At 53.4% G+C, this 279,665-nt stretch overlaps 6 protein-coding genes, 2 long non-coding RNA genes, 1 other non-coding gene and 1 pseudogene across 17 annotated transcripts in view; 4 read left to right on the plus strand and 6 right to left on the minus strand.

Annotated features, from left to right (window-relative positions):
* Nucleotides 1–3,994: 3,994 nt before the first annotated feature.
* Nucleotides 3,995–17,779, plus strand: HAUS3 (HAUS augmin like complex subunit 3). Of its 2 annotated transcripts, none has more exons than XM_069594916.1 (6): nt 3,995–4,078; nt 5,181–5,236; nt 5,623–6,670; nt 7,908–8,347; nt 10,095–10,323; nt 17,462–17,779. In XM_069594916.1, the coding sequence occupies exons 3-6, from the start codon at nt 5,768–5,770 to the stop codon at nt 17,693–17,695; spliced, it is 1,806 nt and encodes a 601-aa protein (XP_069451017.1). In that variant the 5' UTR covers nt 3,995–4,078; nt 5,181–5,236; nt 5,623–5,767; the 3' UTR covers nt 17,696–17,779. The 2 variants fall into 2 exon arrangements, with proteins under 2 accessions (XP_069451017.1, XP_069451016.1); XM_069594915.1 differs by having other exon boundaries at nt 4,036–4,078; nt 4,767–5,236.
* POLN (DNA polymerase nu) lies at nt 4,993–164,985 on the plus strand. Its single transcript, XM_069594913.1, has 25 exons — nt 4,993–5,236; nt 30,893–31,037; nt 42,812–42,891; nt 44,323–44,826; nt 55,491–55,678; nt 60,031–60,143; nt 71,152–71,309; nt 73,778–73,846; nt 74,702–74,762; nt 75,499–75,563; nt 86,149–86,232; nt 86,532–86,627; nt 94,695–94,751; nt 95,419–95,472; nt 96,084–96,149; nt 106,509–106,566; nt 107,470–107,544; nt 108,439–108,553; nt 144,077–144,159; nt 148,284–148,415; nt 150,693–150,803; nt 152,528–152,606; nt 160,427–160,494; nt 162,986–163,047; nt 164,682–164,985. The coding sequence occupies exons 2-25, from the start codon at nt 30,899–30,901 to the stop codon at nt 164,853–164,855; spliced, it is 2,691 nt and encodes an 896-aa protein (XP_069451014.1). The 5' UTR covers nt 4,993–5,236; nt 30,893–30,898; the 3' UTR covers nt 164,856–164,985.
* LOC138442847 (inositol hexakisphosphate kinase 2 pseudogene) lies at nt 36,706–39,325 on the minus strand (annotated as a pseudogene).
* A 1,389-nt stretch (nt 164,986–166,374) lies between the features above and the next one.
* Nucleotides 166,375–174,254, minus strand: NAT8L (N-acetyltransferase 8 like). The gene is made up of 3 exons (XM_069593293.1): nt 173,817–174,254; nt 172,403–172,567; nt 166,375–170,597 (listed from the first exon to the last, which is right to left on the minus strand). Exons 1-3 carry the CDS (start codon nt 174,190–174,192, stop codon nt 170,230–170,232), a joined length of 909 nt encoding a protein of 302 aa, XP_069449394.1. The 5' UTR covers nt 174,193–174,254; the 3' UTR covers nt 166,375–170,229.
* Nucleotides 174,255–179,589: 5,335 nt separating this feature from the next.
* NICOL1 (NELL2 interacting cell ontogeny regulator 1) lies at nt 179,590–181,320 on the minus strand. Of its 2 annotated transcripts, none has more exons than XM_069594917.1 (4): nt 181,234–181,320; nt 180,788–180,958; nt 180,487–180,575; nt 179,590–179,701 (listed from the first exon to the last, which is right to left on the minus strand). In XM_069594917.1, exons 2-4 carry the CDS (start codon nt 180,930–180,932, stop codon nt 179,636–179,638), a joined length of 300 nt encoding a protein of 99 aa, XP_069451018.1. In that variant the 5' UTR covers nt 180,933–180,958; nt 181,234–181,320; the 3' UTR covers nt 179,590–179,635. The 2 variants fall into 2 exon arrangements, with proteins under 2 accessions (XP_069451018.1, XP_069451019.1); XM_069594918.1 differs by having other exon boundaries at nt 180,788–180,990; nt 181,234–181,315.
* A 9-nt stretch (nt 181,321–181,329) lies between these two features.
* LOC138442798 (uncharacterized) lies at nt 181,330–194,289 on the plus strand. Its single transcript, XR_011257914.1, has 2 exons — nt 181,330–181,777; nt 193,159–194,289. It is a non-coding gene; the product is annotated as an uncharacterized lncRNA (long non-coding RNA).
* LOC138442799 (uncharacterized) lies at nt 191,001–196,875 on the minus strand. Its single transcript, XR_011257915.1, has 2 exons — nt 195,978–196,875; nt 191,001–191,773 (listed from the first exon to the last, which is right to left on the minus strand). It is a non-coding gene; the product is annotated as an uncharacterized lncRNA (long non-coding RNA).
* A 2,237-nt stretch (nt 196,876–199,112) lies between these two features.
* NELFA (negative elongation factor complex member A) lies at nt 199,113–221,270 on the plus strand. Its single transcript, XM_069594925.1, has 11 exons — nt 199,113–199,540; nt 215,281–215,452; nt 216,548–216,709; nt 217,526–217,615; nt 218,245–218,375; nt 218,454–218,523; nt 218,656–218,744; nt 219,292–219,403; nt 219,561–219,841; nt 219,966–220,065; nt 220,607–221,270. Exons 1-11 carry the CDS (start codon nt 199,331–199,333, stop codon nt 220,789–220,791), a joined length of 1,602 nt encoding a protein of 533 aa, XP_069451026.1. The 5' UTR covers nt 199,113–199,330; the 3' UTR covers nt 220,792–221,270.
* A 2,306-nt stretch (nt 221,271–223,576) lies between these two features.
* Nucleotides 223,577–279,665, minus strand: part of NSD2 (nuclear receptor binding SET domain protein 2) — a 75,706-nt gene continuing 19,617 nt past the window's right edge. For 4 of the 7 annotated variants that reach the window (XM_069594922.1, XM_069594919.2, XM_069594921.1 and 1 more), the window contains 21 exons: nt 265,471–266,095; nt 263,503–263,665; nt 255,245–255,411; nt 254,271–254,753; nt 248,687–248,831; nt 246,502–246,620; nt 244,453–244,534; nt 243,273–243,397; nt 234,460–234,591; nt 234,249–234,372; nt 233,667–233,867; nt 232,759–232,938; nt 232,330–232,486; nt 232,000–232,205; nt 231,141–231,244; nt 229,998–230,267; nt 228,259–228,375; nt 226,096–226,237; nt 225,781–225,887; nt 225,063–225,267; nt 223,577–224,630 (listed from right to left, as the gene is read on the minus strand). In XM_069594922.1, the coding sequence (XP_069451023.1) occupies nt 224,359–224,630; nt 225,063–225,267; nt 225,781–225,887; nt 226,096–226,237; nt 228,259–228,375; nt 229,998–230,267; nt 231,141–231,244; nt 232,000–232,205; nt 232,330–232,486; nt 232,759–232,938; nt 233,667–233,867; nt 234,249–234,372; nt 234,460–234,591; nt 243,273–243,397; nt 244,453–244,534; nt 246,502–246,620; nt 248,687–248,831; nt 254,271–254,753; nt 255,245–255,411; nt 263,503–263,665; nt 265,471–266,067 (4,098 nt within the window). In that variant the 5' untranslated portion in view covers nt 266,068–266,095 and the 3' untranslated portion in view covers nt 223,577–224,358. Of the gene's footprint in view, nt 224,631–225,062; nt 225,268–225,780; nt 225,888–226,095; nt 226,238–228,258; nt 228,376–229,997; nt 230,268–231,140; nt 231,245–231,999; nt 232,206–232,329; nt 232,487–232,758; nt 232,939–233,666; nt 233,868–234,248; nt 234,373–234,459; nt 234,592–236,111; nt 236,730–237,702; nt 240,998–243,272; nt 243,398–244,452; nt 244,535–246,501; nt 246,621–248,686; nt 248,832–254,270; nt 254,754–255,244; nt 255,412–263,502; nt 263,666–265,470; nt 266,096–279,665 lie in introns of those variants that run through there. The other 3 variants (XR_011257913.2, XM_069594923.1, XM_069594924.1) reach the window with 3 other exon arrangements.
* On the minus strand, nt 226,315–226,438 carry LOC138443031 (small Cajal body-specific RNA 23). Its single transcript, XR_011257960.1, has one exon. It is a non-coding gene; the product is annotated as a small Cajal body-specific RNA 23 (non-coding RNA).

Here is a 279,665-nt window from a genome sequence, read left to right on the forward strand (position 1 = left end):
TCAGGTGATGGGTGCTGAGGTCCTCCCCCGGCCTGTGTCACAGGAAGCCGCGTCTCAGGCAGGGCACCTGCCTTCCTCGGGTCACCTGCTGGAAGGTGGTGCCCTGTGACCTGACCCTAGCCCTCTGGGAAGCCTCCACCACCGGATGCCTTGAGTTTATAGCCAGGCCCCCTCACCCCACACCCAGGCGGGCCACCTGCCCATGCTCTCCTTGGCGGCCAGAACAGCCTCCGGTGGTTTTTCTGCCCCGTCGCCTCCAGGATTAAACCCAGCTGCCTGCCTTCTCCCCATCCATTCCTGTGCCTTCGGCTCAGCCCGAGCCCACCCTGGCCCCGCTCTGTCCCTCCGCACTCCCCTCTGTTCAAAGCTCGATCTTCCTGTCAGTTTTTAAGGCCGCGATTTGGCTGCCCAGCTCGGTGCTCGTCTAAGCTGGTTGCTCAGGCTGGTCACTCCTCTCCTTGCCCAGCGCCTTGCTAGGCCAGGCCTGCAGGGCACTAGCCCTGGCGGGATCTCTTGCCCATTTAGTCCGCAGTGGCTCTCGCCCGCTCCTTCCTCGTTGCCTCCTGGCCTGTCCTGATGCTCTTTACTGGACCCCACCCCCCCTCCAGGCCCCGGTGCCCCAGCCCCGCCTCCAGCAGCCCCGGTGCCCCAGCCCCTCCTCCAGCAGCTCCGGTGCCCCACCCCGCCTCCAGCAGCCCCGGTGCCCCAGCCCCTCCTCCAGCAGCTCCGGTGCCCCAGCCCCTCCTCCAGCAGCTCCGGTGCCCCCCCCCCAGGCCCCGGTGCCCCACCCCCCCCCCAGGCCCCGGTGCCCCACCCCCCCAGGCCCCGGTGCCCCACCCCCCCCCCAGGCCCCGGTGCCCCACCCCCCCCAGGCCCCGGTGCCCCAGCCCCGCCTCCAGCAGCCCCGGTGCCCCAGCCCCTCCTCCAGCAGCTCCGGTGCCCCACCCCGCCTCCAGCAGCTCCGGTGCCCCAGCCCCGCCTCCAGCAGCCCCGGTGCCCCAGCCCCTCCTCCAGCAGCTCCGGTGCCCCACCCCGCCTCCAGCAGCCCCGGTGCCCCAGCCCCTCCTCCAGCAGCTCCGGTGCCCCAGCCCCTCCTCCAGCAGCTCCGGTGCCCCCCCCCCAGGCCCCGGTGCCCCACCCCCCCCCCAGGCCCCGGTGCCCCACCCCCCCAGGCCCCGGTGCCCCACCCCCCCCCCAGGCCCCGGTGCCCCACCCCCCCCAGGCCCCGGTGCCCCAGCCCCGCCTCCAGCAGCCCCGGTGCCCCAGCCCCTCCTCCAGCAGCTCCGGTGCCCCACCCCGCCTCCAGCAGCTCCGGTGCCCCAGCCCCGCCTCCAGCAGCCCCGGTGCCCCACCCCCCCTCCAGCAGCTCCGGTGCCCCCCCCCCAGGCCCGGGTGCCCCCCCCCCTCCAGCAGCTCCGGCCGGGGGTCATCTTGGTCAGGGCCTCACCCCCACCCAGTCGGGAGTTTGAGGACTGAGTTTTCCCGGGTCACGTGATTGTCAGTGATGGTAAACAAGCTGGCTCTCCTCCCACCCGCCCCCAGCCCCACAGGTAGGGCACGCGGATGGTGTTCTGGCCGGGAGGGAGCAGGAGGAGAGGAACGAGAGCCAGCTTTTGTTCGGCTGGATGCGGAAACTCATCCAGACCCGTGTCCTCGGGCCGTCCGGCTCGCTCTCCGCATGGGACACCCCCTGCCTCTGTCTCTTGCCATCTGTCACTTTTGTGACTGCAGGACGGAGCTTCTCACACTGTGTGTCACTTCCCACTTAGAGGGTGGAGTCCCGCCACCATCGCCGAAAGCTACCTCTGAGAAGAGACCACCTTCAACGTCAGACTGCAGTCTGACGCCTCTGAGAAGTTGTCTGAAACCCCAAACACATTTTAATATCAGTAGGAAAAAAAAAAATAAGATTCTCATTGGAAGGAAAGAAACAACAAACACAGCTTCGTTTTGGTCTGTTTAGTCCAGCCGGGTCTCAGACTTTATCAGGAAGAGTCGTTCCCGGTTCCCTTTACCTTTTGCCTCCCTGTGCTGTGTGCTTAAGTCACTCAGCGGTGTCTGACTCTCTGCCACCCCGTGGACTGTATGTAGCCCGCCAGGCTCTGCTGTCCACGGCCATTGTCCAGGCAAGGATACTGGAGTGGGTTGCCATGCCCTTCTCTTTGACTCCCTCAGTTCAGTTCCCTTACAACCCCAGATGGTTTTGATTGGGAGGAAAGAAAGCTTGTCCTGGAAGTAAGCGTAACACACTTGCTTTCATAAATTCCAGTGCAACCTCAAGTACAGAAATGCCCTAATAAGTTTCCAAGGAAAACTCTTTAGTCTGGATAGTTAAACCTATAGTATTTTCATTTGTACTCAGTGGACTAATACCATTGTGACTTTTACTTTATATTTTAATGTTTTTTTGGCGCCAGGAACATCTTTCCAGCAAATGACTAAGGTCAGCAGTTCGAAGTTATGTGGGGGATTTGTGGGCCCAGGGAACGACTCAGGAGTCACTCAGAACAGTGGGGTTCTAGTTCAGATCAGCGTGCTGGGGTCTCACCCTCCAGTTTCCCAGGGATCTTTCTACAGAGCAGCCCTTTTCTTTCTGTGTCTTTGCTTCAGTCTCTTGAGTTCCTCCTCCCAGTCTATAAATATCCCCAAGTTCCTCCCATCGTAGAACCCAAACCCTCCCCCAGCGTGGCATCCCCCACCCCCCACCCCCTCGTCTCCAGTTCTGCTGCTTTCTCTTGCTCTCCCTCAATCTCTGCCTCTTCAGCAGAATTTCTTGAAGGCACTGCCTCCAAAGCCTCCACTTCCTCCGGGTAAGGCGGCCCAGCGCCTCTCCCCGCCCCGTCCCCACGGCTGGGCGGGGAGTCTTCCAGGTCTCCCCCCGCTGGGGGCGGGGTGTGTGTGTGTGTCTAACCCCGCCTCCCAGTTTGTCAACCGGACCCCTCTCTTCCCGTGTGCACGCCCTTGCGCTCAGGCAGTGCGCCGCTCTGCGAGTTTTCTGCTCCTGTAATGGGTTTCCCAACCATTTTAGGGTTTATTGTCTTTTTAGAAGAGGAGGATCAAAAAGTAGAACAGACTTTTCTACTTAATTCAAAAAAGAATTAATAAATAGGTTCAAGTCCAAATTAAAATTCATGGTATCTGCCCTGGAACATTATTCCTTTTCTTCTTAAAAAATATTAAGAAAAGTTATCCGGAGAGACTTCTGCCCTGCCAATGTCACATTAGACTAGGGCGTTATCGAACAAGCCACCTTAGGGCCATTTGATGCTGGCGTAGTGATGACCAGGGCCCCAGCCTTGCTCATTGACGTGTTAATCTGTAGAAGATTGGTAAGTAAAACAAGATTATTTGTGTCTGGTAGAGATGCAAATACGTTCTGCCCGATACAAATGGTAACCTCAGAGTTTTGCTTCCCTGGACTGTGTGCTGCCCACCAGATTTCGTCCAACGTGGAGGTCCCATTTGAGCCCCGCTCCTCGCGCCGACTACACACCCTCCGTTTCTGGCATCCTGCTTTAAAACCCGTGCTCCATCTGTGACACACAGCCACTCGACGAATCAAACAGTTTCGACTTTCTTAAAAGTCCTAAGTTGAAGATGGGATTGTCCGGTGAAGAGAAGGCTTGGGAACGAAGTGCTTCTGGAAAACAGCGTTCGTCACAAGAGACTTCGTCCACGCTCACTCTGGACGGCAGCGCGGCCCCCGGGCCCGCGGAGGACCGGACGCCCCGGCCACCAGTCGGGCTGGCGACAGGGCGGAGCCGGCTCTGCTGCGCGCTCCCGACACAGCGAGGCAGAGACGGAACACCGGCTCCCCAGAGGAGGCGGGCGGAGGCTGCGAGCGCGGGATAACGGTCCCCTAGGAGACCGCCGCTGCGGCAGGGAGCCAATCAGCTCTCTCCCTGCTGGTAGACGTCAGGCCGGGCCCCGCCTCTTCCGATATTGCGCCTGCGCAGGCCGTCGCCTAGCGGCCGGGTCTTGGTCCTTTGCGCGCGCGCGCGAGCGGTCCTCCCATGAGGCCTTGCGAGGTTGGGCGGCGGCGGCGGGCTTCTGAGGGGCGCGAGCAGAGCTTCCTGAGGTGAGCGGCGCCGGACTCGCAGTTCTCTCAGGCGGGCGGTGGGACGGTGGGAGCGGCGCAGGTCAGCGGCTGCGTCTTCTTGCCGGGCGCCCTTGGGGACGTCTTTCGGGCGCGCGAGTAGTTTCCCGCGCAGCGCAGTCGCGGTCCTCAGGGGGAGGGGGCGGGGGGCAGCGACCCGAGAGGCTGGGGACTCCAGTGCGGTCGGGGGGCAGCCGGAGGGACGAGGGGCGCAGCGGCGGGAGACTGAGGGCTCCAGTGCGGTGAGGGGGCGGCGGGAGGGCCCGGGGCGCAGTGCCCGGAGAGGCGAGGGGCGCGGCGGAAGACCGGGGACTCTAGTGCCGGCGGGGAGCCGGGCTCTCGTGGGGTTATCGAGGCGAGGGGCGCGGCCGGAAACGGGGTCTCCAGCGAGGGTGGGCTGCGGCGGGGGGCGCGGCCCTGGCGGCTCCGCTGGGGCGCGGGGGGGCGCACTCCCAGACCCGCCGGCCGCCCGGCACCCGCGTAGTCGGTTCAGTTCGGTCGCTCAGTCGTGTCCGACTCTTTGCGACCCCGTGGGCTGCAGCACGCCAGGATTCCCTGTCCAGCACCAGCTCCCGGAGTTTACTCAGACTCGTGTCTGTCGAGTCGGTGACGCCATCCAACCGTCTCATCCTCTGTCTCCCCTTCTCCTCCTGCCTTCCACTTACGCCAGCGTCAGGGTCTTTTCAGATGACTCAGTTCTTCGCATCAGACGGCCAAAGTATTGGCGTTTCAGCTTCAACATCAGTCCTGCCAGTGACTGTTCAGCACTGGTTTCCTTTAGGACTTGACCCGCTTAAGGTTTGTGCAGTTTGTCGTCGGGCCGACTGGACCGCCTCTGTGGACGGATATTTTATCGACGCGCACACCGATCGTTCATCGCTGAATGACACAGAATCAGAGTGCCGCAGATGACTGGGTCCCTCCTCTGAACCTCTCGTTCCCGTCGCTGGCGTTCGCAGCGTGGATTATTCAGTGGTCCCTTTGCTGAAAATAACAAACGCCTGAAATACCTTTAAGGACTGCTCAGTCCTTTGGTTCTTTTCAAGTCGGCGGTGGTTCTTAAGCCTGGTTTTCTCTGCACTAGGTTGGTCGTGTCTGACTGCTTTTTGCGTGAATGCGGCTGCTGATTGAGTCATTCAGGTAAATATTCAGTTGACTCTTCCTCAATATCTGACCATATTTATTTCTGTCTTGGAAAGGACAGGGAAAAGAGGCTGTTTAGTCACCTGACGGCGTGGATATATTTAGATCCATCTGTTTTGAATTAAAAACTGAATTGCTGATCTATAAAATGTATCTTAAACCATGTTACCTTTGGAAAAAATAAGATTTTCTTGTTAATTAGTCTTTCATTACTGTTTCAGTGTTCTGAGTAATACTCTAATTATTTCTGTCAGATTTGTCAGCTACAACTATCTCTGGGTTAGATAGTTCCCAAATATCTTGTGATATTTATCTGTATAATACTTTAAAAGATAGAGTCGCCTTATTTGTGGTCTAATACTTGGTTTTTTTTTCCCCTCTAGGATAAATTATTATAGATTCTAAAAATATTTTTCCCCCTTCTCTATGGACTTAACATAAAATTAGTTTTGTATGTAGTTGGACTTATTTTCTAAATAGCAACACCATTAAAGCCTTACCAGTTACAGAATTTTGGGTAGTTAAGCCATGAGCTGTGGAAAAGAATTTGTGGAAACATTAAAAAAAATTCATTATCCCAAAGCTGATATTCTTAATGGGGAAGATTTTGACTGGTTGTTTGTTGAAAATGAACCGTTTTTGAAGTGGTTTTGTGGGAATGTGAATGAACAGAACATATTGTCTGAAGAGGAATTGGAAGCTTTTAGCGTTCTTCAAAAATCAGGCAAGCCCATCCTAGAAGGAGCAGCACTGGATGAAGTTCTTAAAACCTGTAAAACTTCTGATCTGAAGACACCTACCTTGAATGACAAAGAGCTAGAGAAATTAGAGGATGAGGTTCAAACTCTGCAGAAACTGAAGAACCTAAAAATTCAGCGACGTAATAAATGCCAGTTGATGGCTTCAGTAACTAGTCACAAATCTCTGAGGTTAAACGCTAAAGAAGAAGAAACCAATAAAAAGCTGAAACAGAGTCAAGGAATTCTAAATGCTACAAATACCAAGATCAGTAATGAACTTCACACTCTTAGTGATGGAGTTGCAAAGTTAATGATGTTCTTCAGACGGTCTGATTTGGGTCAAGGAACAAATCCACTGGTGTTTTTATCTCAGTTTTCATTGCAAAACTATCTAAGCCAAGAAGAGCAAAGTACGGCAGCATTAACCTTATATACCAAAAAACAGTTCTTTCAGGGTATACATGAAGTAGTTGAAAGTTCAAATGAAGAAAATTTTCAACTTTTAGATATGCAGGCACCATCTATTTGTGATAATCAAGAAGTTCTTGAGGAGAGACGGCTAGAAATGGCTAGGCTGCAGCTGGCATACATTTGTGCTCAACATCAGTTAATTCACTTGAAAGCAAATAATTTGAGCCTAAAGTCAAGTATAAAGTGGGCAGAGGAGAATCTTCATAGCCTCACTAGCAAGGTAAGTGTGAGAAATGAGACTGGATTCATATTTAAGTTGTTGCTAATTATGAAATAATATTGGGAGATCCCCTGGAGAAGGGAATGGCAACCCACTACAGTATTCTTGCCTGGAGAATTCCATAGGAGGAGCTGGTGGGCTGTAGTCTGCTGCTGCTGCTGCTGCTGCTAAGTTGCATCAGTCATGTCCAACTCTGTGTGACCCCATAGACGACAGCCCACCAGACTCCCCCGTCCCTGGGATTCCCCAGGCAAGAGTATTGGAGTGGGGTGCCATTACCTTCTCTGGGGCTGTAGTCTATGGGGTTGCAAATAGTCAGACGTGACTGAGTGACTAACACATGCTGATAGTAAAGTACTTTAGAAAGAGGGATGTAATAAGTAATTGCATTTTATTTTCTGTTCAGTGTTTAGTTGTGGTATGTTACTGTTTCACACAAATAAATCTTAGTGGAGGGCAGAAATAGTAATTATAACCCAGCCACGTTATCTAGCTCATTTTCAAAAGTACTCTTGCATTCTGTGTTGGTTCATACACAGATAAGGCTGACATTGTCTTTTTTGTGAGGAATGAGCCTTATTGCTGTTATGGGTAGTCTGCCTTATTTGCTCTGACCAGAGGATGGTGCTAATGAAATCCAGTTCAGTGGATTGAAACTCCTGATTGTTTTTTAAGAATGTACAGATGTATTAAAGATATCTACCTGCACTCTTGAGTAGCTTGCTTTCCTGGTCATGTATCCAGTGAATAGTTGAGTAAAAAGAACAGCTTTTCTGGAGCTAAATACCCAGAATTGTCCCAAACTTCAGAATGATGTGTGAAGTCCCGTCATTTTGTAGAAGTTCTAAAGTCAACAAGCAGGGTGGGAGAATAGCTACTGAGATTATTTTAAGAAAAGCATAAATAGCATACGTTAGCGTTTGATAAGTAGTGTGGTAATGGGTGATTTTTTCTTAAGACAAACTTGACCAAAAAATCTCTGTTTTGGTAGCCATTTATGTGTCTAGTATTTTACACAGTAGTGATAGCATCAGGATTTAGCAATTCATAATGGCTTTACCCTTGGTTTCACCTTCACTGTGCCATTTTAAACTGTGATTTTGGCTTTTGTTAATACGAAACAGGTTTCTATTAGTGAGTATGTTACCTGATAACCTAAAACGGAAAGTGAAAATAATTTAAAAACTATTCCTACTTTGTATTTACAGTTTGAAATGTAATTGTTTTCTTTGTGTAGGCTCTTGGCAAAGATAATTTGGATGCTAAAATTTCTAGCTTGAACAGTGAAATTCTGAAACTTGAAGAACAAATCACTCATATGAAAGGCGAAATTTTGCCTGCTGTGGTGAAAGAGAATGCCCAGTTACTGAATATGCCGGTCGTGAAGGGAGATTTCGACCGACAGATTGCTAAGCAAGACTGTCACACAGCAAGACAAGAGGTAGTTTTAAATCAGTTGATAAAGCAAAAGGCATCATTTGAACTTCTTCATTTATCGTATGAAATTGAACTGAGAAAGCATTGGGACATATATCGTCAGCTGGAAAACTTGGTTCACCTACTTAATCAAAGTAATTTGATGTTCCACCAGCGATTAGAAATGCTAGCAGATCCATCAGTATCTCAGCAGATAAATGCAAGGAATACCATTGATACCAAGGATTATTCTACTCATAGGTAGGTTTCTTTGTTTCCTTAGTGAGTAATTATTTTTCTGTTTGTTTTTGTTAAGTACTAGAGTTTGAACTAAAATTGTGAAAGTTTAAAAAGTTCTTTGCACTTCATGTTTGGTGTTTGTAGTTTTCCACCTTTCTGTTATGTGGGTCTATGTTTATTTTAATTTTTTTTCCCAGTTCCTCAGTTAATTTAATTTAATTTTTAAAAATTTTTTAAAATTGAAGGCTAACCCTTTTCATTTATGTTAGATCTAGAAGTAGCTGGTTTAGAGGTGAGGTGGATGGTTTGGAGAATTGAAAATATACAATACAAGGCCTTTATTCATGTTTGGATGCTATTATTTAGATACTTTTAGATTTGGGGCAGGAGGCTGACTCTAGCAGGAAGTTTGAATGCATCTTGGTGTATATCAAGTATTGCTGAGCAGAGAATTGATTGCATTTGGAGAAGGTGGCGGTAGAGAGGAAAGAAGACTTCATTTTTGCATCTAGTCAGGTGAATCAGTAAGAATGACTGCTGGCTTCCGGTCTGTTCTGGATGTCTGAGCAATTAATGGTATGGAGATACTGAAGATGAAGAGCTAAAGTAGTAAAAGGACTCAAAAATCTAGATTCTACTGCTGCTTTTTCTCTAGACTAAAAGAAAATCGTCTAATACTTTTTATTCTTATTAATGAAGTGAAGAGCATGGATAGGGTGACGTCATTGCACAGTTCTAGAAGGTGGCATTGACATCGTGATTCTGTGTGAATGGGGCCCCCTGGAATTGTGTAGTCACATTCCACAAGAAGAGAGTCAGCCTTGGGCTTGAACTGGTTTGGGGCTTCCTTGGGGCTCAGATGGTAAAGAATCTGCCTGCAGTGCAGGAGACCTGGGTGTATGTCGATCTCTGTATATCATCTCTGGGTCCAGAAGATCCCTTGGAGACTGGAATGGCTTCTCACTGCCATATTCTTGCCTGGTGAATTCCACGGACAGAGGAACTTGGCAGGCTACAGTCCATGGAGTCACGAAGAGTTGGGTACAACTCATCGACTAACACTTTCACTACTTTTCACTTTGAACCAGTTTCAAGAAGACTAAGAAAAAGAGCAGATTCTTTTTGTCATATATGCGTAGAAGGTGCTGCCTCACGTTTTTCCGTTTGTACTGTAGGATTTTTCTGCCATTAATGTTTGAAGTATTAAAATGGCCTCTTGGCTCATTAGGAATTTGTCAAGCAGATGTAGACATGACTGGAGTAGCAAGTTTACTGTTAATATTTATGTAGCTTGTATTTTCAACTTTTCTCTTTTAAGTCTATCACAGTCCTTTAAAATTAGGTAGATGTTAAGACGTGAAAATTAAATCTCAAAGGTTGACTTGACTGACTTCTTACATGGCAGCTAGCACTCAGACCTAAGGCTTCTGTTTCAAGTTCTTTGCCATTTCTGCGACATCATAGTTGTGTTCTGTGAAAGAAGTGTTTTCTGAAATGTACTTTAATTGAAGTAGGTTAATGGCAGTTAAAATCAGAAAGAATTTTATGTCTAAAATGTGGAAGATGGGAAAACTGGGGAATTCAGATACAATAATTAGAATATGTATTTCTGTAATGAGATAGTATTGTAGTTGGAAAGTTTTTAATTGTTTGATTAATATTTATAAATCGTTAGCTTTCCCAAAGATGCCCCAATATATAGTGTGTTATAATTTTGAAAACTGTACTGACTTAAGAATTTTTTCTAATTTTTATTTCCACATTATAGGCTTTATCAACTTTTAGAAGGAGAGAATAAGAAAAAAGAATTGTTTATAACCCATGGAAACCTGGAAGAAGTAGCTGAGAAATTAAAACAGGATGTTTCTTTGGTACAAGAGCAGTTGGAAGTATCTGCTCAAGAACATTCTTTGTTTCTGTCCAAACTAAACAATGATGTGAACATGCTTTGTGAAGCTTTGTATCAAGGAGGAAACCAGCTTTTGCTTAGTGATCAGGTAGGTGCTTACCATGGTAATTAAAAATGCTTAAAAAAAAATAATGTCAGGCTCCTCCGTCCATGGGATTTTCCAGGCAAGAGTACTGGAGTGGGGTGCCATTGCCTTCTCCAATGTTCATTGTGAAAGATACTAAAGAAAATGTTAACATGAAGAAAATATTACTCCATTTCCCTAATAGTAACATTTTTTAATCTCATTTTTATTCACATGTAAATGTATTTTTCAAGTAGTTTTGGTCAAAGTTTTTAAAATTTGTTTAATATTTCAGATATGAACGGATATGTAATCTTTATGGTAAGAATTTAAAAAAAAATAAAACCATCCCTGTATTTTTTTCACCTATTTTAACACAGAGGATTGCTCTTATGTCTTTAAAATCCTGTGTACCCTTAGGAGTAGCAGCTCCTTCTAATAGCATTCGCCTCTCTTTTTTCAGGGAGGAGCTACTATGCTAAGTTTTGTCATTTGCTTTCTTTTATTTATAATACAGATTGTGTGTTATTTAGTTTTGTGTGTTTCTGAACTTTATATAGATTGTATTATCTATACTTCAGTAGCTTGCTTGTTTCTTATTATGATTTTGGGTTTCATCCATGTGGATGTTTGTAAAACTTAGCTCATGCATAGTTTTCTCCTCTATATAGTTAGCATTCCTTTTGTGAAATTCCACAGTTTAATTACCTGTTCTGTTGACAGACATATAGATTATTTCCAGTTTTTGCTGTTGCAGCTCACACTGCTGTGGATAGCCTTGTCACCTGTCTTACGGAGGCATGTCTCTCTCTATCTGTCTCCTCGCATAGGAGTGGAGTTGCTGAATAACGTTCTGTTTTACATAATACATCAAACTGACTTTAGAAGTGGTTGTACCATATTGTATCAGCAGTGTTTAAGAGATGCTCTTTCACCATATTTTTTCATTACATAGTGCTGTTTGTGTTTATAATTTTCTCTCCCTCTGCATAGATATAAAATAGCGTCCTGTTGAGGTTATGATTTGCATTTCTCTGGTCATGGCGGTTGAGCCCCTTTGGGTAGGAGCTCTTGAACGTATTTCAGATGCCAGTTGTTTGCCAGTGGTGTGTGTTGCATATGTTTGCTTCCTATTTGGGTCTTCTTTTTTTCTTTTTTATTGTTACCTGTTAGTTTGTTTTTGACTTTTTTTTTTTTTTTTAAGATTTCAATTCTGATGTAATTTATCACTCTTATGCTTTGCCCTTTTTTATATCTGTGAAAGTTTGCCCTTAACATAGTCATGACAGTCCCTTTTGCTTTATCTTAAAAGTTTATGCTGTTGTAGTTCAGTTCTTTAATCCACCAGGAGTTTATGACATGAGAAGTAGAGTTCTAATTTTATTGTTATTATTTCCCCATGAATAACCACATTGTCCCATTACCGCTTACTGAGGCATCCACATTTAACGTCGGTATCTTTCTGATGAAAAGACCCTCATACGTTAAAACACATACAAGACCCTCCTTGAGTGTCTCTCACCTTCATGCATGTTCCTTAGATATTGAGAGCACTGCCAGTTCTGAGCCATAAGCCGGGTTCAGAGTCTGTTTTGGAGGACGAGATGGTTGGATGGCATCACCGACTCAATGGACATGAGTTTGAGTAAGCTCTGGGAGAAGTGGTGAAGGACAGGGAAGCCTGGCGTGCTGCAGTCCATGGGGTTGCAAGGAGTTGGACGCGACTGAGTGAACAACAGATGATTCCTGTCTGGACTGTGATTCTAGCCAAGGGCTCTTCCTCTCTGGCCGTCCTGACCTTAAGATCCTCGGTGTCCTTGGTTTACTACAGACAGTCTCCTGTTGGACGTGCTACCTTCGGTGGACCCTGGACTTTGCCACTCGTCTCGTCAGTGTCAGGAGTCATGGATTCTGTTTTTGCAAGATCAGTGATTGAGTATAGCGGCTTTGGGCTCTCTTACCAGTCTGCATTGTTTTATGGACTTGTGGTCTTTTAAAGTCTTGTTGTCCCTTTGTTGCTTTTAAGGAGCTTTTGGGTTTTGTTTTTTGGTGTTGTTGCTGTGCTGGGTCTTCCGTTGTGCGTGGGCTCTCCCTCGTTGCGGTAAACAGAGGCTCTTTAGTTGGGGCACGGACTCTCTCGTTGCCCCGTGGCATGTGGGATCTTAGTTCCCTGACCAGGCATTGAATCTGTGCCCCCTGCGTTGTAAGGTGGATTTTTAATCACTGGACCACCAGGGAAGTCCTAGGAAGATTTTGCTTTGTTTGATTCTTTAAATACTTCATTTCACTTCTTACATTTTTTTCCTATGGAAGAATTGGTCTGAATAACTACCTTATCTTTTCTTGAAATAAGACAGCTTATGATTAGTTTTTTAAATAATTTTTTATTATAAAATATACAAAGTGTAAAATGTACAATTTTAACCATTTTAATGTGTGCATTTACGATGACGTTAAGAACATTTGCAGTGTCGTGCAGCCGTGTCACTGTTTACTTCCAGAACTTTTCTCATCTGTGCCTGTTAAATATTAATTCTCCGTTACTTCTTTTCCCCATCCCTGGTAATCTCTATTCCATTTTCTGTCTCCATAAATTTGCCTACTATAGGTACCTTATAAAAGTAGAGTCATATAATAATACTTGTCCTTTTGTCTTTGGCTTATCTCAGCATAATATCCTTAAGTATCATCCATATTGCATCAGGTGTGAGAAGTTTATTCCTTTTTGGTGCTGAATATTCTGTCGTGTATATACCACATTTTATCCGTTCATCTGTATTTCATCATCACGTTTTATCTGTTTAACTGTTCATCTGTTCATAGACACTTGAGTTGTTTACACCTTTTATCTGTTGTATATAATGCTGCTATGAATGTCAGTGTACAAGTATTTAAGTCTCTGTTTTCATTCCTTTTGGGTATACGCCTACGAGTGAATGCTGAATCATGGTAAGCCTGTGTTTAACTTTTTGAGAATCTGTCCAACAGCTGTTCCAGGGTTCTAGTTTCTATATGTCCTCACCTACAGTTGTTATTTTCCCTTTTAAAAAAGTAGATAATAGTCATCCTCGTGGATATGAAGTGATACTTGTGATTAGTTTTTTAAAGTCTCCTATTACTGATTCTATCTTCTTGATCTTTTAAATAATTATGTAAAAATCCTATGATGGTGGATTTGAAATTTTCTCATTATAGTTCTATCAGTTTTTTATTTATATTTGAGTCTATTTTATAAGTTACATCCAAGTTTAAAATTGCAGTGAATTATTATCCTGGTAGATTTAAATTGCAGTGATTTAACTGTTTAGCATTATATAATGACCCTGTATTATGCTTTTTGTCTTAATTTTCTCTTGTCCAGTATTAATATTCCTATGCTATTTTCTTTTGGTTAGTATTTGCAAAGTAGATGCTTTTTTCCTTTACTTATATATCTTTTATATTTTCCTTTTTATTTAGCATTATGAAATAAACATTTCCATGCTACAATAATTTTAATTTTTAATGTTTATAATCTTGATTTAATTACTATGTCATAATTTCTGTAACTAGTCCACCATTTGGATGAACTCTTAGAGATATTATAGAATTATGAGGTTTCTTGGGTTATACACATTATTTTTTAGCTTTTGATACTGCCATATTGCTTTTCAAAGGAGTTTACCTACTTAAAATGTCACCGGCTATTTGAATGTCTACTAGATACCATTTATCATATGATACAACATAATTTCACGAGTTTCTAAGAAAGAAAAAGTTTTTTCATTTAAACTGACACAGTACTTTCTTGTTTAGAATTTTTATTTCATACCTATTAGAAAATATCTTTTAGGTGTGATAGACATAGGTTTTTATCATATTCCTTAGAAATATACATTAAAAGGAAAAAGCCAATTAAAATGATTAAGGTATTTCTGAAACTTCACATTCAGTGTCCATTTCTATGTTATTTCTTGACTCAGAGTATTTTTTGTGTTTTTCCACACTGTACATAAACAGTGTTGGTGATGGCAAAAAACTTACTGTTCAGTTGATAAGTCGTTTCTGACTCTGCAACCCCATGGACTACGGCACACCAGGCTCCTCTGTCCTTAGCTGTCTCCCGGAATTTGCTCAAATTCATGTCCATTCAGTCAGTGATGCTATCCAACCATCTCATTCTTTGTCTCCCACTTCTCCTGCCCTCAATCTTTCCAGCATCAGGGTCTTTTGCAGTGAGTCGGCTGTTCATATCAAGTGGCCAGAGTATAGGAGCTATAGTTTCAGCATCAGTCCTTCCAGTGAATATTCACAGTTGATTTTCTTCAGGGTCGACTGGTTTGATCTCCTTGCTGTTCAAGGACTCTCAAGAGTCTTCTCCAGCACCACAATTCAAAAGCATCAGTTCTTCCGCGCTCAGCTTTCTTTATGGTCCAGCTCTCGCATATGTACATGACTACTGGAAAAACCATAGTTTTGACTATATGGACTTTGATCGGCCAAGTGATGTCTCTGATTTTTAATACGCTCTCTAGGTTTGTCATAGCTTTCCTTCCAAGGAGCAAGGGTCTTTTCATTTCTTGGCTACGGTCACCATCTGCAGTGATTTTGGAGCCCAAGAAAATAAAATCTGTCAGTTTCCATTTTTTCCTCTTCTATTGCTCTGAGGTGATGGGGGGCATATGCCATGATCTTAGTTTTTTGAATGTTGAGTTTTAAGCCAGCTTTTTCACTCTCTCACCCTCATCAAGAGGCTCTTTAGTCCCTCTTCACTTTCACTGATAAAATGTGGTCCACTGGAGAAGGGAATGGCAAACCACTCCAGTATTCTTGCCTCAAGAACCCCATGAACAGTGTGAAAAGGCAAAAAACTAAATGACCTGATTTTAAAATGGGCTAAGGACTTGAATAGACATTTCTCTAAAGAAGATATATAAATGGCCAACAGGTTTATGAGTAGTTGCTCAACGTCACTAATTATCAGAGAAGTGCAAAGCAAAACCACAGTTGAGATATCACCTTACACCTGTTATAACTATTATCAAAAAAACCAAAAGAGTAGTGTTGGTGAGGATGTGGGGACATTGGAACCCTGGTACATTTTTGGTGGGAATGCAAAATGGTGAAGCTACTGTGGAAAACAGTATGGAATTTCCTCAAAAAAGTTAAAAATAGAACTACTGTATGATCCTGTAATCCTCCTCCTGGGTATCAAAGGAGATAAAAGTAGGATATTAAAGCGATGTCTCCATTCACAAGTTCATTGCAGCCCTACTTGTAATAGCTAAGCTGTGGAAAAAACCTGAAAGTCCGTCTGTGGAGGAATGGGGAAAGAAAATACAGAAGTATATACATACAGTGAAATATTATTCAGCCTCAAAACCTGCAAAATACCCCATGAATGAACCTTGAGGAGATTATGCTGAATGAAGATAAGCTAGTCTCAAGAAAGAGCGCATGATTCCACTCACTGTGGGCTATCTAAAATAGACTCATTAGAAGCACAGAGTCCAGTGGTGGTTGCCAGTGATGGAGAGTTGTTAATCAGTAGGTATCGAGTCTCACTTAAGGCACAGTGAGCAGGTCCTAGCCATCTGCTACAGGACATTGTGCTAATAGTTACCAGTACAGTGTTGCGCCCTTGGATTTGTTAAGAGGGGAGAGCTCATGCCATGTGTTCTTAACCACAGTGAGAGTTAGAAAATTGGTGCTGGAACCCCTGGTGTTCCGGTGGTTAGGGCCCCACGCTTCCAGGGCAGGGCCATGGCGTTGGTCCTTGGCTGGGGCACTAAGATCCTGCAAGTCTTGCAGGGAGGGGTATTACATATATGACAGAGTGCTTCTTATGCATGTCTGGTGAAGTACAGTTACACGATGCTCTTAATTATACAGTGCCTGTTGATTTCAGTCATATTAAACTGTGAGAGAATCCATTCTAAAATCACTAAAATATGGTGATTTCACTATAATGTCATTGGGTATCATTATTTTATGTTCTTCCCTAGTCCAGTGAGATATAAAATGTCATCCATATGAATTTTAACTTGCATTTTTATTAATGAAGTTGAATATTTTTCAGTATTTGTAGTAGTATTTTAGTAACTATTAAGATCGTTAGTATTGAAGTTAGAGGTGAGATATTGCTCATTGTTTTCCAGTTTACAGGGTTTTTCCTCAGAGGCCACTTACTGTAGATACTACTTGATTTTTATTATTATCATTATTATTTTTACTGTAGTTTAAGAAGTACTGCTCTTTGGAGCTGGCATTTATGACGTGTGAAGCTAGTACTCTTGAACTTGTACATTAAAATCACCAGGGAGCCTGTTGAAATGTGGCTTCTGGCTTTGTTGCAGAGTGACTTAGCGTGGAGTGAGGTATAGGAATCTATTCATAGCGAGCATCAGGAGATTACCATACTGTGGATCATTCTGAGAAGTGGTCGAAGGCTGAGGTGTAGTTATAGCTACAGATTGTCTGAGAAATTATAGGAGTAGAAAGCATGGTTAGAAAACCTAAACTGCTTTTAATGTTAAAAAGTGAGGAATTTCGGTTACTAAATGTGGGGGGTCCAGAATGTTTAGGTTTTTGAGAAGAATTACATGGTAAATCAGCATTGTTGAATGTTACATGTAATTCCATCTTCTGTAACAGTGAAAAAAGAAAAATCCAGATTAAGACAATTATTTTATATTGGTAATTGCTCCATTTCAAGATTTTATCAGTACCTCTGATGTCTAGAGTAAACAGGTTAGGCTAAAACAAGGTTTGATTACTTTGGCAGAGTGTTAAGTTCCATGAAGGAAATGGTGTTCTTTTTTTTTTTTTTGGTGTTCATTTTTATAGTTGTAGACTCTAAAACAGTGCATGGTATGAGGTAGGCATTCAGAATACTTGTTGAATGTATAAATATGCAGAACAGTTTACATATCAAATACTCTTCAGGGGGTATGAGTTTGCTTTGAAGCACTTAAACTTGCCTTCAGAAGTTGTTTCAATGGATCTTACATAGGCTTTTTGTTAATCCTGCTATGGATTTTTAATTGAGGTTCTTTTATTGTTGAGGTTGTGGGAATAATCATTATATCATTTAGATTCTTCCTATGTAAATTGCATTTAAGATTTATGATTGGTGTTATGAATAGAGATTTTGAATTAAAAAGCATTATTATTTTCCTTTCAGGAGTTAACGGAGCAGTTCCATCAAGTTGAATCTCAGCTAAATAAACTAAATCATCTTCTTACTGATATTTTTGCTGATGTGAAGACAAAAAGAAAACTGTTGGCATCTAATAAGCTGCATCAAGTGGAAAGAGAATTATATGTCTATTTTTTAAAAGATGAAGATTATCTGAAAAATATTGTGGAGAATTTAGAAAACCAATCAAAGATTAAGACCATTGGTCTTGAAGACTGAAAATTGCCAAAAACGAAATCTTCACTGCATGTGTTCCACATATTAGGAGAAGAATGCAGATAATAAACGTCATGAAAATTTTAAGCTTGAGGTCGATGAACCATTTCATTTAATGAATTTTGAGTATTATATCAATTTGGTTTATTTCTTATATGTTTATTCAGAGTACCAGTGCTTTTTATAACTTGAGAATTTGCTTTGTGGCACTTATTCCTGGTAACCTTTTTTTTTAAAAAAATTTATTTTTAATAGTTGTTTTACATAATTTTGTTGTTTTCTGTCAAACCTCAACATGAATCCGCCATAGGTTTACAAAAACCCCCTCCCTTTTCACCCTCGCTCCCGTCTCCCTCCCCGTCCCACCCCTCTTGGTCGATACAGAGCCCCTGTTTGAGTTTCCTGAGACATAGAGCACATTCCTGCTGGCTTTCTGTTTTACGTATGGTGATGTAAGTTTCCATGTTACTCTCTCCATACATCTCACCCTCTCTTCCCCTCTCCCCATGTCCATAACTCTATTCTCTATGTCTGTTTCTCCACCGCTGCCCTGCAAATAAATTTTTCAGTAACATTTTTCTAGATTCCCTATATATGCATTGCTGCTGCTGCCGCTGAGTCGCTTCAGTCGTGTCCGGCTCTTTGTGACCCCATAGATGGCAGCCCACCAGGCTCCGCCGTCCTTGGGATTCTCTAGGCAAGATCACTGGAGTGGGTTGCCATTTCCTTCTCCAATGCATAAAAGTGAAAAGTGAAGGTGAAGTCGCTCAGTCGTGTCCGACTCTGCGATCCCATGAGTCGCAGCACGCCAGGCCTCCCTGTCCATCACCAACTCCCGGAGTTCACTCAAACTCATGTCCGTTGAGTTAGTGATGCCATCCAGCCATCTCATCCTCTGTCGTCCCCATCTCCTCCTGCCCCCAATCCCTCCCAGCATCAAAGTCTTTTCCAGTGAGTCAACTCTTCACATGAGGTGGCCAAAGTACTGGAGTTTCAGCTTTAGCATCATTCCTTCCAAAGAAATCCCAGCGCTGATCTTCAGAATGGACTGGTTGGATCTCCTTCAGTCCAAGGGACTTTCAAGAGTTCTCCAGCACCACAGTTCAAAAGCATCGATTCTTCAGCGCTCAGCTTTCTTCACAGTCCAATTCTCACATTAGTATATGATCTTTCTCTTTCTCTTTCTGACTGACTTCACTCTGTATAATAGGCTCTAGGTTCATCCAGCTCAGTAGAACTGGCTCAGATGCGTTCCTTTTTATGGCTGAGTACTGCTCCATTGTGTATCTGAACTACAGCTGCTTCATCCATTCATCTTCAGTGGATATCTAGGTTGCTTCCGTGTTCTAGCTGTTGTAAATAGTGCTGCAGAGAACAATGGAACACGTGTGTCTTTTTCAATTTTGGTTTCCTAGGGTATGTGCCTAGGAGTGGAACTGCTGGATTATATGGTGGTTTTATTTCTGGTTTTTTAAGGACTCTCCATATCGTCTTCCATAGTGGCTGTATCAATCTCCATACCCACCAGCAGTGCAAGAGTGTTCTGTTTCTCCACACCCTCTCCAGCATTTACTGTTTGTAGACTTTTTGATGATGGCCATTCTGACTGGTGTGAGGTGATAATCTCATTGTGGTTTTGATTTGCGTTTCTCTAACAATGAGCGATGTTGAGCTCTTCGTGTGTCAGCCATCTGTACGTCTTCTTTGGAGAAATGTGTTTTTAGGTCTTTCCCACTTTTTGATTGGGTTGTTTGGTTTTCTAGTGTTGAGTTGTATGAGCTATTTGTATATTTTGGAACCTAATCCTTTGTCAGTTGTTCCCTTGGCTCTTTTCTCCCATTCTGAGGGTTGTCTTTTCACCTTGCTTATAGTTTCCTTTGCTGTGCAAAAAGCTTCTAAGTTTAATCAGTTCCCACTTGTTTGCTGTAGTTTTTATTTCCGTTACTCTAGGAGGTGGGTCGTAGAGGATCTTGCTTTGATTTATGTCACCGAGTGTTCTGCTTACGTTTTCATCTAAGAGTTTTATAGTTTCTGGTCTTACATTTAGGTCTTTAATCCATTTTGAGTTGATCTTTGTGTATGGTGTTAGGAAGTGTTCTAATTTCATTCTTTTACATGTAACTGTCCAGTCTTCCCAGCACTATTTATTGAAGAGGCTGTCTTTGCTGCATTGTATATTCTTGCCTCCTTTGTCAAAAATAAGGTACCCATAGGTGCATGGGTGTATTTCTGGGCTTTCTGTCCTGTTCCATTGGTCTGTATTTCTGTTTGTGTCCCAGTACCATACTGTCTTGATGACTGTAGCTTGTAATATAATCTGAAGTCAGGAAGGTTGCTTCCTGCAGCTCCATTCTTTTTCAAGACTGCTTTGGCTGTTTGGGGTCTTCTGTGTTCCCATGTGAATTGTGAAATTTTTTGTTCTGTGTCTGTGAAAAATATCATTGGTAATTTGATAGGGACCACATTGAATCTGTAGATTCCATTTAGTACTATAGTCATTTTCACAGGATTGATTCTTCCCACCCAGGAGCATGGAGTATCTCTCCATCTGTTTATGTCATCTTTGATCTCTTTCATCAGTGTCTTATAATTTTCTGTGTGCAGTTCTTTTGTCTTCTTCCGTAAGTTTATTCCTAGATATTTTATTCTTTTTTGTTGTAATGGTGACTGGGATTGATTCCTTAATTTCTGCGTTTTCATTGTTAATATATAGAAATGCAAGTGATTTCTGTGTATTGATTTTGTACCCTGTGACTTTGCTAAATTCACTGATTAGCTCTAGGAAATTTCTGATAGTATCTTCAGGGTTTTCTGTGTACAGTATCATGTCATCTGCAAACAGAGCTTTACTCTTCTGATCTGGGTTCCTTTTGTTTCTTCTTCTTCTCTGATTGCTGTGGCTAGGACTTCCAGAACTATGTTGAATAATAGTGATGAGAGTGGACACCCTAGTCTTCCTCCTGATCTCAGGGGGGATACTTTGAGTTTTTCACCGTTGAGAATGTTTGCTATAGGCTTATCATATGTGGCCTTTACTATGTTGAGTTAGGTTCTTTCTGTGCCCATTTTTTGAAGAGTTTTAATCACAAATGGGTGCTGAATTTTGTCACAGGCTTTTTGCACATCTATTGAGATTATCATGGTTTTTATCTTTCAGTTTGTTAATACGGTGTATCACATTGATTGATTGGCACATATTGAAGAATCCTTGCATCCCTGGAGTAAATCCAGCTTGATCATGGTGTATGAGCTTTTTAATGTGTTGTTGAATTCTGTTTGCTAAAGTTTTGTTGAGAATTTTTGCATCTGTGTTCATCAGTAATAGTGGCCTGTAGTTTTTTTGTGTGTTGTCTTTGTCTGATTTTGGTATCAGGGTGATGGTGGTCTTGTAGAATGAGTTTGGAAGTACTCCTGCTGCAATTTTTTGGAAGAGTTTTAGACGGATAGGCATCAGCTCTTCTCTAAAGGTTTGACAGAATTCTCCTGTGAAGCCATCTGCTCCTGGGCTTTTTTTGGGGGGGAGATTTTTGATCACAGCTGTGATTTCAGAGCTTGTAATTGGGTTGTTCATAATTTCTGTTTCTTCCTGGTTCAGTCTTGGGAGATTGAACTTTCCTAAGAACCTGCCCATTTTATTGCGCTTTAGTTGTCATGACAGTCTCTTAGAGCCCTTTGCATTTTTCCATTGTCTATTGTTACCGCTCCTCTACCATTTCTAATTTTGTTGACTTGATTCTTCTTTTCTTGACAAGTCTGGCTAAAGGTTTGTCAATTCTATCTTCTCAAAGAACCAGCTTTCAGTCTCACTCATCTTTACTATTGTTTCTTTCACTTCTTTTCGTTCGTCTCTGCTCTGACCTGCATGATTCCTTTCTTTCTGCTAATTTTGGAGTTTTTGTTGTTCTTTTCCCAGCTGTTCTGGGTGTAAATTTAGGTTGTCTGTCAGGGTTTTCTTGTTCTTGAGGGAGGACTGTTCTGCTGTGAGCTCCCTCCTGGATCTGCTTTGCTGCGTCTCATAGGTTTTGATGTGTTGTGTTTTCATGGTCATTCTTTCTAGAAATTTTTTGGTTTCCCTTTTGATTCCTTCAGTGACCTGTTGGTTACTTAGAAATGTATTGTTTCATCTGCATGTGTGCGTTTTTTACAGTTTTTTTCTTGTAATTGATACCTAGTCTCGTAGCGTTGTGGCCCGAAAAGATGCGTGATACGATTTCAGTTTTCTTAAATTTACTGAGGTTTGATTTGTGACTCGAGATGTGGTCTATCCTGGAGAATGTTCCCTGTGCATTTGAGAAGAAGGTGTATTCTGCATTGGGATGGAATGTCCTGAAGATTTCAGTGAGATCCATCTCATCTAATATATCATTTAGGACTTCTGTTTCCTTATTAACTTTCTGTTTTGATGATCTGTCCATTGGTGTGAGTGGGGTGTTAGAGTCTCCTACCGTTCTTGGGTTACTGTCAGCTTCTCCTTTTGTCTTGTTAGTGTTTGTCTTATGTATTGAGGTGCTCCTATGCTGGGTGCGTAGGTATTTACAGTTGTTATGTCTCCTCTTGAATTGATCCTTTGATGATTATGTAGTGTCCTTCCTTATCTCTAGTAATATTTTTATTTCAGGGTCTGTTTTGTCTGATATGAGGGTTGCTACTCCAGCTTTCTTTTGCTTTCCATTTGCATGGAATATATTTTCCCATCCTCTCACTTTCAGTCTGTATGTGTCTTTAGGTCTGAAGTGGGTTTCTTGTAGACAGCATATATATGGGTCTTGTTTTTGTATCCATTCAGCCAGTCAGTGTCTTTTCGTTGGAGCATTTAATCTGTTTACATGTAAAGTAATTATTGAGGTATATGTTCCTATGGCCATTTTCTTAATTGTTTGGGGTTTGATATTGTAGATCTTTTTCTTATATTTCTTGACTCTAAGTCCCATTAACATTTGTTGTAAAGCTGGTTTGGTGGTACTGAATTCTGTTAACTTTTGTTTGTCTGAAAAGCTTTTGATTTCTCCATCAATTTTGAATGAGATCCTTGTCAGGTACAGTAATCTTGGTTGTAGAATTTTCCCTTTCATTGCTTTAAATATATCCTGCCATTCCCTTCTGGCCTGCAGAGTCTCTGCTGAAAGAGCAGCTGTTAATCGTGTGGGGTTTCCCTTGTATGTTGCTTGTTGCTTTTTCTTTCTTTGTTTAATCTTAGCTTGATTAGTATGTGTTTTGGCATGTTTCTCCTTGGGTTTTTCCTGTATGGGACTCTTTGTATCTCTTGGACTCAATTGACTATTTCCTTTTCCATGTTGGGGAAATTTTCAACTCTACTCTCTTCAAAAGTTTTCTCATACCCTTTCTTTTTCTCCTCTTCTTCTGGGACCCCTGCAATTCGAATGTTGGTGCGTTTGATACTGTCCCAGAGGTCTCTGAGACTGTCCTCAGTTCTTTTCATTCTTTTTACTGTATTCTGCTCTTCAGAAGTTATTTCCACCATTGTATCCTCCAGCTCACTGCTCCGTCCTGCTTCAGATGTTCTGCTGTGACTCCTTCCAGAGTGTTTCCAGTTTCAGTAGGTGTGCTGTCTGTCTGTTCACTCTTTAATTCTTCTAGCTCTTTGTTAACTGACCTGTGCATCTTCTCCCTTCTGTTCTCAGGGTTTTTATCGTCTTTACTGTCATTATTCTGAATCCCTTTTCAGGTAGTTTGCCTATTTCCTCTTCATTTATTTGGACTTCTGTGTTTCTGGTTTGTTCCTTCATGTGTTTCTCTGCCTTTTAATTATTTTTTTAACTTACTGTGTTTGAGGTCTCCTTTTCCCAGACTTCAGGGTTGACTTCTTCCTTTTGGTTTCTGCCTCGCCAAGGTTGGTGCGGTGGTTTGTGTAAGCTTCGGGTAGGTTGAGATTTGTGCTGAGGTGGTTTTTTTGTTTTTCCTCTGAGGGAAAGGCTGAGTGAGGTGGTACTCCTGTCTGCTGATGGTTGGGTTTGTGTTTTTGTTTTCTTTGTTGTTTGGATGAGGCATCCTTCAGGGTGCTCCTGGTGGTTGGGTGATGCTGGGTCTTGTATTCAAGTGGTTTCCTTTGTGGGAGTTCTCACTATTTGATACTCTGTAGGGTTAGTTCTCTGGTCGTCTAGGGTCTTAGAGTCAGTGCTCCCACTCAAAAGCTCAGGGTTTGATCTCTGGTCAGGAATGAAGATTCCACAAGTGGTTTGTTATGGTATTAAATGAGATTAAAACAAATAGACAAAAATGAGAAACCAAAGATGAACCCCAGACAAATGGCAGTTACAAAATCAGGCAAATAATAATTAAAGTAATGGAATATACGCATATACACACACCTATAAGCAAAATCAAAATAGTCCAACAAAGATAAAGTACAATAGATTGACCGGGCAAGCAAAGGAAACCGAAAATTAATCTGCTAGTTAAGAACAAAACTAGGTAAAGCACAAGCTGGAAAACGAAACTAAAGCAAGGTGCCAAGTGGGGAATGAAGCAGTGAAGACAGAACTAATGAGTGTGTTGAGAGGAAAGAATAGATACACGAAGTTGAGTAGAGGTGGGTAAGATTTATATACGTTAATGATCAACTGCAGGGGGAAAAGAACAGTAGGAAAAACAAAGGGACAAATGTAGAAAAAATAATAGGTTTTAAAAAAAATACAGAACTGCAAAAGCCCAGTGTAGAGGCAGAGGTTTATAGCAGCAATAAAAAGTGGATTTTAAAGAAACCTCAAAAGCTTATTAGATTTCACAGTGCCAATAACAACTATATTGGGGGCGGGGGGGCGGGAGGAAGAAAAAAATTCAAACTACAGAATGAGTCAAGACATAAGAATAATACTTGTTTTTCTCAAGTCACAGCTGTCAGCGTCCTTTCCCTCTGGGAGTCACAGTCCGCCTCACCTCCCTCGGATGCCCTCCAGCACTGTGCTGGTCTCTGGACCTGCTGTGGGGGCAGCTCAGACTCTAATCTGGTCCTGCTCCTGTGTGTTCTTGCCTCCAGTGTCCACAGCTATCAGTGTGTCTTCTGGGGGAGCTCTCAGTGTCCTTTTGTGTATTCCATAGACAGTCTGCCTAGTGACCCGTGTGGATTTAGTCTGCAGCTTGTAACAGCTGGTGGGAAGGTTTTGGGTCTTCTTTCTTAGCCATACTGCCCCTGGATTTCAGTTGTTTTATTTACACCTCTGCAGGTGGGTCATCCACTGGGGTTTGCTCCTGAGGCTGCTCTGAGGACTTGGGTCTGTCCCAGTGAGGGCCAAGTGTGGAGGTGGTGCAGCTGCTTGGCTTGCAGGGCTTCTGGCAGCATCACGTACCGGGCAGTTGGCAGGTAGGGCAACAGGAAATACAATGCTCTAGGAGGGTATGGCAGCCAGTATTGGCCGATACACTGCAGTATTCTTGCCTGGGGAACCCCCTGACAGAGAGGCCTGGCAGGGCACAGTCCACAGGGTGACGAAGGGTTGGACACAACTGAAGTGATCCCACGTGCATAGACGCAAGACATTTTTGCCTGTGGCAGCTCTGCCCCAGTGAGGGTTGATTGTGCAGGTGGTGCAGGGGACCCTAGCAGCGCCAAGTGTGCAGGGACACGGACTGCCTCAGCCGCAGGGGTTATGGCCATGTCAGAGTCTCTTTTTCAACTCTCTGGTAGCTGGCAATCAGAAGTCTTTTTTGGGTAGTCTTTCTCCATAGCTCCGCCCGTTCAGGCACTTAGAGGGCTCCCTTGCCTAGGGTAAAGGCAGAGGAACCAAAGGTCAAATGGCCAACATCTGTTGGCTCACTGAAAAAGCAAGAGAATTCCAGAAAAACATCTGCTTTGTTGTTTATGCCTTTGAACTGTGTAGATGACAGTAAACTGTGGAAAATTCTTTGAAGAGATGGGACTAGCAGACCACTTTACCTGCCTCCTGAGAAATCTGTATGCAGGTCAAGAAGCAACAGTTAGAACAGGACATGGAACAACAGACTGGTTCCAAATTGGGAAAGGAGTACGTCAAGGCTGTATATTGTCACTCTGCTTAACTTATATACAGAGTACATCATGCGAAATGCCAGTCTGGATGAAGCACAAGCTGGAATTAAGATTGCCGGGAGAAATACAAAAAATCTCAGATATGCAGATGAGGTTAAATCATCTGCCTGGAACGCGGGAGACCCGGGTTCTATCCCTGGGTCAGGAAGATACCCTGGAGAAGGAAATGGCAACCCACTCCAGTACTCTTGCCTGGAGAATCCCATGGAAGGAGGAGCCTGGTGGGCTACAGTCCATGGGGTCGCAAAGAGTCGGACACGACTGAGCGACTTCACTCATTTCGCTTCCACCCCTATGGCAGAAAGTGAAGTACTAAAGAGCCGCTTAATGAGGGTGAAAGAGGAGAGTGAAAAAGTTGGCTTAAAACTCAACATTCAAAGAACTAAGATCATGGCATCTGGTCCCATCACTTCATGGCAAATAGATGGGGAAACAATGGAAACAGTGACAGACTTTATTTTCTTGAGCTCCAGAATCACTGCAGATGATGACTTCAGCCATCTGAAGTCTAAAAGACGCTTGCTCCTTGGAAGAAAAACTATGACCAACCTAGACAGCATACTAAAAAGCAGAGACATTACTTTGCCAACAAAGGTCTGTCTAGTCAAAGCTATGGTTTTTCCAGTAGTCAGGTATGGATGTGAGAGTTGGACCATAAAGAAAACTGAGCACCGAAGAGTTGACGCTTTTGAACTGTGCTGTTGGAGCAGACTCTTGAGAGTCCCTTGGACTGCAAGGAGATCCAACCAGTCCATGCTAAAGGAAGTCAGTCCTGAATATTCATTGGAAGACCTGATGCTGAAGTTGAATCTCCAATACTTTGGCCACTTGATGGGGAGAACTGACTCCTTAGAAAAGACCCTGATGGTGGGGAAGATTGAAGGCAGTAGGAGAAGGGGATGACAGAGGATGAGATGGTTGGATGATGGCATCAGCGACTCAATGGACATGCCTTTGATCGAGCTCTGGAAGGTGGTGATGGACAGGGAAGCCTGGTGTGCTGCAGTCCATGGGGTTGCAAGGAGTTGGACATGACTGAGTGACTGAACTGAACTGAGGGATTCAACGTTTCTGCAGGACAGAGCTCAGCAGTGCTTTGACTTCAGTGTGACTAAATATATCGTGACTGACTCAAATGAAATTTCAAAATTCTGTGAAAATGATTGCTCAGATGATGTATAACACTTTTAATTTCTTAGGCATGAAAATACTTAAAGGTTGGATTGTATTGGTTGGGATATAAGTGTAGTATTTAGACAATTAGAAATTATTTTAGGAGTTGAGGCAAAATAATTCGAAAGACCAATATTGCATAGGAACCTGGAATGTCAGATCCATGAATCAAGGCAAATTGGAAGTGGTCAAACAAGAGATGGCAAGGGTGAATGTCGACATTCTAGGAATCAGTGAACTAAAATGGACTGGAATGGGTGAATTTAACTCGGATGACCATTACATCTACTACTGCAGGCAGGAATCCCTCAGAAGAAACGGAGTAGCTATCATAGTCAACAAAAGAGTCCGAAATGCAGTACTTGGATGCAATCTCAAAAACGACAGAATGATCTCTGTTCTTCTCCAAGGCAAACCATTCAATATCACAGTTATCCAAGTCTATGCCCCAACCAGTAACACCGAAGAAACTGAAGTTGAACGGTTTTATGAAGACCTACAAGACCTTTTAGAACTAACACCCAAAAGAGATGTCCTTTTCACTATAGGGGACTGGAATGCAAAAGAAGGAAGTCAAGAAACACCTGGAGTAACAGGCAAATTTGGCCTTGGAATGCAGAATGAAGCAGGGCAAAGACTAATAGAGTTTTGCCAAGAGAACGCACTGGTCATAGCAAACACCCTCTTCCAACAACACAAGAGAAGACTCTACACATGGTCATCACCAGATGGTCAACACCGAAATCAGACTTATTATATTCTTTGCAGCCAAAGATGGAGAAGCTGTATACAGTCAACAAAAACAAGACCAGGAGCTGACTGTGGCTCAGATCATGAACTCCTTATTACCAAATTCAGACTTAAATTGAAGAAAGTAGGGAAAACTGCTAGACCATTCAGGTATGACCTCAATCAAATCCCTTATGATTATACAGGGGAAGTGAGAAATAGATTTAAGGGCCTAGATCTCATAGATAGAGTGCCTGACGAACTATGGAATGAGGTTCGTGACATTGTACAGGAGACAGGGATCAAGACCATCCCCATGGAAAAGAAATGCAAAAAAGCAAAATGGCTGTCTGGGGAGGCCTTACAAATAGCTGTGAAAAGAAGAGAGGCGAAAAGCAAAGGAGAAAAGTAAAGATATAAGCATCTGAATGCAGAGTTCCAAGGAATAGCAAGAAGAGATAAGAAAGCCTTCTTCAGCGATCAGTGCAAAGAAATAGAGGAAAAGAACAGAATGGGAAAGACTAGAGATCTCTTTAAGAAAATTAGAGATACCAAGGGAACATTTCCTGCAAAGATGGGCTCGATAAAGGACAGAAATGGTCTGGACCTAACAGAAGCAGAAGATATTAAGAAGAGGTGGCAAGAATACACAGAAGAACTGTACAAAAAAGATCTTCATGACCCAGATAATCATGATGGTGTGATCACTCCTTTAGAGCCAGACTTCCTGGACTGTGAAGTCAAGTGGGCCTTGGAAAGCATCTCTATGAACAAAGCTAGTGGAGGTGATGGAATTCCAGTTGAGCTGTTTCAAATCCTGAAAGATGATGCTGTGAAAGTGCTGCACTCAATATGCCAGCAAATTTGGAAAACTCAGCAGTGGCCACAGGACTGGAAAAGGTCAGTTTTCATTCCAATCCCAACGAAAAGCAATGCCAAAGAATGCTCAAACTACCACACAATTGCACTCATCTCACATGCTGGTAAGGTCATGCTCAAAATTCTCCAAGCCAGACTTCAGCAATACATGAACCGTGAACTCCCTGATGTTCAAGCTGGTTTTAGAAAAGGCAGAGGAACCAGAGATCAAATTGCCAACATCCACTGGATCATGGAAAAAGCAAGAGAGTTCCAGAAAAACATCTACTTCTGCTTTATTGACTATGCCAAAGCCTTTGACTGTGTGGATCACAAGAAACTGTGGAAAATTCTGAAAGAGATTGGAATACCAGACCACCTGACCTGCCTCTTGAGAAATCTGTATTCAAGTCAGGAAGCAACAGTTAGAACTGGACATGGAACAACAGACTGGTTCCAAATAGGAAAAGGGTCAAGGCTGTATCTTGTCACCCTGCTTATTTAACTTCTATGCAGAGTACATCATGAGAAACGCTGGACTGGAAGAAACATAAGCTGGAATCAAGATTGCCGGGAGAAATATCAATCACCTCAGATATGCAGATGACACCACCCTTATGGCAGAAAGTGAAGAAGAACTAAAAAGCCTCTTGATGAAAGAAGAGAGTGAAAAAGTTGGCTTAAAGCTCAACATTCAGAAAACGAAGATCATGGCATCTGGTCCCATCACTTCATAGGAAATAGATGGGGAAACAGTAGAAACAGTGTCAGACTTTATTTTGGGGCTCCAAAATCACTGCAGATGGTGACTACAGCCATGAAATTAAAAGACGCTTACTCCTTGGAAGAAAAGTTATGACCAACCTAGATAGCATATTCAAAAGCAGAGACATTACTTTGCCGACTAAGGTCCGCCTAGTGAAAGCTATGGTTTTTCCAGTGGTCATGTATGGATGTGAGAGTTGGACTGTGAAGAAGGCTGAGTGCTGAACAATTGATGTATTTGAACTGTATTGTTGGAGAAGACTCTTGAGTCCCTTGGACTGCAAGGAGATCCAACCAGTCCATTCTGAAGGAGATCAGCCCTGGGATTTCCTTGGAAGGAATGATGCTAAAGCTGAAGCTCCAGTACTTTGGCCACCTCATGCGAAGAGTTGACTCTTTGGAAAAGACTCTGATGCTGGGAGGGATTGGGGGCAGGAGGAGAAGGGGACGACCCAGGATGAGATGGCTAGATGGCATCACGGACTCGATGGATGTGAGTCTGAGTGAACTCTGGGAGATGGTGATGGACAGGGAGGCCTGGCGTGCTGTGATTCATGGGGTCGCAAGAGTTGGACACGACTGAGCGACTGTACTGAACTGAACTGAACCTATTTATCAGTTATTACATGACATGTTTCTTGATGGCCTGGTTTATATGTGGCCTCTGTTACATACTAAGTAAGCTTTATGGAGGCAAGAGATTTAGACACTACTTTCAAGAAGTATTACTGCTCCAAGAATGTGTTACCTGCTTGTTATTGTGGAATGCCTATCTAACATCTATACATTTTAAGTGGTTCTGTAGAGGATTTTTTTAGGTGTAGCTGTCAGAAAATTGGTATGTTTAGGTGACAGATGGGCCTTTACAGTTTCTATAGTTCATCGAACAAGTATGTTTTGCCTGTTACTATATTTGTATGTCATTTAGCACTTTGTATTTATTAAATATATTTTAATATGCTTGAAAAATCTGTAACAATAAATTTCATCTAAGGCTTTGCTATTCACTCCTCACAAGTGACCTTTTTTTTGTTCCTTTTCCCCCCTCTGCCTTGGAATCAAGAATTTACTTGAAATTTTTCTTCAGTAATGCAGAAAAATGTCACCTGCTTTTCGATTCCTGGGACAGCAAATTCTGTTCAGATTAGTGCCAGATCCATTAGATGTATGAACAGCTACTTGGTGGTGTGGACTCTGCCCCTTCTAGGCCTTCACCTGCTGGGCCCCGGGGGCCAGTATCATTGAGCCGGGCAGGTGAAAGGATGTCTGGTTATGCGTCTGTCATAATAGCTCAAGTCAGTTAAAAGTAATTTTTATGTTACTAGATTTGTATGTTTGAAGACTATAACCACGGTTTGTTTCAAACCTCAGGAAGTAGGAAATATTTGAGTAGACTGCTTGCTTCAAAGTTGGTTAGCTGATACATTCCTACCTTATGGTGTTGCCATAATACCCAATGGAGCCTCTGAATGGTTTGTTTTCTTCTTAACTATCCTATCTGTATTATGAGAACAGTTGACAGCTATTTGTTATAGTGGTGAGTATAGTAATTTTCATGAATGTCTTGGCATAAAAACTTTTACAGGACTTATTTTTTATTTTGAAGTCTCAAAATTAATATGTGGGTATTATGTTTATCTTACATTTAGGGTTTTATGAAAATGGAAAATTATGAGGCGTTTGTAGGCTCTGACCTCTGTAAGATGCCACTGTCCAGTGCTGCGCAGAAGATTATGTCTGCTATGCGTTCAGGTGGTTTAGTGGGATCTGAGAACTGGAGAGAGAGTGAAAAGAGTGAGTAATTTTTATGAACCTTCACGTTTTTTGTTACCTTGAATTATTCTTAAGACCAAGTTTTGAAAATCATTGACCTTAAAAATAAAAGTTATTTTACTAGCAAAAATGAGTTTGCTCGAGAATAGCAGTTTTGGACAAATATGCAATACAAAGGCCAAAGGCAGGTCTAACAAAGGAGAAGCACGTTATTTTATAGAGAAAAAGGTGGATGTCGGGAGGGGTTGTTCTGAACCAAAGTCCACTGGAGGAAAGTGAGAGTTCAGAGTGGGGACGGTTTCTGATTGAGTTGCTGGGGTGGTGACTGCTTGTAGGAGATGCTGCTGCTGCTAAATCGCTTCAGTCGTGTCTGACTCTGTATAACCTCACAGATGGCAAGCCACCAGGCTCCCTGTCCCTGGGATTCTCCAGGCAAGAACACTGGAGTGGGTTGCCATTTCCCTCTCCAATGCATGAAAACGAAAAGTGAAAGTGAAGTCGCTCAGTCGTATCCGACTCTTCGTGACCCCGTGGACTGCAGCCCACCAGGCTCCTCTGTCCATGGGATTTGCCAGGCAAGAGTACTGGAGTGGGGTGCCATTGCCTTCTCCGGTAGGAGATGCTAGGCACATGTCTTCCTGTGGGAGCCTGTGACTGGTTCTTCCTGTGACTGGTTTTTAGTGGCACTGCTCAGGAGCTCCCCCTTCTGGCCTCCCAACTCTATTTCAGTGAAAGTGAAAGTCGCCTAGTGGCCTTGGACTCTGACTGCAGGAAACTATACAGTCCCTGGGACTCTCCAGGCCAGAACACTGGAGCGGGCAGCCTTTCCTATCTTTAGAGGGTCTTCCCAGCCCAGGGATCGAACCCAGGTCTCCCGCATTGCAGGCGGATTCTTTACCAGCTGAGCCACAAGGAAAGCCCAAGAATACTGGGGTGGGTAGCCTATCCCTTCTCCAGCGGATCTTCCCGGCCCAGGAATCGAAACGGGGTCTCCTGTTTTGCAGATGGATTCTTTATCAACTCAGCTATGAGGGAAGCTCCCATTTTAGTGAGGTTTCTCCTTAATTTTCAGAAAATGAAATGTAGCAGAGTGTGTTATAGAACTTCGTGTTGGGCAGGGAAGTTTCTGCCTACAAGTGGAGGGAGCCCAGCTCCCCCTTGCTTTACTCCCATCCAGTGATGACTGAGCTGCTGCTCACTGAATTTTACCTTTTCTTAGCCCTTACTGCTTTTAAAATGTAACACACCCTTCCTTGTTTCAGGCATTTCTGCCAGACATTCCCTTAAAATCTGGACCAGATGTTCAAGTAACCTCAAAAGAGAGGGGCTCTTTCATAGTGCCCATCCAAGTGGGCTCTTTAGCTCTTGGGTCATTGAGCCTGTATTTGCTTGTAGTTCATGGTGGGGAAGAGAAGTGTTCTTGACAGTATGTACATTATGCCACTGTGTGTGTGTATATACACTCTTGACATGGCAAAGATCAGTGGGTCTGTGATATGCGTTTATGACGTGACGCAAAAGTGGAAGCGCTGGCGTATCCTCACAAGTGTGACTGAAATGGTTGAAATACCAGGGTTTGTAATAACAAAGCAATTTTTATTTAAAATTGTAAATATGGGCCAATAATTTGTTTTTTGCTTCTACAGCGTAGGTAATAAGTGAGTGAGATATAATTAATTTCATGGAGATGAAATAATTGAGAAATATTTAGAAACAGTACAAAAGCTGTTATAAGTGTAGTTTGTTGATTATACGAAGATACTCTTAACATTTCCACCTGTTGATAGCCACGTGTCTGTTGCCCCTCTTTACAGAAGTCACTAATGAACCGGTAAGAATCTGGGGGTGTGGACTACGTACCCAGCCACTGATAGTGTTTTAGGGGGAATGTGGGTGCTTGGGAAGTAAATAAAGTTAACGTCAAACGTCAGAGAGGCAGCTTTCTCCTTTACTCTGTATACTTGCTCTCCAAAAGGAAAGAGCAGTGTGCGCTCGACAGAACTTGAAATACCCCTTCCTTCAAAAACTGGTAAGAATGATAAAACGCCTCTGGAAGCTATAATGTGAGTCTCTGTTGAGAAAAATGTATCACAGTCAGCCCATCTCATGAACTGTCTTGCCATGCTCTTAAAATACCTTGCTAAATCCTAGTTTTCATAAACTTATTGAGATGATAAGGCATTACTTTTCTGTCAAGTGTTCTTGGATTTGGAAAAAGAGTAGAATTTTCACAAAGGTTTTGTGTCTGTTGCTGTGTAACACTTACGATGAACTCAGTGACCTAATACACATTTGCTATCTCATAGTTTCTGTGGGTCGTGAGCCTGAGCACAGCTCAGCTGGGTCCTGTGCAGGGCTACTGTGCGGGTATCAGTCAGGGCTGGAGGCTCATCTGAGCCCTGAAATGGGGAAGCATTCGCTGGTAAGTTTACATGGTGGTAGACTCTTAGGGGAGGGTCTCAGGTTCTTGGTGACTGTTGGCTAGAAGCCACCCTCGGTTAATTTCCACATGGTTCTCTCCTCAGGCAGCTTTGCATTATGGCAGCTTACTTTTTCAAAGAGTGCAAGAGAGTGACATTGCAGGCTTATGTAAGGTAATCACAAACATTCTGTCACTGTTGCTGTATTCTTTTGGTTAGAAGTAAGTCCACCCACTCTCAAGGGGTTACACAAGGGCATGACTACTGGACGATGGGGGTCATGGGACCGCCTTGGAGTCTGTCTGCCACAGAGTCCCGCCAGTTTCATCATTTCACATAACTCTGAAAGCTGGATTGCTAATGGGTTATTGATAACTGATGCTGAACCTGAGTTGATTCCTGGACTCTTGCCACATGCTGAGCTGCTGTGTAAAATCCTTCTCCTTTGTGAGTAAGATACTGTAAATCAGAATTTCATTTCTGAATGCCCATCTCATACCAAATAAATATCAAAATTGAACTCAGAAATCAATGGAGATAAACTATTAATATTTGTTTTACAAAATTATATTAAGTAAAACCAAACAGTGTTCTGTGTCACTTTGGGATCTAATTTTCTGATCTGCTAGACCAACTGAGGTATACACGTCCAGTGAAGACTGGACTGTGTGTATCCTCTTGCAGCAAAGTTAGCATTTATTTTAAAACCCTTTGTGGTAAAATAAACAAAAAAAAAAGATGCAGAAACTTAAAATACAGCTTAATGAATTAATACAATGAGAACACCATATAACTACTACTTACTTTGCCAACATCTCAAAATTTCCTTCTGAATTAAAATTCTCTTCCTGCTCAAAGGTAACCATTCTCGTGGTATTCATTACTCATCGTCCAGCACGCCAGAGTCCATCCTTCTCTTCAGAAGCACACCGTCAGAAGACGTACGTGGCTCAGTGTCCTTGCAGTCAGGTGTGGCCAAGTAGCAGCTTCCTATCTGTAGGGTGCGCCATTGCCAGCGTAGGCCTGAAGACATCTGACTTGCTTCCTAGCTAGTCTCTTCTCTTTCCTCCAGTTAGAACCTGAAACAACTCCATTCCATCCTGCAAATGACAAGCGTCCTAGAGGACTGTGGCCCAGCATGCTGGAGGGGCCCCAAGTCCAGAGTGTCTTCATGAGACAATTACTCCACCAACGGAGACCGCTCACCTCAGAACAGGAGAGAGAAATACACTTGTTGTTAGGCTATTGTATTGGTGGGTCTTTTGTGACTGTGGCTTAGCTTCTTACTGCAACTCATATACCTTTAAACTAGATGCGAAACTGAGTTCACCTGAGTTAAATTTGGCTTCCCTGGTGGCTCAGACAGTGAAGAACCTGCCTGCAGTGTAGGAGTCCTTGGTTCAATCCCTGGGTCGGGAAAAATCCCCTGGGGAAGGAAATAGTAACCCATTCCAGTATCCTTGCCTGGAGAATTCCATGGACAGAGAGGAGCCTGGCAGGCTACAGATCACAAAGAATCAGACACGACTGAGCAAGACTTAAATTTACATTGTCGTTTCAGTGTTCAATAATGCCACTGAGAGCATTTGAGAAACTCTGGAGGAGAAAGATTTTCCAGGGTGATTTCAAGGTTGCCAGCTGGCCTGGTGCTATGGATAGTACTATGCATTTGATTAAACATGTATTTATTTGAGTACATCTCATTTTGTCTAAGTACCTGTAGACATCAAATAAGGTTTTCTACACCACCCATATGGCAGAAAGTGAAGAAGAACTAAAAAGCCTCATGATGAAAGTAAAAGAGGAGAGTGAAAAGGATGGCTTAAAGCTCAACATTCAGAAAACGAAGATCATGGCATCCGGTCCCATCACTTCATGGGAAATAGATGGGGAAACAGTGGAAACAGTGTCAGACTATTTTTTTGGGCTCCAAAATCACTGCAGATGGTGACTGCAGCCATGAAATTAAAAGACGCTTACTGCTTGGAAGAAAGGTTATGACCAACCTAGATAGCATATTCAAAAGCAGAGACATTACTTTGCCAACTAAGGTCCATCTAGTCAAGGCTATGGTTTTTCCAGTGGCCATGTATGGATGTGAGAGCTGGACTGTGAAGAAGGCTGAGAGCCGAAGAATAGATGCTTTTGAACTGTGGTGTTGGAGAAGACTCTTGAGAGTCCCCTGGACTGCAAGGAGATCCAACCAGTCCATTCTGAAGGAGATCAACCCTGGGTGTTCTTTGGAAGGAATGATGCTAAAGCTGAAACTCCAGTACTTTGGCCACCTCATGCAGAGTTAACTCATTGGAAAAGACTTTGATGCTGGGAGGGATTGGGGGCAGGAGGAGAAGGGGACGACAGAGGATGAGATGGCTGGATGGCATCACAGACTCGATGGACGTGAGTCTGAGTGAACTCTGGGAGTTGGTGATGGACAAGGTAGGCCTGGCATGCTGCAATTCATGGGGTCACAAAGAGTCAGACACGACTGAGCAACTGAACTGAACTGAACTGAATACATATTTATCCAAAATCTTTTTTAACTTAATAGAGCTTAGAGGTGAACTTTTTTCTAGTAAAATAAGAATAGTTTCATAGACATTACAAATGAATACTGACTATGCCAAAGCCTTTGACTTTGTGGACCACAACAAACTGTGGAAAACTCTTTTTTTTTTTTTTTACCATTGAAAATGTTTATTAATTTTTATGTAATTCTTCTAATCCTGAGAGAGACATGAGGACATTTGCTTTTTAAATCTCGTGGGATTTTTTTTACCACCTTGAACAGAATCTCCGACAGCCTTGAGGCTTGCTTTAAAGCAGAGCCTGAACAGAGATTTGCCTGAGAGGTAAGAAGCGTCCGAGGGTAAGGGAAGACTGGGCAAGCAAAACAAAATAAAGGAGCAAACAAAGCAAACCACACAGCACAAGACACCCTGGCAAAGGCTTCCTGAGCGCCCCACATGGTGGGCACCCCAGCCTTCGGTCCTTCTCAGATATATTCCTTTATTGATCTTTGCAGTCTCATGTCGCAAAAGAACAAGATGAACACAAGGCAAACGGGGCTGGGCTGGGAGCACAGACGTGTAGTGGCCTTAAAAGCAGCTCTCCCTGAGTCTCCAGAACCTGCCATGGGTAATGAGACAGTCTTTGAGGACGGGGCTGGCGGGTGGGAGGGTTTCAGCAAGTGCCGACGAGTGCCTTAAAACCGACTGGCTGAACACCTTTCCTCCCAGGCCTCTGTGGCCTGGGATCACTCAATTTGCTCAGTTCTTGCTGCCCGCCGCTTGCTCGCTCGCTGCAAGGGAATGCATGCTTAGAGAGACGACACTTCTGAGGTGGTACCCGGCTCTGGGCACAGAGGACCTGGGGTGGGGAATTCAGGGGACCACACTTTCCTGTGGTGGGAAAGAACCAGGGAAAAAATGGGGGCAAGGGCAGCCAGCTAACAAGGGACCTTTGGCTCTGTCCTTTGTACTGGGGAGTGAATTTGCATATCTCATCTGGGAGAGTCTCATAGAACTGGTGCTCCCTGGGGACCAGGGGCTTGCACAGGGTCATCTCATTGAAACGGAGCACGCAGGAGTGCCCCCCGACCTGGTGGACAAAGGGCTCCAGCAGGATGCCCTTGTCACGGGGCTCCATGTCCATGGCCCTGAAGGCTGGGCTCATCCTCCAGGTGCGGGCAGCAGGGAGAAGAGGGGGCAGTGGGGTCCAGTAGCCAGCACGTCCTCCGTCTGTCGTCTGTCCGTGCGTCCGTCTCTCTGGCCTCAGCTCCGCGGCCATGTGGGCCAGGACGCTCTGCTGCCTCAGCCCGGTCCCGCGGAGCTTCCTTCCTATTGTTCTGTGGAGAATTCTTAAAGAGATGAGAATGTCAGACCCCCTGACCTGCCTCCTGAGAAAGCTGTATGCAGGTCAAGAAGCAACAGTTAGAACTGGACACGGAACAACAGGCTGATTGCAAATTGGGAAAGGAGTACATCAAGGCTGTATATTGTCACCCTGCTTATTTAACTTATATACAGAGTACATCATGCGAAATGCCAGTCTGGATGAAGCACAAGCTGGAATCAAGATTGCCGGGAGAAATATCAATAACCTCAGATATGCAAATGACACCACCCTTATGGCAGAAAGCAAAGAAGAACTAAAGAGCCTCTTGATGAAAGTGAAAGAGGAGAGTGAAAAAGTTGCCTTAAAGCTCAACATTCAGAAAACGAAGATCATGGCATCTAGTCCCATCACTTCATGGCAAATAGATGGGGAAACAATGGAAACAGTGACAGACTTTATTTTCTTGAGCTCCAAAATCACTGCAGATGGTGACTGCAGCCATGAAATTAAAAGACCCTTGCTCCTTGGAAGAAAAGCTATGGACAACCTAGAAAGCATATTCAAAAGCAGAGACATTACTTTGCTGACAAAGGTCCATCTAGTCAAAGCTATGGTTTTCCCAATAGTCATGTATGGATGTGAGGGGTGGACCATAAAGCTGAGCACTGAAGAACTGATGCTTTTGAACTGTGGTGTTGGAGAAGACTCTTGAGAGTCCCTTGGACTTCAAGGAGATCCAGCCAGTCAATCCTAAAGGAAATCAGTCTGAAATATTCATTGGAAGGCCTGATGCTGAAGCTGAAGCTCCAATACTTTGGCCACCTGATGCGAAGAACTGACTCATCAGTAAGACCCTGATGGTGGGAAAGACTGAAGGAAGCGGGAGGAGAAGGGGTCAACAGAGGATGAGGCGGTTGGATGGCATCACTGACTCGATCAACATGAGTCTGAGTGAGCTCTGAGAGTTGGTGATGGACGGGGAAGCCTGGTGTGCTGCAGTCCATGGGGTTTCAGAGTCAGACATGACTGAGCAACTGGACTGAACTAAACAAGTTTAAGACTCCTCAAGGCAATTATTTGTCAAAATCCAATTCATTAATGTGAAGTGTCTCTTTATTTCTACCAAGTAGTGGAAATCTTTGCAATTTCAAGCACAGAGAACATAAAGCTAAATGACAAAATAGATATTTTTATTATTATTTTATTCTGGTCAAGAATATATAGATAAACATTTTTTAAATTTCTATTAAGTAAATATAAAATCCTTATGTCCAGTCACTTAGTATACTCCTGTACCCAAGGCAGTCTACAGACTCAGTGCCATCCCTATCAATTACCCTTTTTCACAGAACTTGATGAAAAAAATCTTTAAAGTTTATATGGAGACACAAAAGACCCTGAATAGCCAAAGCAGTCTTTCTTGCCAAAGCAAAGAAAAATAGCTGGAAGAATCAGGCTCCCTGACTTCAGACTGTGCTACAAAGCTACAGTAATCAAAATAGTATGGTGCTGGCTCAAGAACAGAAATTCAGATCAAAGGAACATGAAAGAAAGCCAAGAAATAAACCCACGCACCTGTGGTCAACTAATCTGTGATGAAGAAGACAGTGCTGTGCAGTAGAGGAAGGACAGGGTCTTCAACAAACGGGAAAACTGGACAACTACAAGGTAAAAAAATAAACTAGAACATTCTTTACCACCATACACAAAAATAGACTCAAATGGGAGTTAAGACCTAAATGTAAGCCTGGATCCTATAAAACTCAGAGTAAAACAGGCAGGACACTAACATAAATTGCAGCAACATCTTCATGAATCTATCTGCTAAAGTTATGGAAATAAAAACAAAAATAAACAAATGTGACCTCATTAAATGCAAAAGCTTTTGCACAGCCAAGGAGCCATGAACAAAAGCAGCCAGGACTTCCCTGCTGGCCCAGGGGCCACGACACTGGTACAGGGGGTGCAGGTTCGATCCCTGGTTGGGTCGGGGAACTGAGACCCACATGCTGTGAGGCCTGGCCAAAAGGCAGAACACACCTGAGAAGACATCCCACAAAACGGGAGAAAACGATTGGCAAGTGATGCGGCTGACAAGGGATCAGGCTGCATTCAGGTTTAGCTCCAGTTTCCAGAAACAGTGTCTCCCGGCTTCGTCCTCTACTTCACCTTTGCTTTCACTCCTTCGTGTGCGTCTCTCGAGTAGCGCAATGACTGCATTTACAAGGTTCTGCTCAAATGAGACTTCATCACCAGCATGCCTTACTGGAAGTGAACTGCACTGGTTCATTCATTTGCAACTCAGAGAATTTTCTGTGCTGTAATTTTTATTTGCGTAATGCTTTAACTCTTGAAATATTTTGGGCTCTTTCAGTTCAGTTCAGTTGCTCAGCCGTGTCCAACTCTTTGTGACCCCATGAACTGCAGCACGCCAGGCCTCCCTGTCCATCACCAACTCCTGGAGTTCACCCAAACTCATGTCCATTGAGTCGGTGATGCCATCCAGCCATCTCATCCTTGGTCGTCCCCTTCTCCTGCCCCCAATCCCTCCCAGCATCAGAGTCTTTTCTAATGAGTCAGCTCTTCGCATGAGGTGGCCAAAGTACTGGAGTTTCAGCTTCAGCATCAGTCCTTCCAAAGAACACCCAGGACCGATCTCCTTTAGAATGGCCTGGTTGGATCTCCTTGCAGTCCAAGGGACTCTCAAGAGTATTCTCCAACACCACAGTTCAATTCTTCGGCGCTCGGCTTTCTCAAGCAGTACCTGGGTGCAATTTCAAAAACGACAGAATGAACTCTGTTCATTTCCAAGGCAAACCATTCAATATCACAGTAATCCACGTCTATGCCACAACCACTAATGTCGAAGAAGCTGAAGTTGAACGGTTCTATCAAGACCTTTTAGAACTAATACCCCCAAAAAATGTCCTTTTCATTATAGGGGACTGGAATGCAAAAGTAGGAAGTCCAGAGATACCTGGAGTAACAGACAAGTTTGGCCTTGGAGTACAAAATGAAGCAGGGCAAATGCTAACAGAGTTTTGCCAAGAAAACACACTGGTCATAGCAAACACCCTCTTCCAACAACATAAGAGACAACTCTACACATGGACATCACCAGATGGTCAATACTGAAATCAGATTGATTATGTTCTTTGCAGCAAAAGTTGGAGAAGCTGTATACAGTCAGCAAAAACAAGACTGGGAGCTGACTATGGCTCAGATCATGAACTCCTTATTGCCAAATTCAGACTTAAAGAAAGTATGGAATACCACTAGATCATTCAGGAATGATCTAAATTAAATCCCTTATGATTATACAGTGGAAGTGACAAATAGATTCAAGGGATTAGATCTGATAGAGTGCCTGAAGAACTATGGACGGAGATTCATGACATTGTACAGGGGGCATTGATCAGGACCATCCCCAAGAAAAAGAAATGCACAAAGGCAAAATGGTTGTCTGAGGAGGCCTTACAAATAGCTGAGAAAAGAAGAGAAACTAAAGGCAAAGGAGAAAACAAAAGATACACCTATTTGGATGTGGAGTTCCAAAGAATAGCAAGGAGATATAAGAAAGTCTTCCTCAGTGATCAATGCAAAGAAATAGAGGAAAACAGTAGGATTGGAAAGACTAGAGATCTCTTCAGGAAAATCAGAGATACCAAGGGAATATTTCATGAAAAGATGGACACAATTAAGAACAGAAATGGTATGGACCTAACAGAAGCAGAAGATATTAAAAAAAGAGGTGACAGTTCACAGTAGAACTGTACAAAAAAGATCTTCATGACCCAGATAATCACGATGGTGTGATCACTCACCTACAGCCAGACATCCTGGAATTAGAAGTCAAGTGGGCCTTCAGAAGCATCACTATGAACAAAGCTAGTGGAGGTGATGGAATTCCAGTTGAGCTATTTCAAATCCTAAAAGATGATGCTGTTAAAGTGCTACACCCAATATGCCACCAAATTTAGAAACCTCAGCAGTGGCCACAGGACTGGAAGAGGTCAGTTTTCATTCTAATCCCAAAGAAAGGCAATGCCAAAGAATGCTCAAACTAATGCACAGTTGCACTCGTTTCACACTGTAGCAAGGTGATGCTCAAAATTCTCCAAGCAAGGCTTCAACAGTATGTGAACCGAGAATTTCCAGATGTTCAAGCTGGATTTACAAAAGGTAGAGGAACCAGAGATCAAATTGCCAACACCTGTTGGAACATCAAAAAAGCAAGAGAGTTGATGCTTTTGAACTGTGGTGTTGGAGAAGACTCTTGAGAGTCCCTTCGACTGAAAGGAGATCCAACCTGTCAGTCCTAAAGGAAATCAGTCCTGAATATTCATTGGAAGGACTGATGCTGAAGCTGAAGCTCCGATACTTTGGCCACCTGATAGGAAGAACTGACTCCTTAGAAAAGATCCTAATGATGGGAAAGATTGAAGGCTGGAGAAGGGAACAACAGAGGATGAGATGGCTGGATCGCATCACTAACTTGATGGACATGAGTTTGAGCGAGCTCTGGGAGCTGGTGATGGACAGGGAAGCCTGACATGCTGCAGTCCATGGGGTCGCAAAGAGTCGGACACGACTGAGCGACTCAGCTGACCTTCTGGGACTTCCCTGGTGGTCCAGCAACTGAGTCTCTGCCTCCCAGTGCAGGGGACAGGGGTTCAGTCCCTGGTCAGAGAAGCAAGATCCCATATACTGCACAGCATGGCCAACCCTCCCTCAGAAACAAACAAAGCAACTTACCTTCTCTATTTTCAGAGATTTAAATTTCCTGTGTACTTTGAAGTGTTTTCTTTTTTCAGTTAAAAGAGCCCTGTAGGGCCTCTGATGGGAATTGCATTAAATTTATATTTGGGAGAATTAAATATTTTGTTCCTATCTCAATGCTGTGTTTTTCCATTTGTATAGATCATGCTTTATGCCATTTTGTAAGATTTTAAGTTTTCATCATTGAGTGTCTTGTGCCTTTCTTATTAAATTAATTGTAAGTATAACTTTATTGTAAAGGAAAGGTTTCCCCCATTTGCACTTTTTGGTTATTATCATTGTAATAGATACTTGAGTTATGTTGTCTGGGATTGAACCCAGTTCCATCACTTCCTGTCCAGCCCAAGCTTGTTAAAATCTAAATGAGAAGTTTATGTGCTTTACTGAATCTCTAATGTTCTGTTATGCAATTATTCCATCTAAGAATTTCTTCAAACTTTTAATACTTGCAAGCTTTCTGTAAAACATTTAACTTGACTTTTCAAAATCAAGTATTCAAATGCTCATTACCAAGTGATACTTTTCGGTAAACATTTCCTGGTTACATAGATCTGTCTCCAGTTAACTCGCAGAAATTTTGCATAAATGTTTACTGCAATGGTAGTATGTATTTTTGTTTGTTAATTTTCTTACATTGTTTTAGTTAAGTAAGTGATGAGGAAATGATTATAGAGGCTATTTTCAATGTCTAGTTAATTATATGACTTAGATTTTAATGTTTCCTTATTCTCTCGTGTTTCCTTTCTGTGTCTTTTAAAGCTGCAGATGCAGTAGAGAAATCCAGTGTTAAGTGTTCAGCACTACTTGAAGATGGAAAGACTCAGTCACTGGAAAAAGAGGTGAGTCTTTGCAGATACGAGTAATTCTAAACAGATAGCTTTCACTTTTTCAACGATTATTTATCAAGTGTCAACCATATGCTGGGCACTGTGGATACAGTGGTTAAAAAACAAAACACACAAAAAAAGTTCTCCTCCAGGAGCTTATGGTTTTCTTGTATGAGGGGACGAGAAGGATAGAGAAGCGCAGCGTCTCTCCATGGCTCGGTGGAGCAGTGTCACGGTAGCAGTCAGGGCTGAGTGCTCTGGGGCCCACTGGGGAGACGCTAACCCAGTTTTCGTGCTGGCGCGTCCTGCTTTTCTCTGGTGGTGGGAGAGGAATCTGGGACACCTTTCTGAAGTGTGAGCACTCCGAGTTGAGGTCTAGGAAATGGTCTGTCTCAATATCCTCACCTTTAGAGAGTGGGGAAGGACTTTGGGATAATTTTTTAGGTTAAGGGAAGAAGAGGTGGAGCTTTGGGGTAGTGAAAATAAAGAGAAGTTCAGAAAAGAAGGATATAAAATTTACAGTGGGGCTTCTCAGGTGGCTCAGTGGTAGAGACTCCACCTGCCAAGCAGGAGACACAAGTTTGATCCTTGGGTTGGCAAGATCCCCTGGAGAAAGAATCGGCAACCCACTCCAGTACTCTTGCCTGGGACACCCCACAGACTGGGGAGCCTGGCGGGCCACAGTCCATGGAGTCACAAAGAGCTGGACAGGACTTAGTGACTAAACGACCAAAGTTTACAGTGGGCGAGGCATGTGGTTGAGCCTGGAGGAGCGATGAGAAGAGGTCGTGTTACCAAGACCTCAACTGTGAGTCATTGGGGGAGGTGGCCTAACAGTTAAGACTGTGGTGGTGGTTCTCGTTCGGTCCCTAAGTCGAGTTCAGCTCTTTGCCACCCCATGAACTGCAGCAAGCCCGACTTCCCTGCCCCTCCCCGTCTCCTGGAGTTTGCTCACAATCCTGTGCGCCGAGTCTGTGCATCGACGAATGAGTATCCCACTAGATCGAAACAGGAAGGATGTTGCTGCTGAGCTGCAGTGTTTTAAGAAGTTGAGTAGGTAGAGCTGTGGTGATTTTATTTTCTCCGTAAATGGCCTTTGCTTGGAAACCGTCAGTGGTTCATCCTCAGTCTTGTACTCGTGCTCAGCACATCCCCCTCCACGGCATCTCCTGTTACACGCGGCCCCGGCGCAGGGCTGAGCTGGGAGGCCGTCTCCACTAGCCCCTGTCTTTTCCAGCCCAGGGTGCGGCCAGGCGCTCCTGCCTGGGTTGAGAAGAACCACCGCTCAGGAAGATGCGCCACAGTTCGTTAGGAAGTTGGATCGCAGTTGATGTGAAGCCATGTCCCCGCTTTACCTTGGATGGGTTTTATCAGATTCTACTTTGGTTTATAGACCTGTCTGACGAATCCATATTCTGTGACATATTTTCCATTTTTCTGTAGAATCTTAATTTGCTTACGAGCCAGCCGTCAGGAGTTTCCATCAAGTTCTGTCCTCAGTCCTCTGGTATGAGAGTCACAGATCAGCTGTCTGCCGACCAAAACCAGAAGGGTATCAGCTCATCGGCTCCTTCAAGGCGTTCAGTTCCACAGTGTGACCAACAGGCCTCAGTTCTACAGAAAATGGAACGTAAAAGAAAATACCTCCCAAAGGAAAACATAACCAATGAAAACAACAGAGAAAGCATGAATCTTACAGGAAACCACGTCTCATGTAACAGTTCATCAGCAAAAACAAGTAAACTTGTGATATTGGAAGAAGGTGCTGGTGAGGTCGAAACCTACCTCAGTTCCAGGCACCCAAAGGCATTCACAACTGATTTTTGTGACATTAGACATTTGGATGCTTTGGAGCAAAGCCAGCTGATTGAGATGCTCAAGCAGGCAGCCACCGTGGTGGTGACTCTGATGTATGAGGACGGCTCCACCCAGCTGAGAGCTGACCAGGTCAGTGAACGGGGTCGGTCGTGTTCGTTTCTGTTTTGTAGGCACCGTGAAACAAACCCGTTTTCTTAGTGTCTGATTTTGCTGGGAGAGCTAGCAATACGGGCTCGCACCTTCCCCTCCCCCAGTGGTGAGTGGCCATGCGCGGCTCTCACCAGGTTTTAAGAGACTGCCCAGTGTTTCCAGGTCTCTTAGACCATTTCACACTCCACCAGCATGCGTGAGGGGTCCAAGTTCTCCTCCTCCTTGTCAGCACTTGTCTGACTTTTCATATTTTAGCCATGTTCTTGTGTGTGAAGCGGTGTTTCATTGTGTTTTTAAAATACTCATTCACTTATGTATTTACTCGGCTGCACCGAGTCTTAGCTGCGGCACGTGGGATCTTTCTTTGTTGCGTCCTTGGGGATCTCCTGTTGCGTCATTCGGGATCTTTGTTGCGGTGCATGGGCTCTTGAGTTGTGTCGTGTGGGCTCAGTAGCTGTCAAGGGCAGGCTTAGTTGCTCTGCGGCGGCGTGTGGGATCTTAGTCCCCGGACCAAGGTCGGAACCAAGTCTCCTGAGTTGCAAGACAGGCTCTTAGCCACTGGCCCCCCAGGGAAGTACCTCAGTGTGGTTCGAGCTGCATTTCCCTAATGACTGGTGGCATTAGGCGTCTTCTCGTGTGCTGGTTGTCTCTCTGCGTGTCTTCTTTGGTGAAATGCCAGCTCTGGTCTTTTGCTCAGTCTTTAAATTGGGTTATTTGTGTTTTATCTTGGACCCGTAAGATTTCTTTATATATTCTGATACAAGTCTCTTGTCCGATATATGGTTTGTAATTCTCCAAATCTGTGGCTTGTTTTCAGCAACTTCTTGATGACTTTTTTGTGGTGTTTTTTTTAAACTTTATCTGTTATTTTTGGCTGTGCTGGCTCTTCATTGCTGCACTAGTCTCTCTCGTTGCGGCGATCAGGGGCTCCTCTTCTCCGAGATCTGCGGGCTTCCTGTCGTTGTGGCTTCTCTCGTTGCGGAGCTCGGGTTCCAGACTCACCGCCTTCAGTAACTGTGGTTCATGGACTTAGTTGCTCCTCGGAATGTGGGATCTTCCTGGACCAGGGATCAGACCCGTGTCGCCTCCGTTGGCCTGCAGGTTCTTAACCACTGGACCCCCAGGGAAGTCCTTGATGGTGTTTTTTAAAACACAACAGGTTTTTTATTTTCATTGATTCCAGTTTGTCGAGTACTTCTTATATTGCTTGTGCTTTTGTTGGTATATTTAAGGATGCGTTGCCTATCCCAGGTCATGAACGCGTTACCCTATTTTCTTCTAAGAATTTAATTTGAGCTCTTACATTTAAACCTGTGATCCAGTTGAGTTAATTTTTGTGTGTGCTGTGAGATAAGGGCATAAATCCACCCTCTTGGATGTTGATACCTAGTTTTCCCAGCGCTATTTGCTGAAAAGCCTGTTTTCCCACTGAATTTTGGGGGCACTTTAATAGAAACTCAGTAGATTGCAAATGTTAGGGTTTACTTCTGGACATTCACAGGTGCATAGAACAGGCTTTTGGACTCTGCGGGAGAGGGAGAGGGTGGGATGATTTGGGAGAATGGCATTGAAACATGTATAATATCATATAAGAAATGAATCTCCAGTCCAGGTTCGATGCAGGATACAGGATGCTTGGGGCTGGTGCACTGGGATGACCCAGAGGGATGGTGTGGGGAGGGAGAGGAGAGGGGTGTTCAGGATTGGGAACACGTGTACACCCGTGGCAGATTCATGTTGATGTATGGCAAAGCCAGTACAATATTGTAAAGTAATTAGCCTCCAATTAAAATAAGTAAATTTAAATTTAAAAAGTTCTTTAAAGGTTGATCTGTATGCCTATTTGTATGCCAGTCCAACACTGTCTTGATTATTTTAGATTTATAGTAAGTTTTTAAATTAGAAGGTGTTTCTTCTTTCTTTATCTTTTTCAAGATTGTTTTGAGTATTCTGGGTCCTTTGCATTTCCATATAAATTTTAGGGTCAACTTATCAGTTTATTCAAACATCCAGCTGGCATTGTGATGTCCGTTGTTTTGAATCTGTGGGTTAATCCTGACAGTTTTGTTGCCAACCCAGGCCCCTGGACTCTTCCATCAGCAGATGCTGATAAGAGGCCAGACGAGAGTCTCAGGCTGTACTGGGCTTGTGCTGTAGCGCACAGGGGCAAGAACAAGAGACAGGTCCCCTCACTCACCCTCCGAGAGAAGCTGCCTGGGCCTTTCAGTGGGGCAGCCACAGGGCAGATCCTGTGGGCTGGGCAGGAGGTGTTACTTAGGGGGATCTGTCCACCCCCTTGCTGGGGCCGTGTGCAGCGATCACACGCAGTACCCTGCTTTTGCTCCCAGCACCTCAGAAATGGCAGTTTGATTCTGGCCTGTTTGTATCCGATCGCTCATAATGGTCCCAACTTGACCGCGTGCGCAGTTATTTTTAGTCGCTTGCAGTTTCTTCGTGTCCTGTCGCTCGAGGAGACTTTGTCCAGGTGCAGCACTCTTTCCCCTCTGAGGGATCCTACACCCCTTCTTCTTAAGGGTTAAAGGGCCAAAGGTCTCTCCTTCTGGAGGTACTTCCTGCTGAACTGGGGCCGCAGACCCTACCCCTCTCGAGAGGCGTGGAAGTCCCTCGCTGAGTGTTCCAAGGACCAGTAGGGACCTGGTCACCGTCCTTGGGAATGGATTGAAGCCCTTGAGCCATCAGGAGCCTTACCTGAAGATGTTAGAGCCTGGAAGACACAAACTTGACCTAAAGGTTAAACGGGGCCAGAAAGGAGAACAACGATAGCCACTAAAGGGCTTAGAAAGGGGAGGAACCAAGTTACCAAGCTAACTCTTGACCAAACAGTGGAGGCAGTGTTGCCTCTACCCAGACTGTGAAGCCACTCTGCTTGGGCGTATGTCTCCTGAATAGTAACCTCTCCCTGTCCTCTCGTATTGATCCAGGTGCATCAGGAAGTACTGGTTATGCACAGACTGCCTTGCTCTGCTGGAGGGTAACCAGGAGCTCCGTGGTTATCAAGAATTACATGAGCCAAAGAAGAAACAGAGGTCTTAGGGTCTGTTAAGTCTTGCCCTGTCTGTTCCATTACACGAGCAGGCTGCTTGGTGAGAGTCCTGAAGTTACTTCCTGAGCGGCGGAGCACCCCTCTACGGGGCTGCTGGTCGCCCAGTCAGCGGGAGCCCATTCCTGACGCACTCTGGGTTAGGTGATGACCTGGGCGAGCCCCACTGAGAGCGAAAATCCCTCTCATTCCTGTGATTCCCGTTGTGCACCCCCTATGACGTGGACGTTATCAGTGCACTTGCAGGCTGTAGTTCTGTTGGAAAAGGATGGGACCGGGCCGTAACTCCTCAGCATGTGGTGGTTTGGGTGTCTGCAGAGGAAAACAAAGCCGGCAGGGGCTCAGATCAGAATGGCTGTCTGGCTGTTGTTAAGAGTGGACAGTCCCTGAGGGACACCGCTAGTGCTAGTGCGTGCGTGGTGAGGGGTCAGAGGACCATTATGCTGGGGATTCAGATTGTGTAGCCTTACGGTGGCCTTCACCAGATGCTCGTGTGTCACCTTGCCGGCCTGGTCAGTGGCCGCAGTGACAAGCCAGACCCCTGTTTGGTCCGTATCCCACAGGCAGGTTGAGTTGATGGACGGGTGGGTGGCACGTTTCCGTCCCACCGTCACATTCCCCTTTCGTGTTGTTCAGGGAGCTGGGGCTACACTTTGAAGCAGGGCCCCCGTGGGCGAGCTTGCAGGTACAGCTCCTTCCTGGGTAAGAGGCGGGTACCTGGGGGCAGGGCAGGGCTCTTGAGGCATGTGAAGCAAGTGCCGTTTATGCAGTTTAACCTAGTGCACCCCACATCTCACGTCCCGCTGTGTGGGGGAGTCAGGTTACAGTGCTGGAACAGGCTGCCAGAAGGCGGAAGTGTGACCAGCAGAGGCCAAGGGGCTGGCAGTCGTCCCGACTCAGACTGTTGATTCGCAGCGGAACTGACAGGTTCAGAGGGAGTGCGAGGGGTGGAGTGGCGGCCAGCTGGGGGTATTGATGTCATGTCCAACATTCTCCTCGGTGTTCCCCTCGCGATATGGTTCTGGTGATGTTGACAAGTGAGTTCCCCAGCCATTGTTCCCTAAGTCACGGGGACTAGGTGGCAGATAGAATGTCAAAAGCGTTCTTATGGTTGAGTATTTCTCTGGCCCCTCCAAGACAGCAGAGCTGCCTCCCTGGCTGGGGTGGCTGAGCAAGCTGGCAAAACGCAAGCAAGGATATGAGAAAAAGTAGCAAGTGGGAGTCTGGCCCACCACGTTGCCTTCTCCTCGTCTGTTGGTGGTGCTTGTCTGACCACGTGTCTCAGGTCCTCCACTGGCTTACACGTGTGTTGCTCCTCCCTTGCAACCTGCGGGCTTTGGGGAAGTAAGAGCTTCGGTCTGGACAAATGTACCTGGCGAGGTACCCTTTGCAGTTTGACAGCAGCGGGGGCTAGCAGTACTCTGCTGGGGCCTGTCCACTGCAGCCAGGGCTAGTTTTGGGGGGATGCCTCCTTCTAGGTTGGGGTATTTTTTTTTTTTTGGTCAGTATCTTTTTAAAAAATATTTATTAAAAGGTTATTTATTTGGCTGTGCCAAGTCTTACCTGTGGCCCACAGGATCTCTGGTCTGTGTTGCGGTGTGTGAGAGCTCCTAGCTGCAGCGTGTGGGGTCTAGCTCCCCGACTGGGGTCTGAACCCGGGCCCCCTGCACTGCGAGCACACAGCCCTGGTCCCCAGGGTTCCTTTGTGGAGGGGCCGCCCCTTCGGCTGGGTTTTAGTGGGAGCTTCCAGTGTCTTGTTGGCGGAGTCCTGCGGTGCCCTCTGAACTTGGCCTAGACTAATGACGTATCGCAGGGTCTGGCTCACCGCCTTGTCTGGTAGAATGTTGGTAGTAAGAAAAGGCCTTCCCTGGGTCATTTCACATGGGCTAAGCCTCAAATCACTCCTGGGGGCTACGTGGATCCTGAAGAGCACAGTAGGGAGCAGACTGGCCCAGGGTCCCCCTTCAGAGCTTCATATAGGGGGTTGCTATAAGGTCATGATTTGGAGTCCAGATGCGACAGAACCCAGCCATCCCGAGAAAGCCTTGGAGTTGGAGACAGTAATGCGCTAATTGCTGTCTTTCAGTCCACACCCCAGGCTCCCGTTCCTGCTGAATCCGTTGTTGTGAAATCTGAGCCTTCGTTGGAGAAACTTTGTCTCCCCTTTCTGCCAGAAGATTAGGACCTTAGCAGTATTCTGATCTGAGTCTTGCTTTATCTCACTGCTTACATATTTGCCTTCAATATATTGTGATGGAGTTCCATTTTTCAGGCTTAGTTCCCTCAGTTCTTTGGCTAACTCGTTTCTTTAAAAACGGAGGCCATTCTGAAGACCCTGCAGAAGCACTGTTCAAGTATATTGGGTAGCCTCCAGGGGGTCAGGCCCCTCTGTTCAAAAGCAAAAGGGCATTGAGAGCCTGGATGTAGCAGATACAGAAGAATGCGTCTTTGGAGCCCAGAACAGAGAAATACTGAGCACTCCCTGGCACTTGGGTGAGGAGGTGTGTGGGTTTGGTACTACTGGTTAAATAGGGATGACTGTCTAGTCACTGCCCTTAAGTCTTTCGCAAAGCAATGCTCCCTGTTAGGCCTCTGGATGGTGGGAATCAGGGTATTGCAAGGAGATTGGCAGGGCCTAATGAGTCCCTGTGTTAGGAACTTGGTGAGCAGCTGTTTTACCACCCTCAGGGGCTTAGGCTTTAAAGGATATTGTCTCTTCCTGGTATCTTTCCCCAGGCTTTAATCTTGTTTCCATCAGGGCTTACCCTTCCTGGCACTGAAGTATCCCATACCACAGAGTTCTCCTGTTCCTTAATTTCCTGGGGAATATTTTGATGACCAGCAGGCAGGTCATCTGGGGCTACCAAGAGATGCATTCTGTTGGAATTCTCTATCTTCTTGGACTTCATTCTGTCCTAAAAATAGACTAGTTCCTAGTTTATTTAGTGAGTCTCTTCCAAGGAGGGGGCAGGACTTTCCTGCCTGTACAAAGAGGAGTGAGTAACAACAGGCCAGACTGACTCCAAGGGCAAGAAGAGGCCTGAGCCACCGCACCTGTGGCCGCCCGCCAGCTCCCGTCTCAGTGTAGCCGCAGCTGGAGCTCGGCCAGCTGGCCAAGTCGGTGCGGGGCAACCGGCTCCAGCGTCTGCCAGACGTTCCGTTCTCCTACGAGCCGCATCCTGGATGACCCGAGGCTCCCCTGGAGTAATGAGGATGGATCGAATAGGATCCTGAGACAGGCTGGCACCCCGTCCCCACCAGCAAGTGTCTGTGACTCTCTAGAGCATCCAGGAGACTCCGATTCACCGGGAACGGGGGCCAGCAGGGGTGGCCCTGTGGGCTTTCCACAGGAGGGCGCCCAGGACGTTCCCTTTTCCAGGGCGCCGTTCCGGTGCTGGGGAAGCGCAGGCGCTGACTCCTGGCCAGGCGATCCCTGGGCTGCGGCTCCGGCCCGTTCAGCGTGGTAGGTGGATGGAGGCAGCTAGGAGCTGTGTTTTCTTAATGAGTCTCCCGTCCTTGTTGGCTTCCTCTGCCACGTCCCAATTGTTATAGACCTTGAAGGCCTCCTCTGCCAAGGTTGACAGTGGGGTTTGGGGCCCAGCCTCAAGCTTTTGTAACTTCCTCCTGATATTGGGAGCACGCTGAGTGATCAAATGCACGGCCAGTAGTGACCTCCCTTCTGCAGACTCAGGGTCGGTATTGGTGTACTTCTTGAATGCCTCTCACCCGGCTCCGGAAGGTTGCTAAGTCTTTACCTTTTTCCTGTGTGGCCTCTCGGGCCTTATCGTGATTTGCAGGCTTCCCCCTTCATTGCTTCTCATGAACGAGTAACATAATGTCTCATCCTGGCCTGGCCCCCTGACCCTCACAGTCTCCATGGGAGTCCTGTTCTGGGGCTGCAGCACGGGTGGCCGCGAGGCTGTCTGCGTGGTCCCTGGCCTTTCTTAGTACACACTCCTCGTCTGGGGTGCAACAGGGGGCCAGAATAACTGTGATTTCTGCCAGGTTGGGGAGAATGTCAACCCCAGCATGGCAAATTCATCTCTAAACTCATCAGGGCTCCCTGAGAACCTGCCAAACCTCTCCTTACAGACTCCTACGTCTCCCATCAGAAGGAGATATACACTCTAGTAATTCTCCCTTCTGTCAGCTACTTCCTGGAGGGGGTAGAAGCCTTATGGCGTGAAAGTGGGGCTAATTTTGAATCTGATCATAGCCCCACTGGGGACAGCACTGGGGCTCTGGTTTCAGGGTCCCTGGGTCGAAGGGGTAAGGCAGAGGCCACGGGCTGAAGGTGGCACTGAAGGGAAAGGAGTGGGGGCATGAGAAAGGACCCTCATGCCAGCGACGAGTTGGCAGTTGAGAGAGGGGATCTGTGAGAAAGTCTGTCCCCCAGTCTTTTGGGGGCAAGACAGAAACAGAGGCTGAGCACACGGCAGGGGCCCCTGCACCCGTGGTCTGGGTGCAGGTTCACGAAGCCCTGCCTGCGAGGGGCCTCTCCCCTCTGGGGGCACTCTTCACAGTATTTTTGTCCAATTGTAAAATGGTGTTAAAGTTAAGGGGTCCATTCTGTGGCCGCTTCTTCTGATCAGCCAAGGCATATTGCCACCAGCTGTGTTGCAAAAGAAGACGATTTTTAAACCATCCAGTTTCAACTGTCCCCAGTCTCTAAGAACGTAACCCAGAGAAGAATCTTTGGGGGGCATTTCCCATGTTTACATATAGATCTGACGGTTAATGCCTAGAGATCCTGAGGCTGGGTAAAGTCCTCGAGCCCCGGTGTAAGAGAACCAAAGGTGAGATGACAGAGGAGGCCTCAGAACTCTGTTCTCCATGACTGAAAGCACAGGACAGAGAAATATTGAGAGGCTGTGTGACGTTCACCCCAGCCGATGCCTTGGGGGTAGAGGTGTGGACGAAAGACGGAAGGAGAAAGAGCTAGGAGAGAAAGTCTGCTGTTCCAGCCCGCCCCTCTGTGGGCGTCTGTTCAGGCAGTTCCCGTCGGCCCTGCTCTTCCGCGAGGGCCAGTGGGGGCAGGCACCCTGCCCACCACTCATCGGGGCGATCGTGCCAGTGGGTCTCGAACCCGCAGCTGGGACTTTAACCCAGGAGAAAGAAGCTGAGAAGTCTGTGATGACCAGGCTTCCAGCCACTACATGATGTGAGGCTTGAACCTCTATCACTGTCAGAAATCTCCTCTCAAGGAAACCTCACTGGACTAGGGTCTTCACGGTAGGAGGCCAGCCTCTCCCGCCTCTTGTCACCTGTCAAGGCAGGCCAGGGCCAGCCTGAGGGGGCGTGGCCTCACTGGCTGAGAGGGGTCAGGCTGCATTTGCCTGGTGTCCGCCTCCTCAGAAGGGTGTGGCAGAGAGTGAGGGAGACCAGAAGAGGGGAAGGGGAGGGGAGCTGCGTGGGCACAGTGAGGCCCCAGGGCGGTGAAGGCAGATGTGCTGAGCACTGTGACCCTGAGCAGAGATGCAGGTGGCTGCTCGTCAGCTGCCTCCAGCTCCACCAAATGGACCACGATCCTCCTCAGAGGGACAGGAAAGAGGGAAGGCCCATGGGTCCCAGCAGAGTCGCCAAAATCATGCTCCCAACCCAGGCACTTGGACTCTTAACCGATAGAAATGATAGGAGGCCAGATGAGAATTTCAGGCAAGGCTTTGCTGGGGCTTGTGCCACAGTACAAGAGAGCAAAAACAAGAAACAGTTTCCTTACCTGCTCCCTGCAAGGGCCTTCTTGGGTCCGAATGTGGAGCAACGGTGGGCGGCGGGTTTGTGGGCTGGGCGGGAGGCAGAGCTTCGGGGCCTGTCCACCCCCTTGCTGGCGCTGTGTTCAGGATCGTGTGCAGTACCCTGCTGCTGCTCCCAGAACACCAGAAAAGGCGGTTTGTTGGTGGCATCTCTGTCTCCTATTGCTCAGAATTGTCCCCACTTGCCGATGCCTGCAGAAATTTTAGGCACTTATAGTTGCCGTCCCAGCCTTTCTGGCACCAGGGACCAGTTTCACAGAAGACAATTTTTCCATGGACTGGGACAGGTTTCTGGTTTCAGGATGATTCAAGTGCATTACATTTATTGTGTGTGTTTATTTCTATTATTATTGTTACATTGTGATATATAATGAAATAATTATACAACTCAGCCTAATGCAGAATGAGACCATCAGACAGTAGATTTTCCTAGGAGCACACAGCCTAGATCCCTCACACACTGTTCACAGTACACTCTGCGCCCCTGTGAGCGTCTGATGCCACCGCTGGTCTGACAGGAGGTGGGGCTCAGGTGACGTGAGCAGTGGGGAGCAGCTGCAAACACGTTAGAAGCTTCGCTCGCCTGCCTGTTGCTCACCTACTCCCGTGCGGCCCCGTTCCTAACAGGCCATGGACCGGTACCAGCATGTGGCCCGGGGGTTGGGGATCCCTGACCTGTAGTCTCTCTGTTTCCTGTTGCTCAAGGAGACATCTGTCCAGGTGCAGGTGCACTGGTGCGCGCCCAAGTCCCAGCCTAGCTCAGATTTGCCCTCTTGAAAGCAGTATTGAATTTTCTGATTCATGAACAAGGGGTGTCTTTTCATTTATTTAAAAGTTCAATTTCTTTTAGCAGTGTTTTGTAATTTTCGGGGTAGTATATAGATCTTGCTTTACCTTTCATTTTTGAAAGACATTTTTATGGGATAAAGAATTGTAAGTTAATAGTTTTTTTTCTTTCAATAGTTTAAAAATGTTATGCGACTGTCCTCTAACTCGCTTTCTCATGAGAAATCTGCCTTCACCCTTATCTTTGTTTCTGTCTAGACAAAGTGTCCTGCTCCCGTTCCCTAGCTTCTTTTAAGGTTTTCTCTATATCACTGGTTTTAAACAATTTGATTATGGGGCTTGCTGTAGTTGTCTTGTACTTGGGGTTTACTGATCTTTTTGATTCTGCAACTTAGCTTGAGAGAATTGACATTGAGTTTTATTGTCGTTAAGCATGGTGTGTGTCTCTTTTCTGTAGGTCTTCTTGGATTTCTTTCATCAGTGTTTTATAGTTTTTAGTACACAGATCCTATACACATTATATTGATTTCTAAGTGTTTAATTTTGGGGACTAGTTATTATAAATGGTAATTACTTTTTTAAAACGTTTGCTTTTACGTGTCCATTGTTAATGTATGGAAATATAACTGATTTTTGTGTTTTGATCTTGTATCCTGCAACCTTGCTTAGCTCACATATCCCTTCCAGGAGATGTTTTATTTTGTAGATTCCTTTGGGTTTTCTACACAAATATTTGTTTTCTGTAAACAGGGATGGTTCAGTTCTTCCTTTCTTATTTATATGTCTTTTATTTCTTTTTCCTGCCGTACTGCATTAGCTAAGACTTCCATTATGATGTTGAATAAGGAGGAGACCAGATTTAGAGAGTGAGATGTTTTGGGTTTTGGCCTTAATTGTCATTAAAGGAGGTGTTCACTTACTGATTTTAATTTTAGGCCTTTTCTTTCTGCTTAATTATAAAATATAAAACATGACCAATCTCTCCTGAACAAGTGTGTGATTCCTGCTCGCTCTTGTACCTTCATTCTATTGCGTATTCACAGGCTCTGGTTCCCTCTGTTAGAGGCATTGCGATGTTGCTGAGGAGCCATCCAGAGGAAGGCGGCAGTCCTCTGACCGCCCCAGCCTCCAGTGCTCCGGAGGACACGCCCAGTGATCAGTGCATCTACATGAAAGCTGAGCACTCCCCTATCTGGGGCCAAGAGCAGGAGGCACGTCATCAGTTTGCCAAGTAAGAAATCTTCTGTAATCACCTTAAATCCGATTCACCCGCTTCATCCTAATTAAGAGTTTCCCAAGCTCCAGTTTCGGTTATTTAAAGTTTCAGAATTTTTGTAGAGCACATGAAGTGGATCTAAACGACAGAAACCGCTACAAACACTGGCCCTCTCCCCCCACAAAGAGCTCTGAAATGGAGGGACCATCCACAGGCGCCTGCTCCAGGATTCGAGCCAACACTGCAATGAGAAGTCGGCAAGAAGAGCGGCATGTTAAGGAGCAGAAACCCTCCGTCGCTGCTGGGGCCCTGGCTGAGCTCCTCAAGAGCCTCGCTCACTCACTCACGGCCCTGGAAAGCGGCCTCTGCCTTCCAGCAGTAGATGGTCCTCAAGGCTACCGACCTATCAGTAATTTCAAAGTTTCACATTGTGAAAATGGACAAGAGACGTCTCACTTGTATCTGCCTTCTCAGAGTCTCAGAATCTCAGAACAGGCAGGGATGCCCTGCTGCCCCTTCTCAGCCCCGAAAAGTCCCCTCGTGGGCTGGAGTCTGTGCCCCTCCTCACCGTCTCTTTCCCATACTGCCAGCCTGACTCACTTCTGGTTTCGGTGGGGGCACCCCCTGCCCAGGCACCTCGCTGTCTGAGCCCAGGTCAGCTGGGCGCCCTGAGAGAGCTCCCTGAAGCCACTTCCCTGGAGAGGCACCCGAGGAGGCTCCGGGTAGGAAGGTAGGGACCTGGTCCTGGCTGGCTCTGCCTGAGTCGGGCTCACCGGGCTCTGGGTGAGCTTAAGGCAGCTGTTGTGTGGGCTCCGCCTGCCGATAGCGGCGCTCTAGGCCCAGAGCACCTGAGGCGCTGGTCCAGCCTGTATTCCTCGCACCGTGCCCCCCACAGGCATTTCCTCTACAGGGGCCACTGCTGTACAGGGCACACGTCAGCAAAAACTGCTGGGCAATCTGAGGAACGGGGCTTATCACTCACAAGCCCTGGCACGCCCAGGGCCGCACAGAGGGGTTATAGGGAAAGAAAGAGAAAGGGCATGCATAGACCTGGGGCTATGCCTTTTTAGAGTTTGAAGGTGGGGTGTCTAGGGTCTCCAGGAGTCACTCTTTATTGGCTAATTTAAAGCATCAGAGCAGGAATTAGGGCACAGGAAGGTTGAGGAGCTGTGTCGCTCACGAAGTCAGTTATCTGCTTACCCAGGGCTTTCTGGAAGGACCTGGCAGCTCAGCTGGTAAAGACTCTGCCTGCAGCTCAGGAGACCTGGGTCCCATCCCTGGATCAGGAAGATCCCCTGGAGAAGGGAATGGCGAACACTCCAGTATTCTTGCCTGGACAATCTCATGGACACAGGAGCCTGGCGGGCTACAGTCCATGGGGTCACAGAGAGTCAGACACGGCTGAGCGACTGATGCTCACCCACTCACTCTGGAAGGAGCTTCACCTGGCTTCTTCTCTGTTTGTGTTGCCCTGCAGCTGAGTAGCACAGCTGGTAACATGTCTATTCAGGATGGACATCTTTTGAAACGGACGCCTCAGCAATAAAAGCTTAATGTCAGGCATGTACACCACAGTGAGAATCAGACATTTGACAATACAGCACTCTGCTCCCAAGAACCCATAACCTTTTTATGTAGCTTTTTTTGAAAGAACAATCGGGCAGTCTGTTTCTATGGCAGACCTCTGTGAGAGCAGGGCCCTAATGTTTGGACTTCCTTTTCTGAACTCTGGATTTTATATCCTGTTCCACATTCCCGGACACAGCTGAGTGACTTCACTTTCACTCTTCACTTTCATGCATTGGAGAAGGAAATGGCAACCCACTCCAGTGTTCTTGCCTTGAGAATCCCAGGGACAGGGGAGCTTTGTGGGTCGCACAGAGTCTGACACGACTGATGCGACTTAGCAGCAGCAGCCACATTCTCCGCCTGAACATCTGACAGTCACTTCAGCTCCGATCCTCCCTCTGCTTCTTGTTTTGCAGATGTGGCAAAATTGACTTAGAAAACACACTGTGTTGTAGCCACCTTGTCTCAGAAGATACTCTCTTTTTGTTGTGTGTCCTGTCTTAAGCTAGAAATCGCAGCTAGGTTGTGCCTCTTAGTGGGAGAGATTATAGTTGTTAGCTGGCCTCATTGAGAACTTCCGAGTTTCCAGCTACAAGAGCACCAAAGTGGGAGGGAACTCCAGGAGCCCCAGCCGCTTCTCCCTCACATGCCCTCCAGGCCCAGCAGCCCAGGCCTGACGCTCTGCTGTGGGCAGTGGCCCTCTTCAAGGGAAGCCCAAGTGAAAGCACACGAGAAAATGCAAAAAGCCTAAAAACGCCTGCTTGCCGAGTGAGCAGAGCTAACCGGGCTCCAGCTTTGCTCCTTCCTCAGCCTCATCCAGAGACCCTCGCTGATGTAGTAACAAGCAGTTACCATCAGTTCAGCTCAGTTCAGTCGCTCAGTCGTGTCCGACTCTTTGCGACCCCATGAGTCGCAGCACGCCAGGCCTCCCTATCCATCACCAACTCCCGGAGTTTACCCAAACTCACGTCCATCGAGTCGGTGATGCCATCCAGCTATCTCATCCTCTGTCGTCCCCTTCTCCTCCTGCCCCCAATCCCTCCCAGCATCAGGGTCTTTTCCAATGAGTCAACTCTTCGCACGAGGTGGCCAAAGTACTGGAGTTTCAGCTTCAGCATCAGTCCTTCCAATGAACACCCAGGACTGATCTCCTTTAGGATGGACTGGTTGGATCTCTTTGCAGTCCAAGGGACTCTCAAGAGTCTTCTCCAACACCACCTTGAGCCCTGGCAGCAGCAAGATTGGGTCTCAGACCTCAGCGTGGCCACGTCTCAGTTGTGGAAAGCTGGGGAAATTATCTCGCCCTTCCAGGCTTCAGTTTCCTTATCTCTAAAATGGGCGTGTGCTCTGTCGTGCTCCGTCGTGTCCGACTCTGTGACGCCATGGGCTGTAGCCCTCCCCGCTTCTCTGTTCATGGACTTTTCCAGGCGAGAATACCAGAGCAGACAGCCATTCCCACAGCATAATGGGTCTAGTGCCTGCCTAGCTGGGTATGACGCAGCTTCAGTGCAGCAGTCCCTGTGAGTGCTTAGTGAGGCATGCGCATGTGGTAAGGACTTGATAAACATCAGCTGTCATGAATCCCATAATCAAGGAGCTCATGACTGAGTGGGGGCAACGTAAGTTACAGTGTCACAGACGTGATCCTGGCTGTAGCAGATGTGTGGCCAGGAGGACTGAAGCAGGGGGCCTGGAGTGTGAGAGGGCGTGGCGTAGTCTGGTGATGGAGGAAGGAGATTCCAGAGTGGCAGAGCGCAGGCTGGTGGCGGGGGGCGGTGCTGGGAGCACAGGCTGGGACTGGCAGGGAGGAGTCCAGGGTGCGCCAGCTCTGCTCAGGGGTTGGGGGGTTAGTCTGCAGGCGGTTGGGCCTCATCCAGGAACTGGCTCTGAAGAGCCGTGTGAACTTGACTTCTTTGTGTCTCGGCTTCATCATCCGTAAAATACAGATAATAAGTAACACCTACCTCTGTCAACCAAAAAATAACACAAGAGGGTGCAAATAAGTTTATTTGGGGTCTTAAGAATTGCAATTCAAGGGACAAAGATTCAGGTAACCCCAAAAGAGTGTTCTGGGGAAGAGAGTCAGGGGTTTATGAAAACAAAAAGCCATAAGGTTGTTAAAAGTTGCCTGGCGAGGACTCTCCTGGTGGCCCAGTGGTTAGGAGTCTGCCTGCCTGTGCAGGGACACCGGTTCGATCTGTGGTCCGGGAAGATCCCACATGCCTCGCAGCAGCTAAGCCCGTGTGCCCCAGCTGCTGAACCCTAGCTCTGGGGCCCACGCGCCCAGTCTGTGCTCTGCAACAAGAGGGGCCACCACAGTGAGAAGCCAGTGTCTCACGGCGAAGACCCGGCAAAACCGAAAATAAAGAACATTTCTTTAAAGTTGGCTGGCAACTGTGACGGCCTCTGATACAACCCAGAAAACGCTTGTCCTCAAGGAGTCACGAATTGTTTCAGGGTAGAGGTCCGAAAGGTAGACAGGGGGTCTCGGGTTCCAGCAGACATTCTGGATATTGTCACCAGGTCGAAAGGTCAGCTTCCATCCAGGCTGCGTCGCCCCTGAGTCCCACTTCCTCAGGGGCCTTCAGGCTCCGTTCTGGGGCCTGAGCAAGACCAACCCATTTCGATTTTCCTTGCGCACCTCCTAGGATTTGAGCTCATCTGTGGCAAGCTTGCAGAAGACGGCTGCCCATAACACTGCGCAGGTGACAGCTGTTAGTGGAGCAGCTTTGGTATTTTTCCAGGATGGGAAGTTTCAGACCAGTCTGTCTACCAGTGAGCGTCTTTTCATTTTCCAGGAATGTGCTGCTCGAAGTACTGAAGTGTAAACGCCCCGTTATTTGCTTTAATGCAAAGGATTTTGTGAGGACAGCGCTACAGCTGATCGGTGATGATGGCGGTTGGAAGTGTGGTACGTCTTAGATTTATGGTCTCCCACAGATGTAACTGTCCCACAGCGACTCTTCCTGGGGATGGGAGCGCGGTGAGGACTGCCGTGTTGCACAACTCAGAGGCTGGGGGGAGTCACCGCTGCTCGGCATCACCCGTGCAGCCAGCCGCACGCTCTGAGCGCCAAGAGGCACTTTCCCTCTGTTTTACATTATTAGAGTTTTCTCAAGTATATGTTACTTGTGTGTTTAAAATAGGGAAGAAGTAACCTGCAGCTTGGTAGATGGATTTATCGTCACCACAAACAGCTGTAAACTCTCTAAGAATTTAACTAAAGCCAGAGTGATCAACATCAAAACAGTATAAAGCACACTTTTATCTTTTATTTAACATTAGGAATGAGAATTTTAGAAACCTTTTTTTTTTTTTTTACTAGATGGACAGATATGTAATAAAGCAAATATAGAAAGAATGTTCATTGTAGAGTCTGGGTAGCAGATACATGAGTATTCACCGTGCAGCTCTTTTCAAACTGTCTGAATGTTTGAAAATATTTATAGTAAGAAGGCACTAGTGGTAAAGAACCCATCTGCCAACGCAGGAGACGTAAGAGATGCAGGTTTGATCCCTGGATTGGGAAGATCCCCTGAGGAGGGAATGGGAACCCACTCCAGTATTCTTGCCTAGGAAATCCCATGGACAGAGGAGCCTGGTGGGCTACAGTCATCCATGGGGGTCACAAAGAGTCGGAAGCAACTTAGCATGCACGCCAGGCATTGGGAAAAAAAGTTTTTATTGTACAAAATTCCCAACACAATATAAAGTACCTGTGATAGAGCAAGCGATATTTGGTCTTTATCTCTGGTTCGTGGCTCTCAGCTCCCAAAACCCAAGCCATGTCCAGGGTGCTGAGTGTCCTCCATGTGCTAATGAGCACTGGGGGCTGGAGGCAGCACGGCTTCAGGGCGGGTGGTCAGCAGAAAGAGGAGGCTCCACTGAGGACTGGAGCTTTCAGTCCCACTCGCCACCTCCAGGAAGGGGAGATGGGCTGGAGAGCAGTGACTTAGCCACACCGAGGTGATGACGCCTCCATAAAATGCCCTCCTGGTGGGATTCCAGGTGGGCAGCCCAGGCGCTGGGGCGGGGAGGCGGCACAGCTGGAGGGGGTGTGGAGGTTCTGTACCCCCGCCCCGTGCCTTGCCCTGTGCACTCTTCTGCCTGGCTGTTCCTGGGTTGCAGGCTTTATAATAAAGAGATGTGAGTCAACAGGGTGCTTGCAGCAAAGGCTGGGCCCTGAGGAGGGCGCGTAGGAGCCTCCCCTGGCTTGCAGCCCTGTGGCGGGAGGCGCAGCAGGCCCGGCGCTGGGGGTGGGTGCCTGCGGTGGGGCCCTCCGTGGAGCTGAGGCTTGAGCTGCAGGGTCTGCACTCGCTGCTGGGAGTTGTGGGCGCACGGCTACGTCTTCAGAGAACGGCAGGCATGTGCGGGACACAGCAGCACCACTTCGCCCAGTCTGAACGGTTTCCAGCTCTGTCCAGTCTTCTTTCCCCACTAGTTCCAAACCTCTGTCCCCCGGGTTATTTGGTAGCACAGCCCAAGCATCGCATACAGTTCAGTTCAGTTCAGTCGCTCAGTCGAGTCCGACTTTTTGCGACCCCACAAATCGCAACACACCAGGCCTCCCTGTCCATCACCATCTCCCAGAGTTCACTCAGACTCACGTCCATCGAGTCCGTGATGCCATCCAGCCATCTCATCCTCGGTTGTCCCCTTCTTCTCCTGCCCCCAATCGCTCCCAGCATCAGAGCCTTTTCCAATGAGTCAGCTCTTCTCATGAGGTGGTCAAACTACTGGAGTTTCAGCTTTAGCATCATTCCTTCCAAAGAAATCCCAGGGCTGATCTCCTTCAGAATGGACTGGTTGGATCTCCTTGCAGTCCAAGGGACTCTCAAGAGTCTTCTCCAACACCACAGTTCAAAAGCATCAATTCTTCAGCTCTCAGCTTTCTTCACAGTACAACTCTCACATCCATACATGACCACAGGAAAAACCATAGCCTTGACTAGACGGACCTTAGTCTCTGCTTTTGAATATGCTGTCTAGGTTGGTCATAACTTTCCTTCCAAGGGGTAAGCGTCTTTTAATTTCATGGCTGCAATCACCATCTGCAGTGATTTTGGAGCCCAAAAAAATAAAGTCTGACACTGTTTCCACTGTTTCCCCATCTATTTCCTATGAAGTGATGGGACCAGATGTCATGATCTTTGTTTTCTGAATGTTGAGCTTTAAGCCAACTTTTTCACTCTCCTCTTTCACTTTCATCAAGAGGCTTTTGAGTTCCTCTTCACTTTCTGCCATAAGGGTGGTGTCATCTGCATATCTGAGGTGATTGATATTTCTCCCGGCAATCTTGATTCCAGCTTGTGCTTCTTCCAGTCTGGCGTTTCTCATGATGTACTCTGCATAGAAGTTAAATAAGCAGGGTGACAAGATATAGCCTTGACGTACTCCTTTTCCTATTTGGAACCAGTCTGTTGTTCCATGTCCAGTTCTAAGTGCTGCTTCCTGACCTACATACAGATTTCTCAAGAGGCAGGTCAGGTGGTCTGGTATTCCCATCTCTTTCAGAATTTTCCACAGTTTATTGTGGTCCACACAGTCAAAGGCTTTGGCATAGTCAATAAAGCAGAAATCGATGTTTTTCTGGAACTCTCTTGCTTTTTCCATGATCCAGAGGATGTTAGCTATTTGATCTCTGGTTCCTCTGCCTTTTCTAAAACCAGCTTGAACATCAGGGAGTTCACGGTTCACATATTGCTGAAGCCTGGCTTGGAGAATTTTGAGCATTACTTTACTAGCATGTGAGAAGAGTGCAATTGTGCAGTAGTTTGAGCATTCTTTGGCATTGCCTTTCTTTGGGGTTGGAATGAAAACTGACTTTTTCCAGTCTTGTGGCCACTGCCGAGTTTTCCAAATGTGCTGGCATATTGAGTGCAGCACTTTCACAGCATCATCTTTCAGGATCAGAAAGAGCTTAACTGGAATTCCATACCTCCACTAGCTTTGTTGGTAGTGATGCTTTCTAAGGCCCACTTGATTTCACATTCCAGGATGTCTGGCTCTAGATGAGTGATCACATCATCATGATTATCTGGGTCATGAAGATCTTTTTTATACAGTTCTTCTGTGTATTCTTGCCACCTCTTCTTAATATCTTCTGCTTCTGTTAGGTCCAGACCATTTCTGTCCTTTATAGAGCCCATCTTTGCATGAAATGTTCCCTTGGTATCTCTAATTTTCTTAAAGAGGTCTCTAGTCTTTCCCATTCTGTTGTTTTCCTCTATTTCTTTGCATTGATTGCTGAAGAAGGCTTTCTTATCTCTTCTTGCTATTCTTTGGAACTCTGCATTCAGATGCTTGTATCTTTCCTTTTCTCCTTTGCTTTTCACCTCTCTTCTTTTCACAGCTATTTGTAAGGCCTCCCCAGACAGCCATTTTCCTTTTTTGCATTTCTTTTCCATGGGGATGGTCTTGATCCCTGTCTCCTGTACACTGTCACGAACCTCATTCCATAGTTCATCAGGCACTCTATCTATCAGATCTAGGCCTTTAAATCTATTTCTCACTTCCACTGTATAATCATAAGGGATTTGATTTGGGTCATACCTGAATGGTCTAGCAGTTTTCCCTACTTTTTTCAGTATAAGTCTGAATTTGGTAATAAGGAGTTCATGATCTGAGCCACAGTCAGCTCCCAGTCTTGTTTTTGTTGACTGTATAGAGCTTCTCCATCTTTGGCTGCAAAAAATTCAATCAGTTTGATTTTGGTGTTGACCATCTGTTGATGTCCATGTGTAGAGTTTTCTCTTGTGTTGTTGGAAGAGGGTGTTTGCTATGACCAGTGCATTTTCTTGGCAAAACTCTATTAGTCTTTGCCCTGCTTCATTCCACATTCCAAGGCCAAATTTGCCTGTTACTCCAGGTGTTTCTTGACTTCCTACTTTTGCATTCCAGTCCCCTGTAATGAAAAGGACATCTTTTTTGGGTGTTAGTTCTGAAAGGTCTTGTAGGTCTTCATAGAACTGTTCAACTTCAGCTTCTTCAGCATTACTGGTTGGGGCATAGACTTAGATTACCGTGATATTGAATGGTTTGCCTTGGAGAACAGAGATCATTCTGTCGTTTTTGAGACTGCATCCAAGTACTGCATTTTGGACTCTTTTGTTGACCATGATGGCTACTCCATTTCTTCTGAGGGATTCCTGCCCACAGTAGTAGATGTAATGGTCATCTGGGTTAAATTCACCCAGTCCAGTCCATTTTAGTTTGCTAATTCCTAGCATGTCGACATTCACCCTTGCCACCTCTTGTTTGACCACTTCCAATTTGCCTTGATTCATGGACCTGACATTCCAGGTTCCTATGCAATATTGCTCTTTACAGCATCGGACCTTGCTTCTATCACCAGTCACATCCACAGCTGGGTATTGTTTTTGCTTTGGCTCCATCCCTTCATCCTTTCTGGAGTTATTTCTCCCCTGATCTCCAGGAGCGTGTTGGGCACCTACCGACCTGGGGAGTTCCTCTTTCAGTATCCTATCATTTCGCCTTTTCCTGCTGTTCATGGGGTTCTCCAGGCAGGAATACTGAAGTGGTTTGCCATTCCCTTCTCCAGTGGGCCACATCTGTCAGCATTGCATCACCTATCTGTAATATTTCAATCAGACGAGTAAAAGATGAGGATTTCATTTTCCAGATGACACTGGCATCTGGCCCTAAAACAGCCGTGAACTTTTCATACCATTAGCTGTCCAGCCAGCGTTTGTGCTCGCCCAGTGGTCTTTAAGTAGCTTTGCGTGCTGTGTTTCTGCAGTTTGGTTGAATCGGGATCCGCACAGGCCTCAGGGCGGCCCCGCACCTGGGCTGGTGTGATGCGCCTCTCCACGGCTCGGGGCGGCCCTGCACCCGGGCTGGTGTGGTGCGTCTCTCCAGTTTCTTGCGTCTTCTCTCCCTCTGTGTCTTTTCTCGCCGTCATGTTGTCATTGCTGGCTGACCAGAGTTTCCCCATGGGATTTCTCTTTCTTGTCTTTTAACATGTTCTCTCGTCTGTTTCTTCTGTGCTGAGACCCAGGGGCCTGATCCGCTTCAGGCTAGAGTTTGGGAGTGCAAGCCTGCTTCATGGTCTCGGTCCTAGCCCTGAGCGGTATCGTGTCCTTCTGTCAGGAAACACATGAGACCTGGTTGTAATGCTTGGTTGTTCACCTTTTCTGTGGTATTTGAATTGTTTCTGTGGTTTCATAGGTTGAATCTTCTCTATCTTTCATACTTGTCACATTAGAATCCATTTTCAATCTCTTCATTTTTCAGTTTAAAAGAATTTCCTTTTTTTATCTTTTTAAACAGACTTAAGACATTATCTATTGCACTTATTTACTTTTGTATATTGCCAGTTTCTTGTTGACTATGAGGAATAGCCCTCATAGTCAACAAAAGAGTCTGAAATGCAGTACCTGGGTACAATCTCAAAAATGACAGAATGATCTCGATTCGTTTCCAAGGCAAACCATTTAATATCACAGTAATCCAAGTCTGTGCCCCAGCCACTAATGTCGAAGACGCTGAAGTTGAACAGGTCTATTATGACCTACAAGACCTTCTACAACTAACACCCCCAAAACATATCCTTTTCATCATAGGGGACTGGAATGCAAAAGTAGGAAGTCAGGAGATACCTGGAGTAACAGGCAAGTTTCGCCTTGGAGTACAAAATGAAGGAGGACTATCAGTTTTGCCAAGAGAACACACTGGTCATAGCAAGCACCCTCTTCCAACAACACGAGACACAGCTCTACGCACGGACATCACCAGACGGTCGATGCTGAAATCAGATTGATTATATTCTTTGCAGCCAAAGATGGAGAAGCTCTATAGGCAGCAAAAACAAGACTGGGAGCTGACATGGCTCCGATCATGAAGTCCTTACTGCCAGATTCAGGCTTATGTTGAAGAAAGTAGGAAATACTGCGAGACCACTCAGGTGTGACCCAAATCAAATCCCTCAGGATTGTACAGTGGGGGTGACAGATAGATTCAAGGGATAGGTCTGACAGAGCGTCTGAAGAACCATGGATGGAGGCTTGTGACATCGTACAGGAGGCAGTGAACAAGACCATCCCCAAGAAAAAGACACGCAACAAGGCTAAATGGTTGTCTGAGGAGGCCTTACAAACAGCTGAGAAAAGAAGAGGAAGGCGAAGGAGGAAAGGAAAGATATGTCCATCTGAATGCAGAGTTCCAAAGAACAGCAAGGAGAGATAAGAAAGCCTTCCTCAGCGATCAGTGCAAAGAAATAGAGGAAAACAATAGAATGGGGAATACTAGAGATCTCTTCAAGAAAATTAGAGACACCAAGGAAACATTTCATGCAAAGATGGGCTTGATAAAGGACAGAAATGATATGGACCTAACAGAAGCCAAAGATATTAAGAAGAGGTGGCAAGAATACACAGAAGAACTATTCAAAAAACATCTTCATGACCCAGATAACCACGCTGGTGTGATCACTCACCTAGAGCCAGACATCCTGGAATGTGAAGTCAAGTGGGCCTTAGAAAGCATCACTATGAACAAAGCTAGTGGAGGGGAGTGAGCTATTGCAAATCCTAAAAGATGATGCTGTGAAAGTGCTGCACTCAATATGCCAGCAAATCTCTAAAATTCAGCAGTGGCCACAAGACTGGAAAAGATCAGTTTTCATTTCAATCCCAAAGAAGGCAATGCCAAAGAATGTTCAGACTACTGCACAATTGCATTCATCTCACATACTAGCAAAGTAATGGTCAAAATTCTCCAAACAAGGTTTCAACAGTACGTGAACCCAGAACTTCCAGATGTTTGAAATGGATTTAGAAAAGGCAGGGGAACCAGAGATCAAATTGCCAACATCTGTTGGATCATGGAAAAAGCAAGTAAGTTCCAGAAAAACATCTACGTCTGCTCTATTGACTATGCCAAAGCCTTTGACTGTGTGGATCACAACAAACTGTGGAAATTCTGAAAGAGATGGGAATACCAGACCACCTTCCTTACCGGCCTCCTGAGAAACCTGTGTGCAGGTCAAGAAGCAACAGAACTGGACATGGAACAACAGACTGGTTCCAGATTGGGAGAGGAGTACGTCAAGGCTGTATATTGTCACCCTGCTTGTTTAACTTGTATGCAGGGTACATCATCTGAAATGCTGGACTGGATGACGCTCAAGTTGGAATCAAGATTTCTGGAAGAAATATCAATAACCTCAGATATGCAGATGACATCACCCTTATGGCAGAAAGCAAAGAGGAACTAAAGAGCCTCTTGATGAAGTTGAAAGAGGAGAGTGAAAATTCTGGCTTAAAACTCAACATTTAAAAAACAAAGATCATGGCATCCGGTCCCATCACTTCATGGGAAATAGATGGGGAAACAATGAAAACAGTGAGAGACTATTTTGGGGAGGCTCCAAAATCAGTGTAGATGGTGATTGCAGCTATAAAATTAAAAGACGCTTGCTCCTTGGAAGAAAAGCTATGATCAACCTGGACAGCACATTAAAAACCAGAGACATACATTACTTTTCTGACAAAGGTCCATCTCATCAAAGCTCTGGTTTTTCCAGTAGTCATGTGTGGATGTGAGAGTTGGACCATAAAGAAAGCTAAGCTCTGAAGAATTGATGCTTTTGAACTGTGGTGTTGGAGAAGATTCTTGAGAGTCTCTTGGACAGTAAAATCAAACCAGTCAATCCTGAAGGAAATCAGTCCTGAATATTCATTGGAAGGACTGATGCTGAAGCTGAAGCTCCAGTCCTTTGGCCACCTGATGTGAAGAACGGACTCCTTGAAAAAGACCCTGGTAATCGGAAAGATTGAAGGCGGGAGGAGAAGGAAACAACAGAGGATGAGATAGTTGGATGGCATCACCAACTCAATGGACATGAGTTTGAGCAAGTTCCAGGAGTTGGTGATGGACAGGGAAGCCTGGCATTCTGCAGTCCATGGGGTCGCAAAGAGTCAGACACAGCTGAGGGACTGAACTGAACAGATTGCCAGTTTAGTTTTTATTTCAGAAATGGTTTTTTGGTTTTACTTTGCTTTCCTGAATTCTTTTGTCTATTCATCAAGTTTTTCTTTTACTAAGTCACCTAATCTCTTATGTATTTCTAACTGAGCTCTCCATTCTCATGCTAAGTCACTTCAGTCGCGTCTGACTCTCTGGACTATAGCCCTCCAGGCTCCTCTGTCCATAGGGTTCTCCAGGCAAGAATATTGAAGTGGAATGCCATGCCCACCTCCAGGGGATCTTCTCGACCAAGGGATCAAACCTGTGTCTAGCAGGCGGGTTCTTTACCACCATAACTTCTATCATTTTCTTAATTTTTCTTAGCTCATTCACAGTCTGCTTTGTTGGAACTTCCTTTCCAATACCTGACGTTCTCCCTGGTGTGGGGCCTGTCCTGGTAGCCTCAGTTTATTAGTTATAAGAGTTTGTAGGGAACAGTCCCCAGACCATTCCAGTGCTGTCAGACCTTTCCCAGGGGTTTTCAAAAGTATTTGTTGATAAGAACCCTTAATTTTGGAATACTAGAGCTTTGAAAGGCAAACCGAATGAAATCGTGTGGCTGGGTCAGTGTTGGCAGACAGGGTTATATGAAGTCCTGGCAGCTGACGGGTGGCAGGCAGTCGGAGTGCTGGCTGATTTGCTGTCCCCCAGAGTTCCGAATCTGTCAACACGGGTGACGCCCAGCTAGCAGAGAAATAGCGACGATGCTGGCTGCTTGGGCAAATAGAAACCTCTTAGACTGCTGTGATTTAAATATGCCAGAAAGCATAATACTTAGTGTGATGTGATCTAAGGCTACAGTTTTATTTAAAGACCAGCTCTTTGTCTTTGTGAAGCACACTTCGAAATGTTGTAGTAACTTCAGAGAGCGATCGCTCAGGATTGCCGGACTTGCCTCTTAATTTCAGTCCCCCCATCCTTTTATTACTCAGAGAGCGATCCCTCAGGATTGCCGGACTTGCCTCTTAATTTCAGTCCCCCCATCCTTTTATTACTCAGAGAGCGATCCCTCAGGATTGCCGGACTTGCCTCTTAATTTCAGTCCCCCCATCCTTTTATTACTCAGAGAGCGATCCCTCAGGATTGCCGGACTTGTCTCTTGATGTATCAGTGCCCCCATCCTTTTATTACTCCCATTCCAGGTCCAAAGGACTCTGGTACTAAAATATATTAGGAAATATCACTTTTTTTTTTTTTTTAAGAAGCACCTTCAGGACTTCTCTGGTGGTCTACTGGTTAAGACTCCAAGCTTCCAACACAGGGGCGTGGGTTTGACATGTGATCAGGGAACTAAGACCCCACATGCGGCACAGCGCGGCCAAAAAAACAAAATAAAAATTTAGAAAGTGCATTCACGTGTGTCCCACGGCTACTTCCAGTAATCTTTTCTCCCAGTTTTCAGACAAGAAGACTACCAGGTGAGGGGGGATGTGGCCTCTCAGGCTCGAAGCGGCCTTGCACCGAATTTCTTTGCGCACGCCACGCGCAGCACAGCAGCTGTTTTGCAGGGTTCTTCCCAGCAGGGCCCTGCACAGATCGCCCCACGCCTCCTCCTCCTTTCTTGAGACTCGGGCAACTGAGACCCCAGTGCCGGGTCAGGGAGGCTGCCCCGCAGGTGGGTGGAGGAGGGGAGACTTGGGAGGAGTGAAAGGGGGGAGACGCGTGGTTGAAAAGAGGCTCACAGGAAAGAGAGAGGCTCCAGGGCAGGGAGGAAAGTGAGGCGAGGCGGCACGGGCGGGCTGAGGCTTCCAGCTGCCGTCTGGTCAGCACCACTGAGAGTTAGTTTGGGATGGATTCCCCATGGAGACTGGCTGTGTGGGACCTGGCTGGTGGAGACCACTGTTACCAAAGGCTCAGCATTCTTCAGGAGTGACAGCGTCACTTGTGGCTTAGCTCTGTGATAGGAGGGGATGGTAGGACTGTAACTGCTAATGCGGACCTTGTTGGTGTTGTCCAGTTGCTCAGTTGTGTCTGACTCTTTGCAGCCCCATGGACGGCAGCACAGGAAGCCAGGCCTCCCTGTCCGTCACCAGCTCCCAGAGCTGCTCAAACTCCCGTCCATCGAGTCAGTGATGCCGTCCAACCAGCTCACCCTCTGCTCTCCCCTTCTCCTCCTGCCTTCAATCTTCCCAGCATCAGAGTCTTTTCCAATGAGTTGACTTTTTGCATCAGGTGGCCAAAATATTGGAGCTTCAGCATCAGTCCTTCCAATAAATATTCAGGCTTGATTTATTTTAGGATTGACTGGTTTGATCTTCTTGCTGTCCAAGGGTTTCTAAAGAGTATTCTCCAACACCACAGTTCAAAAGCATCAATTCTTCAGTGCTCAGCCTTCTTTAAGGTCCAACTCTCACATCCATACATGACTACTGGAAAACTATAGCTTTGACTATGTGGACCTTTGCTGGCAAATTTATGTCTCTGCTTTTTAATGCACTGTCTAGGTTTGTCATAGCTTTTCTTCCAAAGAGCAAGCATCTTTTTAAAAATTTCCCTGGCTGCAGTCACTATCTGCAGTGATTTTGGAGCCCAAGAAAATAAAATCCCTCTCTGTTTCCATTGTTTCCCCATCTATTTGCCATAAATTGATGGGACTGGATTCCATAATCTTCACTTTTGAACGTTGAGCTTTAAGCCAGCTTTTTCGCTCTCCTCTTTCACTTTCATCAAGAGGCTCTTTAGCTCCTCTTCGCCTTCTGCCATAAGGGTGGTGTCATCTGCATACCTGAGGTTATTGGTATTTCTCCCAGCAATCCTGAATCCAGCTTGTGCTTCATCCAGACTGCATGTGCTCTGCATAAAAGTTAAATAAGCAGGGTGACAGTATGCAGCCTCGTCATACTCCTTTCCCAATTTTGAGTCAGTCCATTGTTCCATGGCAGGGGAAAGTACTTGTTTTTCCTAGCATGACTGACTGGCCTTTCCCTCTGCAGTTGCTGACTTTGTAGGGCTAGATCCCAGAATTGCTGCGTGGCTGATAGATCCGACTGATGCCGCACCCTCTTTTGAAGATTTAGTGGCAAAATACCTGGGAAACCCCACCACACTTACAGTCAACAGCACGGATGGAAGTTCCTCAAGAAAGGCTGTGGTGAGTTGTTATGGACCTTAATACAACCCTAATTTTCCTCTAAGAACTTTTTCTACTTCATGGAAAGCCCAGTAGTGAAAAGAACATTGCCGACATCCACTTTTACTTGTTTGGCAGAAATGCCTTCTGGTAGAGGATACTGAATAAGGATGGATGACTTCTCTCCCTTTGTGAAGCTGTCCCTGTGAGATGCCATTCAGGCCTGATTCTTCTAAATGTGTCCTTGGTGTCAGAGGGTCACCTGCTCTGTGAGCGGACAGCTGCTTGTTGAAATCCTTTGTTCTGGAGGCTTGGCCCCCGTGGTGAAGGCCTGGGGCGGCCGGTCCTCGGTCCCCATGGGGAGAGTCAGAGAGGCTGCCCAGGTCTGTCTCTCCAGGCTGCTCGCTCTTGTTGGGAACCATTGTCTGCAGAAGCAAGGGTGTGTGCCGCCCTGGAACCCTGTCTGGAGCCCGGGGCGAGGGACACCTGATGTGCTGCACCACAGGGCCAGGAGGCAGCCAAGCCGGAGCAGCGCCCGCGCTCTCAGCCGCTCTGTCTGGGCTCCCCGGCTCTCAGTTAACAAGCGCAGTTCAAAGCACCGCTGGAAGGCCAAGCAGGAGGCTACACAAGCCGGCCCTGCACGCCGGGCTGAGCTCGGGACCGCCGTGCGGGGCATTTGACCCTACAGACCCGCTTGGCGGGGTGGAGTCGGGGATCTGTGTCGGGTAGAGGCTTGGGTGGAGTCGGGGATCGGAGTCGGGGATCTGTGTCGGGTAGAGGCTTGGGGTTGGAAACAGAGACCCTCGCTCTCCCTGAGCCTAAACGGACTTGTCCAAGGAGCGTGGGGCAGCTGAGACTCAGAGGGAATGCAGGGCGGGCTTGTCTAAAGGGGATTTGTCCGAGGAGCGTGGGGCAGCTGAGGCTCAGAGGGAAGGCAGGGCGGGCTTGGGAGCAGCAGCCAGGCAGCTCTGAGGACCCGGGCGGCAGGAGCCCGCGGGCCCGGGCCAGCGTGAACCGTGGCCTTTCCTCCACGCATGACTTTTGCCTGAGATTCACAGCTTCAGTGCTCAGAGTCTCCTTTCTACCGCTGCGCCACATGTTTGCCCCTTGGCAGGGCAGCAGGGCGTGGAGATGAGCAGTGTCCAAGGTCCATGCTGCTGCGCCTGCTTCCCCAGACAGAGGCTGAGGCACTGCCACTGGGGGAAAGAGTGGCCCCCGGGGTATGGTCAGCCCCGTTCACAGACGAGGACGCCAGTGCCCAGGGCTCATGTCTGCGCCTCGCCTGAGGTCAAGTCGAGGCCAGAGTGCAGTCTGCATTCCTGACTCTCAAGGGGCGTTTTTCCTGGTGCACACATGTACACACATGTACACACATGTGCAGCTTAGAGGTGGGAGTGGCTTCAGGAGCAAAACACTCAGAGGAGGTGCTTCCTCCCTGACGGAAGCCAGGGAGGCCCAGCCGCGCGGCCCAGGCACCCTGAGTGCCCCGGCTTTCGGTTCCCCTGGGAGGCTCTGCCCAAGGCCTCATCCACACTCGGCAGAAAGGAGGCGGCCTGGGAGGGACTCGTGCTTGTCCAGTGGCGTGTCTGTCGTGGGAGCACGTGGTGAGGGCGGGGCGAGGAGGGCCCTCTGCTCTGCAGGGTCCGGGGACGCAGCGTGAGACGCAGGAGCAGAGAGCATGGAAATTGAGGATGGGTCCCGCGGGGCGGCGAGACCGCGTCGGAGAGAAAGACGATGACCTCCTCTTGGAGGAGAGCAGGTGCGGCCGGCTGGGCTGCCGGGGCCCGAACACCGCCACGGGGCTTGAGCTGGTCCTGGGGAGGCCGTGCAGGCCAGCGCTGTGCGGCAGGCAGCATGTTCAGGCGGTGGGCCGGCCATGTGCCGGGCACAGCCGAGACACGGGCATGGACGTGCCCGAGGCTCCGGCAGAGCCAGACCCGGGGGCTGCACGACCGCTTCAGGGTGCGTCATGGGGAGGGGTCTCTGACGCTGCGTCTGGGCACCCAGAGTCCGCGGGCCGTGTGGCAGAGAGGGGTGCAGTGGGGACGCCAGGCCTCTGGGAGGGAGCGGCTGTTGGACTGCGTGCCGGGGCTGAAGCTCCCCCGACCCTAGTTCCGGACTCTGGTTGGTCCACCTCCCAGCGGCTCTGTGCATGTCTGGGGCAAGGGTGGGTGGCGAGTGTGAAGGCCGAGACCAGGAGACCAAGTCCTGTTGTCTCTCCCACTGCGTGATCTTTGCCCCAGGCCACTTAGCTTCTCTGTGGCTCATTCCCTGTAAAACGAGGGCAGTGGGGGTGGAGGGAAAGTAAGAAAGCAGTAGGGATCTTGAGCTTGCTCAAGAAGAATATTCCGTGGTATGGGGCTGCTCTTCTTGGGGTGATGTGTCCCAGCACCAGGGTGCAGTCTCTGTGGAAAAGCTGTGGCTTCCTAGAGCGTGACAAGCGTCGCTCCCAAACGTTCCTAACTGTTCATTCTTTTGCTCTTTTGAAGAATCAGACTGTCCGTGCGAAGCTGAGGGTGCTCCACAGACTGACTATGCACCTCTGCTCCCAGCTGCAGGCAAGGCGCTTCGTGGTAGCTTCACTGCCTTAGGGGCTGGGCTTCGTCCAGACCCACAAGAGGCACGTCCCCGAGGGCAGGAGACTGGAACCTGGGCGTCACTCACTGGAGGACTCTCCAGATGATGAGACCTGACTTTTTAAATGTCCTCTATAGGTTGACAACAATTGTAACATTGTTTTTAAAAAAGATTCTGATTCAGTTGGAACATTTCCAACGCTGCAATTAACGTAAAAGCTAAGTTCATTTCAGCTCCACTCAGAGGCTCATTGGGAAGCAGAGGTCATTTGAGGGACTAGTCAAGAAGGGTTGAATGGAGGGACCAGGCATCACAGCAAGGGCAGGAGTCGGGGCCAGCACGGGACAGAGGGCCTGGGCAGACAGGCAGTGGCCGGCAGCTTCTCCACCCCTGGCACTGAAGGGCAGGCTCTTACTGGGGCCCCGGGAAGGCAGTGTCCTGCAGAGGCCGCTTCCCTCTCCTCCTGCCCTCAAATGGGCAAAGCCAGCTTGAGAGCAGAGAAGGAACCCAGCTGATGTGGCCCAGAGGGCTTCAGCCCTTCCTCCTGTTCTGAAATTAAAGTGGGAAACTTAAACCACAAATGCCTAAATCACACTGGAAAATGAGAAAGATGAAAGGAAAGTGGGGACGGAACCTGCCCTACCGGATATTTCCGAATATTCCCATTTGGGCTTGGTATTAATATTGATCATAAGATAGGATACTTGACAGAAATAGGAGTTTTAACCACGTCACCCAGAAGAGCTGCTCAGTGAGATTAAGCGGGCTGTGCAGCAAATGCGGGCAGAAGTTACCGGTTCCAAAGTAAGACGGTGTCGTTTCTTCCCCTGAAACAGGTTTGTGGTTTATGGCAGCTCTTCCGGACTTTGGAGCTTCCTCTGATACCGATTTTGGCAGGTAAGCTACTGGGAAGGTGAGGCAGCCCTCTTTCCAGAGTTCTCTGTTCTGTCTGGGACGCCTGTCTTCTCGTGACTTAGTTTGGGGTGGGCGGTGCCTCATATGCGCGCCTAGGAGCGGCAAACCCTTAGCTTCCCCGTCATCCTCTGTGACGAGAGGATGTGGCGTGCACAGCCTCCTGGTCTAGGAGGACGCTGGCGTCGGGGTCACGTGGGAGCCCCTCTGAGCTGCCTGCTCTGCAGGTGGCCTGGCCAAAGGGCGAGCGCCCTCCTGACTCCCGCACCCCCCGAGAGCAGCAGCGGGCCGGGGGCCTGCCTGCAAGTTTCCCGTCAGCAGCCGCCCTGGTCCTGGAGTGCTGGACCCTCACACTTTGTGAGAAGCCCCTGGAAGGGCTGTTTTGGGCCCCCCACTGTCCTTGCTCTTAGCCTCCAGCCCACGCTGTCCTGCTGGGCACTTGGGAGAGCAGGGCCTCGCACACAGCGCTGGAGCCCAGCGGCCGGGCCGCCTCCCCACCGGCAGTGTCCCCACACCCACTGCTGCTGCCGTGGGCTCCCGTGCTGACCCCGGGGGACGCTGCTGAGCCCGCACTGTCCTCGTGGTCTGCGTCGGGGAGGGAGGCTTGCTCCTGACCCTGCAGTCTTTCTCAGAAATGACTCGCTGCTGCTGCTAAGTCGCTTCAGTCATGTCCGACTCTAATGCGGTACAAACGGTATCTGCTTTGGTGTTTTAATCACAGTGATGGAAAGCCACCGCATTCGGGTGAACAAGGAGGAGATGGAGCGGACGTCAGCGCTTCTCGGGGTGAGTGCGTCTGTCAGGCTGCCTGCGGGTGCTGGCCCTCCCCTGCCTGGTGGGCAGCTCCCGGCCAGCCCTGAGTGACTGGCCTTTTCTTCCTCACTCGGCCCAGCCTGCGGCACTGTCGCCCCGTCTGACTCCTGCAGGGGATACCACGCTTGGAAAGAGTTGAAGCAAGACCATAGCTGGTGCCCGCCCCATGTGGACGTGTGCTGGTTTAGAGAGCATCGATCCTTGAGTGAGGGCAGGTCATGGGTTTCTCGGATACTTTTAAAAAGCAAAAGCAAAGTTTTCTAACTGTAAAAAGTAGAGGAATGCATAAAGATGAAAAGGATGCATTAAGGGGTCCACTTAAGTTATTTTGTAGTTAATATTTTAAAGGAAACTCCAGGATGACCATCACCTAAGTCAAAGCTGAGAAGGTCCAGAAGCCCTGCTGGCCCTTCCCTGTCAGAGCCCCCTTCCTGACTTGGCAGTCCTTCAGCTGTTGAGATCCTTTCCAGTTTTCCATTTAGAAGCCTGATAGTATAGTCGCTTTCTCTCAGAAGGAGCTGTGGGTTAGCCATTGTGTCTGGCCTCTCTCCCTGTGTCTCAGCTTCTAGTCCGTGCCCCTTTAGCCGTCGTGTCCGGCCTCTCTCCTTGTGTCTCAGTTTCCAGTCCGTACCCCTTTAGCCGTCGTGTCTGGCCTCTCTCTTCGTGTCTGGCCTCTCTCTTCGTGTTTCAGCTTCCAGTCCGTGCCCCTTTAGCCGTCGTGTCCGGCCTCTCTCCTCCTGTCTCAGCTCCTAGTCCGTGCCCCTTTAGCCGTCGTGTCTGGCCTCTCTCCCCGTCTCAGCTCCTAGTCCGTGCCCCTTTAGCCGTCGTGTCTGGCCTCTCTCCTTGTGTCTCAGTTTCCAGTCTGTGCCCCTTTAGCCGTCGTGTCCGGCCTCTCTCCCCATGTCTCAGCTCCTAGTCCGTGCCCCTTTAGCCGTCGTGTCCGGCCTCTCTCCCCATGTCTCAGCTTCCAGTCCGTGCCCCTTTAGCCGTCGTGTCCGGCCTCTCTCCCCGTCTCAGCTCCTAGTCCGTGCCCCTTTAGCCGTCGTGTCTGGCCTCTTTCTCCCCGTGTCTCAGCTCCTGGTCCGTGCCCCTTTGGCCGTCGTGTCCGGCCCTTCTCTCCCTGTGCCCCTTGGGCCGTCGTGTCTCTCTCCCGTCGTGTCTCTCCCTGTGCCCCTTTAGCCGTCGTATCTCTCTCCCTGTGCCCCTTTGGCCGTCGTGCCTGTCTCCCGTCGTGCCTCTCCCTGTGCCCTTGGGTCTTAGCGCTCCACTGCACGCTCCTCCCCAGTGTGGTGGCAGCAGAGTTGTGTCTGGCATCACAGGCCGTGCTGTGTCCCTGAGCGTGTCTCCTGGGGCCGTGGGCACATGCCCCCCAGGTCCGAGGGGCCCTGAACTGCTGGCACAGCTTCGTCAGACAACACTGAATCGCTTTCCAAAGCCGCAGCTGCATGAAGGGCCTGTCCTGCACTTCCTCCCGGCACGGGTCCCCCGGACTCAGTGAAGATGCAGTGGTGTCTCATTATGATGTTGGTTCCTCGTGTCCTGATTACTGGGGAGGGTGAATAGCTTTCATTTCCCTGTTGGCTGTGTGGAGTTCCTCCTTGGTAAGGGATCTGCTCAGCATTCTTACCTATCTGTGTATTGAGGGTTCCGGCTTCCACTTTCTGATTTATAGAACATCGCGATATATTCTGGTTACAAGCCTGTTTCCCATACCTTCATCCTCTATGTCTTACCATTTCACTCTCTTAATGTCTTTTGATCAATGGACTCCTTAATTTTTAATTTTATCAATCTTTTTCTTTATGGTTAGTGCTTTTTGCATCCTGTTTAAGGAATCTTTCCTTTTGTCGAGTTCATGAAGTCTGTCTTCCATTACGCTTGAAGTTATTTTCATTAGCCTTTGCATTTAGGTTTATAAACCTGGAACTGATTTTTTTCTCTTTACTTACTTTTTTAATTGAGAAGGAAATAGCATGCAATGAATAACAGACATCTTTTTAAATTTATTGTGATAAAATACACCTAACATAAAACTTACCATCGAAACTGATTATATCTGCAGAAGTGAAGTGTTAGTCACTCAGTTGTGCCCAACTCTTTGCAACGCCATGGACTATAGTCCGCCAAGCTCCTCTGTCCATGACATTCTCCAGGCAAGAATATTAGAGCGAGTAACCATTCCCTTCTTCCGGGGGATCTTCCCAACCCAGGAATGGAGCCCGGATCTCCTGCATGGCAGGCAGGTTCTTCACCCTCTGAGCCACCAGGGAAGCTCTGTAACTGCAGAGTGCGATGGTAGGAAGCGTCCGTCTTGTTCTGCAGCCACCACCAGCTTCCGTCTCCATCACTGTCTTCGTCTCGTAAAACTAACACCTGCAGCTAGTACACAGTTGCTTGCCGTTCTCCCCCCCTCCCAGCTTCTGGCAGCCATCACTGCGCTTTGTCTCTCTGTGATTTTGCAGACTCTAAGTCCTTCACGTACGTGGAGTCACAGCCTGCTTGTCTTTCAGTGGCCGGCTCGCTTCACTTAGTGTCGTGTCCACGGGTCCATCCATGCTGTGGCGTGCTGCGGAATCCCCTTCCTTTTTGAGGCTGATTCTCCACTGTGCGTGCATGCCACCTTCTTATCCATCCATCTGTAGACGGATGCAGCCTAGGTGGCTTCCGTATTTTATGTCTGTCTTTATGCCGGTGGAGAATGCAAGCGACTTAGCTATTATTAGCTATTGTAAATATGAGCTCTGAAAATAGGTACACAAATACCTCTTTCAGATCCTGCTTTCAGTTCTTTTGAACATATTCCCAGAAGTGAATTGCTAAATCTTACGGTAATTCTGTTTCTAATTCTTTGAGGAGCCGCCATGTTTTTTCCAAAGTCCCTGTACCATTTTACGTCCCCACAACAGCGCATAAGGGCTGCAGTTTCCTACGTCCTCGTCAACAGTTACTGTTTTCTGCTGGTTACTTTCTTTGACAGTAGCCATCCTAACGGGTGTGAGGTGGCATCTCGCTATAGTTTTGGTTTGCATCCCACCAATGATTAGTGATGCTTAAAAATCTTCTAATGTGCTTACTGGCTGTTTGTACATCTTCTTTGAGAAATTATGTCTATTCAAGGCCTTTGCCCATTTTTGGATTGGATTTTTTTCTTATTGTTTAGTTTTTGGAGTTCTGTATATATTTTGGATATTAATCCTGTACCAACATGATTTTCATATTTTTTCTCCCACTCTATGGATGGCCTTTTTACTCTGTTGATACATTTTTCTAAAGTTATACACTTCTACCTAATCATTATTTTTTAATTAACTTATTTTTAATTGGAGGATCATTGCTTTACGATGTTATGTTGGTTTCTGCCATATACCAACGTGAATCAGCCAGAGGTGTACATGAGTCCCCTCCCTCTTGAACCTCCTTCCCACCTCCCACCCCAGTACTGTCTTTTGATGCACAAAGTTTTTAATTTTCATAAAGTCTAATTTAAAGTATCTTTCTTTTCTTACCTGTTCCTTTGGTGCCATAGCTAAGTGATCTTTGCCAAATCCAATGCTGTTGGACTTTTGTCCGGGTTTCTTCATAGAATTTTATTATTTTAGGTCTTTATTTAGGTCCTTGACCAATTTTGAGTTAATTTTTGTGTATGATGTTAAGTAAGGATCCAGATTCATTTTTATGCATGTGGATACCCAGTTTTCCCAGCACCATTTATTGACAAGACTGTCCTACCTCCACTGAATGGTCTTAGCACCTTGTCAAAATCATTTGACCATATATGCAAGGGTTTTTTGCATTTCTTTTCCGTGGGGATGGTTTTGATCCCTGTCTCCTGTACAGTGTCATGAACCTCCGTCCATAGTTCATCAGGCACTCTATCCATCGGATCTAGTCCCTTAAATCTATTTCTCACTTCCACTGTATAATCATAAGGGATTTGATTTAGGTCATACCTGAATGGTCTAGTGGTTTTCTCTACTTTTTTCAATTTAAGTCTAAATTTGGCAATAAGGAGTTCATGATCTGAGCCACAGTCAGCTCCCGGTCTTGTGTTTGTTGACTGTATAGAGCTTCTATACAATCTGATTTCAGTGTTGACCATCTGGTGATGTCCATGTGTAGAGTCTTCTCTTGTGTTGTTGGAAGACGTTGTTTGCTATGACCAGTGCATTTTCTTGGCAAAACTCTATTAGTCTTTGCCCTGCTTCATTCCACATTCCAAGGCCAAATTTGCCCGTTACCTCAGGTGTTTCTTGACTTCCTACTTTTGCATTCCAGTCCTCTATAATGAAAAGGACATCTCTTTTGGGTGTTAGTTCTAAAAGGTTTGTAGGTCTTCATAGAACTATTCAACTTCAGCTTCTTCAGTGTTACTGGTCAGGGCATAGACTTGGATTACTGTGATATTGAATGGTTTGCCTTGGAAATGAACAGAGATCATTCTGTCGTTTTTGAGGTTGCATCCAAGTACTGCATTTTGGACTCTTTTGTTGACCATGATGGCTACTCCATTTCTTCTGAGGGATTCCTGCCCGCAGTAGTAGATATAATTGTCATCTGGGTTAAATTCACCCATTCCAGTCCATTTTAGTTCGCTGATTCCTAGAATGTCGACATTCATTCTTCCATCTCCTGTTTGACCACTTCCAATTTGCCTTGATTCATGGACCTGACATTCCAGGTTCCTATGCAATATTGCTCTTTACAGCATCGGACCTTGCTTCTGTCACCAGTCACATCCACAGCTGGGTACTGTTTTTGCTTTGGCTCCATCCCTTCATTCTTTCTGGAGTTATTTCTCCACTGATCTCCAGGAGCGTGTTGGGCACCTACCGACCTGGGGAGTTCCTCTTTCAGTATCCTTTCATCTTGCCTTTTCATACTGCTTTTCATATGAAAAGCCAAGGAGAAAAGGAAAGATATAAGCATCTGAATGCAGAGTTCCAAAGAGTAGCAGCGAGAGAGAAGAAAGCCTTCCTCAGCAATCAATGCGAAGAAATAGAGGGAAAGAACAGAATGGGAAAGACTAGAGATCTCTTCAAGAAAATTAGAGATACCAAGGGAACATTTCATGCAAAGATGGGCTCGGTAACGGACAGAAATGGTATGGACCTAACAGAAGCAAAAGGTATTAAGAAGAGGTGGCAAGAATACACAGAAGGACTGTTCAAAAAAGATCTTCACGACCAAGATAATCATGATGGTGTGATCACTCATCTAGAGCCAGACATCTTGGAATGTGAAGTCAAGTGGGCCTTAGAAAGCATCACTATGAACAAAGCTAGTGGAGGTGATGGAATTCCAGTTGAGCTATTTCAAATCCTGAAAGATGATGCTATGAAAGTGCTGCACTCAATATGCCAGCAAATTTGGAAAACTCAGCAGTGGCCACAGGACTGAAAAAGCTCAGTTTTCATTCCAATCTGAAAGAAAGGCAATGCCAAAGAATGCTCAAACTACCACACAATTGCACTCATCTCACATGCTAGTAAAGTCATGCTCAAAATTCTCCAAGCCAGGCTTCAGCAATATGTGAACCGTGAACTTCCTGATGTTCAAGCTGGTTTTAGAAAAGGCAGAGGAACCAGAGATCAAATTGCCAACATCTGCTGGATCATGGAAAAAGCAAGAGAGTTCCAGAAAAACATCGATTTCTGCTTTATTGACTATGCCAAAGCCTTTGACTGTGTGGATCACAATAAACTGTGGAAAATTCTGAAAGAGATGGGAATACCAGACCACCTGACCTGCCTCTTGAGAAATCTGTATGCAGGCCAGGAAGCAACAGTTAGAACTGGACATAGAACAACAGACTGGTTCCAAATAGGAAAAGGAGTGCGTCAAGGCTGTATCTTGTCACTCTGCTTATTTAACTTCTATGCAGAGTACATCATGAGAAACGCTGGACTGGAAGAAACACAAGCTGGAATCAAGATTGCCAGGAGAAATATCAATCACCTCAGATATGCAGATAACACCACCCTTATGGCAGAAAGTGAAGAGGAACTCAAAAGCCTCTTGATGAAAGAGGAGAGTGAAAAAGTTGGCTTAAAGCTCAACATTCAGAAAACAAAGATCGTGGCATCTGGTCACATCATTTCATGGGAAATAGATGGTGAAACAGTGGAAACAGTGTCAGACTTTATTTTTTTGGGCTCCAAAATCACTGCAGATGGTGACTGCAGCCATGAAATTAAAAGACTCGTACTCCTTGGAAGGAAAGTTATGATCAACCTAGATAGCATATTAAAAAGCAGAGACATTACTTTGCCAACAAAGGCCCATCTAGTCAAGACTATGGTTTTCCAGTGGTCATATATGGATGTGAGAGTTGGACTGTGAAGAAGGCTGAGCGCCAAAGAATTGATGCTTTTGAACTGTGGTGTTGGAGAAGACTCTTGAGAGTCCCTTGGACTGCAAGGAGATGCAACCAGTCCATCCTAAAGGAGATCAGTCCTGGGTGTTCATTGGAAGGACTGATGCTGAAGCTGAAACTCTAATGCTTTGGCCACCTCGTGTGAAGAGTTGACTCATTGGAAAAGAGCCTGATGCTGGAAGGGATTAGGGGCAGGAGGAGAAGGGGATGACAGAGGATGAGATGGCTGGATGGCATCACCAACTCGATGGACATGGGTTTGAGTGAACTCTGAGAGTCGGTGATGGACAGGGAGGCCTGGCGTGCTGCGATTCATGAGGTCGCAAAGATTTGGACACGACTGAGCGACTGAACTGAACTGAACTGCAAGGGTTTATTTCTGTGCTCACTATTTTATGAGTATGTTTGGTATGTATGTCTACTTTATGCCAATGGAAAATGGAAAGCATGCTCAATTGTGTCTGACTCTGAACCCCACAGACTGTAGCCCAGCAGGCTCCTCTGTCCATGGAGTTTTCCTGGCAAGAGTACTGGAGTGGGCTGCCTTTCCTTCTCCAGGGGATCTTCCTGACCCAGGGACCAAAGCCTCATTTCCTGCATCTTCCACAATGCACGCTGTTCTGAGCTACCAAGCCTCTTTGTTGCAACACCACGGTTTTTATTACTGTGACCATGTAGTAAGTTTTAAAAGCAGGAAGTGTGGGTCATGCGATTTTGTTCTTCTTGGTCAAGATTGTTTTGGCTACTTGGTGTTCCTTGAGACTCCATATGAATTTTAGGGTGGATTTTTCTATTTCTGAAAAAATTGTCTTTAGAATTTTGGCAGGGGTTGCATTGAATCTGTAGATCACTTTGACGACCTCTTAATATGCTGCCTTCCAATGCAGGAACATGAGACGGGTTTCCACTTATTTACGTCGTTTTGGGTTTCTTTCAGCAGTGTTTAGTGGGAGAGAATCTCCCTGCCAGTGCAGGGGACGTGGGTGTGATCCCTGGGTGGGAAAGGATCTCCCTGCCAGTGCAGGGGACGTGGGTGTGATCCCTGGATGGGGAATATTCCCTGGAGAAGGAAATGGCAACCTGCTACAGTACGCTTGCCTGGGAAAGCCCATGGACAGAGGATCCTGGTGGGGCTGCAGCCCATAGGGTTGCAAAGAGTCAGACACGACTTAGCGACTAAACAACAGCAACCTGCCGTAGCTTCCACTGTGTAAGCTTCTCACCTCGGTCAGGTTAATTCCTGCACATTTTACGCTTGTCGATACTGTCGTGAATGGAATTGCTTTTGTAGTTTCCGTTTCACGTTGTGTGTAGAAATGAAACTAATGTTTGTGTGTTGACGTTATATCCTGCTATTGTGCTGCGTTCAGAAAGTTCTAACCATTTTTCGGTAGAATCTCTAGGATTTTGCTGCATATAAAATCATGTCATCTGCAACCAAGGATAATTCTACTTCTTCCTTTCCAATCTGGATGCCTTTTATTTCTTTTTCTTGCCTAATTGCCCTGGCTGGAATTTCAACACCATGTTGCATAGACGTGGTGAGAGCAAACACCCTTGCCTTTTTCCTGACCTTAGGGAGCTCTTCCATCCTTTCGCCACTGAATATGATGCTTGCTGTGAGTTTTTAATCTTTGACTTATTATATTGAGATAGTCTTGTTCCATTCCTAGTTTTCTGAGTGTTTTTTATCATAAAAGGGTTTTTATCAAAAAAGCTTTTATCACAGTGTCAGACGCTTTTTTTTGCATTGTTTTAAATGATCATGTAACCCCCCCCCATTCATTCTGTTTTTGTGGCATATTATATTGATTAATTTTCATGTGTTGAACCATCCTTGCATTCCAGGAGTAAATTCCACTTGGTCATAGTGTGTAATGCTTCCAGTATACTGCTGAATTCTGCTTGCTAGCCATTTGTTGAGGAATTTTGTATCAGTGTTTATAAAGGATGTTGCTCTGTAGACTTCTTATAGTGTGTTTGTCTGGCTTTGGTATCAGGATAATTGCTGGCCTCAAAGTGAGTTGGGAAATGTTGCCTTCTCTTCAATTTGGGGGGAAAATTTTGAGAAGGATTGGATTAGGTCTTCTATAAATGTTTGGTAGGATTTACCGCTGAAGCCATTGCGTCCAGGGCTTTGTTTACTGGAAGATTTTTTATCTGATTTCCGCTCCTTACTAACTATAGCTCCATTTTTCTATTTCTCCATGGTTTAGTCTTGGCAGGTTTTGTGTTTCTACGGATTTGTTCCATCTAGGTTCTCCAATCTGCTGGTGTACAGCTGTTCATAGTGCTCTCTGATAATCCTGTTTATTTCTGTAAAATTGGTAGTAATGTTTTCACCTAAATTTCTGATTTTTGTAATCTGAGCCTTCTGTGTCTTCTGGGTCTAGCTGGCTAAAGGTTTGTCGATTTTGTTGGTCCTTTTAAAGAGCCGAATCTTGGTCTCACTGGTTTTCTCTATCTTTTTAGATGCTGCATTCCACTTGAGTCTGCCTCTTACATATTGCTTCCTTCCTCTGCTGTCTTTGGGTTTAGTCTGCTCTTTTTTCTAGTTCCTTCATTTGTGAAGTGAGGTTATTGAGTTCAAGTCTTTCTTGTTTTTTAATATAAGCATTTACAGCTATAAATTTCCTCCTCAGCACTGCTTTCACCGCGACCCGTATGCAGGTGTGTTGTGGCTTTGTTTTCATTCATCTCTAAATAATTTGTAAATTCGTTTTTTGTTTCCTCTTTGATCTTTTGCTTATTTAGAAATGTGTTGTGTAATTTATATAATTTTGTGAATTTTTATTTTTCCTTTGGTTATTGATTTCTAACTTCAACTTCCTGTGGTCATGTCATATTTTCTATGATATCGATCTTTTAAAATCTCTTGAGACTCAGTGGCTGAAAATGTAGTCTATCTTGGAAAATGAGAATTCCCCATGTACGGGTCATTGTTGGGTAGAGTGTTAGGTGCTGTCTGTTAGATCCGGTTGTTTTTATTGCTGTTTGAGTCTCCATTTCCTTACTTACGGGTTTCCCAGGTGGCTCAGTGGAAAAGAACCTGCCTGCACTGCAGGAGCCCTGCGTTTGTTCCCTAGGTCAGGGAGACGCCCTGGAGAAGGGGACGGCTGCCCACTCCAGTCTTCTTGTCTGGAGAATTCCATGGCGATGCAGTCCATGGGGCTATGTTATGGTTGTTGTAGCCATTACTGAGTGGGATATTGAAACCTCCAGCCGTTACTGTAGAACCACTGTCCATCTCTCCCTTCAGTTCTGTTAGTTTTTCTTCATGTATTTTCACGGTCTGTGGATATTTTAATGTAGATGCTTGTATTGTTACGTCTTCCTGCTGCATCAGGAATAGCATATCACCCTTGGTCTCTTAGAACCACTTTTCATTTGCGTTCTGTTTTGTCTGATACTAATGTAGCCACCCTGGCTGTGTTTTCATTACTGTTTGAATGGAGCATCTTTCTCTGTCCTTTCCATTGCAACCTGTTTGCATCTTTAAAAGCAGTCTCCTGCGGACAGCACATAGTTGGACTGTGCGTTTTTATTCATTCTGCCCGTGTCTCTGTCTTGTACGTTTCTTCTGCCCATAGAGAGAGGAGGTGAGGGACTCGTAAACTCAGCGTGTCCTGCTGCTCTGCCCAGCAGTGTGTTCATCAGCTGCTTCACAAGCCGCCTTTGTCTCTGGTGTGGGCCTGCTGTGCCCCCGCCCCTCGCCTGGGTCTCTAGTGTGGGCGTGCTGTGCCCCCGCCCCTCGCCTGGACTGAGCACCCGTCCGTGTGGTTGTCAGAGCTGCTCCCTCTGTTGGGAGGGAGGGCCCTGCATCGCAGTCAGTGGCCGCCTCAGGATCCCAGGCGAGTCTCGAGCTTACGGGGAGATGCTGGGTCCCATTGCTGGTCACAGTGCTGCTGGAGAATTCCTGCTGCCCCTCCTTCTGTCTGGTGAACGTTTACTATTTTTACTTCTTCCAGTTTGTCTCCTTGGATCCACCTCACTTAGGAGACTGATTGTGTGAGCTATTCCATCACGAGTCAACATCTGTATTTTGTAATCTCTCATTTCGGTGAACTATGAATTGTTATTTTTGTTGTTTGTACAAGATCTTTTGCTGAGCATTATTTGATGCACTAATCAAACCATCTTGAATTGTGGACACTGTTGGTAAGATTGTGTTTGTTGCTTTCATAGTCTCGCCTCAAGGAACTGGAGCGAGAAGCCCATTTTGTTGCAGGAGAACGGTTTCTTATCACAAGTAATCATCAGCTTCGAGAGGTAAAGCTGAGTTTTGGTTCTTTGATAGAACATGCTTCCTATTCACGGGTTAAGGGGAGATTTATTCTGAGTTTATGAGCATTATTCTGTGTGGCTGTCTGAAAAGTACGTAGGTGGCTCGTGTTCTCTCATGCTGAGATTCATCACTTCAAGGCCCCTAAATCCGAGAGCAGGACCGAGTCAGGACCTACGCATTTGGGAGCACCTGATCAGGGGCCGGCTGCTGGCCTCTGTGATGGTGATGTGCAGGTCCTCTGAGGGCTAGGACCGCTCGCCACGGGACATTGCCTCTGTTGCAGATCCTGTTTGGCAAGCTGCGGCTGCACCTGCTGTGCCCACAGGACACGCTCCCCACGACGGGGCTGCGGAGACTCCCATCCACGTCGGAAGCTGTGGTAAGGTTCGACAGTGTCCCCTTGTTCTCTGAAAGAGCAGCACATCCACACGGCAAGCGAGTCCCTCTCAGCCCCTGGGCTCCTCGTGGTAGATGAGCCTGCAGCAACCTCCACAGAGCAATTCCATTCAGTCATTTCCTTCTGTAGCAGGAGAGGGGACCCTGCCCCAAGCTTGCCCTTCAGGTATGAATGAGGGACACAGGCTTTTATGGTACAGTTTTCCAGTGGCAGTAAATTAGGTTGATTTCCTGCAAAGACAATTTGATGGAATTTTGTCCTGAAAACCAAATTCTTGACCATCTAGTCATGACCTCTTAGTGTCATACCCTCGTAAGAGACTGGAAATAGGGGAGAGTCATCACTTGTCTTCTTTCCCCAAGTTTATTTTAGAAAATCTAGCTGTCCTTCTCTTGGGAGGAGTGCATTTCTAAAAAGACAGAGAGTAGGGAGACATACTCTGATTCAGTGGCAGAGAATGAGTAGATGTTCAGAATCCAGTAAGTGGCGCCCGCAGAAGCCTGCAGAGAGGAGGTTGGCAGCTCGGCGAGATGACCTGCGTTGCTCCTGCTCGGCCGCCGTGCACGCCCCGGTCCCTCTCTGCGCCTTGTCCCGCTCGGGCTTTGTAGCCGCGGAAGGTTTCCTTCCAGACTGCCCTGTGCATGTTGCCCCTCCAGCCCCCACCTTCGGTTCACCTCAGCCCCGGCAGAGCTGTGTGCTTGCTGACCGACCCCCGACCCAGCCCTCAGTGGCTGGACAGCAGTTACCAAGGGACCCCTCCTCCCCTTGCCCCCGGAAGGACCGCTCCCTGGTGGGACTTGACTCTGCCCCCTGCCTGAGTCATCCCCACCCTGGTGAGCAGCCGCCTCCTGTGTCCTCAGAGCCGGCAGTGACCCTCCCTTGCTGCTGATGCACCACATCCGGGCAGAACGGTCTTTTAAGGCCTGAGAAGTCACAGTGCTGCCTTGCCTTCGGCTCTCCACGGCACTCAGAGTGAGATCCCGGCTCTCTAGTGTGTCCACCGCCCACGCCCCGGGGGTCTGGGCCCAGTCCTTCCTTCTCCACCTCATGCCACACTCCCAGCACCAGCGAGCACACTTCCCACAAGCTCCCTCCTCAGGCTGGAGGCTCCCTGTGGGTTTTGCTCAGCTGGCTTGTCAGCTTAAGTACTGCTTCCAGAAAGACCCCCTTGTCACAGACGCCTGTCAGGCCCCCGGTTGCAGCCGCTTCCTTCACCTTGATTTGTTTTCTGCTTATACCTTGCCACGCTGGTGGGGATGTAAATGGGTGCAGCTACCGTGGAGAACCCCATGAAGGTCCCTTAAAAACCTACAAATAGAACTACATTCGACGCAGCAACCCCACTCCTGGGCGTACACCTGGAGAAAAGCGTAACTGGAAACGATGCACGCACTGTGGTATCCATTGTGACACTATTCACGGGAGCCAAGACACGGACGCGCCCTAACTGTCCATCCACAGAGGGATGGGTAAAGACGACGTGGCCCGCGTGCACAGAGGGAGACCGCTCAGCCATGAAAAGGAGCGGACGGGGACTTCCCTGCTGGCCCTTGTGGCTGAGACTCCTGGCTTCCACTGCAGGGGGATGGGTTTGATCCCTGGTTGAGATACTAAGATCCCACAGGCTGCGTGGAGCAGCCAAAGAATAAAAATATGCAGAAGTCATTAAAAAGAATTCTTTTAGGAAAAGAATGCATGAAATACTGCCATTTGGAGCACCGTAGATGGACCTAGAGATTACCATACTGAGTGATGGCAGTCAGACAGAAGAAGACAAACGCCATATCACTCATGGAACCTACTGCTTTAAAAATGATACAAATTAGCTTAGTTATAAAATAGAAACAGACTCACAGACACTGAAAACACACTTATGGTCCAAAGGGGAAAGGGCAGCAAGTGAGGGATAATCAGGGCTTGGGTGAATATATATGTACTACAGTGCAGAACACGGCATCCGGTCCCATCACTTCATGGCAAATAGATGGGGAAACAATGGAAACAGTGAGAGACTTTATTTTTTTGGGCTCCAAAATCACTGCAGATGGTGACTGCAGCTGTGAAATTAAAAGACGCTTGCTCCTTGGAAGAAAAGCTGTGACCTACCTAGACAGCATACTAAAACGCAGAGATGTTACTTTCCCAACAAAGGTCCATCTAGTCAAAGCTATGGTTTTTCCAGTAGTCATGTGCAGATATGAGAGTTGGACCATAAAGAAAGCTGAGCACCAAAGAATTGAAACTTTTTAACTGTGGTGTTGAAAAAGATTCTTGAGAGTCCCTTGGACTGCAAAGAGATCCAGCCAGTCAATCCTAAAGGAAATCAGTCCTAAATTTTCATTAGAAGGACTGATGCTGATGCTGAAGCTGCAATACTTTGGCCTCCTAATGAGAAGAACTGACTCATTGGAAAGATCCTGATGGTGGGAAAGATTGAAGGCAGGAGGAGGGATGAGATGGTTGGATGGCATCACTGACTCAATGGACATAAGGTTGAGTAGGCTCTTGGAGTTGGTGATGGACAGGGAAGCCTGGTGTGCTGCAATCCATGGGGTCGCGAAGAGTCGGATAAGACTGAGCTACTCAACTGAACTGATATATAACACTGGGGAAGGAAATGGCAACCCACTCCAGTATTCTTGCCTGGAGAATTCCATGGACAGAGGAGCCTGGTGGGCTGCAGTCCCTGGGGTCACAGGCAGTCGAACATGGCTGCGTGACTAACACGTATATATAACATAGATGACCGCCAAGAACTCCTGTATGTAGCACAGGGCACTGTACTCAGCACCCTGTGATAACCTATATGAGGAAAGAGTCTAAAAAAGAAGAAATAAATGTGCGCGAGTGGCCAGATTGCTGTACACCTGGCTCTAATGCAACACTGTAAGGCAACTACATGCCAATAAAATTTTTAGAAAAGAAAGTAAATGTGCCTAGTTACTTGTTTGCTATTCCAGTAGGATGTAGGTTGCACAGATCAGAGACTCCACCTCCCTTGTTTGCGACGTCCCCAGAGCCAGATGGCCTAGAACTAGCCCTTACTGGGGCTGTTTGTTCACAGAGTGTGGCCAGGGCAGGGAGCAGGACCACCATGCTGAAGAGTCTGGGTGGGCTTCAGCACCACATGGCAGCGTGCCCTTGAGCTCCAGGAGTGGTGGGACCTGAGAGAGCCATAACTGTCCCCTTGGGCTGCACCCAAGCTGGGGGTCTCGGCCTGATTTATTCTGTGTCCGGGCACCCTCTCCCTCTCCTGCGTTGCTCCTCAACTCTTCCTGACAACCAGCAGCAGAGGAGGAAATGTGATTCTCCCCTGTGTCGAGGTGCTTTCCTGTGGATGGGATTAAGACAATGCCCTGCAGCTTTCTTCACAAAGACATAGTCAACATGAACCATATTCAGTTAGCCTTGCTGGCAAATAGATGGGGAAAAAGTGGAAACAGTGGCAGAATTCACTTTTCTTGGTCTCCAAAATCACTGTGGATGGTGACTACAGCCAAGAAATTAAAAGGTGGTTGCTCCTTGGAAGAAAAGCTATGACCAACCTAGATAGCATATTAAAAAGCAGAGACATCACTTTGCCAACAAAGATCTGTCCAGTCAAAGCTATAGTTTTTCCAGTGGTCATGTACAGATGTGAGAGTTGGACCATAAAGAAGGCTGAGCCCCAAAGAATTGATACTTTTGAATTGGGGTGCTGGAGAAGACTCTTGAGAGTCCCTTGGACAGCAAGGAGATCAAACAGTCAATCCTAAAGGAAATCAATCCTGAATATTCATTGGAAGGACTGAAACTGAAGCTCCAATACTTTGGCTATCTGATGTGAAGAACGAAGTCAGTAGGAAAAGACCCTGATGCTGGGAAAGATTGAGGGCAAGAGAAGGGAACCACAGAGGCTGAGATATTGGATGGCATCAACAACTCAGTGGAAGTGAGTCTGAGCAAACTTTGGGAGATAGTGAAAGAAGGGCAGCCAGGTGTGCTGCAGTTCATGGGGTCACGAAGAGTCAGACATGACTCAACAGCTGAAAAGTGAAGTGAAAGTCACTCAGTGTCTCCAGCTCTTTGCGACTCCATGGACTATACAGTCCTGGGATTCTCCAGGCCAGAACACTGGAGTGGGTAGCCTTTCCCATCTCCACAGGATCTTCCCAACCCAGGGACTGAACCCAGGTCTCCCACATTGCCAGCGGCTTCTTTACCAACCGAGTCACAAGGGAAGCCCAGGAACACTGGAGTGGGTAGCCTATCCCTTCTCCAGCGGATCTTCCCAACCCAGGAATTGAACCAGGGTCTCCTGCATTGCAGGCAGAGTCTTTACCCACTGAGCTATCAGGGAAGCAACAACTGAACAACTTACTTACCTGGGGAAGTCATACTATTCTGTACATTTAAAGAGACGAACCTTCTCTGGGGAACACGTGCACATGACTCCCAGTTGAAAACTGACTCCTCTACTTCCCTTCTCCCTTCCTGTCCCCCGTGCCTGCCCCGTCCCCCGGCATTGAAAGGGGTGTAGACCGGTGGTGAGACGGACAGCCTAGATCAGCAAGGAAGGGTGCAACTGTGAGCTTAGGTGTGGTTTTATTAGACCTTGTTTTTAGTTTCAGGTTCACGAGAAGCTGAGCAGAAGGTACTAGAAGTCTCATATAGCCCCTGCTCCTCTGTAACACACAGTCCCCCCACCACCAGCACGCCCCACCAGGGGGTACGTTTGTTGCAGAGGATGAGCCCGTCGTGACAAAGTGTAGTCTGCACTGGGGTCACTCGGTGTCACGTGGGCTCAGAGACATGCGGCGACAGGTGTCTGCCGTGGCAGCATCGCGCAGAGTGGTTTCACCGCCTAAACGTCCTCTGTTCCCCCTGTTCCCCCTCCCCTCCACCCCGGCAACCACTGTTTCCATAGCTTTGTCTTTTACAGAGTATCATATAGGAGTTAGTTATTATGTGGCCTTTTCAGATTTGATTCTTTCAGCTAGTGATATGTGCTTAAGGTTCTTCTATGTCTTTTCAGAGCTCATTTCTTTTTAACACAGAGTCCTATTCCATCTGTTCACCTGCTGAGGGATGTCTTCGTTAGTTCCGAGTTTGGGCAGTTATGAATGAAGGTGTTTAACACTCATGTGCAGGCTTTCCTGTGTCCATAAGTTTCCGTCTCATTTGAGTAGATGATTTCTGGATGGTTTTGTGAGAAACCACCAAACTGTCTTCCAAGGTGGCTGCACCGTTTGCATTCCCCCCAGCAGTGACGAGAGTTCCTGCTGCCCACGCCCTCGCCAGCACGTGGCGGTGTCCGTGTCCTGGATTTTGAGCAAGACCACCCTTGGGACTTCTGTGGCCATCCAGTGGTTAAGACGCTACACTTCCACTTCAGGGCACGCAGGTTCAAGCCCTGGTTAGGCAGCTAAGTTCTCACAAGCCATGTGCCCAACAATAAACAAGTACAAATTAAAGGTAGAAAGAGTGCTCTTGCAGCCGGTTGGAGAATGGAGGAAGCCCACTAACAGGCCTTGGCCGTGGCATGGGCTCCGCTGGCTCCGGGTGTAGGTGCCGGTGGTGAGGCTGGGGCAGGGCAGACATGCCCAGAGCGTTTTGAGAGCAGAAGGGTGCTTCTGTAAGTGTGAGCTCACGTGAGTGTGACTGTGAGTGATTCCTGGTTATCCTAGTTCTGCACCTGAGCAGGTAGAGACGGCCGCTACCCAGGAAGAACCGAGAGAGAAGCAGTTTACCGGGCAGGGGCGAGGGGGGTCAAGCGCTCCGTCTTGTGCTCGGGAAGACAGATGCGGGCACAGATGCTGACACAGAGCAGCTGGGTCTGTGAGGAGACGGCTCGTGCGGGAGGTGCTCACTTGGACGTCGTCGCCCTGGGGGTCAGCCCTCCACGCTGGCAGGAGCTTTTGAGAACCCCTCCTGCCTCGACCCTCGACTAGGCCACAGAGTCAGAGGCCGGGGGTGTGCGGCCCAGTCCCGACAGGCTTTTGAAGCTCTCCCACGGAGTCCATAAGCAGCCCGCACCGATAACCACAGAACTGAACGCTGAGAAACTGCCACGCAGGGGTAGAGGCGCCAAGCAGAGGCTGCGGATTAGCCAGAGATGGAAAAGAACGTGGTGCCCGGAGCCAACAGGGAGCGTGTGATGAAGGGCTCTCAGTGACCAAGGCCGTCACTCTGCCTCTGACAGTCACCCGGAGCGGTGGGGCTGCATCCAGAGATCAAACACTCCATTCTCCTCAAGTGTGCCCAGACAGCTCGACTGGAGATATGCAGGGAGCCTGCGGTTAGAGTTCTTTCGTGAGTAAAGTATCAGGATAAAGAGAGCGAGCTGATCTTAAGCAGTTTTCACGGCTGAGTGTTTTCATGCGCTTTGATCCCCCGAGGGACGGCTTCTCTAAGAAGCTGCAGTGCTGGGTTGCACGGAGGCAGGACTCCTCCCGGGTAGAGCCTGCGCAGGGGACTCCAGCGGTGGCCCTCCCGTTGCGTCCCTGTGGCCGGCCCAGGCTGTGTGTGGTCAGTCGTCTGCAAACAGAGAGCAGCAGGTTTCTGGGGCTCACACCGGGGCCTCCCAGCTGAGAGCAGCAGGGTTCTGGGGCTCACACCGGGGCCTCCCAGCTGAGAGCAGCAGGGTTCTGGGGCTCACACTGGGGCCTCCCAGCTGAGAGCAGCAGGGTTCTGGGGCTCACACTGGGGCCTCCCAGCTGAGAGCAGCAGGGTTCTGGGGCTCACACCGGGGCCTCCCAGCTGAGAGCAGCCGGGTTCTGGGGCTCACACCGGGGCCTCCCAGCTGAGAGCAGCAGGGTTCTGGGGCTCACACCGGGGCCTCCCAGCTGAGAGCAGCAGGGTTCTGGGGCTCACACCGGGGCCTCCCAGCTGAGAGCAGCAGGGTTCTGGGGCTCACACTGGGGCCTCCCAGCTGAGAGCAGCAGGGTTCTGGGGCTCACACCAGGGCCTCCCAGCTGTGTGGCCGGTTCTCCCCCAAAGGGTCTCGCAGAGTCAAGGTGACCCTGACCCTAGCAGGGCTTCTTGGCACAAAGTGGCGAAACCCAAACCCACATTCATATGGAGACGCCGAACGCTAGAGGAGCCAAGATAACCTTAAAAGCACTGCTGAGGGCCTCGGTCTGTTGGCTGTCAAGATCCATCATAAAGCAACTGAGAGTGAAAGTGGCTCGGCTGCGTCCAGCTCCTTGCAACCCCGCAGACTAGAGTCCATGGGGTTCTCCAGGCCAGAACACTGGAGTGGGGTGCCATGCCCTCCTCCAGGGGATCTTCCTGACCCAGGGATCAAACCCAGGCCTCCTGCATTGCAGGCGGATTCTTTACCACTGAGCCACCAGGGCAGCCCCTCATGCAAGGACCAACCTTAACACTGGATATTGAACAAAGGGAGCCCCACACAAAGAACACTTATCCTGTTCCACTGATAGGAGGTTCACAAAGTGGTAAAGACTGGTCTTGCTGGAGGAGGCCAGGGTGGTGGTTACCTCTGGGGGAGGGACAGAGACCTGTGTGGGAACCTGGCATGTTCCCTCTGGCAGTACCCAGGCATGTTCCCTTTGTGATGATTTAACAAACCTAGTTCATGGGATCTTGTACTTTCTGTATGTTGTACTTCGACTTTTAAAAATTAAATTGAAAACGCGTAGTCACATCCCAGCATTGCCTCCCCAGCTGGGTGCCTAGGTAGCTGTGTCTCAGGTGTTGGGTGTTCCGAAACTGTGGAGTCACGCAACTGGAGGCATTTTCCTCATTTACTCCTCCGCATGGTACTTACATGCCCTGGGTTTCGATTTCAGGGATTCAGATCTCAAGAGGAATCTTCCTTCCGAGCTTGTGTGAAGTGCCTTTCGCTCCCATATATACAGAAATGACTCTGTTAGGGGATTAAGGCTATGACACTTGAGTAACTGGGTTTGTTACAAGTCTTCATTTTGGAAAGTGTGCTCAAGATAGACCATGCGTTATCAGGACGTTCTCCATCTGAAAATGAGTGTTAAACTGTTAAAATTAAGCGAAGGAATTCTGTTGGTGATATTTATTCTTATTTTTTAGTTAAATGCTCTGCAAGACCTTCATCCATTACCTAAAATAATTTTGGAATACAGGCAGGTAAGTTAGATTTATTTTTTTCTGTAAGTATGTTGGTGACAAAGGGGGCCGATGTGACACCCAGAATCATCACGGAGGTAGCCCTGACCGCATCCTGAAGGGACGGTTTGTTCAGGCTGACCTCATGCAAGCCCGGCTTCCTCTGCATGGAGGCAAGGTTCCTCGCGCCCCGGCGTGGCACCGTGTGTTAGAGGCCTCCCCGGGCTCACTGGCTGCTGAGCACACCCCCATTTTTAGCTGCCCTCCCAGCCCTCCGGTTTCTCCGTCGCGCACCTGGCGTCTGTGCGCTCACAGCGGTTGCTGCCACTCAGCATGGTGGTTTGCTGCTGTTCCTGTGAGGGCTGGGCAGCCGGAGGCGTGGGTGACAGTCGCCCCTGAACTAAGAGGCGCCGCGGCGACCCTGGGTGATGCTCCTGGGTGACGTCCCCGTTCTCTCTGCAGCTTTCCTGTAAAAAGCATCGTTAGAAGGAGCAGGGTGACATCTTTCTCTGTTGGCTGTCATTGTTTGATCCTGGGCACCACACAAGGCCATTTCAGGGCCTCCTGGGGTTACCTGAGGGGACAGGCAATGAGCCACACCCAGCACGCTGAGAAGCACGGCTTTGATGCTTGTTCCTCGTTTAAGCGCTTAAACAGAGAAAGTGACCATTTCTGTTTTACGATCTAGGTTCACAAGCTCAAGTCCACCTTTGTAGATGGACTGCTAGCCTGCATGAAAAAGGTACCAAAGCTTAAAAATATATACATATAGAGACTGGGAATGTGAGTCACTTAGACACGAGTGCAGATACAAGTAGAACTTCTGTAAATAGTCCAAGAATCTTGAACCCATGAGCCACAATTTTGTTACCATTCTGCTCTACAGCATAAGTTGACATTTCACCTTAAAATCTCGTATTCATGTGGAAGCTCTGCCGCCGACCACATGCTCTTCCGCCTGTTGCCGCGTGTCCTTTCCGCAATCCCTCGAGGGGGATGCTCTTTCAGTTCACGCATGAGAAGGCTGCAGTCCGAGGTGCTGTGGCTTGCATGAGGCTAATGGCGAGGGACAGCCCCCGCCCGTCAGGGGAGGGCAGCCCCTCCTCACGTCCACGCTGAGCCCCCCACGGCACGTCAGCCTTTGCACTGGTCGGGGAGAATCTCGGTCACCCTGACCACGTGTGGGAGTCCTGTAACCCCGAGGACCCTCGGGTTGGGAGTTCAGGGCCGTTGGCTTGGGTCTCCAGGGCAGCGTTCTGAGAGCTGTGTGCTGTAGGCAGAGACTGGGGGGCCAGCATGTGGGTGCCTCCACATGGCATCAGAACCTAAACCGATTCTTTCCCACTGATCAAGGGCGCCGTATCCTCCACGTGGAACCAGACGGGCACCGTGAGCGGAAGGCTGTCAGCGAAGCACCCGGTGAGTCCGCGCTGGGGAAGCGCCGTCTCTGTGAGGGAGGTTTCGCCTGGATGCGCGGCTGCCGGTGCACTTTTTGTTTCTGAAAGGAGAAAGAAAAGAAAGTGAAGTCGCTCAGTCGTGTCCGACTCTTTGCGACCCCATGGACTGTAGCCTACCAGGCTCCTCCATCCATGAGATTGGTTGCCGTTTCCTTCTCCAGGAGATCTTCCTGACCCAGGGACTGAACCCAGGTCTCCTGCACTGCAGGAAGAGGCTTTGCCGTCGGAGCCACCAGGGGAGATTCTGAAAGGAGACCTCGTCCTGCTGGACCGTGCGGTTTTCTGCGTGTTAGTCCAGCTGTCACTTACTTAGCACGTGCTTAGTTTGGGGGGACTCGGTAGGGGATCGGACTCGTAACCCTTGGCCCTGTGGTCCCAAGCTGGTCTGCCTCACTCTCTCCACCTGCTTGCCCGCCTTGGTTCATCCAGGCTCTGGTTGTACCGGCTGAGGGGTGGGAGAGCACCCGTACACCCTCCTGGAAGCGTAGGCTCCTAATTGGCAGCTTTAACGGAACAAAAGCCTTGCTTGCACAAGGAAGCTTCCGAACATGGTCTTCTGTGGATTTCATTCCCAGCACCTCTTGGGCTGAGGCCCCTGCTTCTTCAGAGGGGTGGGGGGTGCAGCTGAGAATACAGAATTCTGTGTTTGGCTCTGGCTTTCGACATGGAGCCTGCGAAAGTGCTCGGCGGGAACAAGGAAGTGTCAGAATGCCCGCCAGAAAGTGCTGGGGTTTTTTTTTTTTTCCTTTCAGAAGCTTCCCTTTAAATATCAAGACTCAGGAGTGTATTTTTCAGAGTTTATAATGTAAGGTATGCAAGTATGCTATACGGACAGGTCCATTTCACAGGGAGGCATGGGAACTCCTCGCGGCCTTGGAGGAAGTGCTGAGAGGGAGGCAAGCACCTCCTCCAAAAGGGCCTGGCTGGGCCCTCTGGGGGAGAAATGCAGAGAATCCCAGGGACAGGGGAGCCTAGTAGGCTGCTGTCTATGGGGTCACACAGAGTCGGACATGACTGAAGCGACTTAGAAGGGGGTAGGCTGACACAAGCTGCAAGCCATGAGGCTGAGGCTTGCTTCTGGCCCAGAAGCCTGGGAGAAGGCAGTGTTTCCAGGAGCTCCAGGCCAAGACCGGGCATGAGCCTTGGGCAGGAACCCGAAGTGGCTCTCCTACCACGACTCCGTAGGCCCTAAGGGCCTGAGTGAGGGCTGGGCAGTCCATGGTCCCTGGGTCCCAGGTACCCTGGTGTGGAAATGCAGGGCTACCATGTTTGTCTGGTCTGAACAGGTCACGGTGGGGGCTGCAAAGTGGACAGTCCAAGGCCAAGTCCAGGACCTGAGTTTCAGCAGATCAGCAATGTCAGGCAGAGCCAAGGCCAGAACCAGGTCGGCAGGGAAGGGGCCTTTGGATGTTGGCCGTGGTGTGACAACTGGCTTCATCAGCTGAAGCAGTGAGGGCAGGTAGCCCGAGGCTGCTGACGTGGGTCCCACCCCTTCCTGATACTGTGGGTCTGTAGGCTCCTCCTCGCAGATGCTACCCGGAGTGGGAGGGGCATGGCTGAGAAAAGGCAAGGAGAAAGGCTGGGCTTGGAGGACTGTCCGTCCTCTGCTGGGCGGTGCTTCTCTCCACGTCTAAACTGGTGATGAAAACACCGCTAGTCCACGTGTTCATCCAAATACCTTCAGTTGCAAATCAGACTAAATTGACCTCAAAAATCTCAGCATACCTGACTTAAGTTCAAGGAAGGGCTGGCTTCAGGCAAGGTTTGATCTAGCAGTCAAAGTCATATGGGCAGTCCAGCCTCTGTCCCCCATCTCCCAGCCTCTCTTTCTCAGCATCTTAGGAGGTCTTAGGGATACCAGCTTAGTTTCTCTCCAAGGGAAATGAGCAGTGTCTCTCCATGCCCGTTCCATGAAAGGAGGAGGAAACACCTTTTGCAGATGCCCTCAGCAAGCATCTCTTTGCATCTCTGTCTGGAATAGCCACTGGTCATCCTTGAGCTAGTCACCGTGGCCAGAGGACAGGCTCTGCTGGCTGATGGAAAGTGGGGAGGGGGACCCTCGTGAAAATCGGAGTGCCGTTTTCTAAGGAAAAGGAAAAAGAGCTTCAAGGCCCAAAGCAAGTGGCAAGGTTATGGTATTTTTCATGTTCTTAGCAGAAATAAGGGTCACAAATTTTAAATCTACTACATACGTTTAATCAACGTTTCTTTGAATGCACTAGAAAGGGATACTTATTACTAATCTTTTTGCTTCTAGTAGTGGATGCTCTAGTCTGCCCTCCAGTGTGCAAGTTGCTCTCACGTTGTCGTTTGGTGAAGAGTCTCAGGAACTTGCCTTCAGGCTCAGACTGTGCCCCAAGAAGAGTCCTGCTCTCCCTGTCCAGTGTTTAAGCCCCGTGCTCATCTGTGCCTACCGGATGTTACAGTGGCTTGTTTGGAATAATCTAGTCTTGCTGTTTCCATTGTTGGTGTGTGAATTTTTCAACTTTGCTTATGAATATCCCTCCCACGTGATAACATTTAAGTGAAAGTTGCTCAGTCTTGTCCAACTCTTTGCAACCCCATGGACTATACAGTCCTTGGAATTCTCCAGGCCAGAACACTGGAGTGGGTAGCCCTTGCCTTCTCCAGGGGATCTTCCCAACCCAGGGATCGAACCCAGGTCTCCCACATTGCAGGCAGATTCTTTACCAGCTGAGCCACCAGGGAAGCCCAAGAATACTGGAGTGGGTAGCGTTTCCCTTCCCCAGAGAATCTTCCCAACTCAGGAATTGAACCGGGGTCTCCTGCTTTGCAGGTGGATTCTTCACCAAACTGAGCTATCAGGGAAGCCCTGATACCACTTAAATATCTATCAAAATATTTACTAGCAAGATTTTCATAAGTTAGATAATTATGGCTAAATCTGTACCATTACTTGAACTCAAATGAGATTTTTAAACCTCTGTATTTTGTTATTTTAGTGACTTATTACTTTCCGTCTCTTATTTGGAATATAAAGGTCTGTTGCCTCATAGTCCTTGGACGAGTCACAGCCCTTCTGCACACCTGCCTTCATGGGGCCCTGGCGGGTGCAGGTGATTAGGGGCAGGTACCACCAAGCCATGCACACTGCTATTTTTGTTCTATTCAAACTCATCTTTCAAAGCACTGGTTGTGACCTGCAGCAGAACAGACCTTCAGAGGCAAAGAGCCGGCCGGGAGAGGAGCCTGTTTTTGGAGTCACGCTACCCGACCCCTGTGGCCGCACTCGGCCCGGCCTCCGTCCTCTGCTTGGCAGAGGCTCAGGCTCTCCCCGGTGGCGAGCGCGGTGGCAAGCGCTTGGCCCGCTCCAGGCTGCCGGCACTGTCCCCCTGCTGGTGGCCCAGGTCTGTCCTTCCTCCCCAGGCAGCTCAGGCTCCTGTTCCCCTGGGGGCGGGGCTGATCCTTCCCCAGCCCCGGCCTCCTTGCTGCTCTCCCCAGCCCCGTGGCCCTCCCTCCTCTGGGCCCCCTGCACACGCCCCTTCCCCACCAGTAGCTGCCCACTCACATGCTCAGACTCTCACATCTCTCTTTACTTAGCTCTCCTTCAGATCTCTCAAAAAACAAAAAACAAAAAACAACCGAGTCGCAGTCCCTGTCTCAGACCCCTGGTCCTTCAGGCAGGACTGCACGTCCTGAGCACCAGCTCCCATGGGGTCCGCCTCCTGGTCTCCTCTCCTCTCCCCGCCTCCTCACCTCCCTCCATCCCCCAGCCTCCTGGGCCGCAGCCTGGGAGCCTCTCAGGTGCCTGCCCGATGCTCTTCAGGCCCACCTGCAGCCAAGGCTCTCAGGCTGAAGTCTGGACCCCGGCTCCTCCGCCCGCCTCCCTTCTTGCGTCTCCTCGCTCACTCCCAGAACCGCGGAGCTCGTGCCCAGCGGACCGAAACCTCTGCCCTCGTGGAGCCTGGGGGTGGAGGGCCCGAGACCGACAGCAAACACGCTCAACTAGTCGCGGTGTGGGAGGTGATGAACGCTGGAGAACGCAGCGCAGGGGCAGGGCGGACCGAAAGCATGGGAAAAGGCAGCGCTCGGGGCAGCGCTGATGGGGGAGGCGACAGCCGAAGGGAGCCCGCTCCTGGGGGGCTCGGTTCTTCATGGACCCCAACAGCCCCCGGCGGGCGTCCCACACAGCGTTCGGAAGACTGGGGAGCCGCTCCGCTGCAGAGCAGGGCAGAGGAAGCCGCGGCCCGCCCTGCGTTATCCGAGGGCGCTGCGGTCTCCGCGCCTGGGCTCCCATCGCCTCCGCGGCTGCCTGGAGCGTGGAACCTGCGCGCCAATGCGCCAGCCGCAGTCCTGAGCAGCGCGGCTACCTTCTCCACAGGTCAAACCGGACCCTGTTTTTGGCATTTTGCTAAAACAACTGCTGACATTCTGATAGATGCCCAAGGAGAGACCTCAGATGCCACCTCTGCACCTCGCCTGTCACTGAACGTGGACTGAGGGCTGTTAGCACTGCGTTTTTCTAGATCAGCTCTCTTATTTTTCTTACACGCGCCGGAGTCCACTGTGAAGACAAATGCAGGCGAGTGCCCCGTCGTCACCCCCCCCCCCCTGCCCCCGGAGCAGCGGGCAGAGGCTGAGGAAGGGACTCGCTGCGGAGCCCAGGCACTTCCCGCAGGGGATCTCGGTGACCTGGAGACTCTGGCGGGGTCTGCCACACAAAGGACTCGGAGGTGGTTTTCATTCATTTCAGTGTCCACATTAACAGCAGAAAATGTTGTGCCCTACAGGAGAATGAAGTCCCACTTGCTTGCAGTTTCCATCGTTTGGGCACCTTTCCAGACAGTCCTCCTGACGTGTGGTCGCATCTGTGTGCCCACCATGCTGCACCCACTCTGCAGTGTCCCCGAGGCTCATGGACCTGCCCACGGCCCGGTGCGCCCCCGAGGCTCGTGGACCTGCCCACGGCCCGGTGCACCCGGGAGAGAGACATGGCCACCGATGGCGGGAGCCAGGTCTCTTGTGTTGGAGTAGGGAGGACTCTGGAGTGATCCACGTGGTGGTGGACAGAGCTGCAGGCAATGGGGTGGACTCTGTTTACCTCCAGGCAGACACAGGTGGCCACACGCAGATGCCTTTAAACACACACGTCTCCTTGTTCTGTCAGCCTAGAGCACCCAGAGCAGTGACACCCCGGCAGAGAGCACACTCAGCACCCAGACCTCATGCCTGTTGGATCGTAGAAAAAGCAAGGGAGTTTCAGAAAAACATCTACTTCTGCTTCATTGACTACGCTAAAGCCTTGACTGTGTGGATCAAAACAAACTGGAAATTTCTTCCAGAGATGGGAATACCAGGCCACCTTGCCTATCTCCTGTGAAATCTGTATGCAGCTCAAGAAGCAACAGTTAGAACCAGACATGGAACAGCAGACTGGTTCCAGATTGGGAAAGGAGTGCTTCAAGGCTGTATATTATCACCCTGCTTATTTAACTTCTATGCAGAATACATCATGAGACCTGCCGGACTGGATGAAGCACTAGCTAGAATCAAGATTGTGGGGAGAAATGTCAATAACCACAGATATGCAGCTGATGTGAAGAAGGCTGAGTGCTGAAGAATTGATGCTTTTGAATTGTAGTGTTGGAGAAGACTCTTGAGAGTCCCTTGGACTGCAAGGAGATCCAGCCAGTCCATCCTAAAGGAGACCAGCCCTGGGTGTTCTTTGGAAGGAATGATGCTGAAGCTGAAACTCTAGTACTTTGGTCACCTCAAGCGAATAATTGACTCATTGGAAAAGACTCTGATGCTGGGAGGGATTGGGGGCAGGAGGAGAAGGGGACGACTGAGGATGAGATGGCTGGATGGCATCACGGACTCGATGGACGTGAGTCTGAGTGAACTCCGGGAGTTGGTGATGGACAGGGAGGCCTGGCGTGCTGCAATTCATGGGGTCGCAAAGAGTCAGACACGACTGAGCGACTGAACTGAACTGAATGGCAGAAAGTGAAGAGGAACTAAAGAGCCTCTTGATGAAAGTCAAAGAGGAGAGTGAAAAAGCTGGCTTAAAACTCAACATGCAAAAAACTAAGATCATGGCATCCAGTCCCATAATTTCGTGGCCAATATATGGGGAAACAGTGGCAACAATGTCAGACTTTATTTTCTTGGGCTCCAAAATCACTGCAGATGGTGAATGCAGCCATGAAATTAAAAGACACTTACTCCTTGGAAGAAAAGCTATGACAAACCTAGACAGCACATTAAAAAGCAGAGACATTACTTTGCCAACAAAGGTCCATCTAGTCAAAGCTGTGGTTTTTCCAGTGGTCATGTACGGATGTGAGCGTTGGACCATAAAGAAGACTGAGTGCCCAAGAATTGGTGCTTTCGAACTGTGGTGCTGGAGAAGACTCTTGAGACCCTTGGACAGCAAGGAGATCCAACCAGTCAATTCTAAAGGAAATCAACCCTTAATATTCATTGGAAGGACTGATGCTGAAGCTGACGCTCCAATACTTTGGCCACCTGATGCGAAGAACTGATTCTTTGGAAAAGACCCTGATGCTGGGAAAGGTTGAAGGCACGAGGAGAAAAGGGTGGCAGAAGATGAGATGGTGAGATAGCTTCACCAACTCAATGGACATGAGTTTGAGCAAACTGCAGGGGATAGTGGAGGACAGGGAATCCTGGCGTGCTGCAGCCCATGGGGTCACAAAGAGTTGGACACGAGTGAGTGAACAACAAATCCTGTTTACAGTTGCATCAAAAATAATAAAACACCTATGAATAAGATTAACAGAGGAAGTGAATTTGCACCTCCTGAGAGGCAGCCCCTTGCTGACCGGTTCCGCCTTTGGCTGCTGCAGAGCTCCCTGTCTCTGTCCGCACCAGCAGTGCCCACGCCGCGGCTGACCTCCACTCCCCTCCCCTGGCTCTGTCCTCTGCGCCGATGCCGTCGGGTCAGTGAACACTCTCCCCAGGGAGTCAGCTTCCTCAGGACACCACCCCTCTCACTTCATCTCTGGCTCTGCAGACAGAGGGCTGTGCTCAGAAACTCGATTTCAGAGAAAGCAGCCTAGAAAGGGGAAAATAAAACAGTACCTGTCCAGGGGAGAATGTAGCAAACACCGTTTCAGAGCAAGGCCGACGGCAGCAGCAATGGGTCACGCCGGCAGCAGGCACCCTTGGCCTGCTGGCAGGAGGAGGGCGCTTATCTCAGAGGCCTCCCTCCCCAAGCCCACAGCCCTGGTCTAAACAGGAGAAAAACAGCAAGCAGGTCCCAGCTGAGGGAACCAGACGACTGGACGTGATGTGGGTCCTGGGTAGGGTCTTGGGGCAGAAAAAGGACTCCAGGTGAAAACTGGCGAAATCGGAATCAAGTATGGAATTAGTAATAATGTATTGACGCTGGTTTCTTAATTGTGTCAAATGCCCTAGAAACGTAAGATGCTAGCAGTATAGGCAACCCAGTGAGGGGCCTATACTACATTCCTAACTTTTCAGTAAGACTGTTCTACAATAAAACGGTTACTTTTATTTTAAAAAATTACCGTGATAGAAGATTATATTTATAGAGTTTTTTATGTTCTCCATCAAAAGATTCTGGTTCTATCTTTAACAGCCGATTTAATTTTAATAACTTATCTCTAGACATATTTAGGACACTTCATTAAGGCAGTTCTGATTGAAAGTAATTTACTTTTTCTTATTTGGTGATTGTACCTTCCTCTAGTCTCCAGGTAGCATTAACAGCATTTTTATCTGGCTTGTTTTAAGATTAACTTAAGGGAACTAAGCCTTAAACTCTTCTTTCCCTGCAACTTGACAGTGAAAGATGGTGTTCAAGGTTGAGGTTCTCTGCCAGAGTCAGATGCCAGAGCCTCCCTTCTGCTCACTGTGGGCAGAGCGGCTTCCGTGTAATAACAGAAAAGAAGACGCCATTTGAGAGGAGTGAAAGTTGCCTGGGAATTGAGCTCACGTCTATCAGCCGTGGTGGGGGAAGAAAAAGCTATACCCTTCAAGCCCCTTCTTAGCATGCATTCTGTCATATGCTCAAAGGACAAAATATGCATTTTAACTTTCCTTAAAATGTTCACACTATAGACTGTTATACAGTGTGCTATAGTGTATGAAGTGTGCTATATGGGTTAGATTTTTAGTGAAGTTTCTGTTATTTTGGGGGGGCTTCCAAATTGGTGCAGTGGTAAAGCTTCCGCCTACCAACACAGGAAATGAAAGAGACCCAGATTCATTCCCTGGGTTGGGAAGATCCCCTGGAGTAGGAAATGGCAACCCGCTCCAGTATTCTTGCCTGGAAATTTCTATGGACAGAGGAACCTAGCGTGCTGCAGTCCATGGGGTCACAAAGAGTCGGACACCACAGTGAGCACTCACTGTTATTTGATTATTTGTTGTATTGTAAAACATAAAAAGTAGCGCTTAATTATTTAAAAGTTTCCTTTATCTTTATCTAAAGGTAATCACATTTCTGCTTTCTCAGGACAAATAAGCTTCTTTATCCCTCTTTCCATTGGTAAAGCAACTTTCATTAAGCTGAAGTTTTATGGGCTGTGGAAGGGAAATGATTTTAGGAGCTGAGTCCTTGCTTGCGGGATGAACTTACACCGAGCTGTGCTCACCAAGAGCTTTTAGCCGAGCATGTTTAGTTACAGTCTGGTCCGACCCTAGTTTGACATGCTATTAGTTAGAGACCATATTCTATTTTATACAACTACAGACCCTGACAATACTCAGAGTGAGTTAGAACATCTGCAAAGTCTCTTCTACATCTTCAAAGTCTCTTCCTAGAAAATTGAAATGTTTTAACATGAAAGAGTGTTGGACTTTTGTTGAATGCTTATGTCCTGTTGTGGTGGGGACGTGTTTTTGTCCTTCACCCTACTAATCTGGCGCACTATATTGATGTCTGGTTTTTTGCATTTCTGAGAGAAGCCCCCATTGGCTGCGTACAAACCCTTTCTGTGTGTCACTGGTTTCAGCGTGCTGATGTTGACTGAGGCTCCTTGTGCCTGTTTGTGGAGGATGTTGTATTTGGTGTCTGGTCTTAGCATCAGGATAACCCTTCATAGAGTGGGTTGGCAGGCTCCTCACTCTGCCATTCTGGAAGTACCTTTCATTGCTAACTTTTTTTGAGAGTTCTTTTTTTTTTTTTTGGCCGTACTATGTGGCATGTGGAATCTAGTTCCCTGAACAGGGATTGAACCCATGACCCCTGCATGGGACGGCAGAGTCTTAGCCACTGAACCACCAGGGAAGTCTGAGAGTCTTTTATGTTTTGAATCCAACGTGATTTGCAAAAAACAAAAGTAAGTTTGATGGAGCCCAGTTTTTCATTTTCTTTATGGACCATTCTGAAGGGGTCTATCTAAGAATTCTTTGTCTAATGCAAGATTACAAAGATTTTCTCTTAAGTTCTCCTCTAAAAGTTTTAGAGTTTTGCATTTTAAATTTATATTTATAATCCATAATTTATAGAATCAGCTTGTTGATAACTAAGAAAAATACTGCTAGTATTTTAATTAGGATTGTATTGAATTTATAGATCAGTTTGGGAGTCATTGGCATATTAATGTTGAGTGTTCTGATCCATGAACATGGTATATCTTTCCATCTATTTAGGACTATTAATTTTTTTTATCAGGATTCTGTAGTTTTCAACATACAAGTTTATACCTGAATGGTTTGGGGGTGCTGTTAGTAATATAAATGGCATTGTTTATTTAATTTCAATGTCTGATTACTCATTGGCACTATGTAAAGACTGAATTGATCTTTATATATTGACTCTATATCGATACTTTGGTCTACCCACCCAAATTGTGTTTCAGTGTTAGTTGTATTAAGTATTGGTGCACATATGCATAATACATTGGCGTTAGTTATTTTGTTAGTGTTTAATGAAGTGCGGCACATTTTAGGGGCTTCCCTGGTCGTCCAGTGGCAAAGACTCTGAGCTCCCAATGCAGGGAGCCCAGATTCCATCCCTGCTCAGGGAACTAGATCCCAGATGCCGTCCCTGAGAGTTCAAATGCCGCAGCTAAGACCTGGGGCAGCCAAATAAATAAATATGTCTTTAGTTCTTCCAGTTTACTGCTACCAACCCATCTCTCTCCTCCTCCTCAGGCGTGCGTGTTCCGTCATATGACCCCATGGACTGCAGCCCACCGGGCTCCTCTGTCCATGCACTTTTCCAGGAAAAATACTGGAGTGGGTTGCCATTTCCTTCTCCAATAAAAAATATATATATTTTAAATGTAACACATTTTAAATACTGTTAAATGATTCAGATTAAGAGAAGATATTTCAGCTAAGGCAGTTTCCCCTTTATTATTCGCAGAATATCCAAGGTATCTCCAAGCACCCAATTCAGATAACTAAACCTCAAAATTTTAAAGGTAACACATTTCTTTTTACTTCACAAAAATCTTGAGCTACGTTTTTTTAAAAGCCTGGAAATGTTTGTAATTGTTTTTCTATCTAAGTAACTGCTTTTCTTTCCTGAAGTTCTCCTCTGTGTTTGCGTGACCGGGATTTAAATATACACTGAAAAATAAAACCCAGCTAAAGTGGCACGGCCCCTCCCCTCTAGCGGTTTCTAAGTGAAAATGGATGAAAAATTACCACAGGGGAGTGGCTCCCCTCCCACCGCCTCTCCCCCACCAGCTTCACAACAGAGAAGAGACAGAGAGACAATGGAGCTGGCTTTTATTAAGGTCTGAAAATTACTGGACGTGTTTGCAAAACGTAGTCACGCTCTTCTTTCTCTCGAGCCACTCCACTGCCATGCGGGTGATGATATTTCTAAACGAGAAAAGGTCAAGTCTGAGCAAAGCCAGGTTCTGTGTCCCGTTCCCAGTAAATTCCTGCTCCCTTGGCTTCGGGAACTGCTGCTTCCAGAAGGTCGAAGCCAAACAGCAAAGCGCCGTGAGCTTCAGCAACGTGCACGTCGTTGTACGTGAACAGAGCTCCTGGAGGTGGGCAGCAACTTGGCCTCCGCAAGCCCTTCACCGCACATTCCGTGGGAGACCGTCCCCGAAGGAGGCCTCCTGTCGGTGAGGCGCAGAGGGTCAGTGTTTGACCTTTCCTTCACTAGGAATTCTAGACAGAACAGGAGATTCTAACAGCAGAAAGTCTAGTTAGCTTTCAGCAGTCTTATGCTGTTTTAAAATTGCATTAGGAAAAAGCAGGAAAATATTCTTCTGACTTCCAAGTGATGTTAAAATAACTGTGTGTGAGGAATAGCTATGAATCAGCTCACGATCAGCTGACCAAGTGCTCTTGAACTCATAATGATTCAGGTGACGAGGACGAACTCAGCATCTCCCCAAGGACGGCGTTTGTTTCATCCGAAGGCTGCAGCTTCCTGGCAGCAGGTACGAGCCAGCCACGGTAGACACGCCGTGTCACTGGGGCGCACGTTACGTGTTTCACGTGTTCAAATGCTTAGAAACTGAATAATCCGAAGGTGCTTACAGAACTCATTCTTGAAGGTAAACCCCGAGGCAGATATTTGTACGAAGCCGAGGTTTCTCCTGCACAGTAGACGAGAGCAGCTCTGCCTCCTGGGCTTCTTCACGTGACTGCATCTAGAGCCCAGATTCCCTGCTAGGCCCCCCAAGTCCACCCCCGCCCCCACTGTCCCGTCCCCCTGGCTCCCCTTCCCGCGCGCTGCAGCCATGCTGGTCCCTCTGCCCTCAGCCCCGCCGCCAGCCCCGCATGGAGACTTCTCCCCACGTGTGGTCTTGCTACCTCCTCCAACCTCCTTGCCTCTGCTACCTCGTCCCTTTCTTGATGACACGTCACAGCAGCAACCCCCCCACACACTCACTCTGGAGCCTCCTCCTCTCGATCTGTCTTTCCCATTTCATTGCTCGCCTTCCAACACACCGAATAATTCACCCAAACCGTCTCTCTCTCCTCGAGTAGAAGCTCCACACGGGAAGGGACCGTCATCTGTCTTGTTCGCTAGCATACCCCAGGCACACAGCCTGGCACAGAGAGAGCCCTTTCTGAACCTCTGATGTTCTGATGACTCGATCAATGAGTGCGGCCCCCTGGAGGCCTTGCCAGCCTTACGGAAGAGGTCTCATGGACTCTTAGCCCCAGGGATGGCGAACAGCCCAGACGCCCAGGGGCCTGGCAGCTGGGAGGTGGGCGTGCCGACCTTGATTCCCCATGGGAGGGGAAAGTGAGGTCGCTTGGGCTGGGCGGCAACAATGAGGTGTGTGTGGATGGGTTCTGAATTAACACAGAGCTCTGTCTGACAGACTTTTCGCAGATTGAATTGCGCATTCTTGCACACTTATCTGGGGACCCAGAACTTTTGAAGTTATTCCAGGAATCTGAGAGAGATGATGTATTTTCCACCCTGACTTCACAGTGGTAAGCTATACGCCCTCATAACAGTATCAGATCCACAGGAATGCAGGCTTGATTTTAAAAACCTGAAGTTGGTCCAAACCTGTTTTCAATAAGAAGTTATGTTTTTCTCTAGGAGTTAATCTTTTTGAAAAGAGCAGATAGCTAGGATGCCAAGCGTCTCCTAAGTATGAAAGAGGTGGTTGTTCTTCAGCTCCAGAAGGGGCGTCGATTGCTGAGGAATGTACCAGAAATATCGAAAAATCAAAAGTGAAAGTCACGTGTGCCCTCCAGATGGGTATCAGCCGGAGAAGACAGAGCCCAGGGCCTGCAGGCAGCCTGGTGGCGACCCCAGCGTTGGGCCCCTGCGCCCTCAGCTGCTGTTTGGTGGAAAACAAGCCTGCACTTAACTCCCGTCCCTTCTCAGTGCCGGCTCGTTCTTGCTTTCTCGTTTGCCTGCCTAGGCTTCTCTTCTTTCAGTCTGAAGCCTGGAACTCCTCCCATCTAAGGCGATGAGCGCCTTTCTTGGGGATGCAGTTGTCCCGAGGTCCAGAGTCAGCAAGAGCAGGCTCAGAGCCTGCCGCCCCTCCCGCCCACCGCCAGCTCAGCGGCTCTCAGAGGCCGGGTCGACCCGGTGCTGCCAAGTCCTGGAGCTTGCTCCCCCCGCGGCTCCCAGGGAAAGGCCCTTCCCTTAGTGAGTCCTGTGTACTCTTAAAAACTGTGATATAATTCACACACCATAAAATTCACCCTTTTAAAGTTTACCATTGAGTGGGTATCGGTACATTCACAAGGCTTGGCAGCCACCATCACTGTCTAATTCCAGAGCATCTCCATTCCTTAAAGAGAAACCCCACCCCGAGGAGTCAGTCCTCACCCTTCCTCCCCCATGGGAGCATTCATCTGCCTTCTGTCTCTGCACATTCGTCTGTTCTGGACAATTCACAGTAAAGGAATCATACAGAGTATGGCCTTTTGTAACTATCTTCTCTCACTGAACTTAATGTTTTCAAGGTTCATCCATGGCGAAGCTCGTATCAATACTGCATTCTTTCTTATGGCTGAATAATATTCCTTTCTATGGAATAATGTATTCTGTGTATATAAAATTGTGGAAGAGAATGGAATTATGGAATTATAATATATAAAATTATGGAATATATAAAATTATGGAATATATATTATATATATACTAATATATATTAGTATAAATAAGCAAATAATATTCCATATTCCATTTATTTATCCCTGTATCAGCTGATGTATATTTGGGTTGTTTCCACCTTCTGACTATTATGAATAATACTGCTGTGAACATCCATGCACAAAACTTTATATGGAAATATGTTTTCATTTCTCTTGGATAGATACCTAGGAGTAGAACTTCTGAGTCATATGGTAATTCTATGTTTAACTTTTTAAAATTGTGGTAAAATAACAAAATTTATCATCTCAACCATTTTTAAATGTGCAATTCATATCACAGAAGTAGCAACTATATTTAACTTTTTGAGGAATTATTGAACTAGTTTCCAAAATAGCTGCACCATTTTATACCCCACAAACAGTGCACAGGTCTCCAGCCTACCCACCTTCTTGCCAGCACCGTTTATCTCTGTCTTCTTGATTCTAGCCATCCCCGTGGGTGTGAAGTGGTACTTTGCGGTTTGGTTTGCACGTCCTTGCTGACTGCCGATGTTGAGGATCTTGTCTTATTCTCTATCGTTGTCTCTTTCCCTCTCCTACACCTTTACACAAATCCACCTGGGTGTTTTGCTCACCCCAGCTTTCTCTGTGCTTCTTCCCAGAAGATGCACTTTCTTCCATTTCAGCTTCTCTCCAGTAAGGATATAAGACAACATAGAATTTTCAAGGCATGGAATAGATTTAGTAATACCCCTGCCTGCTCTCCAGAGGTGTGCAAAGTCTGAGAAGAATGCTTCTACCCAGGCAGGAAGAGTGTTTTGCTTGCCTGGTTCACGTTTGCACTACACTGCCATCTGAGTGTGTTGATGGAATGGTGCCCTGGAGTTTTCCTTACAGTGTGTGAGAGAATCTGTCTGTGATTCTGTGGGAGTGCTTGTGCATAGATCACCAAGGGTGTGTTTTGTGCAGCGAGCCAAGAGCGACTCTGGCTGTTGCTGACCAAGCGTTAGAGAAACACATTCTTGCCAAAGTGTCAGGTGGAGGATGAAGCTGAAGCCGAGCAGGAGAGTGCACAGCACCTAACGCGCCATCAGGGAGGAGGAGAGGCCTCAGACGAGCAGCCTGAGCCTCCGCCGCAAGAAGCCCGAGAAGGACGAGGACGGACGAAGGAGACAGTGGAGACAAGGGCAGCGACCCATGGAATTGAGAGGCAGAAAACAGCAGCAAAAAGCAGTGGGAAAGGTTGATTCTTCAAAGAAAATAAAACCATCAGACTCTAGCAAGACTGACAAAAGCAAAACTAGAGAAGACACAAACCATCAAAATCAGGATGGATTCAGTACAGGATGTTAGCACGTTATTATAGACGGATTCTGCAGACATCAAGGAGACAGTAAGGAAACACTATAAACAATTTTTGCTCAAAAATTCACAAGAAATGGATCGATTTCTTGAAAACCACAAACTATCAAAACCCCACTCTGATGAAATAGATAACATAAATAGTCCTTGAACTTTTCATTTAAAATCTCCTGATAAGGAAATCTGCAGGGCCAGATGTCTTCCATGGAATATTTTGCCAAATGTTAAAAGAATTAACACCAGTTTTATACGACCCCTTTCAGAAAGTAGAAGAGGAGCACTTCCCAGTCATACTTGAGAAGCTAGTATTGTCCCAATACCGAAACCAGACAAAGAGTGAAAACAGAATAAAACGAAGCCCCACACAAACCAATATCACTCCTGAATTTAGATGTGAAAACTCCTCAGCAAAATACTAGCAAACCAAATCCAACAACACAAAAATCTATACACTGTGTCCAAGTGGGATTTATTCCAGATGGGCAAGGCTGGTTTAATATTAGAAAATCAAACAGTGTGGTCCAATATATGGTCAGGCCAAAGAATAAAAATAATATGATGATATCCATTGACCCAGACAAAGCACCTGACAAAATCCAGCACCCGTTCATGGTAAAAACTCTTAGGAATTTAGAAATACAGGGGAGCAACCGCAGCTTGATAAAGAACATCTATTAAAGCAAACTACAGCCAACAGCGTATGTCATGGGAAAAGGCTGCATGCCTTCCAGTCCAGGCTCTGCTCGATGCATGAGACAGGGAGCCCAGGGCTGGTGCCCTGGGATGACCCTGAGGCATGGGATGGGGGGGAGGTGGGAGGGGGGTTCAGGATGGGGAACACATGTACACCCATGGCTGATTCATGTGAATGCATGCCAAAACCCACCGCAATATTGTAATTAGCCTCCAATTAAAATAAATAAATCTTAAAAGAAGATCAGTAACAAATTAGTACTGAATGTGGAAGTTCTGGCCACTAAATGAGTCAAGGCAAAGAAATAAATGGTATACAGATTGGAAAGGAAGATATAAAGCTGTATTTGTAGGTGGTATGATTGTCTATATGGGAAGTCTTCAGTTCAGTTCAGTTCAGTTGCTCAGTCGTGTCCGACTCTTTGCGACCCCATGAATCGCAGCACGCCAGGCCTCCCTGTCCTGACCAACTCCCGGAGTTCACTCAGACTCACATCCATCGAATCCATGATGCCATCCAGCCATCTCATCCTCGGTTGTCCCCTTCTCCTCCTGCCCCCAATTCCTCCCAGCATCAGAGTCTTTCCCAATGAGTCAACTCTTCGCATGAGGTGGCCAAAGTACTGGAGTTTCAGCTTCAGCATCATCCCTCCAAAGAAATCCCAGGGCTGATCTCCTTTAAGAGGGACTGATTGGATCTCCTTGCAGTCCAAGGGACTCTCAAGAGCCTTCTCCAACATCACAGTTCAAAACCACCAATTCTTCGGCACCCAGCCTTCTTCACAGTCCAACTCTCACATCCATACATGACCACTGGAAAAACCATAGCCTTGACTAGATGGACCTTTGTTGGCAAAGTAATATCCCTGCTTTTCAATATGCTATCTAGGTTGGTCATAATTTCTCTTCCAAGGAGTAAGCGTCTTTTAATTTCATGGCTGCAGTCACCATCTGCAGTGATTTTGGAGCCCAAAAAAATAAAGTCTGACACTGTTTCCACTGTTTACCCTTCTATTTCCCATGAAGTGATGGGACCGGATGCCATGATCTTTGTTTTCTGAATGTTGAGCTTTAAGCCAACTTTTTCACTGTCCTCTTTCACTTTCATCAAGAGGCTTTTTAGTTCCTCTTCACTTTCTGCCATAAGGGTGGTGTTATCTGCATATCTGAGGTTATTGATATTTCTCCTGGCAATCTTAATTCCAGCTTGTGCTTCTTCCAGCCCAGCGTTTCTCATGATGTACTCTGCATAGAAGTTAAATAAGCAGGGTGACAAGATACAGCCTTGATGTATTCCTTTTCCTATTTGGAACCACTCTGTTGTTCCATGTCCAGTTCTAACTGTTGCTTCCTGACCTGCATATAGGTTTCTCAGGAGGCAGGTCAGGTGGTCTGGTATTCCCATCTCTTGAAGAGTTTTCCACAGTTTATTGTGGTCCACACAGTCAAAGGCTTTGGCATAGTCAATAAAGCAGAAATAGATGTTTTTCTGGAACTCTCTTGCTTTTTCGATGATCCAGCGGATGTTGGCAATTTGATCTCTGGTTCCTCTGCCTTTTCTAAAACCAGCTTGAGCATCAGGAAGTTCACGGTTCACGTATTGCTGAAGCCTGGCTTGGAGAATTTTGAGCATGACTTTGCTAGCATGTGAGATGAGTACAATTGTGCAGTAGTTTGAGCATTCTTTGGCATTGCTTTTCTTTGGGATTGGAATGAAAACTGACCTTTTCCAGTCCTGTGGCCACTGCTGAGTTTTCCAAATGTGCTGGCATATTGAGTGCAGCACTTCCACAGCATCATCTTTCAGGATTTGAAAGAGCTCAACTGGAATTCTATCACCTCCACTAGCTTTGTTCATAGTGATGCTTTCTAAGGCCCACTTGACTTCACATTCCAGGATGTCTGGCTCTAGGTGAGTGATCACACCATCGTGATTATCTTGGTCGTGAAGATCTTTTTTGTACAGTTCTTCTGTGTATTCTCGCCCCCTCTTCTTAATATCTTCTGCTTCTGTTAGGTCCAGACTATTTCTGTCCTTTATTGAGCCCATCTTTGCATGAAATGTTCCCTTGGTGTTTCTAATTTTCTTGAAGAGATCTCTAGTCTTTCCCATTCTGTTATTTTCCTCTATTTCTTTGCATTGATTGCTGAGGAAGGCTTTCTTATCTCTTCTTGCTATTATTTGGAACTCTGCATTCAGATGCTTGTATCTTTCCTTTTCTCCTTGCTTTTCACTTCTCTTCTTTCCACAGCTATTTGTAAGGCCTCCCCAGACAGCCATTTTGCTTTTTTGCATTTCTTTTCCATGGGGATGGTCTTGATCCCTGTCTCCTGTACAATGTCACCAACCTCATTCCATAGTTCATCAGGCACTCTATCTATCAGATCTAGGCCGTTAAATCTATTTCTCACTTCTGCTGCATAATCATAAGGGATTTGATTGAGGTCATTCCTGAATGGTCTAGCAGTTTTCCCTACTTTCTTCAATTTGAGTCTGAATTTGGTAATAAGGAGTTCATGATCTGAGCCACAGTCAGCTCCTGGTCTTGTTTTTGTTGACTGTATAGAGCTTCTCCATCTTTGGCTGCAAAGAATATAATCAGTCTGATTTCGGTGTTGACCATCTGGTGATGTCCATGTGTAGAGTCTTCTCTTGTGTTGTTGGAAGAGGGTGTTTGCTATGACCAGTGCGTTCTCTTGGCAAAACTCTATTAGTCTTTGCCCTGCTTCATTCCACATTCCAAGGCCAAATTTGCCTGTTACTCCAGGTGTTTCTTGACTTCCTACTTTTGCATTCCAGTCCCCTATAATGAAAAGGACATCTTTTTTGGGTGTTAGTTCTAAAAGGTCTTGTAGGTCTTCATAAAACCGTTCAACTTCAGCTTCTTCAGTGTTACAGGTTGGGGCATAGACTTGGATTACTGTGATATTGAATGGTTTGCCTTGGAAACAAACAGAGATCATTCTGTCATTTTTGAGAGTGCATCCAAGTACTGCATTTCAGACTCTTTTGTTGACCATGATGGCTAGTCCATTTCTTCTAAGGGATTCCTGCCCGCAGTAGTAGATATAATCGTCATCCGAGTTAAATTCACCCATTCCAGTCCATTTTAGTTTGCTGATTCCTAGAATGTCGACGTTCACTCTTACCATCTCCTGTTTGACCACTTCCAATTTGCCTTGATTCGTGGCCCTGACATTCCAGGTTCCTATGCAATATTGCTCTTTACAGCATTGGACCTTGTTTCTATCACCAGTCACATCCACAGCTGGGTATTGTTTTTGCTTTGGCTCTATCCCTTCATCCTTTCTGGAGTTATTTCTCCACTGATCTCCAGTAGCATATTGGGCACCTACTGACCTGGGGAGTTCCTCTTTCAGTATCCTATCATTTTGCCTTTTTATACTGTTCATGGGGTTCTCAAGGCAAGAATACCCCAAAGATAATGAAATACTTACTTCAGTTGGCCTTCCCAGGTGGTGCTAGTGGTAAAGAACCCGCCTGCCAGTGCAGGAGATATAAGAGATATGGGTTCAGTCCCTGGGTCAGGAAGATTCCCTGGAGTAGGAAATGGCAACCCTCTCCAGTATTCTTGCCTGGAAAATTCCATGGACAGTGGAGCCTGGTGGGCTACAGTCCATAGCATCGCAATGAGTCAGACATGACTGACGCTACTTAGCACACACGAACGCAGGTATTCAATTAACAAAATATGTGTAGGTCTGTATGTCTAAAACTACAAAATGCTGATGAAAGAAATCAAAGGTTTGAAAACTGGAATGACAGCCTGTGTTTGCGGAATGGAAGCCACAAGAGAACAAATGTGTCATTTCTCCCTGAAATGATCCGTCGGCTTAATTCGGTCCCTATTAAAACCTAAGCAAGTTTTGTAGACAAGGACAAGCAGACTCTACAATTTAAATGAAGAGGCATGGCCCCAGAACACCAACAACAGTCTTGGCAAAGCGGAGAGTGGGTGGGGTCATGCCTGATATTAAGACCTAACATACAGCAATCAGGAGGGTGCGGTGCTAGCAGAGGGGCAGATACACAGACCAACGGGACAGAGAGAGAACCAGACACAGTCCACACAAGCAAGCTCCACTGATTCCAGGGAACGTATAAAGTCCCAGAGAGAAAATAATTCCCTTCCGATTCACGCTGAGCTGATCACTCACAAAGCCAACTTGAGAAGTTCGTTTCTATATTGGATATTGTATATGTCTTTCCTGCATTTAAAAAAAAATCTTGTACTAGTTTTAGGGAGCACTTAAAAAATAAGAAGCTTTTAATATTTGCATGATGGTTGCTTCTAATTTCCTACCAGCAGCGGTAATCCAACGCTTGTGACTTACACTATAATTAGTTGCTTTGGAAATGATTTTTGTGTTCCAAACAGAGGACTAGAATAGCACATGGTGAGACAGCCGCAGGATCAAACACACTCTTAAAAATGCTTGTTTCATGTAAATGGCTTATTGTTTGAAACACAAAAAGTGAAAAGGCAATTCAGTGTTGTATTCTGAAATATGAAATAACATTTTCAAAGAATGACAATTTTCTTGAAAAACCTTTGAAAATATGTAGATTATATATAAAAATGGAGACTTGGGAGAAGCCTTGGAGATCATCCATGGAGCTATGATGTGCCTGATGAAAGCCTTGATTCCCAGAGAGCCAGGCCTGCCCCTGGCCCCGCGTATGAGCCAGGCCAGGCCTCAGAGCCACCTCCTCCAGGTCCAGTGTCATCACCTGAGCTCAGAAGACAACCTTCTGCGTGGAGGTGGTGTCCTTCCCGGTAATCACTATGTATGTGCCCGATTAGATGGTTTCCTAAAAGCTTTACAAAATGCAGATAAAAACCATTTCTTATCAGTCGAAAGTTCACCTCAACATTTTCAGATTTGAAGCTTAAAAAATAATTTTCACCGCAGAATATATTAGTTTCTCTCCTTCTTAGGACTCTTCTTGGGTGCTTCTCTGAGATATTGTCTCACAGGCGGGCTGCTCCCCTTCTCTGGGGAACGAGGGTGCTCCCTGTCCGGTAGATGTCAGACTTGGGTGTGTGATTTACTCTGGCTAATGGCAGTACGCAAAAGGGACATGGGTCACACCTACACCGAGGCTTTAAGCAACTGCACATTTCCTCCATCGCTTTTCTCTCTATTTTGGCAAAATTGACAGAGGCTGCTCGGTCGTCCTGCATTATAAATGGTGGGCCAGCCCTGCGAAGGGAAGGAGGTGACGATGTGAAGTGTGGCACTCTTGCCGCTGGTAGTGTGGCTTCAGAGTGACTTATGTGGCGCTATAACTTGGCCTGTCATAGAGTCTACAGGACTGGGTGCCAGGAGTGAGATACCGCTGCCTGGAGGCCTAAAACTGCGGCACTGGCTCCAGGGCCTGGGGGCTGCAGTGAGGGGACATCTGCTGGAGGCTGGAGGGAGGCACTTGGTACACAGTATACGTGAAAATCGCTCAGTCGCGTCCAACTCTTTGCGACCCCATGGACTATAGTCCATGGAATTCTCAAGGCCAGAATACTGGAGTGGGTAGTATTCCACTCCAGAGGTTCTTCCCAACCCAGGGATCAAATCCAGGTCTCCCTCATTGCAGGCAGATTCTTTACCAGCTGAACCACTAGGAAAGCCCAAGGTACATGGTATGTATGACAGTTGGTAAAACTGTCACTAACTTGTGAAGTAGATGGAGACCCAGGTTTGATTCCTGGGTCGGGAAGATCCCCTGGAGAAGGCAGTGGCAACCCACTCCAGTGTGCTTGCCTGGGAAATCCCATGGACAGAGGAGCCTGGCAGACTACTGTCCAGGGGTCTCAAGAGTTGGACACGAGCACCAATATCAAACCCTAATGAGCTGAGGTTTCGGGCCAGCAGAATGTAGGGTGTGGTTTGGTGGCTGCTGTCTGCATGGGACAAGGCACCGTGAGAGACACTCAGCGAAGAGCGACCTGGTATACAAATAGGGATGAAAAGAAATAAGGAGATTCCAAAACACAGAAAGTTTACACATCTGCGTATAGAAGTGACTCTCACCTCCAACCAGTAAAAGGTGAATCTGAAAAGGGCTCTGAATGACAAAAGCTGATCAAAGCACTGCCTTCCACAAATTAGCTATATGGCTCTGATGCCTACTGTTAACATCTCTGAAAGACTTAAGGTGACACCCATAAGTCCTTGCAGAGACTAATGTAGCTTTCTCCCAGTTCCTGATAAGCTTCAGGTACCTGTGTTGAAGTCCAGAGAGAGGGTGCATCTCCGTCTCGGTGGATTGTGGGTGTGTCTGTTGGCGCATGGAGCTGACTGAAGTCAGAGAGGGCTGGCAGTGTTTCTGAGCCCTGTGCCTCCGGGCTGCGCTGAAAGAGACTGTGATTGCAAACCTTGGGCCCGGTGCCTTCGATAACCAAGAAACAGCCCAGGAAACATGCTCGTTTCTCCAAGGAAAAGAAATCCTTCAGTGCCTCTTACATGTAGCCAAGAAAGAGAGTGGAAAAGGAGGTCCCAGGAGTGGAGAAAATGGCCACGGCGAACAGGCGACTGAGCAAGGGTCCTTTTCGAGGAGGCCTCTCAGCCCCTGCCAGTGAGAGATCAGAGCTGCGGCGGACCAGTGACACCGTGTGCCTCCCACTCTTGCTTCCCACACAGGGGTGCTCACTGTGGCCATCTCAGCCTGCCCTCCCCCCAGCCCCTGCCTGTCACACGTGCAGCATGGAAGGTAGACTCAGCTTCTTAGTTCTTTGGCCTCCAGATCAAGACCTGATATAAACACAATCCTGATGACCTACCACCTGGGACTTTGGATTGTCACTCTTGTCAAGGGGGAGGAAAGCAGTTGTGTGTGGTCAGAAGGGTGGACTGTGGTGGAAGATTATTATTCAGACACACTGTTCTCCGTCCTTAGAGGAAGAGTGTGCTTCCTTGCTCATTGACTCAGATTTGGCCATATGACTTGATACCACCAATATGTGAACAGAAACGATATTTTTCACGGATGGGTAGAAGAGCCAACCGTGGCTATCCATACTTTCTTCCTCTGCCATAACAGCCGTCAGTGTTCCAGATGCAGGCTGGACTCTGTTCCTGAATAGCTCCAGCTGACCCAAGAGGGACATGCTGTATGAGCAAACAGTGAGCTCTTGTTTGTGTAAGCCTTTGAGCATAGCCTAGCCTGCCCTTACTGCATAGCAAAGGTGCAACTGTTTGTGTCATCCATACTTGGGTATTTCTCCCTTGAAGATGAAACTAAATATTACATCTAACCCACTGACGAAGATCTGTGAGTCAATATCAAATGTTCTAGTTCAGTTCAGTTCAGTTCAGTCACTCAGTCATGTTCTAACCTGCATAAATTTGGCATCTCACAAGGAGAACAGAGAGAATGAGGGAGAAGAAACATTTGAAGGTATAATGGCTGACAACTTTCCAAAACTGATTAAAGATATCAGTCTACATGTCCCAAAAGTTCAACAAACCCTCAATACATTAAAAACATAGAAGTGCACACTGCTGCTGCTGCTGAGTCGCTTCAGTCGTGTCCGACTCTGTGCGACCCCATAGACGGCAGCCCACCAGGCTCCGCCATCCCTGGGATTCTCCAGGCAAGAGTACTGGAGTGGGTTGCCATTTCCTTCTCCCAGGCATGAAAGTGAAAAGGGAAAGTGAAGTTGCTCAGTTGTGTCCGACTCTTAGTGACCCCATGGACTCCAGCCTACCAGGCTCCTCCATCCATGGAATTTTCCAGGCAAGAGTGCTGGAGTGGGGTGCCATTGCCTTCTCCGAAAAGTGCACATTAGGCACACTAAAGTCAAACTCATGGAAACCAAAGATAAAAAGAACCTTGAAAACCACCCAAGGGAAAACGAATCACAGCTGACTTTTTGTAGAAAGAGCAGAGACCAGGAGACAGTGGAACACAGATCCTTGCCGTGCTGGAAGGAAGTCAGTCTAGACGTCTAGGTCCAGAGAAGCGTCTTTCAAACGTTAAGGCAAAATAGGGACAATTTGAGATCTACAAAATCTGGAAAATATGTGTCATAGACCTGCTCTATGAGAAATACTGTAAGAAGTCCTTTGGGATCAAGAGGAATGATACGTCATGAGACTCTGGATCTTCCTGAAGGAAGAAAGGGCACCAGAATGGGTGACTATCGAGGCAAATGTGAAGAACATTGCAGTCTTACACACACACACACACACACACACACACACACACACACCCCTGTATATATATGTGACTTCCCTGACGGCTCAGTGGTAAAGAATCAGCCTGTAATGCAAGAGACGTGACTTTGATCCCCGTGTCAAGAAGATTCCCTGGAGAAGGTGATGGATACCCACTGTGGTATTCTTGCTTGAGAAATCCCATGGGCAGAGGAACCTGGTGGGCTACAGTCCATGGGGTTGCAAAGAGTCAGATGGCAATAAGCGACTCAACAACAGTAGCGATCTCTCGTTTATGCGTGCTTTTCAGCTGTCTCTCTGCTCATCTGTCTCTGGCTGTGCTGGGTCTTTGTTGATGCACTTGCGCTCTCTCTGGCTGCAGAGCGTGGGGCTGCTCTTCCGTGTGATGCGCAGGCTTCTGGCTGGGGAGGCTCCTCTCGTGGCAGAGCCCAGGAGCAGCCGTGGGTGCTCGGCTTCGGCAGTTGTGGCTCACAGGCCCGAGAGTACAGGCTTAGCAGCTGCGGTGCACGGACTTAGTTGTTCTGTGGAATCTTCCCAGACCGAGGGTCGAACCCATGTCTCTTGCACTGGCAGGCAGATCCCTACTGGCAAAGTCCCTGTATGTAGTTTGAATTCTTGAAAAGACAAGGTGTCTTTTTTTTTTTTTCAGTTTACAGCATATAAGTAAAATGCCAGGCATTTAAAAGCACAAAGGACGGGAAAGGGAGCGTATGGAATGATGCTGTTTTCAGGCTCTTACACGGCTGTGAAATACCATTGAAAGGCATGCTATGAACTTAAAGATATGGACTGTATACTGTAATTTCTAGGACAGCCTCTAAAACAATACCAGAAGAAGTATAACTTTAAAAGTCAATGGATTTTTTTGTTCTAGTTCTGTGAGAAATGGACAGCTACATGTAAAAAAAAATGAAATTAGGTCATTCTTTAACACCAAACACAAAAATAAGCTCAAAATGGATTAAAGGCCTAAATGTGAGACCAAACTATAAAACTCCTAGAGGAAAACATAGGCAGAACACTCTCCGGCATAAATCAAAGCAATATTTTTATGCAGCCTGTCTCCCAGGATGGAAATAAAAACAAAAATAAATAAATGGAACCTACTTAAACTCAAAGCTTTTGCACAGCAAAGGAGACAATGAACAACACAAAAAACAGCTCCTAGATTGGGCGGGAAAGTATTTGCAAATGATGTAGCTGACAAGGTGCTAGTCTCCAGAATTTACAAACAGCTCATCAAAACCAACAACCTAATCAACAAATGGGCAGAAGACCTGAATAAACATTTCTCCAAAAAGGACATACAGATGCCCAAAAGACACATGAAAAGACTTTCAAGACTGATAATTATTAGAGAAATACAAATCAAACTGCAGTGAGGTATCAGCCCACACCAGTCAGAATGGTTATCATCAAAGAATCCACGAACAGGAAATGCTGGAGAGGGTGTAGCGAGAAGGAAGCCCTCCTACACTGTTGGTGGGATGCGAATTGGTGCAGGCGCGATGGAGAACAGTATGGAGGTTCTTTAAAAAACTAGAAACGGAGCTACCGTATGATCCAGCAATCCCACAATCCTGGGCGTGTGCCCAGAGAAAACGGTGATGGAAAAGACGCGTGCACCCCAGCGTTCGCCACAGCACTGTTCACAGCGGCTGAGGCACCGAAGCAGGCTGGGTGTCCGTCGACAAAGGGGTGGATAGAAAAGATGGCACAGACATACAATGGGGTGTCGCTCGGCCATTGAAAAGAGTGGAATCAGGCCATTTGCAACAACACGGATGGACCTAGAGACTGTCGTACTCAGTGAAGTCAGACAGAGAAGGAGAAATGTTGTATGACGTACCTTTGTATGTGGAATCTAAAAAATGACGCAAATGGAACTGACCAAACAGAAAGAGACTCACAGGCTTAGAGAATGAGTTTATAGTTGCTGTGGGGTAGGGGTAGTTAGGGAGTTTGGGACGGACATGTACACACTGCTACATTTTAAATGGCTAACCAACAAGGACCTACTGTGTAGCACAGGGAACTCGGCTCAATGTCATGTGGCAGCCTGGATGGGAGGGGAGTTTGGGGGAGGATGGATACATGTATATATATGGCTGAGTCCCTTTGCTGTTCACCTGAAACTATCACAACATAGTTAATCGGCAATATGCCAATACAAAAAAAAAATCAGTGGAGGCAATGAAATTGGATATTAAAAAAATCTGTGATTCACCCAAAGGAATTCAAGGAAAGAGAGACAGAACAAAATGCAAAGAGTGTAAATGAAAATCACATACCAAGATGGGGAGCTGACAGCGCAGAACAAAGCGTGTCACCAGAAATGGAGAAAATTTCACAGTGATGAAAGGCTGACTCGCCAGGAAGACACAGCAGTCCTAAACTTGAATGCGCCTAATGAGGGAGCTTTAAAGTACCAGAAGCGGGGGCTTCCCTGCTGGCTCAGTGGCAAAGAATCTGCCGGCCAGTGCAGGGGACACGGCTTTGCAGTCTGATCCGGGAGGATCCCACGTGCCACGGAGCCAGGAAGCCCAAGCACCATGACTGCTGAGCCCACACTCTGGATCTCGTGGTGCAAAACCAGAGCCGCCAGCTTGGTGAAGACGGGCCCCACACCTGGGGGGTAGCCCTCACTCGGTGCAACTGGAGAACACCCCGCGCAGCAACAGAGACCCAGCACGGGACAGAAACAAACAAGCGAAGCAAAATCGGACAGAACAAAAGGAAGAAAGAGAGTGAGCAGTTCACTCATCCACAGAAAGAGTCATTGCATTCCCCAAAAGGGGAGTTTGTTTTTAAATGGAAGTTTGATAAACACACAGTTAGGATGTCACATTGTGTCATCTGGATTATCGCTCTGTTCAGTTCAGCTCAGTTCAGTTGCTCAGTCGTGTCCGACTCTTTGCGACCCCATGAATTGCAGCACGCCAGGCCCCCCTGTCCATCACCAACTCCCGGAGTTCACTCAGACTCCCGTCCATCAAGTCCGTGATGCCATCCAGCCACCTCATCCTCTGTCGTCCCCTTCTCCTCCTGCCCCCAATCCCTCCCAGCATCAGAGTCTTTTCCAATGAGTCAACTCTTTGCATGAGGTGCCCAAAGCACTGGAGTTTCAGCTTTAGCGTCAGTCCTTCCAAAGAACACCCAGGGCTGGTCTCCTTCAGGATGGACTCGCTGGGTCTCCTTTCCGTCCACATGCTTATCTACGATTTTGATTCAAAACCCAATCATATTATATATGCTGTTTTGTAATCTGGCATACTTTTGTCTATTTCTTAAATAAACTTTCTGTTTTAGAGCAGTTTTAGGTGTACGTAAAAATGGCAAAGACAGTACAAAGGGTTCCCATATACCGCCCACCCAGCTCTCCTTGTTATTTACATCTCACTTTAGCACAGAGCCTTGGTCACAGCTAACGAACCCGCTGCTGATACATTATTAGACTCTGACGCTGGGAGGGATTGGGGGCAGGAGGAGAAGGGGACGACACAGGATGAGATGGCTGGATGGTATCACCGACTCGATGGACGTGAGTTTGAGTGAACTCCCAGAGTTGGTGATGGACAGGGAGGCCTGGCGTGCTGCGATTCATGGGGTCGCAAAGAGTTGGACACGGCTGAGCGACTGCGCTGAGCTGAACGGAGAGCCCATGCACCATTCCTCCTCCCTCCGTCCTTCCCTCCTGCCCGCCTCCTGCTCCAGGATCCGCCCTGTGTTCAGTCGCCCTGTCCGCTCGGGCTCCTCGGGGCTGTGAGGGGCCCTGACTTTGCTAGCTCTAGTGGCTGTGACGGTCTTCAGGAGAGTGGGTCGGCTGGGTGGTGGGATATGCTTCAGTGGGGTCTGTGTGATGCTTCTATCGTAGTTACACTGGGGATGCGGGTCCTGGGAAGGGGGACCACGGAGGTGGCGTGCTTCCTCACTGATCCCGGCCAAGCTTCATTCCAGCAGGGCCCACCGCTGCGGGTGCTGACCTTGACCACCTGCCCTGGGGGGCTGTCGGCCAGCTTGCTCTAAAGCCCCTCCTTCGGCCCCCTTTGAAAGCCAGTCACTAACCACAGCACACCCTTGTGGGGTCAGGCTCTGTCCTCCTGCCGACAGAGTGTCTACCGGGGTCGGGTGGGATGCTCCCCCCGCAGTTAGGAACGTTCCGCAGTCTCCTACTTATATCAGTATGAACGCATAGGCACTCATTCTGTTCTCTGGGTGAGACTCCAACACGACAGCCCTTTGTCATCAGATTATTCCGGTTTTGCTCAGTGGGAACTCTCTCACTGGGCTGCTGTGTCCCTTTAACTCCGCCTCTCCCATGCGCGCGCGTGTGTATGTGTGTGGATGTATGCTAATTGCAACAATTTCCCAAGTGCCTTCCTAATAAATATCTTCACACCAAATCTATTTCCTTGGGACAAATTCCTGGAAGAGGATTTTGGGGGCCAGAGAGGACACGCACGTCTTAACGATGTGCACTCTGAGGGTGTGCTGGACGCTCCCTAAACGCCTTCCCAAAGGAGGTCGTCTGCCGTCAGATGCGCCACAGAATGCCCTTCCCCCGGCACCTGTGCTAACAGCAAGTATTTCAGTTTTGTTTAATGTTTGCCAACTTGATAAGTTAAGTCTCTCATTAATTCACTTAGTTGTATTTGCCAAATTATGAATGGAAGCTGGATTTTCGTTTACTCATTGAACATTTCTTTTTCTTCGTGAATCACCTGTTCATATCATTTGCCCATTTATATCAGAATATTTTTAAATTTTTAAATATTTACTTATTTGCCCTCTCCGGGTCTTAGTTGCGATATGCAGGATCTCTAGTGGCGGCACTAATTTGCTGACCGGGGGTGGAGCCCTGGGCCCCTGCAGTGGGCCCTCAGAGTCTTAGTTACTGGACTCCAGGGAAGTCCCTTAGGATATTTTTTTCCTTATTCGCTTTCAGGAACTCTCTTTGTAATAAACGTATTGGCCCTTTGGCACTTATGAAACAAGTATTTCTCCCTGTTTTTTGATTGGTATTTATGTTAATTATGCTTTATGTTCAAACATTTTGAATTTTACACCATAAAAAAATCTATCAGTCCTTTTATTGCTTGTCTTTGAACCAAAAGCTAATAGAGGGGGGAAAAGCATTAATCCAAAGGAAGGCCAGAAAGAAAAGAGAAGATAAAACAGGATAAATAAAAACAGTATAATAACACATCCAAAAAATATAAGTGATTAAATTTAAAAGACTGAACTTTCTATTTAAAAGAATGTAAAAGTCACGCTGAACTGAAACCTCAAGCCCAACTATATACTGCTTGTGAAAGCGACAGTGTTAGTCAGTCAGTCGTGTCCGACTCTGCGACCCCACAGACTCCAGCCCGCCAGGCTCCGCTGTCCTTGGGGCCCTCCAGGCAAGAATGCTGTGTGTAGCCATTGCTTTCTCCAGGGGGTCTGCCTGACCCACGTCTCCTGCACTGCAGGTGTGTCCTTCGCCATCTGAGCCACCAGTGAGATCCCACATGCTACTCGCGAAAGACGCTGTTACTGTTCTAGTCACTAAGTCCTGTCTGACTCTGCAGCCCCGTGGACTCCAGCCCGCCAGGCTTCGCTGTCCGTGGGGTTTCCCAGGCGAGGACGCTGGATCAGCTGCCATTTCCTTCTCCCGGGGATTGAATTGTGTCTCCTGCACTGGCAGGCAGTTTCTTCACCACTGAACCACCAGGGAATCCCCGCAAAAGACATAGTTTATTTATTAATTTGTTCTAAAAATACGGTTGATGTACAATATTATATGTTATGCTAAGCCACTTCAGTCATGTCCGACTCTGTGCAACCCCATAGACGGCAGCCCACCAGGCTCCCCCGTCCCTGGGATTCTCCAGGCAAGAACACTGGAGTGCGGTGCCATTTCCCTCTCCAATGCATGAAAGTGAAAAGTGAAAGTGAAGTCGCTCAATGGTATCTGACTCTTAGCAACCCCATGGACTGCAGCCTTCCAGGCTCCTCTGTCCATAGGATTTTCCAGGCAAGAGCACTGGAGTGGGTGCCATCGCCTTCTCCGATCATATGCTATAGGTGTATAATATAGTGATTCACAGGCTTTAAAGGTTATGCTCCACTGATAGTCAGGATGGAATACTGGCTACGTCCCCCGTGCTGGGCAGCATGTCCTTGTAGTGTGTTTTAGACGTGATAGTTGGTGTTTCTTAATCTCCCGCCTCCATGCTTCCCCTCCCCCATTGCCCCTCCCCACTGGGAACCTCTAGCTTTTGATTTTGCAGTCTTTTAATATTCTCATCATGGTTAAGGACAACACGAACCATTGACATTTCCGACCATAATATGCTAGCACTTTTCCCACTTTCCAGACAGCGCTGCGATCTCAGGACCCTTTGACTCTCTTCACGCCTTCCTGCCTTTTGTGTTGTTCCTGATCATACATTCTACTTCTACATACAATTAAATCCCATACGATGATGATGCTATTGTCTTTTACCGTCAGCAATCGACAATCACAAGTGTTCTCCAGCTCTGGTATGTGTTTTATCTTAAAGTCTCTGATATTTTCCACAAAGGCTTCCTTTGGTCAGTGTCTTTGGGAGGTATCTTTTCTTATCTTTTTACCATTGGCCCTCCTGGGTTTTCATGTTTATAGTGCATCTTTTGCAGGCCACATTTTTAAAATTTCAGTATTTCTGTATTTCTGGCTGTGCCGGCTGGTCTCCGTTGCGTCAAGGCTTTTCTGTGGTCGCGGTGAGCAGGGGCTGCTTGCTAGCTGCTATGTGGTCGCGGTGAGCAGGGGCTGCTTGCTAGCTGCGATGTGGTCGCGGTGAGCAGGGGCTGCATCCTAGCTGCAGTGTGCAGGCTGCTCCAGGGGCTTCTCTTGGTGCCGCGCATGGGCTCGAGGGCACACGGGCTTCAGTCACTGCTGCATGTGGGCTCTATGGTTGCAGCTTGAGGGCCCTAGAGCGCAGGCTCAGCAGTCATGCCGCATGGGCTTACTTGCTCCATGGCGTGTGGAATCTTCTTGGACCAGGGTTTTAACCAGTGTCCCCTGCAATGGCAGGCAAATTCTTAACCTCTGGCCCACCAGGGAATTTCTATACGCAGTGTTTTCAAATGTAATCAGTTCTGACAATTTTTGTCTCTAACTTGGAGTGCCTTTCCCATTCACGCACAGTTGCTGACGCACTCGGGCATAAATCTCTCCTTTCACTATAGTTTTCTGTTTGTCCTAGTTTTTCCATGCTGCTTTTTCTCTCTCGTTTTGCCCGTTTTTGGACTTACGTGTTTTTCGGTGTTTCAGTTCTTGCTCTATTACCTTGAGAGTTATGTATCCTTTCACTATTCTTTTAGAAACTATTCTAGAGATTATGACAAGCATCCTTCACTTATAAAAAATGTGATATAAAGCTGCACTTTTACCACTTCTCAGGCTATATGGAACTTTAACTCCATTTATCTCCCATATGTTTTACGTCTACATATGTTTTGAACCACACAAAATATTACAATATGGTTTGTATAGTCAATATTCATTTTCAGTTCAGTCGCTCAGTCGTGTCCAACTCTTTGCGACCCCATGGACTGCAGCACGCCAGGCCTCCCTGTCCATCACCAGCTCCCAGAGTTTACTCAAACTCATGTTCGTCGAGTCGGTGATGCCATCCAACCATGTCATCCTCTGTTGTCCCCTTCTCCTCCCGCCTTCAGGCTTTCCCAGCATCAGGGTCTGTTCCAACGAGTCAGGCCTTCTAAGCTTGCTTGTATATCCCATCCATCGACGCTTAGTCCTTTCCACGCCTCGGCGCTTGCGCATGGAGCCGTTTTCCTTCCGTTTCACGTTCCTTTCAGTGCGAGTATTCAGGCGACAGATTGCGTCAGGTTTTGTCTGTCTGAAATGTTTTTTATTCTCCCTTTGGGAAGATTTACTGATTTACTTTTGGCTGTGCTGGGTCTTGGTTTCCGCCTCAGGCTTTCCTGGTTTCGCAAGCAGAGGCCACTCTTCGTGGAGGTTTGCGGGCTTCGGATTGCAGTGACTTCCCTTGTTGCCCGGCCTGGGCTCTTGAGCTCAGGCTTCAGTAGTTGTGGCTGGTAGGCTTAGTTGCCCCGCAGCATGTGGGATCTTCCTGGGCCAGGGGTCACACCGTGTCCCCTGCATTGGAAGGCCAATTCTTAGCCACTGGGCCCCCAGGGAAGTCCTTCCTACCTTTATTTCTGAGGAATATTTGTGCTGGAAGTGGAATGCTAGTTCCACAAGTTGTAAGGTTTGTTTCTGGTGTTTTTTAAGCATCTCTATGATTTCATTCCATTGATTTTATTAAGAAGTCATGGTTATTTGATTGCTGCTTCTTTGGAGGCGATCAGTCATTCATTCTAAGTGTTTTTAAGACTTTCTGTTTGTCTTGGTTTCAGCAGTTTTGCATTACCCTTATATGTGGTTCTCTTTGGATCCATCTTGCCTGTGGTTCCCTTTACCTCCAGTCTTGTCTTTCATCATCTCTGGAAATCTCTGTCATTATCTCTTTAAACATTGCGTCTCTCCTGCCTGTCTCCTCTCCTTCAGGGGCTGCGGTTACACCTGTGTTAGGACTTTTTGCCGTGCTCCGTGTTTCTCTCATAGCTCTTTTCTGTATTTTCCACCTTTTTTCTCTACATGTCTCAGGCTGGACATTTTATCTAAGCTTCAATTATTTTACCTACATTCCATCCATAATCTTCTCTATAGGCATAACCAATAGGCTGTTAAAGGTAAACCCTGCACCTGTGAGTTCCTATTTCTATTTACTGTACTTTTCAGTTGTTCCACCTGCCATTTAATTAATTTGTGTAGTTTTCCATTCTTCGCTCAATTTCTCAGCTTGTCACCTGTCTTAAACATATTAATCACAGTCAACTGATAACTGTGGCACCTATGTCTCCCATAGACCTGTTTCTGTTGTCTCTCTCTTGGTTTTTAGTTATTTGATCTTGTTCCATGGAATGCCAGGTGATTTTTGATCAAATAGTGTGAACAAAAATGAGAGCTTACAGCTATGAAAAAAATGAGACGTTACAGCTATGAATAGTGTTATCTTCCTCAAAAGATGACTTTGTTTTGCTTCTGGCAGTTAGACTGGGGCCAGATGGCCTTAGTCCACCCCAAGATGGATCCTTTGGGAAGAAGGGCTTCAGTCTTTGTGAAAGCTAGTGAATTTCAAAGTCTTATTTTTCCCTGGAGCACCAAGGATCCTCTTTCTTGATAAGGCCTAAACCTCAAGTGTTTCTCCAGTCCCATAGACTTCAGGAAGCTGATATCAGCCTTTCAACTATCACTTGAAAAATATCACCAGCAAATCCTTCAGGGTGAGTCTGGCCCCAAACACCAAGCTTTCATTTCTACATGTCCCCTTCCCGAAGCCATAGTCTCCCAAGTTCTTATTGCCTCAGGGTTTTTCTTACTGTTCTCTCATGCCTTCAAACAGATGCTTTTTAACATTTTCTCCAGCATTTATAATTGTCCTACATGGAAACTGGTTTACAGTGTGCTAGTCCACCACTTCCAGAAGCAGATAGCTCTCCAGATTGTTTAAAAGTTATACATTTAAATTATGTATTTAAAGCATAAATTCTTATGCTTTTTGCCCTTAAGAATCATACCTGTTCATTTCTTTGCACATTCACTCACTGAGTACTTACTGAATATTTTCTGTATTCCAGTCACTGTGTTAGGTGCTAGGGTAGACACTCACGTTCTCTTGCTCATCTTTTGATTACTTAGAACGGTCACTATCTGCAGCTTCCTTCTACTAAAGTGCGCGGTTCACTGTGCCTTTTTGTCCCCTCCCCACCCCGCTCCTGTGCTGATGCTGTTGAGTTTCTGTGCGCACTTACAGATCTCTCGCTTTCATTCGAGCTAAGCTTTTCCGAGAAGAGAAAAGCCAGCGATAAATGTGCCGAGATATCGTATTCCCCAGTCTCTAACGGCAACTCCTGACGCTGTTTCTTTTATTATGGAATCCTGCCTCTGGAGTTTCCTCTGAGTGGCTTTGTATGGCAGACTCTCCCACCCATCCGTGTTTATCAGCTCCGTTTCCTGCAGTCCTTTCTGGAGCCCCACCTGCCCCAGCCTCGCCTAACTGCCCCCTCTCTCGGCCTGGTGCACATCTGCCAGCCTGCGCTTCTCCTCGCCATCCTTTAGGGACCCTTCTGCCCCTCTCCCCTGTCTGATTCCCACTTCCTGCCTCCCTTTCTTGGGTTCCTCCTCTGTCTAGGTGGAACATAAAACCAAGACATTTGGGGAAACACCAAATGGAACACCAAGACACCAATTCTGGCTCTCTCAGAAATGGTACATGGAAGGTTAACTTTTAGAGATCTTTCCTAAATGAAAATGTCTCACATTTGGTTGATAATTTGGCTGGGGATAGAAGTCTATGTTGGAGATGATTTTCCTTCCAATTTCTTTTTTTTTTTTTTTCCCTTTTTCTGGGTGTGCCAGGTCTTAGCTGCCACACGGGAGGTCTTCACTGCAGCGTGGGGGAGTTTTAGTTGCAGCGTGAGAAGTCTCAGCTGCAACATGTGGGATCTGGTTCTCTGACCAGGTCTGGAACCCAGGCCCTCTACGTTTTAATCACTGGAGCACCAAGGAAGTCCCTTCCTTCCAGTTTCTGAAGGCAGTGTTTCCTTATAATATCTTGTGGGTATTTTTTTCACTTACCAGAAGTTTTTCTTCTTTATAGACCTTTCCCAAGGACTGTGTCTTGCAAAAAGTTATTATGTACAGCTCTCTACTAACTAACATGTAAGTGTTAATGATATGACTGGAAAATGTAAATTACTTGCGAGGATCCAACAAAAGGTAGAAAGCCCCAAACACCAATATCCTTTTCAGAGGGAACAGAAAAAGAAGAACTGCACTTCCACAAATTCCAAAAAGGAAAAAAAAAAAAGCGCTTTCAAACCTCCAAAGGGATGGAGGATGGTGCCTGTGGTTTCAGCTGGTCCCCAGTCCTGGGAAGATGGACAGGCTCACTTCAGCCTGTGGCTGGACAGGTGGGCTGTTTCAGGAGGGCAGGGGCATCCTCTAGGAAAGTGGGTTGACTGGGTCAAAGGCAGGCCGCCAGCGTTGACTCCCTGCTCGTTTCTGTCCGCTGTTCACAGCTGTGACCTCTGGGAACAACCTCGTCCCTGTTTCCTGTGGTTCCTGCTCCCTCCAGTCGTCACTGGACCTGGGTGCTTCTCTCAGCCCTGGGGTGGAATTCACAAGGCTGCCTCCCCTCAGGAAGCCACACCTCTTCTCTGGATAGCATTTGCTGGCCCTTCCCAGTTTGGGGGCAGTCCCCTTCCAGCAAGGAAACAAAAGGCAACAAGGAGTCCGTGTCCCTGGGCCATCCCATGTCTGTGGCCTCTGCTTGGAAGAGGCCATGAGCGTGCTGAGCCTCCTGGCTCAGCAGGCCTGGAGCCGCCAGCGGGTAAGGCACCTGGGGGAGTGTGGACGCTCCCCAGTGGTGCTAAAGCCGTCTGGCTCTTGCTGTAGCCGTGGGGGCCACCTGTGGCTGTCCCGGACACAGAGCCCTGGACCACAGCTCCCAAGAGGCACACTCAGTGGGGTCTCAGAAGGGAACACCGGGAAGCCAGTTCCTTCCAGGGTATGCTGTCCCTCTGCCCCTGGGCTGCCGACCGCTTCTGCTGGCCATGCCATGGGGTCCAGACTGGAGGCCTGTTCTGGCAGCCCTGCTGGAGGCAGCGAGGCTCTTTGGCCTCCCTTTCCCTGTGGAGTTCTGACTTATCTGCCCTCGCCCCTGAAGCAGGCCCTCGTGAGCTTCCTGCGCTCCTGGGTGCCCTGTCCACCCTGTCTCTGCCAGGCACTTGCAGGCCTGGCCGCAGTCTCTTCCCTGCTTCTCGGCTGCCCGGGGACAGCCTCTGGCATGGCTGGCATAGTCAAGCTTGGGTCTGACAAAGGATTTAGATAGAATTGTACTGACGTGATTTTTGTACAGATCTCATTTCATCTCTATTTCTCACCCTCGGGGCGGGAGCACACAGCTAACTTCCCTGAACTGGGGAGCCTCTGAGCTCTTGTGCTCCTGGCTTCTGGACCACCACGGGGACTGCATCCTCGGCCAAGGCCGAGGTGCACTTTGCTCCTCGCCCCGCATCCGAACCCTGGTCTTCCTGCCAGCATTCCCTTCCTGTCCGTCCTTTCTCTCTGTCGCAGTCTCTCTCATACACACACTTCTGTGCTCTTGATGCCCACTCCTTTGTTTTCATTTTCAAAATCTGGGTCTCATTATATAAACATTTCGAGTGTTTTGTTCTTCACGTGCTGTGCTGAGCTGAATGGTGGCCCCCAAAACAGATGCACATCCTGAGGCCTGGGACCAGTGCAGGTTCCTTATGCAAAAAGGATCTCTGCTGCACAGTTACGTCAGCCATCTTGAGATTACCCTGGATTACTGCCTGGGCTCTGCCTGCCATCGTAGCTCAGTTCAGTCGCTCAGTCGTGTCCGACTCTTTGTGACCCCGTGGACTACAGCACGCCAGGCTTCCCTGTCCATCACTAACTCCTGGAGTTTACTCAAACTCATGTGCATTGAGTCGGTGACGCCATCCAACCATCTCATCCTCTGTCGTCCCCTTCTTCTCCTGCCTTCAGTCTTTCCCAGCATCAGGGTCTTTTCCAGTGAGTCAGCTCTTCGCATCAGGTAGCCAAAGTATTGGAGCTTCAGCTTCAGCATCAGTCCTTCCAATGAATATTCAGCACTGATTTCCTTTAGGATTGACTAGTTGGATCTCCTTATAGTCCTAGGGACTCTCAAGAGTTTTGTCCAACACCACAGTTCAAAAGCATCAATTTTTGGGCATTCAGCTTTCTTTATGATCCAACTCTCATATCCATACTTAACTACTGGAAAAAGCTACTACAGTCAAAAGCTTTGACTGGACAGATGTTTGTCAGCAAAGTAATGTCTCTGCTTTTTAATATGCTGTCTAGCTTGATCATAGCTTTTCTTCCAATATCTTTTAATTTCATGGCTGCAGTCACCATCTGCAGTGATTTTGGAGCCCCAGAAAATAAAGTCTGTCAGTGTTTCCATTGTTTCCCCATATATTCGCCATGAAGTGATGTGACCAGAGGCTGTGGTCTTTGTTTTTTGAATGTTAAGTTTTAAGCCAGCTTTTTCACTCTGCTCTTTCACTTTCATTAAGAGGCTCTTTAGTTTCTCTTCACTTTTGGCTGTAAGGGTGATGTCATCTGCATATCTGAGAAACATTATTGATGTTTCTCCCGGCAATCTTGATTCCAGCCTGTGCTTCATCCAGCCCAGGGTTTCTCATGATGTGCTCTGCATATAAGTTAAATAAGCAGGGTGACAATGTAAAGCCCTGACGTACTCCTTTCCGAATTTGGAACCAGTCTGTTGTTCCATATCCAGTTCTAACTGTTGCTTCTTGACCTGCATACAGATTTCTCAGGAGGCAGGTAAGGTGGTCTGGTATTCCCATTCTTGAAGAATTTTCCAGTTTGTTGTGATCCAAAGGCTTTCGTGTAGCCAATAAAGCAGAACTAAATGTTTTTCTGGAACTGTCTTCCTTTTTCTATGATCCAACGGATGTTGACAATTTGACCTCTGGTTCCTCTGGCTTTTCTAAATCCAACTTGAGCATCTGAAAGTTCTTAGTTCACATACCGTTGAAGCCTCGCTTGGAGAATTTTGAGCATTACTTTGCTAGCATGTGAGATGAGTACAGTTGTGCGGTAGCTTGAACATTCTTTGGCATTGCCTTTCTTTGGGACTGGAATGAAAACTGGTCTTTTCCAGTCCTGTGGTCAATGGTGAGTTTTCCAAACTTGCTGGCATATTGAGTGCAGCACTTTCGCAGCATCATCTTTTAGGACTTGAAATAGCTCAGCTGGAATTCCATCACCTCCACTAGCTTTGTTCATAGTGGTGCTTCCTGAGGCCCACTTGACTTCACATTCCAGGATGTCTGGCTCGAGGTGAGTGATCACACCATCATGATTATCTGGGTCATGAAGATCTTTTGTGTACAGTTCTTCTGTGTATTCTTGCCACCTCTTCTTAACATCTTCTGCTTCTGTTAGGTCCATACTGTTTCTGTCCTTTATTTCGCCCATCTGCTTCCCTGCTGGCTCAGCTGGTAAAGAATCCGCCTGCAATGCAGGAGACCCCGGTTTGATTCCTGGGTCGGGAAGATCCACTGGAGAAGGGATAGGCTACCCACTCCAGTTTCCTTGGGCTTCCCTGGTGGCTCAGCTGGTAAAGAATCTGCCTGCAATGAGGGAGACCTGGGTTTGATCCCTGGGTTGGGAAGATCCCCTGGAGAAGGGAAGTGCTACCCACTCCATTACTCTGGCCTGGAGACTTCCGTGGACTGTACAGTCCTTGCGGTCACAGAGTCGGGCGCTACTGAGTGACTTTCACTTTCACTTTTGCATGAAATGTTCCCTTGGTGTCTCTAATTTTCTTGAAGAGATCTCTAGTCTTTCCCTTCTATTGTTTTCCTCTATTTCTTTGCACTGATCACTGAGGAAGGCTTTCTTATCTCTCCTTGCTATTCTTTGGAACTCTGCATTCAGATGGGTATATCTTTCCTTTTCTCCTTTGCCTTTCACTTCTCTTCTTTTCCCAGCTATTTATAAGGCCTCCCCAGACAACCATTTTGCCCTTTTGCATTTCTTTTTCTTGGGGATGGTCTTGATCACTGCCTCCTGTACAATGACACAAACCTCCATCCATAGTTCTTCAGGTACTCTATCAGATCTAATCCCTTGAATCTATCTGTCATTCCACTGTATAATCATGAGGGATTTGATTTAGGTCATACCTGAATGGTCTGGGGGCTTCCCTCATAACTCAGTTGGTAAAGAATCCACCTGCAATGCAGGAGAACCTGGATCAGGAGATTCCTGGGTCAGGAAGACCCGCTGGAGAAGGGATAGGCTACCCACTTCAGTATACTTGGGCTTCCCTTGTGACTCAGCTGGTAAAGAATCTGCCTGCAATGTGGAAGACCTGAGTTCAATCCCTGGGTTGGGAAGATCTGCTGGAGAAGGGAATGGCTACTCACTCCAGTATTCTGGCCTGGAGAATCCATAGGGTCACAAAGAGTCAGACATGACTGACCAACTTTCACTTTCATTTTGAATAGTCTAGTGGTTTTCCCTACTTTCTTCAACTTAAGTCTGAATTTGACAATGAGGAGCTCATGATCAGAGCCACAGTCAGCTCCTGGTCTTGTTTTTGCTGACTCTGCAGAGCTTCTCCATCTTTGGCTGCAAAGAATATAATCAATCTGATTTCGGTGTTGACCATCCGGTGATGTCCATGTGTGGAGTCATCTCTTGTGTTGTTGAAAGAGGGTGTTTTCTATGACCAGTACGTTCTCTTGGCAAAACTCTGTTAGCCTTTGCCCTGCTTCATTTTGTACTCCAAGGCCAAACTTGCCTGTTACTCCAGGCATCTCGTGACTTTCTACTTCTGCATTTCAGTCCCCTATGATGACGGCGACATCTCTTTTTGGTGTTAGTTCTAGAAGATCTTGTAGGACCTCATAGAACTGTTCAACTTAAGATTCTTTGGCGTCAGTGGTTGGGGCATAGACTTGGATTACTGTGATATTGAATAGCTTGCCTTGGAAGCCAATGGAGATCTCTCTGTCATTTTTGAGACTGCACCCAAGTGCTGCATTTCAGACTCTTTGGTTGACTGTGAGGGCTACTCCATTTCTTCTGAGGGATTCCTGCCCGCAGTAGTAGATATAATGGTCATCTGAGTTAAATTCGCCCATTCCAGTCCATGTTAGTTCACTGATTCCTAGAATGTCGATGTTCATTCTTGCCATCTCCTGTTTGACCACTTCCAATTTACCTTGATTCATGGACCTAACATTCCAGGTTTCTATGCAACATTGCTCTTTACAGCATCGGACTTTACTTCCATCACCAGTCACATCCGCAACTGGCCATTGTTTCCACTCTGGCTCCGTCCTTTCATCCTTTCTGGAGCTATTTCCCCACTCTTCTCCAGTGGCACATTGGGCACCTACCGACCTGGGGAGCCCATCTTTCAGTGTCCTATCATTTTTGCCTTTTCATGCTGTCCATGGGGCTCTCAAGGCAAAAATGCTGAAGTGGCTTTCCATTCCCTTCTCCAGTGGCCCACGTTTGTCAGAACTCCCCACCGTGACCCATCCGTCTAGGGTGGCCCCACACGGCACAGCTCATAGTTTCACTGAGTTAGACAAGGCTGTGGTCCATGTAGTCAGTTTGGTTAGTTTTCTGTGACTGTGGTTTTATTCTCTCTGCCCTCTGATGAAGGCAGGACTGTCACAGGGCCCTTGTGAGAGTGAGATGAGGGAGACTTGACACAGACCGAGGGGAGGAGGCCCTGGGACCACGGGACGGAGGCTGCAGTGATGTGACTGCAGGCTGGAAGACACAGGGGCAGACCGTCCCCCGGAGCACTGGCAGGAGTGGGCCCTGCCAACTCCTTGATTTTGCCCAGTGGTACTGAGCTCAGACTTCTGACCCCCAGGAATGGGAGGGAATAAATATCACTCTCTTTAAGTCACAAAACTTGTGGCAGTTTGTTGCAACAGCCACAGGAAGCTAATGCGTACGCCAGCCCTCTCCAAGGTTCTTTCGGGCTCCAGGTGTGCTAGTTTACAGGTCATCTGCTCTGTGCCTAGTTAGTAGTGGTCACTGCAACAGGAAAATGCAGTTAGTGAGAAATGTGTACTTTTTCCTGGTATGAAGTCCCAAAGAGTACAGGCGGCCTTGTTCTCTGCTGATGTGTCCAGGCATAAGCTATGGAGCCAGAGAATCGTGCTGTTCAAGAGGCCCCAGACTCTCCCCAAACTGGGCACTGGTAACGGAGACAGCGCTCGGGTCAGTGGATGAGGCATAGACTACAAACCAGGAGATCGAGACTTAGCAGCCTCATGTCTGAAAAGCTGTGTTAGTCCCAGGCAGTTGGATTTCAGGACAAGGACTATTATGAGGGACATTAAATAAAAGGGCCAATTCATCAAAAAAACGTAACCATTCTCCATAGGGTGCATCGAATCGGAGAAATTTGGAATACATGAAGCAAACCTCATAGAAATGAAATGAAAAATCCACAGGAACAGCTGGAGATTTCAGCAGTACTTTCTCAATAATTGATAACAAGTGCAAGGAAAGGCAGAAAGTGTACGGAAGACTTGAGTAATGTGAGTGACCGCTGCAGAATATACTTCATTTTATGTGCACAATAAATCATTGATATGTTTGGCCACAGTACACGTCTTAAGAAATTTAAAAGGACTGAAGTCATAGAGACTGTATTCCCTAACCCAGTGAAGTTAAATTTGAACTGAAGAACAAAAATAGAAAATCCCCAGATATTTGCAAATAAAGATGATATTTCTAAATAACTCATTTGTTGTTGTTCAGCCACTCAGTCCTGTCTGACTCTGTGACCCCGTGGATGGCTGCACGCCAGGCCTCCCTGTCCTTCACCATCTCCCGGAGCTTGCTCAAACTCATGTCCGCTGAGTCGGTGATGCCATCCAACCATCTCATCCTCTGTCGTCCCCTTCTCCCCCTGCCTTCAATCTTTCCCAGCATCAGGGTCTTTTCCAGTGAGTCAGCGCTTCACATCAGGTGGCCAGAGTATTGGAGCTTCAGCTTCAGCATCAGTCCTTCCAATGAATATTCAGGGTTGATTTCCTCACAGGTCAAAGAAAAAAGTCAGAAGGGAAATTAGAAAATATTTTGTGCTAAATGAAAATGAAAACACATGTCAGAAATTTGGGAGGCAACTCTGGAAGCACTTAGGAATTTATGACATTAAATGCTTAAAAATAGAAAATAAGAAAAGTCTAAAATAAACTCTCAAAGCTTCCAAGCTTTTACCTTAGGATGCCATAAAAATGAGAGTGACTTAAATCCTAAGCAAGTAGAATGGAGATAGGAGGAGCAGAAACCGACGTAACAGAAAGAGAAAGACAGTAGAGAAGATCAAGGAAGCCGAAAGGATATCTGAAAAGACGAACAAGGTTGAAGTTCTTAGACTGATTAAGAGAAAAAAAGAGGAAATCCACAAATTACAAATATCAGGAATGACATAAGGGAACATCAGAGAGCTTCCCCGGTGGCCCAGTGGTTAGGACTCCGTGCTTCCAGTGCAGGGGCCACAGGTTTCATCCCTGGCTAGGGAAGTAAGATCCTGTAAGACAGGAGGTGCGTCCAGGGAAAAAAAGGTACGTCATTAGCATACTCTCTATAGGTGTTAAAAGCATAACGGGGGGCGGGGGGGCAGGCGGGGGTGCGCAGAGCAGACAAGTGGATTAACTGTGAATGGTGGCGACTCACTGTCCAGAGAGCGGAGGCGGATCGCCACAGGGCCTTCCTCCTCGCCACCCTCACGCTGGGTGAGCCCAGCGGCAGGAAGTTTGGTCCCGCTGTCTTGGGGGCAGGGATGGGCGGGGGAGGCAGGAGACAGGCACACCCAGTGCAGTGTTTCAGAAATGCATCGAAATTCCCACTCAGCTCAACTTCTTTGCTTCTTTATTTGTCTGAAGGCACCCACCGCTCTTTCTTCCAACACGTGCTGTCTCCAGCGCCTCGTCATAGAGGGATCCACATCTTAGAAGAAGTCAAAGCCAGTCTTGAATATTGGAGTCCTCCTGGCGTGGCTTCCTCCACGTCTTCCTCTTTGTCTGGCACTGGTCGGGAAGTTCTCATTTCCCTCAAATCTTCTGTGAATTTCTCTGGTGTGGGGGTCTGTTAACTCTTGAAGTTCTCCAGGACCCGTGTCTTGAGACCCCTCACCCCTGACCTGTTTTTCCAGCCCATCATTTCTTTCATGATTTCCTGGGTTGGCTCCACGGTAAAGCCTATGGAGTCATACCCAATGTCTGGGCACAGTTTTCTCCAGCGGCAATTCACTGTTTGGGGCTTGATGGCTTTCGCGATCTGTCTGTAACAATGGTGGGGTCTTCGATGGTGTGATCCTTCCAGGCTGCCGTGATGTTCTCTCTACCAGGGTTCCCTTCCGTGGCATTGGCAGTCCTTTCCGTACAGCACCATGTACGATGCGCTTTAAAGGTCCTTATGGCCCCCCTGGGGAGGCCAGATAGAGACGTCATATCTGGGGGCAAGTAGGCCGCTTTGACACCTGCGGAGCTGAACCCATGAGTCCTGGGTGGCCAGGGGCATTGCCCACTATCAGAAGAACTTTACAGGGCAGCCCCTTACTGGCAAGATGTCTCCTGACCTCAGGAACAAAGCACTGATGGAACCAGTGCGGGAGAAGGGGTCTGGTTTGGCACGCCGTCTAAAGACTAGTAGCTGTGCCCATCTTCTCCCTTCAAGGCTGGGGGTCAGCAGCTTGATAGATGGGGGCAGTTCTGACCGTTAGCCCGACAGATCTCATGCAGAACGGGAGTCACCCCTCCCTTCCTGCCTTCACTCCTGTTCCTGCTTCTCTTCCTTTCTGATAAAAGCCTTTTGTGGCATTTTTTTTTCCCAGAATAGGACACTTTCATCTGCATTAAAAACCTGTTCAGGCAGACATTCTTCCTTCCCCGTGATTTTCTTAACAGCTTCTGGCCCTCGGCTGCTGCCCTGTGATCAGCAGAAGCTGCTTCTCCTGTCTTTACATTTTTTAAGCCAGTCCTTTCACTAAAATTACCAAACCATCCTTTTCTGGCATTAAATTCTCCCAGTTTAGATCCTTCACCTTCTTCTTGCTTTAGGTTGTCATGTGATGACTTCGCTTTTTCTCAAATCATGTTCGAGTCTATATCTATCCTGTACCCACATAAAAGCTGCATTTTCTTTTTTTTTTACTTATTTCTGGCTGCACTGGGTCTTGGTTGTTGCACGTGGGCTTTCTCTACTTGCATCGGCTTCTCTTGTTTCAGAGCTTGGGCTCTAGAGCTTGGCCTCAGTAGTTGTGGCAGGCAGGCTTAGTTGCCCCGAGGCATGTGGTATCTTCCCTGACCAGAGATCAAACCCGAGTCTTCTGCCTTGGCAGGAGGATTCTCACCACTGGACCACCAGGGAGGTCCCATAGAGACATTTTCAATACAAGATAAGAGGCTCTTTGGCAAAGGATCCAAGGTTTCTGTGCCTGCAGGCGTCAGTTCAGTTCAGTCTCTTAGTCTTGTCCGACTCTTTGTGACCCCATGGACTGCAGCACTCCAGGCTTCCCTGTAGAGCCTGCAGCAGTAGCTTCACGAATTTCCTTTTCTTTTTTTACAATGATCATTATGCTGGCTTCGTTTACCTTGAAACTGCAGCAACCACAGCCGTACACCTCAATCGACCGTACGCATCACACAATTCAACTTTTCCTCAGAACGTCATAATTTTTTTCTGCCTCTAGGGAGCTCTTCCAGCATCACTAGTGGCACGGCGTATGGTGTGATTGAAGGTTCACGGTGTTGCTCTAAGCACGATGAAAAATGCATGCAAACATGAGAGATCACCTCTTACTACAAGTATCAGTTTACTGGAGAGACACACTGCTCACTCGGAAGTGACAGGCCTCCCAGGGCGCTTGTAAGTGGACCCTCAGAACACCCGAGCTCAGCATGGCATCAATAGGAGGCGATGTCGGAGCCGGCACAGCAGCTCCGTGGCGTGCAGGGACGGTTCCACGCCAGAGACGGCTCCACGCCGCGGCTCCACGTCTGTCTGCGTTCCTCCCCACTGCCGATGGCGCCGTGCCTGCTCTGTGTGTGTGTGCTTCAGTTTTGGTAAATTTTAACATTTTGTTATAGATTTGGGTACAGTTTATGGTAGTGAATGACAAAATAAATTTGCATCTTATATTTTGTGTATTCATGATGCACCGAATCTTTTCTTAATTTTTTCAGTATTCAGACTGTAAAGTTCATCTCCAAGTTTCTTCAAATTGTTTTACATCTCAAAAATTTTTTTCAGTCTATTTATTGGAAAAAGTATCAATGTCTCTGTGCACCCACAATGTTCTGACCTGTGTTCCTCAGGCTCAGCTATGCTTCCAGCACCGTGCGGAGAGGCGGTGCAGGCCCCGGGCTCCTTGCCTGGGGTTCCCTTGATAGGAAGCTGGGTTTAAGAGCCTTGCTTTTTGAGTTTAAGGAAATATGCAGCCACTCCTGTTTTCTCAAGAGTTTTTATTCAGAGTAGGGTTGGGCTGGGCTGGAGCTGGATTCTGTCACAGGGGTTCTTTCAGCAGCTGTACAGGTGATCCCGTGATTCCTCCTTAGTCCTGTTCGAGCAGTGAATTGTATTAATAGCCTCCCTAACGCTGCTTTCCTGGTGTAAACTCCGCTTGGCCTTGAGGTGCTATTTTTTCAATGTAGTGTTGGACTCTGTTTGCAAATATTCTAGTTAAGATTCTTACATCAGTCAATATTCATAGGCAATATTAGTCTATCAGTTCCCTTCTTATGCGCTCTTTCTCATGTTTTGGTATAACTTTCTCATGTTTTGGTATAACTAAACTTTATTTGGACATTTTTGTTCATTTTCTCTGAAATGGTGTGTATGGTATGAGGACTCTAGTCTGAAGCTTTGTAGAATTCCCCTCAGAACCACCTAAGCCTGGTGCTTTGTGGGATAGTTCCTTAATAATTTTCTCTACTTCTTCCACAGACATTGGTCTGTTTAACTTTCTTTCTACAAGAGTCAGTTTTTCTGACTGTGTTTTCTTCAGAGCTTGTCTGCTTGGCCCGGGTTGGCCACTTACTCGCGTAACGTTGTGCAGAATAATCTCTAAGTGGCTGTAAACTTCCGGCTCGATCGCTGCGGCTTTCGTCCTTTGCTTCTTATTCTGTGTGTCTGTGTTTGCCCTTTTGATTAAACTCGCTAGTGGCTTGTTTTGTATAAGAACCAGGGCTTTCTTCACTAGTGAGCCGTCTTGCTGTTCTCTCTCTGCTTTATTTCTGCTCCCATCTTCAGTCTAGCTTTATTACTTGGCTCCTGTGTATTCTTTGCGCTTTGTTTTTTTCTTGTTTATTTAATTCGTGCGCTTTTATTCTCTCATTTGTACTCACAGAGGCATTTAAGGCTGTGCAATTTCCTCACTTTTAGTGTGATTCATCGGTTCTGACGTGTGCTGTCTTCATTAGAAACTATTTGATTTCTGTTTATATTTCTCTTCAACCAAAAGTTGCCGATAGAAGTGTATTTTGTTTTATTTCTAGGAAAAACAGGCTTTGGGGGACTTTGTTTTTGTTTGCGATTTCTAGTCGCCTTGCACTGTGATCTGGGTGTTGTTTTAATGTTCCTACTGTGCGCAGCCTTTTGAGGTTTGTTGTGTGCTTGATGGGTTTGTGTGTGTGTGCCATGCGTGCTGCAGAAGAAAGTGTGTTCTGTTATCAGAAAGTGATGCTCACTACGCATCCACCACTTTTATTGGTTGTGTGTCTGGATTCTATCACATCCTGACTCTGGGAAGAAGCAAGTCCTGGGAGAGTTCCATGCTGCTTCCTCAGACAACTTCCCAGCTCTGGATAGAACTGAGGGGGTCACTAGCATGGTTTGATTGGGGGGCGCTGCTCCAAAACGCCTGCCTTGGCCTCTCTCTGCAGGGTCACCAGACGGGTTTGTTGGGCCCGGGCCCTGGGCAGTTAATGGGGAAGCGGGTCTTAGGTAAGGTTTTCAGCAGCGTCCTTCCTGATCGGGTTTGGAGCGCCTGTGGGTTTCCAAAATGAAGGGAGGTGGGTGAGGCCCAAGGGTGGCTGGGCACGGGGGCTGGCACACATCTGCTCTGAGCTTCGGTGCATTTTGGTCTCAAGCCCCTCATCCAAAGACAGCTGCTGACAATGCCAAGGTCAAGGGCAGAGTTTTGAAAAGTGGACGAAACTGCTTCACACAGAAGGAAAAGGAAAATGCGTCGGAACTTGGAAATCAGGTGGTGAAACAGACGAACCCTGGGACGTCACTGAAAATGGTGAGGCAGGCAGCTCCGAGGGCCCACCTGCCGCCAGAAGCGGGCGAAATGCAAGCACCCACCGTCAGACTCGACCTTGTCAAGACGCTGGGACACCGCCAGTCGCGGGCAGCAGTCAAGCCAGTGCTGAGTCAAGAAAAAAAGACTGGAACAGTTAGGAGCACTTTGTGGTCTTCTCGTGAGGCCCACAGCGCACCTGCGACGTGGCAGCCCCCGCCCGGGGTGGGCCCCGTCCCTGGCTCCGAAGAGTGTGAGCACACAGCACACAGAGCCGTGTTTGTCTGTCCCGACTCGGCCGGGGGCGGCCGGAAGCACAGACTCGGCGTTGATTCCCCAGCTCGGAACCCTCTCCAGGCAGAAAGGGGCGGCCTTGCCAGGAAACATCAGAGACCAGCAACAGCGCGGGGCAGGGGGGCGGCCAACGACAGAGCCCACAGCTTGGGTGGGAGGAGAAGCTGGGGGCGAGGGTCTTCAGGAAATTGGACGCTCAGAGCCTCGGCCTGTGAGGACAGCTGGAAGCCACATGCAGGCCGGGGCAGCCCCCACGCCCCACCCGGAGCCCTGAGCAGGCCCTGAGCGTCACGGCGGCCGCAGAGAAGGCAGGCTGTGCAGGAGGCCCCCAGGCAGGACAGGCGCCTCTGCGCGGCTGCTCTGCCTTCCCCCTTCCTGTCTCTGTCTCTGCCCACCTGACGGGCTCACTCCGTCAGGGAGGTGGAGGGCACGCGCACAGCTGGGCGAGGAGGGCCTGGCAAGGGGAAGGGGCCCGGGTGCCCACCTGCCCCTCTGCTTCCCAGGCTCAGCTTTAACCTTAGGAGATCACGCATGGTCAGACGTGGGGCTGCTGCTGCTGCTGCTGTCTGGGCACCCACAACGGGCTCAAGCCCCAGCCTCTCCCTCTGGGGGGCAGGGTGCAGGCGGCCTGTCCAGTCCCGTGGAGGGTCCAGACGCCACCCCCTTGCTGCCCCCAGCAGCAGGACCCAGCCCAGGCCTTTCTCCCAGCGGGCTGGTGCTCGGGTGCTGGAACCGCTGTCTGGTTTGGGGTGTGGACGCCCCAGAACCTGGCTGGCTCACATCTGTTGGGAGGCCCCGGCTGACACGGATGCTGCAGACGCTGACCATCTCCCCTGGGAAGGTCCTCAGGGTGAGGGGTGGCCATGCAGTCGGACCCTGGAGGACCTCTGCGGAGGAGGCCCCAGCCTGCCTGACTGCACACCATCTCCCTACGCAGGAAGGACATCTCCCCAGAGCGCGTGACGCACGCAGACAGGGAGCAGACCAAGAAGGTCGTGTATGCGGTGGTCTACGGAGCAGGTAGCTGCGGCTGGGCGGGAGGCCTGCATCACTGGGAGGCCAGACGGGGCAGAGGGCGCCTGCGTTGAAATGTGGCGGAGCCATGGGGAGGCACTCGGGCCCTGGAGCTCGTTCAGCGGCTCCCCAGGCCCCGTTCACGTGCGTGTTGATGGCTTGGTGGGCGCCGGGTGCAGGCAGGCTGCTCACCCCCTTAACCCTCCATCTCCACAGCCTGTGCAGGGGGAGCGGGTGGGCATGCAGAAGCGAGGGCTTCCCCAGGCCCGCCCCCAAGCACAGCCTGGCTTCCAGGAGACTCCACCCTGGCCCTTCCCAGTAAGGAGCTGTGTGCGCGCTGGGGGCTCCCCTAGACTCAGTCCGGCTCCTTCTGGAGAGGCCGCTGTGTGATCTCCTGCGGAGGAGTGGAGCTCTGCGCTGTAAACATGAGAGAGCTCTGCGCTGTAAACACGCAGTGAGCAGGAGCCGTCAAGGGGAAGAGGGTGATTTGGCTGCTCTCAGCCCTCCCGGTGACGGGGTTCCCACCCCAGGCCTCCGCGTCTTCGGTCCCCAATGCCTTCGTCCAGGCTGCCGGCCGGCTGCGTCTGCCTCACAGGAGGCGCGAGGCGTCCTGGGCACCCAGGCCCGGCTCCCGGGCTGTGATGCTGCATTTTTACCCCAGCACGGTGGGTCTGAAAGTGGGCATGGAGGGCACGGGGCAAGGCCGGGTTTCAGGGCCGTGATCACCGTGACGATGACGGCGGGAGGCCACAGAGAGAGCAGGACGGGGACAAGTGAGATGATGTCCCCTCCCTGTCCCCAAGGGCCCCCCGCCCCTCTCCCCAGAGCTCAGCGAAGGGCTGTCCCCAGAAAGGGGAGTGTCTGCTGCCTGGGGCCTTGGCCAGGAGGGCAGGGATGGGCTCACTGCTCCCCGAGGCCCCCTGGACTCCGCTGCCCGCCCACCACCCCAGCCCCAGCCCGCAGGCGCCTCCGCCTGGAAGCAGCCCCCGGGCCTCCCGTCCTGCTCTGAGCTCCCGCCCTGCTCTGAGCTCCCGCCACCCGCAGAGCCGGCTCGAACTCGATTCTCCTGCAGCTGTTGCCGCCTCTGAAGCTCGCCCCCACACCCAGTCTCGGGGGGGTGCTGCGTGCCAGCTCCACCCGGGGCTCCGGGGCTGCTGCTCCACGAGCAGCAGACGAGCCACACGAACCGGCCCGTGGGGCACCAGACTTGTCCAGCGCAGCTGCCGGTGCCCACAGGGCCCATTGACCCGGGCCGGGCAGGCCAGCGTCCCAGGACGCGCGCCAGGCTCTCACAAGGCCCTGGGGCTGAAGCAGGGGGAGGACGGTTCCAGTTCTTCGTGGGGCAGAGAGCGCTGGGGAAGACAGAATGAAGTTGCTCCTAAAGCTAGTTTCACCTCACACACACACACACACACACCTAGACACACGCGGACACACGCACGTGCGTGCACAGGAAGCGACTCACCCACTGCGGGAGGAGCCAGATGGCCGTTCACGTGGGGCTGTGAGCTGCGGGCCCCTCATGCTCCCGCCCAGGGCGTCCTCGCCCCCCGTGCCCCCAGGGAGGTGGGCCTATGTTTTCACAGCTGAAACAGCAGGAACTGACTGGCTCAATCAAAGTGTGGAGGGAAATCGTGCCTGAAGAAGGGGCAGGAAGTGCCAGGACAGAAGCCCTCATGGAGCCAAATGGGGTCTCACTTGGGGGCAGGGGGCACCGTGACCTTAGAGCGGGACGGACCCCCAGCAAGGGCGTGGGGAGCGAGCGCCACGGCTGGAGCACTGAGCGGGACTTTGGTCTCCGGCTCAGCCCGTCTTTGCTTCTCTCAGACTTCCACAGCACTGGCCCCTCCCGGGAGCAGGGGCCTAGGGATGTCAACAGCCCCACAGACAGAAGAGGGGTCCTTCCCAGCCTTGGACACTGGGAAGGAGACTGTGGCCCCCGCGCCACCCTCTCCCGCAGACACTGGCTGCAGAGTGTGCCAGGGTGCAGTACCATACACAGCCCCCTGAAGGTCCCGAAGGTGCCCGAAAGCACACAGGACTGCAGGGGGGCCAACACTTGGAAGGAAGGAGGGACACAGTGAGCCATCTCACTCCCCACCTGAAGCCAGACCCCATCAGTGCCAGGCCTGGCTCAGACTCCAGCAGAAACGAGAGCCCCACCAGTGTGAAGAGCCAGGGGACAGAGGCTGGGCAGCCAGCGAGTCCGGAGAGTGGCGGGAGGAACCTCTGAAAGCGGAGAATGGAAGGAGGGCACCGCATCCTGACCTTGAACTCGGCCCCCACCTCTGGCTGCCCCCCCGACTGGGCACGAAGGGGCCGGCTTCAGACAGCCCCGCTTCAGCCACTGCAAGGGGGGCCGAGTTTGAAGTCTGACTGGAGCCTAATTAACTGACCCTCTGCTGCTGAGAGAAACACAGGCGAGCCTAGAGCATCTACAACAAGCCATCTACAAGCCAGACAGCCGGAAGCCACGGAATGTGAAGAAGGAGGACAGCTTGGTCCAACCCAGAAGCAGAGACGCGTGCCCGAGTCACCCTGCGGCAGACCTGAAGCCGGCGCTGGACACTGGCTGCTGCTGCTGCCGCCGAGGCGCTGCAGTCCCGCCCGACTCTGTGCGACCCCATAGACAGCAGCCCACCAGGCTCCCCCGCCCCTGGGATTCTCCAGGCAAGAACGCTGGAGTGGGTTGCCATTTCCTTCTCCAGTGCATGAAAGTGAAAAGTGAAAGTGAAGTCGCTCAGTCGTGTCCGACTCTTAGCGACCCCATGGACTGCGGCCCACCAGGCTCCTCTGTCCATGGGATTTTCCAGGCAAGAGTGCTGGAGTGGGGTGCCATTGCCTTCTCCAGTACATCAACTACACCTCAGTTATTAAAGATCCAACAAACTACTGATCCATCTGTCAAATATTACGCCAAATGAGAAAAGAAATCCAGACACTATAAGGAGAACTTATAGTATATAATTGATTACACCATTTAAATGAAATTCTAGGACATTCACAGTTAATTTACAGTATGACATACTTTATGTTATATGCATTTTCCCACAATAAAATAATGAAAAGAAAATCTGCACTGATAGAAAGCAAACACGTGGTTTCCTGGGACCTGAAGACAACCACAATTCAGGGTGTTGTCCCGGAACTCAGGGTGCCATCCTGGGACTCGGGGTCCTGTCCCAGAACTCAGGGCACCGTCCTGGAACTCTGGGTGATGTCCTGGAACTCGGGGTGCCATCCTGGAACTCAAGGTGCTGTCCTGGAACTTGGGGTGCTGTCCTGGAACTCTGGGTGATGTCCTGGAACTTGGGGTGCCATCCTGGAACTCGGGGTGCCGTCCTGGAACTCGGGGTGCCGTCCTGGAACTTGGGTTCTGTCCTGGAACCCGGGGTGCCATCTTGGAACTTGGGGTTCTATCCTAGAACTTGGGGACTTGTCCTGGAACTCAGGTGTCATCCTAGAACTTGGGTTGTCACCCTAAAACTCAGGGTGCTGTCCTGGAACTCGGGGTGCAGCGCTGGAACTCTGGGTCCTGTCCTGGAATGTGGGGTCCTGTTCTTGAACTTGGGGTCCTGTCCTGGAACTTGGGGTGCTATCCTGACCAGAGATCTTGCTATGAGAAGCTTCATCAGATGACCAAAGAACTGATTTGAAAGAACCAAATATTAGCCTGGACCAGATGTATTTGTTAAAAAAAAAAAAATCCCCTGGAAGGGAGCTCCCCACCACCATACCCTCATGACCTGGCCCGGGGGCTTTCCCTTCCTCTTTATGCGCCCACACTCCCCAGCCTCCCCAGTTCTGGGGCAGGCCTCCCTCTGGACAGGCTGCGATCAGGTCCGCACCCCCTGAATCACCTGCCAGGCCCTGGTCAGCATTCTAATCAATGAGCGTTTACCAGGCCCCGGTCCAGACTGGCCAGCACCAAGCACTTAGATCCTGGAGCCAAAAGCCAGCACCATCCTGAGCGGTCAGAAGAGGCAGGCGTGCCCACAAGGCCTTGACTCCCCGAGTCTCTCCAGAGCCTCTGTGGACTCGCTTCCATGCATGCTGGTCACTGCTTGGTGCCCCTGGGCCCCACGGGGTCAGAGTTAGGCTGACTGCTGACCGAGTTTCTGCTCACACAGGGAAGGACCGGCTTGCTGCTTGCCTCGGAGTTCCTGCTCAGGAAGCTGCCCGGTTTTTGGAGAGCTTTCTGCAGAAGTACAAGAAGATAAAGGACTTCACCCAAGCAACTATTGCTCGATGTCAGCAGACAGGTGAGCCAGCTGCGAGCACAGCTGTGGCAGCAGCCCCTCCTCCCAGGGCCCCCTCTGGTGGGGGTGGGGGCCACTGGAGCCGGGTGAGCTCCCGCCCCGCTGGGGAGGTGGGACCACAAACTCCATGTGAGGAGGGTCCAGAGCCAGGCCCTCCTCAAGGCCTCACCCCCCGGCGTGAGTGGGAAATGCTGAGTGGGTGGGCTCACGGAGAGAGCGAGTCCCGCACCTGGAAAAGGAAAGCTGTGGTTTAGCTACAGAATTTGCCCACAGTCTGGCCACAGATTTCCGAGGATATCAAATAGAAGCTGCTCTGTGACCACGGTGGAATAGGAAGGCAGCTTCAAATCTGCACGTGAGGCCATCCGTCCATCTGCCTACTTGAAAGGCTCACCACTTTCCTGGATAATCTTGGAGATTATTTTTCTTGGTTGTTTCTTTGGGTGCACCTCACGGCACGGGGATCTTAGTTCCCCAACCAGGGATCCAACCCTCGCCCCTGCAGTGGAAGCACGGAGTCTTAACCGCTGGGCCACCGGGGAAGTCTCCAGTGTAGGGCTCTAGAAAGTCCCAAGTGAAGGACAGACATTTCAGAAATGAATGCCAGGATAAGTATCCCATTGTAAAACGGTGAGACGTGGCCACAATTTAAAGATGAAGGGATTTTTTTTAAGTGTTTCAAAAAGGAAGCCAAGTCTGTGGACATAAAAGACAGTCCTCCACCCGAGACACGTGGCAAAGAGCAGCAGAGCAGACGAAAGGGGGAGGAGGTCGGCGCCGGAACAGACGCGGAGCGGGGCTCGGCGCGCGTCCCAGAGCAGGTCCGGGGCCCACCCCCGCCCCGGGGGCTCACTGCTGACCCTCTCTCGGGAGCCCGCGAGCACAGCTCCCCTGGGCTGACCAGCCCGAGCGGGGCCAGGTCAGTGCTCAGCTGCGGCAGCCTCCTGGGGGCTCCAGGAAGACGGCAAACCATCTCCACCCCCCAGGAGCGCCCCACGGGCCTCAGGCTCCCTGGGCCGAGGGTGACCCCCCAGCTGGATAAGACGAAAGGCTACCGGTTACGAAAGGCTGGACAGTGACAGAAGCAGTGTTAATGAGTCAGCCCACGGAGCCACCGCGCGTGGAGACAGTCAGACGCAGGCGCTTGTGCCGTGTGGTGTGGGCCGGTGCCGACGGGCTCCCGTCACACTGACCTAGTCCTCACCACGACTCAGACGCCTGGGCAGCCCCGTTGCCCGCTTCCAGAGGGAGAGGAGGAGACCAAGGGGACAGCCGCTTCCCGAGTCCATGGGGCTCACGGAGGTGCCAGCTGGGACCCCCGCCCCGCCCCCGGCTGCCCGGTGAGGCCAGGGTCCCTTCCGCGGGAGGCCCTGCAGGCCTGCCCAGTACCTTTTCCCAGCGCGAAGCACGGGTGCCCTCTGACCCAGCGTTGCACATGTGAGCAGATAGTGACGCTCAGTCATGCCACACGCGTGCTGAACGCCTACCCAGTGCCGGGCACCGTGCTGACACCAGGAGCTCGTTGCTTCCCTGGAGCCCCAACCCTGGCACGTGGCCCACAAGGGAGCAAGTCCACCCAGACGATGCAGGCGCAGGAAGCACGGCGCCCGGCATGCAGTCAGAAATCCCTGGGAAACCACAGAGGCAGAGGCGGCCTCCACTAGGCGCTCCGTAGCCAGCGCTCAGCACACGGCCGTTTTTGTACTGACCACATGTACTAGTGGTTCTCCCAGTCCCCAGACGTGTGAGATCAAGCTGGGGATTTAGTTCTTACCAACACCTGGTTCTTTTTCCTAAAGAGGATCCCAGGGACGGAAGCTTGGGGCCCACGGAGCCTGGCCCTGGAGTAAGGGATGTGGTCTCTGACGCAGACCCCCAACCCCTCCCTGAGCAGACTAAGGATTGATGTTTCCTCCCCAGTTCCAGCTGCCACTGTCTAGAATTACTCCTGCACCCAAGTCCCCCACGTGGCTTTTCACCTTCTGTCCCATGTCAGATCTAAGTGCATCACAGAAGTCAGAGAGGGTGCGAAGCTTGCCACTAGGCAAGCCCAGGCCCCTGCCTCTGTCCCGCTTCCCGACACAGAATCCGTGTCCACACAGAACAGCGTGTTTTGCGCTGGACACGGACTGAAGGCCTCTGGGCGGAGCTCTGGCTGCGGCGGGGTGGGGCGGGGCGGTGGGCTGGACCTCCGCTGGAGCAGCTGCGGCCAGAGGGCAGGGCCCTGGGCGCCGTTCCCACTCCCCACTGCCCTCCGCCTGCTTTCCTCCCGGACCGCAGGCTACGTGGAGTCCATCATGGGCCGCAGGAGGCCACTGCCCAGGATCCGAGCTCACGACCCGCAGCTTCGGGCACAGGCGGAGCGGCAGGCGGTGAACTTCGTGGTGCAAGGTGCCGGAGCCCCTCTCCTCCCGGGTTTTCAGCCCCGCTGGACGGGCGACTGTCGGGGCGGCCCCTGCGAGGCCAGCTCTGCAGGCAGCAGGCATGCTCCTGGAGGTCGTCCGCCAGCGCTAGAGTCAAACGGAGACCCGTCCCACGACTCTTGGCCCAAACTCTCGCTGCACCCCTGGCAGGTGTGGAAAGGCCCAGCGCACCTTCCAGGGACCCGTGCAGGAGGCGGGTGGAGGGCCCACGTGCGCAGGCCTCCATCTCTGGGAGCCCCTGGGCTTCCGGGCGGAGGGAGGGCAGGGGCGTGACCACGGTCCACACACCTGGCACCCTCCTCAGGAGGCCCCAGGAGCCTGGCAGCCCAGCCGCGCCCCACTTGTGACCCCAGGGCTCAGGGGCGGAGAGCCAAGGCCTGCAGGCCCAGAGGCAGGGCTGGAGGTGGGATGGAGCCTGGGAGGGGTGTCTGCCGTAGGAGGCACCCAGCAGACCCGGAGCGGGAGGCGTGGGCTGCGGGGGATGGAGGGCGAGCCCACGGAGAGGCGGTGCGGTGCTGCCCTGGCTCAGCCTCGCGCCTCACTTGGCCAGTGGAGAGGACACTGCCCCACCTCTGCCCTGGCCCCCCAGCCACTGCTTCCCTCCGGTCTCCTCACTTCCTCTCAGCCCGCCCACTCCTCCTAAGGCAGCAAGCCTCTCAACAACCAGCCAGAGCAGAGCGTCCCCAGGCCCCGAATCCCCACGAGCCCCATGGAGAGGCCAGCAGGCTGGCCACAGAGACCAGCGGGCATGGCCAGCAACCCCACTGTGCCCCGGGGGCAGCTGCTGCCCTGAGGTGGGGGGAGGCGGCCCACAGACTGCAGGCTTGTTTCTCTGTGAACCTGGGAACTTCAAAGGGCTTAAGGCCAGGAACGGAGACCTGAGCTTCAGTCGCATCCCAGGAGCAGAGCCACTTGCTGAGACACCCACTGTGAGCTGGGTACCAGAATGAGCAGTTCCCCTAGGCTGGCCCCCACCTCGCAGAGTGCCCACTGACTGTGTGACTGGCCCCGCCCACGTCCTGGGGCTGCAATAGCAGCCCCACTCCGCACACCGGGAGCCTGAGGCTTGCCGAGGGTCAAGGGCCACATGGCGGGCGGGCTGCGGGAGCAGGGATGACCCAGGGCCTCAGTCCCGGCCCCGTTGTCCTGCGGCCGGTGCGGGGGACACGGTGCAGTCAGAACCCATGAGCCTGCTGAGACCCTGCTCCCGGGACTCCTGGGAAGCCGCGTTACGAGGCAAAAGGGAGTCTGCAGGGTCCTCAGTCAGCTGGCCTCAGCTTGCCAGGCCAAGGTGGGACATCCGAGGGGCCCTGGCCTGACAGGTGGGCCCTCGAGAGAAGGTTTAGGGGCCAGAGTCCGAGACCCTGGCCATGGCGGAGTCAAGTGCACTCCAGGGTGAGGCCCACGGCCCCCAGGAAGCAGGAACCTCCGTCCGCTGGCTCCAAGGAAATGAACCTGGCCGTGACCGAGGTCGTCTGAGAGGGAGCCTTCCCTAGTGGAGCCTCCAGATGAGGAGCTGGCCAGGGGCCAGGTCCAGAGGAGCAGAGAGGCCAGAGGGAGACCCGAGGTTCTGACCTGCTGGGTGCGGGGGCACACGCCCCTCGGTGTGGACGGCTCAGCCTGCCTGCCCGGGCAGCAGGGTGCAGGCCGGGCCTCACACAGCACCTGAACTGCAGCCCTTTGGTCCCACAGGCTCGGCTGCTGACCTCTGCAAGATGGCCATGATCCGTGTCTTCACAGCTGTGGCCACGTCACCTACCCTAACGGCCAGGTCAGTGAGCGAGCCGCCGGCCCCCGGGGCCTGCCCTCCCCGCCCCAGCTCCAGCTCTGCCCTGGTGTGCTCCACCCAGGCCCTGCTGGCCCCTGAGGTCCCAGCCTGGGCGCAGGTTGGGGGGTGAATTCTCCCCTTGGATTCCAGGGTCCCCTCCTGACAGCCCCCTGGTCTCCCCCTCCCACCTTGGCCTCCACGGACGTTTGCCCGCTTCACCCTAGAGGCCTCCGGCTCTGCAGGTGGCCATGGGGGAGCCTGCCCTGCCGAGGACCCCTCCCTGGGGCTCAGCCTGCCCCCACCCGGGGCAAAGCGCGCCGCGGGTTAGGTGGGGAAAGCTCCTGAAACGCTGCGTGTCATGGGCCCACCCTGAGGGGCATGTGCTCACCCCCACGCACCTACAGCATGTCCCCAGGGGTGAGGACAGGTGGACCCCTCTCCTGCCGCCGCTGGGACCCACTGGGACACAGAGACCCTTTGGGACACAGGGACCCCCTGGGGCAGGGGACCCGCTGGGGCAGGGGACCCCCCCCCCCCGGGGCACGGGGACCTGCGCCCGGGGCCGCCCTCGGCAGAGCTCGCCGCGTTCCTTCTGGCGCTCATACATCCTCAGGGCGAAGGACGCTTCCCTCACCTGAGGTCGCCCACCTTCCCTCAGGAAGCTTTCTCCTTTCCGTCTCCAGACATTTCCTCCTGCCCGTGGTCACCGTGGAGCCTACATTCTCTCTGCTTGTTTGTTTTAATTGAAGAATAATTACAATACTGTGATGGTTTCTGCCATGCATCAACATGGATCAGCCGCAGGCGCTCATGTGCCCCCCACCCTGACCCCACACGGCCCCCTCCCCTCCCCTCCCCTCCCCTGTGTCACCCCCTCCCTCCCCTCCCTTCCCCTGGGTCACCCCTAACCCCCACCCATCCCCTGGGCCGCCCCCTCCCTCCCCTCCCCATCCCCTGGGCCGCCCCCTCCCTCCCCTCCCCATCCCCTGGGTCACCCCTAACCCCCACCCCTCCCCTGTGTCGCCCCCCCCCTCCCCACCCCATCCCCTGGGTCACCCCCTCCCTCTCCTCCCCTCCCCTCCCCGGGGTCGCCCCAGCACTGGCTTCGGGTGCCCTGCTTCACGCACTGGACTTGCACTGGTCATCTGTTCCCCATGAGGTAACGAGAAAGTGAAAGTCACTCAGCCGTGTCCAGCGCTTTGTGACCCCATGGACTATACAGTCCTGGAATTCTCCAGGCCACAATACTGGAGTGGGGAACCTTTCCCATCTCCAGGGAATCGTCCCAGCCCAGGGATTGAACCCAGGTCTCCCACCTTGCAGGCGAGTTCTTTACCAGCTGCACCACAAAGCAAGCCCAAGAATACTGGAGTGGCTGGCATATCCCTTCTCCAGGGAATCTTCCCGACCCAGGAATTGAACCGGGGTGTCCTGCATTGCAGGCAGATTCTTTAACAACCGAGCTATCAGGGAAGCCCTATGTACCTTATTGCCAAATTCAGACTTAAATTGAAAAAAGTAGGGAAAACCACCAGACCATTCAGGTATGACCTAACTAAAATGCCTTACAATTATACAGTGGAAGTGAGAAATAGATTCAAGGGATTAGATCTCATAGACAGTGTGCCTGAAGGACTATGAACAGAGGTTCATGACAGTGTACAGGAGGCAGGGATCAAGAGCATCTCCAAGAGAAAGAAAGGCAAAAAGGCAAAATGGCTGTCTGGGGAGGCCTTACAAATAGCTGTGAAAAGAAGAGAAGTGAAAGGCAAAGGAGAAAAGGAAAGATATACCCATTTGAATGCAGAGTTCCAAAGAATAGCAAGGAGAGATAAGAAAGCCTTCTTCAGCGATCAATGCAAACAAATAGAGGAAAACAATAGAATGAGAAAGTCTAGAGATCTCTTCAAGAACATTATAGATGCCAAGGGAACATTTCATGCAAAGATGGGCTCAATAAAGGACAGAAATGGTAGGGACCTAACAGAAGGAGAAGATATTAAGAAGAGGTGGCAGGAATACACAGAAGAACTGTACAAAAAAGATCTTCACGACCCAGATAATCATGATGGTGTGATCACTCACCTAGAGCCAGACATCCTGGAATGTAAAGTCAAGTGGGCCTTAGAAAGCATCACTACAAACAAATCTAGTGGAGGTGATGGAATTCCAGTTGAGCTGTTTCAAATCCTAAAAGATGATGCTGTGAAAGTGCTGCACTCAATATGCCAGCAAATTTGGAAAACTCAGCAGTGGCCACAGGACTGGAAAATGTCAGTTTTCATTCCAATCCCAAAGAAAGGCAATGCCAAGGAATGCTCAAAATTTCCCAAGCCAGGATTCAACAGTATGTGAACCATGAACTTCCAGAGGTTCAAGCTGGTTTTAGAAAAGGCAGAGGAACCAGAGATCAAATTGCCAACATCTGTTGGATCATGGAAAAAGCAAAAGAGTTCCAGAAAAAAACATCTATTTCTGCTTTATTGACTATGCCAAAGCCTTTGACTGTGTGGATCACAAGAAACTGTGGAAAATTCTGAAAGAGATGGGAATACCAGACCACCTGACCTGCCTCTTGAGAAATCTGTATGCAGGTCAGGAAGCAACAGTTAGAACTGGACATGGAACAACAGACTGGTTCCAAATAGGAAAAGGAGTACGTCAAGGCTGTATATTGTCACCCTGCTTATTTAACTTCTATGCAGAGGACATCATGAGAAACGCTGGGCTGGAGGAAGCACAAGCTGGAATCAAGATTGCCGGGAGAAATATCAATCACCTCAGATATGCAGATGACACCACCCTTATGGCAGAAAGTGAAGAGGAACTCAAAAGCCTCTTGATGAGAGTGAAAGAGGAGAGTGAAAAAGTTGGCTTAAAGCTCAACATTTAGAAAACTAAGATCATGGCATCTGGTCCCATCCCTTCATGGGAAATAGATGGGGAAACAGTGGCAGAGTTTATTTTCTTGGGCTCCAAAATCACTGCAGATGGTGACTGCAGCCATGAAATTAAAAGATGCTTGCTCCTTGGAAGGAACGTTATCACCAACCTAGACAGCATATTAAAAAGCAAAGACATTACTTTGCCAACAAAGGTCCATCTAGTCAAAGCTATGGTTTTTCCAGTAGTCATGTATGGATGTGAGAGGTGAACTATAAAGAAAGCTGAGCCCTGAAGAATTGATGCTTTTGAACTGTGATGTTGGAGAAGACTCTTGAGAGTCCCTTGGACTGCAAGGAGATCCAACCAGTCCATCCTAAAGTAAATCAGTCCTGAATATTCACTGGAAGGACTGATGCTGAAGCTGAAACTCCAACACTTTGGCCACCTGATGCGAAGAACTGACTCATTGGAAAAGACTCTGATGCTCGGAAAGATTGAAGGCAGGAGGAGAAGGGGATGACAGAGGATGAGATGGCTGGATGGCATTACTGACTCGATGGACATGAGTTTGAGTAAACTCCAGGAATTGGCGATGGACAGGGAGGCCTGGCGTGCTGCACTCCATGGGATCGCAAAGAGTCAGACACGACTGAGCGACTGAACTGAACTGAACCGAATGTACGTGTTTCACTGCTATCCTCTCAAATCATCCCACCCTCGCCTTCTCCCATTGAGTCCAAAAGTCTGTTCTCGGAATTTAGAAAGACGGCACCAACAATCCCGCGTGCAGGGCAGCAAAGGAGCCTACATTCTCTGGGTGATTCTGGCGCCGCCGTAGAGCAACACGTCCTGGGCAGAGGCCTGGCCCAGGAACGTGGTGTCGCGCCCCAGCGCGGGAGGGGGACGCTCTCGCCCAGCCCTGTGGGCCCGCGTCCAGCCCTGCACCCTGGCCGTGGGTCACCTCACAGGCTGGGGAGGAGCACCGGCACCCAGGCCTGGAGGGAGGTGTCTTTTCCGGGGGTGACCTGGCCGAGGGTGTGCGCAGCCCGGGCCCGCTCTCCGTCTCGGCAGCGGCCAGAAACCAGGGCCTGCCCTGCCTCGCGCTGCTGTAGGTCCAGGAAGTTTCTGCAGGGCACGGGAGGGGTGCTGGCAGACGAGGGTCTGCGGCTGTTTAGAGGAATTCAGAAGCACGCAGGCACCTCTGCCCACTGTCTGCAAGAGACATGTTTTGAAATAAGACACGTCGACCGCATCCCGCCGCTTTAGAAACTGTAGCAGGGCGTCCACACTGTGCCCAAGAACGTGGCCACACAGTGGAGGGCAGGCACGCGCCGGGTGCCCGGAGCCCAGGCCGGGCCACGTCGCCTGGACTGCCAACACGCCCTCACCAGGTTGGAGCCACGGGGCCAACCCCGCTCGCTGCCCATGGGCTGCGGTGGAAGGCTGGGGGCTCCTGACCCCCACACCGCCCTTGCCCAGGGAGCCCCTTCCTCTCTGTTTACGGGGGACAGGCTTCCCAGGTCTTAGAACACGTCGGGGCTGGAGGGAAGCTTGGGGACTGTGCATTCCAACTCACACGTGCAGAGAAGGGAGGCTGGGAATGCATCGCGACACGGCCCAGCTCACCCGACCTGGACCAGCACCGGACCTCCTCACCCTGGGCTCTCAGAGGCTCACAGCCCCTCGGCGGCAACATGGCCTCCAGACGACCCTCCCTGCCCCTTTGCCTGGGGTGTAGGACTGCAGGCTCATCTCTCCACACAGGCAGCCCTCTGCCCTCTGCTCTCTGCCCTCCTGAAGGCAGCAGCGACTCCAGGGCCCCATCAGGCTGAGACGCACCTGGGCCCCTGCGCTTCCGGCCACAGGAGGGGCAGCGGAGGTGCCCGGGCGACAGAGGAGACAACTGGGCCCGCCAGGCAGCGAGAGGCGGCCTCACAGGACGCGAGGGCACAGGGACCTGGGCCGCCCACGACACAGGCGTTCAGGCCGAGCCCCACAGGCACTGCAGCCCCAAGGATGTGCCGACCGCCCCTGCCGGGGTGGACACGAGCCTCCCAGCAGCTGGCCCTGTGGCCCCCAGGGTCCGCATCCTCCAGGCACCTGTCCAACAGCAGCTGCCTGTGAGCACCAGGCCGTGAGCTGCCCCCTCCCAGGGGCGGCCGGTCAGCCCACAGCAGGAGGGAGCCCTGAGCGTCAGCGGGACAGAGGGCGAGGGCCTCGCTGCACCCCTCAAGGCCTGCAGCCAGGCCTCCTGCACTCTCAGCACTCAGAGCTGGGCTGACCTGGCGGGGAGCCGCCTTGGGCACAGACGGGAGGCGGGCTGCAGCTCTGATGGGGCGTCTCCACGGGAGCGCGTTCTGTGCAGCCTGGCCTGCCATCAGCGCAGGACGAGTGGACGGGGCATCAGCTGGCTTCCCAGGAAGCAGCGGGTCTGACACCCGCGCTCACCACCCACTTGGGGCACCTCCCGTGCCCCAGTTTGCAGTTGGAAGCACAGTGACCTCGCAGTCAGCTGTGGAGCGAGGTGTGAGTGACTCACGGCCTTGCGGTTCGGTCTCGGCCGCGCCAGCAGCTCAGAAGTTCACCGTGTGATTTCGGGAAGTGTGAGAACTCTTGCTGCTAAATCTGGAAGAAGTTACAAGTGCCTGTTCTGAGTTCTGCCCCTCGGAACTCTCAGTCCCCTCGGGAGCCTAAGAGCACAGCAGAGGCCTTGGCGTCGGCTTCAGAGAGCGAGTGCTGGTGCCGCCGGCTGGGCTGTCTTCCGGGAGGACCGCGCGCCAGCCGTGATCCCAAGGCTGTGCAGAAAACTCCGGCCCCGGGGTCTGCCGGCCCCCTGCCTGCTCCCCGTGGACCCCACGTGCCCTGTGGGTGAATCCGCTCCCGCACACCCCTAGGAAGCCGGGTCGCAGGTGCCTGGTCCCAGTAGCTCCATCCCCCAGATGGGTTGTCCCCACGGGCAGGAGTCCAGCACCAGCGCTGGCTTTGGTTCAGAGGCTCCGGGCGGCAGGCTGAGGCCCCTCTGGCTCCTTGGCCTTTCCCCTCTTGGTGCCAGCATGGGGGTGGCTGCTCCGGCAATCACAGCACCTCGCAGGCACGATGAGGAACGATGAGGAACTAGTGGTGAGAGAAGGTGTACCTGACCCCCATCCCCCCGCAAGTTAGCCTCTTAAAGAGCCTTCCTGGGAGTGAGCGGGGCCCCCACCACCGGTGGCGGGGGCCCAGCCTCACTGCCACCCCACCAGGCCCCAGAGAAGGGGCGAGTGGGCCCAGGTGGCCTGTGCCTCTTGGTCTTGAAGCTCCCTGCCTCCAGCCAAGACCCACCACCCTGCTGCCCACTGTCGGGGCTGGGGGGGTACCGCGCCTCGCCACAATGCGCTGCCCCTTCCTGCAAGCTCTGTGCCTGCTGCGGACAGGCCGTGCGGGGACGAGGGCAGGGGGTGGCCCCTTCCCTGGGAAGCAGCTGGAAGCAGAGGCAGGCTCACACAGAGGGCAGGCTGCCCACCCTGCTGAGGGCCGTGGGTACCACACCGCCGTCCCCTCCCTGAGCGCTCAGGGGGCGCCTCCTCCATCTGCCAAGCCGGGGGCTGGTTCCAGGGCCAGGGTCACGGCCCCAGCAGGCCAGGTCCTGGGCGGCCACGCAGAGCTGCAGGCCTGATGCCTGGGGTGCCCCCCTCCTCCACCCCCACCCCGGGCACACAGCACGTGAGCACAAGTCCCCCCAGGACCCCAGCCCCTCAACAGTGCTCTGTGGCCCCCACACCTCCTCCCATCGCGGCGTCCATGTACCCCGAGGTGGGTGGGAACCGACCCTCTCCAGGGGGTGCCTGAGGGCGCTCAGAGAGGGCATGGAGCCAGGACCCACCCAGCGGAGGGGGCTGGAGTGGGCGCGAACCCTTCCCCTGCGGCTCAGCCCCGGGGCCCCGAGTCCAGGGTGCAGGGTAGGGAGTGCGGTGGTGTCTCAGGGCAGGAAGTGGCCCAGAGGACAGCTCTGAGGTGCCCAGGCTGTTGGCTGGGGTCGTGTGCCCGCAGAGTGGCCTCTGAGAGGTCACTCAGAGCTAGAGATAAGTCCCTGTTGGGGTCCTGCCCCCGTGATGGTCTTGGGGGCTCCTCTAACGTCTATTGGAAAGAGCCAGCTCATTGGAAAAGACCCTGATGGTGGGAGAGATTGAGGGCAGGAGAAGGGGATGACAGAGGGTGAGATGGTTGGATGGCCTTACCGGCTCGACGGACATGGGTTTGAGCAAACTCCGAGAGTTGGTGATGGACAGGGAAGCCAGGTATGCTGTGGTCCGTGGGGTTGCAGAGTCGGACACGACTGCGTGGCTGGCTGAGCAGCAGCAGGTGGGGTCTTCAGCCCCTCTCTTTCCGCATGTGTTCATCCGTTTGTGTTTGGCCACGTCGAGCCGTAGCTGCGACACACGGGGTCTGTGCTTGGGCTGGGTGCCTGTGCCTCGAGGGCTTGGCTGCTCCGAGGCACGTGGACCCTCAGTCCCCTGATGCGAGATGGAGCCCACATCCCCTGCGCCGGAAGGCAGATTCTTAAGCGCTGGACCCCAGGGAAGTCCCGGGTGGGGAGAGGGGCTCTTCTCAAAGGCTCGGCCCCAGCATGTCCTCAGCTTCCTCTGGGGGAGGCGGCAGGCGGGGGACCCGCTCCCCACAGGCGCCTCCCTCCCGAGCCCCGTTCTCTCCTCCCAGAGGCTGTCCTGTGACAGAGCGGTGACCCCAGCTGCGTCCCCACCCTGGTCCTCCTGCTCCCGCGAGCCTCAGCCCCCTGGGCTGCTGGTGCCAGCGCCGTGGGGCACCACGCACACCCCCGGGCACCCGCCCCCTGCCCCACGGCCGCCGCCGGGCACAGGCAGAGGCCCAAACACCAGGGCGTCTCCTCCCCACGTGCCTTGCAGGAACACCAGGGCGTCTCCTCCCCACGTGCCTTGCAGGTTGCTTGCCCAGATTCACGATGAGCTGCTGTTTGAAGTGGAGGATTCACAGCTTCCTGAGTTCACGGGTGAGCGCCCAGGGGCCAGGGTTGCTCCTGTTTCAGGAATGGTTAAAGCTTCTCCTGGAGGACTCACAGGCCCCTTCCCTACCTGCTGCAAGGGGCACCTGCAGAATGCCCAGGCTGGTCTAGGGGCCCTTGAGAGGCCCAGAGGGCCGCACCTCGGCCAGCAGCCCCCAGAGAACACTGTGTGCCCTGCTGGGGGCCCCGGAAGATGGGGGCAGCACTGGGCCCCCCGTTGTGGGAGCTGGGCTGCAGGAGAGCAGCAGGGGCCACCCCCCGGCTGTTGGCCCAGAGCCTGGCCCCCGAATCTGTCCTTGAGGGGGCCCAGGCCTCCTGCCACGGCAACCGTGCCCAAAGCCATGGGGCCTCTCCTGCCTCCCGTGAGTGCAGGAGCAGACGGCCCAGCCCCACTGGTGGAGGAGGGAGGCCGGGCAGGGGTCTCAGGGCTGGGTCCCCTGCTCCCCTGGCTCTTGGGCGACAACTGGCCAAGCCCCCCACCACCACCCGCCTGCAGACCTGCCTGTAAAGAGGAGACTGCAGGCCTCAGTGCTGCACCTCCAGGGACCAGCCTGCCAGTGGGGAGGCCACCTGCGTGGACCCACCCTGCACGGACCCACCCTACAGGGACCCCACCCTACACGTGACCCCACCCTACATGGGACCCCACCCTACACGGGGACCCCCCCTGCACGGGACTCCACCCTGCGTGGACCCCCCCTGCACGGACCCCCCCTACATGGGACCCCACCTGCACTGGACTCCACCCTGCATGGGACCCACCCTGCACGGATCCCACCCTACATGGGACCCCGCCTGCACGGGACCCCCCTCTACAAGGACCCCACCCTACACGGGGACCCCCCCCTACACGGGACCCCACCCTGCACGGACCCCACCCTACAGGGGCCCCCACCCTGCGCAGACCCACCCCACACAGGGTCCCATCCTACACGGTGGCTGTGGATTTGGAAATGACAAGCCTGAAACAAACCATCTGAAGGGAATGCTGTGGGCTCCCTGTGGTCACAAAGGAAAGAGAAAGTCCCACGTCTGGAGAGAGCCCGTTAGGAACAGTCCTGTCCCCCTCGTTGTGGGGGCAGCCATTGGCCACCAAGACAGGCGGCGAGGCGAGGCTCCCTGAGACACACGGGGCCCCCTGCCCGCACTCGGGAGCCACCACCTGGTGCTGTGCTCAGGGCACCCCAGGGTCACAACCCAGCCAGGGACCACGAGGCAGGCGAGCCTGGTGTGGCCGGGGCTGCTTTCGTCTCTGAACGCTGGGCGGGCACGACACACCCGGTGGGGCCCAGGGGGCAGACGCCAGCTGAGGCTGCATGGCACTTGGGTGCCTGCCCTTAGGGACCCTGCGGAGTGGGCTCGGAGCGAGGGTGACCACAGGGAGCACCAGCTCCGCCCACTGCTTACTTGGGGTCCCTCAGCGGGTCCATCTCACAAAGGCGGGGACACACAAGGGCCTAGCGGCTCCTGCACACCCAGTGAGGGGCCAAGGTCCCGACTCTGGCTCCCCGAGGGAAGCCCTGGACCCCCGCGGTCCCCAGGGAGGCTGGGGCCTCTGCTGGCACCCGGAGAGCAGGCTGGGGCCCCCAGCCCGACCCACACCCCGCCCCGTCACCAGCAGGGTTCTCTGCCAGCTCAGGCGCCCCAGGCCCAGCGCCCCACGAGGCCGCCGTGAGCCCCGAGGCCGTGGGGGTCAGGCAGCAGCCTCCTGCAGTTTCTGTACCCAAGCGTCAGCTGACATGGGGCGGGAGGAATGTCCTCTCGTCCTGGGGCACAGGGCTTGGTGCAAACGCTGAGGAAGCCCGAGCCGGCCGACCCCGCCACAGGCCGCTCCCGTCCCAGTTCCCCCAGTGACAGGCCCCCAGCCGCCAGTGCCTCCAGCTGTCCTTGCGGCTTCGCTGCCACCTGAACCCTCACAGGGGTTTCGGCCGGGGCACAGGCCATCCTACCCGGGCTGCTCCAGCCTGGCCATCTGGGGGTTGGGGGGGTCAGTGGGTGGGGGGCGGGGCAGCGGCAGAGAAGCGGGGAGGCTATGGTGCCCCTGGGGGCCAAGGGCCCTGCTCCCCACTGCCTGGAGCTGGGCCAGTTAAGGTGCCTCCAGCACGAGCTGTGGACGTGGCCAGTGGGAGCTGGAAGCCATCAGGGAGAGCCACAGGGCTGCTCGAGTGGCGGGGGGCTGTGGCCGTGTGGACCCGGGGGGACCATGTGGACGCGGGGGGAGCCTGTGGACCGGGGGGACCGTGTGGACCCGGGGGGAGCCTGTGGACCCGGGGGGGACCTGTGGACCCGGGGGACCGTGTGGACCGGGGGGACCCTGTGGACCCGGGGGGACCGTGTGGACCCGGGGGACCGTGTGGACTAGGGGAGCTTGTGGACCCGGGGGGAGCCTGCGGACCCAGGGGGACTGGGGAGCCGAGGCCGAGTGTCCTGGTGCGGCTCTGCCCGTCGGCTCGAGCGGCCTCCGTCTTGCTCTGTCCAGCCCTTGTCCAGGGAACCATGGAGGCCCTGCAGCACGTGCCAGCGCTGGAGCTGCAGCTGCAGGTGAGGGGTGGAGCCGCGGGCCACGCTCAGCCCTGCCAGCCCTCCCCCAGCCCCCGCCAGGCCCATTCCAGCCAAAGCGTTGGCGGGCAGCCCTCAGAGGGGCCCCAGGCCCTCGTGGGAAGAGCTCTGGGTCCAGGCTCCCCCAGGAGGTGCGGGAGGTGGCGGGGTAACAAGGGGGTGGGAGGCCTCGAAGCCGTGCAGACGGCCCCCCCGAAGGCACTGCAGGCAGCTTGGAGCCGCTGGAAGGGTGGCAAGAAAGGGCCGGTCTCCCCTCAGCTCCTCTGGGAGCAGCCTGCTCTGTGCACCGTCCCCTGTTCGCTTCACCCCGACCTCGCCCTGTGGGTGGCAGCTTGGCAGCATGAAGGAGCGCCCCCGGGCCCAGCCAGGGGCGGGACCACGCGTCATCCAGGGTGGTCTGTGCTTGTTCCCCTGGTGCATGGAGACGTGGGGACCCCGAGGCGCCCTGGAAGCCCAGGAACCCTGACCTCACCCCACTAGTAGCCCTGTGGTGGCCACTGCAGTGCCCGCCACCCTCCAGTGGGGAAGGAGCTGCTGAGCTGTGGTCAGGGCCCACTCAGGGTCAGGCCTCAGGGAGAGCTCTCCAGGGCCCTCTGCACACCTTGGAGCCGGCCGATCCCCCAGGGGCCCACAGGGCACCGGGACACCCCCCATCCCTGAGCCCCTCACCTGGCCCAGCCCCTAAGGCCTCCCTGCCACACGGAGGCCCTGGCAGGTGAGGGGGCTCAGCCAAGGTTGAGGCGTCAATGACAGAGTGGGTATGCCGGAGCCTGTAAGCCTGCCAGTGTGTGTGAGAGTGTGTAGGAGTGTGTGTGCGCATCTGTGTGAGTGCCTGAGAGTGTGTGTCTCTGAATATGTGTGTGTGCATGTGTGTGTATCTGAGACTGTGTGCGAATGTGTGAGTGCCTGAGAGTGTGTGTGTGCGTGTGTAAGTGCATGTGTGTGTATCTCTGTCTGTGAGTGTGTGTGCGTGTCCGTGTGAGTGCGTGTGTCTGTGTCCATGAATGTGCGTGTGTGTGCATGTATCTGAGTGTGCGAATGTGTGTATAAGAGCATGTGTGCTTGTGTGTGAGTGCCTGAGAGTGTATGTGTCTGAATGTGTGTGTGTGTGCATGTGAGTGCATGTGTATCTGTGTGTGTATGTGTGTGTGTGTGTATGTGCATATATCTGAGAGTGTGAGTGCTTGTGAGTGCATGTGCATCTGTTTGTGTGTGTGTGTGCGTGTGAGTGTATGTGTGTGCATATATCTGAGTGTGAGTGCATGAGTGCGTGTGTGTCTGAATGTGTGTGTGCATGTGTATCTGAGAGTGTGAATGTGTGTATGTGTGCGTATGTGTGTGTGTGTGTGCATATATCTGAGTGTGGGTGCGTGTGAGTGCGTGAGTGTATGCGTCTGTGTGTGTGCATGTGTGTGGATCTGAGTGTGAATGTGTGTATGAGTGTGTGTGTGCACATGTGTGTGTGTGTGTGTGCGTCTGTTCCTAGCAGAGCTGCCAGGGTACCTAGTCACGTGTCTGAGCAAGGGGCTGCCTGTGCACCACGGGCCCTGGTCCACCTGCCAGGGGGCCCGGGAGGTGGCGGAAAGGCCGGGCACTCACCTCTGCTGCCCTCACAGGTGCCCCTGAAGGTGAGCCTGAGTGTGGGCCGCTCGTGGGGACACCTGGTGCCCCTGCAGGGGGCCCCCAGCCCCACCAACATCCCGCCGAGTCTCCAAGCAACAGCTGGGCCCCCGCCAGCCCTGGAGCACCGACCCCCGAGCCTGCATTTTTTGCCTTCATTCGGTCCGTAGCCCCAGGCAACAGTGGAGAAGAGAGGCTGCGTCCCCAGCCGGCGGTCCGGCCTCCCCGAGGCCGGAGCTTCATGCGTGGTCACCGCTACCTTCCCCTGGGGCCACCTGCAGTAAATGCCTCTGGAGGAGCTGTCCTGACCTGTGTGAATCCTTCCTGGGGGTGGGAAACCATGCCCGCAGCCCTCGGCCCCTCGGTCGGGACAAGCGCCTGGGCCGCTCGCTGCGCAGCGCTCGCAGGAGCCGGGAGCAGCCAGCAGCCTGGCTCCCAGAGCCCCCGAGTGGGCCCACAGGTGGCAGTGCGCTGGGTGGAGAGCATGGCCCGACCACCCTCCTGAGGGCCGGAGGGGCCTGTGCCCAGGCACTCGCCAGCCGCTTCTCACAGGCACCCCGGGGCTAAGGGAGGGTCTGGCCTGAGCACCCCAGAGCCTCTCCGCGGCCTGAGCAGAGACGCCCCACCTTGGACGACAGGGACACCGCGGCCGGAGAGGTCTCCTCACTGGACGGGCCCCAGCAGGCCCGCCTCACCCCAGGGCTCCCCTCCCCCCTGCAGCTTCACCCCTGCGTCCTGGTCTGGGTCCCGACTCTGAGAGCCCCCTCCAAGGGGGGCACGGTGCTCACCCAGCAGGGCCGAGGTGAGCCCCTCCAGGAGGGGAGCAGGCCCCCCGCCCCGGCCTGGACCCTGGCCTTACGGCGACTCGAGCCCACGGGGCACGGCCTCACTTTTTCGGGTGACGGGGTCGTCGCCGCTCGCCGTGCCCAGGCCTGCCTTTCTCACGCTTCGAATCGTTGCCGCTGGTCTCCTGGGGCATGCAGGGCCTGACGGTCACGCCTGACCCTCGCGGGGGGCGCGGGCCCCGCATGCCACTGTGTCCGGTGTGTGTTGGCGTCTGAGCGACAGCCCATCTTCATGCCGTCACCGCAGAGGCAGAGACCACTGCTTCCTCTTGTGGAGGACCTCGTGCAGACCAGCAACCGTCCTGGGAGCGCCGTCCTGGGGCCAGGCTGGGCCCCTGTGCGTGCGGGCAGCCCCGTGGGGCAGGCAGGACCCAGTCAGGCTCAGAGAAGGGGGCGTGCCAGACACCCCAAGGGCGGAGGGGGCGCGCCCCGACCCCGAAGGCAGCCCCGGCAGGAGGGCACAGCCATGGGGGCCATCACACTGGTGGGCTTCCGCAGCCCCGGGGCATGCTGGGCACCTCCCCCCGGCGTCTCAGCGCCCCCATCCCTGGCTGACACCCCAACCCCTACCATGGCCCTTCCTTACAGGACCTCGGGGTCCCACCCAGCCTCACCCCTCACCCCATCCCGTGAGCCCACGGCTCCAAGGAACATCAGACAGGCAGGCAGACGCAGGGCGGCTGGGTCGAGCCCACGGACATAGGAGCAGGGGGCCTCCCCTGCCCACAGGTCGCCCCACCACCGACCCCCGCCCTGGGGTCGGGGGGAAGCCCAGCACCTCAGGGAGGAGCCCTTCCGGGCCCGGTGTTACACAGAGGACGCGGCAAGAAAGCATGGACCGTGGTTCCATCAGCTCGAGTTTTATTGAAAAACAGCAGCATTGGGGGCCGGGCAGGTGTAGGGCCATGGCTTCGGCCCCCGCCACCGTGGCTCACAGGGACCCCCTGCCCGGCAGCCTGCGCCCCCGGAACTCGGTGCCCCTTGGGGCCCTCCCACGGACCAAACCGACGGTGGACTCAGCCAGTGACAGGAGCCCGCCTGGGCCCCCGTCCCCAGATCTGACTTCCACCAGCCCGCAGAGTGTCCCCGAGCGTCCCTGCCCTGGCCATCCTCCCCACAGTGCCAGCGCCCCGGGCAAAAGCTCACCCCGGGCACCCCCGCTGCATGCGGGCCTGTCCAGCAGCCTCAGCCCAGGAGGAAGGAGGGCTGGGACCCAGGCTGGCCGGGCCAGAGGAGAGCGGACGAGGCCTCGGGGCCAGCCCGCCCCGGCCAAGCACCCCCAGCCCCCCGGAGCCCTCAGACACCAGGCTCTCCCCCTGCACACGTGCACACACACAGAGGCACACGTGTGTGCACCTACCCACAGGCACACACAGGCACACCCCTTCTCCGAAGCGGCTGATTATTGCTGTTAAGAAACCGCATCCAACACTGGTAGTCACGGGCCTCATGCCGCCGCCAGAAGCCTGTCGTCGGCACCCCGAGCAAACTCAGCCCAGGGTCTGCCCGCGCTCGGCCCAGAACTCAACTCCCAAAAGGCCCCAGGGCCACCAGCTGACGTTCAGGGGCCGGAATGACGCACAGCAGTGGCTGCGGACAGACACGAAGGCAGAGGTGGCACGCGGCACGCGCAGGGAGGGCCCAGGCCACCATCCAGCAGCCCCCAACACCGACAGCCCCCACGGGCAGGCAGACGGCTGTACCCACACTTCCAGCATGCCCGCCGGAGGTCAGAGGCAGGCCCGGGGGCCCAGAGAACCTCCAAGCCCTTGCCAGACACAGGAAGGAGCCCCCTTCCCCCAAGGACCATCTCTGAGAAAGGACCCCCAGAGCAGGATGGGGGCCCCGGGACCACGTGGCCTCCCGGTCCAAGCCCCTCATCTGTCTGCCCGCAACCCTGCCCTGGGCCAGCAGGGGGAGACCAGCCCCGACATAGACGGAGGGACCCGGGGGGACACCACCAAGGCCCTGCGTGGGGCCAGACCACCTGGCTGGCCCCGACACACACCCGCTCTGGCCACCCACCCTCAGGACCAGCTGCCTGAAGAGCCTTTACTCGGCCAAGGCCTGCCGGCCACGGGCCAGGACACTGGGCCGTACAACAGTGCTGGAGCCTCAGCCGCTCCGGGTCCCGGGACTGGGACGGGCCCATCGGGCCAGCGCTTCAGGTCCATCTAACAAAGATGAGCTCAGGCTCCGCCTCCCGCTTCTGCTGGCTGGAAGCCGGACCCCTGAGCGCGGTGCCAGGCCCAGGGCTGGCCTTCCAGCCCAGGGAGGCCCGGGAGTCGGCAGGGCCAGGAGGGGCCCAGGGCTGCCCAACACAGAGAAGCTGCCCAGACACACCCCCAGGCAGGACCCCGGGGCGACGCTTCACAGAGGTAGAAGTGACATCAGGATTTCTACAAAGGTATAAAACTCACAACCCAGTGCATGTTTGTGGAGCAGTTAGCTCCCAGGCTGGGGGAGGCTGGGAGACCTGCCCCCAGGAGCCCAGGCCGCACGCTGGCCGGGCAGGGGTCTCGACCCGGGCTCAGCACGCACCCAGCCTGGGCCACACAGGCACCTCTGCCCACCTCAGGGCCAGGCGGTGGCTGGACAACAGCATTCTGGACACATGGCCACCCTGCCACACCCCTCCTGGCGTCCATCCTGGCAGCAACAAAGGGCACGAGGGGAGGTTGAGGGCCCAGCCTGTGCCCAGCACCCTCTGGGCCATCTGCAGGGGTGGGGCGGGGGCCACGCAGCAGGAACAGACACCAGGGGACAGGAGGGGCCACACCCCTGCCAGGAGGTACCCCTCGAGGCGCTCCAGTCCACACCAACAGACGCCAACCCACCGGAGACAGAGGCCCCCAGAGGCACAGGGTCGGAGGAAGCCTGCAGCATCCCAGAGCCACCACCGGACAAGAACTCGACCCGCCAGGCCCCAGGCCGGCCGCAGCCCCGCCGCGCCCCTCACCACCTAAGGCCACCCCAAACCGACATCAAACCGAACAGAAAGAGGAGAAAGGCACAGCTTTGTTTTCCGTTTTGCTAAAACACTTTACGTCTGTCTGTATTATCCAGATTAACAAAATCTGAGAGCTGCAAGAAAATAGGGGGCCGATTTCTGTACAGTCTACAAAACTCCCACCCCCGACGGGGGCCGGGCGCCACCAGGGAGAATGTGCAGGGCAGCGCGGGGCCTGTACAATGTTCTGCAGGCTACCTCAGCCGCTCACAGTACCCAGGGCCCCTCGGGAGGCCAGGCACCGCCGGCTCAAAGCGCCTCTGACAACGTGCCCTCCAGGGCCCCGCACGTGGTGCCCAGGTCCATGGCCCACGCCGCCTGCCACTCCCCCCGCAAAGTGAGGGGCCTCTGCAGGCCTCTACGCCCCTCCAGCCACCACCTTCCTCCCCGACTCCGGGCCACCCCCACTCCCAAAAGCCCCTGCCTGTGACCTGGGGCAGCAGGCGGGCACTTGGAAGGCGCCCGCTCCTACACTGGACGCTGCTGGCAAGCTGCTCCTGCCTGCACCCACCCAGGAGTGCTCTCGGGGCGGAAACGACGTTCAGTCAGGGTCTCCCTCCAGACTCCAAACCAACACTCCACCCCCCGGCACCCACCCCTACCAAACTGGGCCGGAAATAGTGCATATTGTAGACCACACAGGTGTGTGTGTGTGTGTGTGTAGGTATCAACTACCGTTTTGTCCCAAGAGTTAAAGTCATGCAGAGTGCTATTCTGTCTAAATAACATTAAAAAATAGGTCGGCTTCAGGCTGGGAGAAGCTACGGGCTCGGTGGTGCGGGCATCAGCCTGGGTTGGTCAAGATTCACAGGACAGAGCCCGGCCGCCGTGGGGCAGAAAGTTCCCAGGGAGGTCCGGGAGCGGCCACTACGCCCAATCGAGCTGGCCCTGGGGGAGCGGGGACCCCCACGGCCGCCTCCACCTTGCCCTCCAGGAGGGCCCTGACCGCGGCTGGACCACACGTCGCTATGGGAACCACACCTGGCCCGGGCGGAGGAGGGGCAGGTACCGAGAGAAAAGAGGTGATCGACGTTGAAGCTGAGCCAGACTGGGGGAAGCGAGGGGCGAGGTGGACAGCAGGGCTCCGGAGAGCGGGGCGCGGGCCGGGGCGCTCACCAGTCTGGGTCCAGTCTGGGCAGGGCGGGGGCGGGGGGCTGCGCGCATGCGGCATGCTGCAGCCAGGCCTCATCCTCGGCATGCGGCATGCACGGAGCGAAGCGGCCGCGCGCAGCCCGGCGCCGCGCGCAGCAGGCCCCGCCCACTGGGGGCGGACGGCCGAGCCCCGCCCCGCTGCCGCCCGGGTCTGCTGGGCGCGGGGGCCTCACCCCAGGGGCTCTGTGCTTGACGGGCAAGGCGGGGCCCCTGGCCACCTCCGGGCTAAGCGGGCCGGGGCCGCTCCGGCCGGGGCCAGCAGCTGCGTGGGCTCGTGGCGGCCCACGCTGTCACTCTTCAGGGCGTGGCCCGACCCAGGGAGGGCGGGGGGCGTGGCTGGAGGGACCACCCACCTTCCCGCGTGTCACCGATGCACAGCGGCCCGGCATCCCCCAGGAACCAGCCAAGGAACCGTGTGGTGTCGAAAAGGGAGGAGCCCAACACACACACCAAGGTGAGCGTCTGAAAGCGGCCCGGGCGGCGGGCGGGGCGGGCACAGGCGGGCGGGCGGGCGGGGTGGCGGGCGGACGGCGGCGGTCACTCCTCGCGCAGCTGCAGGCGGTAGCGGTGGTAGCGGACCTGGAAGAAGAGGCGCTCGGCCAGCGAGAGGGTCATGCCGGGCATCACGTGGCGGTCGCTGGAGCCCATGTGTCTGAAGCCCAGCGACTCGTAGAGCTTGTGGGCGGCCGCCTTGACGGCCGTGGTGCCCAACACCACCGCGGAGTAGTGGTGCGCCAGGGCGAACTCGAGCACCTTGCGGCCCAGAGCCTTGGCGATGCCCCTGCCGCGGAAGCGCGAGTCCACGGACATACGCAGCAGCTCCACCGTGTTGTCCGCCGCGTGCGCCCTCGCCGCCACGATGCCCACCACGTTGCCATCCAGCACGGCCACCCAGAAGCAGGAGCCTGCGGGGAAGAGGGAGGAGGTCAGGGCCACGGGCACCACCGCCTTTCAGCCAGCCGGCAGGGCCCCTCTGAGCCGAGCACCGGGCCCAATCTGCCTGCCGCCCGCAGCAGCCCTGGAGCCACCCTGCCCCTGGGCCCGAGGCTGTGCAGCAAGCCCTATGGTCAGGCCAGCCACCCCCACCCCAGGCCCAGACCCATCACAGCCCTGTGCAGGGCAGGAGGGGACATGGGAGACCTCTGGGGAGCCGGGAGGGCAGGAGGGTCAGAGGGACGAAGCCTGGAGGGGAGAGCCGTCTCCTCTGGTGACCGGAGGCCCAGGGGCTCCAGGAGGCTAGGCCGACGTGGTGCCCACTCCAGGGAGCCTGCGCCCGCCCTGCCCACAGCCACACCAGCCTCCACTGCCACATTCTCCTTCGTGGGAGCCCTAACCTCCCACTAAAGCACCTTCTCATGACCCACGTGACTCATCTCCCGTCCTCTGGGTCCCCCCTGCTTGCTTCTCCAGCACCCGCCCCCACCACCCCAGCCTGTCACCTCTGTGGGGGTCTCCTCACTGCCGAACCCCAAGACCGAGTCTGGGCACACAGCCAGAGTTTAGGAATGACCACCCCCCCATCCGCTGACCTGCCCACTGGCCGGGGGTGTGGGCTCTCCCCACCCACCCAGCCTGGGTCAGAGGTCAGCACAGCCTCAGTTTCCCCAGAGCAGGAGCAGCCCCCACAAGCCCCAGCGAGGCCCGTGAGCCACCGTTCAGCCTCCCCACCCCCACAGGGCCTTCCTGCAGACTCACCAGCTGTCTCAGCCCACCTGATCTCACATCCAGGGGGCCCGCGCCCCAGAGACAAGGGGCCATTCCAGGCTATGCGGTGGGCACCGGGCAGCCCAGGCTATGGTGCAAGGCCCCTCCCGTCCTGGGCAGACCTGGGCTGAAGCTCCAGGATGCTAAGATGTTTTGTTTGGGTTTGGGAGAAGGTCACGCAGAACCGAGGATGCCCAAGGCCTGCCAGGAGGCTTCGGGGCTGAGAAAGGACCAGCCGCCACAGCCCGGAGCTGGTCACACCGGGCAGCTCAGCCCTACCCTGGGAACTTTGCTTCCCCTGGCCCGGCCGCCCTTCCCTGCCTCCCACCACGGTCCTACTAGACCCTCACCAGCCATTCAGGCCCCTCTCCACACAGACCTCCCTGCACCTGGGGCACCCTCACATCCCAACTCCGGGCACGCAGAAAAGCCTGCCCCTGCCCCCAGGCCAGCCTGGAGCGCTCCAGAGCAGGTGCCAGCCCCTCCATCTACAGAAAGCCAGGGCCAGGGTGAGACCCTGGGATTAGTAAGCGGCCCAGGGGCCAGAGTGAAAGCGTGACATGAGACCCCCGTCCTCCTAGGGTTCTCGTCCCCCCACCGTGGGGTCCCCGTCCTGCCACTCAGGGCCCCAGCATTCCGGGCCAGCCTGGGACCCACGAGACGCACCGAATGGGCCCCTGGGGGGTGAGATGGGCACCAGGCGACAGGCAGCGGTGGCCCGAGCAGCAGGGCGGGTCAGCGTGGCCCAGGGCCAGCTTGGGCCAGCAGCGCCCGGCCCTCAGAGGACAGAGGACGGAAGCCAGCGATGCTCCGGGAGGACCCAGTCCTGCCAGCCCGGCCCTGCCAGCCTGCAGCACCCCACCCCTCGCCAGCGCCCTCGTCCCTGGGAGGCTCAGTTCACACTCCATCCAGCCCAGGCTGCCCGGTGCCCACCGCAGGCTGCTGGGGCTGGGCGGCTCTGCGGGGAGGAAGGGCTTTGGGGTGGGGGCGGGGCCCAGAGCCTCACCAGGGGGCTTCATGTAGTACTGCTCGATGTCGGCCATGTCCGTGTGCAGCGCGCAGTCCAGGTAGGCGAGGACCACCTTCCGGCTGTAGTAGTAGCGCAGGGCCAGCAGCCCTGCGGGCACCAGGCAGGTCAGCAGCAGCGAGCGCGTCAGGGCGAAGCAGAGCGCTGCGGGGAGAGGGCGCACTGAGTGCCCTCCAGGGCGGGGCCTGCGGGCCGCCGAGTCCCGCACCGCACTGGCCCCTGGTCGATAACCACCAGGGCCGTGGGCAGAGGAGACCCCAAGCGCGCAGCCCGGCCTGTTTTCTCTGGAAGAGCAGAGACCATCGCAGCTGCCGCTTCCACTTAGCCCTGTTGGCAAACTTTTCATCCGTGAGGACGCGATGTCATCACCCCTGACATCAGGACTTCCAAGTGTCCTGAGTACAGTATCGGCCTCTGGCAGGCTGCCCTCAACCGCTGGCGGGCACAGATCCGGGCATGACTACGGAGAGGGGGAGCCCTGCCCATCACCCCAGACCCTTAGCTGGGTCCATATCCTGGCCTACATGAGGCTTGGGGGAGTCAAAGAGCCGGCATGCCAGGCACCGTCCCTCTCTTGGGAACTTGGGGGGCCCCACTCCAGCCAAGAACCCTCAGGGCCGGCCTCTGGGCGTCGTGAGGGCAGGGGCCAGGGAGGAAGGCCGAACGGGGCCTCCAGCGCTCGGAGGCAGACGTGCCTGCAGTGAAAGGCCTCTGCTGCGTGACCTTGGGAAGTCCCGCCTGCCCAGCCTCAAGCTCCACATCTACGAAATGGGGAGAATCGCCCTCCTGCTGCAAGGCCTCAAGGGACCAAACCTCAAAGCCTCCCACAGGGGCGCCCGCGTCAGGCCCACCGCCCCTCGCCCCGCCTCCTCGGCGCGCTCCCTCCGCCCGGCACCCCGGGGAGCTGGCTGCCTGCCCCTCATAAATTAGCACTTGGAGCCGGCGAGGCAACCTCCCCCGCCCGGTGGATTATATATAGTTACACGCGCCGGGCGCGGGGCCTCGGCGGCGGGCGCTACCTGCCGCTCCCCCGCCCCCACCCGGGATGACCGGGGAGGGGACGCCGGTGGAGACCCCAGTCCTCCCCGCCCGCAGCCCCTGCACCCGGCCCACACCGGTTCCCACGCCCGCGCCCAGCGCGCCTTGGCCCGGAGCCCGGACCGGCCCCAGCGCCGGGGGCCACCTCGCCCCGGGGCCGCCGCAGAACGTGCGCGTCCGAGGGGAAGGCAGGGGTCCGCCTCCCTCCTGGGCCGAGGTCGGGGGGTGGGGGGCGAGAGGGCCGGAGGGAGCCCCGTGCGCGTCCCCAGAGGGCCGGGCGGGCGCGCACTGCGGCAGGCTGGGGTGCGCCCCGCGGCCCCGACCCCGCCGCCCCGCCGGGTCCCTGCGCACTGACCGGCCAGCAGGGCGTAGAGCAGCTGCGCGCGCGGGTGCTGCCGCAGGCCGCGGAAGGCCGTGTTGGGGATGCGCTCCATGATGCCGTCGTAGAAGATGCGGCGCGCCGCCTCCTGCTCCGCCGCGCGGAACTCGCGGATGTACACGCCGCGCCCCTCGGGCGGATCCGCGCCCCCGGCGCCGCCGAGAGCCTGGGGGCCCGGCGCGGGCGGGGGAGCCGCGGGGGCGGCGGCCGGCCCGGGGGCGGCGGGCAGCGGGGGCCACATGGCGCCGGCGGCGGCGAGCAGCGCGTCCTTCTGGGCCCCCGGCAGCGCCTCATGGTCCTCGGCGGCCACGATCTTCGTCTCGCAGACCATGTCGGGAGGCCCACAATGCATGCACCCGGCCGGGCGGCGCAGCGCAGGGACGCGGGCCGGGCGGCGGGCCCAGGGCAAGGGCGCGGCGCCCTCGGACCCGCGGCGGCGGCGGCGGCGGCGGCTCAGGAGCGCGGGGCGGAGGCGGCGGGCGGCCGGGGCGCGCGCAGGGAGCTGCGCCGCATTTTGGAGAAGTATTTATAATGCAGCGGCGCCGGTGCAGTCGCGGCGCCCGGGGTCCCGCAGGGTCCTAGCGTCCACTGCATTGGCTGCCGAGGGTCACCATGTGATCTCGAGGGTGGGAGCAGACGCCGCCCCCGCGCCCGCCCGATGGCACACTCGGGCGCTGCACCGCGGCCGGCTGGGGGCGGCGCGGCCGTCCCCGGGGCGCGACGGAGCGGCCGAGCCCCCGCGAGGCCGGCCGGGGACGAGCGAGCGTGCGGCCGGGGTCCCGGCCCGGAACGGGCGCTCTGTAGGACTCCCTGCCCGGCGCCTCCCGCCCGGGCCCTGCGCCCCCGCGCGCGCCGCCGGTGAGCGCTCGGACCTGGGGCCGCGCCGCCGGACCCCGCAGCGCCTCGTCCTCCTGCTCCTCCTCCTCGGCCGCCGGGCGCTGTCACGGAAGCGGCTCCGTCTCCATCTCCCGCCCCTTTGTCTGAACGCGGCGCTTGACCGAGATCCTGGGGAGGGGGCGCCCCGGCTTGCCCCGCCCGGCGCCCCTGGAAACCTGCGCCGGGGGCCGCACGGGCTGGCGGCGCGGGGACGCGATCAGAGCGGGGTCCGATGCCCACGCCGCCCGCAGCCCAGCGGGTCCCGGCGCTCCGATGCCGGATCCCAAGCGCCGGCGCGGGGGCGCGGGGCCCGCAGGACCCCTCCCGGCTCGGCCCCCGCCCTCCGCGGCCCGCGCATGCGCCCCGCGATCTCGGTGCAGGTGCAGGGAGGGCGCTCGGCGCGCGCCCCGGGCCCCCGCGAGGCCCCCGCGCCGACGCCGCGGGCAGGGGGCGAGGGGGCCAAGTGGAAGGGGAAGGACGGGAGTCCCAGGCCCGCCCCCAGCGCCTGACGAGCCCAGCCCCTCGGCATCCCCGCACCCCGCTTCCCCGCGTCGCCCCAGTTCCCTGCAAGTGACCCCGCGGGCCGACCTGGAGCGGAGCTCACACTCCCGCGAGTGGAGAGCAAGCCTCGGGCTCCAGGCCTGAGGACCCTCGGGCCGCTGGGGCCCACGAGGCGGCGGCGGTCACCCAGAGGCCAGGAAAGGGACCGCCCCTCGCGAGGTCGCGCTGAGGGACCCAGGGGGCGCGAGAAGAGGGAGGACCCAGGGCCCACAGCGCTGGGTCGTAGCGGGAGGGGCAGCCGAGCTGGGGCGTCACGCGCTCGCCGTTTTTCGTGTGTCAGGATTTGCCCGGGGTCTGCCTGTGACCTTCCAGGAGAGCCGGGTGGGATCACGGACGATGTCAGGGGCACTCATCCGGCCGTTCAGAGAGCCCTCCACGCGCCGCCCCGGGCTGCCCCGCACCGCAGGCCAGGCTCCCAGGCGTTCTGAGGATGGCCGGCTCCACGGCAGGAGGAAGGTCGCAGCCAGGGGGGTGTGCAAGGAGTCCAGGAAGGAAGGGGGCGGGGGTGGGAGCGCCCGGACAGCGTCCTGACACCCGCCCCTAGGTCCGGGTCTGCGGGGGTCCCTCCAGCCCGCGGCCTCTGCTGGCCGTTTTCAGTCGCTCAGTCATGTCCCACCCTTGTAGCCCCCTAGGCTCCTCTGTCCATGAGAGGCTCCAGGCAAGAATACTGCAGTGTTTGCCATGCCCTTCTCTAGGTCTTCCCGACCCAGGGATGGAACCCAGGTCTCCTGCACTGCAGGTGGATTCTTTACCAGCTGAGTCGCCAGATCTTTCCCGGGTCCACAACCAGCCCTGCCCCTCCTCTACCCCAACAACCAGGCCCAGAGACGGAGGGGGGCCTGGGCCCCCACTCAGCCTGACCTTGTAGGGTGCCCTCCCGCCTTGGTGGGTTGAGCTCACCCTCCAGCCTGCACAAGGCTGGGAAAGGCCGCAGCGCCTTGAGGCAGTGGCCCAGCCCCTGGCTGGGAAGGGAGAGAGCCAGGACCAGGTGGGGAGGGACAGGGCTGGCCCCTAAGGAGGCCTGCCCGGGTTCTGGACTTCAAGGGGCTGTGAGTTGGGGAGAAGGGAGAGAGGAGAGGTGCGGGCGGCTGGGCGGTCCTGGGCCCCGCCGCCGGGCCTCAGTCCAGGGCCCAGGGAGGGGAGTCCCCTCGCGCTGTCAGGCGCAGCTGGACTGGGGGCAGGGTTCTGGGTGCTGTCAGGAGCCTGGGGTGGGGAGAGTCCAGCTGTCTTCCCAGCACCCCCAGAGTCACCCACCCCGGCCCACCCCACAAATTCCCGCCCAGACCTCTTGACTTTGGCTGACCCGACTACCCTGGCCTGACACCTACCAGAGCCCCATGGGTCCCCGACGGGGGTAGTAGGGGTCCTCTGAGCACAGCGAGACCCCTGCCCAGACCCCAGAGTGGGGAGGAGGAGGGCCCAGCACAGGACCGTTCATTGAGTGGCGAAGAAAGGGACCCAGGGCAGAGAGGATCTCCGGGACCCTAGGGAGAGGAAAGGAGGACCTGGGGGGACTGCAGAGGTGGTGGGGTGCTGGCGGGAGCGGGCTGGAGGGCCAGGAGCCCGGAAGGTGAAGAAAACCAGGAGCAGACTTGGGCAGGGGGGCCAGGGCCCAGAGACCGCGGAGGGGAGGAAGCAAGGGAAAACGCCTGCCCAGCTGGAGGTCTGGGGCCCCCGCTTAGAACCTTCCAGGGGGCTCCCTGGGCCCTGGGCTCCAAGTGCTCCTGAGGGCAGGGAGGGTGTGACGCTCCTGACCACCCGCGGCACCCCGGCTGCCTGCTCCTAACCGGGAGTCTGTGACGCAGCACCCGGCCTTCTCGCCGAAGCTCTGCTCCCCTGATGCTTTCCAGGCTGGGGGCTGGGTGCAGGAGCCCGCCAGGCACAGAGGGCGGCACTCCAGCTGGACTTCGGGACCAAGGAGAATAGGCTGGGACAAGGGCTGAAGATGGAGAAGGCAATGGCACCCCCACTCCAGTACTCTTGCCTGGAAAATCCTATGGATGGAGGAGCCTGGTGGGCTGCAGTCCATGGGGTCGCTAAGAGTCGGATACGACTAAGCAACTTGTTCACTTTCACTTTTCACTTCCATGCATTGGAGGAGGAAATGGCAACCCACTCCAGTGTTCTTGCCTGGAGAACCCCAGGGATGGGGGAGCCTGGTGGGCTGCTGTCTGTGGGGTCGCACAGAGTCGGACACGACCGAAGTGACTTAGCAGCAGCAGCAGCAGCAGGGCTGAAGAAAGAGGTGGGCGGGGGAGGCTGCGTGGGAACTCCGTGGAGAGGGGCAGCACGTGCGAAGGCCCGGGGGTGGCGGGGGCTACGAGGCCAACGTGCTCGCAGAAATTTCCAGACGGCTGATTTACCACCCGGTTGTCGAGGAAGCTATTTGGAGGCGGCCCACTGTGAGAGGACGGTGTGGAATATAGGGAGCAGTGCCTCCAAACCAGAAGCGTGAAGGTGGGCGGCGGGGACGCCCAGCTGGTTGGGAGCCAGAGGGCACAGGCCGGGGGGACACGCTGGGAAGGACCGGGCTGCTGGAGGAGGGACGGGTGTGACGAAGGCAGACGAGCGGGAGCGATCGGGTGAGCAGTCTGCAGGGGCAGCAAGCGCTGCCCCAGAGGCAACGCCATCCCAGCTCACGCGGCCCCTACGCAGCCACAAAGACACGCTTGGTCCAGTCAGCACAAAGCGGCAGTACTGCTCAGGACAGAGCCCGGATGTCCTTGACCTTGACTGCACACAAGGCTAAACCCTTCCCGGTTGACCTTGACTGCACACAAGGCTAAACCCCTCCCAGGGCCCAAGCTGCTTCTCCAGCGCCACCCCCAGAGGCCCTTCCCCACTTCAACAGGCTCTGCCCCTGCTGCCCACCCCAGGGGGCCCACCTGGGGCTCCAGCCTCCAAGGCCTGCGACAGGCTGGCTTCTGCCCAAAGCCCCCCTGGGGCTCTGCTCTCTCCCTGCCCTGTGAACCAATCCTCCTCGGGGGCATCCCCTCCCCGCCCCCACCCCCGAACCCCAGGGGCCTTCTCTCCCCAGCGCCTTCCCAGGTGTGTCTGCCCCACGCCTCCTGGGCCTCTCTGCTCACCCATGTCCCCCAGCCCTGGCCCCTCACTCCCAATGGTGCCGACTCTGTCCCCAACCCGAGTCCATCCTCGGCCAGCAGCCAGGAAGGTCCGGCTTAGACAGACTTCAGCCGTCTACCTCTCTAACCCTCTGCAGGCAGATGGCTCTGCCACCGCCTAGCCCTTCAGCTTTCGGCCCCTGCCGCCGTGCCCGGTGGGGCCGTCTCTTCCTCCCAAAGGGCACCCCCTGCAGAGGCTTTTCAAAGAGGACCCCTCCTTCTGTTCGCAGGGGCTCCAGCTGGAGCCAGGCCTTGGGGCTGCCCGGCCCAGTTAGACTTCGACCTTGGATAAACCGGTGATTTTCAGTTTAAATGCGTCCTGAGTACTTCCTGGGACATGCTACACTAAGTGCTCACACTCGAAATGCCTGCCTGCTCCCCACCCCCCCAGAAGGGCTCAGCGGTCCTCGTGTTTGGGAATCTGGGCTCCCTGGCAGCCAGGAATGGCCACGTGACGGAGGCCAAGCCGTGGGGCGTGGGTACTCTCTGGCAGCGCCCTGATGGAGGTGCCTGTTTCTGCCACCCTCTGCTCCTTTGGGGGCCCCAGGACAGGCGGCCCCGGTCCCTGCCCCCACGCCCAGGCCCGAAGGCTACCGAGGCCGGCCGCGGCTCCAGCTTGCCCTCCCCCAAGCCTCGCTCTGGCCTGTCTGAAACCAGCCCATGGACATCCTCCCCCTCAGACATCGAGCTCAGCTCCCCGTGAAGCCAAGGTAGGACTCTGGTTTGTTCCCTGAGGTCCTGCCGCCTGGAGCACCACCCGCAGGCTGGACGGGTCCAGCAGAAGAGAATTGAGGATGGGAGGAAAGTCACGGTCAAGGGTTGGGAAGCCACTGGGGCAAGGAAGGGCCTGGGCAAAGCATCTGAACAGCTGTGTGCACCAGACCCCCAGGACAGGACAGGCTGGGCCAGGGACTGGGGTCGCCCTCCCAGGCAGGGGACCAGGAGTGTCCAGCTCTGGCCACCTGGGATAGCAGCGCCAGGCCAAGTGCACCCTCCGAGCTAAAAAGGAAGTACAAACAGGGAACAGGGGAGGCCCCTGGAGGGCGGTGGCCACGGTGCCCACGGATGCACACCCCCAGCCTGGTGCCGGGGTAGGAGAGCTGCCTGGCGGGGAAGCCCAGGCCCAGGCAGGGACTCCGGGGGATGATGATGGGCGCTGGTGGCCGGAGCAGGGACACAGGACACCGGTGTGGGGACCAAGCTTTTATTGGTGAGGGCACGTGCTGGTGTGGGTGCTCAGCGCCCGGCCGGCCAGCAGGCACACAGGGCCCGGCGTTCGGCCTGCAGCAGGAGGCTCTCCGTCTGCAAAGCAACGAGGGGTGTGAGGGCTCTGCCAGGCAGCACCTAGACCCCGGGGGCCGTCCAGCTCCCGGCTGCCCCCCAAGACCTGCCCACTCCCAGGACTCCTGACGCCTGAACCCAGCTGCGTCCGGACACGCCCAGCCCCAGCCCCGCAGACTGACTGCAGGAGACCCTCAGGGACCCCTCGGCTGCCCCTAGACCCCCCCGCACTCCCCTGCCTCTGCTGCTCCTGCCCTGGGCCTGGCCTCCCTGAGCCCCACACCTAAACAACTCTTGCGGCTTCTCTTTCAGGGGCCCCTCTGTCCTGACAGCTCCTCCAGCCCCCCAGGGTGGGCTGCCCGTGGCTCCAGAAGTGTCCCCAGCGGGCACTCCAGGTCTGAGGAAACCCCTGGGAACTGGGAGGAGACGTAGCAGGGCAGGGTGTCCCCTTCTTCCTACTTCTCCGAGTGCTCCCCCTTCCCAGAAATACATCTTTCTGTCACAAACGAGAACTTCCTTGGCTTCCAGACTTGGCGGGGTGACTCGGGGCACCCCAGGCCTGCACCCACTCCCTGCAGAGGAGGCGGGGGTCCGGGGTGGAAGCCCCCAGACAGCTTGGCACAAGCTGGCCTTCCAGCCCATCCAGATAGTCTCCTGCGTCACCCTCTCTGCCCACTGGGAAAGGCTGGCTTGGGACAGGCTGTCCTTTCCGGTGACCCCGGGAAAGGAGCTAGAGAGGCCACCGGGAGGAGCCGAACTGGGCAGATTCCACCCTCTACCCTCCGTGCACCCCTTGGGAGGCTCACCCGAGCGTCCAGGCTGTAGGCCGTCTTGCGCAGGTCCTGCAGGGCGCGCTGCATGAACTCGAAAGCGTGGCAGTCCACGCACGGGCGGCCTGCGCGGGGGTCGGGGTAGGGGGGGTCCGGGTCAGGGCACGCTCGCAGCCGGGTCCCCCCAACCCCGGGCAGCGGCCTCCCTGTGCCCCCCGCCTCCCGCCCGCGGGGGCGCCCGGACCACCCGGGAACAAAGGCGAGCCACGCCCCTCCCGGGCGCCCGAGTCGGGTCAGGGCCCCCGGGGACCCCTCCGCGTGCGCGCGCGGCACCTACTCTGCGCGGGGACGGCGTTCCCGGCGGCGGGCTCGGCGCGGGCCTGGGCGCCCAGCAGCGTGGCGCTCAGCACCAGCAGCAGCAGCAGCAGCAGCCGCCGCGGCGGCGGCGACCTCGGGGGTCCGCACGGCGGCAGGGGGGCCATGGCCGAGCGGAGGGAGCCCGGGCGCCCTGCAGGAGCCGACGGTCTGCGGCGTCCGCCCCTTGGGCAGGCGGACCCCGACCCCGAGCTCGGTTTCGGCGACCCACCCGCCCCGACCCCCCGGGACCCGTGAGCCCACCTCCAGGGCCCCGCCCCCTGGGACGAGCGAACCCCCCCAGGCCCCGCCCCCGGGCCTGGAGGCTCCCCACGCCCCCGACCCCCAACTCCCGCCACGCCCCCCGGGCTCTGCGACCCCTCCCCTCTCCCGCGTCCTCCGCCCAGTGAGCCCCCGTCCCGCCCTCACCGCGGTTCGGGGGACCCCGCGACAGCGGCGCGGCGACTCGAGAAAGACGCGCTGCGTCCGGCGCGCACCGCGCATGCGCCCCGACCCCGCCCCAGCCCCCCCCATCCAACGTCGTCGTCATGGAAACCCTGGACCGCGCGAACCGCTCGCTTAAAGGGACCGAGGTGATGGCTCCGGACGCGGTACGCGCGGCCCCGGCCGGGATCCGCACGCAGGCGCCGTCAGGCCTACCCTACAGGCGTGGGCTCCTGAGGGCTGCCTGCAGGAGGCGGCCCCTGGGCAGCAGCTCCAGAGCCGCCGCCGGCGGCCCGGAGACCCGGGTGTCCCTGGACCGATTCCGAGGGAGAGGGCTCGGTGCCCGCCCGGGGCTGGGGGACAGCGACGGCAAACGCGCGGCCTCTGCGCCCAGTGAGCCAGTGGGTCCAGTCAGGGCGGGTTGCGCCGGGGATATCGGCTTCGGGAGCGACCCAGGCCCGGGGGCCGTCCGGGCTCCGCCCCTCGCCCCGGCTCAGCCTCGTGCCTGACCTTCAGGCCAGAGGCGCAGGTAAGAAGCCATCGGGCTGCCCGGCCCCCGCCAGCGCTCCGTGTCCGGACACACTCCACGCCGGCCGCGTGGCCTGGGACGGGTCGCGTGGCCTCTCTGCGCCCTTTGCTCCCTAGCGATCGCACAAGGTCGTGGGAAGTAAAGAGCCGAGTGTGGCCCCCGCGGGCGCCCCGAGGCGCGCGGGAACCACCCCTCCTTCTGAGAAGGGTGCTGCCTGCTTGGCGTCCACCGGGTCTTTACGAGGCGCAGCGCCGATGCGGAGGCGGCGACCTCCCGGCCGTGCGCCCTGGAGCCGCCAGCGGCCCGCGCGGCACCGGGCAGCCCCGGGCCCCCTTGGTGGTGGCAGCGCCGGGCCGGACGGCCTCCACCCCACCCCCGGGCCTTGGGTCGGGTGGCGGCCGGGCACGGGATGGGACGTTCGCGGCCCGGACCTGACGCGGGCGCGCTGGCCTAGGGGCTGGGCAGGGCTTGCGATAGCCACGCTCTGCTCCCCGTCGGGCCCTGGGGAGGGCTGGGCTGGGCAGGGGGCGTCCGGAAACTCCGACGGGCCGCCTTCCCGGACGCGCGTGTTTCCCTGCCCTTCGTCCGGAGCCCCGCGGCGCGGTCCAGCCTCACCGTCCTTGCCCCGCTCGCTGTCGGCCCCCGGCTGCGTCCTCCCTGCGACCGAGCGGGTACCGAGAGGACCGCGCCGCCCGGGTCCTGAATCCCTGCCCCACCCCCGCCCGCGCCGGACTCCCGGCGCCCCGCCGGCCCCCGCCCTCCCCGGATGCGGACCTTCCGTCTCCACTGGGTCTTCCTCAAGCCGGCTGTGATTTCTTCCATATCCCAGGGGAACAAACTTCTGAGCCCCTCGACTCGCCATCACTTCTCCTCCCCGTCCAGTTTCTCCCCCTTCCTCTCTTTAAAATGCCTTTAGTTTTGGCTGTTCTGGGTCTGCGGGCGGGCTCTGTCTAGTCGTCTGGCGGGGGCTTCTCACTGCAGTTTCTCCTGCGGCTAAGCTCGGGCTCAGTGGTCCCACAGCGGGCGCAGTCTGCCCAGACCGGGGGCTGACCCTGTGTGCCCTGCGTAGGCAAGCGGATTGCTAACCACTCGACCACCAGGCAAGTCCTTTCTCGAGCCCACACCTGTTGCCTGGGTTGCCAGCAGCTGTCTGGCTGGAGATGGACGCGGAGGGGTGTGGTCCATGTGACCGTGGCCGGTGCGTGGGTCCAGGAAGCTCTGGGAGCGGCTGGCTTTGATGGCCCAGAACCCCCAACCCCTCGGCGCCCTCCACTGTGGGGCCGCGGCCAGGGGCATCTGATCAGGGCCCGGGAGGAGGCTGCCTCCTGCTCCTCGTGCGCGCCGCCCCGGGCGTCGTCTGGTGACCCTGGCCCCGGTCCGGAGGAGATCCGCCCCCCGACTCACCGCGGAGACTCACCGCACCCACTCTCGGCTGTCACCGACCCCCCTGCACTTACACCACCACCACCACCCCCCACCCCCCACCCCCGCCAGGGGAAGCCCAGTGGGGAGGTGGAGCCCAGGGGGGTTGCCAGTGAGCAAGCGGGCACAGAAAGGGAGGAGGGGAAGGTGTATGTGCTTGGAGGTGGGGGGCTGGCAGGCTGGTTTCCAGCGGCAGAGGCTCTGCCAGCAAATAGCGACAGAGGAGTGTGAGCCCGGCTTCGCGGCACCCAGGGCGAGCGGCTTGGGCGCAGCGAGAGTCCCGCGCAGGCCTCTTCTGCTCACCTGCAAGCCTGGGGGCGGACTGTCTCGATGCTGCAGGGGCAAGAGCGGCCGCAGCACAGCCGCCACAAACAAAACCCACACCGCTGACAGCACCGAGACTGTGTCGGCGCGGAAGGTATTTAAAAATGGCTCTGGACTAGGGATGCTCCCGCAAGTGGCGGAAGAAAATTCACACGCCACTTGGAAGAAAGCATCTTCACCTCGGGCCTTGGAAAACGAGTGAAATGGGTAGACACCCACACTCCAGCTCCATGCTGTCTGCACGAGGCTCACTTAATCTTTTTTTATTTGCGCCTTTTTAAAAAGCGTGTTCATTTATTAGGCTGTGTCGGCTCTGAGCTGTGTCCTCGTTGGTTGCCGGGCTGGGACTCTTATCTGTGGCTCTCTAGTCACAGAGGGCAGGCTTACCGCTCCCCAGCTTGTGGGGTCTTTGTTCCCCACCAGGGATCGAGCCCCCGGCCCCTGCCTTGCCAGGCAGATTCTCAACCACTGGACACCAGCAAAGTCCATCCCTGAAAGAGGCTCAGTTTAAATCCAAAGACACAAGTAGATCGAAGGCAAAAGGATGAGAAAAGGTATTCCCTGCAAATGATACTTAGAAGAGAGCCAGGGTGGCTAAACCATCGCCAGACAAAAAGGAGCTTACATCAGAAAGGTTTGCAGTGGACAACGAAGGACATTCTCTCATCAATGAAAGGCTTGATAGGGCAGGAAGGTAAGACAGGCATCAGTGTCAGCACACCCAGGGAGAGACTGAAAATACAGGGAGCAAAAACGAACAGAATGTAAGACGCAGTTCTCCAGGAACAACAGACTTGAATACCCCACTCACAGGATCGGATGGAGCAATCAGAGGATGAGGAGGAAGACGGCACTCGCAACCAGACGTAACGGACGCGCCCAGGACACCTGCCTGATGACACCCATCCTTCTCAGGCACACGTGGGATGCTTTCCAGGAGAAACATTTTCACTAAAGAAGTCTTCACAGATTTGGGGGCAGGGAGGCACTGCACAGCTTGTGAGATTTTAATTCTCAACCAGGGATTGAACCCAGGTCCTCAGCAGCAAAAGCACAGAATCCCAGCCGTTGAATCACCAGGGAATTCCCATCAATAGATTTTAAAAGCTCGATGCCGTAAAAAGTAGGATGGTGCTGGGACTCGATAACAGAAGGAAAAGCGGAACTTTGAAGAGCCAGAGGGTCAGAGGAGAAATCACAAGGGAACTTAGAAGTGACTTGGAGAGGAATGGAAAGAAAACAAAATGCACCAACACGTACCGGACACTGCGAGAGCGGTGATGAGAGGGAAGCTATAGCTATAAACACTCACGTTAAAAGAGAAAGGTCAAATCAACAGCCTGATTTTACAGCTTAAGGAGCTAGAGGAACAAGCAACCTAAGCCAGGCAGGAGGAGGGATTCCATGGTGGCCCAGGGCTCGACGCCCGCTGCCAAGGACGGGCTCCATCCCTGGGCGGGGAACGAGGTCCCGGCAGCTGGGTGTTGTGGCCAAAAAGAAAAAGCCTACAGAGGGAAGGAAAGATTAGGGTGGAGATACAAAGCACGAAACAGAGACCAGAAAAGACAGAGAGATCAGTGGAGCAAAAAGTTGGTTCTTTGAAAAGATCAGCATACTTGAGAAACCATTAACCAAATCAGTTCAGTTCAGTTCAGTCGCTCACTTGTGTCTGACTCTTTGCAACCCCATGAATCGCAGCCCGCCAGGCCTCCCTGTCCATCACCAACTCCCGGAGTTCACTCAGACTCACGTCCATCAAGTCCGTGATGCCATCCAGCCATCTCATCCTGGGTCATCCCCTTCTCCTCCTGCCCACAATCCCTCCCAGCATCAGAGTCTTTTCCAATGAGTCAACTCTTCGCATGAGGTGGCCAAAGTACTGGAGTTTCAGCTTTAGCATCATTCCTTACAAAGAAATCCCAGGGTTGATCTTCTGAATGGACTGGTTGGATCTCCTTGCAGTCCAAGGGACTCTCAAGAGTCTTCTCCAACACCACGGTTCAAACGCATCAATTCTTCAGCGCTCAGCCTTCTTCACAGTCCAACTCTCACATCCATACATGACCACTGGAAAAACCATAGCCTTGACTAGATGGACCTTAGTCGGCAAAGTAACGTCTCTGCTTTTCAATATGCTATCTAGATTGGTCATAACTTTTCTTCCAAGGAGTAAGCGTCTTTTAATTTCATGGCTGCAGTCACCAATCTGCAGCGATTTTGGAGCCCAAAAAATAAAGTCTGACAGTGTTTCCACTGTTTCCCCATCTATTTCCCATGAAGTGATGGGACCGGATGCCATGATCTTAGTTTTCTGAATGTTGAGCTTTAAGCCAAATTTTTCACTCTCCTCTTTCACTTTCATCAAGAGGCTTTTTAGTTCCTCTTCACTTTCTGCCATAAGGGTGGTGTCATCTGCATATCTGAGGTGATTGATATTTCTCCCGGCAATGATTCCAGCTTGTGCTTCTTCCAGTCCAGCGTTTCTCATGATGTACTCTGCATAGAAGTTAAATAAGCAGGGTGACAAGATACAGCCTTGACGTACTCCTTTTCCTATTTGGAACCAGTCTGTTGTTCCATGTCCAGTTCTAACTGTTGCTTCCTGACCTGCATACAGATTTCTCAAGAGGCAGGTCAGGTGGTCTGGTATTCCCATCTCTTTCAGAATTTTCCACAGTTTATTGTGATCCACACAGTCAAAGGCTTTGGCATAGTCAATAAAGCAGAAATAGATGTTTTTCTGGAACTCTCTTGCTTTTTCCATGATCCAGCGGATGTTGGCAATTTGATCTCTGGTTCCTCTGCATTTTCTAAAACCAGCTTGAACATCAGGGAGTTCACGGTTCACGTATTGCTGAAGCCTGGCTTGGAGAATTTTGAGCATGACTTTACTAGCATGTGAGATGAGTGCAATTGTGTGGTAGTTTGAGCATTCTTTTGCACTGCCTTTCTTCGGAATTGGAATGAAAACTGACCTTTTCCAGTCCTGTGGCCACTGCTGAGTTTTCCAAATTTGCTGGCATATTGAGTGCAGCACTTTCACAGCATCATCTTTCAGGATTTGAAACAGCTCAACTGGAATTCCATCACCTCCACTAGCTTTGTTTGTAGTGATGCTTTCTAAGGCCCACTTGACTTCACATTCCAAGATGTCTGGCTCTAGATGAGTGATCACACCATCGTGATTATCTGGGTCATGAAGATCTTTTTTGTACAGTTCTTCTGTGTATTCTTGCCACCTCTTCTTACTATCGTCTGCTTCTGTTAGGTCCATACCATTTCTGTCCTTTATCGAGCCCATCTTTGCATGAAATGTTCCCTTGGTATCTCTAATTTTCTTGAAGAGATCTCTAGTTAACCAAATGGACTAAGAAAAAAGGAGAGAAGACACAAATTACTAAAATCAGACACGAAGTACGGAGGCATTCCTACCAATTCAGCAGAAATGAAAAGGATTAACAGAGTACTGTGAACAGCTGTGCGCCAGCAGGTCGGGTCAGCTGGATGAAATGCGCAAATTCCTAGCGCCAATGGAGAAGTGAGGCGACTGCGACAGTGATCAACAGTCTCCCAAGAGCCCAAAGCCCTGGGCCCCACGCTTCAGTGGCGGATGCGAGCAAACACTTAAAGAAGCGTTAACACCAAGGCTTCTCAAATTCTTCCCCAAACTGAAGAGTGTGAAACAGTTCCTAGCTCACTCCATGAAGCCAGCCTACCAAGGCCAGAGAGACCCTGCAAGAAAACCACAGACCAACGGTTCTTATGGACATTGAGGCAAAACTCCTCGACAGAATCCAAGCATGCTGGACTCAGCAGCAGAGTAGGAGGACCGCCCTGGGAGCCGGCGCAGCAGTGATCGCAGGGCGTGGGCGGCTCTCCGGTTCCTGATCCCGGTGTCAGAGACAGTGCCTTTACTTCGTGCAAAATCAGCTGTGTGTTCATGCTTGGTGCACGGTCCTGTACGTATTTACTAAGAAGAGTTACGTATAGTTCTAAACAAAGAATGACACAGAAGAGACGCGCATTCAGACAGAGACAGAACCTCCTCAGGAAGGAAATGCCGAAGGATGTTTCAGGCTGAGATAAGAGATCCAAAGCGGAAGATCGGGAACTAAGGTGGGGGGGGGCGCGGGGCCGGGGGGGGGGGTGGGGCGCGGGGCGGGGGGGCGGGGCGCGGGGCGGGGGGCGGGGCGCGGGGCGGGGGGAGGGGGCGCCGTGAGAGGAGAACCTGGGAGTGAGTGTAGAAGAGGCTGTGATTCGGCTAAACAGCAGTAGGAAAACAGAATTAAAATACGGGACAACATGTAAATCAAGAAGGGGCAAATGGGGTTAAAATGCTCTGGATAAAATGCCCTTTAAAGGGTCTGTATTTCTGGTAGGACAGTGAAAGCATCATTAAATATATTTTTTCACTTTTTTTTTTAACGTTCATTCAGGTGTGGTTGACAGGTTAATACACAATTTGATTAATTTTTATATATTTATAGGTGGGAAAATTAATAAAGGGAAACCTCACTAAAATGCAGTCGGGAGGCCAGAAGGGGGCACTCTCTGCAGTACCACTCAAATCAGTCACTGGAAGAATTCATCAGAGGTCGCCGCAGGAAAACTGGGCTTCCCTGGTGGCTCTGCTGGTGAAGAATCCGCCTGCAATGTGGGAAACCTGGGTTCAATCCCTGGGTTGGGAAGACCCGCTGGAGCAGGGGGAGGCTGCCCACTCCCGTGTTCTCGGTGGCTCAGCTGGTAAAGAATCCGCCTGCAATGCAGGAGACCCCTGTTCGATTCCTGGGTCGGGAAGATGCCCTGGAGACGGGATAGGCTGCCCACCCCCGTGTCCTGGCCTCTGTATTGCATGTCTGTCCCAAACTGCAATTCTTTGCTACTCTCCATTCTGTGCAGCCCATGGGGTCGCGGTCAGACGACTGAGTGACTCTCAATTTCAATTTCACAGGGAAACACGTGCCAGCATCTCCTACAAGGACTCACCACCCCAGCAACTCAGGCAGAAACCGTACTCACTCTGAACTCTCACTTTTCTCCACTGGACTTTGGTTCAGAACAACCCCTCCCGACATCCACCTTCTCTCTGTGGACTAACGCGCTTCCCCTCCGCTAGACCCGCCTCTGGCCTCTGTATTCCATGTCTGCCCCACGTTGCAACTCTCCGCTGTTCTCCAACAAACTCAGCTTTGCTGGTGAGATGGCTGTTTTAAGGTCAGCACGCACCTGTGAGGCCGTCACCTCCTGAAGGTGGGAGCACCCCACGCCACCCCTACCCGAGCACCCTCAGCCTCTTGTTGGTCGCCACCTCCTCTCACTGGCTTCTCCCCCAAAACCACCACCGGTCGGCTTTCTGTTGCTAGCTTGCATTTTCTACAACTTTATGTAAGTGGAATCATGCCATATATTCCACTTTTTGTCTGTTTTTATTTTTATTTTTTGGCGACACCATGCAGCATGCAGTATCTTAGTTCCCCCACCAGGGATCACGCCTGCACCCCCTGCGCCCCCACACACCCTGCATCCCGTGCCCCCTGTGCCCTTGCACCTCCTATGCCCCCTGTGCCCCTGCGCCCCCTGTGCCCCTGCAACCCCTGTGCCCCCTGAACCCCTGGTCCCCTGTGCCCCTGCGCCCCCACGTCCTCTGTGCCCCTGCGCCCCTGCACCCGTGCCCCCTGCACCCCCTGTGCCCCCTGAACCCCTGGTCCCCTGTGCCCCTGGTCCCCTGCACCCCCTGTGCCCCTGGTCCCCTGCACTCCTGAGCAGAGTCTTAACCACTGACCGCCAGGGAGGTCCCTTTGTCTGACTTCTTTAAATTAGTAAAATTACTTAGAGATTTGTCTGTGTTGTTGGGCTCATCAATAGTGCATTCTTTTTATTGGTGAGCAGTGTTCCATTGTTTGGAAAAACCACAATTTGTGCATATGTTTGATGATAAACATTGGGGTAATTTCCAGCATTTGGCCATTACAAGTAAAGCTGCTCTGAGTATTCACGTACAATTCTTCATACTGACATGTGCTTTCATTTGGGGTTTTTAATATCACTACTTAATACCTTTTCATGTTTCCCCTAGCTTCCCAGCTATTTCAGATGGCTGTAAGGCCTTTGATGCCCGTGCGTCTCCCCTTGCCGTCTGTCTTATTCCTGGTTCAGCTCCCGGTTGAGTTCTTCTTCTTTATTAGGAGCTGTGTGTTCCTGCTTCTTCACTTATGGCCATTTTCATTGGATGCCGGGTATTGTAATGTTCATCATGTTGGGTCACTGGGATTTGCTTCTCTTTTAACGTTTCTGAGCTTTGCTCTGGAGTGCACGTACGTTACCTGGAAATAACCTGACCCTTTTAGGCGGCACTAGGAGGGCTCAGAGCATGTCTGTGTGTGTCAGTCACTCAGTCGTGTCTGACTCTGTGGCTCCATGGACAGTGGCCTACCAAGCTCCTCTGCCCACGGAACTCCCCCAGTAAGAATGCTGGTGCGGGCTGCCACTCCCTTCTCCAGGGTATACTCCTCACCCAGGGCCTGAACCCAGGGCTCTTGCACTGCAGGCGTATTCTTTGCCATCTCAGCCGCCGGGGAAGCTCAGAAAACTCCTTGGTCTGGGCCCATCTGACCCTATCACTAAAGCAGCAGCTTTCTGAGCGCTCCGCTCGACGCCCTGTGGCCGCTGGAGACACAGCCCCTCTCTGGCCCCGCGAGGGCTGTTCGGGGTTGCGCCCGGCCTTGTTCAGTTCACACACTGAGGGCCTTCCAGGACACAGGGCAGAGCCGGAGAGCTGAGCCTCTTCTCTCTACGGTCCTGCCCTAGAAGCTCCGGTCCCCGTGGGCCCCCGAGTTCAGAGCGCTGCCTCCTCGAGTCAGTGGTCTTGGGGTTCCCCCTCCCTGCCCCACAGCCGGAACGTTCCTCCAGGGGCAGGTCGGCCAACCCTGGACCCATCTTGCTGTCTGCCTTCTCCACTGTTCTGCAGTGCTTATCTCTACCTGAAAAGCTTCGGTTTGTATTTTGTCCAGTATTTTTAGATGTTTAAAGTAGTCGTAGGCTGATGCGAAGAGCTGATTAATCAGAAAAGACCCTGATACTGGGAAAGACTGAGGGCAGGAGGAGAAGGGGGCAGCAGAGGATGAGATGGTGGATGGCATCACCGACTCGATGGACACGGCTGTGGGTGGACTCCGGGAGCTGGTGATGGACAGGGAGGCCTGGCATGCTGCGGTTCACGGGGTCGCAGTCGGACACGACTGCGCCCCTGGACGACAATAACTGTGTGATTTCCACAACAGGAGGAGGCCAGGTGAACACACGCTGGAGCTGGTGTCACGCATTCTCGACTGTAATAAGCGAAACAGACCCACTGTGCTTGCCGGGGAAACTACTGGAAAAAAAGGAAGAAACAGTGAATTGCTTCTAAACTCATGTGTGTGATAACATGAATGGTGAGGAGAATCAGCCCAAAGGAAAACACAAAGGAGAGAACCAATATAGCAGTGATTTTTATTCAACAATAACGGACAAAATGTTCCAGGTGGTAGACAAAGACTGTCACTCGTAAAAAGCGGCAACGAGAGCAGCACCGCGGCGCGCTTTCCACGTGGGACACGACTGCACCCTAAGGAGGCAGAAAGGGTGGGAGGAAAAGAACGGGCGGGGCCTCCCTGGCGGCCCAGAATCCACCCACCAGCGCTGGGGACACGGGTCTGATCCCTGGCCCGGGAAGAGCCCACCTGTGGCAGGGTCCCCGAGCCTGTCACAACTGCTGAGCCCGTGCCCCCCAACAAGAGAAGCCGCCCAGCGAGAAGCCCAGCATCGCCACGAAGACCCCGCATAGCCAACAATAAACGAACTAACTAAATTTGTTTTAAAAAGGATGGATCAAAGCTATACCACGTAAATACTCTTTAAAAAGCAAGGCTAGGATCACTACGTTAGTATCAGATAAAATGGATTTTAAGGCAAGCACAGAAAAGACACAGATGAACCCACTGTGATGGTGGGAGGCTGCCATGCCCCGGGCACCGAGGAGAGCCTGCAGGCAGAGGTCAGGAAGGCTGTGGGTCAGCACGGCGCCGCCGAGAACCGCACATAACAGACATCTATAGACGGCATGCTCCAGAGCAACACACGCTTCCTCCTGGACGTCCCTGCCAGTCCAGGGGTTAAGAATCCGCCCACCAGTGCGGGGACCACACGTTCCGCCCCTGGTCCCACGTGCCGTGAAGCAGCCAGGCCTGGGCACAGCTGAGAGCTCATCGCCTGCAACGAGAGAGGCCGCCACGCTGAGGAGCCGCGCACCGCGGCCCGAGAGGGGCCCCTGCTCCCGCACACAGCTCGGGGAAGCCGGTGCAGCAACGGAGACCCAGCAGAGCCGGGAGTAAAGAAATGCATAAATAAAGGCGCCTTCTTCTCACACTCACTGGGAACACCCGTCAGGACAGGCACTCTGGGCTGAAACATACTCCCTGACAAACTCAGAGTCACAGAAATCACAGTGTCTGCCCTGAGACCACAGTGCACTGGAAGTGGAAACCAGTGACAGGAAGATAGCTGGAAAATCTCTGAACACTCGGAGACTTTAGAATGCATGCCTGGAAATTCCCAGGCAGCCCACTAGTTAGGACACTCCCTGCTTTCACCTCCAAGGCCTCAGATTCAATCCCCCATCAGGAACCAAGATCCCAGGAGCTGAACCAGAGCCACAAACCACCCCCCGAAAATCGGAAAACAACAGCCACAAGAAAACCTGCACGCTTCTAAAAAACACATGAATCAAAGAGGAACTCTCGAGAGAAATTAAAAATAATTTGAACTAAATGACTGAATAAAAAGGAAACACAACTGATCAAAATGTGTGGGATTCAGCAAAAGCAGTGCTTAGAGGGAAATTTATAGCATTGCTTGCCTATATCAGAACAGAAGAGGCTCTGTGGGCAGCCATCTAAGCTTCCACCTTCAGAAACGAGAAAACGAAGAGCAAGTTAAATCCAAAGTCAGCAGAAGAAAAGAATTTTAAAAAGTTGAGAGCGGAAATTAATGGAATGGGAAAGAGTAGAGATCAGTGTGATGAGATAAAACCAGTATTTTATGACGAAACGGACTTGTTTCCGTTTTCTCGTTGAAGTCTAGCTGATTTACAACGCCGTGTTCATTCCTGCCTCGCAGCAAACTGATTCAGGACGCTGAACGTCGCTGCCTTTGCTGAGCAGCAGGGCCGTGGTGTCTGCTCGTTCCACTGACATGTATAAAAGCTTACACCTGCTAGCTGCAGCTTCCCATACCCCAGTCTGTTCTCTGTGTCGTGATTCTGGACGAAACAAGAAATATTTGAACGTAGTTTTTCTGTGCCCGTCTGGGCCCCCTCCCGCCCCTCGAGTAAGGGCTGAGTGCCTGCCTTCATCAGACCCCAGGAGAGAACCTTTCTTCTTGTCCTCGTGAGGGGGTGCCGCGGCCCACCCTCGCCGGGTGTGCAGGCCTGGACTGCATGGCCCGTGGCTGAGTCGTCGGACGTACAGCCCTCTGTCTCAACAGCTCACATGCCTCGCTCTGACCTCTGACAGGCAGGCCTGAGAGCTTCTGAAAGACTGTGTCCCGGGTTAGGATCCTCAGGTTGGTGCCAATAAAAATCTCCCTTTCTTTCTTAGGTCAATTATGGATGAGTCTTCTGCCAATGCTAGCTTGGGATATCAGAGACAACCCACCCTTCCCAGAGGACAGCTGGAGTTCGCCCCTGTGAAATGGAATATTTCCAGCCACGTCAATAAACAAAGACGTCTTGGCCATTAGGGGTTTCGGCCCCCCAAACGTGATTTCTGAGCCCAGGAGAACAGAGCCTGCTATCAGCCAGTGAGCTGCTACCACGAGCTGCCGCCACTCCCTACAGTGAGCAAGCAACTAAGGACGGATAACCTCAATCGCAGGACGCTGGCCCAGAAGGCCGAGGTGGAAGGAGTGATTTCAGGGAGCCCAGACGCCTGCATCTGCCCGTACACAGCTGGCGCTGGCGGTAAAGAAAAGAACCCGCCTGCCTAGTGCTGAAAGCTGCCTGTCACCATGTGTGAAACGGCCAGTGCAAGTTCCATGCGTGAAGCAGAGCACTCAGAGCCAGTTCCCGGGACAACCCAAGGGATGGGGTGGGGAGGGAGGTGGGAGAGGGCTTCAGGATGGGGGACACGTGCACCCGTGGGCGATTCATGGGGATGTATGGCAAAAACCACCACAATATTGTAAAGTAATTATCCTCCAGTTAAAAGAAAAGAAAAGCAACTGCCTGCCGATGCAGGAGACATGAGATGTGGGTTTGATCCCTGGGTTGGGAAGATCTTCTGGGGGAGTAAATGGCAACCCACTCCAGTATTCCCGGGCCTCCCTGGTGGCTCAGATGGTAAAGAATCTGCCTGCAATGCAGGTGACCTGGGTTCCATCTCTGTTTTGGGAAGATCTCCTGGAGAAGTAAATGGCTACCCATTCCAGTAATCTTGCCTGGAGAATTCCATGGACAGAGGAGCCTGACTGGCTACAGTCCCTGGGATCGCAGAGTCAGGCACGACCAGAGCGACCGAGCGCACGCATGGAGACGCACTAAACGCCCCGGCTTGAGACGCCTGGCTTTCCTTAATGACAAAAACCCTTTGCTGTTCAGACTACCGCCGCTTGTTACAAACTTCTCTCCACCCCATCTGCCTCCTCAGAACTGTTCTCCCAGGATCACTTGAGATGCTGTCTCCCGGGCTTAAAGTCCTAAAAATTCCCACCAAATAAAATGTAACTCTCAACTTTGGGGTTGTGACTATTTTTGTTTAAGTTGACACCTGACCCTGTGCTCAGGACCACGGGGACCGCGGGGCCCACTGGCTCCTTGGTACCCCTCGGCTGTTCCGGTGGTCTCTCCTCCTGGCCACCTTCACTGCTCTTAAGGGACGATCCTGACATTTTTATTCAAGCAGTTTCTACTTGACCTGTAGCCTTTCTGGGCTGGTGCATTTCCTAGTCGGGGACCCAGGAGGACGAGGAAGGAGGCCCAGGGAAACAGGAGTGGCCGGTTTGTTAAGTTTTGCTTAAGTTGGAAAAAAAAAAGTTGCTAGATGGTCTGAATAAACCCTCTGGTAGTGAAAGGACAGACAGAATTAATTCAGCTCCCAGGAACAGGGCGGCCTGGGTTCAATCCCTGGGTCGGGAAGATCCGCTGGAGAAGGAAAAGGCCATCCACTCCAGGATTCTTGGGCGTCCCTGGTGGCTCAGCTGGTAAAGAATCTGCCTGCAAAGTGGGAGACTGAACTGAACTGAGGATCCTCTTAGGTTTTTGTAAGTAGATTACCAAGGTCAAAGGCTACTGGTCTGACTGAACTAAACGTAGCTGATATTCAGAGCCTGGGAGAATTTTTTTTTTTTTTGCCTTCTCCGCTAAGCTGCATGAGGGAAAGTGAAGCATTCCAGCACCGCTTGGACAGCAAGACAAAACCAGTCCATCCTGAAGTAGATCAGCCCTGAGTGTTCACTGGAAGGACTGATGCTGAAGCTGAAGCTCCGATACTTTGACCAGCTGATGCGAAGAGCGACCTTATTGGGGAAAAAACAGATGCTGGGAAAGACTGCAGGCAAAAGAAGGGGGTGGTAGAGGATGAGACGGTTGGATGGCGTCACTGACTCAATGGACAGAAGTTTGGGAAACTCAGGGAGATGGTGAAGGGCAGGGAAGCCTGGCGTGCTGCGGCCCATGGGGTCGCAAAGGGCCGGACACGCCCGAGCCACTGAACGATGCAACGTGCCAGCAGGTGGACAGGTATGTCAGCACTTTGGTATCACTTCCCCTGAAGTGGCCACCCCATTCTTTGATGAATTAAAAGAGCTGTCCTTATTTCACACATCTAGTCTTTACAGGACTGAGATGAGGCTCCAGAAAGCTCAAAGCTCATCAGCCTTTTTACCGCTCCTCAGACTTCCCTTACTTAGCCTGAGGCTTAAATATATTATATATATATTACATATTAATATTGTGGCCTTCAGGGAACTGAAGTTACTCCTAGAACTTGACTTTTTCCTCCTCTGCTTCTGATATGTCAATGGCCCACTTGGTCCTCTCCACAAACAGTTATCTGGACCACCTTTTGAAACTGCAAATTTCAGGAAAGTAACTCTTCTCAAAAGAGAGAAACAAAAGTGGGATAGGTAACTTGAAACTTGATTTGTCAAGGACAAGACAACGCTTGTATCTTCTCCATGAGTATTAGTGAAAAGACTTTCGCCACCTTAACAGGGGACCTTTGTTTGCTCTATCGGTCAGAAACCCAATTTGAATCCAACTTCTTTTTTTTTTTTTAGCCACACCATGAGGCTTGCAGGATCTCAGTTCCCAGGCCAGGGACTGAACCCAGGCCACGGGAGGAAGAGCCTGGAATCCTAACCACTAGGCCGCCAGGGCAACCAGCCTCTTTTGCCACCGATGGGTTTTGTATTACTGTACCTGATTCACGGATGAAATTTGGGGATGCGAAGTGATGCCGAAACTCAGTCTCTGTGAACCAGCACTGCGCTGAATCTTAGAGACGAGAGTTCTAAGTGAAGCAGGAAAGTTTCATCGCTTTGCTGAGCAGAGAGGGCCACCACCACTAACGCCCTGAGAACTCTGACGGGTGGGGGTGGGGGGCGCGTCATGAGGCAATCTGTAGTCAAGGGGACACAGGAAGGGTGTGTGTCCAGGAGCCCCACGGGGTCCTGCTTGGTTTCAAAGCTACAGGGTCTCTGTTGGTAGGAATCCATGAGCATGTGTGTACTGCAGGTATGTGGTCCTGCCAAATTAATTGCTAAGAGAGCTAACTGGCTAAGACTCAAGTGGATTTCAGGATCACATAATCCGGGATTTATCTTCATTCTTGGCTGTCCTAGGTCTCTGTTGCTGCGTGTGGGTTTTCTCTCGTTGCAGTCATTGTGGTGTGCAGGCTTCTCATCACATTGGTGGTGATTGAGTCGCTCAGTCATGTCCGACTCTTTGCAACCCCATGAATGGGAGCACGCCAGGCCTCCCTGTCCATCACCAATGCCCGGAGTTCACTCAGACTCATGTCCATCGAGTCCGTGATGCCATCCAGCCATCTCATCCTCTGTTGTCCCCTTCTCCTCCTGCCCCCAATCCCTCCCAGCATCAGAGTCTTTTCCAATGAGTCAACTCTTCACATGAGGTGGCCAAAGTATTGGAGTTTCAGCTTTAGCATCAGTCCTTCCAAGAACACCCAGGACTGATCTTTAGAATGGACTGGTTGGATCTCTCCTTGCAGTCCAAGGGACTCTCAAGAGTCTTCTCCAACAGCACAGTTCAAAAGCATCAATTCTTTGGCGCTCAGCTTTTTCCCCCAGTCCAACTCTCACATTCATACATGACCACTGGAAAAACCATAGCCTTGACTAGACGGACCTTTGTTGGCAAAGTAACATCTCTGCTTTTGAATATGCTGTCTAGGTTGGTCATAACTTTTCTTCCAAGGAGTAAGCGTCTTTTAATTTCATGGCTGCAGTCACCAGTCTGCAGTGATTTTGGAGCGCCAAAAAACAAAGTCTGCCACTGTTTCCCCATCTAATTCCCATGAAATGATGGAACCAGATGCCATGATCTTCGTTTTCTGAATGTTGAGCCAACTTTTTCACTCTCCTCTTTCACTTTCATCAAGAGGCTTTTTAGTTCCTCTTCACTTTCTGCCATAAGGGTGGTATCATCTGCATATCTGAGGTTATTGATATTTCTCCCGGCAATCTTGATTCCAGCTTGTGTTTCTTCCAGCCCAGCATTTCTCATGATGTACTCTGCATAGACGTTAAATAAGCAGGGTGACAATACACAGCCTTGACGTACTCCTTTTCCTATTTGGAACCAGTCTGTTGTTCCATGTCCAGTTCTAACTGTTGCTTCCTGACCTGCATACAGATTTCTCAAGAGGCAGGTCAGGTGGTCTGGTATTCCCATCTCTTTCAGAATTTTCCACAGTTTATTGTGATGCACACAGTCAAAGGCTTTGGCATAGTCAATAAAGCAGAACTAGAAGTCAAATTTTAAGATCTGATGATTCCTGTTACAAAATTTGTCAGCAACAAAGATAACTTGAGATGATAAAACTCAAATAGGGCAGGACCCATGCAAACCTTTCTTCTGGTGCTCAGAGGCAGAGTCAAAGCTTCTAAGTAAATGTCAATGAAGGAAGAGCTTTTAGATGAACTCTTCAGGAGTAATCAGCTTCCCTCATGGCTCACCTGGTAAAGAATCCGCCTGTAATGCAGGAGACCTGGGTTTATTCCTGGGTTGGGAAGATCCCCTGGAGAAGGGAAAGGCTACCCACTCCAGTATTCTGGCCTGGAGAATTCCACACAGTCCATGAGGTTGCAAAGAGTCGGACACGACCCAGCGACTTTCACACACACATACACTTTACGAGTAATTATGTTTTAGGACTGCCTATTTGAAATGGTTTCTACAGACTTTCCGTAACTTGAAACAGCTAAAATAAGATGCTGGTGTGGACTGGAAAAAAAAAGTACAACTTGAAAGTTATGTTTTATTTGGTAGACAAAACTGAGGACTTAAGTGCAGGACACAGCGTCTCAGCTAACCCTGAGACTGCTCTCGAGAGGTAAGGGAGAAGCCAGGATACACAGAAGTTTTGTAACAGAGACCAGGTAGCTGGAACATCTGGTGACTCAGCGGCAGTCCGCCCGCAATGCAGGCGACCCGGAGGCCAGCTGGCCCTGATGGGAAGGGTGTGATGGACCCGCCGACCTCTCCCCCCAGGGGTCTGGGTGAAGGGGCAAGGCTGGAGGCTGTGGCCCAGAGGGCAGAGTTGGGGCGCTTGGGCCACAGGGCCTCTTTCCGGCGGGGCGGGGCAGACGGAAGGCAAGTCTGCGCCGAGAGGAGCTCTCCCCGACAGCAGCGCCCTCCCTCCCCGGGCCGCCCAGCCCGAGGTCCGGCCCGAGGCTGGCTGGAGCCTACGGGCGCTCAGAACCGCCGCCCTGAGCACCCACCAGGCAGGGCCGACTCCCTTTCAGATGGGCGCCCACCGCCTGGAAGGGCACCTACACTCGGGCCCCGGGGCTGCGCCCTGACGCTGACCAGGGGCCCGCAGGCCGGCCGTGCGGCGCGCAGCGCTCTGCGCACCGGGCCCCGCGCCGCAGCGCGCGCCCGTCCCCCTCCCCGGGGCCGCCAGGGCGGAGGCTCGGGCAGGACAAGCTGCCCCCGCGTCCCCAGCAGCTGGGGCAGCGCCAGGCCCGCGGCGGGGGGCTCGCGCGCACGCGCTGGACGGGCGCGGGCTGGACCCCGGCCGCCCCGGCTGGGCGGAGACTCCCGGCCAGCACAGCCTCGCGCCGAGCGGCGCGGGACCCGGGTCGCGGCCGCCCTCGGGGGCCCGTCCCGCGGGGAGGGGGCCGGGCCGCGCGGCCGCGCCCGCCGGCCACTCCACAGCCCGGAGTAGCGACGCCGCCGCCGGGCTGCCGCGCCCACACCCGCATGACGTCATCTTCCGCGACCCGGGAGGCCCGGCCGCAGGCGCCGCCATGTTACCTTACGGCCGCCGCCGCGAGGACCTCGCGCCGCCACGAAGCTCCTCGTCGAGGCCCCGCCCTCCGGTGACGTCACGCGGCGCGCCGGGCGGGCGCCTTCATGTTTCCTTACGGACGCCGGCCTGAGGACCTCGCGCCTCGCCGAGGCCCCGCCCCGCCGGCAACGTCACCGCGGCGCGCCGGGCGGGCGCCGCCATGTTGGGGGTCCTCGCCGCGGGCGCGTAGGTGTCCTCATAAGATGCCGGCTCGGCGGCGCTCGGCTTTTTTCCCCCCAAGATGGCGTCCATGCGGGAGAGCGACACGGGCCTGTGGCTGCACAACAAGCTGGGGGCCACGGACGAGCTGTGGGCGCCGCCCAGCATCGCGTCCCTGCTCACGGCCGCGGTCATCGACAACATCCGCCTCTGCTTCCACGGCCTCTCGTCGGCCGTGAAGCTCAAGCTGCTGCTCGGGACGCTGCACCTCCCGCGCCGCACGGTGGACGAGGTGAGGCGCGCGGCGGCGCGGACGCGAGAGCCCGGCCCTCGCGGTCCCTCGCGCGCCGCCGCCTCTGCCCTCCGCTCGCGGCCCTCGTGCCCCCGGCCTCGCGGGCCGCGCCCCCTGCTCGGCCCTGCGCGCGCGGAGGCCTCGGGGCGCCGGCCTCGGGGCCCTCCGCGTCTGGGGTCTCCGCCCGGCGGGGTCACCTGGCGCTCCGGGCTCTCGCCACACACTCGTTTTTCGCTTCTTTCTCCTCAGTGGGTCTGGCCTCGTTTTTTTTCCTTCTTAACGGTACGTTATGTCACTTTTTGCGCAAAATAAGTTTCTCACGGCGCTGAGGCGCTGTCCTCGTTGCGCGCCCTCCAGCCCCGTCTCAGCGCCTCTCCCGCGCGCGTCGGCGGCGGCGGGTTCCTGTCCGGTTGTGGACGGAGCGTCTAACGTCCGGTTCAGCGCAGTCGCTCAGTCGTGTCCGACTCTCGGCCACCCCGTGGGCTGCGGCACCCCAGGCCCCCGGGTCCATCGCCCGCTCCGGGAGTTCACTCAGACTCCTGTCCCTCGAGTCGGTGGTGCCGTCCAGCCGTCTCAGCCCCTGTCGTCCCCTTCTCCTGCCTTCAGTCGTTCCCGGCATCAGGGTCTTTTCCAATGAGTCACATCTTCGCGTTACAGTTGGCCACAGTATCGGAGCTTCAGCATCTAACGTGCACAGGAATGCAGCTGATCAGCTTACCAGCCACACGGCAACCCGCCTGTCCTCCTCACGCTGCCTAGGGAGCAGAAGAAGGCTGCGTCCGGAGCCCCCTTCCCCTCCGCCCGCTCCCTTGAGAGGGGACCGCTTCCCTGCTCTGCTTGGCGACGTGTCCGTTGGATGTGCCTTTTCCAGCCGTCCAGTTGGGTTTTCCCTGCTTTGAGCTGGACGTCGCGGTGTGGTGTCGTGAGTTTTGTGTGAGGGGTGTGGGTGTGTCTGCCTGCTTCCGGTAACACCTTTGACAGATGCATCCGGCAGGCGGCCCCCGCCGTGGTTTAATGCTCACTGCTGGATCGCATTCGGTTCCCTTACTATGCGGCTTCCCGCGTTGGTTCACTGTTCTTTCTAGTGAATTGTCTGTCCAAAAGTTGTTTTCCTCTTTGTGTTTTTTTTTCATCGTCTTATAGGCGCTTTTAAAAGCTATAGTTTATCTATGTGTTGGTGCAGCAGGTAGCTGCTAGGATCTTGATTCCCGTTCCTCCTGCGGTGGAAGCTTGGAGTGCTAACCACGACCCACAGGGAGTTCCCAGTTTGTAGGAGTATTTTTTTTTAATAAATTTTGTATAGTAATCTTTTTTTTCCACTTATTTATGTTACAAATGTCCTCCAGTTGTGTCTTGACTTAGCTGTCTTCGCAGAGTCTTTGGATCCCAGAAGCTCTTAGCTGTAACTAGGCAGCTGTACTCTTAGGATATGCTTGTTGGGGGGTCGCTCCCTGATGTCTGGTTGTGCCTTTCACTTCTGCAGAGCATTTCTCTGGTGCAGAGCCCTCCAGGAACCTGGCCTAGGGTGGGTGGAAGTTTGCACCTCCCCCCTCAACCTATTTATTAACCATACTTGTCCTGAGTTCACGGGCAAACTTTAAGAAAAAGCCATTTGGGCTTAGGCCATTTTGCCATCTAAGCCTGGCCACAAAGTTTGCCCTTGAGCAGGTCTTAGTAATTAACGATCTTGAGGGAAGTGAGAGAAGGCAGGAGCAAAGGAAGAGCTCAGTCACGCAGCTGTGTCCGACTTTTTGGACCCCACGTGCAGCAGGCCAGGCTTCCCTGTCCCTCCCTGTCTCCCAGAGCTTGCTCAGACTCATCCATCCATCTCATCCTCTGTCGTCCCCTTCTCCTGCCTTCAATCCTTCCCAGCATCAGGGTCTTTTCCAATGAGTCAGCTCTTCACATCATGTGGCCAGAGTATTGGAGTTTCAGCTTCATCATCAATCTTTCCAATGAATATTCATGACTGATCTCTTTTAGGATGGACTGATTTGATCTCCTTGAAGTCCAAGGGACTTTCAAGAGTCTGCTCCAACACCACACTTCAAAACCATCAATTCTTTAGCACTCAGCCTTCTTTATGGTCCAACTCTCAAATCCTCACATGACCACTGGAAAGACCATAGCCTTGACTGTATGGACCTTTGTCAGCAAAATTATGTCTCTGCAGTCAGGAAGACATAGTTGCCATTAACCAGAGTCCTAGTTCTTCCCAAGGGATATGCATAACAATCTGATACCTGTCTTTGAGTTCTGCAAGAACTAAGACCCCCACCCAGGTAGAGGATGGAGTGATAATCTTGACTCCTGGGACTCAGTCAACTAAAGGTTGGACTCCCAACTGCCAAAAGCCCTTTCATGAATATGCAGGTAACCTCGCTCAGGGTAGCTTCCTCCTTACTTGCTGCAAGTAGTAAATCCCTCCTCCTCCCACTGTTTAGTTTGGTTGTGTCTTTTGGCTCAATGCCAACCAAGAGGTGAACCCAGTTTTGTTAACCGTTGTGGTAAGGGTAAACATAAATGAATATTGAATTTATCAAATGTTTTTTAATGTCTATTGACATATCGGTTGCCACATTTACGAAGTAGCATTAATTGCTAATCAACCTAGCTTCCCTGAGGTAAACCTAACTTGGTAATTTTATGTGTAGGACTATGTCACAACATTCAGAAAACTAAGATCATGGCATCTGGTCCCATCAGTTCATGGGAAATAGATGGGGAAACAGTGGCAGACTTTGTTTTTGAGGGCTCCAAAATCACAGCAGATGGTGATTGCCGCCATGAAATTAAAAAACGCTTACTCCTTGGAAGGAGGGTTATGACCAACCTCGATAGCATAGTAAAAAGCAAAGACATTACTTTGCCAACAAAGGTCCATCTAGTCAAGGCTATGGTTTTTCCTGTGGTCATGTATGGATGTGAGAGTTGGACCGTGAAGAAGGCTGAGCACTGAAGAATTGATACTTTTGAACTGTGCTGTTGGAGAAGACTCTTGAGAGTCCCTTGGACTGCAAGGAGATCCAACCAGTCCGTTCTAAAGGAGATCAGTCCTGGGTGTTCTTTGGAAGGACTGATGCTAAAGCTGAAACTGCAATACTTTGGCCACCTCATGCGAAGAGTTGACTCATTGGAAAAGACTCTGATGCTGGAAGGGATTGAGGGCCGGAGGAGAAGGGGGAGACAGAGGTGAGATGGCTGGAAGGCATCACGGACTCGATGGACGTGAGTCTGAGTGAACTCCGGGCGTTGGTGATGGACAGGGAGGCCTGGCGGGCTGCAGCTCATGGGGTCGCAAGAGTCGGACACGGCTGAGCGGCTGCGCTGGACTGAGCTGTCATCCTGATGGCTTCCCAGGTGCTGCCGTGGTGGAGAACCCGCCTGCCAGTACGGGAGACACGAGAGATGTGGGTTTGATTCCTGGATTGGGCAGATCCCCTGGAGAAGGAAATGGCAACCCACGCCAGCGTGCTTGCCTGGAGAGCCCCATGGGCAGGGGAGCCTGGCGGCCACGATCCACGGGGCTGCAAAGAGTCGGACGTGGCTGGGCGCACGCACAGTGCAGCTTCTTGTCCTGGTGTTTTGTGTAGGAGTTTGTATCTGTGCTCATGGGTGAGAGTAACCTCTGGTTTTTCTTTCCCAGGCTGTCTTCGTTAGCTACTGGTATTGAATTTCTTCATAAATGCGGTGGTGATACGGCTTCTGTTTTCCTCTCTTTTAGAAGTTTTGTTTAATAGTGGAATTATTTCTTCCTAAATGTTTGGCAGAACTCAGTAATGAGCCAGCTGGGGACTGGATTTTCCCTGTGGGAAGATATTTGAGTGTTGGTGCTTGGCTTTATGTTCTTAACTTTTCTGGATACTGTGTATTCTCTAGTGGTTTGGCAGTTTGTATTAAAGCTTCGGCTTTCTTAGCATGAAGTGGGTGGCGGCCCTCTCTCGTCTTTTTCTCGTCAGAGGCATGCGCACTGCGGCTTCCTCCCCCAGGCTTCCCCCTGGATTCATCTCATCAGATGTTTGTCAGCCTCAGAAGACTGCCAAGCATCACCTTTTGACTTTGTCCACTGTTCTGTTATCTGTCCACTGTCTGTTCGCTAATCTTGGTTATTTCTTTATTTTTAAGACTTGTTCACTCATGCATTTTAACCTGGCTGTGGTGGGTCCTGTTGCCGTGCTCGGGCTTTTTCTGGCCGCGTGGAGAGGCGGCTCCCCTCCGGGGTGGTGCCTGCGCTCGCTGCAGGCCCTCTCTTGTGTGGCCCACGGGTTCAGTCACCGCCCAGCACGAAGGGCCCTCCGGGACCAGGCATCGAGCTGGTGTCCGCTGCAAGGTGGGTTCTTAACCGCTCGACCCCCAGAGGAGCCCATGTTCACTAACTCTTGTGCTTTAATCGTTTTCCTCCTTTATTTGGTATTTATGTTGTTCCTTTTCTGATCTCTTAATGTAGATGTTGATCTCATTTTCCAGCCATTTCCCTTTTCTAAACTATTCATATTAAGTCAGATTTTTTTTCTCTCACGTCTTTAGCTGCGTCCTACAAATGTTGAGAGTGTAATCATTACCCAGGCACACTTTTTGTAATTTCTATGATGATTTCCTCACTGACCTCTTTGTAATTTAAAATGTTTTTTAGTTTTTGTACATCAGGGGGAGAGAGGTTTTGCTTGTGTTTCACTAGTAATTTCTGGCTGGGGTGAGTGCTTGTCAGAGAATATAGCCTGTATGATTCCAGTCATTTGAAATGAGATTTGCTTAATGGCAAAACATATGGTCGGTTTTTATAAGCATGGCAAGTGAGTTTGGGGAGCATTTGTTTCCGTCTAGTTTTGCCCAGTATATGTCCAGTAGGTCAGATTTGGCGAATCATCTGTATCGATGGGCATGCTCGTCTCTGTTGGGGTTGTCCGTTTGTCTAGTGTTACCGGTGCACCAGCTTTTGCTCTCTACATCGCGAAGCTGCGTTGTTAGGTGTGTACAAGTTCAGAGCTGTGGCTGTTGCCTTGTGAGCTGAACCACAGACCTTTACGTAAAGGTCTCTAGCTGGTAGTGCTTTGTCTGTTTTTTTGGTCCAGCGTTGATATAAGTATACCAGCTTTCTTTGGTTGATTCTTCTGTAGTTTATTCTTGGATTTTGCTTATCATTACAAGAAATTATAATGAAAAACTTACTTAGCTATATTGAAAGAACTAGGCCTTTCTGGATAATTTACTTTTCTGAAAGGCATTTTTATTTATCTGTTTAGTGTTAAACTTTTTATTCCCAACCATCCTAATTGACTTCTCTATCTTAGTTACTTTTCTTCCGTCAGTGAGGGTCGGACACCTTAGGGGATGGCTTTCTGCTGCTCTTTATGTGGGACCGCAGATAAAGGGACACCGGGTAGCTGGGCTGCGTGCGCTCCACCCAGATGGCGGAAGGGGGAGAGACGCTGGAGAGCCTCGTGCTGGAGGTGGAGGAGGACGCTGCAAGGCTGGCCTAGAACTCGGCGTTCAGAAAGCCAGGGTCACGGCGTCTGATCCCACCACTTCCTGACAGACAGATGGGGAAACAGTGCAAACAGTGATAATTCTACTCTCTTGGGCTCCAAAATCACTGTGGACTATGATTGCAGTCATGAAATTAAAAGACACTTACTCCTTGGAAGAAAGCTATGACAAACCTAGACAGTGTATTAAAGAGAAAAGACATCACTTTGCCAACAAAGGTCCGTCTAGTCAAAGCTATGGTTTTTCCAGTGGTCATGTGTGGATGTGAGAGTTGGACCATAAAGAAAGCCGAGCGCCAAAGAACTGATGCTTTTGAACTGTGGCACTGGAGAAGACTCTTGAGAGTCCCTTGGACTGCAAGGAGATCCAACCAGTCCATCCTAAAGGAAATCAGTCCTGAATATTCACTGGAAAGATTGATGCTGAAGCTCTAATACTTTGGCCGCCTGATGTGAAGAGCCAGTTCACTGGAAAAGACTGATGCTAGGAAAGACTGAAGGCAAAAGGAAGAAGGGGGCGGCAGAGAGGAGATGGACAAACAGCATCACCGACTCCGTGGACGTGGGTTTGAGCAAACTCTGGGATGTGGTGAGGGACAGGGAGGCCTGGCATGCTGCAGTCCTTGAGTTTGCCAAGAGTCAGACACTCAGCCACTGAACAACAGGTGTCCCGCGCCGGGTTAGGGCTCTCCAGAGAAACAGGACTGACACGACGCCTGTGTGCTGGGCGCTCACACGCAGCCGTGTCCAACTCCCTGCCGCCCCACAGACTGCAGCCCGCCAGGCTCCTCTGTCCGTGGGATTCTCCAGCAAGAATCCTGGAATGGGTTGCCATGCCTCCCTCCAGGGGCTCTTCCCAACCCAGAGATTGAACCCTGAGTCTCCTGCATCTCCTGCATTGGAGGCAGATTCTTTACCAGGGATCCATCAGGGAAGCCGTATGTGTACCTGTATATGCCATATAGAGGGGGGGAGAGAGAGGTCCCGGCTTTATTAACAGGAATTGGCTTACGACAGCCTCCTGGAAAGGCTCAGATCTGCAGCCAGCAGGTTCGAGACCCGTCTGAAAAACCAGCAGGCCAGAGAAGGGCCAGAATCTCAGCAAAGTCCCAGGGCTGGGAGAGATCAGTCTCAGCTCAGTAGTCAGGCTGGAGGAGTGTGATCTACTGGCCTGTCTGCTCCGTCCAGGCCTTCAGCTGATTGAATGTGGGGCAGCCATGCTGGGGAGGGCGGTCCACCTCACTCCCTGCAGCTCCCGGGTTGATCTGATGTAGGCGCACCCTCAGACACATCCAGAACAGCTTTGGACTCCTTGGCCCAGGCGTGTGAGCGTAGACATTACACGCGGCGTGTGCTCCAGCTTGTGTTTCTTAATGAAATCTTCAAACCAGTTCACGTGTTTTGTGATGTATCTATTTCTCTTTAAAGCTAAGTAAACCAAATAGGAAAAGGCATATGTCAAGTCTGCTTATTTAACTTATACGCAGAGTACATCATGAGAAACGCTGGGCTGGAGGAAGCACAAGCTGGAATCAAGATTGCCAGGAGAAATATCAATAACCTCAGATATACAGATGACACCACCCTTACGGCAGAAAGTGAAGAAGAACTAAAAAGCCTCTTGATGAAAGTGAAAGAGGAGAGTGAAAAAGTTGGCATAAAGCTCAACATTCAGAAAACTAACATCATGGCACTTGGTCCCATCACTTCATGGGAAATAGATGGGGAAACAGTGGAAACAGTGGCAGACTTTATTTTGGGGGGCTCCAAAATCACTGAAGATGGTGATTGCAGCCATGAAATTAAAAGATGCTTACTCCTTGGAAGGAACGTTATCACCAACCTAGATAGCATATTCAAAAGCAGAGACGTTACTTTGCCAACAAAGGTCCATCTAGTCAAGGCTATGGTTTTTCCAGTGGTCATGTATGGATGTGAGAGTTGGACTGTGAAGAAAGCTGAGCACCAAAGAATTGATGCTTTTGAAATGTGGTGTTGGAGAAGACTCTTGAGAGTCCCTTGGACTACAAGGAGATCCAACCAGTCCATCCTAAAGGAGATCAGTCCTGGGTGTTCATTGGAAGGACTGATGCTGAAGCTGAAACTCCAATACTTTGGCCACCTCACGCGAAGAGTTGACTCATTGGAAAAGACTGATGCCGGGAGGGATTGGGGGCAGGAGGAGAGGGGGACGACAGAGGATGAGATGGCTGGATGGCATCACCGACTCGATGGACATGAGTTTGGACCGCGTGCTGCGGTTCATGGGGTTGCAAAGAGTTGGACACGACTGAGCGACTGGACTGAACTGAAACAAGAGTTCTTAACTAATGCCAGGGAGGTAGGAAAGGTAGTTTGATGACCCAGAATTTTAAGTTTACTCACTGAGGGGGTTACAGAAGTGATTTAGGGCCCCTTCCTCTAAGGATTTTGAAATTGGTTCAGGAAGTCAGAAAGACTTCAGGAGACAGTGTCCATAGGTGTCTGGCTAACTGCCAAGTGTCAAAAAGCATAAACACTGACTTCGTGATGTTTTAGCTGTGTTTGAAAGGGCTTTGAGGAAACGAGATGCTTCTACTAATAAAACCCGGGATGGCTCTTGTCTGAGACCTTATCATTGCCACCATAGGAGGTTTGAGGGAGAGTTCTAGGGATGACTAAGATAACGCTTTAAATCGTAAAGCTATCTGGCTTGCGAGACTTCCGTGGGATCCCTGTAATCCCTGACGGGGTCAGCTGTGGCTCATCACCTGGGAGACCAGGCTAGGCGCCCGGTGACGGAGAGACTGTTCTGCCCACGCGCGTGCCGCCGCTGACTGCAGCCAGGACGTGTTTCGGTGAAGACATTTTGTAAAAGGGATCCTCCAGAGTCTGTTGGGCTTCCTGAAATTGCGCTGGTCTTTCCCCCGATGGTCGGGAGCAGGTGTCTCTCCTGACCTGGCCGGTTGCCTGGGGCCTGTCCTTGCTGTGGCCGCAGTCGGCGGTGAGGCCCCTCCGTGTCCTCTGCGGCCACGTGGATGTTTCCGGACGGCTCCTTCCTCTCTTGGGATCTGGGCAGCCTCTGGGTTTCCCGTCTCTTCCTTCTCCTATTGTTATGCTGATTTACTGCCCAAAATAAGTAAGGTAGAAAGCTTTTTCTAACTTCACTTTCCGATTCCCCTCCGTGGTCTAGCCGCTCTCACTTCTCTCTCACCCCGTCCCTAGCCCCGCTCCCCCCACAGGCAGCAGTCTTCCCTGTTCTTGTGCGGAGGCTTCTAGAAACTGATCCTGCAAAGTCTGTTGGGCTTCCTGAAATTACGTCTTGCAACATGTGTGATTTTCAGGGACTTTCCGCTCTAAGTGCAATCGACATAAACGTGGTTTTGATCTGGCTTTCACTCGGCAGCAGCATTTCAGACCCACGTGTGTGTGATGTGTGTGAGCAGCTCGTAACTCCCTGCTGACAGTGTCCTGGGGGGACATGTTTCTGTCTGTGCGCTGTGGCCGATCTCTAGAGGCAGCGCCTGGGGCATACAGCCAGGTTCGGTGGTGGAAACCGCCAGACTGCTTTCTGAGGCATTTGTCTCTTTCATTTCACTGTCCTGCTTGGAGCGTGCAGGCCGTGAGTAGATTTCCGATTCGGTTTTCCTGTCAGCCCTAACAGTGTTGGGCATGTCTGGTAGGGTGTTCGAACTGAAGGGAGGTGGCATATACTTTTAATTGACTTACATTATATTGTCTTCTATAGCTCGATCAGCTTTTCTGCACAAAACCCATTTTTAATATTCATCCACGTTGCTGTTCATCTAACCCAGGGGTTGACAAACTGAGGCCTGTGACTTGTTTTCTGTGCGATCTTTGAACAGAGACTGTTCTGAACCTTATTAAAGAGTTGGTTAAAAAAGACAGCAGAGCCTGGGTGGCCCCAAGGCCTCATGCAGTCCCTGTCCGGCCCTTGGCGGGAAAGCGAGTGACCCCGACCTGCCCAGCTGGCCCACTGTCGCCGCTGTGCGTCACCCTCCAGCCCAGATGGCGACAGGCCGCGGCCCGGGGCTCCTTAGTTACCGCGCATGCCTGGCTGCAGTCTGCCCGCCGTGGGGTGAGGTGAGTTTGCCGCAGAGGTGGCAAGGCACGCTGGGCTCGAGCTGCCCTCGTGCTGCCCCTACCCGGCTGTGAACACGTGCCTGCCGCTGGAAAGCCGCTGGCGGGAGGCGCCGCCTCGTGTTGTTTGCTGGTCTCTGATCCGTCTGGGGCCTCTGGCCGCGTGTGCCGCCTTCTCAGGCGTCTGCTCTGTTCGTTGCCCCTCAGTAACGCCTGCCCGTGTTTCTGCCGTCCTTTGTGGATCTGCGGGGGCTCTCTGTGCATTGTGAGGTTAAACGCAGCTGGCTTTGGATGTCACAAATCTGCCGTCTTGCTGCCGCCCACTACACCGTCTGCTCATCATTTAGGCACCCAGTGGCACATCCGGGGGCTCGCGGCTTGTGCTTCTGAAGCCCTTGGAGAAGTCGGCTGGTGTGCCCTTTCTCTCCACGCTGCGTCCACAGTCCCGTGAGACGCCCCGGCGCGTCCAGCTGGGCCTCGGGCCGGGTCAGCCCTGTGCTCCACTCTGGGGCCCGGTCCCCGCTGGGTGCCTGCCTGAAGCTGGCCCCTCTTCTCTCCTGGGTCTGCGGTGCCGCGTGGGTCTGTGCGTTCCGGGCAGCCCGCGCCGGTCGGCCCTCGGGGCCGGAACCCCCTGCCTCATCCCTCCTCCATCTCCCCGCCCGAGCCGCGGTCAAGCCTGGTCACTGGGAGAGCGGGCTGGCAGCAGGCCTCCCGCTGATGGCGGCTTCATCTGAAGGCCTGGGCTGCTAGAACAGGACACCTTAGGCTTGCTGACTTAGGCAGCCCTCGTCCTGGGTGCTGGGACGCCTCCCTCGATGAGCCGGCCCTCTGGGATGGGCTCGATTTCCCGGAGGGCCCTCCTCCTCGCGCGCTGTGGCCGTGAGCGGGGCTCCGTTAGAAGGACGCTGAGCCGCTCAGGACAGCAGTGTCACGGGGAGCGTGCAGTTTGTAACTGGGCTCTCGGGTCTTTAGCCTCCTTCTTCTTTCTTCCCCCCTTACTGCCCAGCTGCCTCCTGCGGCCGCGCTGTTGTGCTGGGGCTGCCCTCGGGCCCGCAGCAGGGTGCAGTGCCACAGCTCTGAGGGCCCCTCCTGACCGCTGGGCCGGGGGAGGCCTCGCCCCCGGCCGCGCCTGGCTCCCCCGTGGAGGCCGCACGCCGCCCTCCCTCTGCGTGTGTGTCTGTCTGTCCAGACGGCCCTTTCACGAGGATGTTAGTTGTGCCGGACCAAAGCCCTCTCCAGTGAGCTCACTGTAACGTGGCCTCCGTCACGGCCCTGTCTGCGAGTGAGGTCGGATTCCGAGGTCCTGTCAGGACTCCAGTAAAGCTTTTGGGGGGCCCGGTCAGCCCGTAGCAGCAGCTTTTGTGGGTACAGGTGCCGTCTCCGGGTATTCGGTGCTCGCCCGGAGCTGCCTCTGAGACCCGGTGCCCTGTCCTGCAGGCCACGTGCCCCAGGGCCTGAGGAAGGGGCTTGGCGCCTGCCGGGCGGGCGAGCTGCGCACACGCGCGTTCCGGTGGGGCCGTCTTGGAGTCTCGGCGCCCCTTCCGCACTGCAGTCTCCTCCTCCCCTGCCCAGGACCTTCCTTACCGCTTGACCCCCTGCCCGTCCGCCTGGGGGGGTCTCAGCGGGCGTGAGTTCCCTCAGGTGTGCCGGGCCACTAGAGGGCGCGCCCTTCTCCGCGTGGGTTCTGCTTTTATCGTTTCGTAGCTGATGTGCAGCGTGGGTGTCAGTGCTCGGCGTGGAGCCCGGAGACGCACACGCAGCGCTGCTTCTCCAGGTTCTGTCCCCGGTGCGTCATTAACAAGACGCCGAGTCTAGTTCCCTGCGCTGCGGGGTAGAGCTTGCTGGTTCTCTGTCTTATAGATAATAGTGTGTGTGCTGTAACCCCAGACCCCTAATTCACGCCTCCCCCTTTGCTCGGGCTGAGTTTGTTTTCTGCGTCTCTGTTTCGTGTATAAGTTCACTTGTATATTTTTCTTTAGATTCGCCACGCAGGTGACATCACATGTTTCTCTTTCCCGTCTGACGTACTCAGGTCGCCTAGCGTGGGATCTGGCTTCACCCGTGTTGTTGCAGACGGCGTGATGTCTGCACTCCCTTGCGTGTGCACGCCGCCGCCTCTCTACCCGCGCCTCTGCTGATGGGCACTGAGGCGGTTCCACGCCCTGGCCGCCGTGAACGGGAAGCTGCACGCGCTGCGGTTTTCTCTGGATCTGCGCCCAGGAGTGGGAGTGCAGGGTCACGTGGTAGCTCTGTCTTCAGGTCTTAAGGCACCTCCGTACAGTTCTCCACAGGGGCTGCAGCGAGGCCCATTCCCACCAGCACTGCAGGAGGGAGGGTTCCCTTCTCCCCACACCCTCTCCAGCGCTCACCTGCTGACAGGCGTCTTGACGGCCATTCTGGCTGGTGCGAGGCGATGCCTCGGTGCAGTCTTCTTGATCCGCATTCCTCGGACACTTGGCGTGTCGAGCGTCTTTTCACGTGCCTTTGGCCATCCATAGGGAGGCCTGGCGCGCTGCAGTCCGCGGGGCCACAAAGAGCTGGACAGGACTGAGCAACCGGACTGAACTGATGCCTTTGGAGAAGCGTCTACTTTGACCTGGCTTTTACCAGGTCTTTAATTTTTTTTTTTTTTTTTTGAGCCATATGAGCCATTTGTACACTTTGGAGGTTAATCCTGTATCGGCTGCATCTTTTTCAAGCATTTTCTCCCACTTTGCAGGTGGTCTGCTGTTCCCTTTGCTGAGTAAGAGCTTCTGACTGGGTCCTGTCGGTTCGTTTTTGTTTCCATCCGTCTCTGGAGATGAATCCAAAAATATATTGCTGTGATTTATGTCAGAGAGTGTTCTGCCTCCGGGAACTTTCTAGTGTCCGGTCTTACCTTTAGCCCTTTAATCCAGAGGATGAGTTCTTAGAGACACTAGTCGCTCAGGCAAGAAGCGCGTTGGTCATAAGCTGGTGAGCGTCACTGAAGTGAACTTGGTAGAGGGGATTCCCTGGTGGTCCAGAGTAGGAGCCACGCTTTCCTTGCCCAGGGCGTGGGGTCCAGCCTCGCTTCTGACCCGTGTGTGGCCCCCTGCGCCCTGGGAAGTACTCGGGCTCCTGCCCGACGCGGCCCCACCTGCCGAGGCCCCGGGAGAGCGAGGAGCTGCTGCTCGCCCCGTCCTCCGGCCGTGGCCCTCGGGGGCTGGACGCGGGCCTGTGCCGCCAGCCCTTCACCGTCCCGCCCCGCCCGCCCTCACGGGGAACTGTCTCTTTCTGCAGTTATTTTACGCTTCCTTTATGTTGAATGAGGGCGAGTAGCCTTTGCATTTTTAAGAGTTTTAAATCATTTTTCTAGTGGTAAAATTTAAAAACTTGGCACGTAGAATCAGTCTCCTTGCTTGCTCTTTATGTCTAGTAGAGACATCTACGAGCTGTGACACTCGTGTGTGTGTGATTGCCTGTGATAGGAGTTGCAGATTCTTTTCCCACCCAGCGTGACGTTTCTCTTGATTTCTTTTATGGGATTTGGATTTTCTGTGTGATGCTTCATAGGAAAAATACTGAAGCGGTCAGCTCCAAGCTCTTGCCTTCTGCGGCTCCTCAGTTTGGAGTCGTAACTCCAGAGGACTTGCTCTCACCAGTCACACAGGAGAGAGACCTCTGTGGTCCTCCCAGGGCCTTTATGTCTCATTTCTCAAATTGCAGTCCGATTGCCTTGGAGGTTATCTGGGAATGAAGTGAGAGGTGAAGGGCATGTCTGATCTCAGGGGCACTTAGGATTGTGAGCCTGGCCGCAGCGGCCTTTCTTGCGTTGCCTTCTTTTACAACTTTCTTCCTTTTATTGCTTTTCTCGTAGGAAGTTAGAATCAGATTGTGGTTTTGTGAAGAAATATTCCTGCAGCTTGAGTGGGGTCCCCTGGACTTAGAGGTTACCGAAGGACACCACCCATCCTGACGGCACTGGGGGCACCGCGCACTTCGTCCCTGTTGTCCACTCAGGCCCGGGGGCTCCTGGTCACTGGAGGGCGTCCTTAGAGATCGTGTGATGCCTTGAGTCGGTTCCTTGGTACGGTCTTCATTGCTTTTGTTACTTCCTGTCGTCTGGCTGTGTCTAGACTCATTTCTCTGCTTTATCTTCTCATTTTGTAGAGTTTGAAAATTCTTGGCACTGTAAGTGGTCAGAGACGCCGTGTGCCCGGTGGAGGCGTGTCTCGTGGAGGCGCATCCCACGGACGCTGGTGCTCCCGCCCCTTCTCTTTCCGCGTGACTCTGGCTGCCCCTCTGCTGCTTCCTCCCTGACGGTGACTCCGCTGGACTGAAGCAGGCGCTTTCGGGTGTGCCTCTTCCAGGAGCTCCGTGTCGGGGGGCCGGGCCGAGGACTGTCCCCGCCCCTGCCGGCTTCTCCTCCACAGAGCCCAATCCTGTCACCCAGAACTGACACCTGGGCACGTGACGCCCAGCCAGGGCAGGGACACGCTGCCTCCAGGCAGGAGCCTAGGTGTGCCGCCAGCTTTGGGGACGGCTGCGGGCTCTGGCTCAGCTGCGGCCCCCTGTTCTTTGCTCATACAGTTTTCAGACTGAGATACTCAGGTTAGATCCACTCTTGAAATGCATAGACCAGTGGTTTGGGTACCTCACAACGCTATCTGAGACCAGAACAGTTGTGTCGCCCAGAGGAGGCGACCCCGAGCTCGCCAGCAGTCTGTCCCTGAGCCACCTCCAGCCCAGGGACTGCCGTGCGCCTCCTGCGCCTGCTGGGCAAGCTGTCCTGGTGTGTGGCCCGCGCGGCGTGCGCGCTCGAGTCTGGCTGCTCGCACAGAGCTCCCATGGCTCACCCGTGCCGCCACGCGTGCCCTTTAGTTGCCAGCCAAGCGTCCCCTTGTGTGGGTGAAGCTTCCATCAGATGATGGCCTTGGCATCGCTGCTGCTCTGGGGGTGTTAGGAATGCGGTTTGGGAGGACGGGCGTCTCCAGTCTCTGGGTCTGTGCCCTCGCGCCCCGCGGGGTCTTTTTCTTTAATTTTGGTTTTGCCTCGCGGCTTGTGGGATCTTGGTTCCCTGGGCAAGGGCCGAACTGGCCCCCCGCAGTGAGAGCGTGGCATCCTTGCGGGAGGCCTCCAGGGGGCCCGTGTTGGTCTTCTCGAGGAGTGGCCAGGTGGTTCTCCGAATGCCGCACCGTGTGCCTGGCACGGGGCAGCCGCCCTGCCGTCTGCCTGCCTGGGTTTTGCAGTCCTGACGGTGCCCCGGGCCCAGCCTGCCTGTGGAGCCCCTGGTGAGCCGGGGTGTGAGTCGGGGTGTTCTTGTCCTGCGTTTTCTATAGATTCAGTTTGTCGCGGACATGTTCGTGCTGTCTGACGCATGCTAGTAAGTGACCCAAGGGTCTATTGTTTCGTGCCTTTTGTTTGTAACGGAGAGAAGAGTGAAGCTCGGCTGAATCGAGGCGGGAGGGTAGCAGACGCCGTGACAGCCCCACCACAAGCGTTACAGTGAGAAAAGGACGTTCACTGTCCAGTCACACTTCGGGAGAACGCGTTTCTGGGTATTTCAGGGTGCAGCCCTTCAGAGCTGGGTCAGCTGGCCCTCGACCCTGCACGCAGCCAGCAGGAGGGACCCGGTGTCAGGCACCAAGGCCGGGCCTCGCGCTCTGAGCCCCGGATACCGGCAGGCGGCCAGGCGTGCTGGACGGGGGCTGGGCCCAGGTGGGAGGGCCCCCTGTTGCCGAGGGCCGTGCTGAAGGGTTCGGTCTGCGGGGTGGGGCGAGTCCGGCTCCGTCTGGGCCCCAAGCTGCAGGGGTGGCCTGGGGAGGTGGCTGGGGCCTCAGCCGACGCGGCCACAGCCCAGGCCCGTCACCGGGGCCTCAGGAGGGCGGCCTCCTTGGGCGCTGCTCCGTCCCAGGAGCCCAGGTGTGGCCTTGGCCCAGGTGTGGCCAGGCCCGCGCCCTGCCTGCCAGGACCTCCCTCTGCTGCCTGCCCTGGCCAGCTCCTATATCCGCCGCCCCGTCTGTAGGCTCCCGTTCTGTCTGCCGCGTGCTGGGAGGCCCCTTCAAGGCTGGCCCCTCGGCAGCCCCAGGAGCCCACAGGTCTGACGCAGGCCCGGGTGTGAGAAGGCGAGGCGCCCAGAGGCCCGGCTCGGCGCCCACCCACAGACCCACGCGGGCAGCCCGGGGTGGGCCCAGACTCTGTGCTCTCTCGCAGATGAAGGGCGCGCTCACGGAGGTCATCCAGCTCGCCACCCTGGACTCGGACCCCTGGGTGCTCATGGTGGCCGACATCCTGAAGTCCTTTCCCGACACCGGGGCTCTCAACCTGGATCTGGAGGAGCAGAACCCCAACGTCCAAGACATCCTAGGAGAGCTCAGGGAGAAGGGTAGGTCTGGCGTGCGGTCTGCGGGGGAGGGGGCCTGCCCTGACAGCGCTCCTGAGGGGACTGTCGGGTCCCCCCCACCCCCGGCTCAGGCGCTGTGGTGACCTGTCCTCCCCCCGCACGCCCCTCCCCTCAGCTCCGGGCGGGCTGTACCCCGGAGCCTGGGTGCTCCTGAGATCGTGCAAGAACACCCACAACGCATCTGTTCAGAACACGAGCCCCAGACCCCCTTAGGAACTGCTTGCGCCTGGGCAGGAGAACGCGTGCGGGCGGGAGGCCTGTCCCCCCGAGCCCTCCAGTTTTCAGAACTAGCACCGCAGCCCTGGAGAGGCGGGCCTGTCCCCCAGGGCTGCTGCAGGGCCGGCGGCCTGGGCATCCGGGGCAGCTGCCCGTGCCTGCTCCCGGCCCTGAGGTAGCCGCTCCCACTCTGCAGGCTTGCACTTGGTCAGTAGCCGCCCACAGACCCGTGGCCGCCCCGGAGCACCAGAGCCCACACTGGGGTGTCTGTGTCCCTGGGACTAGCTCGTCCAGGGTCCCGGCAGATCCAGGCCCTCCTGGGTGCGCTCTCGGGTGGGAGGGGCCCGCTCTGTCTGCAGCCCTGGGGAGATTCGGAGTGCTCCCCCGGGGACAGGAGCGTGGGATTGTCTGCTTTCTGCTTTCCCCGGGACTTGCTCTTGAGCTGTCGCCTCCAGCTTACACACGGGCCTGGGTGCCGCTCCGGGGGCCCAGGGTCCAGCGGGGCCCAGGGGTACCCCCCGACGGGGTGGGTTGGGGGAGACCCAGGGCGGCTATGGGCACCCCCTGCTTGCTCTGGGCGTGCACGGAGCGCCGTCCAGACAGCCGTGAGGACGCCAGCTGTGCTGGGCCAGGGGCTCTGGCCTTCAAGCCGCTCCCGGGGGTTCCGTTGCCCTTGGGCCCAGGTCGGTGGCCCTGACTGCTGGGGAGGGCAAGCGTGCGGTCAGCGGGTCCTCGTTCTCTGTTTTGAGCTCAAAGCAGAAGCTCCACGGACATAAATGGGAAACCGCGCCTCCACGTTGGCTGTGGAGGTGGTGCCCGCGTGCGGAGGAGCGCCTCGTGACACGCTGGCTCTCCGAGCAGTGAACGAGTGTGAGGCGTCCGCCATGCTTCCGCTGGAGTGCCAGTACCTGAACAAAAACGCCCTGACGACACTGGCGGGCCCCCTCACGCCCCCGGTGAAGCACTTTCAGCTGAAACGGAAGCCGAAGAGCGCCACGCTGAGGGCCGAGCTGCTGCAGAAGTGTGAGTGCCGGGCCTCTGTCTGCCCGGGGCTGGGGGGGGCTGGGGGTGCCCGGGGCCTCTGTCCGCTGGGGCTGGGGCGCCCTGCGCGGCCGGGCCTGGGAGGTCCTGCCGGCTTCAGGAGACTGGCTGCCGGCAGCCGTGCCTTTTGTCCCACGTCAGTAGTTTTTATTCTGAGGTTCCCTTAAGGTTTTATGGCACCTAATTATCTTTTAAAGACGGTGCTCTACATAGTTTCTTCTCTTTTGTTAGAAACTCATTGATTGCTGTGCTAAACCGTATGTTCTAAAAATCTCCTGTAGAAACTTGCGAGTTTTCAGGTGAAAGTATTTATAATCTTTGTTCCAAAAATGATGTCTGAACCGACCGAGTCACACAGGTGATGAGACAGCTACTCCCTTGACTGTTCTGGAGTTGCAAATGGCCTGAATTTGACTATAAAGATGTTTGGTCATTTTCTTAAATGTTTCTTTAAGTAGCAGCTATAAAACCCACGTAGAAGGTGCTTGTTGGGAAAGAGGCTAGGATATTGGTTCCTTTGACCGATAGCAGACTTCGTTTTAAGTGGTTCTGGTATTGATGTTGACAAGTGTATAAGTGGCCTGTTTTCAAAGAATCAGATAAAGCACCGCCACCGTGGTTCCCCTGGACAGCATCGGGCCCGCAGTGCTCTCAGCCTTGTGGAGCTGGGGCCTCGGCCTCCGCCACCGGCCGGCGCTGACGCCCCCTACCGGGGAGGAGCCTCCAGTGTCCGCTCCCTTGTGAGCCCACGGTCAGAGGCGCCGCCTGGGGAGCGCCGACACAGCCCTTGTCTTCCAGCCACCGAGACGGCCCAGCAGCTCAAGAGGAGTGCGGGCGTGCCCTTCCATGCCAAAGGCCGGGGGCTGCTCCGCAAGATGGACACCACGAGTAAGGCCGCCACCCGGGGCGGGGGTCTGGGAAGGCACGGGCGTCTGCAGCCAACAGGGCCCTGCCGTGTGGACTGGGGGGCTCTTCCGCCCCTCCAAGGAGGGACCCGGCTGGCCCGGGATGGTCCGGCTTCTCCATGTGAAGCTCCACCGGCCCCTTGGCCTCCCTCGGGGCTGGAGCTCCCCAGGCGCTGTCCGCCCGCCCTGACCGAGGCTTGCCCACAGGCCGGGGTCGGAGAGGGCAGTGGCGGTCCCGCCCCGCCGCCCCGTCCTCTTCCGGAGTTGCCGCGCCCTCCTCTCCAGCCTGGGCTGGGTCTGACCTCCACAGGGGCTCCGGGGCTCCCTGCTGCCCGCCGGGCCTGCTGAGGACCGCGAGCGCTGGTGTCCGCTGACGGGTGTTGGGCCGGGCCCGGTGGAGGGAGTGGGGGCCTGCGGAAGGCACCGTCCCTCGTGCGTCGGGGACCCTGGGGAGGGTAGGAGTGGTGCTGGTGCAGCTGGGACGGCCCCACCCTGGGGTCTGCACGCCCCCTGCCCTCGCGGAGACCTAGGACTGGAGGCGCGGAGGAGGGTGCGGGGACTCGCCGGGCAGCGCCCAAGGCCCTTGACGGCCACCCGCACCCACTCCCGCAGCCCCGCTAAAAGGCATCCCGAAGCAGGCGCCCTTCAGGAGCCCCACTGCCCCCAGCGTCTTCAGCCCCGCCGGGAACCGCACGCCCATCCCACCGTCCAGGACGCCCCTGCGGAAGGAGAGGGGCGTGAAGGTGGGCACAGGCCCCGCGCGGCCCCGGGCCGGCCTGGTGCGCCTTCGCCAAGGCTGAGGGGCTTCTGTCTGTCTGCAGCTCCTGGACATCTCCGAGCTGGATGTGGTTGGCGCCGGCCGGGAGGCCAAGAGGCGCAGGAGGGCCCTGGGTGCGTACTCGGCCGCCTGTGCCCACGGGCGGCCTCGTCTCCCGAGACCAGCCCGGCTGCCCCTTGAGGTGGCTGTGTCTTTGGGGGCCCGTCGCCCCGGCTGAGGGCACTGAGGCCGTGCTCTGCCCGCAGACACGGAAGCGGTGGAGAAGCCCGCCAAGGAGGAGACGGTCGTGGAGAACGCCACCCCCGACTACGCGGCCGGCCTGGTGTCCACGCAGGTAGGGCTGCAGGCCCTGGGTGGTGGAGCAGGTGCCCCTGTCCTAGCGTTAGCCGCTGGGGCGTGTCCACGGGGACACAGGCGTTACGTGTTGTACGTGGACACACGCAGGAGGATGGGGGCCTAGGGGGCCCTGGTGTGGACACGGGCCCAGAGCGGGGGGCTCCTCGGCATCCCCTGGGCCCCGCGGGACGGCAGTCAGCGTCGCAGAAGGGCGTCCCGGCGCCAAGGCCTCTCTGCTGTGGGGCTGTGCAGGCGGGCGCCAGGCGCCCCCGTGTCCGTCAGTCTCCTCTGGGGAGCGCTGCAGAGCTGTGTGTGCTCATGGTCTTGAAAGGACTGGGTTTTCCTTTTATCACATGCTTGTGGTAAGAAAAGCATCGTTGGACTCTTTCCTCAAAGGTGGCCGTTTGGAGGGGGGCGGGGGTCCCTGACCAGACGGGACTGCCTGGCCAGGCCCCCAGCCCTCGGGGCGGCTCCAGGCTGGGGTCCCGCCCTGAGGGGTCAGGGCCCAGGGCTCTTCTGGGAGCAACGTGGCCTCTGTCTTCCAGAAACTCGGGTCTCTGAACAGCGAGCCCGCTCTGCCCTCCACGAGCTACCTGCCGGCGACGCCCAGCGTGGTCCCGGCCTCGTCCTATGTCCCCAGCTCTGAGACGCCGCCAGGTGAGCGGCCCGCCGCCCTTCCCGGGGACCTGCGGCTCGCCTTGGGGGCAGGAGGCCGGGCCGGGCCAAGCCGTGGACCAGCGCGCGTCCACTTCTCGTTTGGGCTGGACGCAGAGCGGGTGATCTCGGGCCTCAGTAGGCTCTGCTCTGCTCGCAGCCCCGTCTTCACGGGACGCCAGCCTGCAAGCCAGCCGCCCCCCCGAGGAGCCCGGCGCGCCGAGCCCGGCGCTCCCGGCGCAGTTCAAGCAGCGGGCGCCCCTGTACAACAGCGGGCCCAGCCCCGCGGCGCCCCCGCCCGCCACGCCCCCCTCGCCCCTGACGCCCGCCACGCCCCCAGCCGCCGCTCCTGCTGCCCAGACGCCTCCGGTGGCCATGGTGGCCCCCCAGGCCCAGCAGCCCCCAGCCCAGCAGCAGCCCAAGAAAAACCTGTCGCTCACGGTAGGTGCGGGGGCTGGGTGCACGGTAGGTGGGGGCTGGGGTGCACGGTAGGTTGGTGGGGGGGCTTGGGTGCTGGCGGCGCCCGGGGAGGGGGCACCCAGCGCCCACACCAGCCTCCCCGCAGAGGGAGCAGATGTTCGCGGCGCAGGAGATGTTCAAGACGGCCAACAAGGTCACGAGGCCCGAGAAGGCGCTCATCCTGGGCTTCATGGCGGGCTCCCGAGGTGGGTCCTGGGCGGGGCCTGGCCCGGCGGGGGCGGGGCCTGGCCCGGCGGGGGCGGGGCCTGGCCCGGCGGGGGCGGGGCCTGGCCCGGCGGGGGCGGGGCCTGGCCCGGCGGGGCGGGGCCTGGCCCGGCGGGGCGGGGCCTGGCCCGGCGGGGCGGGGGCGGGGCCTGGCCCGGCGGGGCGGGGCCTGGCCCGGCGGGGCGGGGCCTGGCCCGGCGGGGCGGGGCCTGGCCCGGCGGGGCGGGGCCTGGCGGGGCGGGGCGGGGGCGGGGCCTGGCCCGGCGGGGCGGGGCGGGGGCGGGGCCTGGCGGGGCGGGGCGGGGGCGGGGCCTGGCCCGGCGGGGCGGGGGCGGGGGCGGGGCCTGGCCCGGCGGGGCGGGGCGGGGGCGGGGCCTGGCCCGGCGGGGCGGGGCGGGGGCGGGGCCTGGCCCGGCGGGGCGGGGGCGGGGGCGGGGCCTGGCCCGGCGGGGGCGGGGGCAGGGCCCGGGGTGGGCCCTGTGTCCCCGGTCCCCGCCCAGCGGCCCCCGCCCGCCCCCACAGAAAACCCGTGCCAGGAGCAGGGCGACGTGATCCAGATCAAGCTGAGCGAGCACACGGAAGACCTGCCCAAGTCGGACGGCCAGGGCAGCACCACCATGCTGGTGGACACGGTCTTCGAGATGAACTACGCCACTGGCCAGTGGACGCGCTTCAAGAAGTACAAGCCCATGGCCAACGCGTCCTAGGGCTGCCGGGCGCGCCCGCGCCCGCTGACGCTTCAGATCCGGTTTCTCCGGGGCGTCCTGGACTTGTTTTCTAAATTTTAATATGGGTCCTTTTTGTGTGATTTCAGACACTTTTGGATTCAGTATTACATTTTTGAATGTTAAACTTAGCCAAAAAAAAGTTGTAAATTCTTAATCTTGGCAACAGCTCCGCCTGTTAGACTTGGACCTTTTCTTAGTTTTTCTTAAATCCCGCTGACCTGGAGGGCTTTCCTGCTAGGGCAGCACGGGCCCCAACCGCACAGTTGAGGGACCAAAGGTGGCGCCCACGGTGGTTGAGAGCGGGGTGGGGCCGGCCCGGGGCCCGCGGTGGGCCGCGCTCACACCCACAGGTTTTGTATTTGCCTTTTGTACAGTTGTGAGCATTTAAGACCAGTCCTTGGGTACCTGTTTTCATTGTAAAAACTACCTAATTAAAGTTGAGCTTTTCTAAAGAAAAACCACCAGAGCTGTTTCCAGCCAGCTTGACCTCTCTGCTCGGGGGTGCGGGGGGCACACCAGAGGCTCTGAGTCAGGGGGCCTTGGGGCTGAGGCTGGCGAAGCCGCCTCTTCTGCCTGCCACGCTTGCGGGGGCGGGGCAGAAGCAGAGCCCCTCACCCACCCCAGACCACTTCCAGGGCCACGGGGGCCTCTCCCCAGACGTCAGGAGGGTGTCAGACGCGCAGAGCAACGGACGACTCCGGGATGGGGCGGCCCGGCCCGGAGTCCGGGCTTAGCACCTCCGCTTCTGCGGGAGGAGGTGCGGCTTCGTCCTGTAGGAGAACTAGGACCACGTGTGCAGCAAGCCCCGCTCCCCCCCGCCCCAAAAAATCGGGAAAATTCGGAAAAAAAAAAAACAAAACTTACAACACAATCCCACATAAAATAAGTTTAAGAAAAAAGCCTTTAAATTTTTTTTAATACAAAAATACTCATACAATCTTCCAGACACAATTTCCAACCTTAAAACGCTATTTCCCCCCAAACAGCAAATCTACATTTCAGTATACCCCCCCGAAGTGAAGCTCAAGTTCTTAAATGTCAGAACTGGCAGTAGCACCGGGTGCCCCAGAGCTGGAGCCTGGCCCCCTTCCGGGTGACTGACGCCGACACCCGGGTGCTGCTGGAGTCGTCTCGGCGGGGCGGTGGGCACCATGCCGCCCGCAGACAGCGTCGCACGTGAGCGTGTCCTCGTTGGCTACACGTCTCGTAGGGTCAAGAACTGGGCACCTGACAGTCTCTGTACTGAGTGATAAGAATGGGCTTGTCTGACTCCCAAACGGGAAGTGGCTGGAGAAGGGGCTGCACACACGTGGCCGTTTGCTGGTCGGGGGGTCCTGGGGATGGCGGTGGGGTGACCTCACCTCCCCTGGGAGGACGAGATGGGGGCCAGGAGGCCGTCGGCACCCAGGGAGCCTGTCCACCCCCGTGCTGAGTCCCAAGGCCCTCGGGCAGCTTTCCTTTTGTTTTGGCCTCACGTTAGCAACCAAGGACTGAGGCTGAAGTTCAGAGAAGACCGAATTCCCCACATCCAGCGCCCCTCCGATTCGGGGCAGAGGCCTTGATGGAGGCAGGCTGGGGGCCCATCGGGAGGGCCCTTCTCCGCTGCTCCTCCAGGCCCAGGTTCTACTCAGAGCTGTGGACTGGCTTCTTAGAGACTCTCAGAACTTAGTGTTATTTGCTCATTAGTTTATAATTTTTGGAAAGAAGGCAACCACATCTAAAGTAAGTTTTCCAGTATTTCCTTCAGAAAGATCATCAAAGAATTTGGAAATATCAGAGTGACTCAAAGATCACAAAACTTGACTGTCAAATATAAAAATAAGTTAACCTGCGCCCAAAGTGGAAAAGCAACTGCGGAAGCAGCGGCGGTGCTCTGGAGGGCAGAGGGCCCTCCCTGGCAGGAGAGGATGGGGGCCGCTCCCCAGGCCCGGCTCTGCAGGGCAGGGCTGCGCCCGGCCCCCCAAGCTCAGGGCCTCAGGAGGTGACCGACGTCCACCCAGCACTCTCCTGACGGAGTCTGAGAGAGAGAGCTCTGCACGGAAACGCCTCTGGTCCCCCAAGAGACGGCGGGGACAGAGGACACAGCTGCCTTTGCCTTTGGTCCCACCTGGTCCCTTGTCCCAGAGTCGCCAGAAAAGGGTCAGCAGCCCTCCGCCCCAGTCTGTGCTCGGGAGGCTGCGGGAGCCTCTGACCCAGAACAGATGCTTCCCAGGGGTCAGGGCCACAGAGCCCCCCCACCAACCCCGACGGCTCAGCACCGGACCGCACACCCTGCAATTCTGCAGCGGCATGGCGAGACGAACGGGGCCTCAGGCGCGGTTTTCCGGAGCAGGTGTGTAAACCGCAGGATGTACGTCGTCTGGGTGGTTTCAGCGAAAGGGTCAGAGAACAGCAGCTGCTGAGTGGCCCCTCCCCTCGCGCGGAGACGGGCAGGCAAGGGGGCTCCTGCTGGCATCGTGCCCGGGCCCAGGTCCACGCGGTGCCCCGGGGTATCGGCCGGCTGTTGCAAGGCCAGGTGCCCACACCCAGCAGCCCGGCTTGAGTGCCCCCACCAAGCCTGTCCACCCAGCCCGGCTCCCACTGCTCCCCCCCAGGCAGCCTCTCCTCAGCCCGAAAGAGCTGTCTGGACACAGGTTCCCCTCAAGCTCCAGGCCCAGTGGGGGCACCGGGCAGCCCAGGCTCCTCAGCAGGGCCCACACCCGCCGCTCCGTCCTGCAGTTGCGGAACTCGGGACGCATCAGTAAACAAGCATTGCAGTCGGTGGTAGTTTGTGAAACAAGTTTAGCAAAAATATATTGAGAGTAAAAGCCAGAAACTGGTAAAGAAAAACCAATATCAAAACCATCCCCAAACGCTTCCGCGTGAGGGCCCAGAGAGCCGCTCACAGGCCTGTGCCGCAGGCCTGCCGTGGGGTCAGGTCCACAGCCGGAGCCGCTCCAGGGGTCACACGCTATGCTACTGGCTTCTCACTAGGATGGAAAAGAAGCACTTTGACGAAAAACTTCACATTAGTACAAAAAAAAAAACCCAAACATACAGCTGTTTCATAAGCGCAATAGTCAAAACCACGTTCCCAAGGCATCCTGGGTCCCGGTCCTTGCCAGGCCCCACCCTGGGCTCCTCTCCTGAGTGACGCGGGCGGGCGGGAGGCGGGCAACGTCGTGAAGCCTGGGGATGAGAGACCCTCAGGGAAACACTACCCGGGCGAGAGAAATGCATTTCATGTGCCAGTTATCTTCAGTCCTAAGTTCGGCCTAGAACAGCGGGGCAGGGACGGGCTGAGGTTCAGTGTAGCTGTGACGCTGTGTAGTGAGGCTGTCTGTCCTGGGACGCTGGCGCCTCGCGGGGCGCCCACGTGGCTCGGACGGTCAGTGCGGGCGCAGCGGGCGCTGCTGAGATGGCTCAGTGGCGGGACGCTCCCCCCCTGGGGAGGCCTGTGCGTCTAGGCCGGGGCCAGGGGCCGGGAGCAGGGTCCTCCGACGCTGCCAGGCCCGGCCCTCCGCCCGCCTGCAGCCACCCCGGGTCGGACCCGGCCCCAGCCAGGCGCTATTTGCCCTCCATGACCCTGCGCCAACACCGCCGCCGCCGCCGCCGCCCCCGCGCCTTGCCGGGCCCTGAGCACGGCTCCTCGGTCTTGGCGCTCCGAGCCGGCTCTGCCCGGAAGTCGTGCTCGCTGCAGCACGCCCGCCCGTCCTGGGTGGAGCTGAAGGCCGCCGCGTCCTGGTGCTCCTTGCAGAAAGAGTTGGGGCAGAAGTGGCAGAAGGCAGCGGAGGGCCTGCCGCACACGTCGCAGTGGTGCCAAGGGCACTCCCACTTCCCTGCAACGAGAGCGGGCGGCACACGAGGGCTCAGGGCGGGGCTCAGCGCGCACGCCGGCGAGACGGGCCGACCGTTCACACGGCTCGCAAAACGCAAGGAGAGCTGCAGCTGCTGCTCAGAGGCCTGGTGGGCAAGCGGGCCCCTGTCCATGCCCAGGCCACTGGCCGGCCCAGCTGCTCCCAGGACTGGGTGTGGCTGGACTGAGCTTCTGGGGGCCCCGCCTCAGATGTGCCCCTGTGAAGGCGCTCTGTCCAGTCTGGAGAACTACCGTCTGTCCGCCGGCCTGTCCGCCGCCCCCAGCTTTCTGTCCAGGCTCGTGTGTCTGCCTCCCTCCGGTCTGGGGCCAGGGCCTTGGGGCTCCCTCCTGACAGCAGCGGGCAGCATCCCCCCCACCCCCCCGCAGAGACCTGGAGCACCCACCCCCGACCCACCGAAGGGCCGCTTGCCCAGGCCCAGGCAGGGCAGGTGGTAGGCCTTGGTGCAGGACTTGCGGTCGCACAGCACCAACTGGCCGCCGTCCCCGCAGCGGAAGCACTCGTCCTCGGACGGCTTCTTCCCTTCGCCTTTCGTGCGGCGCCTCCTGGCCTTTTTCTTGGTCTTCTTGCCCTTCTCCTCTGAGGACAGGGGTGCTGACGTCTGCAACGGGGACATCAGCAGAGTCACCGCAGGGGGCTGGGGGTCCGGGCGAGGCTGCTGGGGCCACAGGGGCGCGGGCGTGGCGGTCTGTCTTCCTGGGGACCACGCGGCAGACGGGTTGCTCCCCACGGAGCATGTCCAGGCCCTGAAGGACCTCACTCAGGATTCGAGAACACAGCCAAGCTGGGCAAGGCAGGGCCGGCACGCACGCTGCAGCTCCAGGCCTGACGCCTGAGGCGACCCATGTCCTCGGGAGGGCACCGCTGCCCCCGCCCCGGCCCTTGCTGGCACCGCAGGGAGCAGGCTGTTGCAGGCATCACACAGCTGGGACGCAGGCCCGAGGAGGTGGGTCCACAGACACGGGGCGCCGCAGACACCGACACGGGCGCCAGGCCCAGCCGCAGCCCCCTGACCACGCCCGGCCTCAGCTCGTGGCCCCGGACCGTGAGCCCCCGTGCCGCTCCGCAGCAGCCTCGCCTGTGCCCTGCAGACCCCATTCCCGCCACCACTTGCCTTCGGCCTGTCGCCGAGGAAGCCGCTGCAGTTGGAGGCTCCGCAGCGACACACCGTCTTCTCGTTGCCCAGACAGTCGAGGTTGTAGTTGAAGGTCAGCTCTGTCCCTGTGAGGGGACACAGCGCTGGGGCCGCGGCCTCCCGTCCTCCCGCCGAGAGCCGCATGGCCACGTGGGCAGCCCCCGGAGCCTCCAGCCCCCTCCGTGAAGGGGGTGCTCCCAGCGAGACCCAGCTGCCGCACCCCCCGCCCTCCGGCCCCGCCCTCCGGCCCCGCCCCTGGGCCGGGAGCCCCGAGTGCAGCCCTGGGCCACATACCTGCGGGGATGTCACACACGGCGAACAGGCCCACGCGCGTGTCCCCGTTCACCGTCCACTTGAGGGTCTCGCAGTTGGGCTGGCAGCTGTGGTTCATGAACCGGGAGTAATTCCCCTTGGGGCCGGCGTCGATGATGCGGTCCTGCAAGGCACGACTCGGGCGTCACGGCCCGTGGCGTGGCCAGCGCTCACCCGAGGCTCCGCCCGCACGGACGGCGGTGTCGAACTGGAAACCGTGGTCTCCCACGGCTGCTCGGATGGGACACCCCCAAACCAGTCCTGTTTCTCTGGCTCACGGAGGGCAGGTCAGCGCCACGAGGAGAGACCAAGCACTGGTGAGCGGACGGCAGGAAGGGAGAGGTCGGGGGTCACCCCACCACCTAGAGGCACGCGCCGATGGGGGCGAGACAGACCCGCTGAAGAGTCGGACAAGCCTGCAGGTCCAGCCAGACCAGCAGCGGGGCACACGAGCCAGGAGGACATGGGACTGCACTCGGGGGGAGGCCGGCCGTCCTGCCGCTGCTTCGAGAACCGCCCTTCTCTTCTCCGCTGTCCTGGGGAAGGGCCCTCACTGCCCGACTTGCGGGGTCTCAGTTCCGAGGCCAGGGACGGATCCCAGGCCTGCGGCAGCGCCAGCACCAGCCCCCAGGCGTGGGGCCACCAGGGAAGGCCCTCTTGCTTGCTTTTCAAGTCTCCACAATGTCTGCCGTCTTACAGTTTTTACTTTTTTTTAAACGTATAAAGGCATACATTTATTATTATTTACCTTGCTCAAAAACTTGGTCAGCTTCACCTATGAAACGGTCCGTGCCACACGGATCCCAGAGAACTGTCCACCCGGCCTCTCCACCAGGCCTCCTGCCTCTCCTGTCGCGCCTACTGAACACCCCTCTCCCATCTCCCTGCCTCTCCCGCCCGGTCTCGGCACGTCTGCTGCGTCTAGGCAGCTTCTCGGGAGCTTCTTCAGCGGCAGAAACTTCCTCTGTCACCATCTAATTTTTCCTGGCCCATCCAGTGGGTCAGTTTCAGTGAATCTATGCTAACTCCCAGCTTTAACCATTTTGTCGAATCTGCCTGACTCACTCCTCAGTCTCTTCAGTCTCTAAATCTCATTTCATGGTTCTAGCCATTTTGTAACACATCTAGAACTTTCTTTCAGATCTGGTCTTCTTATCTCAGATTCTCAGAGTGAAGCCTATATGGCGGTCTTCTCACAAAGATCTTGCTCGATTGCGCTGGTACACATCTAGGGAGGCAGGGCTTTTTCTCTGATTCTTGCAGGAAAAAGATGAAGCAGAATCATTTCATGGGCTTTCTCTTTGTTTCAGCCAGGTGCCCTCAGTGAATGACCGTTTCAGGGACTGATTTGTGTGTTAAGTGATCAAACTGGCATTTCTTACAAGATACAAGCAGTTCAGGTTTAGACTGAAACAGAGGAAGGCACGGGCCTAGGGTTTTCATTCCTAATGAAATAACCTCCTTCAGACCACAGCCCAAAGGACGGGGGATGGCAGGGGGTGTGGAAATCGGCCACCTCCTGGGGTATCTGTGCCCCCTAGAGCCCCGGAGAGGGCTGGCCAGCAGGGCTCTGTGTCCTGACGACCCTGTTCTCCTCCACCTGACCCGTGACAGTCCAGCTCAGCACTGCTGAGAACACTGGTCCCCACAGAGGACACACGTGCCCAACTGTTGACAGACGTGTGCTTCAGACAAGGAACAGATACCCCGGGAGTCTCCCCGTGTCCCTGAGGGTGGCCTCCCAAGCCCTCCTCTCTGACCCTGGGAGGACTGTTGGTGTCCCTGCACACGTCAGGGAGTATGGGCCTCCCAGAAGCCCCGCGCGGGCTGCTTGGCGCCCGTCCCGGCCCCCAGGCAGTGGCTGCAGGCATGTGGAACGCTCACGGCACGACAGCGTCACATGGCGTGCCGCCGACGCCATGGACAGCGCGCTGCTGTGCAGACGGGCCTGGGGCCACCTGTGCAGAGACGGGCCTGGGGCCACCTGTGCAGAGACGGGCCTGGGGCCACCTGTGCAGACGGGCCTGGGGCCACCTGTGCAGAGACGGGCCTGGGGCCACCTGTGCAGAGACGGGCCTGGGGCCACCTGTGCAGACGGGCCTGGGGCCACCTGTGCAGAGACGGGCCTGGGGCCACGCGCATTACCTTGTCTATGGTGAGCATGTAGAAGTGTGTGATGTCGTTCTCGTGCGCACGCTTGATCCTCGCCATGCACTCCTCCTCGTCAATCAGCTCGCCCACGTACTCGTTCACGAACTCCCCCTGGAGGCCGGAGGGCGCGGCGGGGTGAGCAGCAGCTCCTGCCGGGCACAGCCCGGAGCCCCGCGTCCCTGCCCGTCAGTCAGTCAGGTGACCACACACGCTCTCAAGGCTGCCAGTGAGGCGCTTCTCCCAGCACCCTGGAAGGAGCGACAGGCGAGCCCCCGCCCCCCCAGCGCCCTGTGGCCGGCCCTGCAACAGTCGCGCTCCCCAGCAGAGAGCAGGGTGGAGACCATCAAGCTCTCCCGCAAGAGCCCCTAAACCGGCGGTCAGGGCGGTCCCTCTCGACACTGCTGGGGTCAGCCGCGACAGGCAGCCTGAACGCGGACCGTGTGGCCCGTGTCTGCTCGGCAGCCTGGCCCTGCCTGCCCTGTCCTGGGACGGCCTCAGGAGAGCGACCCCACAGCACTGCTCAGCAACACTCCGGCCCCCAGCTCAGTAAACCTTTCACTTCCCAACGGCTGCCGTCAGAGTTCCGACAGAAGGCCTGACTCATGGAGGTTTAGAGTTTTACTGCGGTAGACATCTTCCATTCAATGTTTTATAATCTTCAATCGTAACAATTCAGAAACCGTGTTTGAAATCCTGTTCTCAACAAGCGCAGAAGCAACATGAGCTAGCGAAGTCTAGGAGGAGGAAGAGGCGAGCAAGCCCTGGACGCACACACACATGCTGCACACACTCGCACACGCACACACGAACATTCATGCATGTGCGCACGCACGCACACACACATTAACACATGTACACGCAAATGCATGCATGCACCTGCACACAACACAGACGCGCGCACATTCAGATGCATGGACACATGCATTAACATCCATAGGCACGCACGCACACGCGCACATTAACGTGTACACACGAACGCATGCGTGCACCTGCACACAGTAACAGATGCGCGCAGATACACACGCTGCACACACACGCGCACACATAAACATCCACAGGCACGCACGCACATTAACGTACACACGAATGCATGCGTGCATCTGCACACATTCACACGCGCACGCATTCAGACACGTGTACATGCACGCACACATTCACATCCATAGGCATGCATGCACACACACGCACTACACCACACGCACAGGCACATGCCCGCGTGTGCACACACACATACACCACACGCACAGGCACACACGCCCGCATGTGCATGCACACACACGCACACTCACCACATGCACAGGCACACGCCCGCGTGTGCACACGCACACACGCGCACACACCACACGCAAGGCACGCCCGCGTGTGCACACACACACTACACCACACGCACAGGCACACGCCCGCGTGTGCACACACACACACACACTACACCACACGCACAGGCACACACGCCCGCATGTGCACGCACACACGCACACTCACCACATGCACAGGCACACGCCCGCGTGTGCACACGCACACACGCGCACACACCACACGCAAGGCACACACGCCCGCGTGTGCACGCACACCACACGCACAGGCACACACCCATGTGTGCACAGGCACACGCGCACACACACGCACAGGCACACGCCCGTGTGTGCACACGCACACACCACACGCACAGGCACACACCCACATGCACGCACACGCGCACACACTGCACCACACGCACAGGCACACGCGCGCACCTTCCTGATGTCCCTCTTGGCCACCAGGCCCCAGCCCTTGCCGTCCGTCCTGACGATCTTGGTCTCGGGGTACTGGCGCTTGGTGAAGCACTGGTTCTGGCAGGACTCGCCCGCGGGGCACACTTGCGGGTGGCACTCGAACATGAGCATGCGGTTCAGACACTGCGACTCCGAGCCGCACGGGTTCTCGTCGGTGGGCTTGCAGTTGCACTTGGGGATCTCGGAGATGTCCGCCGTGTGGACTTGCACCTTCCCGTAGGGCTTGTTCACCTGCGGGCGAGAGCCGAGCTCAGCCTCCCGCGACCCCGCCTCCGGGCTGCCTCACGGCGGCACGCGCTTCAGCGAATCCCCGGGGGGGGGGGGGGCAAATAGCCGCCGGACGCTCTCCTCACAGAGGCGCACGAGGAGGGGACAGGGCAGCCCCGGCCTCCTGAGCTCAGAGCAAACGCCCAGGAAAGCGACAGGGGAGGAGGGGCTGGGCACCGGAAGCGCAGCCCGGAGGCCGTGGTGAGAGGCGCCTGCTCACCCGGGCGGGGCGGGCCTGAGGGGCTGGAACAGCCTCGGGAACCCCAGCACCACGCTCAGATCCCCCATGATTCTGTTCCAGGGGACTCAGCCTAAAGCGAAGGCTAAATGCACACTCGTCTCGGACGCTGACCACGGCCCGGGTACGGGCAGCCAAGACGGAGCCCCTGACCTGCCTCGAGGCAGAGGCCGGGCGCCCACCCCGGCGGCAGGGCCCCACCCGGGACCCCGGCTGGCAGCACGTGGGAACATGGCCCCTGCCCCGCCCCCTCGCTCCCTGAACCATCTGAAGAAGGTCCTCCTGGGTCGGCTGGCCTGGGCTGACCACCTCTCATCTGGGCTTGGCGGCAGCGAGTGTGGTTCAGGAGGATGGCCTGTCGTCTGCGCCGTGCTCTGGGCAGCCGGGCCAGCCCTGCGGTTCCACGGCTAACCATCGCGCTGAGGGCGGGCCTCCTGCGCGAAAGCCCTGCCCGCACCCTGGCCTCGAGATGGAGGACACGTGGCCAGCGGCAGCACCCACTCCCGCCTAGGAGGCCCAGCGCAGCTGTCTGGGGAGGGCTGCTCGCCGGAGGAGCCCCGCCCCCGCCCGACGCGCCCCGCCCCCGCCCGAGCCGTCACCTTGATGTGCTTGTAGGGCGGGGGCCTGCGCTCGCTCTCCTGCGTCTCTCTGGCTTCCCTTTGAAGTTTGATTTCACGGAAACGGGCTTCAGCTTCTTGCAGTGCTAAGTCAATGAAGTGCCAGTGAAAGATTTTAGCGAACAGATACGCCCACCCGTTACGGTCTGCACGTTAACGACTCCGTCTACACTTTCATCTCGCTGCCGAGCGTTGTCTCTAGTCTCCCTAAACCAGGAGGCCACACGGCACCCACACAGACAGGGCCGCAGGACCGCCGGCCAGCTTAAGAACCAGGGGGGCTCTGCAGGGCCTCGAGGCAAGGGGCGCTGACCCTGCCCTTGCCCAGCCGCCTGCCCGGCCCGCCTCTCCTGGAGAAACCTGGGTGGGCCTGTGCAGGAGCGGGGGCGGGCGGGCCGGCAGGTCGCCTCCCCAGGGCCCCACTGCCCTGCCGCCCTCACGTGCTGCCCTTCCTGACCCCTGCATTCCCCCAAACGAGGCCAGCCCTCTGTCCCCTCTGTCCCCCACCGGCGGTGGGGTGGAGGCGCCTGCGTGGCTGCTGACGGGTCACGGTAGCCCCGAGGGCTTGTGCAGCAGCCGTCGACTGCAGCGCGCTCCCTCTCACGCAAAGGCAAGTGGGAGCTCTAATGCATGCCAGCGGAGGTCACCACAGTCAGTGTTAGGGAAGTTATTACATGTCACGTCTCACCCTCTGCTTCAGCAAACCTATCCACAAGGACTTAAGCTACAGCTAGAAGAGAATGCTGCGTCCAGCGTTTCCCACAGAAACCAAACACTGGAAATGAAGTCAGCATTAGCAGAGGCCCCCAAGCACCGTGCCCGACCCCACGGAGCCCCGTACCGTTTTTGAAGACTCTTCCGATCCCTCTGACCCCCTGGTAGCGGCTGCCCCGGTCCCCCTCCATGTACGGGAACACTCGCGCCTGATGCGTCCAGTAATAATCTTTAGACCCAAAGAAAAACACAGGGAATTCTCCAACCTCGTGCTTCATTTTCTGAATATTTGGGGGGACATTTTTGGGATGGCAAACTTCTGCCGGCCACCATCTATTATAAATATTAAAAACAGGGTTCACAGACTCTTCAGAGAGAGTGACAGCATCTCAGTGCGCTCAGCTCTGCAAAGGAAAAGAAGACAGTGACCGCGGCGGGCGGGCGCCTCCTCCCCCACCTGTAGTTCCCGAGCTTCACCCAGATGATGTCCTGGAAGTGCAGCTTCTTCCCGGCCCTGCAGTCGTTGCAGAACCAGCTGCCGTCCGGCATGTCGATGCTCAGGCAGTCGGGGTGGAAGGCCGCCGGGCAGGACTCGCAGCACAGCAGGCTCCCCCCTGCAACGAGGGCGCCTTAGCCCCCGCCCCAGCCCCCACCCCGGCTCCCGGGGTCTGCGCCACACAGGAGCACGCTTTCTTTCCACCACGAAAGCCATCCCGAGTCTGTGACACGACCGTGGTTAACTCAGAGACCACGAATGCGACTACGTGGGCAAGCACGGGCCGCAAGAGGGTGGACAGAGCTGGAGAAGCGCCGCAGCTGGCCCTCGGCGCGCGGCCCTGGGACAGCCTGGACCAGCCCCGAGCGTGCGCGGCGCCAGGGGGCTCACCTTTGGAGCACACGAAGCACCAGCTCACGTTGACGTGCGCGTGGTGCCTCTTGCCCTTCCGGGCGGTGAAATGGTTCGTGCAGATGATGCTGTTGGACGCAATCACCGAGCAGCCCGCTGCCAGACACGCATCCCCTCCGTGGTAGGCGACGGGGCACCGGACGCACCGCAGCATCTTACCTGGGGTGGACACGCCCACACCCCACACCTCAGCAGGGCAGCCGGGGGGCCGGGCCTCCGCAGGCTCACAGCACTGCTGCAGAAATACCCGGGGGCAGCGGAAGGAAACGGGGGCTTGGGTAGGAGGGTAAGAGTGTCCTTAGCGCTGTGAAGACACGTTTGCTTAAGGCAGTGGTAATTCAATAAGGCATCAGAAAGCCGTCAAGCACTTAATGCGTTTTCTAAGATGAGGTCGGCCAGGGTTTCTCAGCCTGGGCACGGGGGCCCAGTAGGGGCCCGTGGGGGCTGCCCTGTGCACGCCAGCAGGGACCCCCAACACCTCAAGACATGGCCTTATGCCCTCTGGAGTGCAGGCCCCTGGTTGACGACAGCTGGTGTCAGGAAGCAGACACCCGCTGCCCTTGAGTTCCACAGACTCCACGCGGCACGATACAGGTGGGCCTGCACCCGAAAATATGGCTCTCACGCGTGAAGGACCATCAAAGCCGGAACAAACGGAACCTGTCAAAAGGGCTCAGGCCCCCCTTCCTCAAGTCAGCAATCATTAGGGTGACATTTAGGGCAGGAAGAAGGGAAACAGCAAGAAAAACCCTAACTCCCACCTGCATCCAGTCAGTGACAGCAGGTATCTAAGCCCACTCGGGGCAAAGCTCTCGGGGACAAGCCTGCCACCCCGCCCGCCCTCGATGGCTCGGATCTGGTCACACCCACACGGAGCTTCTCTGCACCTTTCGAGGGCCTTGGGTTCGAGGGGTTGGAGGCGTGGCAACTCAGGCAGCTGTGAAGCGGGCATCGGAAGCCCCGGCTCTCGAACACCGTCAGGGGGAACCTGCGCACGCAGGCCTCGTGGTAGAACTTCCCACACTGCGACACCACGCAGCGCTTGACGTCACTCTTGCTCTCCTTACACACGAAGCACGAGTGGGTCCCTGGCGGCCAGGGCGAGAGGGGGCGCAGAGCAGGGCTGAGCCGCCGCGGCCCGGGCAGGCACCAGCTCCTCCTCTAGCCCTCGAGGGGCCCTGCCCGCGGGGCTCTGACCAGCTGCCCGGGAGGGGCTGCACCCTCCAACAGGCGAGCAGCCGCAGGGAGGGGCTCCTCCAAGAAACACCCCCTCTCCTTCCGCAGGGATGGCGCCCCACAGCCGGCGCTGCGAGCTCCTCCAACTGGACCGACACCCTCTGCCCGGCCAGGGAAGAGGAGGTGGGCGGTGACTGCAGCCTCACGGGCTGTCCACGCCCCTCTCCAGACCGTGCAGCAGCGAACCGGAGGCAGAGACCTTGCGGTGGGCAGGGCGGGGCGGGGCGGCGTACCTGAGGTGCACTCTCCGCACAGGAGCCGCCCCTCCGGCCTGCGGGAGAGGCCTAGGCAGGCCAGGTGGAAGGCGCCGCAGCAGGGACCCTCGCACAGCACCAGGCTGCCCGGCTCCTCGCACAGCTGTGGGGAGAGGGCCGGAGGCTCAGGCGGTCCCCGCGCCCGCCGCCCGGCGGAGGGAGGCCGCCCGGCCCCGGCCCCGGCCCTCACCTGGCACACGTGCTCCTTCCTGGCGGTGGCCCCGCGCTCCGACCTCTTAGAGGAGATGGACGCCTCGGTCTGGGTTTCATCCGCGCTTTCGTCCGGGGACTCCGGGGGCTCGTCTCCGGGGCCGTCCGAGACCTGGGAGGAGGAGGCGGACGACAGTTCACAGCGGCCGCCGGCAGCCCCGCCGGCTCCCCCTGGCGCGGGCCCGCCGCGCGCGCGCACGGGGAGCGGCCCCCCGCCTGGTGTGCAGGTCATGGTGTGCGCGTTGCGCGCCACCTCTCGCCATGTTCCTTAAAAATGAAGCAACTTTTGTGAACACCCAGTTTGCTCTTGCAGGCGAGTCAGGACAGGCGTGGGGCCGATGAGCTTGACTTTTCTTACCCGATCTATAAAGGGTCAGTGATCTTAGGCTAAGAGAGACGTGTCCACACTCAACACAGTGTGTCAGATGCGGGCCTCTGGTCGGATGGGCAGCGGCTCGGGACGCGTGGCTACAACGCGTGCTCCCCCAGGGCAGGGGCCTGTCGTCGGGACGTGCCGCCCAGTAACTGACCAAGAGCTCCGCCTGCCCCCGCCCACAGCCTCCTCCCTGCAGAGGGGCCAGGGGGTAGGGCAGTGTCTGGGAGAGGCGGGCGAAGGCCCCTTCCTGATGCTGGACACAGCCTTTCCCTCACAAGATCAGCCAACAGTAAATCTTTATGGATAGAAACCAATAAATGTTTAATCAGAAACCTTACATTCAAATTTTTTAAAGCCTAAAAAATACATTTAGTATTTACCGGATGTTAGGCAAATAAACACTGAAAACCTAATTTTCAGCAGAGCAGAAGTAATAAGCTAGTTTCCTGGACGCGGAAATAACCACAGCAACAAGGAGTTATGACCCAGGCTTGCTGTTCACCAAGAAACAGAACTAGAAACTCAACTGGGCCACGTTTCTTTTTTTTAAAAAACCCAACAAAACAAAATAAACCCCGCAGCCAGTCCATCCAATGCTGGGCATCAGTGCTACTTCCCCAGGCTCACCTCCCTGAGATGGCAGAGAGGCGCGGAAGGGAAGGCCCCTGACCAACAGAGGCGCTTCTGCTGACTGGAAACCCAGAGTTAAGGTGTGCTGGCCTCTCTGGGGTGTGCAGGCTGCCTGGCGTCTGCGGGCAGCTGACAGGCGTGGGCCCCCGCGCCAGCCTGGCCACATGCCTAGGGCTGACGGAGCCCCGTCTCCAGAGAAAGCAGCCTGTACCCTTTATTTCCCCACCTTCTCCCGCAGGAAGGAGACGGCGTGGACCGGCACTGTTGCCTGAGGCCCTCCCTACAGCTCACCGCCTCCTCCTCCATACTGGTGCCCCAGAGAAGGCAGCCGGGAGAACGCCCTGAGGGCAAACCCCATTTGACGTGTGCTTCAGAGGCACAGAGGGCGAGCCCCAGGCAGGTCTGTACTGGTGCCAGGCGGCAGGCGGGCAGCGGCCCCCCAGTCCTGGCCCCACGCGGCCGCCTGAGAACCAACCCACGGGAGGGCCTTCACGGGGGCTCCCGGGACGAACCCGGCGCCTCACCCACCGCCCAGGTCCTCCCCTCGACAAGGCTGCGACAAATCTAAAAAAAAAAAAAAGAAAAAGAAAAAATGCACGGAGAGAAAGACAGGAAACACAGACCAGTCCAGGGCCAAGGAAGGAACAGCACCTTTTATTTAAGATTTACAGAGAAAGCGAGCACGTCTCCACTCGGAGATATTCCTAAGTTAACAGAGTCTGGGTGAGGAAATTAACACGGAGTACATATTTCTGAATGGAGTATAAATGTTTGAGACACACGGGCACGTTTTCTGCCGGGCGCTAAGGTGCACGCACGGCAGCAGACCCCCCAACAGCGCAGTCCGTGGCGGGGGGGAGGGTCCGCGGGCATCCCAGCGCGCCCCCGCCCGCGCCCGAGGCCCCGGCGCCGGCCGGGGTCTGACGCACGAGGGCGGAGCGGGCGGCACCGGCTCCGGCTGCAGCTCCACCTCCGGGGCACCAGGGCCGGGCTTACTCGGAGACACATTCACCTGCACGGTCCCAACACAGTCCCAACTCTCAGGCTACGACCTCTAGGGAGGACTCCACATCCGACAGGAGGCGCTGGCAGAGACGCCCAGGGCCGGGCGGTGGGCGCAGCCGCCCCCCATGCACACCCGCTACCTACGCGCCCCGCGGCGGCAGGGACAGGCTCCTGCAGGCTGGCGCGGTCTCCGAGGCGTGCCAGGGCCTTGTCAGCGAGACACCAACGGACACGTGCGCCTAGGGGACAGGCGACCCAACTGCTAGAAGCGACTCGGGACTCCCAGCAGGCCCTACGCTCGGACAGCGTTACACAGTGAGGTTCAAATCTTTTAACAAACATCCCTTCACAAGTTGACACTACATCAGTTTAAATACAATTACAGACCTTGAACAACACAGTTCTATAAACCAACATTGCTTTTTTGTTTGTTACGCTTTTGTAAAGGGGAAAACAGACCACTAGGCGCACGTTCACAGAGGGTGAGGGTTGACAAATGGTACGACTCCTGTGCCCGGGAGCTTTATAAGCTTAAAACCAAAAGACTAATCTCAAACAGGTCTTCCAAGTTGACATCACAGTGAAGTATTAGGGTGGAATTAAAATAATTCGTTAGTCATTCATCACCTGAAGTGCTACAATGCAAACAAAAGTTATTGGACATGTGTTACAGCAACCGTTCCTCACCACCCCGAGCCCAGGTCTGAGCCGGGAGAGCACAGCCTGGCCCTGTCCTCACACCACCGCCTGACCAGGCGGCCCCCAGAGCCCCGGCAGCCCCCAGAGGTGCCCCCGGCCCTGGTCACAGGTGAAAACGAGTCTCTACAAGGTCCTGTGAAGCAAGCGTGGTCCGAGCTGTGTCCCCAGCAGCTGCCACCCGCAGAGTGGGCTGGGGAGGGCTGCGGGGGAGGCCCGGCTGGCGGCTGTCAGCAGAGGCTGAGCCACCGAGCCCTCCCCACTGTTGCCCTCCCCCCACCCACTTCAGTCATTTCTGCAAGGTTCAAGATGTCCTGAATAACCGGTTAGCACACGCTTCCAAACACGCACTAAAGAATTATGTGCAAAGACCCCACACAGACACCAAGGCCAGAGAAAACCATAAGCGTGGGTCTAACATGGTTAGCTACCTGCGGAAGACGGCCAACCCTTCATCACTGGCAAGTAAACCAGTCGTGACTTCTCATATTCCAGGTAAAAGAGCAAACACAGTACTTAAAAGGATGAAAATCAACTTTACTGACCCAAAGTCTAAAACACACGGGAGTCAACATGCTTCTTGGGAAAAACACTGAAAGCCAATCACAGGTTTGAGAGCACTTTGAGAAGCCTTTTGTAATAAGACAACTCTTTCAACAAAAAAAACTGTAATTTAAGTTCATAATCTAATAGATAAACTGAGTCCTCAGAAATTACTTCTGTTCACAGATTTTTAAAAGCTGAGGTGGTGAAACTATTGATTTTAAAAGCATAAATGCTAGCTTCACACTGAGTCAAGGCAGCTCTCATCCAGTCTAACCACACACAAATCCCTAACCAGAACTTAACAGTGAAATGATACGTAAAGGAGACAGACGTGTCTCAGAAGCTGGGAAGTTAGAAGCCGAATGGAAAGGAAGCCAAGTCAATCAAGTCAATTCTCGAAACCACAGTGATCGTGTCCGCCGCCCCCTCTCCTCTGAGAAAGGGATGCTCTCTTGCCCATGTGGGCTGCACTCCCCTGCCTGAGCCCTCCAGAAGCGCCCGCCAAGCTGGCACTGCCCGACCAACGGAGGACGCACCACACTTACAGCGCTCACACGGCTACTGAAAGGGACAAAGCTCAGCACCCCGTCTGCCACAGTGGGGCCAACGTCCACTCACACCCGTCTCTGGGGAGAGGACCCTGACTTTAAGCTCATGCGTGGGCACCTTTCACGTCTCTGGGTCTAGATGCTGACTGGCAGTCTGCGTCTCCTCCTTCGCACCATCTCTGAGACTCGCTGGGCGCGAGAGCCGCCCTGGCCTGGCCAGGCACACACGTCCCCAGTCCTGTGCCCAGGCGACCAGCCGGGCCCAGAGGCCCAGGGGTGGCGGGCCTCCCCTCCTTTGCCCTTCCTCCGCTGCGCCCAGCTACTCCCATCCAAGACCTGGCCACCAGACCTTTTGAACTGGCCACCGTTGCCCCCCACCCTGGACCTGAAGCACTCCGCCTGGAACGTTCCTAGGTTTTGCATGGACTTCCACGAAGACCACAGCGCTGGGCCTCCCAGAGACCACGTGGGGGGCAGTCTAAGCCCCAGGTCGGAGGGGTGGGGGCGGGGCGCACACGCCGCGCGCGAGGCGGCCTCTGCGGTGTGCTCACTCTCAGCTGGGAGGACACCGACATGAGACGCTGCAGGGCGGTGAGAGGCACCCTCCCCTAACCCCCACGAGGACGCCTCACGGAGAGGCAGACGCGAGGGAGCCTGCGGATGGAGAGCGGCCCCTGCGTTTCTGGAACAGCCACAACCTCAGCTTCGGGACATCCAGACACGTGTCCACCTCTGGCCTCCTCCTCTGCCAACGCAGGTGTAGGGAGTGGAAGGGGTGGTCACGGCAGGGACCTTGTAAGCAGCGTAACCAGACTCACCTCAGCAACAGGCAGAAACAAACAGCATAACTGACTTCAGCAAGTGAGGACCGCCCACGTCACCCAGCGCCAGCCCACCTGCACTCCGCACACACTGCCGCCCATCTCTAAGCCCTCTCCAAGCTGGAGCCCCTTCCACTCAGCTCCTCCAGAAGCCAGAACGCCCTCTGGGGAGCTCGGCTCCCCCAGCACCCCAAAACAGACTGCGCCCGGACCAGAACGATGCAGACACAGCTGCGCTTCCCGCGGGCCACCCTCCCGACGCCCCAGCCTCTCTGCCCAGCTGAGGCTCACCGCGTGCCCTCACGCCTGCCCCGCGCACCCTCCCCTCCCCACTCTACTGATGCAGACTCCAAGCTGCTCGTGGGGCACGCCGATCCTGCCCATCAGAGGAAGGCTCGTCTGTGGCCCACTCCGACCCTACCTCCACGTGTAGGCCGCTGGCGGGCTGTCTACAACCCAAACTTCCTCAAGCTATCATTTCACGTGAGCCTCTTAACTCTTGTCACAGGCCTTCCAGGAGGGAGTTTTACTCTGGGTAGTGGCTTTTTGGACTAGGTCACTCTTGCCCCACTGGTTTTTGACATTTTGCAATTTAGTGACTGGTTTTGGGGAACCCTCCACCATCCCTTTAGGAGCGGCATGACCGCGGCCATCCTGGAGGCCCACGTCCCACTGTGTCCAAGCAGGGTCACCAGCCAGCCGCAGGCCGGCCGCACCCGAGGCGGGGCCATGCCCGGCACGTGCCGCCTCTGGGTCCACTGCAGTCCCGAGGACCACTCTGCATGCCAGAGCAAAATCTATACTTCTGGATAAAAATGGAGTGGCGGCGACTTCCTTATTCTTATTGTTATGACCACTGCTATCACAACAGCGGACCGCCAGGCCCTCGCAAGGCGCCGGGCACCCGAGCGTCTCACGTGCGGTGCGTCGCTTGGCGGCCTAGAGCACACGCGTCAGCGGAAAGCCCTCGTTGAACGTGGAGCCCGTCTGAAGCGTCTGCTCCGCTGGAGGCGAGCGCTATGCGCCTGGCAGCGTGAAGAGCCCCCCCGCCCAGGAGCCGACGGGCACGGAGGCCTCTCCCGACCACGCAGGCACGTGGCCCCCGGGGCACACCAGGCGGCCGCCCGGGACTGAGGCGTTTAATGTGGCAGCTCGCGTCCCACAAAAGCAGCCGAGGGAGCGGTGGGTGTGAGTGGCCTGGTGACGGGATGCCCGGAGAACGGGCACTGAATCGGGAGACTGAACGGCTCACAGCGATGTTGCAAGCGACAGATTCCCTATAAATCCAGTACAGCTAGTGCCGCAGTAAACTGCCTAGTAAAAAAGAAGAGTCGCGAGTCCTCCTGCCTTCTATGCTGGTGACCGCTCTGCCGCCTGCAGGGCTGAGCGCGCCCCACCAGGAGGAGGACAGGCGACCGGGGCTCTCTAGAGTGTGCCGCTTGTCCTTTGCTTCGGAAGGTACAGATGCTGACATTGTTTTCAGTAAAAATTCAGAAAGTTATGGACTAGAGGAGAAAAACGACCTCTAACAGGATGAGCCCCTTCAGTGTCCTGTCCTCGTCTCAGGCCCAGGACAGCCCCTGACCAAGGGCACCCTTTCGACCACTGGATATGAACGTGTTTCTGTTATGAGATGAATGTGACTGGTTAAATGGCCTTGATTAGGTATCTTACCTTGGTCTTAAAATTTGTTATGTTTTCTTCATTGTGTGTGTTATTAATACCAGTAAAAACAGACTGTCACACGTCTTCCGTGACTGCCTGTGAGAGGGTGCCGCTGGGTCTGCATGACGACACGCGGCCTGCAGCAGACGTCTCGGAAAGTTACGGCATGCTAAGCGCAGCGCAGAGCAGCCGCGATCAGATCCAGCTTGGCTGATGTGGCTCCCACAAAGGCTGTTACCATGAAGGTGAAAGAAACGAGAGTTTGCTCTACTGAGGGAACAAGAAACGCAGTCACAGAACACTTATACACACTGACTCTTCCCAGGCCTCTGCCATGCAAGCGTGTGGCTCTCCTCTGTCCTCCCGCAGACGCAGCGCTGCCACGGAAGGGCCCCTCTGCTGTGAGCCTGGCCGGCCACACACGCCTGTCTGAGAGGCGTTTAGACCGCAGTAGGCCCTGGAACGTCTGCGGACACCAACCCTCTGAGAGCTCCTCACTGTAACAATGGCAGTGAAAGGGGAAACTATGAACACGCAAAGGGCACGTGGCCCGCCCGGCTGGGGCCAGCCCGAGCCCTGCCAGCCGCAGGCCGGTGGCCACCCAGGGCCCCCTGGAGCTGGAGCTGGAGGCTTGGAGGGTTTCTTTACACACTGCACTGCCTCTCGCGCTTAGAAAGGCACTCAGCCCAGCAGACACTGGGACTGCACACTGGAGTTCAGGAGTGTTAGCACAGAAGCAGACAGGCCTTCCAGCTCACCTAGAGTGAAGTTTAATAAACAGTCCACTTCTGTAAAAATGAGTTCTAACGTGAGATTCATATATGCTGCACAGAAACGGCTGACAGAGAAAGCCTGGTGATCTAAACGTTTTTATGTAAGGGACAGAACGCACACCATGGAATCTATATATCACCTTCAAGATGCAAAGGTGTATGCGTGTATCATCTCCATGTATTTAATACACAGTATATAGGTATTTAATAACCTAGCTACTTCTGAAGTCCCAAAGAATTAAAAATCAATTAAGTCTAATGACTGTAAAATGCTCCGTTAGTTTTCCCAAGCTCAGACCAGATGTCTCAGCCTGGGAGAAGAGGATCGCCCTGGTCCAAAGCAACCCGGGGCCCTGATGGACGTTCTCCCTTCCGCCCACCGGCCTGGGGCACTGCTCCAGGTCCGCACCTCTGACCCACACGTCTCACTACAAGGAACAGGAGATGAGACCTCGTTGGCCTTGTGCATTTCTTTGATGGTATCTCTCAACAGTAGAAGTAAAAAAACTCCACCAAACAAGTGAGCCAAAGTATCAAACCAGAAAAACTCATTAGAAAGTTCTTTAACAAAACAGCTGACTGAAGACAAACAGCCTACAGAACCGAAGCCTGCGTTGTTTTCTCCTCCAGAACTGCACATCTTCTGCTTAACGTCAGGCTATGTGGGCAAGAACAACAGGAAAGAGCTTTGTGCGGAACCTGCCTCTCCGCGTGCCAGTCAGCTCCGGGGCCCAGCGAGGCAGGCTACTGCCATGCCTGGAGAAAGACTGCCACTTGCGCTGGCTCAATGGCAGGGAGCCCACACAGGCCTGCAGGGCACCGTCCTGGCCCTGCACTCCCCCGGCTGCCCACCGGCCTGAGTGCAAGCAGAGCCCTCGGCCCAGAAGGCCTGCCCGCCTCTAACGGGCACGGGCACCCAAGCGTCCCCACCACAGCCCACGGTGGAGGCCACGCCAGCAGTGCCCCCTCCTGACCCACCTGCTGCCTCAGAACCCTGTCCGAAACAGCCCAAGGTGAACGTCTCTTCAAAGATGTTCTAGAGACAGGACTCATGTCCACCACAAGGAAAGGACCACAGGGATCAAGGTAACCAGGCGCTTCAACCTGAAAATAAGCTCCTTGGGCAGTCCTGAAACTGGGAATCCCAACCTCCCTCTGCACAGGAAAAGACCAGACCTCCACTGGAGGCTGCCTCCGCTTTGCTTCTGGCCACACAGAGGCAGGCTGGACGGTGCTCGTGGTACCGCAGCCCGCGGAGCGAGAGCCTCCAGCAGCTCTGTGCACAGCGCGGGCCGCCAGGCCCACAAAGCAGGGCCACGGCCACCGCAGTCCTGACTCACCTCGCCATCGAGCACAGAACAACACTCCAGGCTAAGCATGAAGCTGGAGGCCCGTGGCCACAGACGCACAGGGCCTGGGCACCGCGGCCCGCCCTCCCTGGGGGTGGTGCCCGAGGCCCGCAGGCAGTCTGCTGACATGGGGTCAGGTCAGGACCGTGCGGAACATCACAGACCAACATCTTGAAGACAGATTCCAAGCACAATGAAATGCATCCACACTGAAGTGCGGCCACGCTCGTGCACCACACACCGGGCGCGTGTTCCTCTATGAAACACACACAGCCCAGAGAACCCAGCTCCCACTCATCAGCCCTGACCTCCACCACACCTCAGCGTGGGCAACTACACAGCCTGCCTGTGAGCGAGTGCTGACCACCCTCATTAAGATTTTACCTCGTGCTCAGTTAAGGAGGCGGAAGGAGACGAGCTTTTGCTGAAGGTGAGGGCGGCGGCGGCCGCTGCCGGGGCCCGGTGGCGCTTCTTCAGGGGCTTGCAGGCGTCAGACAGGTGTTTCGTGGCTGCAAGATAATTTTGGTTTATAAAATAAAGTTTGAAACCTTAAACCTTCAATCTCCCTCCTGCTTTCAAAGTACCCCTTTAGTAACTGAATTTCTAAAGACGAATTTTCTGGGCGTTAACTCTTCGCTATGGCACGATGAGGGCTGGCGAGCTGGGCGGTGAACGGCCCGAAGCTCAGCCTGGGCCTCGCCAGCCCACCCACACCTGGTGCCAGCCCCCTTGCCCGTTTCTTCGCAGCCAAGCCCAGACAGATTATCTCACCCACAAGAAGTTTAGAACCTCTCTGAACATAAGGCAGTCAATGTAACTACAATACCACTATCACACTCCAAAGTATCAATTCTATCCTCAAATATCCACTCTGTTCAAACTACTTACAAATACCTGTTTTGCTTTTGTTAAAAAAGTCTGTTCAATTAAACATTTAAACACCAGTATAGTTCTTTATGGAAAATAAGGAAAAGAGCCACTTTTAATCTTCTCTTACTCTGAATTTTATTTTCCTTTTAAATTAAGATTTGGAGATGGAAAGCATTCTTCAGACAGATACATCAAAACGTAATTAATGAAAAGGTAAAAAAGTGGCGGCCTGTTCCCCTTTATTGCTTTGACAGCTATTTTCCCCAAATATTTTAAGCTAGTTTCTTCAACACGTACAACAGAGATAATCAGTCATCACTCTCACTTCAGCAAATACGCATGAGAACTGGGCACTAAACACAGTGGAATTTACCGCGACAGCTCGTACCATCGAGTCACAAGCCTGGACATTTCTGATTTGAATCACCTTTCAAATATAGCTCAAAACTGAAGACAATAAAGCTGAGCAGAAGTCGGAAGAGCGACTTGGGTGAGCAGCGGCCGAGCACTGCGGCAACCTCCCGCCACAGCCAAGGGCCCCGCCGGCATGGGCGCCTCCTCCCAGCTCAGCCTGCAGGCCCGGCCTCCCGCTCACCCGCTCACCCGCCGTCCGTAGGGAGGCTCCCTGAGGACAGGGCCGGCGCTGCACCCCGGGCCCAGCCCGGGGGCCTGGCAGCAGTGCTGACCACATTACCTGCCTGACTCTTCAGCGAGGACGCCGCCTCGAGGGCCTTGCAGGAGCTCGTGCGGGCTGCTTTGTCAGTGATCGCCTCTCTCTGTCACAAAAAAACGAGAGAGAGCGAAGGAGGGAAGAACAACGAAAAAGCAAAGAATGAAAGAAAGTCTCCAATGGGAACCAACACGGGGCTGGAAAGCTGCACCGCTCCTGTGGACATACGCTCCGCACAGGCGTCACGTGGCTGCCCACCAGCCCCTCTCCATTCAGAGGGGCCGATCTCCTGCCCCGCCACCCCACGCACGTGGAGAGCCTCCTGTGGGGGGGACCGCCTCAGTGCACTGCCCACCCTGCCCTCGGACTGGAGCGGACTGGCTCAGAGGCAGCCACCCTCCCGCTGAGGGCAAGCCAGGGATAACTCCACCCTCTCACTGATGGTTCCCGGTTCTGAGACCAGCTCCAGATAAAGCTCACACACAGAGACCATCAAAAAGCCCATTTCACAACGCATCAGCAAAACAGGATTTTAAAAAGCATCACGAGCATGCGTCTAGTGTTCAAATTCGAAGACCGTGGCCTGGACAGCACTGTGGCACCGCTGCCCCAGACCACCCGCCGCCCCTCAGGAGGCTGCCGACTCCAGGGCACACCGCCTGGGGCCCAGCGGCAGGCGCAGCACACAGCTCGCGCCCTGGCCGCCTGTGCTCGGGGCACACTGGGGATTACTGCAGACGGTGCGGCTCAGAGAGCTTCACAGGCCGAGCCAGCACCACCCCTCTTTAAGATCATGCGCTATTTCCTGAGCTGCTAGTTAGTGAATTTCTATCTAGCTACTCAATATGGATTTTGATATTTCAAATGTCTGGGGTCACACTTTCAGGTAAATGATTTATACAAATATTCCAAAGCAACCAGTGTCTGCGTGGTTGCCAGTGAAGGCCCACTTCCAAGGCAGCAGCTGGAGGAGACCCTCAGCCCAGGCCGCAGTCACTGGACACCGGTGGCTCAGCGTGGGGGTCACCTGGGTCATTAGCTGGCTCACTGCGGGAGCCGACAAGGGCCTCGGAACAGTGCTCTCCGAGCCAAAAGAACAGGGCGGGGCCCGCCTGCTCCCCTGAACTGCAAAGACACCTTTAAAGAAACAAGACAGATGATGCGGCCGCTACACTTCTGCGCTTGAGCGACACATGAGACTTGTTTTCCATTCTTTGAAATAAAGCAATAAAAAGAACAACTTCTCGATTCACATCAGTGAAAGACAGTTTGGGAAATTCCCTGGCAGTCCACGGGTTATTCCACTGCAGGGGGCTGGGTTCAATCCGTGGTCAGGGAACGAAGATCTCGCATCCCACCACGAAGAGACCCCACAAGGCGCACAGCACAGCGAGAAAAAGGCAGTTCAAAGCTGCACTCAGAATGATGCACCAGAGCACAACCACCCTGGAGGAACTGTCGTTAGATAAACGCACGCTCAGCCTAATCTCGCTTCATGACAACACTCCCCGGGTCCCGTCACAGAGCGCCCGGCAGAGCCCGTGTACTCCTCACACACGGGCACCAATGCCGACACGCAGGCCCGGCTCCCCGAGGACTGGAGCCTCGGTCAGCTCCGTGTTCCTCCAGGCCCCAGGTCAGCCCTGCCCTGGATACCACCGGGCCCTGCTAGAGCAGGTCCTGGGGCTGCCTCTACATCGGTGCCTTGTCACTGCATCAAACTGGTCTGCACAGCCTGCTTAGTATTCCTAATTACATAGACAATTATATGAATTACTAACCAATGGGATGAGTTCATAAAACCCATGTTTAATGGATATTTCAACTTCCTGAAGAATAACAGAGAGAGTGGACTTTGGCGTTCACCGGCCACCTCGCTATTTACACACGAACTGATACAGTCTTCACTGAAGAGTCACTTTAAACATGCGATTCTACTGACTCAGAAACACCCAGTGTTACTCAGTGTTCAGACCTGCTAAATCCCCTGGCAGACAAACGCTTGCTCTGCTCAGCAGCCTCCGGAAAGGAGCTCCCCAAGGACCCCCCCTCGGCCCGGCCCGGTGCGACTACCTTCCGCAGGCCGAGCCTGTCGGTCCTAAGCCTCTTCCTGGGGGCCTCCTCAGCCTCAGTGTCTCCGCTCAGGCCCTGGGTCCTCTTCGCATGGCTCCTTCTCTTCCCACTGAAGTTACCTTGGGATGCAGATGGAAACTGACGTGAAACCCTCCCACAAGCCGCCCTCTGGGGCGCCGAGCAGCCGCCCGGCGCGCGCACGTGCAGGTCCGGCTGTGACAGGCCCCCCAAAACCCTGCTCGTTTCCGGGCCCAAGGGTCACAGGTGGAGCTCTGGGCGTGTCCCCCATGGCGAGCAGAAACCCCGATCTCGCCCAGGGGGCAAACACCCTGCTATCTGTTACATAGCATCAATGTACCCAGGGTTTTCACAAAATCCTTCGCTTATGTTCAAAGACTAGTGGAATTTAAGTCGAACTTTAAAAATATAAACGACTTGCTACTTTTAACACAGCTCCTTAAAGAAGCATCTTAAGGAGGACACTCCACGCCCATCTGCAAATGAAGCACCTTCTACACGCCTGTGGACTGTGCACATCAGGTGTCCCCAGGGAGACCACCCGACCCGAAACTCGAGGGGTCTGAACAGCACTGACCGGAAGGCACGGCTTAAGCGGAGAGCGCAGGTCTAGGGGGCTCATCTGGGCATGCCAAGGCCCACTCAATGCAAACCCGGGGCCTGCACGTGCAGGACCGCATCACAGAGGTTCAGGGTTTCCCCCTGGACTGTTTGCCTCCCTCCAGCATCCCATGGGAGGGCACTGTCGCCCTCAAGCCCTGCCGGGGCCGTGGGGTGCAGTGGCCAGAGGCTCAGGCCCCTGCGTCCGGAGGCCCTGCTCAACATGTAGGCCCGACAGTGCTCGCGGAGAACCATGCTGGAGCGCTGGCCTCTCCAGTGCTGGACCCAGACCGGCCTTCGCTGAGCTCTGGGCCAACACAGCACCAGCTGGCCTCAGGGAACACCAGGAGAGGCCCGCAGTGCTATGGCTGGTGGGGCCTGCTGAGCTGCTGCCCAACCGTAACCAGCAAGGGCCAAGGTTGGCCTGAGCTGCCAGGACCCCCTCAGGACCTGCGCGCCAGGCAGAGAGCCCCCGGGGAGGTGGAGTCACTGTCCTTCCCCGTCAAGGGCGGCTCTCCCCTTGCCAGGTTGTCTCTCACAGAAACAAGCAGAAGGGGCACCTGTGAACCCTGGCACCGACAAGACAGACAGCGGGCACCGCGGCCTGGCCTAGCGTCCTGGGCGTCAGCCCCGTGGCGCCTGCGGGAGGGCTCGAGGCCGGCAGAGCAAACACACCAGACATCCCAGGGGCAGGGGCCGCACCTGCCAATTACTTGGATGGTCCTCAGTGACAGAGCAGACTGTCAGGTCACCCTCCTCAGGGGAGAGGAGACTCTGGCTTCAATGACTCCCACCTGTTCTTAAACCAGCAGTCACTGAAAAGGGACACCTTCCTAGAGTTAACAGACTGATGAGCTGTCCAGTAAACTTCTGCCTTTTAAAAAAATACACAAACCCTAAACACTCTCCTGTTCTGAACTGTAGCATCTGCAATCAACCCTGCACACACGAGTGACGCTTACTTCTGGTGTCATCGGACGGGGCTGTGGGGTCGAGAGCCCACCAACCAGGGTGGGGTCACTGGGGCACACAGGCGGGTGGCGCCCTCCTCCTGAGCTGGCCTCTGGCCCCTGCGCGCACGCCCTACACCTGGCCTCTCCAAAGTGCCTCAGAGGCGAGCCTCAAGAGATGCAGGCCTCTTCTGCATTTTCAACTGACGCCCGAACACATCCACTAAGTCCACAGCATGGGCGTCAGTCCCCGCCGTGGCGTCCAGCATGCAGACGGCACAGCTGAGGCGGCCACACGCGTCCCCAAGCTCAGTGTGAAGCCTCCCTCCTCTTACCAGTGACCAGGGCGAAGGGGCTCTGTGCTTACTCACAGTGACAGCGAGAGGCTGCCCACACCCACTGCCAGGCCACGGCCAGCCTCCTCACCCGGGGAGCCCCCAAGCCCACAGCCCGGCCCCCAGGAGTGTGCCCCTGGCCCGTGAGGCGCGCCTCTGGCCCTGGAGGCCACATAGGCTGCCTGCCTCCCCCACACGCCCACCGCGCGGCTCTGGCGACAATCATGACCGCGAGGCGCTGCGCAGGCCCGGCAGAGGACGCGGGCACAGAGGCGCCGTTACCAGAGTCTTCCTCGGGCTGGGGCGGAGCCGCGAGCGCAAACTTGGTGTGATAGCGCGCCCTCTGCTTCTCGTTGAGCATGCTCCACTGCGAGGCCAGCAGCTCCTCGATCTCCTCGGCAGAGGCGTCCGGGTGCTCGGCGACCACCTGCGGGCACAGGAGGGGCTTAGGAAGGTCGCCGCGGGCACACTCATCGCCGCGTCCTGGAACCGCGTCCCAGAAGAGCGCCGAAGGAAAGCAGTGTCTGCCTGACGCCGTAACTCACTGAAATCAGGGCTGGTGGAAGTGAGCCAACTGTATCTGTATAAACGCAGGAAATGAGAGACGATGAAAGAGAAGAGTGCACCTTCCCCACATCAGCCAACGACGGGCGCCTTACGACGACCCAGCACCCTGCGGAAGCTGGCAGCAGGAAACGCCCCTGGGTGTGCAGGTGAGGTCCGGCCGGTGTGCCACTGTGGCCCCAGCCTCGCCCTCCCGGGGGGCGCCTGGAGGGTGCCAAGCAGGCCGAGGGGCCGCGCCCCCCGGGAGCAGGGGCGCAGAGCACTCCGGCCCTGCAGCGCCCCGGGGAGCCCCTTCCCAAGGCCTCCAGGAGCCCCCACCCATGCCGTGCGCCCCGGCGGTGAGGAGGCTCTGCTGCCCCGTGACGAGGGGTGGGGCAGGTGGGCAGGGCCACAGCCCCTCCATCCCGCGGGCAGCACTCTGCCCCTCCGAGGTTCCGTGCGTGTCTGTGTGCCCCGTGCTGAGGACCACTGACAACACGGGAGGCCGACGCACTGCGGCCAGAGCAGCCCCAGCCGACCCGGCACGGAAGCTCAGGGGCCAGGCAGTGACTCCACGCTGTCAAATGCTGAGAGTGGCCAGGGCACCCCCGCAGGCCAACAGTCAGGCCTCGCTGCGGGTCAGTGAAGCAACGGCCGCTCACTCTGCCCACGGGCTCACGAGGACACCACCCAGCACAGCTGCCACAGGGGTGACAGGCGTTGGTCAAGCCGGCCCCAGCCTGCTCCCCCTGCCGCCCCGCACCCCCGACTGCTGCGGAGCCTGGTTACGGGAGGAGGGGCCACCACGCCAGCCTCACCAAACACGGCTGGTCATGAAAATGTGCTGGCAATGGGCCTGAAGTGTGGTGCGCGCCCTGCTGGAATAAACTACCTCAGACACAAGAATGCCCCAAACCAGCAGTCACGACCTCCCCAGTGAGCCAGCCGCGTGAGGCAGGGGCGGGCCAGCCCGGGAGTGCAGCGGACAGAGTCTGGGCGCAAGGTGAGGAGGGAGCCACTGGGCAGAGCCCGGCCCGGGCCAGATGCCCACAGGGAGGAGGCAGGCAGGGAAGGCAGGCCTCTCTCGGAGCTGGAAAGACAGCGGTCGTCCCAGAGGAAGACCTCCACAGCCGAGTCAAGACCAAGCGCAGTGGGAGCAGGCTCCAGAAGACGCTTCAAGGGCTCCGCCGTACGCTGATGGACTCGGGGAACCGAAGGGCTGCCGGCAAGCTCGACGGGAGATGGCACCACCGGCCCGCCCTCGCCTACCCGTGGAGCAGCAGCAGGGCACACAGCCCGCCGCCCCCACCCACCCCCAGCCTCCTCCCAGGCCCCCTCTCAGCCTGCTCTCAGGCCCCCTCTCAGCCTGCTCTGACCTCTCTGCTCCCTCTAGACCATCTAGAGAAAGGAGGGCGCCCCCCTGAGCATCTCAGGCCGGGGAGCCTCCCTGAGGATCTCTGCCCCACAGCCGAGCTCGGCCCTCTGCTGCCTGGGGCCCTGCAGGCTCAGCACCAGGACGGGCAGCAAGGGCGGGGTCTGCAGCTCGTGTCCCCTCGCCCAGCCCCCTCGTCATGGTCGTGGAGACCTTCCCCTCCTTGGAAAAAGGAGACACGGAAAGCCAGGTACCCACGAGCTCACAGCACAACCTGAGACCCCAGAAGCCCCTTGGAGAGGCTCTCCCGTCCTCAGCCTCCACACATGTGCGCCCTGGAGAGCCTCCTGCTATGTGAGACTCACAAGAATGCTCCAGGGGCCCCAAGACTTCGAGTCCAGGGTGAGGAGAGCCTCCACCCTGACCCGGGGACCACCTGCTGGGGGGCTGGCCTCCTGCTGTGATGGCACACACCCCCCCGCCCCCCGCCGCCACACACACACATCTACTGGGGAGGCCACCTGGCGAGGGACGGAGGCCCCGCGGGCACCAGGATGTGGCACCTTGGGGAGGGTTCTCAGCCCCAGTCTAGCCCTCAGGTGACACAGCCCCACCAAGCTGACATCTTAAAGTGACCTCACGAGAGACGCTGAGGCGGAACCGCCTGGCCAAGCTGCTCCCAAAGTCCCGGCCCACAGCCCCTGAGATCATCAGCACAGGTGGCTGTTTTAGACCACTCTGTTTCGAGGTGACCTGTCACAAAGCAACAAGCGCCCAATACAAATATTCATCCAAAGAACCGAGACAGAGACACTGGCACCCCCTAAAGGAGCTGTAAAAATCAGGGCAGATAAAGCAGGAAGAGACCCTTTAAAAATCAGAAACTGTGTTGGGAACATCTGCTAATAAAACCCCTCCTGGGGCCTCGGCCGGTGGTCTGGCGGCCCAGAACCTGCCGTCCAGTGCAGGGGGCAGGGGCTCAGGCCCCGGTCTGGGTGCTGAGGCCCCACAGGCCACAGCGCAACTGAGCCCAAGCTGCACGACTGCTGAGCGTGCGCCACGGCCAGACGCCCGCGCGCATAGCTAAGGCCCCCACAGCCGAAACAAGCAGGTCAAAGCGCCACGGGCACTGGCGCCGTAAGCTAACTCTCCTCGTGGGAGGCTTGCAAGCCATGTGCGGGCACCGCTCGGCTGCTGGGGACCACGCCCCCGCCCTGGTCCCTGCAGGGGCCTCTGCCCCCCGGACCTGCGTCCTGCACGCTCCTGTCTCTTGCCTCAGGAGGAGCGGGACTCGGGGAGTCCTCAGCCCAGGAGCTGGACTCCAGGAGGAGCCAGGGCTGCAGGGCAACCCAAGCTTGCAGCGCACAGACCAGCAAGCAAAGCGCGTGACGGAGGGCTCAGGCCACTGCAGGCAGCACGGCGCTCTCCTTCACGTAAGGTGGAAACCGCTCTTTTAGAAAAGCAGCCAGTGGTGACCAGATGTCCCTGACGGCCCCACCTGGCAGAGGCAGGGCCAGGCGGGCGTCTGGCTCTGCCGCAGGCCTGACTGTGGCCGCGCACCTGCAGTCTGGGGTGAGCGTGCGCTGTGGTGCCCACAGCAAAGCTCTGGAGGGACGCTCAGACCAGAGAGGCTGTGCAGTGGGCTGCAGGGCTCTGGGCTTGGGGCGCAGCCCATCGGCACCTGCTGGAGCGGTCGGCCTGCTTGCTCTCGGCACATACCTTAGTGCTAGAAGGGTTGACTGAGAGCAACCTGGGTCCCCACAGCAAAAAGGGCGTCCTCTGGAAAGCGGCCTGAGGTCTCCCTCATAAACTCAGACAAGGGCACGTTCTAGGGAGGCGCAGCCTGGGGAGCGGCGCAAGTGCGGCTGGCAGGCAGGCTGGCGCAGCGGCACCACCTGGCACCTGAGCAGGCACAGGCCTGGATACGCCCAGCGTATCTCTGAGGATAGACGCGGGAGGCAGGGAGGCACAAGCGGGCAGCGGGCGAGCGTGCTACACTTTCACACTTTGGTGATGGGATCTGAGGGTCCCTATCCTGGACGTGCAGCAAGGCCGCCTTCATGGTTGAGCAACGCTGCGGGAGCGGCCCACAGCCTGCCGGGCCTGCTGGAGCATCTTACAGCTCTCAACATCGTGCTAGGGTGAAATTTCTCCAGGGCAAATCCCTAGGGGTGAAATTGTAAGACAAAAGCAACGTGCACCTTCAGTTTCACCAAGCAATGCCAATTTCTCTTGGAACTAGATGTAAGGGATGGCCCTCCACAGCCTCACATGTGGATTCCCACCGCAGCCTCGGGCCCCTGGCCACAGAGGTGCTGGCCGTGCGGTAGCTGTGATGTGGTCCCTGCTGCCCTAGGCTCAGCAGCCAGTCTGAGCTCACTGGCACCTGGGGTCTTCTATGACCTGCTCTTCTCAAAGCCTCTCCCCTTCCTCCTCCAGGACTGTCCTGAGCTCTGCACACACAGCTCTCGTTTCACTTTAACAACATTCCTTTCCAGTTTGTGAACCGCTTGGCTGAAGAAGCCTTCCCTCCCCTAGACTGACAGAACTCTCCCCCTGAGCCGCTGAATCCTGAAGTCAGCAGTGTGGGCCAGCAGCTGTCCTGAGCGGCAGACCCCCTGTCTGCAGTAGGAGCGCCTCCTCTGTGCAGGGCCAGTCCTCAGGCCGAGCTTCCCTTCCAACGTGGCTATGCTAGCACCTGCTTAAAAAAGGCAGACATTGCTGCTGGGAGCCTCCCGGGAGGACCCTGGACTTGAGAGTTAGCAGAGGGGGATGGCAGCTATAGCTTCAGAATAGCGAGCCTTCCCATCACACGCTACTCAGGTCGCTGAAACATCAGTCACTTTTCTCCAAAGTCGCACCTATTTTGTCACCTTCCCTTCTTTCAGCCTCAAGACACGACCCCGTGACGCTCCAGCTCCCCCGTGCGGGGCTGCTCCGCGTCACCGCCTCCCCTGGGCCGGGGGCTCTGCCGCAGGCCTCCTCTTGCTGCTCGGCCATGCTTTCACCGCGTTTGACGCCAGCGGTGGCACCCAGGGAACCCTGCCTCGTTCACGATCCAAGAGGGCACTTCTCAAGTATCCTCAAAATCACCCCTCAGCAGACGGAAGGAAGTTCCCATCTACTCCCGCCTGCTAACTTTGTGTCAGAAAGCAGTCACACCTAAGGACCTCCCCAAGGGTCCAGGGGTGAGGAGTCAACCTCTCCCCGCCAACCACTCAGGCTCAAGCCCTGGTCACGGAGCCGAGAGCACAGGAGCCGCGCGGCAGGGCCAGAAAAGCAGAGCCGCTGCCGCGGCCATCAGACGCGCGCTCTCCACCTGCTGAGACGCGCGCTTAGTCTGCAGCGGCCGATCCCAACAGGCTTCCCAACACGTCTGCCTCGCAATCCTGAGAAGAGTCCCACCAACCCACTCATTTCAAGTAACACTGAAGAACCAGCGATGCCGGCCTGAGCTCTTGAAGCGGAATCGAGACTTGACGATGTTCAAATTAACTCAGTTCACCCTACAAAAATGATTAAGAAAACCAGCCAAATGTTTAGCCACTGACACCGGGCTACCCTTCACACACCGCGGCAACAGGTGCCGACACGCTCAGGCCTACGGCAGCATCAGGTTCTGTAAATCCAATCTCGCACCACCTCCTGGAGGCTTCTGAGCCGCCTCCTGGGGAAGGCGCTGACCTGGGCTGGAGGTCAGGGTAAGGCCAAGCTTCTAACAAAGAGCAGCCCACCTCCCACTGGACCTTCCCACCATAGTCAGGAGGAATATTCTAGAGCACAAAGGCAAGGATCTCTGCCCCCAAGGCTTGCACTGGCTTCCCCCTGACGACACTCGCCCCTGAGACCCGCGTGTACAGAGGGCGCACCACGGCCCGGCCGACAGCGCCGGGGGCCGGGGCCAGGCCCCCCGCACAAAGCACAGCCCCTCAGAGCCATCCCTACACCGACCTCGTCCCTGTGCTTCTGACAGAAGACCAGGAACCGGGACGCCGCGTCGCCCCTCCGACTCCTCGGGGTGGAGGCCGTGGCCTTCTTCCTGCCGGGGGGGGATCCCGCGCCCCTCCTGGGGTCGGCCTCAGCCACCTTCTGTGGTGTGGCCCGCCCCGGCCCCGGGTCGCCAGGGAGGTTCTCGGTGGAGCTGGACAGCTTGGCCCTCCGTCTCCTCTTGACGGGCGCGCCCGCCTCCCCTGAGGCCTCAGGGCTGTCGGCAGCTTCTTCTCTGCCTCCTGAGGGCTCTGCTGCTTCTCCCAGCGACTCCGCAGCCACACCCGCCTCCTTGGCCACATGGGGGTTGAGGCGGAGCTGGTCCCCCACGTAGAGGAACGTGAACTTGGCCCTCCGCTCCTCCACCGCCATGCGCGCGGCGGCCTCGGCCTGAACGAGGCCCATTTCCCACTGGGCCCTCAACTTCCCTGAAATGGGCTTCAACAGCTGCAAAGAAAACACAAGACATGCGTAAGTTTCATCAAATAAAGATTAAAAATTAACCCACTTTAAAGAAGGGCACTTTCTGAATTTCAGGTAAATTTAGAAATAAATAATATAAAAACCAATTAACTTGAAGGTTTTAGAGTTCAGACCAGTATAACTCTACTGTTTCTTGAAACTAGAAATCAATCGCAATTACAATGAACACTTATATATAATATCATATATACGTGTGTCTCTGTGCGTGTGCTTACATAAAGGAAAACAAAACTTAGGAAACTGTCTCTGGGAGTCACCAAAGGAGTAAACAGGATAAACCACGTGTCTACACAAAGCTGCCGTGCCGTGGGACGCAGCGCGCTGGGCAGAGCCAGCAGCGGCAGACGTAAGCAGCCACGGCAGCGTTTCAAGCAACCACAGTTCAAGACAAGGTAAATAATTACGAACAAAAATAAAAGTTTCGTCTAAGATTGTACTTAAGGAGCGTCTGTCACCTTGATTCTCTCAGCTTTCGTGGGCGCCTGCTTGGCACTTTCCTGGCATAATTTTTCAAACTGGCCTTCTCCTTCAAAAGCTACAAGGCTCTTCTCAAATATCCAAGCTCTTTCTGGGGCATCACCAAAGAACTGTACGTGATACTGGCGTGCACTCTTTTTCTGACCTAGTTTTTAAAATAAAATGTTAGAACTTGAAAGTTAGAATTTGGGATGAAATTAGGCAAATCTATTAATAATTACTGATATCAAGTTAGGAGTGGCTTTGAAGTCATTTTACTTGGTGCTGTTGGAATCCATTAACCTCAAAATAAATCCTTTTTTCTCCCCCACCACACTCTATAGCAAAAGGGGAAATACACTCGTGAGACTTAGATAGGGTTCAAAGCCGGCGAGGAAAGACCACCGACCCGGCTCACTTCTCATCTCCTCCCTCCTCATGCCACCAAAGACGACACTCCATCAGTCAGAGCAGAGAGGACAGCGGCGAGGGGGCCGCGGGCACAAACCCCAGCCCCTCACACGCACCACGCTGCGGAGAGGGCAGCTCGAGGCCACCAAGTGCCCCCAGATGCTGAAGGAGCCACCGCCCCGGCCCCCGCACCCTCGCACAGGACACTGGACACACGGCAGCAAAGCGCACTTCCCAGGGAGCCAGCACACCACAGGAACAGCCTCCCACGTTGCCTTTGCCCCAAAAGGTGGAGATTCATTCCCTCAGCCAGGCCACCACCAGCCAGCACCTCTAAGAAAGCCAGCAGCGCCCCCTACGGGCCGCAGGCAGCGGCGCGCCGTCCTCTGCAAGAAGGCCCAGCACAGGCACCCGGGCCCAGAGGAGCCTCTAACAGAGCCCAGAGCTCACAGAGTCAACAGTCTGCAGGGCCACAGACGCCACACCAGGAGGTGACGCCTGACACAGAAGAACTCTAGCCTGCTGTCAGAAGAGAAGAAGGAGAGAGAAGCGCCATCTGAAATTTGACAACACCACCATGAAAACAGGTAACTGGCCTTCCGAAGAGAAACTCATCAGAGTTTACCAAACCCAGGAACACGTGTCAGAACTAACCCTGCCAGCACCTCACCCGACACCCAGGTCCGGGCACAGCTTTGGGACAGTCGAGCTGCTGGGGGAGGAAGAGACAGGTCCATGTTCACGAAATGACAGACAGAAGCTCTGGATGCTGGAAGGCAATGCCTTCTCCTATGTTGGAGAGTTGCGTCCAACATAGAATCCCACACCCCGTCACACCGAAGCTCGAGTGTGACCGCAGCGGCACCCTCCGAACCCAGGAACTCAAAGCGACCCCCGCCGCTTCCCCAGGATGCCAGAAACCACGCTGCAGCGAGACAGAAGAGCGGACCGAGGAGGGGCGCGGCGCCGAGCCACAGACAGAGCGGCAGCCGAGGAGAGCAGAGCACCAGTCTCGGGCGCCGCCGGCCAGTGAGTCAACGGGGGGAGCGGGGCCCAGGGGCGCGAGGAAGGGGAGAAGGGACAAGCCGCGCGGGCTCCTCACCGAAGGAGACCAGGCAGCGGGAAGGCAGGCGGACAGAGAGGAGGTGGGGCTCCAACACGGCCGTCCATTTTTATCCCCAATCAGAGAAACTAACCACGTGACAGCATGAGCTTTAAAGACAGAAGAACAAATACTTGAAAAAATTTAACCAAATGGCAGCGAACTATACAATTCCACGAGAAATGCAATATTTATCTCCAGAAAAAAAGACAAAAGGTTGTACAAGAAATAAAATGCAACTGAGAACACAGCTGGATTTCTCACTGAATGATATTTATACGGTCAAAATTAAATGGACACTTATGTTTGATGTAATAAAAATAGTGAGTTAATTCTATGGAAAGAATGGAAGGGAAAGAAACAGGAAATGATTGAGGAGCTCAATCTTCATTTACCATAACAGAAAGTCAACAGAAAATATCTGATGATAAAAGAGAAGCTAAAGCCAAAAGAAAATGTTTAAAGAGTTAAAAATTAAAAAAAAAAAAAGAGTTAAAAATAATAAGTTCTGGGAGGGCAGGGGACTGTTTCCCACTATTAATCTCTCAGGACAATTTGACTTGTTTATAAGTGTGTATACTTCTTTTGATTTTAAAATAGCTAAGATTCAAAACTATGTCGGGAGGTTTGTGACTTCTTTCCGAAGACTCGTGACCGTGAAAGTGGACACAGACAGACGCCGTAGCGTTTGCAGAGCTGAGGAAACTGTGTTACAGTGCGCATGCCGGGACAATGTGAGCACACGCAGGTTTTAAGTGAACAGCTGAAGACGGTAAAAGTGCTCCTTACATGCCAGCTGGAAAAAAGAAGTCAGAGAACATGGCAGGCTGATCCCAAGCTTGTAAAATTAATTTAACATTTTTGAAGTTCTTTTCTGCTCAGAAATGTCATAACAAACATACCCCAACTTTCTCTTATTTTTAAGGCTTTTTTCTAAGCCATCTGAATTTTATTTTGGTCCAAATCGAGAGGTGAATTCTTTACTTTCTTTGAGAACCATGACTAACCAACTGTCCCACCACCCGTTAGCAGCCCTTCCTCCCTGTGACCTTGGATTTTCATCCTTACAGTTGGAAGGAAAACACTGGTCACTGAGGCCCCACCTGCCCTCCCTCCTGAGAGAAGCTGGCCGCCACTAGCTCGGGCACTTGAACGTTGTACCGAGTTCGCTTCCTCCCCATCACGGCCCATCAGACGCAAGGTGGACCCTGAACCTGGGCGAGGCCGAGCAGACCAGAGTCCGCCCCATGGGAAACAAGGAACAAGGATGGCCAGGCCCACGTTTCCTGGCTTGGTCCCGGGGGGGGGCGGGGTCACCGGAGCCCCCAAACAGGCAAAGCAGAAACTGACAAAAGCTCCAACAGGAAAGGGCACGTCCACCACCACAGCGGGAAACCCGAACTCACTGCTCCTCCTAGTTGACAGGACAAGCAGAAAGGACAGTCACAGGGTCAGCTCAGAAGGTGAGACAGTCAGATCACCTGCAGTATTTGCAGAAAATGCTGGAATTTAGAAATACAGCAACGAGGGCTCCTTTCTACATAATAACACAGAAAAGGCGAGAATAAGACCCTCCACACAGAGGAGAGCCGGACCCAATGGGCCAGCAGGGCCCAACAGAGGAGAGTCTCACCCAACAGACCAGACGGGCCCAACAGAGGAGAGCCGGACCCGACGCCCCAGTGTCTGCAGGGAGGCCAGCAGGACCCGGGTACCCCAGGGAGACGGTAACGTTCCCAGGTGCAAGAGAATCCAGTCTTCTTCAGTGTAATACCCAGAACACCAGTCACCTCCTGATTCCAACCTAGAGGGCCAGGCCTCAGAGCCGCTGGCTCGGCCACGTGCGCCCTGGCAGACGGTCTCCAACACAAGCACTGCTGCTACGAACAGCAGAAGCGCGCTTAGGTCTGCAAAGGAGGCCTGAACGCTCTACGCGGCTATGCTCTCCTCTGCACACAGACTCGACTTCAGTCTCTACAGCTCACATGCGGACTTCCCTGGCGGCTAGGTGGCAGAGTCTCCCTGCCGACGTGAGAGAGACGGGCTCGATCCCTGCTCTGGGAAGACCCCACATGCTGCGCAGCCAACTAGGCCACGCGCCGTGAGTGTGCAGCCTGTGCTCTGGGGCGCGGGGGCCACGAAGGAGCCAGGCGCTGCCGCCGCTGAGCCGCGCACCCCCCACCTGTGCGCCTCCGCAGCGAGGAGCCCGCACACCACAACCAGAGTGGCCCCCCGCCACCCCTGGGGAGACCCAGCGCGGCCAAAAATACACGCGTGGAATTATCTTTTAAGGAAAGCTTAAATGCACTGCTACCGATTCAGAGTCAAGTACTCCTGGAATCCCAAGTATGATGAGTAAAAAGCAGCACATGCAGAGCGAGGAAATTGGGGGTGGGAGGCAGGAGCAGGCTGGGGAGTTCCATCCCACAGGAACCGAAAGGCCTTGCTTCCCAAGGCCCTGCTCGGCCAGCTCCACACCCGAAGCCTCCCTCCTCCACGCGTCCTCCCAGCAAGGACTCCTGAGCCTCAGGCCCACCATCCCAGGGGCTGCGGAGAGAGCGGGGGCAGCGTGCCAGCACACACGCCTCACCTCCATCCTCTGCCTTCCAGGCCTTGGACACAACCAGAGCCCAGACCTGGGCGGCCACACACCACTTGCTACTCAAAGGACCCAGGCTTCCTCTGAGGAACAGCCGGCTGAAGGACTGGGGCGGAGGAAGTGTAAGGGAGCCCGCAGCGTGGCTGGCGCTTAGCACACGTGAGGAAGCGCTCCAAGACAGGCAGAGCCAGGACAGGGGCGCACGGCTGAAAGGGACTCCCTGGGCTCCCAGAGGCCGCGTCTGGAACAGCGCAAGTATTAAAGAGCGAAGACAGTAACGTTCAGTGTGTAAGTAACCTTTTAGGAGGGAGCTCACCTTCACAGAAAAGCGCCAGCTCCTTCACCACGGAAAGGATAAAAATGGACAGCTAGCATTCAGCAGACCAGCGGGTCCTCAGGGAGGACCAGACCTCAGAGGAAGGTGCCCAGGGAGCCAGGCCCCAAATGCAGCACGGGTCAGCCACTGAGACAGCGGCCAGCACCCCCCGGACACCCTGGTCCACACCTCCTGGGCAGGGGCCACGGCACGGGCCAGCCGCACGGTCTCCCAGGTTCCCCTGACCCCTTCACTTTCCAAAGGTCATCTGACTCCCCCTGCAACTCATCCTGGCTCTCAGCCTTCCGAGCTGCTTTTCAAACGACACTGTCAGGGCTCTGAAGCTGGCCTCTGCTGACCAAGGCTGCCTCCCCTGCAGCCAAGACAGTTCCTGGAGAAGCGCACTGCTGGACTGAAGCCCTCCTTTCAAGAAGGCCCCAGTGAAGGGCCAAGTCTGCGCCCTACCTGCATGGCGCTCGCCTGCCTCTGTGGGCCTGAGTCTGCTCACAAGGCCAGGGCTGGGGGTCTGCTCTCGCCCGCAGGGGCTGGGAGGGCACCCTGACTCAACCTCAGGGTGAAGAAAAGAGCAGGTGCACGGCCACACTGGAGGTTCCCGGGAGATCTAAGCAAGGCCCCAAGAGACGAAGGGCCAGCTACTGGCGGGCCGCTTTCTCACATGCAGGCGGGGTTCTGGCCTCGTTCCAAGAGGACTGCCGCTGACAAGCCAGGGTGGAGTGTCAGGACAGGTACAGCACCCGCTCAGATGAGCTGGCAAAGGGGAGTGTATTCATATACAAAAGAGAGAGAGCAGGTGAAACAAAGCGTTTAAGGTTGGCAAGTCTAGCTTAGAGTGAGTGGCATCCACAGCACTGTTCCACTCAGAACAGTGGCCTGGAAAAGCTTCTAAATGGAAAAAGTAGTAATAAACAAAATATTCCACATGGAAAATGAGACAAGACAGACTCCATCTGTGGCCACTTGGCTCTGGGAACGCTCCGGGGACGCCTGGCAACATAGAACGCTGATGGCTGGCACAAAATTATTAAAACGGAATCACCAAACACAAGGGCTGCTCAGGGGAAGCAACTGCTCAAACAGCAACGTTCTCAGGAGAAAGCCCAGAGGTGATCGGGCGAGGGGGGTGCAGACACAATACAAACTCTGGTTTTAAAAGAAAAAAAAAAAAAAGGCTGACGGGAACACCTGAGAGCTCACCAGTCTCTGTGCTAAGATCTTTCCCCAAAAGTAGCGTCATCATCACCTTTGTCTTTCATACTTAGGGAGACACCCTAATAACCTCGGAGCTTAAAGACACGGAGTAGCAGCTCACTGCCAGCTGAGCTGGGCCCCAGCAGCCAACTGACTCTCCAGAGTCTGCACCTCAACCAGGAGGACATGGCTGCCGATTCCTAAGCAAACGTGCAGAAGTGCTGAGCCGGAGCACGCACACCAGTGGTGGCGCGCCAGTCTCACTCGGAGAAGCTGCTGTCAGTTCAGTTCAGTTCAGTCATGTCCGATGCTTTGCGACCCCACGGACTGCAGCACACCAGGCCTCCCTGTGCATCACCAACTCCTGGAGCTTGCTCAAACTCATGTCCACTGAGTCAGTGATGCCATCCAGCCATCTCATCCTCTGTCGTCCCCTTCTCCTCCTGCCTTCAATCTTTCCCAGCATCAGGGTCTTTTCCAATGAGTCAGCTCTTTGCATCAGGTGGCCAAAGCATTAGACTTTCAGCTTCAGCATCAGTCCTTCCAATGAATATTCAGGGTTGATTTCCTTTAGGATGCACTGGTTGGATTTCCCTGCAGGCCAAGGGACTCTCAAGAGTCTTCTCCAACACCACAGTTCAAAACCATCAATTCTTCAGTGCTCAGCTTTCTTCACAGTCCAACTCTCACATCCATACATGACCACTGGAAAAACCATAGCCTTGACTAGACGGACCTTTGTCGGCAAAGTAATGTCTCTGCTTTTGAATATGCTGTCTAGGTTGGTGATAACTTTCCTTCCAAGGAGCAAGCATCTTTTTTAAATTTCATGGCTGCAGTCACCATCTGCAGTGATTCTGGAGCCCAAGAAAATAAAGTCTCTCACTGCTTCCACTGTTTCCCCATCTGTCTGCTGTGAAGTGATGGAGCTGCTGCAGGCTATAGAAACTATCCAACCCTAACCCGGGGGACTGTGCAATGAAGGGAACTAAGCCCTGCAGCTGGAACAGAGAGACATGGAAAGACGCCTTTAGTTAGGACGGTCTGAGACACTGGGAGGCTGAAATGAGGCAGAAATCCCAGTGCTGAAAAGGACCCCGAGAGACTGCATGTGATGTGCTCTGCAGACAACCGGTATGGAGTCACAGGGCCCTGGAGGGCTCTGCCTGGGCCACCTGGAGCTGGGAGGGAGGGCTGCCACCGGGGCAGAAGGCCCACCCCGACCACAGCAGGCAGCCTGGCCTCTGCCTCAACTGGCACTTCTGTCGCACTCTGACCAAGTCCAGAGGCCTCTGGGGTGCGTCCCGGGGCCCCGTAAGCCCCGACAGAGACTCCCGATGCTGGCAAGCTGAGGAAGCTGCACACCCTGTACCAGGGCAGAAGCAGAACCAGCCCACAGGCGCCTCCCCGGCCCCGGCGTCCTGCACACGTGCACCGGGGTCTCGGGACACAAGAGAGGGCCTCTCAGCCCCGTCTGAGCCTCCCACGCCTGCCTGCCAGGGGGCACTGCTGAACCCCACTCCCAGCAGCGACGCCGCGGCAAGGCTCAGGCCTCCAGCCAGAGGCCAAGAGGGGCCACTGGGGCAGGCCCCAGCCCGCCTGCCCACGCCCCTGGAGGGCACAGCCACCTAGGCGCCAACGTGGTCTGCTCCAGCCCTGCATCACCACATCTCACCTTCCTCACACCAAACTCAGAGTCTGCTCTAGAAGGACTGTTTATGAGACACTCAAACCACCCAATTTTGTTTTTTTCCCTCCAAAACCACATGAGATCTTATGTTTCATGAATTGTCCAATTGTTTAAGCATCTGCTCTAATCTGCATCGTAACACACTACATCACGTTATGCTAACTTCTCTGATTTATAATTCAAGTTTCATGACACCAAAGATGATTATGTCTAGTCTTTTTCCCTTTTTCCCACCTAATAAAATAAACTGGGACGTTTTTAAGCTAAAATGCAATATAAAACACTAATTTCTGAAAATCATGCTGACATAAGTAATTACTATATATCTAAATAATAATAAATTATCATAAAACCTGAAAAGCAAATGAGAAGGCAAAGACCATTCTCCTTTAATACTAACTCAGTCAGATAAAGTACATATCCAAGTTGGATATAAAAATAAAAACAATATGTCATGTCTGAATCACTAACTTCAAAGTTGCAAAATGAACCACAAAAAAAATGTAACAATCCAACCCACCTCCACCAACAAGCCAACTGAAATGCTGTATGAACGGCCAGCAAGTCACTAACCACTAGGGAGACGAGAGCAGATGGAACGCGGAGCGGGGCCGCCAGCGTCTAGGGTGGGGCCCTGAGGACTTGCCGCCTCGCAGGGACAGAGCTTCAGGTCTACAGAGCAAGCAGGGCTCTGGGCGCAGGTGGCGGGGACCACTATCTGGCAATGTGAATGCATTTCATGCCACTCATTTGAGTACTCGGTTAGGACGGTTAATCTTATGTCTGTGCATTAAAGCACAATAAAAAAGGGGGAAATAAAGGGCCGCAGTAGGGCTGCTGAAGGAAGAGGAAGAGAGAAGCTGGGCGATGGGAACAGTGAAGCGCAGAAGACGAAGACGGAACGGCAGCCCCCACCGTGCCCCCCGGTACCTTTCAGCCTGGTGTGGCTGTGCAGGAGCGGGTCGGCAGAGACCATGCAGGGCCACCACGGGTAGCCGGACACCTTGGACCACACCAGGTCCCCGACCCCGAACCTCAACGGCTGGCCTTCGTCTCTGCTGCTGTTCAGACAGGACTCTCTCTTAGCTGGAACCTGAAAACAAACGAGATACGTCAAGTACCCAGCCCTAAATCCAGCTTCCTATCCACAGAAGACCAAGGGCGAGTCAGAGCAGGCTCCATACACACACGTGCACACACACCTAAAAAGAAGTGTGCTTTCCCTCGGCTCCCTCATCGGTTTTAGCCAACAGCTCTGAGAGCACTTCGTCGAAACTGCTCACCTCCTGCCCTCAGCTAGAAGGTCAGCAAGGGCCTGGCACACAGAGGTGCCCGACGTTGCGAAGGTCTCTGCAGAAATCCACTTCCTTGGCCTGGTGGGAGGCCTTTAGTGGAGCTTTATTCGCAGGCTGGACAAGAATTCTCATGGAATTCATCCTCTGGCCCTCCGCTCCTCTGAGCCCTTGTCTGACAGTCAGTCCTTGGGAGGGAGGACCGCAGGGGGGCCGGGACGCGGGGGCTCGGCAGCAGGCCCAGCCCCACCTCCACCCCCCAAGGCCTGGGCTCCCGGAGCCTCAGCCTCCGCACCTCAGAACCCAGGCCAGGAGGAGGCTGAAGGCCTGGCAAGAGCGGCGCCCTCGCCAGGGGGCTGAGCACAGTCGAATCGCCGACTGGCTTTAAGCCTCAGCCCCACACACGTGCACGGAGGCGAGTGCAGTCGCCACGCCCATCGGGGGTGAGGGCTGGCACAGAGCGGGCGCGTCACACACTCCTACAAAGACACCGGCTCTCAGGCTGACTGTCACCTGAGCCTCGCGCCCACGCCCTCAGGACAGGCAGTATCGTCCCCACTCAGAGGGCGCAGCCAGACTCAGAGAGGCAAAAGCAGGTGACCTGTCCAGGTTTTAACAAAATCAACCGCAGCCTCTTCCCTATAAAGGAGCATGGATCCACCAGGCGGCTTCAAGCAGGGCCACAGCAACCCAGACCACCATCACTGTGATTACGTCAGAGCCGCCCTGCACCCCTCACCCCAGCACTCAACAGACATAAGCCCTGAAGGTCTTCGTTATTTCAGCTCCTCCAGGGAAATGTCCATCCTTTCCTGTCCTATCTGTGGGGCCATAAACAAAATTCCTCACTATAATTTTACAGTGATTCCTCCAGCCTTGGTGAGAAAATACCCAAACTGGCCTCAAGCCCCTGCCCCTCCTCTTGAAAGCGGGCCTGGAGCTTCGCCTGGCCAGCGCACAGAGGCCTGCCGGACCCCGTCCATGCGACCGCCGGCTCAGGGACAGGGCGCCACAAAGCCTCTGCAGCTCCTCTGCCAGGGCTGAGGTTCCCGCCTGTCACTGAGGACTTGTGGCACAAACACCGTGTTTTCATCCCACATTCCCACCCCAGACTTCAAAGCCTGAACGTGCATTCACGCGCACTCCAGCACTGCGCTCCGCGCTGGGGACCAGGAGCATGCAGGCAGGAGGCACGCCCCGTGGTCACAGGGGCAAGCCACACGCAGGGCCCCTGCAGCGGACAGTGGTCCCCGGGTGGACAGCGACCGAGGGGAGGCCGGCGGGAGCGCTCCTCAGACAGCACAGACCGGGGAAGCCCCACGGGATCCCCCACTGACCGCCATCAGGCGGAGAGGAGCTCTGTGAAACAGGACCGCCTGAAGGCCGAGGGCTTCGGAATGGCCAAGCCCAGATTCAGAACCTCATGCAGTCTTGACACTTCGTCTCCAGGCCCCAGCTCAACAGGATGTGAGTGTCCCCTCGGCGAGCCCTCAGAGCAAGTGGAGAGCCGGCCACGGGGACCACGCCCACCTCCTATCGCTTCTCACACGTCGCGTGTCCTCCGAGGCCCCCTGCCACCCGCCCAGAGCCCCTCATTCACAAATACCTTTTTGTCCACAGGACTGGAGACCCTGGACACTAGGGCGGCCTCCCCGCGGCCGTGCTCCAGCAAAGAGCCACGCTGTGCGCTTCTCTTGCGGCTCCTCCGGGCCTTGTGCTCCGGTCTCTGTCCGTCTGCTTCCGAACGGGACACGGCGGCCGCACCGTCGCCACATATGGAGGACTCAAAGAGAGGTTTCCCATTCATGTAGGTTTTGGTGATTTTCAGCTTAATTTCCGGAGAGCCATTTTTGACAGGGGTAGTGTGAGGTGGGGTCCCAAGTCCCTTCACTTCCTGGGATTCAAAACGTAGTTTGGCATCGTGAGCACCAGGCTCTCCATTGAAGACGCGGGAGGTGAGGTCTTTCAGCCTCTCAGCCGGGATGAATGGCAGCGCGTCGTGGCCGTTGAACTTCTGCACAACCCCGTCCTGCAGGCCGGCCGAGAGCTGGGCTTTGCTCAGGAACACGGAGCACTCGCGGCTCACGTCGCAGCTCGGGGTCTTCCCGTTGGCGCTGCCCAGGACTTCCGGGGCCTGCTTCATCTTCATGCACTTTGCCACCTTTGGAGCAGAAAGAGGGCTTTTCCTGACGCTGAATTCCATTCAGACTCGGTGCCTCCGTCTCAGAACACTGCAGTGTTGGAAAAAGAGAAAAGAAACACCTTAGTCTCAAACCTCAGATGAGTCCGCCAATGGAACCCTTTATACACTTGGGGAGTTTCCGGGATTCTGAGGCAGTGTATGGTGTTTCCTGTGACTTCGGTCCCAACAGGCAGTTCTAATATCACAGAAATGACAGGAGCCCCAAAACAAGAGTGAAAGGACCAGGACTGGGTTTTCGTGGCGGAACACAAAAGTCGGGCAAGGAAAGGAAGTCACGCCACTGCCCCCGAGCCCTCTGGAAACGGGGGCTGCCCCCCACCTGCCGCCAGGGCAGCACCCAAGGCGGCCAGTGCAAAGCCAGGCCTGGGCAGAGGACAAGAGGAGGGGCCCGAGACACGGCGGGAAGCAGCACCGGGCAGGGGCTCCAGGCCTGCCCACGGCCACTGGGCAGCAAAGCTTAAGCCCAGACGGACGGGGCAGGTGCCGGCGGGCCCCCTGCCACCGGCCTGGCCCACGCTAACCGTGGGGACAAGGAGGGGGCCCAGCCTCGAGGACACTCATCTCTCCTTGGACAGGGCACACCAAGGACCCCACACGGCACCCGGGGTCAGATGGGCTGCCTGAGCCCCACAGGCAGAGGGGGCTTCCCCGGGAGCCGCAGCCCCTCACTCGGGACACCCAGTGAAGGCAGCTCACGGGGAACAGGCCGGCGCCCACTCTGCTGGGAAGACCCCCCCTCAAGGCCCCCAACAGCACACCACAACGGCAGCGAGGAGGCCCTCCAAGACGAGCCACCGGGGGGAGCAGAGCACCAAGACGGAGCGCCCCCGTCAGGGTGCCCCCGATGGAGAGCACCGCACCAGAGCTTGGCCCTGTCACCACCAAGGGGCCCCACACCAAGACGCCCCCTGGGGGGCCAGCTCTGTGGGCGCCAGGGACCATCCCCCCACCCCAAGCACACGCTGGGACCATCCGCTGGGACCCACGGGGGGTTTTTAAGGCAAGTCTGAGTGGGTTCCAGTCCCGCTCACATCAGGCTGACTGGACAGAGAGAAGCCGACGGCCTCAAGGCACAGCAGGGCGCGTGTGGCCGGTGAGCAGAGGACACGGACCCCGCCCAGCCCCAGGGTCTACACGGCCCACACGCAGGGCCGCAAGCCCACCCTTACGGGCAAACCGCAGCTCTCTGGCAGCCCGGCAGCCGGGACTCTGCGCTCTCACTTTTGGGAGCCTGGGTTCCGTCCCTGCTCGGGAACTGGGATCCCACAAGTCGCGCAGTGAGGGCCATCCCCCACCAAAAAACTAAAGAAAAGATCAAAACCCCAAAAGAAATGCCACCTCACACAGCACCTATGAGGATGGCTACCCACTATCAGAACAGAAAGCAGGGCCTTGGGGGGATGCGAGGAGCCTGGAGCCCTGCACACAGGGGCGGGGACGGGAAGGAAACAGCGGGGCTTCCTCAAAGCACCCACAGGACCCACGAGCCCACCTGACACCCCAGGGGACGGAAGGCAGGCACGCGGGGTGTCGGCGCCCCGTGTCCATCCACAGAGCGGGGCGTGCCGCAGCCTCAGACAGCAAGGGGAGGCGGACACCTGCCACACACCGACCCCAAGGACGTTACGCGGACAGCAGTACGCCAGTCACAGAAGACGAACAAAGGCTGTGCGGCCGCTTCCTCATGCGTAATCAGAGCCACAGCATTAGCAGGAAGGAGGGCAGGCAGGGGGCCGAGCTGCAGGCTCACAGGACGACACCGCTCTGGAGACGATGGTTGCCACACTGCCTGCACACAACACCCGAATGGCACGCTTCAACACGGCTGAGAGGGGGGACTGCCCTGGGGTCCACGGGCTAAGACTCCGTATTCCCAACGCAGGGGACCTGGGTGTGATCCCTGGTCACAGAAGCAGATTCCACACGCTGCAACCAAGAGCTCTTGTGCTACAGCTGAAAGATCACACATGCCTCAGCTGAGACCCCCCAGCACAGCCAGATAATTGTTTCAAACGGTCAAGACGGTAAATGTTACGAGAGTTTTAACACAACCGAAAGAAAATGAGTCCTCTTAAGAAGAACGTAAAGGAAAAAGGGTGACTCCAGGTGCATCACTCACAATATCCAGGATAAAACCAGGACGCGTGCTCGTCTCCTGCAAAAGCACTGAAGTTGCAACCAGCTGTTAGGAACCATCAATAGGAGGATGCGGGAACCCACCAGAGAAAGACACCTGAGGCCAAAGAGGCGGCAGCAGCCGGCAGACAGCAGGAGGAGCGCGCTCAGGACAGCGTCGACACCACGCTCGCGCGGCGGGCGACCCACAGACTGGGAGACAGGCACCGAAGAGGCGCAAGCGCCACGCTGAAGGCTCTGCGCCCCACGTGAGGCTTCCCAGCCAGGGGATCCAACAACAGGGCTGGGCATCCAGCCTTGAGGGCCAGTGGAATTTGATTACAGGCCTTCCAGAGACTCCACCATATCAGTTCAGCCGCTCAGTCGTGTCTGACTCTTTACACAGCACGCCAGGCCTCCCTGTCCATCACCAACTCCCGGAGCTTCCTCAAGCTCATGTCCATCGAGTTGGTGATGCCATCCAGCCATCTCATTCTCTGCCGTCCCCTTTTCCTCCCGCCTTCAATCTTTCCCAGCATCAGGGTCTTTTCCAAGGAGTCAGTTCTTCGCATCAGGTGGCCAAAGTATTGGAGTTTCAGCATCAGTCCTTCCAATGAATATTCAGGACTGATTTCCTTTACGATGGACTGGTTGGATCTCCTTGCAGTCCAAGGGCCTCTCAAGAGTCTTCTCCAACACCACAGCTCAAAAGCATCAGTTCTTCAGTGCTCAGCTTTCTTTATGGTCCAACTCTCACATCCATACATGACTAATGGAAAAACCATAGCTTTGACTAGACGGACCTTTGTCGGCGAAGTAATACTTCTGCTTTTTAATATGCTGCCTCGGTTGGTCATAGTTTTTCTTCCAAGGAGCAGGCATCTTTTAATTTCATGGCTGCAGTCACTGTCCCCAGAGATTCTGGAGCCCAAGAAAATAAAATCTCTCACTGTTTCCATTGTTTCCCCATCTATTTGCCATGAAGTGATGGGACCAGATGCCATGAACTTCGTTTTTTGAATGTTGAGCTTCAAGCCAGCTTTCTCCCTCTCTTCTTTCACTCTAATCAAGAAGCTCTTCAGTTCCTCTTTGCTTTCTTCCCTTTTATAAGGGTGGTATCAAATGCATATCTGAGGTTACTGATATTTCTCCCGGCAATCTTGATTCCAGGTTGTGCTTCATCCAGTCTGGCATTTCGTATGATGTACTCTGCATGTAAGTTAAATAAGCAGGGTGACAATATACAGCCTTGACGTACTCCTTTCCCAATTTGGAACCAGTCTGTTCCACGTCCAGTTCTAACTGTTGCTTCTTGACCTGCACACAGATTTCTCAGGAGGCAGGTCAGGTGGTTTGGTATTCCCATCTCTTTAAGAATTTACCAGTTTGTTGTGATCCACCCAGTCAAAAGCTTTGGCATAGTCAATAAAGCAGAAGATGTTTTTCTGGAACTCTCTTGCTTTTTCTATGATCCAAATGATTTGGCAATTTGATCTCCAGTTCCTCTGCCTTTTCTAAATGCAGCTTGAACATCTGGAAGTTCTCGGTTCGTGTCCTGTTGAAGCCTCGCCTGGAGAATTTTGAGCATTACTTTTGCTAGCGTGTGAGATGAGTGCAACCGTGCAGGAGTTTGAACATTCTTTGGCATTGCCTTTGTTTGGGATTGGAATGGAAATTGACCTTTTCCAGTACTGTGGTCACTGCTGAGTTTTCCAAATTTGCTGGCATATTGGGGACAGCACTTTCACAGCATCGTCTTTTAGGATGTGAAGTAGCTCAGCTGGAATTCCATCACCTCCACTAGCTTTGTTCATAGTGATGCTTCCTAAGGCCCACCTGACTTCGCATTCCAGGATGTCTGGCTCTAGGTGAGTGGTCACACCATCGTGGTTATCTGGGTCATGAAGATCTTTTTTGGATAGTTCTGTGTATTCTTGCCACCTCTTAATATCTTCTGCTTAAGATATCTTAATCTCTTCTGCTTAATAGCTTCTGTTAGGTCCCTACCATTCCTGTCCTTTATTGAGCCCATCTTTGCATGAAATGTTCCCCTGGTGTCTCTGATTTTCCTGAAGAGATCTCGAGTCTTTCCCTTCTATTGTTTTCCTCTACTTCTTTGCACTGATCGCTGAGGAAGCCTTTCTTATCTCTCCTTGCTATTCTATGGAGCTCTGCATTCAGATGGATATATCTCCCCTTTTTTCTTTGCCTTTCACTTGTTTTCTCAGCTACTAAGGCCTCCTCAGACAACCATTCTGCCTTCTTGCGTTTCGTTTTCTTGGGGCTGGTTTTCATCACCGCCTCCTGTACAACATCATGAACCTCCGTCCATGGTTCTTCAGGCACTCTGTCAGATCTAATCCCTTGAATCTATCTGTCACTGTATGCTGCATAATTGTAAGGGATTTGATTTAGGTCATACCTGAATGGTCCAGTGGTTTTCCCTACTTTCTTCAATTTAAGTCTGAATTTGGCAATAAGGAGTTCATGATCTGAGCCACCGTCAGCTCCCCGTCTTGTTTTCACTGACTGTATAGACCTTCTCCATCTTCGACTGCAAAGAATATAATCCGTCTGATTTCAGTACTGACCATCTGGTGATGTCCATGTGTAGAGTCATCTCTTGTGCTACTGGAAAAGTGTTTGCTATGACCAGTGCGTTCTCTTGGCAAAACTCTGTTAGCCTTTGCCCTGCTTCATTTTGGACTCCAAGGCCAAACTTGCCTGTTACTCCGGCCACCTCTTAACTTCCTACTTTTGCATCCCAGTCCCCTATGATGAAAAGGACACCTTTTTTCTGGTGTTAGTTCTAGAAGGTCTTGAAGGTCATCACAAAACTGTTCAGCTTCCTTGGCATTAGTGGTTGGGGCATAGATCTGGACTGCTGTGATACTGATTGGTTTGCCTTGGAAATGAACAGAGATCATTCTGTCATTTTTGAGGTTGCACCAAGTGCTGCATTTTGGACTCTTGTTGACTGTAAGGGCTACTGCACTTCTTCTAAGGGATTCTATTCCTGCCCACAGTAGTAGATACAATGGTCATCTGAGTTAGATTCACCCGTTCCGGTCCATTCCAGTTCACTGACTTCTAAACGCTGACGTTCACTCTTGCCACTTCCTGTCTGACCACTTCCAATTCACCTTGATTCATGGACCTAACATTCCAGGTTCCTGTGCAGCACTGTTCTTTACAGCACTGGACTTTACTTTCATCACGTCACACCCACAGCTGGGCGCTGTTTTCAGTCTGGCTGTGTCTTCATTCTTTCTGGAGTCATTTCTCCACTGATCTCCAGCAGCATGTTGGGCACCTACCGACCTGGGAGTTCATCTTTCAGTGTCCTATCTTTCTGCCTTTTCATACTGTCCATGGGGTTCTCAAGGCAGGAATGCTGATGTGGCTTTCCATCCCCTTCTCCAGGGGCCCACGTTTGTCAGAACTCCCCGCCGTCACTGGTCCATCGTGGGTGGCCCCACACGGCACGGCTCACAGTCTCACCGAGTCAGACAAGGCTGTGGTCCACGTGGTCAGTTTGGTTAGTTTTCTGTGATTGTGGTTTTCCTTCTCTCTGCCCTCTGATGGATAAAGATAAGAGGCTTGTGGAAGCTTCCTGATGGAAGAGACTGACTTAGGGGGAATCTGGGTCTTGTTCTGATGGGCGGGGCTGTGTTCCCTCCCTGTTGTTTGGCCTGAGGGCAAGCTATGCTAGAGATAATGTCAGTGATGGTGACCTCCTGGAAAAGGACTTACGCCAACACTGCTGTATCCAGTGCCCCCGACCCCACGGGCCACTGTCAGCCCACGCCTCCACCGGAGGCTGCTGGACGCTCCCAGGCACAGCTGGCTCGGTCTCTGGTGGGGCAATGCTCCTCTCTCCCGGCTCCTGGCGCGCAAGCTTTTGCCTGTGCCCTGCAACGGCCTGTCTCCCCGGTCCTGTGGCAGCTCTACAGTCAAGCCCCACTGGCCTCCAAAGCCAAATCCCCTGGATGTCCTCAACGCCCGCCCGAGGGAGACCCAGCTTTTCCCTTTGTCAGCCCCCCTCATCAAAAAGCTGACATACGCTTCTCAGCCTCGGCCTCACAGGGCAGACAGAAGAAACGAGAGAAGCAGTCTCGGAGCAGCTGAAACGAAAACAGACCACAGAAAGTTAACCACGACAAGAAAGCAGAAAGTTATCTCCCAGGTGAAGGGACAAAATAAAACCCCAGAAAAGCAACTAAGTGAAGTGGAGACAGGCAACCTTCCAGAAAAAGAATTCAGAATAACGATCATGAAGACGATCCGGGATCTCGAGAAAGGATGACGATTGTGAAGATGGTCCAGGATCTCGAGAAAGAATAATGACAGTGAAGATGATCCAGGATCTCGGGGAAATGGTGGAGGCAAAGATTTAGAAAATGCAAGAAATGTTTACCAAAGACCTAGAAGAAGGAAAGAACAAGCAGAGACGAACACACACTGGAAGGAAGCATCAGCAGGTAACCGAGGCAGCAGACCTGGAGGACACACACAGAGACGAACACACGCTGGAAGACGAAGGGAAGTGAAGTTGCTCAGTCGTGTCCGACTCTGCAACCCCGTGGATTGTAGCCCACCAGGCTCCTCCATCCAGGGGATTCTCCAGGCAAGAATACCGGAGTGGGTTGCCATTTCCTTCTCCAGGGAATCTTCCTAACCCAGGGATCGAACCCAGGTCTCCTGCACTGCAGGCAGACGCTTTAACCTCTGAGCCCCACTGGAAGGAATCGTCAGCAAGTAACTGAGGCAGAAGACCTGGAGGACAGAAATGGCCTGGAGGACAGAATGGGGGAAGTCACTGCCACAGAGCAGAATATAGAAAAAAGAACAAAAAGAAATGAAGACAGCCTAAGAGACTGCTGGCACAACATTAAACGCACCAACATTGGCATTACAGGGGTCCCAGGAGGAGAAGACAGAGACAAAGGACCTGAGAAAATATTTGAAGAGATAATAGCTGAAGACTTCCTGAACATGGGAAAGGAAAGCGTCAGCCACGTCCAGGAAGCACAGAGTCCCAGGAAGGACAAACTCAGAGAGGGACACAGCCAGACACAGGGAAACCAAGCTGACAAGACCTGAAGACAGAGGTAAGCGCTCAAAGCACCACGGGAAAACGACAGACCGCATACAAGGGGACGCCCGTCAGGCTGACTTCCCGAGAGAGACTGCAAGTCAGAAGGGAATGGCACGGTACACTTTAAATGATGAAAGGGAAGCACCTATAACCAAGAATACTCCATCCAGCAAGACGCTCCTTCAGATTCGGTGGAGAAATCAAACGCTTTCCAGACAAGCAAAAGTTAAGAGAATTCAGCACCACCCAACCAGCTTTACAACAAATGCAAACGGAATTTCTCTAGATGGGAAACACAGAGAAGGAAGAGACCTACGGAAAACAATAAACCCAAACAATGAAGAAAACAGCAATGGGATCACACCTATCAATCATTCCCTTAAATGTAAACGGATTAAATGCACCAACCAGAAGACACAGACGGGCTGAGTGGACGAAAACGTGTGCACCTCCACTCAAAACACTCTGCTTCACCCCCAGCTGCATGTAATTATTTTATATTGTTCAGTTAACTGCGTTCCCATTATGGCTTGCAATTGTAATTATCTTTTATTTTCTGTCTGGTTACTGATTGAGAAAAGCTATGACCAACCTAGACAGCATATTAAAAAGCAGAGACATTAACTTTGCCGACAAAGGTCCATCTAGCCAAAGCTATGGTTTTTCCAGTAGTCAGGTATGGATGTGAGAGTTGGACCATAAAGAAAGCTGAGCACTTAAGAATGATGCTTCTGAACTGTGGTGTTGGAGAAGACTCTTGAGAGTCCCTTGGACAGCAAGGAGATCAAACAGTCAATCGTAAAGGAAATCAGTTCTGAATATTTACTGGAAGGACTGATGCTGAAGCTGAAGCTCCAATACTTTGGCCACCTGATGTGACTCCCTGGAAAAGACCCTGATGCTGGGAAAGACTGAAGGTGGGAGGAGACGGGAACGACAGAGGATGAGGTGGTTGGATGGCATCACTGACTCGGTAGACATGAGTTTCAGCAAGCTCCACGAGTTGGTGATGGACAAGGACGCCTGGTGTGCTGCAGTCCGTGCGGTCGCAGAGTCAAGTATGATTGAGTGACTGAACTGACTGATTGTGAAACCCGACTGTGAAAAGTGATACACATCTTTTACTATTGGGATTATGTAGTTATTACTCAATACCATTGTATCATGACTGGTCAGTAGAAAAACAATAGAACTCTGTATCACCAAAACTAGGATCTAACAGGAAAACCTGCTACCACTTTTTAAACTCCAGGTGTGTTACAGAACTATCTTGAAGTTCTTTTGAAAAATATAAATGTTCAGCTATCGCTTTTTTCCTCCAGACTCCAGATATGCTCCTAAAGGGCAGTCATGTCTAAAAACAGCTCCACTGTATGATGACCTTTCACTTTCCTCTAGTTTGCTTCACTTTCTCGATTTCATATGCACCTGAAACATAGGAAGTTAACCGTGCTTCAATAAAATATATGTATTATAGCAAAGAAACTTGAAAATGGCTCCGTAGAAATGATCTTTAAAAAAGAGTAAAAATTAATAAAAAGAAAGAAACAGAGCCTCCGTGATCTATTTTGTTGTTCCGTCGCTCAGGCGTGCCCGACTCTCTGCGACCCCACGGACGGCAGCACGCCAGGCCTCCCTGTCCATCACCAACTCCCAGAGCCTGCTCAAACTCATGTCCATCGAGTTGGTAATGCCATCCAGCCATCTCATCCTCTGCCGTCCCCTTTTCCTCCCGCCTTCAATCTTTCCCAGCATCAGGGTCTTTTCAAATGAGTCAGTTCTTCGCATCAGGTGGCCAAAGTATTGGAGCTTCAGCATCAGTCCTTCCAATGAATATTCAGGACTGATTTCCTTTATGATGGACTGGTTGGATCTCCTGGTAGTCCAAGGGATTCTCAAGAATCTTCTCCAACACCACAGTTCAAAAGCATCAATTCTTCAGTGCTCAGCCTTTCTTTCTGTCCAGCTCTCACATCCATCCATGACTACTGAAAAAAATCATAGCTCTGACTACACGGACCTTTGTAGGTAATATCTCTAGTCCTGTCTATAGGTAACATCTAGTATTAAAACTAGACAGAGTTTTAATACTCTGTCTAGGTTTGTCATTGCTTTTCTCCCAAGGAGCAAGCATCTTTTAATCTCACGGCTGCAGTCACCATCTGCAGCGATTTTGAAAGGGAAAGGGAGGTCACTCAAGTCGTGTCTGACTCTTCGCGACCCCATGGATTGCAGGCTACCAGGCTCCTCCGTCCATGGGATTTTCCAGGCAAGAGTACTGGAGTGCGGTGCCATCACCTTCTCCGATGAATGAGTCTACCTATCTGTAAAAATGTGCCTGATGGAAACAGTGCGATCACTAGGTTATCACACTGCGCGAGCCCAGTTGTCAAGAGTGATTCTGGAGCCCAGGAAAATAAAACCTGTCACTGTTCCCACTGTTTCCCCATCTATTTGCCGTGAAGTGATGGGACTGGATGCCATGATCTTCGTTTTCTGAATGTTGAGTTTTAAGCCAGCTTTTTCACTCTCCTCTTTCACTTTCATCAAGAGGCTCTTTAATTCTTCTTCACTTTCTGCCATAAAGGTGGTGTCATCTGCATATCTGAGGTTATTGATATTTCTCCCAGCAATCTTGATTCTAGCTTGTGCTACAGACCAACATCAAAGGGTCTGGATTCCTACTCCTACCCAGAGGAGAGGGAAGAAACAATGAGATAGAAAAAAACATTTGGGAAAGATTAAACAGAAAAATTTTCATATTCAGTGAGACATAAATTCAGAGATTCAAGAAGTTCAGCAAATCTCAGCAGAAGTGAAGTGAACTGAACTGAAAGTCGCTTAGTTGTGCCAAACTCTCTGCAACCCCGTGGACTATATATATATACATGTATACACTATACTATACTATACACTATACTGTATACACATATAGTCCATGGCCTTCTCCAGGCCAGAATACTGGAGTAGGGAGCCTTTCCTTTCTCCAGCGGATCTTCCCAACCCAGGTCTCCTGCATCACAGGTGGATTCTTTGCCAGCTGAACCACAGGGGAAGCCCAAATCTCAGCGGGATGTATGTAAAAGAACCCACACCCAGGTACAGTCAGCGGAAACATTTAAACCAATATAAAGAAAAGCCCTGAAGAGCAGAGGGGGGACAAAAGGCCCATTAAATACAAACCAGTGACACGGACGGCCATTCACTTCTCAGAAACAGAAGCCAGCCATGATCAGAGTAACGGGGGAAAGGGAAGAGACTGTCCACCTGGTATCTGATATCCAGAAGAAAGATTCTGTACGAATGATGACTAAATATATTTTAAAAGAAACACCAATTAGGAAGTTGCTGCCATCAGGCCTCCACTATGAGAAATGCCAACAGGAGCTCTTGCGGCTGGTGAGGAGTGAGAGCAGGGCGACACTGGGCCTTCGGGAAGGAATGAGGGCACCGGAAACGGAAGGAATGAGGGCACCGGAAACGGAAGGATTGAGGGCACCGGAAACGGAGAGCGCGAGAGAGGCCTGAGGGCCCTCGGCTTCTGGACACTCACGTGACTGCAGAAGGCGCAACGCCGCGCTACAGCTGCACAGACACGGCAGACACCAGCTGCAGCCCCGCGCTCGCCACCCAGAGGCCCTGCCGAGCCCCAGGCAGCCTGTGCGAGTGAAGGACGCGAACGGCAGCCCTGGGCAGCGCACAGCTCAGACCGCGACACCAGGAGACAGAGCCGACAGACGCAACCAAGAGGTCAGTCGCCAACACTCAGGTCTGGAATCCTCACACACAGGTTCGGACTTCTGGCTCCCCTCAGGATTTAGTGCCAGGCCTAGGGGAGCATGACCTACATGTGAACCACATTTCCAAGACTGCCTGCTCCTGCTGGAATTTTCAAGTTCTTTCACATCTTCGCATGCATCACACACAGCTCTTAGCGTCTGGTCTGTGCAGACCTGCGCCTGCTGCTGGCGCTCTACCCTCGCGCAGGCACTTGTTTCTCTGTGCATCTGGCCTGCATCCCTCCCTCAGCTGGAAACTGCGGCTGCTCACTACTCCCCAGGATTCCATCTGGGACGACGCCTGAAGGCACAGCCCCCTAGAGAGGGTCCACTCTCACGCCCACCACAGCACTGACCACTGACTTGACCTTTCAAGGAGTTTTCGTTTTTTACCAAGGTTATACCAGTAAGTTAGGAAATCTTTCATTCTATCTGGCACTCCAAGAAAAACAAAAAACCCAACCAAGAGGCAGAAAACCTGCAAAGCCCACAGAAACCACGGAAGAACGGCCCAGAGGGCTTCGCGGGCTCAGTGACCCTCAATCGGGGGAGAGGGACGAGCTCTAAGAGCAGCGCAGAGAACAACAGGACCCGTGTGCACACCCGCCCGTCCAGCAGGGCAGCCTTCAGCATCGTACCGGCCTGCCCCAAGTTGTTCTGGCACAGAAGGCCTCTGGACAGTGTGCGCCTCCAGCCGAAGACCGGCAAGACGGGCTCAGGGCACCCGGGGCCCCAGGCGAGAGAAGCCAGGCTCAGCCCAGCAGGCTGCCTACCGCCCACCACACACCCACAGCAGCGTCCTGGGGCTCTGGTTCTCTGTGCCCACAGCACCCACCGGGAGCCCCAAGTCCAACAGCTAGAAGCCAGACACAAGCTCCCAGCGCAGCACCACCTCCTGCAGGCCTGGGACAGGGTGACTGTCCTAACAAAGATGGCATCTGCCTGTTCAGGAAGCCCAAGTCCCACTCAGTCCCCCACCATCAGTTCACAAAGCACCCTTCCAGGCTGCGGAACTGAGAGCTGCTGCATGGGGTTTGCATGCCCAGAAATGCTGCCACACCGGGCCTGCGATTTGACCAACACAGCTGATTTCCGCTGTGTCGATATAAAAACAAGCTCAACTCAGTCTTCCCAACTGCTGTGTATTACTCATCACGCAAACACAGCATTCCTACTGTTCAAATTTCTCCCATCGTGGAAAGTGACGGAGAGCTTCCCAAACATCACTACGTAAGGCCGGCACACGTCTCCCGTCAAAACCAGAGAAGTAGTACAAAGAAAAGCTATCGACCAAGATCAGTACAGTAGGACCGTAAAAAAAAATGACACGACAGCAGCAAATCAAACCCAGTTATTACCATACATATTACAATAAGGTATCACAGCTACAGAGCATTTATTCACAAATGATGGTTCAACATTACGATGAACTCTGTTACCATTTTAACACGTTTCACGACATTTCTGGTGAAGATGCCAAATTATTACTTTTTTTAAAGAAAAAAAAGTGAGCTATGTATATCACCTAATTCAAAACAAGAGAGGGAAATCTCCAGATCCAGAAATGAGGCGTGAAGAGCAAGGAGCCTCCGGGCACAGCAGCAGGGGACAGGACACAGGCCTCCGAGCCGGGCGTGGAGCAGCGGGCAGGGCCAGCTGGGCGCCTGGCCCCGAAGAGCTGCAGGCTCAGCAGGCACAGAGTGCGGGACCGTGGCCTGGGCCAGCCTCGGGCTCCACCACTGCCTCCTCTCGGCAAGTGACCGCCCCCGTGCTCCAGCTCCTGGGGACGGAGCGCCAGCCTCGCCACGGGTCAGCGGTCAGAGTGCTGTGTGCTGAGCTGCCCCTCCAGCCCCCCAGGGCTGGGCCCACAGCAAACACCCCCGGAGGCCCCCGGAGACACAGTCACCCTCAAAAACTGCCTGAGAAGGCGGTGGGGGCCCAAACCCCGAGCCAAGAAACAAATGGTGGGCCTGGGAGGAGCAGCACTGCACAGCCCTGCCAGGCAGCTGGGGCTGCTCAGGGGCTTCTCCACCCCAGAGATGGCCGGGGGCATGCCCCGTGGAGGACCGCAGGGAGAGCAGTCACCCCACGCTGCTCAGCACAGCCAGAATCCGCCACACGGACGGCACCGGCTGCCTGAGCGGATGCGGAGCAGCAGAAGTCTCCTCACTGCTGCTGGGAACACACTTTCGTGGTTGCTCACAACACTGAAGACACTCTCATCATACGGTCCAGCAATCCCACTCCTTGGAATTTACCCAAGGAAGCTGAACACTTCCATCCGCAGGAAAACCTGCACAAGGAGGTGTGTGTCAGTTTTATCTCATCGTTGCCAAAACCTGGGAGCGATCAAGGTGTCCTTCAGCAGGCGGATGAATCGATCAACTGACCCTCAGATGACAGAGTGTTATTCAGCCTTAAAAAGGATGAGTACCGAGGCACGCTGCAGCACGGACACGCCCCGCACGCATCCTGCTAAGCGAGGAAAGCGGCCCTCAGAAGGACGAGGGCTGTGTGGCTCCACTGTTTGTTTGGTCACACCGCACAGCTTGCTGTAGCTCAGCTGGTAAAGAACGCACCTGCACCGTGGGGGACCTGGGTTCGAT

Source organism: Ovis canadensis, chromosome 6, assembly GCF_042477335.2.
Source record: "Ovis canadensis isolate MfBH-ARS-UI-01 breed Bighorn chromosome 6, ARS-UI_OviCan_v2, whole genome shotgun sequence".
In the NCBI taxonomy this organism is placed as follows: Eukaryota; Metazoa; Chordata; class Mammalia; order Artiodactyla; family Bovidae; genus Ovis; species Ovis canadensis.

Excerpts from the sequence above, each read along its gene's own strand:
- HAUS3 (XM_069594916.1), top strand. The coding sequence starts at position 5,768 with ATGAGCTGTGGAAAAGAATTTGTGGAAACATTAAAAAAAATTCATTAT. Across the intron at positions 6,671-7,907 it reads TTCATAGCCTCACTAGCAAG|GCTCTTGGCAAAGATAATTT; the intron begins GTAAGTGTGAGA and ends TTCTTTGTGTAG. Across the intron at positions 10,324-17,461 it reads AGCTTTTGCTTAGTGATCAG|GAGTTAACGGAGCAGTTCCA; the intron begins GTAGGTGCTTAC and ends TTTTCCTTTCAG.
- NELFA (XM_069594925.1), top strand. The coding sequence starts at position 199,331 with ATGGCGTCCATGCGGGAGAGCGACACGGGCCTGTGGCTGCACAACAAG. Across the intron at positions 216,710-217,525 it reads GGCCGAGCTGCTGCAGAAGT|CCACCGAGACGGCCCAGCAG; the intron begins GTGAGTGCCGGG and ends CTTGTCTTCCAG. Across the intron at positions 218,524-218,655 it reads GAGGCGCAGGAGGGCCCTGG|ACACGGAAGCGGTGGAGAAG; the intron begins GTGCGTACTCGG and ends CTCTGCCCGCAG.
- NICOL1 (XM_069594917.1), bottom strand. The coding sequence starts at position 180,932 with ATGGCCCCCCTGCCGCCGTGCGGACCCCCGAGGTCGCCGCCGCCGCGG. Across the intron at positions 180,576-180,787 it reads GAACGCCGTCCCCGCGCAGA|GCCGCCCGTGCGTGGACTGC; the intron begins GTAGGTGCCGCG and ends ACCCCCGCGCAG. Across the intron at positions 179,702-180,486 it reads CCTACAGCCTGGACGCTCGG|ACGGAGAGCCTCCTGCTGCA; the intron begins GTGAGCCTCCCA and ends GTTGCTTTGCAG.
- NAT8L (XM_069593293.1), bottom strand. The coding sequence starts at position 174,192 with ATGCATTGTGGGCCTCCCGACATGGTCTGCGAGACGAAGATCGTGGCC. Across the intron at positions 172,568-173,816 it reads GCTCTACGCCCTGCTGGCCG|CGCTCTGCTTCGCCCTGACG; the intron begins GTCAGTGCGCAG and ends CTCTCCCCGCAG. Across the intron at positions 170,598-172,402 it reads GTACTACATGAAGCCCCCTG|GCTCCTGCTTCTGGGTGGCC; the intron begins GTGAGGCTCTGG and ends TCTTCCCCGCAG.
- POLN (XM_069594913.1), top strand. The coding sequence starts at position 30,899 with ATGAAAATGGAAAATTATGAGGCGTTTGTAGGCTCTGACCTCTGTAAG. Across the intron at positions 86,233-86,531 it reads GTAATCATCAGCTTCGAGAG|ATCCTGTTTGGCAAGCTGCG; the intron begins GTAAAGCTGAGT and ends CCTCTGTTGCAG. Across the intron at positions 152,607-160,426 it reads TCACCTACCCTAACGGCCAG|GTTGCTTGCCCAGATTCACG; the intron begins GTCAGTGAGCGA and ends CGTGCCTTGCAG.